The following is a 250,944-nucleotide window of genomic DNA, read 5'->3' as shown; positions in this document are numbered from 1 at the left end:
AAATCAAAGGGAGGTGTGAAGTTCGGCCGGGAAACAGCACATCTCCATCTGCAGACTCGCTTCTCTTCTCAGTTGGGAGGGTCCCAGGGCAGCTCCCCTCCCTCCGCTGCGAGAAGAGGAGGAGGAAGGAGAAGGAGAAGTCGAGCGGAATCCGTTCCAGAGGAGAAAATGCGCAGGGAAGTGGAGAAGGCGCCCCCCCACCCCCCCAGGGATGGGCCAGGAAGGGTGGGAGAACTCCAGCCGAAGACAAGGCTTTGCAGCAAAGTCAGCCAGTGGGGGGGAAACTTGGTTAGGGGGTGAGTGTGGGGCAGGGCTGCCCCCTCTTGGGGGCCAAGATGGACAATGCCAAAGGGGGAAGGAGGGCCCACCCCAAACTTACCTGACGGAGCCTTTTGAGCTAATGAGAAAAGGGGATTTCCTTTTTCAATCCCCCTCCCCGCAGTTAAAATACAAAATCAAGAAAGAAGAAGAAGAAACAAACTGATGTCGTGGTGACGCTAATAACGATTTTTTTAAAAAAAAAAACCACATGTGCCCCGATTACATGATCTTTGGGATGCAACATTCGTAAGTGTGCAAAATGGGCGTAACTAAGGCCCACTTTTCCGGTGCTGTTGTAACTCGGAACGGTCACTAAACGTTCTGTGGCAGGTCTAGGAATACTGGTATGGATTCCTCGGTTTCTTTTGACCACAGATGTCCAGAGGAGAGAGGAGAGGACAGCCGCGGCTTGCATTTGAAGGACATGTGGAGAGCTGGACATCGGATCCATCTTGACAAGATCACTTCCAAACGGAGCAAGAGAAAGAAGAATCCACACTCCAGCCCCCCAAAGCTCTGGCTTCATTCCTGCTACAAAGCCTCCTTCCTCAACCAGATGTTTTCCAGATGTGCTGCATGGCAGCCCCTAACACAAAGGTCTTCAAACTTGGCAGCTTTGAGACATGTGGACTTCAACTCCCAGAATTCTCCAGCCAGCTGGCTGGAGAATTCTGGGAGTTGAAGTCCACAAGTCTCAAAGCTGCCAAGTTTGAAGACCTCTGCCCTAACATTTTCAGCCTGGCTTCCAACTCTGTCATTCCGTTGTTCTTCTTTTGTCTTTTCTGCTTTTAGCTGGGAAGGTCAGGAAGGAAAGCGGCCCCTTCTGTGGAGGACCAAGGCCTGTTTCCCCCTGGGCCATAAACTACCCCAATCCAGAAGACTCCAATCCGGTGACTCTCACCCCAGGTGGCCCAAGAGATGCTCTAATCCGGGGGACGTGGGCAGGGGTGTGCAAAAGGGGGTCAGAAAAGGTCCACACCATAACAGAGTAGGAAGGGACCTTGGAGGTCATCTAGTCCAACCCCCTGCTCAAGCAGGAGACTCTCTACCATTTCAGACAAGAGGCTGCCCAGTCTCTTCTCCAAAGTCTCCAGGGATGGAGCCACCCACAACTTCTGTTCCACTGGTTAATTCTTCTCACTTTAGGAAGTTTCTCCTTAATGAATTGCCTTTTGGTGCTTTGCAAAACAGGTTGACCCCCACTCCTTTGTGGCAGCCCCCAAATATTGGAAGACAGTTATCATGTCCCTCCAACGGGATTTTTAACCCATTCTAGGCTAGACAGAATAACAGAGCAGAATAACAACCACTCGGGTGGTTGTCGGGGTTTTTTCTTTTCCAATATGAAGATATTTGTTGCTGATGGGGGCAGATTGTAACTGAAGATATCGAAAATACTGTTGGAATAAGGATGCGATGTTACCCTAACATGGGTGGAGTTCATCATCCAGTTGAAAGATACTCCAGAAGATGCTATATGGATCATAAGTTTAAAGTTTTTTTTTTTTCTTTTAGGATCTTATTTACATAAGGGAATATTTTTCTAGGGGATTGGGTAGAAGAATAAAGATATTAAGAATAATTATGGTAATTCTGTAGGAAAGTGGGTGGAGAAAGGTTAGGTTATGGATTGTCTATTTTAAAGAAATGTTTAGATGTGAATATTTGTAATGAAGGGGGGAAACGAAATGGCTACTGGAACTGAATAAGTGTTAAATTAGGACTTTTTGAATACTTAGAATAGAAGTATGTTTTGAAATGTTATATTGTCTGAGGGGTAGTAAAAGGGTAGACTACGAGTAGAAATTGTTAAATTGGAAGATATAATAATATTATTATTTTAAATCAGGAGTTATTAGATAATGTTATAATAGAATGTCACTTTGAAATGCTTATTATAGCATAGTATACGGGGGGTATGATAATCTTATTAAAAGGAAAGGGTCAGTATATGGAGATTGAGTATGTGGATAGTAAAGTATGATATAATCTGTTATGAACTTGGGTTTTACTATGAGGAAGTCAAGGGGAGGGGGGGTGGGGGGGAGGAGGGGGGGGAAAAGGGGGAAAAATCTGTATTTGAAAAACTTTTTCAATAGAATAACAGAGCTGGAAGGGACCTTGGAGGTCATCTAGTCCAACCCCCTGCCCAAGCAGGAGACCCTATAACATTTCTAACGAATGACTGCCCAACCTCTTCTTAAAAATCTCCACTGTTGGAGCACTCACAACTTCTGGTGGCAAGCTGTTCCACTGGTTAACTGTCCTCGCTGTCAGGAAATTCGTCCTTAGTTCCAGATTGCTTCTCTCCTTGATCCGTTGCTGCTTCTCCTGCCTTCAGGTGCTTTGGAGAATAGGCTGACCCCCTTAAGAAAATCAAAATCATTTTTTTTACCTGCGTTCTGTGTGAACCTTTGAATTTCCTGACACCCCCCCCCCCGACACCCTGGACGTGGGTCTGCCCCACACATGCTGGCCAATGGGCAGAGTTGGTGCGGTACCGGAGCAAACTTTCCCCTTCGTAGGCCAGAGTTTGGCAGGGCCAGTGCCAGGCATCCGTTCTTTATGCATCCGTGCCCTGATGCCAGCTGACACGGGAGCTGCATTTGGTACCTCACACATAAGTGATCTGAACGGCCTGCTATTTTCGTTGATGCTAATTTGCTCGGTGATTGCCACGGTTCGTGGCTCGGTCAGCCTTGCCTGATACTATATTCCCGTTTGTTCCGCTAAAGGTTTCTCTGTCAGTTTGGCTCAGCCTCGCCGGACTTCATGAACCATGAATGCACGGCGGTTGGGGATTGGGACACGTGAGCCGGCTGCAGCCTGGAACAAACAATCTGCGTGTGCATGGAATCATGCGCCAGCCTCGGAGGAATCTTTGCTAAATCCAGCACTGAGAAGCCCAGAATAACACAGTTGGAAGGGACCTTGGAGGTCTTCTAGTCCAACCCCCTGCTCAAGCAGGAAACTCTATGCCGCTTCAGACAAATGGCTTTCCAATCTCTTCTTAAAAACCTCCAGTGACTGAGCACCCACAACTTCTGGTGGCAAGCTGTTCCATTGGTTAATTGTTCTCACTGTTAGGACGTTTCTCCTTCGTTCCAGGTTGCTTCTCTCTTTGATTACCCTGTTTCCCCCCAAAATAAGAGATCCCCTGATAATAAGCCCAATCGGGCTTTTGAGCGCATGGCAATAAGGCCAAGCGCTTATTTCAGGGTTCAAAAAAATATAAGACAGGGTCTTATTTTCGGGGAAACACGGTAGTTTCCATCCGTTGCTTCTCGTGCTGCCTTCAGGGGCTTTGGAGAATAGCCCTTTCCTCTTTGGGGCAGCCCCTCAAATACTGGAAGACTGCTCTCATGTCTCCCCTGGTCCTCCTTTTCACTAGACCAGACTTACCAAATTCCTACAATCCTTCTTTATATAGCTTTGCTGGCTGGGGAATTTTGGGAGTTGAAGTCCACAAGTCTTAAAGTGGCCAAGGTTGGTCCAAGACACCCTTGCCATCTTTCCTGGGAAAGCAGGGATGCCCCTGCTGGAAGGCAGCGTCTCTGGCTAAGCTGGCCATGTGTCACCCCCCTCCCAGCCCCTGGGGCGAGAGTGAGGACCCCTGCCTGGCAGGGGACTTCTCACTTAATGAGATGACTTCAGGGTCACGAAGAAAGGGCACCAGCTGGGTGAGCCGATACTGGATCTCCGCCTTCAGTGCCCACAAGGCAGGCAGGGTGAAAGGGTGAGGGACCCAGCCTGGGCACCCTCTCTCCTTCCCTGCTCCAGGTCCTTTCCTCTCCAGCAGCCCACTCCCCACCCTAATGCCTGCGGGGATCTGTTTGTGTCCAATTCTAGCCCAGTCCATGGTTGGCTCTTCCTTCCCCCCACTCAGCTCTTTTTCCACCCACCAGATCCTGCCAGGGTGGGGAGCAGGACTGGCACTCCAGACGAGGCTCTCCATCTCCCAAACCCAAACTGGGTCAACTTTTCACTTCCTCGTCTGAGAGTCTCTTTCCTCTGTGAGGCTCGGGAGGGGATTAACGGAAGGCAAATACACAGATTTCACCATTGCAAATAAACAGTTTTCAGACAGGAGTGGGATTCAGCCGGTTCGGACGAGTTTGGGTGGACCAGATGCTAATTTTACTCTGGTTTGCCGAACTGGTAGTTGCAACGACTGGCTGGCCCCTCCCCGCCCCTCCCAGGAGTTTCCACGCGGCCCGTTTTCGATGCCAGGTAAGTGCAGGGCCTGTGCGGAGGCTCTGGGAGGGCGAAAAACAGGCGTCCTGGAAGTCTGGAAACCGACCCGTTTCCGGCCTCCAGAGCCTGAGGGAGGCCATTTTTGCTCTCCTGGAGGCTCAAAGAAAGCCTCCAGAGCCTGGGGAGGGCGAAACACCCCCCTCCCCCCGTGGTGCAGGAGGCCGAGTAGGCCACGCCCACCATGGCCACGCCCACCCAGCAACCAGGCAGAGAGGCGGTTGCTAAAATTTTTCAATCTCCCCCCTGGTTTACGTTTTGGAAAATGCCATTTTACCCAGTTTTGGAATGACAATTGAACCACCGACTAGACCAAAGCTGAGAGGCAGCTGGGTCAAATGGGTATAAAGCAGCAGGCTAGAAAGAAGGAGAGCGTGAGTTCAAGTCCTACCTTAGACACGAAAGCCAGCTGGGTGACTTTGGGTCAGTCGTTCTCTCTCAGCCCAATCTATCTCACAGGGCTGTTGTTGTGGGGGGGAAATAGGATGAAGAAGGTGTGCTGGATATGTTCCCCGCCTTGAGTTATTTGTAAAAAAAATAAAGGTGGGATACAAATGAATAAATTTAATTTAGAACATAAAATAAGGTTGGAAGGGACCCTGGAGGTCTTCTAGTCCAACCCCTTGCCCGTGGCAGGAGATCCTATACAATTTAATTTAATTTAATTTAATTTAATTTAATTTAATTTAATTTAACTTAATTTAATTTTTAATATTTAATCTAATTTAATTTGTTTTTCAATATTTAATCTAATTTAATTTGTTTTTCAATATTTAATTTAATAATTTTTAATCTTGAATCTAATATTTAATTTAATTTTCATTTATTTGCAGGGAGCCATGCAGAAAAGGGCCTGGACTGCTGGACGCTGCCCAACGCCACTTTCCCGAGATGGGCAGCCGTATAAATGTGATTAATTAAGCCATAAAGACATCATCAGATTTGCTTCTTCCAAGCAACCCTGCCCGGGATGGCGCTGCCCCTTCCCCGCCTCCCTCCTGCCAGAAGGCAGGGCCAATGGCCTTCACATCCCACTCTTAACAAGTTGTGCTTGTCACACACTTCCACCCACAGCCCCTTCTGAAAAATCAGAACTCAGCCGGCCAGGCAGGGAGGACACACTCCCCACGTCCTGGCTTCAGCCGGCCTGCCACCGAGGCGGAGACCCCTCCCCGGAGAGCTCAGTGACCCCGATGCCTTCCCCAACTGCAGGCCCTGGAATCACTCCCGGGATGAATAATGCATGGAGCTGGATGCTGCTGCCAGAGCCCACAGCGGGCGAGGGAGGGGCTGCCCCCACCTGTCCTGGGAGGGGGTGAGGAAGCGCCGAATCCACCTGCCCACAGAAGCCATGGGGCTCCACCAGTTTTGCCACCTGGGGGGAGGGGGGAAGATCTGTGATGCCCTCAGATCTGGGGGGTTTGTAGTCCAAAATCCACACGCAGGGTGTAAGGTTGAAGAAAGTCTGCAAAGAGTTCAGCATTGAAAGAGTTTACGGTTGAGTTGTGCCCTGTTCATTTATTCTTCCGAATTCTTCTACTGCCACTGAAATGGAGATGATCAGACGGAGACGCTCCTTGGGAAATGAGCTGCTAGAGAGGGGATCTACCTGTCGCGCAGGTGCCTGGGGCAATGATGTCTCCCCTTCACCAATTATCCCATGATAGACGGATAGCTTCATCCACGGAACCTTGGCAATATTGGAGATCTAAAATGGATTTCTCCTCTACTTTCATGCTTTCTTAAAAGAGAACACAAAAAGGAAGACTAGGGGAGACATGGTAGCAGTCTTCCAGTATTTGAGGGGCTGCCCCAAAGAAGAGGGGGGCCACCTGTTCTCCAAAGATCAAATCTCACCGGCTCAAGGTTGACTCAGCCTTCCATCCTTCCGAGATGGGTAAAATGAGGACCCAGATTGTTGGGGGCAATATGCTATTTAGTATACTGTCTTTGGTGTAAGCCGCCCAGAGACCCCAGAGAGTGGGCGGCATAGAAATATGACTAATAAAATAATAAAATAATAAAGTAGGTCGACAGATGATTAGATTGATAGATGTGTGTGTGTGTGTGTGTGGAGAGAGAGATGGAGAGGATAAATGATAGCAATAGCAACAGCTCTTAAACTTATATACCGCTTCACAGTCCTTTTACAGCCCTCTGTAAGTGGCTTACAGAGTCAGCCTCTGGCCCCCAACAATCTGGGTCCTCCTTTGACCCACCTTGGAAGGATGGAAGGACGAGTCAACCTTGAACTGGTCAGGATTGAACTGCAGACTGTGGGCAGTGAGTTAGCCTGCCAGGCTGCACTCTCACCAATGCAAGCTGCGTCACACTGAAACGTGGCCTTGGCTTCTGTCTCTCTTAGAAAGTCGGGCACGTCTCCTGGCTCCAGATGAGTTTGAACGTCTCCTAGGCGGCTGGGTTGCCGGCTCCAATTAACTAACTGCCTGACCCTTGCAAGAGGGCTCCTGGGGGGGGGGATCCAGGGGGAGGGGGGCAGGAACGCTCCCTCCCCACCCCAGAGGGATCCTATAATTACCTTTTGGGAAAGAAAACAAACGGAGCCTGTCCTTGGAAATGAGCACATTAAACCGAGGGGCCATTTCCAGCAAGGACAGCAGATAGCAAATTAAGACAGAAAGTTCAGTTATTCTAATCTAAGCCATTCGCTTTCGCAGTCAAAACACAGGCAGTCCTCAACTTAAGACAACAACGGAGCTCAACACTTCTGTGGCTAAGCAAGACGTTTGTTCGGCGAGCCCTGCCTCCTTGCTTGCCACAGTCGTTAAACAAATCGTTGCAGGCCGTTACGTTAGGAACTCGCTTCAGGAAACATCCCAAAATTCTGAAATCCGCTTTCGTGCCGGCTGGATGGAGTTTGCCAAGCGGTGCCTCCTCAGAGAGGAAAAAGTGGCATTTGCCCCTCTCATGCCCCAGAGGATGCCCGTCTTTGGAGATGGAGCAGCGAAGCACGTTGTTTCTGTGGCCGCACCAGTTTGCATGGGCCAAGGATCCAGGCTCAGAGCTCGGGCAGCAGTCCAACAGGTAGGGTGCATAAGAGGAGTGGTCAAGCCCATCCCACACCATACAACATGGACCGTTTGTGTGTGTGTGTGTGTGTGTGTGTGTGTGTGTGTGTGTGTGTGAGAGAGAGAGAGAGAGAGAGAGAGAGAGGGAGAGGGGACCCTTACCTGACCTCCCTTGGCTCCTGCAGCCTGTCGTCCTTGGTTGCACAGCCCCTGTGGAGCCACACGGTGGCGCCAGAGTTCTTTAGGGACCCTGCTAGGATACTGATTGTGCAGATGTGCACAAGCTGGATTTCTCCAGTCACATCTGCTTCTTCAGGATGCCCAAGTGTGTGCGTCTGTTCAAGTGCCAACCTTCTCTGTCCCAGTGTTTCTCTATCTTGGAGACTGTAAGATGAGTGGATTTCAATTCCCAGAATTCTGGGAGTTGAAGTCCACCTATCTTAAAGTGCCCAAGGCAGACACCATCCTGAGGGCAGAACCAACTTCTCCCAAAGGTTGGCAGCATCTGGAATAAGCTCTGATCTGGGCCATTGAACTGCCCCCCCCCATGAATTTCCCAATTTCCCACTAAAGCTCTGGGGAGCTACCCAGCCCTGCTCCCCACCATAGCACCACTTCCCTGAGCTTGGAGGAGTCTTCATTGCAGACGGAGGACTGGTCAAGAACTGGAAAGGGGTAGAGAGGAGTCCAGGGTGTAAAGTCTTCGGGACGGAGAAAAGTTGGAAGGCTGGGATAAGACCTGGGCAAGCAGCCCAGCCAGGATCCCAGACGGTCCCACTCAGACCAGACCAGGGAAATGAAAGTCACAGCCATGATATCCATCCAGGAGCTCAGGAACCCTTTTGAGAAGGACCCGAGAGAGCCCAAGTCTTTTTCACAGTGTGGGAAGCCCCTCCCCCCCAACCTCCTAGAAGAATGATATATTTTAAGGAATATTTAAAAAGGCAGAATATTATTTTTCCCTAAAGGAGAAACGGTGAAACATGTGCTTAAAGACAGAAAGCAGCCCCATTTTTTCTTAATAGCCCACTTAAGGAGATAAAGAGCTTATTGCAAGAAGACGCCAACTATCTAGATGGCTCTATTCATGAGCAAAGCAAACACTGCAGGCAGAAATCCATTCAAGGCAGGATATTTCGAAACTCCTTGGCAGAATGGTAGGATTAGAAAGCAGCCCCTCACCCAAGATCCAACAGAGCACGAAAGCCATTAGCCCTCATAGGAATTGCCCAACATCCTTTCAGAACACAAAATGTGAGTCAGCCGTGTGCTGAAGCAGCCAAAAAGGCCAATGCAATGCTAGGTTGCATTAACAGAAGGATAAAATCAAGATCACATGAAGTGTTAGTACCGCTTTATAAGGCCTTGGTAAGGTCACCCTTGGAATATTGCATCCAGTTTTGGTCGCCACGATGTAAAAAAGATGTGGAGACTCTAGAAAAAGTGCAGAGAAGATCAACCAAGAGGATTAGGGGACTGGAGGCTAAAACATACGGAGAACAGTTACAGGAACTGGGCAGGGCTAGTCTAGTGAAGAAAAGGACTAGGGGTGACATAACAGTAGTCTTCTATTATTATTATTATTATTTTTTTAATTTGATTTATATGCCGCCCTTCTCCGGAGACTCAGGGCGGCTTACAGTGCGTTAAGCAATAGCCTTCATCCTTTTGTATATTTATACAAAGTCAGCTTATTGCCCCCACAAACTGGGTCCTCATTTCACCTACCTTAGAAAGGATGGAAGGCTGAGTCAACCTTGAGCCTTGGAGAGATTCGAACCAGCAGTAAATTGCAGGCAGCTGTGTTAATAACAGGGTGCTTTAAACCACTGTAGTACCAAGGCTCTTTGAGGTGCTGCCATGAAGAAGAGGGGGGTCAACCTATTCTCCAAAGCCCCTGAAGTCTGGAAAGGAAACAATGGGTGGAAATTAATCAAGGAGAGAAGCAACCTAGAACTAAGGAGAAATTTCCTCCATAGTTAATCAATGGAAGAGAAGTTGTAGGTGCTCCATCACTGGAGGTTTTTAAGAGGCGATTGGAGAACCAATTGTCTGAAATGGTAGAAGGTTTCCTGCTTGAGCAGGGGGTTGGACTAGAAGACCTCCAAGGTCCCCTCCATCTCTCTTATTCTGTAGCTCCAGCCAACAGCCCACAGCATGGAATGAACACCCTCCGTCCCCAAACGGTGAATCAATTCTGGAGAAGAAGAAAATACAATTTGCCAAGTGGAAAACTCACGACCGTCCTCTGCACGCCGGCCTCCTCTCAGCCAAGCTTTGAAAATGCAGTGAAGATAAAATCCAGTGTCGGAAAGGATTTCCTCGGAAGCCAAAAGCAGAACCTTGCATTACTGTTGTTGTTTTAACTGGATTGAAAACAAAAATAAAATAAAAATAAAATAAACCTCAAAGGAGAAGAGGCTTGCAAGTAGAGATGGACGGGATCCGTGCTCGGAATGAGGAAAGGGAACAAAGCATCGTTTTTTCTCTGGCAGAACTTTAAAAGATTATTCAACCCAAGGGAAGGACGAAAAAGGGGAAAAAATATATCCGGACCTCCTTGGAGTTTAGGAGCAGACTGCATTTGGTGGGGATGGACAATAATGACTGGAAAAAAAATTGGGTTCAATTCACGGTCCGTCGGTCTGGCAGTAGCATTAATCCGGGAAGAGGTAAATGGAACCTCCTAACTCAAATGAAGTCTACCTCTGATTCTCAAACACTTCTGGTGTCTCCCAGTTGCCACCTTGCTGGAAACCTAAGTGGCTGCTGGAAAGGAGTGACAGGACCAGTTTAGACCACCCAATCCTTAATCCAGAACACCAAACCGTTTCAGCTGCATGTCAGAATAAGAAGCCGTTGGCTCTGTCTCCTCCCCCGGAGTGAGATTTTGACTTTGTCATTCCCGGAGTACCATTTTGCTGGAAACTAACCGGCTCAGCTCGAAAACCCTTGAAATCCTTTCCTGGGCCAAGCCCAGCTCAGGTGTGAAATCTCAAGTTTAATCCGGGCACATTGGGGAGAGAAAAGAAGCCACGATTCTCCCTGGCAAGCCAACATTGGTTTGTCCTCTTCTGAAGATGGGTTATTTTTTTTTCTTGGAGGTTAATTTTTTCTTCTTCCTGTGTTTCCCATCTTGTTCTCTTGAAGATCCAATCCCAGATGCCCTCCACCTTCACGCCGGAGAAGAGGCTGCATCTTTAGACCCCCTTCCAAGTCCTCCCGTTGACGGCACAGCCAGCTGAGATCAGACCAGCATACCACTGCCGCGTCAGAGACATCTCCCACGGCCTCCCTGGCAGTCGGCTGTCTGGGGCTGGGCTTTTGAGCTGGAGCTCACTTCCCCCAACACTCTTGGTGGAACCCACCATTGATGGCCAAACCCATTGTGGCCTTGGAGGCTTCTCCCCTCAGCCTGCACTGACCTTCATTTTAGTCCTGAAACGACAACACCACCGCACAGCCACGAAGGAGACAAAGAGTGTGACGACAAAGAAGCCCATAATAATATCCGCTCCGGCCATCCCTTCCTCGGGATCCAGCTACTGAAGGGCTACCTTGTGACCGCTGCAAGGTCTCTCTCTTGCCTCAACCAGACCTGCTTAACCAGGGGGTCTCCCCTCCTTCCCACCCGCTCAGTGGGGGCGGTGCTCGAACAATATTTGGGTCACTCAGCACCCCTTGCCAGCATCTGCAAAGACACCCCGCCTCTCCGGTCGCCTTCTGTCTCCGGACCCCCCTAAGTCCTCTTCCATCGAGGCAAAGCTGGGGATTCCAGGACTTCTGGAACCATCCAAGTTGATCTGGCCAAGAGCCGGTCAGTTTTCCGCAAACCTCTGCAGCGCGTTCACATCGAGTGGGCAGGCGCACACACAGACACGTACACACACACGTACGCACCCTGGTCGCTCTCTAGGAAATCGCACTTTATTCCTAGGGCCTGCAATTGCACCCTCCATTTCCACAAGCAACATAAAATCTTTCAGGCTAGGTTGATTTTTTTATAGCCTTGTATCTACATTATTACTAAAAGAAATTAAAACAGTTTTATCTCTTTAATAGTGCAAGCCGCCCGGAGGTACCATGTGGCAAAATGGACGTTTAATAAATGATACAAATAAATAGTCAACACTATTCATTTAGTGACTGTCCAAGGTTACAACGGGACTGAAAACAGTGACTTATGACCGTTCTTCGTACTTATGACCGTCGCAGCATCCCCAAGGTCACGTGATCCAAATTCAGACGCTTGGCAACGTATTTGTGACGGTCGCACAGGGTCTCGGGATCAAGTGATCCCCTGATTCCGATGAGCAAAGTCAATTAAGGAGCCGGATTCACTTAACAACGGGGTTACTATCTTAACAAATGCAGGGATTCACTTAACAACTGTGGCAAGGAAAAGTCGTAAAACAGGAAAAATTCACTTATCAAATGTCTCACTTAAGAACAGAAAATTTGGGGGCTCAATCCTGGTCGTAGGTTGAGGGCTACCTGCAAAAGAAGCTGAATTGGATCTTTGCAGCTCAAGAGGGCTGCGAGAGACGGGAAGCAGGAAATAACCTTTAAAATTTCCCTCCCGCAGTTTGAGCAAGAGTTCCTATTATTCCCCATTAAAAGGCTGAGTTTCTCTAAGCACCCTCTTTCAGCCTCACCATACAGCCGAAAAGGAAGGAAACCTCCACCCTTGTCAGAGGAGGCAATTCCAGGGAATTCCAGGGCTTATCCTCCTGCAAAAATTCGGGTTTTTAAGGCCATTTATCAAGAATATTCCTGGTCTCGGCTCCAGTGAGCCACGGATAGACAATGAGGTTCCCAGATGAGATCTTTCCAGCTGGAACTAAATTTATTCCACGATGTTCTGGCTCTGAGATGCCCAGAGATTAAAAACGGCAAGGATGATATGAGAGTTGGAGATAAATCCTATGAGCTGAAAACCGAAGAGGCAAAAAAAAAAAAAAAGGGAAATGAGAAAATGCAGAAATAAAACCCAGAAAGGAGGGAGAGGCATAGATGATGGTTGGTGGAAAAGGATGAGAAGAAGGAAGGAGACAGAGAGCAGTTTGTGCAGAGGGACAGCAGGAATCTCAGAGGTCAACTGTTCATCATGTATGGAGAGCAGATCAGAGTAAGAGAGCTGGAAGGGACCTCGGAGGTCTTCTAGTCCAACCCCCTGCTCAAGCAGGAGACCCTATTCCATTCCAGACAAATGGTTGTCCAATCTTTTCTTTAAAAACCTCCATTGATGAAGCACCACAACTTCTGGTGGCAAGGTGTCCCACGGGTTAATTGTTCTCACTGTTAGGAAGTTTCTCCTTAGTTCCAGGTTGCTTCTCTCCTGGATTAGTTTCTAGCAGTTGCTTCTTCTCCTGCCTTCAAGTGCCATGGAGAATAGGTTGACCCTGGGCTCTTTTCAGATTTAACAAGGACTTTCATATATTTTTATGAATTTGGTTTAAAAAGCAGATATAGGGAAGATTTTTGGTAGTGCTGGTTAGGAAAATGCCTCTGCAAGGCACTTTTAACTTGCCTCAGGATTTCTCTCTGTCTTTAGGTGGCATTCTAGTAAAACCCCATCTTCTATTGTTGCCAAAAAAGCCCTTTGTGGACACACACACACTCAAAGTGAAAAGTCTTGAAAGAAAGAAAGAAAGAAAGAAAGAAAGAAAGAAAGAAAGAAAGAAAGAAAGAGAAAGAAAATGAAAAAGAAAGAAAAGAATGAAAGAAAGAAAAAGAAAGAGGAAGGGGAGGAGTGGAGAGGAAAGAAAAGGAAAGGAAAGGAAAAAGAGAAGGGAAGGGAAGGGAAGAAGCCTCATAGGGGCCAGGTCTTCCAATGGAGCAGGAGAACTCTGGAAAAGGCTGGGAAGGAGGGATTTTCTCCCTGGGGAGCAGATCTGGGCCAAGACGTCCTTCCTTGCGACGGTTGGTGGGTCAGTCTCTGAGGACTTTCCTGGACTTTCGGCCCTGGGGGAATCCAAGCCAGGGTGGAAAAGGGCCAGCTGGAGACACTCGAAGTCAGGCGGCTTTGAGCTCCAGGATGGGGCCAGAAGTGCTCCTGGGTGTCTCTTTCTGCCCCCTAAGACTCTAAATGCCCCCTAGGATGGCGAGGACCTTCCCTGGCAGGAGGGCAGAACACACAGACACACCCACCTGCTGACCCTCCGGAGAACGCCCGAGAAGCCAGGCCCAGGACTCACCTGAGCTTCTGCTGCTGCTCATCACCTTCCTCAGAGCTGGACTGGAACTTGTCCCAAATTCTGGCCAAAGACGGATGGGGGGGGGGAATGGAGGGCTCTGGGCCTTCCCCTTCCTGGAGCCCTCCCCCAGCCCCCAGAGCCTAGACTGGCTGGTGCCAAAGCCATCAGGGAGTTAATGAAGTGGAGAATTTGGTGGCGACTAGACGGCTGGAGTCACCCCTGGCGTCTCCCAGAGCCACACTGCCTTTGATCTTTACCCGGCCACAGCTGCTCTGCGCCAGGGATGGGGGGTGCCATCTCTGGAAGCACACACACACACACACACACACACACACACACACATATATATATGCATATTCTCTCTAGCCAGGTTTTACCTATGTAAACTTAGTTGTTCTACAGCCCTAGGTTCTGTGAAATCTCATTCACAAGTTCTTGGGCCCTTTTTCTGCTGACAAACTGCAACTCTGTGTTGCTCTCTGGGAGACTCAGATAGCTATTTCTGCCTCTTAAGGCGTCCTCGGTGAGCCACACCCACTTCCCAATTATCCTCCCTGTAAAGGCATAATGTATCTTTTTTCTTTTTTCATAGGCTTTTATGTGCATATTCTCTCTAGCCAGGTTTTACCTATGTAAACATATATATATATATTTGTTATTCGGGTCTTCTCCCACGTAAAATTGGAAGTGTCTTGGCGACGTTTCGACGAAGTCTCATTCGTCATCTTCAGGCTGGTGTTCTTGGCTTCGTGCTTCCAGGAGCAATGTGAGATCGCAGCTGTCTCTTCCTTTTAACTTCCTTTTAATTTTACGCGGGAGAAGACCCGAATAACCAAAGACCTACATATATATATATATATATATATATATATATATATATATATATATATATATATATATATATATATATATATATATATATATATATATATATATATATATATATATATATATATATATATATATATATATATACATACACACACACACACACACACACACACACACACACACACACACACGAACAAAATGAACTGCTGTAAGTCAAGGATTATATATACAGTATATATATAGGAAAGATACGATATAGATAGATAGATAGACAGATAGAGTAGACAGAGTAGACAGATAGATAATGATAGATGGATAGATAGATACGATATAGACAGATAGATAATGATAGATGGATAGATAGATACAGTAGATATAGATAGATAGATAATGATAGATATAGATAGATAGATAGATAGATAGAGATAGATAGATAGATAGATAGATAGATATAGATAGATAGATAGATAGATAGATAGATAGATAGATAGATAGATAGATAGATAGATAGATAGATATAGATAGATAGAGGGGTCAGAAGTTGATAGAGGTGGCCGTGATGGCTAAATTGACCGTTTTGATCAAAGGGGAAAAAATACTTTTCTTTCTACATGGAAACCACTTCTGGACTTTGTGCTTGAGGTGGGGGAAAAATATGAAACCTCAATTGTGGATTTTACCAATTGGATGGATTTGCTGTTATAGAAAAAATGGCTAGTTTATACTATTTGGTAAAAGTGACAAGTTGAGCCTGGATGTCAATGCTTCATTTTACTGCAACAGAAGGGAAGTCAAGGCTCCCCCCCCTTTCCCCTCCCTTCCTTTCTCTTTCCCCTTTTCCCTCCTCCCCCACTGGGTCCTATCATTTGCTTTCAGATTTTTTTGAATTCTATTCTATCATCTAATGAAAATATTTTTTAAAAAAACGGAAGTCCACTGAATGGGTTGTGTGGAAGGGGGCTATTTCCCTCCAGGTTGAGATGGGGGTGGGTGGGAGATCTAAACACATCCCCCCCTCCAGGATTGGTGCTGCGGGCACAGAAAGTGTCTCCAACCACCTGAACCTGCCAGGTGGGACCCTCTCCCTTTTGGGGGAGGGGGACACCCACACGCTGCCCCCCTCCTTCCTCTCTTCCTCCTCCCCAGCAGCCCCTCCCTCCCTCCGTTGCTGCTGATTCCGGAGATGCCGCTTCACCTGCCGGACACCTGCCTGCCTGCCTTCTCCATCTGAAGCGGCGGCAGGAGGCGGGTCCTGGTGGACACGTGTCCCGGGGGAAGGGGGCGGAGCGGGGCCGGTAACACGTGTCTGCTAGGCAGCTGCGGCTTCCCCCGTCCCCCGCTGGAGGGCTGGCCGGGCAGGGGCGGTCCGAGGCGGCAAGAAGGAAGGAAGGAAGGGCTGGCGGAGCGGCGGAGCTCCATGGCTGCGGTCTACGGCGGTGTGGAAGGGTGAGCTGGCCGGCCCCGCCGGGAGAGGAGCCGGGGGAAGCTTCAAGCAGCCCCTCGGCGCTTGCATCGCCTTCCCCGCCTCACCTGCCGCCTCACCTGGTCCAGGTGAGGCGGGGAAGGCGATGCAAGCGCCGGGGGGCTTCGCCCGCCCCAAATCGGGATGGGGCCGGCGAAGGGGAGGGGGCTTGGCTGGGAGTCGCCCCTCCTGCCCAATTGGGGTGGCCCGCCCCGGACCCCAGGTATTGGGTGGTCCAAGCAGTGTGTGTGTGGGGGGGTCTTCTCTTCTCTGGATCCCCGCTTTGTAGGGGCTCCGAGGACCCTTCAAAAGTTTGGGGGGGGCTTGGAGACATCCCTCCGGGAAAGCCCTTTGGAGTGTTGCAACTTTGCAACAAGACCCCTCCCCCCCTCCAAACTCCCACCCCGGCCCGACCGGCTTACTCAGCGTTGGCTTCGTGCCAGGAAGCAGGTGTGAATGGACAAGGGGAGGGGGGAGATGGGGGTCGGGGCCCGCGAAGGCTACCTGCAACCGGCAGCCTTCCCCAGCATGGCGCCCGCGGGCTTCTGGTTGCAGGAGAGGCCACCCACCGGCTGATTTGCAGGAGGGGATGACGTCATCGGGGCTGGAGGAAAAACCAGTAGGCTCGAAAAAGAAACGCTTGCATTGAAAAAAAAAAGGAATTATTTTATTATTCACAGATGTTGCTCCTAAAAACAGCCCTCCCTGCAATATTCCCGGGGTTGGCCTCACTTGAGCCCCCCCCTTTCTCCCCCCCCCCAGGAAAGAGGGGCATTTCCCAGATTGCAAAACAGCTGATGTTCCATGGGGCTGGGCAGGGCTGCCATGCAAGGAGGAAGGAAGCCATGAAAAGCATGTCAGGACTGAGATCCGGGCTGGGCCAAAGGCTTGACTGGTTTTACAGAGGTTTCACAGATTAACAGAGTTGGAAGGGACCTTGGAGGTCATTTAGTCCACCACCACCCTGCCCAAGCACGAGACCCTACACCAGGGGTCTCCACACTTGGCAACTTGAAGTCCACACGTCTTAAAGTTGCCAAGTTTGGAGACCCCTGCCCTACACCATTTCTGACAGATGGCAGCCCAGTCTCTTCTTGAAAGCCTCCAGGGATGAAGCTCCCACAACTTCAGAAGGCAACTTCTGTTTCATCGGTGGATTGTTCTCACTGTCAGAAAATTTCTCCTTATTTCCAGGTTGAATCTCTCCTTGATCTGTTTCCATCCATTCTTCCTTGTCTGGCCTTCAGGTGCCTTGGAAAATACCTTGACCCCCTTCCTCCTCTCTGGGGCAGCCCCTCAAATACTGGAAGATGCTATCCTGTCTCCCCTGGTCCTTCTCTTCACTAGACTAGACATAACTCAGTTCCTGCAACCATTCATCCTATGTTTCAGCCTCCAGTCCCCTCATCATCCTGGCTGCTCTTCTCTGCACTCTTTCTTGGCCGGCTTCAAAGGGAGAGAACATTGGAAACTTGAGATAACTACTTTGCAGATTGTGGCTTGCGAGCTGGGCAGAGAAGGGCTTAAACCGATGAGCCTGTTTTGTGGGCTTAAAAGAGTGTTTCTCAGCCTTGCAGATGGGTGGACTTCAACTCCCAGAATTCTCCAGGCAGCCGGTCAGTGTTGCTGGACGTGGTCTTGGTGGTTCGATACCCAGAAAAGCAGAGATTATAACCAAGATGAATATTAGACCAACGATCGAACAAGATCCAATCAAGGAAATCAAGACACACAATCCCAGCAATAAATAACAACCCAATCAAGGAACCACTAAGAACGCTCCCACCAACATTGACACGGCAAGCCCCTTGGAAACAGGAGTGGCCAAAATTGTGGAAACCTTTTTGGAAAAGTGGATTTTCTGAAAGTAGCTATTAACACCACTTTTTTTTTTTGGAGCAGTACCATAAAATTATATATCAATGGAGAGATGATTTAATCAAGAATGTAAATGTAAAGAGCCTGAGTGGCGTAGGAGGCTAATGCCTCCTACTAAGGCAGCATTTAACATCCAACTGCCTGCAATTACTGCGAGTTCGAATCTCACCAGGCTCAAGGTCGACTCAGCCTTCCATCCTTTCTAAGGTGGGTAAAATGAGGACCTGGTTTGTGGGGGCAATAAGCTGACTTTGTATAAAATATATAAAAGTATGAAGGCTATTGCTTAACTCATTGTAAGCCGCCCTGAGTCTCCAGAGAAGGGCGGCATATAAAAATATTAAATAAAAAAAAATAAATGCAATAACTTTTATGAAGGATTTGCTATTAGAATAGCAGTTACAGTATGAAGAAGAAAAGTGAAATACTTAGAAAAAATGAGATATATAAAAATTATCACCGTATCAGTTAATGCTTAGTTGGGTAACCTTCAGCATGAATTACAGCCTTACAGCGTCTTCCCATGGAGTGAACCAAGTCTTTTAGTTCTGCAGCTGTTCTCATGTGAAACCAAGATGGAATGATGGCTTCTATTAACTGGGTTTTATTGCTGGGTGGCTTCTGACTAATCAGTTTCTTTAGTCGGCTCCATAGATTTTCCATTGGGTGAAGGTCTGGGCCATTCCAGCAGTGGAATAGGATTCTCTTGAAACTCCAAAAAAAAAAAGTGGTTGTTCTTAGCCATCAAACCTCAAAAATACACTTTTCCCAAAAGGTTTCCAGAATTTTGGCCACTACTGTGCAAGCAGAGAGCAAACCTCGCTCTCTTCTAGCACTGATGACGTTACCTAGTTGGGTCATGAAACGTCTGCAAGGAAAAACCAAGCTCAGAGAGCATCAAACACCCCACATTTCACCCCCTGAGCCTCAAAGATTCTCTTCTGTGTTTTTTTCTATTGTTCCATGGAATTTTTACGTGAGAATGCAGATAGTCCTCCACTTACAACAGTTCATTTAGTGACCATTCAAAGTTACAACAGTAGTGAAAAAGGTGACTTAGGACCGTTTTCCACACTGCAGCTTCCCCAGGTTCATAGGTATCAAAATTCAAACGTTTGACAACTGACTCACATTTATGACGGTTTGCAATGTCCCAGGCTCACGTGATCCCCTTTCTGCAACCATGTGACAAAGTCAAGGGGGAGCCAGATTCACTTAACAACCGGGTTACAAAACTGAACAACTGCAGTGATTCACTTAACAACTGTCTTGCTTAGTGACAGAAATTTTGGGCTCAATTTTGGTAAGTCAAGGACCACCTGTACAATTTCTGCCATTTCTGCCCTCCCACCTTTACCTTCCAAGAAGCTATTGAGGGTCCCTCCCAAGACATCTGCCGTGACCCTTTTCCTGCTGGGGGCTGAGCTGCCTCTTATCTAAGGAGCTGTTGCCCCTCCTCTCAGCTCATAAGGAACTGGAAACCGTTTGTGGACTTTCTGCCTGTTAAAGACAAGAGCAGATGTTAACAGGCAGCCCTGAAGATTAGTTTTACCTTTGGGACAAATGGCTTCCTGTACTTGACTGACCCCTGCCAAGCTGGGAAGCAGCCTCGTCTCCTGTAGCCCCTCAACTTCAAGTGGCATTTTTCTTCCTCGGCAGGGGCGGGACCCACTCCACGGCGGTGCTGCTCTCTGAAGATGGCAAGATCCTGGCCGAGACCGAGGGGCCCTGCACCAACCACTGGGTGAGGATGGGGCCCTTCTCGAGGGGGAGGGCAAAGGGAAAACGTGAGTAGGGGGATCTTGCTTTCGTTCCTATGCATGTAGAAAAAAAAACTCCCAGCTCTATGGCAATCTTCCTTCGGAAGGATGCTCTGGAAAATAATATTTAAATAGTAATAGCAACAGTGCTGAGACTTACAAACTACTTCACAGGGCTTTACGTGGTTTACAGAGTCAGCCTCTTGCCCCCAAACCATCTGGGTCCTCATTTTACCCACTTCGGAAGGAGGGAAGGCTTGAGCTGGTCAGGATCGAACTGCTTGCAGTGGGCAGAGTTCCCCTGCAATACTGCATTCTAACCACTGTGCCACCACGGCTCTTGACAGACAGACTGACGATAGGTGGAGATGGATGGATGGATGATAGATTAGATAGATAGATAGATAGATAGATAGATAGATAGATAGATAGATAGATAGCAGACAGGCAGGCAGGGTCAACCTTGAGCCAGTGAGATTTGAACTCCTGGCAGCCGGCAGCCGGCAGAAGTAGCCTGCAACAGGAACATTGGCCAGTACCAGGAAGACTACAGGCAGTCTTCAATTTACAACAGTTCATTTAGTGACCATTTGAAGTTACAACGGCACTGAAAAAAATGCCCTGCTACAATCATTTTTCACACTTATGACTCTTCCGGCATTCCCATGGTCACTGATTGATATTCGGATGCTTGGCAGCTGGTTCCTATTTATGACCGTCGCAGTGTCCCCCGGGGTCATGTGATCCCCTTTTGCGACCTTCTCCCAAGCCAGATTCCCTTAACAAGCGGGTGACTAACAAGTGCAGTGATTCGCTTAACAAATGTGGCAAGAACGGTCGTAAAATGAGGCAAAACTCACTTAGCAAATTTCTAACTTAGAAACAGACATTCTGGGCTCCATTGTGGTCATATGTCGAGGACTATTTGTAGTGCAGAGGTGTCCAACCCTGGCAACTGTAGGCCCGGTGGACTTTAAGCCCGGTGGAGTGGCTGGGGAATTCTGGGAGTTGAAGTCCACCAGGCTTAAAATTGCCAAGGTTGGACCCTCGTGGTGTAGAATACCTGCAGATATTTAGGGCCATTTTGCCTTGCAGGGTGTGGACCCTGACCACCAGCCACCCCCTACCAGCATGGCAGCTAGGTCCAGCAGGGGGCGGGTCTCCTCCCCACCCCCTGCCCCCAATCCAGAGCTGCAACTGGCAGCTGCTACCTGCAGTTGGCTTTGCTTGGCAGGGCTGAGTTTGATGCCAGCCTGGGCTTGAGGGTGGGGGAGGCCGAAAGGAGACACCCCCTCCCCAATAGAGATGGGGGGGCACCATTGAGGGAAGTTGCTGTGAAGCTTAGTTAAGATACGGGGGGGGTCCAGGGGGCAGAGGGAGGGCCAGGTATATTTAAATGTGTGCAGGAAGGGCTGTAAGTGTGTCTCTTTTCCTCCTCTGGGCGAGAAGCTGGTTGGGTCGGACACCTGCCTGGAGCGGATTGACGCCATGATCCAAGATGCCAAAAGGAAGGCCGGGGGCGACCCACACATTCCCCTTCGATCGCTGGTGAGTCTCCCGCCCCCCCCTCCAGGAAAGCCCCCCCCCAATTGTTCTAATTGTGAGGAAATTTCTCCTTAGTTCCAGGTTGCTTCTCTCCTTGATCAGTTTCCATCCTTTGCTTCTTGTCCTGCCTTCAGGGGCTTTGGAGGATAGGTTGACCCCTCCCCCTTCTCTGTGGCAGCCCCTCCAATATTGGAAGACTGCATTCATGTCCCCCCTAGTCCTTCTCTTCATTAAACTAGAAATGCCCAATTCCTGCCTCCGTTCTTCGTATGTTTTAGCCTTCCTTTGGGCAGTGAGAGAAGTTGGCCACGTTTGCCAGAGAGGACCTCAACCCCAACTGGTGGTCCTTAGGTGAAAGTGAAAGTGAAAGTGAAAGTAAAAGGAGGAATCCCTTCCTGAGCTTCCAGCCCCAGAAACCCAGGGAGTTTATTAGAAAAGGTTCAAGAGACTTCTCTGTCCAGAGGTTCCAGATGTGGGACCACCTAGGTAGTCCATAACATCCAAAGATTCCCAGGACACAGAGAAGGTTAGGGGATCTCCTCCTCCCACCTTCCGCCATGATTTCCCCCTAATGCTGGTACATTTTGGGGCTGTCTCCTTCAGAATCTGTCTCGGGGGTTGGGGGCTTGTCGAGTCGTGGCTGGGGGCTCACAGTGTGGCTATCTATGGCTGCAGGGTCTCTCCCTGAGTGGAGGGGAGCAGAAGGAAGCCATCCAGAAGCTCGTGGAGGACATGAAGCGCCGTTTCCCATGTCTGAGCGAAAATTACTTTATCACGACCGATGCCATTGGAGCCATAGCCACTGCTACCAACACCGGTAAACCTACCTTCCTTCCTTCCTTCCTTCCTTCCTTCCTTCCTTCCTTCCTTCCTTCCTTCCTTCCTTCCTTCCTTCCTTCCTTCCTTCCTCCCTCCCTCCCTCCCTCCCTCCCTCCCTTCCTTCCTTCTCTTGATACTCTCTGAGCTTGTTTATAACCCAATCAGTTCACATCATCAGTGCAAGGAAATATGGGACTTGCCCTCTGATAGTTCCTTGATTCTGATTTTCTGCTTGATTGTTTGTCTGGTGTTAATCCCTGTTTATCCTTGGGTGTTGGCTGCTTCCGGTCTTTTTGTTTCCTTCTTAGCTTTTGCATTGTCTCTTTTTAATGATGTGTAAATGTGGTTTATTTTGATGTGTCTGTTGATGACCGACTTGTCCGAGTGCCAGGCTGCCAGGGATTCTCCAGCATTTTTAGATACAGTTTGGTATTAGGAGGCTCACCAATTCTTGAGGGAAGTTGGGTTTTATTTGATAGTGGAGCACTTGGTTAGTGTTGGTGTTTTTTCAACAGAATTGTGTTTCTGATTTCCCATTGTTGCTTCTGCTGGTGAGGTTACCCACGAAGGATAGTACAGCTAGTCGTCAACTTACGACCACAATTGAGCCCAAAATTTTATGTTGCTAAGTGAGAAATCTGTTAAGTGAATTTTGCCTCATTTGATGACTTTCTTGCCACAGCTGTTGTCAATCACTGCAGTTCTTAAATTAGTAACACAATTACTAAAAAGGGGGCAAAATTACTTGAACCCCCAATACAGATGGTCCTCGACTGATGACAGTTTGTTTAGTGATTGTTTGAAGTTACAACAGCACTGAAAAGAGTTACCTAGAACCATTTTTCACACTTACGACCGTTGCAGCACCCCCAGGGCCTTCGTCCTCGGACTCCCTTCGTGGGCATTTCTTCCCCTCCAGGTGGTGTGGTGCTCATCTCAGGAACTGGCTCCAACTGCAAGCTCATCAATCCGGATGGCTCCCAGATCAGCTGTGGAGGATGGGGCCACATGATGGGCGATGAAGGATCAGGTAAGGAAATAATCCGTGACCCAACAGATAAATTTGCAGTTCTGGCTTCGGAAGATGGCAATGAAGCACATCATTGTTCCTCTGACCTGGTGGAAAAAGCTCTTGGATCCACAGAGGACTTCTTGGGAGATTCAGACCTTAACAGATTAACAGAGTTGGAAGGGACCTTGTAGGCCATCTAGTCCAACCCCCAAGGGGGAGATCCTGCCTAGACATACCCAATGCCTGCAACCGTTCAATGTCCGTTTAGCCTCCAAGCCCCGAATCATCTTTGTTGCTCTTAATCAAGGAGAGAAGCAACCTAGAACTAGGAAGAAATTTCCTGATAGTGAGAACAATCAACCAGTGGAACAATTTGACTCCAGAAGTTGTGGGTGCTCCCACACTGGAGGTTTTCAAGAAGAGATTGGACAACCATTTGTCTGAAAAGGTAGAGGGTTTCCTGCCTGGGCAGGGGGTTGGACTAGAAGACCTCCAAGGTCCCTTCCAACTCTTATTCTATTCTATTTTCCCTACATGCGCCACTGAAGACAATGATCGGTGGCCAGTTCAAGCTAGCTTTCTGTGAGGTTGCCCAGGATCTTGGACACCACGTGGCGAAGGCTAGTTGTGTTATCTGGGCTGATGCATGTTCCACATTTATCCCCTAACGCAGGAGTGGGCAACTCTGCCAACTTCACGGCCTGTGGACTTCAACTCCCAGAATGCCTGAGCCAATTGTAAAGTTAACATAGCTGACCATCCTTGCCCTAAGAGAGTCTAGATCAATTTTACCAAGTTGCCACGTGCTGAAAGGGCGATGGAGCGATGCGCCTGGGCAGAGAACTAGGACCTTTGAGGCTGAAGGGGTGGCTGCCAACCCTCGCCCGTCTTATCTAGGCCTGTAGGACAGCGGCTTCCTTGGGAACCCAAGGACCTGGATTTCCTGTATTGTATGGATGGGGGTCAAAGCAAAATCCAGGCCACAGGCTGACCATCTCTTTTGGTCTCTGTGGCAGCTTACTGGATTGCCCACCTGGCTGTGAAGATTGTGTTTGATGGCTTGGACAACCTGGAGGTCCCACCACATGAGATTGACTACGTCAAGCAGGCCATGTTTGGCTACTTCCAGGTAAGCAGGTGGTCCACCCCCACCCCCACCCCCAAACCACACCTTAAGCATCACCCTCCTCTGATGGGGGACTGGCATCTGTGGGAGGGGGAGGGGAGACCAAAGTTGTAGGTCGGCTGAAGCAGGAAGTCTCCCATTGGGAAGGCTGTAGGTCAGGGTGATGCTATGGTGTGGGGCTCGTGGGAAGGAGTTCCTGCTAAGAAGTGCTGAAGGAATGGTCGGATCTACTTTCCTCTTTCAGGAGAGGCACATTGGGGTGGGGACACATCTGCAGGGTTTCTGAGCTCCAAGGAAAGACTTGAGGAGCTTCTGAGCTTCTCTGGAAGCCGATCTCTTAACGCTAGAGGTGAAACTAGTGAATAAGTCAGTATTATGATCTTTGGTTGCATAGCCAGCCAGGTGTTCGGATGGGATTTTTATTCCCCCGTTGTCCTTCCCAAGGACCTGCGAGAGGCAGATGTTGTTTGATGGGGTTCGAGGTCTCGTCGCAGGATGTCAGCGGTTCCCAAGTCAAGCTGCGCTCTGCAATTGACCGATGGTGAATTTGTCAATGCCGATGGGCGTTCAAGGGATTCAGTTCCAGTTGCTTTGAGATTGCACCCAAGGGGCCAATTATGTTGGGATTAACTTTGCTTTCTTCTGTCACAGTTGTTCTATTTCTATTTTTAGGTCTCTGTATTTTGTTACCTTCTCCAGTTCTTTCTCTTCTATTCTGCTGTCTCCAAGTACTGCCATGTCCACTATCCAGATTTTTGTCTCTCTGATCAACACTTGTTACATCTGGGGGTTATGTGATAGGTGCCTGTTTTTTTTTTTTTTTTATTTGATTTATATGCCGCCCTTCTCCAGAGACTCAGGGCAGCTTACAATGCGTTAAGCAATAGCCTTCATCCTTTTGTATATTTATACAAAGTCAGCTTATTGCCCCCACAAACTGGGTCCTCAATTTACCTACCTTAGAAAGGATGGAAGGCTGAGTCAACCTTAAATCTGGCCAGATTCGAACCTGCAGTAATTGCAGGCAGCTGGTCTTAATAACAGAGTGCTTTAGACCACTGTACTACCAAGGCTCAAAACCAAGGTTTGATTGAATTCTAAAGTCCCAGACCAATTTAGTGCCCTCCTTTTCTAATCAGTATGTCTATTTTATGGTCCCATCAGTTCTTGCTTGCAGACAAATGTTATTCTTGCAGATCTTCCAAAAGCAATTGCAATAGCACTTAGACTTATATACCGCTTTGCAGTGCTTTTCAGCCCTCTCTAAGTGGTTTACAGAGTCAGCACATTGCCCCCCCACCGTTTTGGGTCCTCATTTTACCCACCTCACAAGGATGGAAGGCTGAGTCAACCTTGAGCCTGGAGAGATTCGATCTGCCAAACTGCAGGCAGCTGGCTGTCAGCAGATGTAGCCTGCAGTATTGCACTCTAACCACTGCGCCACTGCGGCTCTTTGTCGTGCGCCATTGTTGCCACTTCTGTCATGCCGTTGCTTCTAGTTAGTCTGCCTGATCTTCTTGCAGCAGCTAACTAGGTAGTCCAGATTATTTTTATTATAACGTGTGTTTGGGATTCAGATTGGCTTTGGGAAAAGGAAAAGGAAAAGGAGAAAGGAAAGGAAGGAAGGAGGGAAGGAAGAAAAGAGAAAGAGCCAGGAAGGAAGAGAGAGATGTTTTCTTCATGTTTTCCAACAGGTTTCCGACCGGATGGGGCTCCTAACTCACCTCTACAGGACCTTTGAGAAGTCCAAGTTTGCAGGGTTCTGCCAGAGAGTGGCTGAAGGTAGGCCTGAAGGTCGAAGGGATGGGTAACTTTAGGGGAAAAAAACCCTGGAGGAGGATCCCTTCTCAGGCTGATCCTTAATCAAGTTCTTGGACTATGCTGAGTCAGCACGGGAAAGTTTTGCCCCTCAGTATTGGGTAGTTGCCGTATTGGGGAATTCTGACGTTGCCAGGTTGAGAGACAACTGATTTTGAGCATCACCAGGTGTGACCAAGCTATAAGTCAGGGGTGGGTTCTAAGTTTTTTTACTACCGGTTCTGTGGGCGTGGCTTATTTTATGGGTGTGGCTTGGAGGTCATGTGACTAGGTGGGCGTGGCTAGCTGGTCAGTCATTTCTGGAAGGTCCTCGTACTTACGACCAGTCCTCGCACTTACGACCCGACTCATTTGTTTGCTTTTAACACTGATCAGCTGTAGGACGGCCCTTTGAAGCCCCGCGGCAAGAGTTTAAACTGTTTTTTCCCCTCTAGTCATCAGCTGGGACTCAGGAGGCAGCAATAGATTGGGGGTGGGGCCAAATAAAAGGTAAGAATAACGTGGGTCGGTGGGGGGGGTTGGAGAACCGGTTCGGTGACGTCATATCGTCACCGCTACCGGCTCGGCCGAACCGGACCGAACCGGGAGGAAGCCACCACTGCTATAAGTGGATGGGGAATTCTGGGAGGTGAAGTCCACTCGAGACACCGATTAGGCCATCAAAAAGGAAAATGAGGCTTCTGTTGTGAAAGTGACGGGACACGCCCAGTGTAGGAGACCCTGTTGTGATGCTGTGCAGCTTCAAGAGAGGCCGGTTGGGCTGGCCTACAGACACTCTGGCACAATCCCCAGCTAGATTATTTTTTACCCAAGTCTCGTCGGTAAGGAAGGACCATCCTGGGGGAGGATCCTGTATTCTGCAGGCTGGTTGGGGAGGCGAAAGAAAAGGGCAAAACCGTTTCCCCGTTTCTTATGCAGGTGCCAAGGCTGGGGACCCCCTGTGCCGCTACGTATTCCACAAGGCTGGAGAAGTCCTGGCACGGCATATCGTGGCCGTCCTGCCCAAAATTGACCAGGTAATGTAGCACGGGGTGGACGGCAAGAAAAGGGGCAGGATTGAGGGCAGTTGCTGCTTCCTTTCCCTAACATCCCTCCAAAGTTAATTTTGGCTTATGAAACAGCCATAGTGATCCTAACCGTAGGACATAATGCGGGGGGAGCAAGGTTCAGGGGTCTCCCAGGGATGAAGGTGGAAGGGGGCTCCTCTTTTATTGATTTGGATCCAAGCTGGCTTCTAGCTGGAAGCGCCTCCTTCTCCAGAGGCTTTGCCCTAAGCCAGAGGTCTTCAAACGTGGCAGCTTTAAGACTTGTGGACTTCAACTCCCAGAATTCTCCAGCCAGCATAGCTGGCTGGAGAATTCTGGAAGTTGAAGTCCACAAGTCTTAAAGCTGCCACGTTTGAAGACCTCTGTCCTAAGCCATCATGTGGTTTGGCATCTTGTATGAATCAATGGTGGCTTGTTTGATAAACCCTGGCGTAGGTAGGAACCACGAAAAAGGAGAGTTGTTGTGTCTCATGCAGCGACCCAACAGGACAAGTAGAGACTCCAACTGATAGTTGGGACTGCAGAATGGACAATCGCAACCAGCCTGCCTCCCGCCAAGGACCTGTACATCGCCTGGGTCAGGAGGAGGGCTGAGAAAATAACGACGGGCCCTTCGCGTCCAAGACATAAACCGTGTCCACTCCTCCACTCAGGACGTCGCTATAGTTGTGTGTCTAGCGGTGTGGCTCTTTCTGCATTTACCCATATAGTAGGGCTGGAGTATTATTAATCCTTATTATCTTCTTTACTTCCCTATTATTGGTATGATTATTATTATAATTCTCTCTGTTGCTGTGCGAGTACATGGTCTGCTTCTACACCAGAGACAATTCCTCGTGTGACTAATCACACTAGGCCCGTGATGGCGAACATATGGTACATGTGCCACAGGTGGCACGCGGAGTCATATCGGTGGGCACGTAAACTCATCTCTGCCAGCTGATTTTCGGGCCTTCTGGGCCCACCGAAGTCAGGAAAAAGGCTGTTTCCAGCCTCCGGAGGGCCTCTGGGGGGTTGGGAAGGCCAGTTTTTTTGCTCTCCCCAGGCTCCAGAGCCTTTCTAGGAACCTGGGGAGGGCGAAAATGGCCTTCCCCACCACCCCCAGAGATCCTCTGAAGGCCAGAAGTCAGCAAACGGGCTGTTTCCGGCCTCGGGGTGGGGGAGGGGAGGCCGTTTTCACCCTCCCCAGGCTCCTAGAAAGGCTCTGGTACCTGGGAAGAGCAAAAAATCAGCCTACCGGGACCACTGCGTGCCAAAGGCGGAGTGCAGGGGGGTCGCGCACGCATGCGTGGGTGGGACAGGGCACATAGAATGGGTGTGGGCACACATGCGCGCGACCGCCCCCCTCCCCCCACTTTTGGCACGCGATGGCAAAAAGGTTAGCCATCACTGCACTAGGCCAATTGTGGGGAGAAAGGTCGTAAAAGGAGGCAAAACGCACATTAACTGTCTCACTCAGCGACAGAAACTTTGGGCCCAACTGTGGCCGTAAGTCGAGGACTACCCGTATCCTGGACAGAGGGGCCATCAAAGGCGACTCACAGATCCTCACAGCTTCTGATTCCCTGCAGATCTTGCTCCAAGGGGATTTGGGATTGCCAGTCGTCTGCGTGGGATCCGTGTGGAAGAGCTGGGAGATGATGAGAGGAGGTGAGGATGCCCATTGCTGCCCACCTCAGCAAAGCTGAATCTGCTTCCGGGTCAGCTGCCCCCAGAGCAGGGGTCTCCAGCCCCTTGGCCAATTTGAAGACTATGGACTTCAACCCCCAGAATTCTGGGAGTCCATTAGTCTTGCTGGCTGGAGTTGAAGCCCACCAGTCTTAACCGTGGCCAAGGTTGGAGACCCCTGGCCCAATGAAAAGGAGGGCCAGTGTCAGCTTAAAAATCTCAGGCTGCCCATGAAGGAGGCAATGCCACGGGGAGGGGTCTTCCCTTTTGCAAGCAGATGGAGCGTGGCCCCTGCTTGAGCTGTCCAAGGCAAGGAGCCCTTCTTGGAAGGGAGTCCGATGGCTCCCTTCTCACATAATAGCAGTCTTCCAATATCTCAGGGGCTGCCCCAAAGAAGAGGGAGCCAACCTCTTCTCCAAAGCCCCTGAAGGCAGGACATGAAACAACGGATGGAAACTCATCAAGGGGAGAAGCAACCTAGAACTAAGGAGAAATTTCCTGAGTCAGAACAATTAACCAGTGGAACATATTGCCACCAGAAGTTGTGGGTGCTCCATCACTGGAGATTTTCAGGAAAAGATTGTCTGGGAATGGTGTCAGGCAGGGGTTCAGACTAGATGACCTCCGAGGTCCCTTCCAACTCTGTTCTACTGTTCTTCCAGGATTCGTTCAGGTCCTCAGCCAGGCGCACAGCCAGCGGCTCAACGGGGCCTTCTCCAAGTTCAGCCTGCTGAAGCTGAAGCAGTCCTCGGCCCTGGGAGGGGCCAGCCTGGGGGCCAAACACATTGGCCAAGTCCTCCCTCTGGACTACAAAGCCAACGTGGACGTCTTCTACACTCATTCCTTTGCCTAGAGACGGGCGCCGAACAATTCCACACCAGCCTTGCTTGGGGGAGGGGGTGGGGGGCTCTCTCTGCTGCTTTGGGAGGGGCTCTGTTTGTATGGGCAGGTCTCTCTCACACACACACAAAGTTGTTTAATAAAAAAGTAGTGTGGCCTCAGGGGCAATACCACACACACACGGCAGATACAGGTAGCCCTTGACTTGACAGCCATCCGTGTAGCAGGGGGTTGGACTAGACGACCTCTAGGATCCCTTCGAATTCTGTTATTCTGTTACAACCATTCATTAAATGACCGGTCAGATTTGCAATGGCATTGAAAAAAGGAACTTATGACCGTTTTCCACTTTTATGACCATTGCAGCATCCCCATGGTCACATGATCAAACTTCAGATGCTCGACAAGACTCATATTTATGACGGTCGCAGTGTCCCCGGGGGGGTGGGGGTGGTCACGTGATCCCCTTTTGCGACCTGACAAGGAAAGTCAATGGGGAAGCCGGATTTGCTTAGCAACCGGGTTACTCACTTAACAACCAAAGCGATTCATTGAATAACTCTGGCAGGGAAGGTCGTAAAATGGGGGCAAAGCTCACTTAACAGCCGCCTGGCTTAGCAAGGGACATTTGGGGCTCCGTTGTGGCCTACCTGTCCCAAAAGTTTGGATTCCTGCTGGCAAGGGAGATGGAGCCCGACCAGCTCTTGCTAACCCTACCGGTCCCCATGGCTTGAGTCAGCCCAGGAAGGCCCTGCTTGTCCTGGACAAGAGAGGACCCACGGAGGGGCTTAGCAGCCCTACAACTGTGGGGCTGCCACCAGCTGGAGCCATGAAGTTCAGGCCTAACCTAAAGCAAAGGCATTTAAGGCCTCCCGCAAAGCTTGACTGGCATTTAGATAAAAAGTTTTGCCTCCGAGGTTCTCCCCAGCTTCCCAGGCTGTCTTGCCAGCTGTCCCTGCATTTCTGCTGCCCCACCGCCCCCCAAACCAGGCTGCCATCCCTGGGGGGCAGCAGAGCGTTTCCTGCACGAGCGGGAAGATCCCAAAAAGACCCCGGCCACCACGCCCAGCTCAAAATCGGTTTATTGAAGAATGCATTCCTGTAAAAATGGGCAGCGCATCGTTGCAAAGGCTTCCTTGGGAGGAAATCGGAGGGAAGTGGGGGGCCTTGCACCATCCTGCCCCTCGCTTCTCATCAAACCAGCCAAGGCAGGAAAATATATAAGCTCCTCTGCCCCACCCAAAGCTTAAAAGCCAGAATCCCCAGCCATTCCTGATCTCCCCCCCCAAAAAACAACCCCAGGGGGAAGGGGGAATCTGGAGCCTTTTTTTTTTTTTTTTGCTCCTGTTTGCAACACCCGTCGCTTCCTATGTCAACTTTGCCTGGGAAGGGGATCCTGATGTTGGCCCAACTCTGCTTGCAAGCAGCCGTGTCCAGGAAGGAAGGAAAAGGAGAAGATGGATGAAAGGAAGAGAGGGATGAGGGAGGGGAGGGGCAGGCTGGGTCCCTTCAGAGCAGCACCAAGCTAAACCCGATGGCACAGGTGTTGCAGGAAAGGAGCCCTGCCAGGATTTTCTGCAGGAGCTGAACTACAAGCCCCATCATGCCAGGGGCCACAGTGGTAGGGAAGGATGAGCTGTTGGGAAGGGAGCAGATGGAGGAAGGCTGGCTTCAGCCAAGTTTTAGGGCAGAGATGGGCACTACAGCCCTGTTACGGCTTGTGGACTTCAACTCCCAGAATTCCTGAGCCTCAGGAATTCTGGGAGTTGAACCATAGGTTATAAAAGGGTCATAGCCCCCCCTGACTTGGGAGGTGGGGGAGAGGAGCCATGTTATTAAGCAAAGGAGGAGGAGGAGGTCTCGCCCGCCATCCTGACAAGGAGGTTATCTCCGACGAAGAGGTCCTTAGCTTGGAGTGGATGGCCATTTAGATTATCAGGGGCAAACGTTTAAGAATTGTGGACTTCGACTCCCAGAATTCCCCAGCCAGCATATGCAGGCTGGGGAATTCTGGGAGTCAAAGTCCACAAGCCTTCAAGTGGCCAAATTTGGAGAGCCCTGGATTATCCCAAAGAGGCGGCCAATTTTTCTGTTGCTAAGCAGAAGGAAAAATCTCTCAGGTGTCTTCACAACCTGGCCGGAGGTGGAATTTAGGGGTCGCCCCAAGCTCTGTGGGTTGAGGGAGCTTTCCTGCTTGTCATAAAGGACCTCTGGACTTCCTTGCCTGGTGGGGCGTCCAGCCTGCAGGGCTTCTCCTTCTGCCAAAGCTACCTCAAGGAGGACACCTTCTTCACTTCCACTGAGCAGCTTTCTGGAGAGGGACCGTTTGGGTGGGAGATCATAGGAGTTAAGCTTTGCTCGAAGAGTATGGAAGGCAGCGGCCCCTTGCTTCCTTCCCCCTCCGGGTCTGGGCCTTGGGGGTTTCCTTTTCACGGGAGAAAGTGGTAGTGGGCATGGGTGGGCTCCACTGGGGATGGCTGCAAAGGATGGGGATTCTAGATGCCCAGCATGGAAAGCAGGAGGGCGTCTCTGGTGGAGAAACCTTCAGTAGCTCCCAGCCATCCTTTTAGGATGCCCAACTTATGCAAAGTTTGAAGACTTGTGGACTTCAACTCCCAGAATTCCCCAGCCAGCAAAAGCTGGCTGGGGAATTCTGGGAGTTGAAGTCCACAGGTCTTCAAATTGCCAAGATTGGACACTCTTGTTTTAGGAATTGCTCTGATCAGAAGAGGGAATTTTAGAAGAGGCATTAAGGATAGGAAATGGCAGCGGGGGCTACACCCAACGTCTTCTCCCAACGCCCAGCACCCCTTAACGTATCAGCTCCTCGAAAAACCCACCACCTCCCTCTTCCCCTCCAAAGGAGAACCCCCAGTGGTCGGCCACCGGACGGAGGGAACATCCATCCGAGCCCACAGACGCCCAGCCTTCCTGTCCCAAAACACACCGCCACAAGGGGCTGGCCCCAGTTCCCATCGAAGCCCCCCACCCGCCCTCCCTGGGCAAAAGCAAAACAGAGGAAGGGGCTGCCCCTAAAGCTGGAGAAGCAGAAACGCCCGGCGGCCGAAGCCTGCGTGCCCGCTGTGCTTGCAAACGTCCACCGAGGAGGGGGGGGCACCTTCGCCTACCCCGCGACCGAGGTCCCAAATCCCGCCTGGGGGAGCCGCTAAAACCAAGGGGAGGGGGCACGGGGACGCGCAGAAAACGCTGCTGGTGGTCAGGCTAGGCTGGAGACTGTTTTAACAGAAAGCAGAGGGGGGCGGGGACCCCCGTCCGGAGGTGCCCTTTGGCGCCTTCCCACGGCGAGCGCGGCTTCTCTCCCCACTTGGTTGCCAAATGTCCCAACGCAGCAAGACGACAAGAGGGATGAAAGTAGCTTAGGAGGCCTCCGGTTGGCCGGCAAAGAGTCTTTTTCCCACCAGTGCTGATGGGCCCCGCTCCCCCCACCCCATTCCCACACCCACCCACGCAGAAAAAAAGTCTTTACGAAGGGGGCCGGAGGACTCAGTACTTCACTCCAGGAACAAACTCCTTGGCGTCCGGATTTAAGGTGCTTTTGCTCTGCAAAGGGGAGAAAAAGAGGGAGGGCAGAGAGGAGAGAGATTAGAGTGACGGAGGACTCCTGCACAGGTGGGCCTCCACACACGGCCATTTGTTGAGCGACCGTTCAATTACGACACGGGGGGGGGGGGAAACTGGTCCTCGCGCTGACAAATTTCTGCCTTGAAAGAACGCGGGTTAAAGATCTTACAGGCAGTCCTCGGATTAAGACAACAATTGAGGCCAGCATTTCCATTGCTAAGCATGGTGGTTGTTAAATGGATCATGCCTGATATTGCAACCTTTTTGGCCTCCGTTTGTTGCCTGGCTGAGACACGGGGTCTGGCAAGCTGGCAGGGGCAAACCTCAGGCATCCGACCTCCAAACCCCTGGTTTAACTGCCGCAAGTCCAGCAACTTTAATTTTCTCAGGACTGGAACCCCCGACTGGCGATCCTCAACCTACGACCACAATTAAGCCCAAATTTGCCGTTGCTAAACGAGGCAGTTGTTAAATGAGTTTTGCCCCCTTCTGCCACAGGGGTTAAGCGGATCCCTGAAGCTGTTAAGTGGATCCCTTTCTTTGCAAGGTGGCTGGGAAAGGTCACTCCGGGGGATCGTAGGACCAGGGGACACCGCAAGGGTCCTGAATCCATGCCAGTTACCAAGCGGCCGAATTCTGACCGTGTGATCGTGGGGAGGCTGTAGTGGCCTCCAGTCCGGCTATCCGCCCCTTTTTTCAATGGGTGTCACTTGGAAGGGTCACTAAAGAAACGGTGGCGAGTCCAGGGCTGTGTTCCTGAACACTATTAATAAAGTCCCAAAGGTGCTTTTTTTCCCCCCTCAAAAGGCCACTGGACGTTCTGGTTTCTCTCTGAAGACGTTTCGCTTCTCATCCAAGCAGCTTCTTCAGCTCTGCCTGGATGGTGGGGAGGGGAAGGATTTATGTAACCCAGGAGAACAAACCCATCAGGACAAGATCCAGCAGCCCATCTGCATTGGAAAGACAAGGGCCCCTCTTCTGAAGACAACCAAGGCCATCTTTGGGACAGAGAGGGCTGCTGGTTTGAAAGAGGAGGTCCAAGAGGCCATCTGTGTCCAAATTGAGCAGCCCTCTCTCAACAGGGGGGGAGGAATACGACATCATCCATCTCCACTCTACAACACAGTTCCTTTCAGCAGTCCCAAGAAGGCTCCTTGTAGGAATCTGCAATCTGCATATGTGCAGGGATTTTCCTATCTTGGATGGCAAACCTCAGATAAGGAAGGTTACTTGCACGTAAGCGCCAGGAAATTACATTTAGAAGATAAGACCCTAATTCTGTAAACAAGAGGAACAGGAGGAGAGGAAGTGGGATGTGTGTTAGATTTTAATTATAGCCAAATATTATAACTGCTTAAGCAAAGCAGTAATGGCTAACCAAAGACTCTAGTTACCTGGAAGATTCTGTAGCCAATGAGATGCTGCCAAGTACACTGTAACTTGAAAGTAACAAACTATATAATGTCACTATGTAAGACAATAAAATCACCACATACATCCTCAACCTTTGTGTGTGTGTGGTCTCTACAGCTCCTCACCCATTTGCACCACTCAGGTGACCCCGAGGACACAGAAAAAACCTCCAGGTGGCCTCAACGACCCTCTAAAACAGTGTTTCTCAACCTTGGTAGCTTGAAGATGGGTGGACTTCAACTCCCAGAATCCCCCAGCCAGCAACGCTGGCTGGGGGATTCTGGGAGTTGAAGTCCACCCATCTTCAAGCTTCCAAGATTGAGAAACACTGCTCTAGAAGGATGCCAATGACCAGCTGCCTGCAAGGAATAGAAATCCTTCCGTTCCCTACCATCCAGTAGATCTGAAGAAGCTTCTTGGATGAGAAGCGAAATGTCTTCAAAGAAAAACTAGAAAGTTCAGTTGCCTCTTGAGACAAAAAAAAACAACCCATGGTTGTCCCATGGTTTGGGACAACCATGACCTGGATGACTGAGTATCTCCACTGACCATTAACACACCTTTACGGCGTGTGGGTCCAATCAGCTCACCCCAATGGGACCAGCCTGCCTCACTCGCTCCAGTAGGAGGGGCTCACCCCACATCCTGTCTGCCAAAGAACTGCAGCTGGTGGGGTCCAAGAAAAGAGCCTTTCCTGCTGTGACCCCCCATCTTCTCCCACCTAAAGTCAGCTTCGTCCCTGAGCTCCTGGGTTTCTGGAAGGAGCCTGAAAACCGAGTTCTGTCAGCTGGCTTGGTGAGGTCAGGGCGACTGAATGGAGCTGAGCATTTACTGTCCGGATGCCCTCCCTGACGCCTATGCTGAGTTCGCAGCAGACATTTTCTCTTGGTGCCCTGAGAGAGAAACATCAGCCGCCGCCTAGGATTGAACTCTCAAACCTCCCAAGTGGGAGGCGAGCGTCTTCACCTCTAGGCCACTGTGCCCCTTAGTAAGTAATAAATACAATAAAAATAATAAAGAGGTTTTTTTCAACGCAGAAGTGCTGATTATAAACCGGCTCCCTCTGGCGCCCCTCCTTACCAAAATGTCCTCCGCGATGTGGCTGTGGGTGTTCTCGCTGACCGAGAGTCCGTTCAGCTGCTGCTGGAGCTGCCCGATGCCTTGAGGCAGGTCGCGGGATGGAATGAACCAGTCCTGGTCTTCTTCGTCCAGCATCTCCTGGAAGCAACGGTCCAGGAAGTCCTGCTCCTGAAGCTCCTCCTCCACCTGGCAGGGAAGCAGAGGCAGAAAAGAGGGTTGCAGCGGGCGAGGCTGTGGCCACACGCAGGCCGGTCTCCTCCTCTGGCCGCTAGGCTAGCCAGCTTCAAGAAACGCATCTCGGGGTCCACCCACCTTATTAAGTCCTCACCCTGACAAGCGGGGTCTCAAACCCTCCATGAACTTCCCTGCAAACAGATCCAATACAGCCAGTCCTTGACTTATGACCACTATGGAGCCCAACAATTTCTGTTGTTAAGCGAGACAGTGGCTAGGTTTTGCCCCCTTTTACCACCTTCCTTGCCACCGCTGTGAAATGAATCCCTGCAGTTAGTACCCCAGTTGTTAAGTGAATCTGTCTGGTGGGAAGGTTGCAAAAGGGAATCACGTAAACCCTGGGATACTGCGACCGTCGTAAATACAGTGCGCTGTGACCCCCTGGGGTTGCAAAGAGTTCGGATACAACTTAGCGACAGAATCACCAAAGAAGAAAAGAAACAAAGGAGGCTAAAACACCTTCACCCACTGCCTTCTTTCTGAATGCCATCACACTTTGGCTTTCCCACCGAACGCTCACAGAAAATAGCCTCCCGGCACCCGTTTTGATTTATTCCAGCAGCACTTGGTGGGATTTTAAAACCCATTTGGCGTTTTCGAGCCCATTACATCTTGCTGATGGTGGCACTGTGGACGAGGAGCCAGAGAGGGGGTGCCCAGAGTCAGGGACGTTGCGGGGGGGGGAAGATTGTTAATGCCACGTCAGTGACTTCACAGAACCTCTCCACCAAAATCTCTGCTTGGGAAGGAGGAAACGCTTGCTAGGCTGCCTGATTGAGAGAAACTACCTTCTTTTCACCCGTTTCAGAGAGAAATTAGTGGAAAGGAGGACCAGGGGCAACAGGATAGCAGCCTTCCAGTATTTGAGGGGCTGCCCCAAAGAAGAGAGAGTGAGTCCACCTCTTCTCCAAAGCTCCTGAAGGCAGGAGAAGCAACAACGGATGGAAGCAACCTAGAACGGAGGAGGGATTTCCTGATGGTGAAGAAGACAATTAACCACTTGAGTGCCTTGCCTTCAGAGGTGGTGGAGGTTTTTAAGAAAAGACTGGGCAGCCATCTGTCTGACATGCTCCAGGGCCTCCTGTCATGGGAATGTGGTTGGACTAGAAGACCTCCAGGGTTCCTTCCAACCCTGCTATCCTGTTACTCCACTCCAGAGCAGGGAGCCAACAGACCCTGGTTAAAAGCAGGAGCAGGAAGAGGAGGACTAGAATAGAGGCCAGAAAGCTGCCCGAGGACCGAAGCTCTGTGAACGGTGGAAAACATCCTCTGCCAGCCGCTCATGGCACCTCCAGCTAAACACCGTCTCTAGGTCTGGTGTCATCAACACACCAAATCCTGAAGCGGGTTTAAGAAGCGCAGCTGCCGTGTTCTGAAGGCACAACACACCCAAACAAAACCTACTTTGGCTCAGGGCGAAGGCTCCGCTCCCACCTTCAATCACACAGTAGCCAAAACCAGCACAACCTGGCTGAGGGCATTGTGTAAACTCAGCCAGCCAGTTCTCCAGAAGTAGGCTGGCCCAGCCCTGCCGGGAAACCCTGGATCCTAAATCTGGGAAATCCCGGCTCCTTCCCAAACTAAGAAGAGCAAGCAGAGGCAACTGGACTTCCTGAGTTTCTTTCCTTGAAAACATTTCGCTTCTTGGCCAAGAAGCTTCTTCAGCTTCATCACCAGTCAGTTAGAAGTGAAAGAGCTTCTTGCATGAGAAGTGAAACACTTTTAAAAAAAGAATTTGTATTCGTTTATAATATAAAATGCCAAAAAAAATAGTAGGAAAAAAGGGGAGGGAAAAGTGTAGAAAAAAAGGGGAAAAAGAAAGAAAGAAAAGGCGTTGACTTCCGACTCTCCTTGGTGCAGTAGAATAAGATTATAACCTCAAACCTCAACTTCTTTACTTTTACATAATAGAATAAACTAGCCATTTCTATAACAACAAACCTATCATCATCTCCTTTTAACGACCCCATGATCCCTTGCGGGGTGGAGCCTGGGCAACTGAATGGATCTAGCAGAGTGTTTTAATGGCCGGATGCCCTCCCTGTCGCTAGTGCAGAGTTTTGTTCAGCAGATACATTCTCGGTGTGCCCAGAGAGAGAAATATCTGCCTCTACCTAGGATCAAACTCACAGCCTCCTGATTGGGAGGCAAGAGCTCCACCTCTAGGCCACCGTACCACTCCTATAACAACAAACCTATCTAACCGGTAAAACCCAAAATCAAAGTTTTACTTTTTTCCCCCCCACCTCAAGCACAAAGTCCAGAAGTGGAAACAAAAGTTAATCGTGTTTTTTTTTTCCCTTTAACCAAAGCAGTCAATTTAGCTCCGTCAACTTTGGCAGCCCTTCGTCCATGCTGGGAACCAAAGCCTGCTTCCACTTCTGTGCATCGTCTTGCTCCCTGCATCACATCAAAGATCCAATCCACCCCCCCCCCAAAGTCTTTTTCCATGAAACCCCAAAGAAAAGTTCCTGGTTTTATCTTTATATTCACGTCAAAAACCTTCTGGATGAGGGTGGGAATCCTACTCCCAGTATTTCTTGGCTGAGAGAAGCAAAACGTCTTCAAGGAAACAAAAAAGGCAGAAAGTCCAGTTGCCTTTTGGAAAAAAAACTCCTTTTGGGACAACCGTGACCCAGATGGCGGAGAATCTCCCTAGACTCGGAGTCGTTAAGCGTTGCAGCAGCCACAGTTCAGCTCGGACCTGGCCCTGAAGGGGGCTGGAAAGCTGCAGGGTTTGCCTTCAGCACAAGTCTGCTGCTTGTGAAGAGGCAACGCACCCCCGGCTGGTTTGACAAACCTTGTGTGGTTTTTATCTTTCCCCAGGCGGAGTTCAAGGCCCTGCTGCTTGCAATGGAAGGTTCATTCCCAAAGCTGCAGTCCCATGCCCTGTTGCAGCAGCCGCTTCCCGGAATTAGCAGGTCAGAGCCTCCCGCAGTTTCCCCGTTCCGGGCGGGCAACTTAGGATCCCACTCTTGAAAACAACTGCGCTAAACCTCTTCTTGCAAGCTGCCCTGGCAGAGGGACAGACGGTTCCTCTCTCGGCGGTTTCGGATTTCGCAAAGCATTCGAATCCTGGCCTTTCCTCAGAGCTTCTACTCTGAGAACTCCGGGGCACTCTCCTGTTTTCAAAATATTGTCACCTACTGGAAGCGCATGAAAAGCGGGTTACTAAATGAATAGATTGAGAGGTTGAGGGACTATGTGGTTAGTGGCCAGATAGGCCCAGTGCATCTCAAAAGGAGCCCTGGTAGCGCAGCAGACTAAAACACTGTTATTAACATCAGCTGCCTGCAATTACCGCAAGTTCGAATCTCGCCAGGCTCAAGGTTGACTCAGCCTTCCATCCTTTCTTAGGTAGGTGAAATGAGGACCCAGTTTGTGGGGGCAATAAACTGACTTTGTATAAAATATACAAAAGTATGAAGGCTATTGCTTAACGCATTGTAAGCCGCCCTGAGTCTCCGGAGAAGGGCGGCATATAAATCAAATCAAAAAAAAAAAAAGAGGGTCAGGCTGGAGGCAGCTGGACAAGAGGCTGCTCTGAGAAATTCCATTACTCACTTTTATTCCCCAGTGATAATTCTTCTCCTCCTCCTCCCTCTCAAATTCAGAGGTCCCCACAATTAGCAGCTTTAAGCCTCGTGGATTTTAACTCTCAGAATTCCCCAGCCAGCTGTGCTGGCTGGGGAATTCTGGGAGTTGAAGTCCATGAGGCTTAAAGCTGCCAAGTTTTTGGACCCTGGCTGAGGAATTCTGGGAGTTGAAGTCCATGAGGCTTAAAGCTGCCAAGTTTTTGGACCCTGGCTGAGGAATTCTGGGAGTTGAAGTCCACGAGTCTTAAAGCTGCCAAGTTTGGTCGGCCGCTGTCAGAAGTCTAAAGTGACCTGTGAATTATCTACGAGGGATTGGCCTGCTTCCAGAAGTTACGAATGCTTGAACGCTGGAAGTCTTTAAGAAAAACTGGACAGCCATTTGTCTGAAATGGGATAGGTTTCCTGCTTGAGCAGGGGGTTGGGCTAGAAGACCTCCGAGGTCCCTTCCAACTCTTGTTATTCTGCCTCTGCTCAGCCTCATAAGGCAGGGAAGTCGAGCATCAGGGGAGGGGAGGAGGAAAGTTTGTCCAAGAAAGTTCCAGCCAAGATCAGATTGCAAGTCTAGGCTTCCTGGCTCGCATTCTCACTGCAGAGGCTCCGAGCTGGAATGTGTTGCTGGACTCTGAGCTCATGGAAGGGCATCCAGATTAGCAGCTCCCTTCTCCCTAACCACGAAGCTGCCCGGAGGGCACCCTACCCACCTGGTGAGAAGTGACAGAGGCCCACAGTTGTGAGACTGCACACCAGGCCACGGAGCAAGAGTCAGGACTCAGTTTACCCTACGGCTTGTGATACGGAATGGCCCCCATCTCCTCCGCTCGTTTCTATTGCAACTGGCTCTGTCCAGACGCTTTTCAAAACCGAGCGGAGGCTGAGATTTTTGGGGTCCCTTGGTGGCATCACCTGCCGGTTGAAGTCCTCCTCGTTCTCCATCCACATGTATTCCGCGAAGGGGTTGCTCTCCTTCTCATCGTGGCCGTTCACGACTTGGTCCTCCTTGGATTTCGCCGGGGGGGCCGCCGGGGGGGTTGTGTTGGCCACATTGGAACCATTCATCCTTAGAGAGTCTGAGGAAGGCAAGAGGAAAGGGGAGGTTAGCTCGGGCGGGACAAAGGAGGCGCCCTCCGAACTCAAGAGAGAATCCGCTGGCTACGCCGCTGGAAAAGCTTCCCATAGGGATAGTCCTTGTCTTACGGCCGGAATCGAGATCAGAATTTCCGTTGCTAAGTAAGATGGTTGTTAAGCGAGTCACACTCAATTTTAGGACCCTTTTTTTTTTTTTGACACAGCTGGTAAGCGAATCCCTTGCCATTGTTAACAACACGGTTGTTAAGTGAATCGGGCTTCCCCCATTGACTTTACGTGTCAGAAGCCGGCTTGATGGTTCCTGAATGGCGATCGCCTGACCCCGGGGACACGGCAAACGTCATAAATAGGAGCCATGGGGATGCTGCGATCGTTGGTAAGTGCTTTGAACTGTCATTCAAGGAATGGTTATAGGTCGAGGACTACCTGTATATCTATATACTATACCTATATACCTGTACAGGTACGCCTTGACTTGCAACAGCTCATTTAGTGACTGTTCAGACTTACAACGGCACTGAAAAAAGGGTCTTATGACCGTGTTTCAGAGTTACTACCGTGGCAGTCCTGTGAGCAAAATTCAGACTTCCTTGGCAACTGACTCGTATTTGTGACGGTCCCGGGGTCACGGGAGCCCCTTTTGCCACCTTCTGAGAAGCAAAGTCACTGGGGAAGCCAACAACCAGGTCACTCACTTAACAACTGCGGCTATAAAGATCGTACAATGGGACAAAATTCACTTAACCACGTCTCACTGAATGACAGAGGTTTGGGGCTCAATTGAGGTTGTAAGTCAAGGACTACCTGTGTATAGCTTTGCCTTCAACCAGATGAGGAGCTTTACCATCAAACCCAGACTGTACAAAATCCCAGTTTAATACGACACCCAAGTGACAGCCCCCCCCCCCAAGGCTCTCTGGAGGAATAATTCCACATCAGGAAGCCAAGAGACTAAAAACGTTTTTTCCTGGAATCTCTAGTGAAGATTTCAACAAAGACGACAAACACACACACAGAATGAGAGAGAGAGAGATTGATTGATTTTGGTGTGTGGGGGGGGGGAAAGCCCAATATTTTCCACTTTAAGACAGGCCTTTAAGGTGGGAAGCGACACTTAAATCCAGGCTGGGCCTTGTGCTGTTTTCCCGCAACAGCTCAACGGAGGGTGGCTTCCCAGAAAGCAGCGTCACTTCGCCGTTTCTTCCCCGGAAGTCTGAGCTTGTGTGGCTTTTGACTTGGAATATAGGAAGGAAGGAAGGAAGGAAGGAAGGAAGGAAGGAAGGAAGGAAGGAAGGAAGGAAGGAGGGAGGGAGGGAGGGAGGGAGGGAGGGAGGGAAAGAAAGAAAGAAAGAAAGAAAGAAAGAAAGAAAGAAAGAAAGAAAGAAAGAAAGAAAGAAAAAGAAAGAAAGAAAGAGGCCCAGAGAAGGTCTATCCGAGTCTGCTCAGAAGGGGGAATAGCTGCATTGGTTTTCATCCCTGGGCCACTTCAACTCCCAGAATTCTGACGTTGTCGACTGAGGGATTTTGGGAGTTGAAGTCCCCCCCCCCCCGGCATCTTAAAGTCACCAAAAAAAAAGAGAGAGGCTCTAGTCCATATTAACTCCAAATTGCTTAGAACCCCCCTTTTTTGTAAAGGCTCTTAGCAAGGTGGTCGAGTTGTTGGCACAGGCCGCACAATGCCCCCTCCCCTTACTTTTCCCTATGCACCACTCCGTGAGAACTCCATGACACTACGGCCGTCATAAATACGAGCCCGTGGCCAAGGGTCTGAATTTTGATCACATGATGGTGGGGATGCTGCAAAGTTCGCAACTGTAAAAAAACCATCCCTTTTTTTCAATGCTGTGTAACTTTGAACGGTCACTAAATGAAATGTTGTTAAGTCGAGGACTACCTGGATTGACTGCCAACGTGGCACTCTTCAAACCAGGGTGGATTTGATTTAAATCGAGTTGATTTAAATCATAATTTAAATCATGATTTAAATCACTAGTAAAAAGGCTTGATTTAAATCCACTCGATTTAAATCATAATCTTTAAAGAGTAACTGTCATCTCTGCTCCTCCTTTGACCCACCGTTGACTCACCGATAGTCCCAGTGTTGCAGAATATACGGCCTCATGTTACAGAACTAAGCTCCATTTCATGCTGAATAAACTAAATTATTTATGCATCTTAAATAGAAAACTATTTTACGATAGATTTTTACCCCAAAAGTTTTTTATTAAAATAAACTCGATAAAAATCAAAAAAATCCGATTTAAATCAAAAAAATCTGATTTTTTTTAAAAAAAATCATTGATTTTTATCCACCCTGCTTCAAACCACTCTCCGTCTTTTGAGATGCCCTCTGGGGCTGACTTGCACACAGAAACTGCTGGTAGGAAATGCCTCTGCCATTAACATGGACCGGTACCGGGTTAGTACAATATAACTCTCTTATTTTACCAAACCTTTTACATTTCTAAAACGTTAATCATTTTCCCTTTTCTAGTTCTTGCATTTCTGACATGAGACGAGACAGGGGAAGGAGAGAGAAGGTGGGGAGAGAGAGAGAGGTGAAGATAGATAGATAGATAGATAGATAGAGATATAGACAGACATATAGATGGTAGATAAATAATAGATAATAGATAGAGGGAAGCCAGACCAGCCCAGATGCCTCTTCCTCCATGGGGCTCCACCCACGGAGGGATTCTGCAGCCTTCTCTGGAGCAGCCCACCGTGGCTTTCCCAGGCTTTTGCCAGGGCTGAGCCGCAAAAGCTGTGAGCTCTCCTGCCATATGGCCCATAAATCAGGCTGGCCTGGGAGAGGGGAGGGGAGGGGAGGGGAGGGCTTGCCGAGCGGGAACTGGCAGGAGAAAGGGAACCACGTCAGCTGCAGAGAGCGAGAGCATGGGCTGCCATGGGATGGCTTGGAGACAGCAAGAGAAAGTCCTCAAGGGAGCTGGAGGGGCTGCAGCCAGGCCGAGGGAGGAGGAGGAGGAAGAGGAGGAGGAGGGGGAGGGGGAGGCCAGCCCCTTCGGAAGCCTTGCAGCAGAGCTGAACAAGAGACCAGCAGAAGAAGAGAACAAGGAGAGTTGGAAGGGACCCTGGAGGTCTTCTAGTCCAGCCCCTTGCCCAAGCAGGAGACCTCATACCTGTGTTTCTCAACCTTGGTAGCTTGAAGATGGGTGGACTTCAACTCCCAGAATCCCCCAGCCAGCAACGCTGGCTGGGGGATTCTGGGAGTTGAAGTCCACCCATCTTCAAGCTACCAAGGTTGAGAAGCACTGCCTTATACCATTGCAGACAAGAGGCTGTCCAGTCTCTTCTTAAAAGCTTCCCCCATCAGGAAATTCCTCTTTATTTCCAGGCCGCTTCTCTCCTTGACCGCTTTCCATCCGTTGTTGTTGTTGCTTCTCCTGCTGCCTTCAGGGGCATTGCAGAACAGGCTGACCCCCCCCCTTCTTGGGGGCAGCCAAAGGCTGTTATCAGAGGTCACAAAAGCCCCATGACGGCAAAGACAGCCTTGGAGGCTTTAAGAAAACCGTTTTTGGAGGGCAAGTGTGGCCCAGCCACAGCCAGCTCTGCTCTCCACCCCAAGGACATCTGGCGAGACCAGGAGGCTGGCAGCTGGCAAGGATCAACCGTGTCTGTGTGTGTGTTTGGAGTGGGGGGGGCATGTTTCCAGACAGCGGCCATCCATGGGCAAGAGGCCGATGGTGGAAAGGAGGACAGCTGCCGAGGAGAGAAAAATCTGGCATGGCTTGCTGGCTCAGAGACGTCCCTCTTTGGAGGAACAAAGAACGTGACCAGAAACGGAGAAAAGTTGACCCCTGGCCCTCCAAAAATGCCTTGGACTCCAGAGCAGACCATTTCCTAAACTCTCTGCTGGGCTGCAAGAAAGTGGAGCCTAACCATTCGCCTTGGCCTGACCCGGTGGCTCTCCCGCAGGGCTCCTTCCCATGGGGTCGGTTGCCTCGATTTCCTAGGTACGACCTCGAAAACGAACAGCCCCACTAAGGCAAGCAAAGCAGGTTCTTATGGTGATGAAAAATGCCGCCAGCTGTGACCAAATTGAGACACCCGTGTCATCTCCCCCCCCCCCGCAAAACATTTAAAAAATAAATGTATGTTTTAGGGTGACCTGGGATTTTGGACTTGTTGCAGAGTCTTCTTTCAACGGAAAGGATCGGATGCCGTGGCCCTTGGCCAATGGACTCGTCCACCTGGGACAGTTTGGAGGTTCGGACACCTGTTTTAGCAGGCAAATGTGAACGAAAGTGGAAGGAAGTGGCCTTGCCTTGAAAGCTCACAAAGGTTGCAAAAGTTGTGCAGAGCAGGATGGCAGCTGCGTCCGACCATCTGGAATAATTTCTTGGTTTTCCCAGCCTCTGCAGGAAAGTTTATTTATTTACAGGGCAGGTACAGAAGGCAGGGGGTGGAGAAAAAACGATTTCCGTTTTATTTCTTGTTTCCCGTTCCATTGGCAAGAGGCAGAGGCCATGTGAAAACTCAGGGGTGGCAGACGGAGGCAGAGCCGGAGAAAGGATCTGTGCACCTGAGTTTTTGGAAGCACCGTTTTTTCAAGGTCATATCATTGCAGACCCCCCTTCCCCCCAAAAGACCCCATCAATGTTATTTTGTCAGAGAGGAGGAGGGGGAGCTGTAGGCCTGTCCTGCAATACCCCTCCCCAAGCTAAGCTGTTCTTTCAAAAAGGTTCTGTACAGGTAGAGCTCTGTTTACAACAGATTATTCAAGGACTGGCTGAAGTCACAGTGGCACTGAGAAAAAGGTTGGTTGCAGTGTCCTGGGGTGAAGCAGAAATAGGGGAGGGGGCCCCTGTTCGGTCTCACACTTGCTGGAGGGGCTGTCCCTTTACTTGCAAGGACTGCTTGAAATTTTTTTTTTTTAGTTCATGGGCGTTCCAATATTTGAGGGGGTCAAGCCAGTGGAACTGCTTGCCTCCAGAGGCCGCGGGGGCTTCATCCCTGGAGGATTTTAGGCTGGACAACCCTTTTGACTGGGGTGGCACAGGGCCTCCTGCGTGGGCCCCAGGGGGCTGGACTAGGAGACCTCCAAGGTCCTTCCTAGCTCTGTTATTCTGTTACTCAGAAGACAGAATACAAGGGAAATGAAAATAATGGAAACTAAGGGCGGGGGGAAGGAAGGGGGAAGAGGGGAAGAGGAGAAGGAAAGCCCTGACCTCCGTCTCTCTTTAGCACAGGGGAAGATGGTAACACTACAGCCTCAACTTTCTACTTCTACACAATATATATCAGGGGTGAAATGCTCCCGGTTCGGACTGGATCGCCCGATCTGTAGCGATGGCGCCGGATGGTTCGGAGAACCAGTAGCAAAAATCCCTGCCCCTCCCCTCCCCATGCCCAGCTCAGCCGCACGATCATCAGAGGCTTTTTTTTTTTAATTTTTAAAAGCATTTTTTCTACAACCTCTTTGGCAGAAGAGGTTGTAGAAAAAATGCTTTTAAAGGTAAAAATAAAAAAGCCTCTGAGGATCCCCAGCTGAGCCGCGCAATCGTCAGAGGCTTTTTTTTTTTTTACTTTTAAAACCCCCCCCCAAAAATTGTGCGCCACAGCTGATCACTCCCCCCCCTCACGCGCTGTTCTACTTACCGCATGCCTCCTTTTGGCGTTCACTGCGCGCACATACCTTGCAATTAGTGTGTGGTGTGCACTGGGCAGGTGCAGCCAGCGAACCGGTAGTAAACCGGTTCAGATTTCACCACTGATATATATGCCATACATGTAATCCTTGACTTACAACAGTTCATTCAGTGACCGTTCACAATTACAACGGCATTTTCACTTATGACCGTTGCAACCTCCCCATGGTCACATGATTTACATAGGGTTGCTTAACAGCTGGCTCATATTTATGACGGTCGCAGGGTCCCTGGGTCACGTGATCCCCTTTTACGGCCTTCTGACAAGACAAGTCGACGTGGAAACCAGATTCATTTACCGGCCGGGATACTAATTTAACAACCGCAGTGGTTCACTTAACAAATGTGGCAAGAAAAGTCGTAAAATCGTTAAGCAAAACTCGCTTCACAATTTTCTCACTTAGCAGCATAACTTTTGGAGTCGATTGTGGTCGTAGGACTTTACTTGCAAGGACTGGCATAGGTCAAGGGCCAAGGCTTCAGGAAATCATCCTTCGACCTCCTCACAGGTGACCCCCATAAAAGCCCCCTCCGGATTCCTGCTCTGCTCTGGGCCTTGGGGAAAATGCCCCCCTTGCTTCCGAGGTGAGCTGGGAGCCTCCCAGGGAGGAAGGAAATTCCCAGGCTGGCCCTTCCCAGCAACAGGAAAGGGGACTGAAGCCGCCCAGCCCCTGAAGCTCCCCAGGTGAAAGAAATTTAAACCTGGCAAGGAAAGATCTGTAGCAGCCTGCAGATAACTGCCTCCAACGCACAGGAGGAAGGCCTTCGAAACAGTCTGACTAGAAAGGCAAGTTAACCAGCGTGTTACTAGTCCTCTGCCTGAGCCAAAGGATGGGGAGGAGACTATCTATGTCCCAAAGGTGCTTTCCAAGAGGCAACTGGACTTTCTTTTGGGGGGGGGTGTCCCACCCCCTTTGGAAAGGTTACGCTTTTCATCCAAGAAGCTTCTTCGGTTCAACCTTAACCCAGAACTGAAGAAGCTCCTTGGATGAGAAGTGAAACCTTTTCAAGGAAAACAACCAAGGAAGTCCATTGTCCTTTTGGAAAAAGCACCTTTGGGACAACCTGGAGGATGGATGGAGATGCTCCACAAGCCCTGGAGTTCTCCATGGCTACTTCAGAAGGGAAGTCTACCCCTCACCCCACTTCACTTATCTCTACACAAGGCTGGTTGTGTACGCTAGTCCTCAACTTTACAATCATCCATTTCATGACCAAAGTTACAACGGCGCTGCAAAGAATTGACCGTTTTCACACTTTCTGACTGTCGCCGTAGCCCCCTGGTCACATGATCCACATTCAGAGGCTCGGCAACTGACCCGTTTATGACCGTGGCAGCACCCTGGGGGTCAGGTGACCACCAGCGGAGTCCACGGGGAAGCCAGAGTCATTCCCTGAACAGCCGTGGCAAGAAAGGTGGCGACATGGGGCAAAGCTCACTTAACAACTGTCTCGCTTAGCCAAGGAAATTTTGGGCTCAGCTGTGGTCATAAGCCGAGTCCTGCCTGCCTGAGCATACAGGTAGTCCTTGAGTTACGACCACAATTGTGCCCAAAATTACTGTTGCTAAGTGAGGTATTTTTTAAGTGACTCTTGCTCCATTTTACGACCTCTTTTGCCACGGCTGGTGTTCACTGCTGTTTTTAAGTTAGACACACTGTTGTTAAGTGAGGCTGGCTTCCCTACGGGCTGTGCTTGTCAGAAGGTCGCAAAAAGAGGAGCGCGTGATTTTGGGACACTGCGACCATTTTCAATGTGAGTCAGTGGCCAATCATCTGAGTTTCGATCCCATGACCACGGGGACACAGCAATGGTCATTAAGTGTGATAAACGGTCCTAAGTCAATTTTTTCAGTGCCGTTGTACCTTCAAACGGTCACTAAGTGAACTGTCGTAAGTGGAGGACTTCCTGTAATCTGGGATAGCTGGGCCAGCTATCCCAGTTCCTGAGATGGGGGTCCCTGTGCTCCGTGCTTCCAGGTTGTTTCCAAACTCCGGGGTCTTCCTCCTCTGCTCTTTAAATCAAGAATGGGGAGGGGAGGCCCGGGGGGGGGGGGGGACGGGGGACGGACGATGACCTGGGATCAGGTTTCCAGCTTTGGCACTTATAAATAGCTCGGCTGGTCACTTCCAAAAGGGACCTCAGGCTGCCTCTTCCAAAGGGCCCTTCTGGGGGCCGCTCCACCCGTTCGGCTGCCTCCCATAACCCGGGCGACAGTGCCAGAATTGTGGGGTGTGAGGAATCCCCACAAGGCCTGCATGGCTTCTCGCACGAGGGAAGGAGGCTTGGCTCACGATGAGAGATGGGAAAACGGGTGTGGCAAGCTCAGAACTAAGATGAACACCAAGAGCTGTGCTGAAATACGACGCCTGACTTGCCTAATTCCGAGCGAAGTCCTAATTTGGGACCTCTTGGTAAGAAGAGCCCGTCCGGTCTACTGGCCAAGGCACCAGGGTAGAAGCTGAGAGTTGGGAAAGGGACCACAGTGGTTGCCCCTTTACCCCTGTGGTAAGAAGCCTGGCTCCGAGTCTACAGACACACAAGGTCCCCAAGCTTGGTGGGTCCCTGAAGCAGAATCCGGCGGTCCAGAAACCACAGAGCTAGTCAGCTCTCCTTTAAGCCACTTTATAAAGCCTTGGGAAGGCCGCCCTTGGAATGCCACATCCACAACACAAAAATAATGTAGAGGCTCTGGAAAGAGAGCAGAAAAAAAGCAACAAATGTGGTTAAAGGGCTGGAGGTTAAAATTTAATCCTAGGAAGAAAGGCTGCAGGGACTGGGCACGTCCAGTCTAGTGAAAAGAAGGGCTGGGAGTGACGTGAGAGCAGTCTTCCGGTATTTGAGGGGCTGCCCCAAAGAAGAGAGGGCTCCACCTATTCTCCAAAGCCCCTGAAGGCAGGAGAAGAAGAAGCAACAGATGGGAACTGATCAAGGAGAGAAGAAACCTGGAACGAAGGAGGAATTTCCTGAGAGTCAGAATAAGTGGAACGACCTGCCACCAGAAGTTGTGGGGGCTCCATCACTGGAGGAGTTTAAGAAGAGACTGGACAACTATTTATCCGGGATGGCATAGAGTCTCCTGCTTGAGCAGGGGGTTGGACTAGAAGACCTCCAAGGTCCCTTCCAACTCTGTTGTTCTGTTACCTGTTAACATTAAACAAGAACCACCTTTAAGCTGTCCTGCTCAGAAGGGGATGTTAAATCCCCCTGGGGACAGAAGTGGGGGGGGGCAAGGGGGGAGAACCTTGGGTAGACAAATCAGACGAGCAGCTTCCATCGAGTGGAGCAGAACCAGGAACAAGCCTTGGGATAGACAGAACTTTGCATTTTTAATTTATTTATTTATTTGCAACTGGGTGCAATGTTAGAGTCCGGGGCTCGAATCTCAGCTTGACTGCACATCTGCAGGGGTCCCTAACACGCGTCGAAACCTAAACCTTGAAAGTTGTCCTCGCCTAAGCCTCCCTTTGCCCCGGCACCTGCAAGCCCTCCAGCCTTGTTTCACTTTCAAAGGCAAGCTGGAGAACATCACCGTAAAAGGTTTAAAGTGCCGCTGCTGTTTGGAAACTCTCTTCCGGCGGGCCCAGCCTTAGCCTCACACGCAACCGACACACAACTTGAAGTGCTCTTCATTTACACAAGGGGTTTTTTTTTTTCCTCCTCTGGGTGGAAAAATCCCGTCTCTTCCAACATCCTTTGCCAAAAAAAAAAAGCAAAAACCAAAAATGCAGGGGTGTCTGATGCAATAAAGCCAGACCAAGCGACAGAGGAGGCGCTTTGAGCCAGACAGACTTCACTTCATGGAACCTCTGTCAGCAGCAAGAGGGAAGGCCTTGGAAGAGTTCCCCAGGCGCCTGACTGGAGGTCTTGAGGGGGTCCCGGGCCCTCTTGCTGAGCCCCCCGTGTTTCTCTGAGGGATCTTTATCGCACCCCAGGCAAGTCACTACAATAGACGACCGGTGGTCTTGTCCCAACATGAAGGGGCCGTCTCCTCTTTGACGTCTCCTAGGAAGGAATCCCGGTGCTTCTTTCTCAGGTCCTTCCCACCTCCTCATTCTGCGTTTCTGGGCCTTGAGGCCAATATTCTATTTACTGAAAGAAGCTACTGGCTGCTCCACTTAACAACTCTGAGCCTCTCTGTACATTTCAGGAAGAGAACCTGGTTAGTCGAGCCTGGCAAGAAGGAGGAGGAGTTGGCATCTGTTTTCAACTACAGGTGGTCCCCGACTTACAACAGTTCTTTTAGTGACTGTTCAAAACTACGACGGTACTGAAAAATATGACTTGCGACCACTTTTCACACTGACGACTTTTGCAGTGTCCCGTTGGTCAAGTGATCAAAATGTAGGCGTGCCTGTACTAAATTTGAGTGGCATAAAATGAATGGCCTTACGCTTTTGAATAAAATGGGCCTGGAGCCGATACGAGCCGGCTCCACCTCGGCATGGACAACAAATTAATATTTTTGCCCTGAGAAAATCTAGCTCTCCATTTGTTTAGGACAAATGAAGATTTTAAAAAGGCACAACTCCCGACACCTCTGGGTGCTTGAACCCGATTAAAAAAAGGGAGAACCATCAAACTGAAAGAGCAACGAGATGGGCCTGCAGGAAAAACGAGCTTTTGTGTCCAGGCCCTTCATCGTCTCAGCTGCTCTTCTCTGCACTGTTTCTAATGTTAATACCGGTATTAATTCCTATTATTACAAACTTAGTAAGTCAATAGGATAACACTGTAATACTAGAATGGTAATATTATAAGCTTCTTAAAACTTACGAACATTGCAGTCCTTTCAGTCAAGGGAAAGAAACAATTGGGGGCCGACTGGCGCTTCCAGCTGTCTGCAGGTAGGCCTTTGGAAGGCCAAGGAGTGGAACGGAAGTGGCTCGTGCGTAACCCACAGGCAAAGCCGATAAGATGCGGCAACGGTTGTAAGATTGTGATGCAACAGCTGAGGAAGAGGTGGCAGGTGGGGGATGGAGGGCAGTCAGCCTCTTGAGACACATGATTGAGGAAACCCCACCTACCTCCAAGGCCCTTGCAAGCCGGTGGGGAAGGCCCGTTTTGCAAAAGAAAAATGGAGGCAGGGCAATTTCTCAATGAGATGGTGGAAGCGTTCCATCAGGAATGGGCTCTTTCACTACTCAAGGGTTTGTTCTTTCTCTGGCTGATCTACGGTTCATTTAGTGAACCTTTAGTCTTTTTTAGCTTTTTAGCTTTTAAATTGTCAATGGGTTTTAATTCGAATTGTTTTACATTTGGGCCAAAGTCATGTAATTCTTCTAATAATTTTAAATTTTGCATTGGTATGTGTTTTAGTTCTGGCTGTGCACCGCCCTGAGTCCATTAAGAGAAGGGCGGGATACAAATTGAATAAAATAAATAAATAATAAATAAATTTGAAGCTGGGGCGTCCAACCGTGGCAACTTCGAGACTTCAACGCCCAGAATTCCCCAGCCAGCAATTACGACCTGTGGACTACAACTCCCAGAATTCTGTGGCAAGAAAGGTCGTAAAACTCACTTAGCAACATAAATTCTGGGGTCTATTGTGGTCATAGGACTACCCGTAATGGGGGTTTCCTGCCCAAAAACAAAGGAGCTATTTTTTCAGGCAAAGCTTGGAGAAATAAGGGCCGGTTGATCCACTGGGCACCATCAAGTCGTTTTCGACTCCCAGCGACCACAGGGCTGTAGATTTGTCAATTATTGCATGTTTTCTATGCATGTGGCTTTCGTGGGAAAAACACAGTGGTGGTTTCCCACGGTCGTCTTCATGTAGTGTTGACATGCTGTCTTTAAGTGAGGATTTGCCTCCAGCCTCTTCCTGTGTTGCTGCTGGTCTCTAGAGGGGCCTGCTGGCTTGAGTTGGGCAGCTGGGATGACTTTCGGCTCTTGGGTGACCCTGCTGGAAATACAGGCAGTCCTCAGCTTACGACCACAATACAGCCCAACATTTCTGTTGGCAAGTGTGACTGTCTGTTAGAGTGGTGCGGTGGCCTAGAGGTGGAGCTCTGGCCTCATAATCAGGGGGCTGTGAATTCGATCCTAGGTAGAGGCAGGTATTTCTCTCTCTGGGCACACTGAGATCTGCTGAACTAAATTCCTCACTGGCGACAGGAAGGGCAGGCGGCCAGTAAACCACTCTGCTAGCTCCATTCAGTTGCCCAGACTCCACCCCGCCAGGGATTATGGCGTCATTAAAAGATGACGATGAAGTGAGACCGTTGTTGAGTTTTGCCTTTTTAGTCCCACAGGCTGTTAAGTGAAATCTGGCTTCCCCACCGACGTCGTAAGATCGCAAAAGGGATGCTTCAGGCGTCATAAATGAGAGTCACCCGGATTTTGATCACGTGATCCTAGGGATGGTGCAACCGTGGCCGTTAAGTCACATTTTTCAACTTCAAATGGTCACTAAACGAATGGCTGTATGTCAAGGACTACCTATATAGTCCTGACTGGACAGAGACACTTATCTTTCCACAACGAGGCAGCGCAAGACTTGGGGTGGGTGAAATCTAGAGTGAATTTAAAAGACAGAGCGATGTTTCTTAACCTGGGCATCTTTAAGACCTTTAAGAATTCTGGGAGCCGAAGTCCACCGGTCCTAAAGCTGCCCAGGTTGAGAAACAGTGAGACAGAGAGGGAGAATTCAAAGGCCCACTACGTGAGGCATGCCTGACATGTGCCAACGGTGAGGCCGTGCCAGGAGTAAGGGAGCCAGCTGCCGCCTCTATCGCCTTCCTCAGCCTTGGAGACCGAAGTCACTGAGTTCAGGCGAGGGGAGAAGCAGCTGTTGACGGTAACCAAACCCAGGCATCCCGCTCCGTGCTCCGCAGGTGGGGAACAGTGCCTTGTGGACATGCAAAGCCACGGAACAAGCTCCGCAGGGATGTGGCACCGTTCGGGGGAGGCTGGCCTGGACTTGCCAGCCGTGGGAGGGTGACTACCGTCAACCGACAGGCAGAGCAGCCCCACCCCCTGACCTGTTTTCCCGTCATCCCGTTTCCCAACACATCCATTGTGCAAATGTGACATGTCCGTCAGTCAATCGGAATAGAGCTGGAAGGGACCTTGGAGGTCTTCTAGTCCAACCCCCTGCTCAAGCAGGAAACCCTCTAGTACTATTCCAAACAAATGGCTGTCCAATCTCTTCATAAAAACCTCCAGTGATGGAGCACCCACAACGTCCGGTGGCAAGCTGTTCCACTGGTTAATTGTTCTAATCGTCAGGAAGTTTCTCCTTAATTCCAGGTTGCTTCTCTCCTTGATTAGTATTAGCTGGAAGGGATCTTGGAGGTCTTCTAGTCCATCCCCCTGCTCAAGCAGAACCTATATCAGTGATGGGGAACCTATGGCACATGTGCTGGAAGTGGCATGCAGAACCATCTCTCCAGGCACCCCAGCCGTCACCCGTTGCTCTTCCGGATTCTGGCGTGCCAGCTGGTCTTTGCACGCACATGTGCATCAGAAACCAAAAGCTCAGCTTCCTGGTGTGCATCTGCATGCCAGAAACTGGAAGCTCAGCTTCTCAGCACGCCAGGGAACTGCTCTTCCGGTTTCCGGTGATCCCCGCCTGCCCCCCCCGCTTCCATTTCAGCACTCAGTGCCGATAACGTTCACCAACCCTGACCTATACTACTTCAGTTAAGTGGCTGTCTAGTTTCTTCTTAAGAACCTTCAGGGATGGAGCGCCCACGATTTCTGAATGCAAGCAGTTCCACTGGTTAACTGTCCTCACTGTTAGGAAGTTTCTCCTTCATTCCAGGTTGTCCTGCCTTCCTGTTGTGCTTTGGAGAATAGTCGGATCCCCTCTCCTTTGGGGCAGCCCCTCAAATGCTGGAACACTGCTATCCAATACTGGATACCAATATGCAATTAGTATTCCTGTATCCAAATTCTGGAATACTAATGGTTCTTTTTTTCCTCCAGACTGGCCAAACCCAATTCCTGCAACGGTTGTTCATATGTTTTAGTCTCCAGGTCCTTAATCAACTTAGTTGCTCTTCTTTGCACCTTTCGCAAAGTCAATAAATGTCCATAATTATGAGTGTTCCTGAGAAGGGCCAGGGCTTTACAAAGAATAATAAAGCCTGTGGCCCATTTGTGTTAGAAGGAGACACTGGCACCCAAAGAAGAGCAGAGCCCAAAACGGGCTTTTGATGCTTTGGCTGCGTTGAATTTGAACTCCCCTCCTCACGTAGCTCTCCATTCCAACCCTGACCCGCTTATGATATAGATCAGAGGTCTTCAAACTTGGCAGCTTTAAGACTTGTGGACTTCAACTCCCAGAATTCTCCAGCCAGCACAGCTATATAGATATTCACACTGTCATTCATAGCACCATCAGTGTGCCTCACACTTCCCACTACCATAAAGCATGCTTTCTATAGGATGCCCCCAGATTTTTCCTGCAAGGTTGGAATATCTAATTTTATAGCTGCCGGACTAAAAAAAGACATTTTTCAAAAGTTTGGGGACAATTAGCTCACACGGCCAAAATTAGGTGGAGGTCGTCCTCAACAGTTCGTTTAGTGACTGTTCAAAGTTACACCGGCACTGAAACATGTGACTTATGACCCTTTTTCAAAGTTATGACCTTTGCAGCATCCCCGTGGTCACGTGATCAAAATTCAGACGCTTGGCAATTGATTCATTTTATGACTGTTGCTGGGTCCTGAGGTCACGTGATCTCCTTTCACGACTTTCTGACACGCTAAATCAACGGGGAAGCCAGATTCACTTAACAACCGGGGTTGCTAAATGGGGCAAAACTCACTTGACAACTGTCTCACTTAACAAGAATCTTGGGCTCAATTGTGGTCATAAGTGTGAGGGGTACCTCTATAGCAGGGGTCTCCAACCTTGGCAACTTTAAAGCTTGGAGGACTTCAACTCTGGGAGTGGAAGTCCGCAAAGCTGGCTGGGGAATTCTGGGAGTTGAAGTCCGCCAGGCTTCAAGTTGCCAAGGTTGGAGACCCGTGCTCTGTAGGAGCCCAGGTAGAAGGAGGTGGAATAAAAGGCATCCCTGCTCACCCTCCAAGCTTTTGAGCCAGGTCGGATTCAGCAGGGTGGTCCGAGAAGGGCGGAAACAGCTGGAACTCCAGCGCTTTGTTAAAAAGAGAAACAACTGGAAGCCAAGTTCAGGAAACTCTGTATTCTCCAGAGAGTGGGAGGAGGAGGAGAAAGTATTTTGTCAGGGCCTTCCTCACTCCCTGATTTGCAAAGCTAGCTCGGAGTGGGCAGCCGCTCTAAGCGCCTCCTTGGAAGCCGTGCCAGTTCCATGCTATCCTTGGGATCTATTTAATTTTCTTTATTCAATATTTATGCTGTCCATCTTCTCTATAAGGCGACTCCGGCAGGCCTAAGGGCTGTCCTTCACATTCGATTCGCAACCAAGCCCCACATTTCTGCCGCTAAGCGAGACAGGAGTTTTGCCTCATTTTACGAGCTGCCTTGCCACAGTCGTTAAGTGAATCACTTCAGTTGTTAAGTCAGTAACACAGCTGGTCTGTGTATCTGGCTTCCCCAGAGAGTTTGCTGGTCAGTAAGTCGCCAAGGGGGATCCCATGAGCCCTTTGGGGCACTGCGACCGTCATAATTGGGAGTCAGTTGCCACGTGTCTGAAGTTTGATCACGTGACCACAGGGGAGGCCGCAACGGTCGTAAATATGAAAAACGATCATGCCCTTTTTTTCAGTGCCACTGTTAACTTCAACCAGTCACTAAATGAACCGTTTTAAGTCAGAGTTAGACTTTGGAGGGAGGCCCTGTGCAGGTAGGCCAAGGGAAAAAATTTAAATTATACAAAACCCAAAATTAAAAAGACAGGCGGGCGGTGGGGGGGGGGTGTCTCCTTACCCTGTTCGACCATCTTGAGACCCCCCCATGCCCGTATTTCTCTCCACAAGGGCCAGTGCGGCCCACGGCCCCCCTGCCTGCTCTCCCTCGGCCCCGCTTGCTCCGTTGCGCAGAAGAGCAGAGCTGGCAGGGAGAGAGAGAGAGAGAGAGAGACGTCTGAAAAGGGCGAGCAACGCTACCCAAAGCTTTGAGCCAAGTTCTGTCCCCACGCGACGCTTCCCGAAACCGGCAAAAATGATTCAGCTTCTTCTACCTACGGCCCAAAGCTGGAAGGTAAAGGTTGTAAGGAAGAGGGGAGGAGGCAACGGGGAGCCCTCTCCTAGGGCTGCTCCGCTCTCCATCCTCCGAAACCCCTTTTGGCTCCATTGCTGCAACTTCTTCCGCCATTCAAGGCTGCTGAAGCTCAAGCTGGAAGCTCCATAAAGTCGGCGTAGGGCCGCCCCTTGAAGTGAGACACGCCAAAGCCAGACTCCGGAGAAGAGGTTCCCAGGCTCTGGAATGGCTCCAGGCTTTCCCAACAGGAAGTCCCCTAAAGGCTTCCTGTTCAGCACGGGAGTCTGCCAGGACAACGGCCTTCCCCCCCCCCCCACCATCCTCTTCTTCCAAGTTGGGCCTGACAGTTGGGCTCCTCTGACGCTTTTATTCCGGGTAGATTAATACACTTTAATTCTCTCCATTTTACTGCACATCTTGGAGGCATTTCTTACATGGTCGCACCCTCCGTGCCTCCCTTTTCAACCTTAAAGTCTATTTATTGGGGTTTTTATTTTAAAGGCTGCCTGGTCACCTGGGCTAGTTTAAATCAAACCCTGGTTGAATGGTTTTACGCACCCCCTCTTCTTTCTAGTATGACCGCAGACTGCCTAAAAACATCAGCTTTAAATAATAATAATAATAATTCCAGCTTGTTTCCTGTAAGCCCCTTCCTTTGATTTCAACGGTGGTTAGTTGGGAGGAAGCTAATCCTCAAGCCAGTCTCGAGGCTGCCTTGTTCCAGGCAAAGGGCTCGTTCAGACACCCAGCCAGGCTGAACGGCTGCTAGTAAAAATAGCCGTGATGAACTCCCACATTCCCTGCTCGTTGGGCAGACAAGGGGAGGCGCAACGCACACGGAAGGCCGGCCAGAGCTTGCTGCGGCTGGTGAGGCTGGCTTAGAGGCTTCTGTGAAATGGTTCCCCCCCCCTCTTAACAGCCTCCTCCTCCCTTACTCACTGCACCTTCCTCTCCTTTCTTCTTAAATGCTGCACGGAGACCCCACCGATTCAGCAAAATCACAAGCCCGGCTTTCAGACACGGATCCAGCACCAGCAAGCTCTGTGGAGGTTCGATACGTAGGCCAATGAAAGCACAATCCCACACACATGGTGGCTGGGTCTCTTGCAAGCCACGATAGGCAGCCGGATTACCCGCTCAGACCAGGATCCGAGACGCGGCCTCCACCGAAACCCAATTCCCAGTAAATCAGCCAAGGGTATTTCTTGGCGGGCGAAAGGGCTCCGCTTTTAACCGTCATATCATATCGTCACAAGTTCTGGGTCAAACTCTGAGGCTTTGCTAGTAAATAGCCAGAGGACGCCATCATGGCTGGCCCAGCTCAGGAATGGAGGGAATCAGCCTGCGGGGGGCTGTTTCAATACGACAGGCAGTCCTCGGCTTACGACCACAACCGAGGACGAAATTTCTGCTGCTAAGTCAGAGATTTGTTAAAAATGAGTCTTCCCCCGTTTTATGACCTTTCTTGCCACAGCTGTGGATCACTGCAGTCGATAAGTTAGTAACCAGGTTGTTAAGTGAATCTGGCTTCCCCCCTTGGATTTGTCAGGAGGTCGCAAAAAGACTCCGGGACACTGTGACCGTCATAAATATGAACCAGCTGCCAAGCATCTGAATTTTGATCCCATGATGGTGAGGTTGCTGCAACAGCCGTGTGAAAAACAGCCACAAGTCACATTTTTCAGTGTGGTTGTAACTTTGGCCGTTTACCTCCCATCGTGGCCTTTCTTCCTACACCCACAAAAAAAGGCTCAGGATCCCTTTTGATTATTGGCCTGGCATTCCTCCTCACCGAGAGAGACGGAGCAGCTTTTGCTGAATTGACAGAAAAGCGAACAAAAGGAACCCAACGGCTCTTGGTGGTTTCCCCTAAAAAACAAAAAAACCTTGAAAATGGGAGCGACCGGGAGGGTCTCCTGCACAAACCTGATAGGAGCAGGAGCGAACGAGATGGAAGGGATCTGGGATCCAACACAATCATTTGCCCAAGATCTCTCACCAGAGGTCAAAGGGAGGCTGAGAAACAATAGCCCAATTGTGCACCGGGAAATGTTAAACTCCGTGCAATGTTTTTCTTCGCCCTTCAAAAGCCAGAAGTCGCTATTTTTTCCACACCTTTCCACCCCCCCCTCCTCCCCTGGATAAGGCCAGGAATGGCTGGCGCTCCCAGGCTGCCTCGCTTTGCAAACCTGTCCGACGCACTCACTTTTCCTCAGGGGCCTCTCCTGTGCAAGCTCAACAAAATACAAGTTTTTCTGGTTTGGCAGGCATTCAGAGGGCCTTAAGCTCCCACCCCTAATTGGAGTCGAGGGCCCCCTCCCAAAGAGGCACCCAAAGGAGCACCAGCCACTCCACCTCCATTCCTCCTCCGGATGGAGCTTTCTCCCCTTGTGGGATCTAGCAGGCGGTTCCCCCGTTTCCTGTGGGATGCACAAGCGAATCACGGGTAACATTGTTGGGTCCCCCAGTGCTCTCTGAGCTTGGTGGTTTTCTTGCAGACGTTTCATTACCCAACTAGGTAACATCACCAGTGCTGGGAGGGAGTGGGATTTGTGAAGTGGAAAAGGTATAATACTGGTTTACACAGTAAGAATGTTGCTTTAATGGTTTTCTTTGGCTGAAGCTGCCTGTCCTTTTGTTTAGTGAAGAACAGCTCTTTCTGCGTGGAAAGTCTGACTAGTCCATTGACAGAATGCAAATGTTTTGTTATTTCCCAGCTGTCTAAAACCATGGATGCTTTTTGAAAGGTGTTTGGTTATATTTACCTACCAGAAGGCACCTCACAGAAACATGCCTAAAGGGGAGGGGGGGGGGCTGTGGGGTCCTTGGTGCTCTCTGAGCTGGTTGTTTTCTTGCAGACATTTCTTGACCTAACTATGTAACACCATCAGTGCTAGAGTGGGGTTTGCTCTCATTCTATGGCATTCTTCCCTCAAAGAACAGCTGAGGATGAGGGAGGTTGCCATTCCCAACCTCCATAATTGAATCCTCATCCTTCGGAAGCCACCAGAACACCTGGCTTGTAGAACCAGTCTTGGCAAAAGAGGCCCAACCTCTTGGCTTCAGGTACAAGCCAGACAGGAACTCCATTCAGGAGCGCCCCACAAAATTTCGCCATTGCCCCGAATGCTACAGAACAGCCCAGCCAGCCTTTTAACCAAGATAGGTCAAAGTCAACTCACGCCAGACCCGCTTCAGGGACTGCTCTACTACATCACAACATTCAGCACAAAAAAATACAAGTCCGTTGTCCATTAACTAAAGTTACCCGAAACCAGAATATACATGTTTGCTATATCCATTTTTTTTAATTCCCCCAAATCCAACCAAAAACAATACAGGCAAAGGTTGGAGACGAGTCTGCTCAATATTTCTTACATTCCCCCTAACAGCCTTCATTGGGTCAAGCAACACAAGAGACAAATCCAATAAATAAATGGAGTTAATTTAGAGTTTAAAAATTAAAAGGTAAATCTACCACTGTCCACAGGAAGGAGATTCGGAGGAGAGGAGAGGCTCTGTTTTCCAGCTTTGCAATGGGGAAAGGAAGGTTGGCAAATACACCACATTTCTCAACCTCAGGGTCTTTTCAATGAGCCGACTCCCAGAATTCCCCAGCCAGCATGGTTTAAAGGTGGGTGGACTCCGATTCCCAGAATCCCACACCCAGCTGGCTAGGGAATTCTACTCCACCTATCCTAAAACGTATTTATTGGCTGGGGAATTCTGGGACTTGTGGCCCATCCTTCTTCAAGCAAGGTGAGTGGGGCATTCTGGGAGATGGAGTGCACCCACCATAAAGGGGATTCTGGGATTTGAAGGCCCCCCATCTTAAAGCAGCCTGGCTGGGAATGGGAGGTTCTAGGAGTTGGGAGTACAGCCCTCTTAAAACAGACTGGGTGGTGGAGTCTGGGAGTTGGAGTCCACCCATCTCAAAGCATCTGGCTAGGGAATTCTAGGGCATGAAGACCCCAATCTTGAACCAGGCCAGGCAGGGGATTCTGGGAGTTTTCTAGGGTTTTAAGCCCCCCATCTTAAAGTACAGTTAGATGGGGGATTCTGGGTGCTGTAGTCCACCCACCTTAAATCAGGCTAGGCTGGGGCTTCTGGGTGCTGTAGTCCACCCACTTTAAAGCAGGCTGGGCTGGGGTTTCTGGGTGCTGTAGTCCACCCACCTTAAAGCAGGCTAGGCTGGGGCTTCTGGGTGCTGTAGTCCACCCACTTTAAAGCAGGCTAGGCTGGGGATTCTGGGTGCTGTAGTCCACCCACCTTAAAGCAGGCTGGGCTGGGGTTTCTGGGAACTGTAGTCCACCCACCTTAAAGCAGGCTGGGCTGGGGCTTCTGGGAACTGTAGTCCACCCACCTTAAAACAGGCTGGGCTGGGGTTTCTGGGAACTGTAGTCCACCCACCTTAAAGCAGGCTGGGCTGGGGCTTCTGGGAACTGTAGTCCACCCACCTTAAAGCAGGCTGGGCTGGGGCTTCTGGGAACTGTAGTCCACCCACCTTAAAACAGGCTGGGCTGGGGCTTCTGGGAACTGTAGTCCACCCACCTTAAAGCAGGCTGGGCTGGGGCTTCTGGGAACTGTAGTCCACCCACCTTAAAGCAGGCTGGGCTGGGGCTTCTGGTCGAGTCCACCCACCTTAAAGGGGCCGAGAGGCGGAGGCCCTCCTGGTGCGAGGCAGCGGGCCCGGGGAGCGCGGTTGGCCTGGCTTTAAGGGGGGGGTCTCCGGGGTCCCTCTGCCCTCCCGCAGCTGCCGGTCCCCATGTCGGGCCCGGCTGCGCTTCCCCGCCGCGTCCGCGTTGCCAGCTACCTACCTACCGTGGGCCCCGCGGGGCCTCCGCCGCTGCGCGATGCCCGCCCGCCCGCTGGGCCGCCTCAGCCCGACTCGCCCGCTCGCGCTCCCTCAGCCCCGGCCACGCCCCTCCCCGCCGCGCCACGCCCCTCCCCGCCCTGCCCATTGGCTCGCGCCTCGCCGCCCCTGACAGCGCGCCGCCCATTGGCCGCTCGTCGACGAGGCCCGCCGTCGGGACGCCCTCACCTCATTGGCCCGCAGACCCGTCCGACGCCTTTCCTCGCTCGAGGGGGGGGCTCCGCGTGCCTGGGCCGCCCGTGACGTAGGTGGGGGCCCCCTCTTTCCGAGCGCTGATTGGCGGAGGCTCTGCCCTCGCCCCTCTCCGTCTTCAAAGCAGCTGCGTCTCCCACGTGGCAGCCCTGCGATGACGAGCCATTGGCCTTCGGCGGACCCCGCCTCTGCTGCCTAGACGGGCGATGATTGGATGAAGCCACAAAGACCTCCGCCAATCCGAGAAGGGACTAAACCAAGACCGCGATGGGGGGGAAAACGCGGTCCCGTCGCAGCTCGGCTCTTTGTCTTGGTCGAAAGGCTTTATCGATGTCCCCCCCCCCGAAAAATAGCTTGGCCTGACCGCAGCGCCGACACGTGGCTTGGGCAGCAGTTTCCCCCTTGCAAGCGTCGCTGCAGCTCCAGCCTTTGCTGTTGGATGGGAGACCACGAGGAAACCCAGCCAGGAAGAATTACAGTGCAAACAAATCCCGGAAAATGGGCTTGGAGAGTGGAAAGGTTTACAATGGAGCAGCCGACAAAATTGATACTTTTTAAAAAATCTATCATTTATAATATATAATATATAATAATATAATAATTAACCCCCCCATCTCATTCTGAAAAGCAACTTACAATTAAAATTGAATACAGGTAGTCCTCGATTTACAATAGTTCATTTAGTGACCATTCAAAGTTGCAACAGCACTGAAAAATGTGACTTAGGACCGTTTTTCACACTTAACGACCGTTGAAGCATCCCCTTGGTCACGTGATTTTTATGTGGAGTCTTGGCCATTGACTCACATTTCTGATGGTTGCTATGTCCCTGGGGGGGGTGTCACGTGATCCCCTTTTACGATGAGCAAAATCAACGGGGAAACCAGATTTGCTTAACAACCATTTGACTAATTTAACATCTGCAGGGATTCACTTAACAAATGAATAGACCTTGGAGGTCTTCTAGTCCAGCCTCCTGCTTGGGGCAAAACTCACTTAACGAATGTCTCACTTATCAACATAAATTTTGGTGGTCGTAAATTGGGGACTATCTGTAGTTTGTAGTTGCAAAAAAAAAAAAAAGCCAGGTGTTAAACTTGCTGCAGCCGAGTCATAAAACGGGCCACCAGGCAGCATTGATTGCCAGTGCTCTCTGCTGACATCTGCTGGTAAAAATCATGCGGGTGTTGTTGTTTTTCCTTAGCGCATGCGTAAAAAAAAATTCGGCAGGGGCGGAGGCATACACGCAATCGGCGCCCAAGAACGCCCGCCATTGGCCGCCGATATCTCCCTAGGTTCCCCGTCTTTTCCAATCAGTTTCCAGGCTCTGCGCATGCGCCTTTGTGGAAAACGGGGGTGGTGGTGAAAACCGCGCGGTGCTGTCTAACGCAGATTCCGTCCCGAAAAAGAAAATAACTTTCGCGCATGCGCGATCGGCTGCCGACCACCCCATGGCGCATGCGTAGAGAGTTAGGCGAACGCCTGTTGTTGTGGGGGGTGGGCAGCCCTCGAGCCCTGGCTCGGGCTCTACGTTTCCCCTCGGTTAGTTTCCGTGTGAATGTAAGGGGGAACCCGGGTCGGTGCAGAAATAGGGACACGCATCTGGTGTCTTTTGGTCGTGTGAATGCAGCAGGGGCGGGGCGGGCGCGAGAGGGAAGGGGGCGGCTGAGAAGCGGAGACTGGCGACCCCTGGTGGCGCCTGGCTGCAAGTGCAGCTTTCGCAGCCTGGCTTGTAGAGAGTCCAGTCTCAGAGGAAGGAGGCTGAAGGGGTTGGGCTAGATGACCCACCAGGTCCCTTTCCAGCCCTACCCTAGGATTCTGCATATGTTACAGGTGGTCCTCGACTTACAACCGTTCGTTTAATGACCAAAGTTACAAAGGCACACTGTAAACAATTATGACCCTTAACGGCCGTTGAATCCCCATGGACAGGCACATCATTAAACCTCGGACGCTTGGCAACTGACTTGTATTTATGACAGTTGCAGTGTCCTGGGGGGGTCATGTGATCCCCTTTTGCGACCTCCCTGACAAGCAAAGTCCAGGGGAAAGCCAGATTCACTTAACAACTGGAGTGATTCACTTAAAAATTGTGGCAGGCAAGGTCCTAGAATGGAGCAAAACTCACTTGACAGCTGTCCTTGAGTTATAGCAGTTTGTTTAGTGACTGTTCAAAGTTACAACAGCACTGAAAAAAAGGGACTTGGGACTGTTTTTCACACTTATGACCGTTGAAGCGTTGATCATGTGATCAAAATTCAGATGCTTGGCAACTGACTCATATTTATGACGGTTGCACTGTCCTGGAGTCATGTGATCCCCTTTTGCGAACTTCCAATAAGCAGAGATAATGGGGGAAGCCCAATTCACTTAATAACCGTATAACTCACTTAACAATGGCAGTTATTCACTTAACTGGCAAGCAAGGTCATAAAATGGATCAAAACACTTAGCTACCGTCTTGCTTAGCACTGGAACAAGTTGTGGCTGCTATGTGGCAGTATCACACATCTTGTGTTGTTGTGTACTGAAAGAACACGAGATCAGCATCTTATGACAGATGGAAGGTTTCACTGTACATAGTCCTCGAGTTATGACCAAAGGTTGGGGCCACAATTTCTGTTCCTGAGGTGCTAACTGAGTCGTGTCTGATTTTATCACATCTTTTCGTTAACAGTTGTTAAGTGAATCATGCAGTCGCTAAGTGAATCGGGTTCCCCCCTTGTCTTCGTGTGTCAGAGGTCGCAAATGGCCAACCAGCTGGCCCTCCAGGATGTTGCAACCATCATAGATACCCCATGGTTGCCAAGGGCCAAAATTTTGGTCATGTGACCATGGGGGGGGGAATTCTGCAATGGTCGTAAGCATGAGGATCAGTCATAAGTCAGTTTTTGCAGTGCTCTTGTAACTTCAAACAACCGCTAAGTGAATGGACGTAAGTCAAGGACTATTTTGTAACTTCGTCTCTCTGTTAGACCCAGAATGCATCCTATAGTTAGTCCTTGACTTAAAACCCCAATTGAGCCCAACATTTATGTTGCTAAGTGAAACATTCATTGAATATTGTCCCATATTAGGACCTTTCTTGCCACTGTTGCTAAGTGAACCACTGCCATTGTTAATTTAGTAACACGGTCCTTAAGTGGCTTCTCCATGGACTTTGCTTGTCAGAAGGTTGACCCCGGGATACTGCCCCTGTCATAAATATGAATCAATTGCCAAACGTCTGAATTTTGATCACGTGACCACGAGGATGCTGCAACGGTCGTAAGTGTGAGAAAGGGTCGTAAGTCTCATTTTTCAGCACTGATGTAACTTTGGTCACTAAATGAACTGTTGTAAATCGAGGACTTATCTGTAGAGATGAGCTGCTCTATGATTGAATAAAGTTTGATTGTATTTGGAATAAAAGAAGTAAAAATAGGACTTTGGGAACCAACCAGGTAACCGAACCACGTCAAAACCACGTTTTCCCCGGAGACCAAATCCTGCAAAGCTCCAAATCCGGAGCTGGCATGAAGCGGAGGTCAAAAAAGTCAAGGCTGACCTGCTTTGGCACCGGTCCCACCTTGGAGACGTCCCCCAAATAGGAAAAAAATCGGTCTTGGCTGCTTGCGGGATTTCTCTGAACTTTCTGCAAGGACAGGCAGTCCCCAACTTACAACAGTTCATTTAGTGGCTGTTCAGAGTTACCACGCCCCTGGAAAAAGTGACTTAGGACCATTTTTCACGCTTACGACTGTTGCGGCATCCTCCAAGTCACAAGATCAAACTACAGACTCACATTTATGACGGCCGCTGTATCCCGGGGTTCACGTGATCCCTTTCAGAGACCTTCTGACGAGCAAAGTCAACGGGGGAAGCCAGATTCACTTAACAGCCGTGCAGGAATTCACTCAACAACAGTGGCAAGAAAGGTCGTCCCATGGTTTCCCTTAGCAACAGAAATTTGGAGCTCAATTCTGGTCATAAGACAAGGACTAGGCTCTGGGTTGGAGCAGCAGAACAAGGGCGCCACCTGGTGGTCTGAATCAGCTCTGAAAGCAGACCTGACCCCGAACCAGGTGTCTTCATCTGGCCTGACCCCATCCCTGCCTCTGAGCTACCAGCTGGACGTGAGCGACTGGCCGCTGGGCCTTGGCACCTTGCCAAGGAGATGCCGGGGGGGGGGCAGCGAGTCCCATGACGGGGGTGGTGACCGAGGTGTCATTTTCCTGTCGCCTCCTCGGCTGTCACTCAAGTCCCCAAGAGAACCACCAGGCCGGGGAGGGAGGGAGGGAGGCTGGAGGAAGCCGTGGGGGTTCAAAACTTTGATCCTGATGGGAGGACGAAGGTCAGGGAGTCCTCCGTCCTTTGGGAACGAGGCCCTTCCCCGACATCCCTGCAGCTTAGCAAGGGGGTCTCGGTCTTACATCTAGCCCCTCGCTTTTGCCATTCTCTACCCCCCCCCATGGACAGGACGGCTTGGAGGGGACTCCCGTGACTGCCCTTCCCCCACCCCACCCCACCCCAGCAGCCAGAGATCATCTGCCTGGATGCCCACCGGCCTTACTATGGGAAGATGCAAGGGGGCAAGGGCTCAGCAGACCCCCCCAAGCCTCTCAAGAGGTAAGTGGCTGTGAGGCTCTGCCCTGCAGGACGGGGCACCTCTCTTTATTTATTTTATTTTATTTATTTTATTTTATTATTTTATTTTTTATTTTTTTAATTTGATTTATATGCCGCCCTTCTCCGGAGACTCAGGGCGGCTTACAATGTGCTCAGCAATAGCCTTCATCCTTTTGTATATTTATACAAAGTCAGCTTATTGCCCCCACAAACTGGGTCCTCAATTTACCTACCTTAGAAAGGATGGAAGGCTGAGTCAACCTTGAGCCTGGCGAGATTCAAACCTGCAGTAATTGCAGGCAGCTGGAGTTAAATTACAATGCATTAGTCTGCTGAGCTATCCAGGCTCAGCAGACTATTTTATTTTACCCTATTTTATTTTCATTTTTAAAAAATTGATGCGCCACCCATCGCGCTGTTACGCAACTGGTTTTCTTGCTCCTTTTCCATTTGGCTAAGCACCTGCTGGCCCTGGGTTCAAGACTCCTCCACTCACGCCCCTCCAGGTGGGTCAGGAGAGGAATGCCCGGGAGGCCCATTGCATGACCTTCCAAGGGCCCAAACAGGCATGGCATGTCCGTAGGGCCACCACAGTGGCTGGGGGTTGGACTAGAAGACCTCCGAGATCCCTTCCAACTCTTGTTATTCTGGTTTATGATGCTGCCAAGGTGCTGGGCTCCCACCCAGCCCCAGGTGTTCTGGATGAAAGTGGGTGTCTGCCTTGCTGTGGGTGGGATCAGGGGTGAAATCCAATTTTTTTCCCTACCGGTTCTGTGGGCGTGGCTTGGTGCGCAGCCGGATTTGCTTAACAGCCACGTGATATTCACTAAATAACTGCAGGGATTTGGTCATAAGGTCCGAGGAGACTCCTTGAAAGGTGAAGGTTTTCCCTGTCCAGTCATGCCCGACTCCAGGGACTCTTGGCCGAGGGAGCCACCGTTGTCCGAAGACGTTTCCGTGGTCACGTGGCTAGCAGGGCTGTACCCTACTCTCGAGTAGACCTCTTCCTGAGTAGCCACTCCTGCCTTTGGGCAGCCCTGCGTGCCCGAGCATTGAGGAGAGGCTCCTCCACTTCACTCTCTCCACTTGAAGGAGCCTCTGGAGGTTCTGAAGGCCCTGGCTGAGTCTCTGCCTCTGCCACCACATCCTCTTCAGCCTCCTCGCTGTCTGACGCGAGCGCCGGCTGCTGGCACAACCCCACACCAGCCTCCTCATCATCGGGATCAGCCACGATCCGCGCAGGCTGCTGGCGGGCCACAACACCTTACTAGGGTTTTTGCTAACACTATTTTCATCTCCTTTTCGACATTGAGCAAGTTTGCAAACGAACTTTGCACAAGCATCCTGCTCCTTCGGCAGGCGGTCCAGGTGCAAAACCCGTTGCCAGAAGTTAAGAGGAGAGCGGAGGAACAGGAGACGGGAAATGATTTTAGCGCAAGAGTGCTGAGACGTGGAAGAGGGAGGGAGGAACATCCTCTGCATTTGGCTCGGCTGTTCCAAGTTTCTTATTACTCGGCGTTTGGCAGCCTGTGTGAGAATTAACCCCATACAGCTAATCCTCAGAAGTCACCCTGCCTCTTTGCTCGGCTTTCTAACAGCGTCCCCCTCTCTCCGGGGGCTGAGAAACAGCCCTTCAGGGGAAGACCCAGCAAGGCCACCGGAGAGAGGCAGGGAACCCAGCCGCTGCAGAACCTGTTTTATTTGCAGTGGGTCCTCGACTTATGACCACAGTTCCAATTCATCATTTCCATTGCTAAGCGAGATGTAAAGTCAGTTTTGAATAAACAAATTTAGTGTAACTTTGAACGTATGCTAATCGGCATAGATTAAAATGAAATTTCATTGCCTGCAGCTCTCAAAGGGTTCCCACCTCCAATATACACTACGTGTGACAGAATATATAAATACAAAATTATGCATATGCCCAGCTATATTCTATGACGCAGAGAAACAACCCTGTATTCATGTGCATTTGTCCCCTTTTTATTTATTTATTGTTTATTTATTTATTTTACAACCTTTCTTGCCAGAGTTGTTAAGTGAATCCCTGCTGTTGTGGAGTTAAGTCACCCGGTTGTTAAGTGAATCCGGCTTCCTCCTTGACTTGGCTGGTCAGGTCGCAAAAGGAGACCCCGTAACCCTGGGAGACAGCGCCCGCCATAAATAGGAACCAGTTGCCAAGCATCTGCATTTCGATCACGTGACCACAGGAATGCTGCAATGGTCGTAAGTGTGAAAAAGGGGCCCAAGTCCCTTTTTTCAGTGCCGCTGTAACTTTGAATGGTCACTAAGTGAACGGTCGTAAGTCAAGGACTACCCATATTTACTTATTTGTTCGTTCAATTCATCTCAGTCATCCTTTCCGAGGACTTGAGTTTTTCTCTTCCAGAACTGAGAAAGTTCTCCCTTCTGCAGGCAACAGCATCTTCTTCCCACGCTGGCTGGGGGATTCTGGGAGTTGAAGCCCCCCCCCTTTAAAGTGGCCAAGGTCAAAAACTGCTGCTCTAGCCTGAACTTACAACCATTTGTTCAGAGACCAGTTCCACCAGCGCTGGGAAAGCTGTCTCATGACCCCTTGCATGTGAATTTTGCGTATAGGTTACTTCTCTTTCATCACATTTTCATCGTACATTAAACACCGACGGCTTTTCACACTTACGACCATTGCAGCCCCCCCCCCCATGGTCACACGATAGAATTTGGGTGGAGGTCTTCTAGTCCAACCCCCTACTCTGGCAGGAAACCCGACACCATTTCCAAAAAGCGGCTCTCCACTCTCCTCTTAAAAAGCACCAGTGAGTTCTGGTGGCAAGTGGTTCCACAGGTTAATTGTCCTCACTGTCAAGAAATTTGTCCTTATTTCCAGGTTGCTTCTCTCCTTTAGTAGTTTCCACCCGTTGCTGCTTCTCCTGTCCTTCTGGTGCTTTGGAGGGTAGGTCGACCCCCTCCTCTCTGTGGCAGCCCCTCAGATATTGGGACCCTGCTCTCATGCCTCCCCTGGTGCTTCTCTCCTCTAGAGCGGCCACGCCCAGTTCCTGCAACCCTTCTTCCCATGTGTTACTCTCCAGGGCAAAGCACCGGAGGGACGGTTGCAATAACGGGGGAGGGATGGAGGGATGGATGGCCAGTGGAGATGAAAGCGGGTTTGCACAATTCCAGCTGCAATCCAGCAGATTAGGCTCCCGTGCATGGACTGGCTTTCTTTGCGATGGCCCCCGGGGGCCCCTCCAGGCCTTTGCCGGGTGCAAACGGGACGCCTGCACGCTCCGCCGCGAATCCACCGCGCGCAATCCAGCCTCTTTGCGCGGCACGAACTGCGCAGGCGCCCGGCGCGTCCCCCCCCCCCACCCCCGCTCGTCTCGCGCCCGAAGTCCCGGGCATGGCGAAAAGGAGCGCATGCGCGGCGTCACTCTCAGCGGGGCTTTTTTTTTTTACCGACTTTCTCCGCACGCGCGGCGCGCCTGCGCAGACGGCCTCAGCAAGGCTGAGGCGGCGGCGGTTCCCTCTGAGGCGGCCGGTGGCGGTGCCGCGACTCGGGCGACGCGAGGCCTCCGTGGGCGGTCGGGGAAAGGGAGCCCGGGAGCAGAGAAGAGGTGGGCCCTGCGGTCGGTCTCCGCCTCCCTACCTCGTCTCCCCCAGGCCATCGAGGGCGGAGGGCGGCGGGGGCAGCAAGGCCTCAAAATGGCGGCTGAGGGGGGGGGGGGAGGAGGCGCCGGAGGCCTCCCTAGCAGGGCCGCCCGGCTCGGTTTTGGTTCCCCCCCCTTAACTCCCCCCCCCGATGCCCGAGGCGGTGCCAGGCGCTGCAGGCCCCGTCAGTCCCCCCCTTTGTTCCTCTGAGTGGCCTGTCCCGTTTTTTAAACCTTATTTATTTTATTAGATTTCTTTTACCACATTCATTTATTTATTTGTTACGTTCATTTATTACGTTTTTTACATTTTATTACATTCATTTATTACATTTATTACATTCATTTATTACATTGCATTTTATTACATTTATTTTTTACATTTATTTGCAGCCCATTTTCCTCTCAAAAAAGAGCCTTGGGTCCTTGGGGGCAAAAGACAGGATTATTTGTTTATTTATTTATTTATTTATTTGAGGGGATGTCCTGGGTTCTGCCATCTCTCCCCCCTCCCCCCCCCGAAAAAAAGCCTGCCCCTTTTCATATTTGGGACCCACCTCCCTCCCCCCAAGACAAAAGGGGGGCAGGGGGTGTTCCCTGACAAGACAAGAGGAGGAGAAGGTCTCTCCCCCCCCCCCCGCACTCCCCCCCATGCTTAGATTCCTCCTCCCATGTAGTTCTTAGGCTGTGCTCATACCAGGGGTTAAGCTGAGTGGGGAATTCTGCTGAGTTGAAGCCCACAGATCTTAAAAGTGCCCCAGGTGGACACCCTTGGTTCATTCGTGTTCTCTCTCATTCTCTCTCTCACACACACACACACACACAGCTGCCTTGTGGCTGATACAGCTTTATTTCCCTCCTTGCATTATAGTTTCTGTCCTGGCCCTCCCCACTTTTTCCACCTTTGATTTGCACCCACATTTTAAAAGAAACACACCAATACAACGCCTTCGAGGCATGCTCCATTATCCAGGATGGTATAAAGACTCCTGCCTTGGGTAAAGGGTTGGACTAGAAAACCTCCAAGGTTCTCTTTCAGCCCTATAATTATTTCTATGAAGGTACATTTTTCTCTTTCTGGCTCAATAACTGCATTAGGATTCTTCCTATCCATACATCAGCCCAGGATTTGTCTTCCTTTCACAATTTGCTCCTGGGCTCTTTTTTTCTGGTTAGGCGGGGTAGGCTGAGAGGAGAATGCAGGTGATTTTGGGAAAATACCAACTGAGCAATGCAAAGCAGTCTGTGGCTGCCAAGAGCTAGGCACCGTTTGTTATGGTTAATAACAGGATAAAAGTTGGAAGGGGCATTGGAGGTCTTCTAGTCCAATGCTCTGTTCAAGCAAGACACCCTATACTATTGCAGACAAATGGTTGTCCAGTCTCTTAATCAATCTCTTCTGCTAAAGGCAGAAGACCAGGGGTATAATTCTACCTGCCACTTCTGCTTGGGGAATTAAAAATAGGGGCGGAAATTCTCTGTGCCGGACCTGATCAGTGGTCTGAGTTTCACAGATAGGTCTTGTTCTGATTCTGTAGCTAACAGCACACCAGTAACTGTGAGCCAGGACATATTTGGAGGTATGGCAATAGGATGCAGCATTCTTGAGAATTCTGTAATTCTCCCACTGCAAAGCTCGGTTAAGGTGTCAGAAGTCTGAAGCAACACAGTCAAAGCCTTTTTTCCTCATTAGGTAGAACTTGCTGAATCCTTTGTTCATGGAGTTTCTGTAGAACCAGCTAAGAACTTATTCCAATTTGTTTAAAGACTTGTGTAAAGAAGACAACTAATATCTTTGGATCTGTATCACCCGCACATTATTGAACATTTTGATTCATAACAAAGTTGCTTGTTGCTTGTTTTCTTCCCCTTTCCTGTTGCTTTTTAGCTGAACTGGTTATGAAATGCATCAAAATTGCAGAATGTTCTTGCACAAGTAATGTTCCTCTACTTTTTGAGAATTTTTATTTTGCAGAGCTGAACTCAAACACTGAACACAAGCACCTGACATTGCTGCCTGTTGCAGAAGGAAAAGATTGGGGGGGAGGGCAGGGGGGAGGCAGGGCAAAGTTGGTTTGGCTTGTAAGAATGTAAATCCTGATAAGGTTTGCAAATAGATCTGAATGAAGCTCTGTGGCTTAAAAAAAACACCACAGCTTGATAGTTAGCCAGAGTTGAATTCTATGAGCAAATGAATTGCATTTAGAGAAGATTACTCTAAATGCTCCGTGTGTTTTGTGGGGTGGTGATGGGATCTGTATTGAAAGGGAAGAAGGGGGGCTGGAGCTCGCAGAAAGCGAAATGGCCTACTGTCAATCTCTTAGAAGGAGTTGGGGTCTTGGCACTAGGTGCGCAATCTTGGGAAAACACACGTTTGATTCAAAGATAGACCAAGACTTTGACGTGAATAGCCCAAGTCCTTTCAAAACTTTGTCCTGCCCCACATCCTTGCTGCATTCTTAAGGCAGCATGGAAGTCTCAAAATAGAGCTGCCAATATACTGTACCTCTGGGGCAAAATACCACTGCCATCTTGCAATAATTGTATTGGTGTCAAACACCGAAGCTGACATTTAAGGCTCTGAATGTTTTGCAGCAGTTAGGTTATTTAAAGCACTGAATGCATCTGTATAAATCTTCCTGTGCTTTTGAGTGTGGAGCATTTAGACCAGAGGTGGGGCTGGAATGAGCCCAGGCCTTTGGAACTGCTCCCCAAGCAGGATTGTTGACTGAGGATGAGGATTTTTTTTTCTTATTAGTCTTTTTTTAATGTTATGATTTTGTGCTCAATGTGATCTTGTTGGGGTTTTTTTCCCCAAGTTGTAGCCCTGTTGCTAACTTTGTTTCACACAACGAATGTTTGTTCGGTTTATAATCTGCTTGACAAATGCAGTAAAACCTCAATGCTCTGGACCTCAGATGAAGTAGAGAAGATTTACTTTGCACTTTGGGCAAAAATCTGTAGTTTCCAAAGCAGTCCGGACAAGCAACTGCCAAAGAGCCACCAGAAAGCAGCCCAACCAAAGAATCTTGTAAGAGCACTCTCACCCACACAGACAAGCAAGTCACCAGAATATAAACTGACAGCAAACAGCACTCCTCACTAACACTGATGCTGTTACCTAGTTAGGGTAATGAAATGTCTGCAAGAAAAGAAGCTCAGAGGCACCAAGGACCCGTCATTTCAACCCTGAGCTACAAATATTCTCCTTTATTGGCAGTCCAGACCATTGACCTAATGTATGCAGGTTGTGGACACTGGTATAGAGGACAGATTAAATCAATTACATGCATTCAGATTTCATGGCCTCGGTCTTCTTGCCTCGTTCTGTTAAATTGAGAGAGTACCCTGTTTGTACCCAGAGCAGGCCGCGATTACATTATATCGTAATTAGTTATATAAATGAAGAGTAAGACTGAACAAAGGTCCCACAGATAGTCTTCTAAAGAGCAGCGATCTGCTTAGCTGTGGCTTTCTGGAGAGAGCAGGAATCATGTTGCCTGCCTCTGTCTTGGCCATTTCAAGTTCACAAGAACCAGGGTTACTCGTGAGTCATGGCCCACCAGCATAACTTTGGCTGAGCTGGTGTCTTCAGTTTAGTTGCTGCCATATGTCTTTCAGCTGGAAGCATAGCAGCGACTGTTCAGGGCTGATCAGAGAGTCCAGAAACCAGCGAATAAAAGGAAGCTGGTCCCCCAGAATGGTGGTGGTGGTTGTTTTTTAGCATTATTTCAAAATGGAGGAAGAAAGCCCCCTCCCCAATGCTGCTGAGCCATCATGGAAAAAGTTGGCCATTGTGGTGGTTGCTGGGGGGGGGGGGCAAAGCATGCCAGAATAGAAGACACATAAATGAAAACATACCCTTTGTTTTCTTTCCTTGCTGTGTCCATTTTCAATATATTGCTGTATTTTTTCATTTTGGTACAAAATGCAGTATGACAAAAGGAAAGTAACTCTCGTGAAATATTTTCTTTTTTACAATGCCCGCCAGGTAATTAATAACATGATTGAACGATAGTTCTGTGCTTAGTGTTGCTTGAATATCACTGCTATCACGCCGGAGGTACAGTTAATGCTACGTGTATTGTTAGTGGATATCTACTGAATTCTGTATGTATAATTTTCCAGTAAATGCAAGGAATTGAAGGTTCAATTATATGCATGCTTTTGTATTACAAATTTTTTTCTAATGACATTGTAAATAAAATGTTCTATATATTCAGAAAGAATATAATAAAATCACCAAAGTTGCAACGTTTGAACCTCTTATTCAGTTGAGTTGAATATGAACATTTTTAGGCTGTACACTTCATATTAGCTGGTTTATTTATTATATGTCTCCCATTTTATTACCCAAAGCGACTCTGGGTGGCTGCAATGTGTGATTGGTTTTGGCTTAGCTAGTCATGTGAATTCAACCCCTGTGCTTTATCCCACAAATTTTGTTTCTGTCATGTGTGAACCCAGCTTTAGACTTTTTAAGTACATCGTGCAGAAGTAAAGCGAACAATCGGAAATTGCTAAAAGCAGCCACTTTGCCGAATGAATAATATATATTTTTAAAGGAAACAAAGTTTCCCAACAATATGCTTAAAAGCAGTAAAACCGCTTTAAGAAGTACATTAAACAAATACATGTAATTAACTTTTGTGTGTTTTAACTTTCAGCTTTATGGTGTTCTTGGAAAATGTTGCACCTCTTGTGAATTCTCTGAACCTTGGCATTGTCAGCCCCTTTCTGTTGGGCCTGCCTCCTTTACAGTTGGCTCAGATTAAGACCCAGTTGGCTCTTCATCAGTTGAACTTGGTTGCTTCCAACTATTCTGTAGCCTCCTCTCCTTTGTTAAATGAGGCGTTCCTGAAACTAGCCATGTTTAACCCTAGAGGAAACATGCCGCCAAGGCCGAGGGGACCTAGCATGCCTGATCCAATCCCGCGTGGGCCTTTTCACAGGCCGGGACCTGGACCAGGTGGTCTTCAGAGGCAGCTCCCGCCTAATTCTGATGGAATGCCCCAAAGGTTCATGGGATCAGACATGAGGGCAGGATTTCCAAGGCCAAACATTCAGGTGCCTCCACACAGAATGGACCCAAGACAAGCGGCAGAGAGAATGAATATGGAGCAGCAGCAACAACAACATCAGCAGCAGCAGCAGAAGATGGAAGGATGTGGTTCTCATTGGGACAATCTGTTTCCCCCTGGAAATAATAGCCAGAGTCAGCCCATCCCAGGAAGGATGACAGACTATTCCCCAACTGTGCAAAGCCGGTATACCAACGAGAGCGCCTCAAGTATCTTGGCGAGCTTTGGATTGTCCAACGAAGACCTGGAAGAACTTAGCCGTTATCCAGACGATCAGCTGACCCCCGAAAATATGCCTTTGATTTTAAGGGACATCCGTATGAGGAAAATGGCTCATCAGATGCCAAGTTTGCCTCATCAGAGCAGCGAAAAGGAGAACTTCCGCAGCGAGGATGGCCGCGGCTCCATGATCAAGAGCAAAGTCATTGATTATGGGCACGAGAGCAAATACAGGTACGATGAAGGACCATTGGAGGTGAAGGTCTACGGTTCGGAGGGGCCTCCTAAGGACACCCTGAAAGGGTTCCAGTCCCAGCAGACCCCGCCAGCCGGCATAACCAGCAAACAGATGAATGCCGTGGAGGAATTAATCCGCCAGATGGGGTTCCAAAGAAGCACACCAAGCACCCAGTCTTTTTTCCCCATGGACTCGCCAAACAAGATGTCTGGATTGTGCGCCCCTTCCACAGGAACTGGGGTAGCTCCGGCAGTCCAGCCCATCATGCCGCCTGTGGGGCCGCCCCTACCTCGGCCTGCCATGCCACCTGTTCGGCAAGCTTTGCCTCCCCCGTCTGTAGCTCGGCCCATGATGTCACCTATGAACCAGGCGCCGCCTCCTCCCCCTCCTCCTTTTGCACCTGAAATGCTTGGGGGTATGAACCGGCGTGAGAGGATTCATGAGGAGTCCAGACCGAGCCCTAGTGCTCCCCCTGAACCGGCTCCTGCCCATAAACCTTTCCGGAAAGAGATTGATGGGCCTATAAAGTCTCCATTTGGGGTCGTGAAGGCCTCTTGGCTTCCGGTTTTTTCCAAGATGGATGCCCAGAAAATGAAGAGGCTGCCTACTCCGTCAATGATGAATGATTATTATGCTGCGTCTCCGAGAATATTTCCACATATGTGTTCCCTATGTAATGTAGAATGTAGACATTTGAAGGTGAGTCAAATCCCCCGCCCCAGTCAGATTACATAATTTATACAGAATATATTATCTCTGTGTTGGAGGTCAGTTTATGGATATTTGTACAATATTATGCATTTTATTATTTTTAAAATGTCCGCAAGTTAGGATAAGTATCTGATTCAAATGTCTTTCAATTACTGTCTGTTCCTAAAGAAGAGCAGCAGCGATAGTTAGACATTTAACTAGCTTTGTCCAAACTGTTAGATTGCATACCCACCCACCCCCCGCCAGTCTTATTCATCACACTGCTTCACCCTTTTAAGCCGTACAAGATTTAAATACAAAATAGTACTTCCCAGGCGAATGCTTCTACTTTAAGAGCGTAAACTTGGAGAGGATAGCAGCTGAAATCCAACATATTTTAGATTATCTGGAGTCTGGAGAATGATGACTTAGAGCTAACTTGTTTTAGGAATTTGAAGTTTTACTCCACCAGGTTAAATCCAGAGCATCTTGGTCACACCTGGAATCTGTTCAGATTTGGCGGGTCTTGATTTGTCTATTCTCTGATTTCAGTAATTTTGCATATGCCTCTGAAATGTTCTGGATCAATCTCGGAGACTTTTTAGTACAGCAGTGAGAAACTCATTGATCACAATTTGTACAGAAATGTTATCTTCCTATGTTTGTTTGCTTACTGTGTCATCTGTTAAGCAAATTATTTTCAATGTACCCAATAATCCCCATATGAAAATCTCTGGTAGGTGCTGTGTAGGGTTCCAGAAATCACACGCCATTGAAAAAGAACAAAATAGCCGGAGGATATATAGATGAAGGCAGCCCAAGGGAAGGTTCAGACACACGGACCTCTGTAGCTTAGGAAAATGGCAGTTGTGGGTTAAGGTTTTTAACATTTAGCCACTGATCTTAACACATAATAAAATATCATTCCAGGAGGCCCTGTCTAGTATCTCCATCCAACATAGCTACATTTCCCTCCCCTTAAAGCACTATTAAGGCTCAATGTTTTTCATTCCTTGATAGTTCAAGGGGTGGATAAAACAGGAACTAAAGAGCATCATTGCAGATATTTTTAGAATGTATTTTTGGCACATGACCATAACAAAACAAAATGTAATATTGTCGTTCTTTAGATAAAGTAGGAGAAATCCAAATAGTTCTAGTTTTTCTTTTAAAATTTGTGTTTTCAGCCTCTTAATAATAGCATTAGCACCTAGACTTATATACCGCTTCACAGTGCTTTACAGTCCTTTCTAAGCGGTTTTCAGAGTCAGCATCTTGTCCCCCCAACAATCTGGATCCTCATTTTACTGACCTCGGAATGATGAAAGGATGAGTCAAATAATTGTTAAAATAGATTTGATAGACATAGTCACTAGTTCTTATTTTGTCTTTAATTTGTACATACATGCAGGCATATAAAGTTGAGTATCTTGGCAGCCTAGGATGGACATTTACATCAGTCAGAGTGCCAGATGCATTCTAAAATGTTAAACATTATCAGATATTCAAATCCTAAACTGTAGGATTGAAGTACAATGTATTTTATAGTGTCGGGCTGGGCTCAGATAATCTGAAGTAAATTGACTGGGTTCAGTGGTTTAATAATGTGCTTACATTTGTCAGTGAAGTTCAGGGTTAATGCTCAGTTCTTCCACAAGCATGGATTTTACAAGACGGACCCCATTGCTAATTCGAAAGTACAAAGCTTTCAAAAATTTTGGGAATAAACCAGGTGCAGCTCCGATGTAGGTTTCCTTGGAGCTCATTGAGTTGGGATAGGTCAGCTTTGTGTGTTAAAGTGGCCTGTTATTCTTGTTGGTCTTAAACACAGCTAATGGAGCCCAAGTTCCTTTCTACATGTTTTGTTTAGTCTCTGTGCCAACCAAAATGGCAATATAAATTTACTGGTTTTATTTTGGCTCTCCCACATTCAGGTATAAGCTGCTGCTTATCTTAAGAGGGTGTATGTCTCATTTATTTAAAAGAGGTAGCCCGTGAAGCATGTTTTTGGGGTGTTTTTTTTTCCCCAAAAAATGATGCTCATAATAAACACCATTTGTGTAGGAGATGCCACTTGAAATAGGATGTCCTGTGTGATCCCAGAAAGGAAATGCCATAGTTCTGGGGAAATCAGAAAGGAGGACTTTGTCTGGAGCTTTTTGACACAAACCTAGTGATTTGGATGAATTGATAATAATTGATTATAGTCATGATGGGACATGGAAACTAATGTTTCCTGGAGCTTCACAGATCAAGGTAGGGTGCTCCTACTAGCCCCAAAGACATCAATTTGTTCGAAATGCCACATTTTCCCCACTTTTCCAATCATCCTGTAGTTCTGTTTGAGCCATGAAGCCCCAGGCGTTGCTGCTCCTATCCAAAGGACCAGAATTCATCCTGAGGAAAGCAGTGCCTGTTCTCCCTCTCTTCCTCCCTCCCTCCCTCCCTCCCTCCCCCTGGCAATTGCAGCGTTTCTATTAATACATTGATTTCTTTTGAGCCTGCATAAAATTGCAGGTTATGTATTTGCCAAACCACCAGGGCTCTTTCCTGTGCTGCATGTGGCTGAGCTGTGATCTGCTTGGCAGGCTGAGATCAGCAGGGAATGGGTTTTCCAACATGGGTATCTTTGCCTTCCCACCTTCACAAAAGAAATGAGAGAATTCCTGAATTTTTAGAGTCACGGGCTTGCTTTGATGATAGTTGGTGGAGGGAGGTGAACAAATCTATCCCTTTTATCTTCTTGGAACGAAGGTGGGGTGTAAAGGTATTAATTGGTAATTAATTATCCCAGTCCATAGTTTAATCCTGACTCCTGGCTGCTTGTTCTCTATAGGATTGGCTTCAGCATCAGAATTCTTCCACACACCTTGAAAGCTGCCGCCAGCTACGCCAACAGTAAGAGTTTTTATTTGATTTCTCTACATTGTGGGTCCCCATCTTTTTCAACACGAACGCTTCAATTAATACTTGAATTAAGTAAACCATAATTTATGTAACGAAACTTTTATATCACTGCTCCTGCTCTATTTTTGAATGAAATCCATCGGAACGTTTGCAGCATGATCCCTCTGAAAGGGTTTGTTCCATTCTTTGTGCAGTTGTGTTATGTGATCAATGGGACATTATGACCCCGAGCAAGGAAGATTCCCCTACAGTCCCTGGGATAATTCATGGTCATAGGAAAATGGGAGAAGTCAGAGTAGGATCCTTTTCAAAGTGTAGCCAACACGTAGATCAGTCAGGGGTTCATGGACAGGCCAGATGCTTATGTCAGTAGAAAACTATTGTGAACTGAAATCAAACCTTGCAAAATGCGGATCTGTGGGTTTTGCCTAAATACTGACCTGTAACTGTAGGATCAGTAGGAAGGAATGAGTTCGAATTCTCAACTTAATATTGAAGAGTTGTATAGTTGCAGCTTTCTGAAGCTCAGCACGCATGCAGTGAGAACATTGTAGGAAACACAGCTAGGCAGACAGTGAAAATGGGGACAGTACTCAAACTGGGTTCAAGGTAATACGTTTTAAGGAAAAGAATATAAAAGCTTACAGGATTCTTGTATTAATAGTTTTATTTTTGAAATAGATATCCTGACTGGAATCCAGAATCCCATTCATCAACAAAAAGGTAGCTTACATGATGTTTTCTTGGGATGTGATGGTGTTTCTTTGTTTGTTTGTTTGGAAAATTTATATTGGCCGTCTACTCACTCACAGGCAACTCAAGGCTATTGCTTAATCCCAAAGACATTTTAGTGAATTAACGGCATATTAATGAAAAGAATAATTTAAAAAATCATAGTGGTTGCATGGCAGTTGTAACCAGAAAAGGTTGCCAAAGTGCACCTCCTTTCCCAGCGGTGCTACCGTGCCCCGGCAAAGGCCTCTCTTTGTGCTTCACGCAGAGCCTCTGCCTGCCAAACAGGACCTCCTTTTGCAAAAGAAAGAGCTGGCTAGGAAGTGGCTTTCCTGAGGGCACAGCTGGGGCCTTCCCCCCCCCCCCCATGCCTACCTTGAAAAACGGAAGTCCTGGTTGGCAGGATTAAGACCAGTTGGCTGGGGTGCGAGAGAAGCCTTGGTGGCACACAGGCGCAAAAGAAGGCAACATGAGACAGGCCCCAGGTGGTACAATAGTGGCATGCAGTACAGCGGGCTGGGTGGTGGGTGAGGCTGGATGATGGGGGCAACTGGGGGCAGTGGGTAGGTGGGTGACTAAAAGATGGTAGTAGATGCAGAGGGGGGGAGGGCAGGGCAGGGTGCTGAACTTTGTTCACATAAACAACATGGGCTCTGCCAACAGCCAGAACTTTGAGCTGTTGATCATAAGGCCCTTGATTAGGGAACTGGAGGCTAAAACATACGAACGGTTGCAGGAATTGGGTTTGCCCAGTCTAGAGAAAAGAAGGACTAGGGTGACACGACAGGAGTCTTCCAGTATTTGAGGGGTTGCCACATAGAAGAGGGGCTCAACCTATTCTCCAAAGCATCTGAAGGCAGGATAAGAAGCAACGGATGGAAACTAATCAAGGAGAGAAGCAACCTGGAATTAAGGAGAAACTTCATGACAGTGAGACAATAAAACAGTGGAACAGCTTGCCACCAGAGGTTGTGGGTACTTCATCACTGGGGGTTTTTAGGAAGAGGTTGGACAGCCGTTTGATTGAGATGGTATAGGGTTTCCTGCCTGAGCAGAGGGTTGGACTAGAAGACCTCCAAGGTCCCTCTGTTTTGTTATTCAGCACTGACATAATTTCAAGTGGTCGTTGAACGAATAGGTGTTAAGTGAGGACTCCCTGTATTAGGGTAGTTTCACGTTAAACCAAAACCATCAGGTGATGTATATCATTCTTTGTCCCTAGACGAGAGAGCGACAGAAATGAAAACAACACACCCAGGCGGCGTTCTGCCAGTATTAGCCCCAGGCGGTCGAGACGCTCCAGTTCTGGGCATGCCAGACGTCGAACTCGGTCCCGATCCAGGAGTCCCAGGCACAGGCCGAGCAGGCAAAGAAGTCGAAGTCCACGGCCACTGCCTAATTTCAGACACAGGTCAAGGTCTCCATGGCGACCTTATAATCCCATTTCGTCATTCCAAAGGTCTTCCAGCAGAGAGAGAGGGTCCAGACGATATATCCGCTCTCCAGGTAAGGTGGTGGTTTATAGAGGCTTGCTGGCCTTCAGCCAGCCAAATGTATCCCATTTTAAATTGGACTAAAGGCAGCACTCATCTTAAGAGAAAGTATTTCTCTTGCATGAGAAATGAGAAAATCTCATTTTCATCGCAAACTTTTAGAGCATTTCATTTTTTAAAAAAACCCACTTTACATACTAAAACAGCGTGTCAACTTTCAAAAGGACTGGCTGAGGCATTCCCCCCCCCCTTTCTTAGTTGCCACATAGATGGGGGGGGGAGGATAGGAGGTTTGGAATGCTGTTCTATGATATAGACATAACACAGGCTGGTAGAGCCAAGGTCATCTCAAGAAGAGATGAAGAGCCGGCCAATTACTCAGTTGGGCAATGTGATCTGTGACACTTGGGGGGAGTGAATCATTTACTCTTTTAATTCTACTGAACCAAGGGAAATATTTAAGAGTGGGGTTCACATTTGAATGTGCCGATATGATATACCCAATAAAGAGAATCTTTGAGAAGAGGTCCAGTCTCAGAGTTCTGACTTGGTTGGGATCATGACTTGGAACCATGACAGTAAATGGAAGTAGACACACAAGAAGTTGAAATCCCTCAAAATTTTCTCAACAATTTGGGCATGGGCCAAGGAGGAAACGGAGTTAGCTTTTGCCTTATGCACCTCTTTGTTGTCTTACTGCAATAAGCTGTATGTGGGGCTCTTGTTGCTCTCTTGGGTTTGGTTGCTTCTTGCAGAGGTTTCATGACCCAACCAAGGAACATCATCAGTAGCTTCACCGTTCATCAGTGGCACTCATGACGTTCCCTGGTTGAGTCATGAAACGTCCACAAGAAAACAACCGAGCTGAGAGAGCGCCAAGGGCCTCTCATTTCAATGTGAGTTACAGATACTCTCATCCATTGGTAAACTACATAGAGCTTCTCTTGAAGATCATCTGGAAGCTACATGGGAGTCCACAAAGGCAGGGGGGTGGGTACTCCCCCCTTACTTCATCAGCTGCACTGGCTCCCAGTAGGCTGCTAGGTTGCTCCTCTGTCCTGGTCCTATTAGATCTCTCAGCAGCTTTTGATACCATCGACCATGGTCTCATGCTGCACCGGTTGAGGGGGTTAGGAATAGGGGGCACTGCGTCCTGCGGTGATTCTCCTCCTTCATCTCTGACCGTTCGCAGTTTGTGTTGGCAGGGGGGTAGAGGTCGAGCTCAAGGCGCCTTGTATGTGGGGTGCCGCAAGGGTCGGTCCTCTCGCCCCTTCTGTTCAACATTTATGTGAAGCCGCTGGGTGAGATCATCTGTGGTTTTGGGGTGAAGTGTCATCTGTACGCTGATGACACTCAGCTGTACATCTCCACCCCAGACCACCCCAACGATGCCCTTGATGTGATGTCTCGCTGCCTGGAGGCCGTGCGGGTCTGGATGGGGAGGAACAGGCTCAGACTCAACCCTTCCAAGACCGAGTGGCTGTGGCTTCCGGCGTCCTGATATAGTCAGCTGGTACCATCGCTGACTATTGGGGATGAATCTCTGCCCCCCCCAAAGAGGGCTCGCAATCTGGGTGTCCTCCTGGACGCACGGCTGTCTTTAGAAGAGCATATGACGGCCCTGGCCAGGGGGGCTTTCTATCAGGTTCGCCTGATTCGCCAGTTGCAGCCCTTTCTGGACCGGAATGCCTTGCGCACGGTCACTCACGCCCTTGTCACCTCCTGGCTGGACTACTGAAATGCTCTCTACATGGGGCTCCCCTTGAAGAGCACTCGAAGGCTCCAACTGGTCCAGAATGCGGCCGCGAGGGTAATTATGGGTGCAACTCGTGCCCACATGACACCCCTCCTGCGCGAGCTGCACTGGCTCCCAGTGGTCTTCTGGGTGCGATTTAAGGTGCTGGTCCCCACCTTTAAAGTGCTCCACGGCATAGGACCCGGGTACCGACCGACTTCTGTCACCAATAGCCTCCCACCGGCCAGTCCGCTCCCACAGAGAGGGTCTCCTCAGGGTGCCATCAGCCAAGTTATGTTGGCTGGCGACACCCAGGGGGAGGGCCTTCTCTGTGGGAGCCCCTGCCCTTGGAATGAACTGCCCCCGGAAATGCGTAAGATCTCCGACCTCCGTGTATTTCGCTGTGCCCTCAAGACCCTGCTGTTCCGCCAGGCCGGGCTATCAATGTAATATTTTAAATTGGGGTATTTTAAATTTTCTGGGGTTTTAAATTGAGCCGAATTTATTTAATAATTTTAAGTTTTTAATTGATGTGTTTTTAAATAGGCTGTACACCGCCCTGAGTCCTTCGGGAGAAGGGCAGTTTAGAAATTTATTTATTTATTTATTCATTCATTCATTCATTCTATTTATTTATTTATTTATTTATTTATTTATTTACTTACTTACTTACTTACTTACTTACTTACTTACTTACTTACTTACTTACTTACTAAGCACACTGCTGGTTATGCGCTGGCTGGGGAATTCTGGGAGTTAAAGTCCACGGGTCTTAAAGTTGCCTTGATTGGACAGCCCTGGGCCACGTTATGTGTGGGACTGTCTGTCTCCTTCTACATCCTCCCTTCCCACACATTTTTTCCCAGATTGGGCATGATTTTTCCAGACCCTTCCCAGTGGCTCCTTCTCGAGAGAGTAGGGATTTGCAGGTCCATCCGTCCCCCCCATTTTTAATATAATTTATCTTCATTCCAAAAACATTTTGTTCCCTCATTGTTTTAAGATCATAGTTTATATTATTTCCCTGTTATTTCATTGCCTGTGTTCCTAAAAAATTTGGGGACCCCTTGTTTTGTCTCAAATGAGGTCTCCCAGCCTTTAAAACAAACAAAACAAGGCCGAAGAATCAGTTGAAAAGCCTCATGCTGTCTTTCTTTTCTTCCCCAGATAAGGCCTTGGAAGCGGTGATGAAATGTTTGGGACCTCGCATTGTTGAACACATTCACAAACAAGCCTTCGGCCAGGGCTTTTCAGGAGGGAGAAGAGCATCGCCTGATTTTGAGGATGGGAAGTCCGGAAATCCTAGAATTTCCCCAAAACCGTCCAAGAGAGAAGGACATTCCCGACACAGCTCCTCCGAAAGTAAAACTAAGGTTCCTGAGGCTCCTAGCAAAGAAGAGACCACAGCTGAGGGGAAATCTAAGAAACCGCCTTTGGCCGCGCCAGTGAGTGAAGCGGATGTTTTGGCCAATAAGGTAGGTTATCTGCATTTGTTTACGTTGTTTAGTCTTCGTGGGACAGTCCCGTCCCATTCGTATTAGTGGCACCTTTTAAGCCACACAGTCCTTTCAGCAGTTCCAAGAGGGCTCCACACCCATTTGCACCACTCAGGTGACCCTGAGGACACAGATAAACCTCCAAGTGGCCTCAACGGCTCTCCCAAAGGATTCCAATGACCAGCTGCCTGCAAGGAGTATAAATCCTTCCCTTCCCCACCATCCAGTCAGAGTTGAAGAAGCTTCTTGGATGAGAAGCGAAACGTCCAGTTGCCTCTTGGAAAAAGCACCTTTGGGATAAATATATCCGTATTGTCTGAGGTTCTTTCAGTGGATTTTTAGAAAATATGCTTTGTACATTTTAACCACGGTTGTCCTGCTATTGGTTCTTTTAAGTTGGCTATAACCGCTTAGTTTTTTTTAAAAAATGTGTTTCATGGTATTTGTATACAAGAGATTAAATGTGAGAAATCATGTAAATTTATTAAAAAAAAATTATTTGCAGTTTTGGAGTAAACCCAGGAGTTTGGGGACTATTCTTCAAATATCTGACTTGCCAGAAGATGTTTTTACGGATCAAGACATTAAGAAAGTAGTCCAGCCTTTTGGAAAAGTTAGTGACATCTTAGTTGACCGTTGTAAACATGAGGTAAGCAGCTTCTTACATGTCTAATATATTTAAATTTGCTGAAATGCACTTTTTTTTCCAAAGATACATCAGGGTGGATATGTTTCAATGGTTATATTACCACAGGAAAATTCAAGATTATTTGTATTTGTTGAATGCATACATAGCAAATGTAGGCTGTTCACTTTCAGGGTAAACAGTTTAATACAAAAATACAAAAAAGAGGTAAGAAATAAGCAAAACAATTGAAGATACAAAAGCAAGGACAGTCCTAGCCCTGATGATGTGACCTAGCTGGATAATGAAATGTCTGCAAGAAAACAGCCAAGCTCAGAGAGCATCAAAGTTAGTTAGTTTAGTTTAGTTAGTTTATTTGATTTGTATACCGCCCTACTCCTGAAGGACTCAAGGCGGTGAACAGCCAAGCAATAAAATACATAAATACACAAAATTTAAAAACCAGATAAAATCAAATTAAATCATTTTGGCCCCATAATTGTTACTTTTTTAGTTGTTCTTGTTACAACTTCAATATCTTAGATACTAGTTTTATATGTTCTTGCATTTTTCTTGATAAATAATTCCCATTTTGACTTTAATGTTTGCATACTGCATTTTAATTATTGCTAGTCATTTCTGTTCCTTGAATAGGAAGCTAGCATGTCATTGAAATAAAACATGAGTAGGATCTTAAATAAGAAACTTTCTGTTTTCTTTAGGCTTATCTTGAAATGAACTACAAGGAAGCAGTAATAGCAGCTGTCAAATTCAATGAAACCTCTCCTGTCCTCATTAATGGCAAGCGGGTGAAGATAAGCGTGGCAGAAAAACCCAAAGCGGCTTCTACTCAGGTAAGCAGAGATCTGTTGTGAAAAGGAAAGTTTTGTGGCTTTGTTCAAAATATTTCTACATTGTCTTGAATTGTGCTTTAATAACAAGGCAATTTGGACAGGCCTCCAGATTTCATAGTCCCTCCTGTTGCTGCAATGCAAAACAGTTGTTTAGCTTTGCCTAAAATTAAATCAAACAATCAATTCTGGGAGTTATGATAATCTTCCTCCCAAACCACAAATGTGCTGTCCTCTTTAAGCAGAGGTTGGGACCCACCTATGTCCCTCTGTGACACAGTTGTGAACTCTACCTGATGCTATAGGTCAGTGATGGCTAACCTTTTTGCCATTGCGTGCCAGGAGGGGGGGGGGAGGTTCGGGTGCATACGTGCCCACACTCATAATTCTATGTACCCTGCCCTTCACATGTGTGTGCAAACACCCCCCCCCCCGCTCCTGGCACGCAATGGCCCAGTAGGCCCATTTTTCTTTCTTACCTGGCTCCAGATCCTCTCTATGCATTTGGGAAGGGTGAAAAGAGCCTTTCCCACTCCCTCAGAGGCCTGAAAGGGCCCATTTCCCAACTCCCGGTGGGACAGGAAGTGATTTTTTTGCTGTCCTCAGCCTCAGAGCTTCTCTAGGAATCTCTGGAGGCTGGGGACAGCAAAAAACATCACTTCCTGTCCTGCCGGGAGTTGGGAAACGTGCTGTTTCAGGCCTCCGGAGGGCCTCCAAGGGAGTGGGAAAGGTCATGTCACCTTTTTTTAATGTTGCTGTAACGCCAAATAGTCACTAAATGAACAGTTGTAAGTCGAAGGCAACCTGCACCAAGAATGAATTTAGTGAAATCTTGCTTGGCTGTTCCCTTGTTCCTCCTTCCCTTTTTAGGGTCTTCCGATTTAAAATCATGCAAAAGCTTACATTTGTAGTTCATTTTCCTGCCATGGAATTGCTGATGCTTTTGCTCTGGCACACTGTTCACATCCTGTCTGTATTTACTGCAAGCTTTATGCATTTCCCACTTGAAGGGGTTGGTTCCTTTGGCTGCAATAGAACTCAAACGGGCCATTCGGTAAGCGAGGACATAAAACTGATAGGTGCAAGGTGTCAAATCCGGTGGCTTTTGTTACTCGGAACAAACCAGAACTGGAAAGCCTGCCCGTTTGTGGTTTCCGATACATGATTGGAAAGGGGATCAATAGGTAATCAGAATGCCAGATCCCTCATCAGGATAAACATCCCACAGCAGTGCTGGGTTACTTAGCTTAGCTTTGTACAGGTAGTCGACTTCAAACCCATTCCTTTTGTGATTGTTTGAAATTACAACGGCACTGAAAAAAGGGACTTACGACCTTTTTTCACACTTATGACCATTGCAGCATCTCTGTGGACAACTTGATTAAAATTCAGAAACACTTGGCAACTGACTCATATTTGTGACGGTTGCAGTGTCCCAGGGTCACGTAATCTCCTTTTGCGACCTTCTGACAAGCAAAGTCAGTGAGGAAGCCAGATTCACTTACAACTGTGTTACTAATTTAACAACTGCAGTGATTCACTTAACAAATGTGGCAAGAGAAGTCATAAAATGGGGCAAAACTCACTCAACTGTCTTCCTTAACAGTAGAAATGTTGGGCTCAGTTGTGTTTGTAAGTCAAGGACTATGCGTATAGAGCAGGGATGAGCAGCTATGGCCTCTTTAACAACCTGTGGACTTCAACTCCCAGAATTCCTGAACCAGCATGAACGTCCACAGGTCATCAAGGGGCCATAATTGCCTAGCCCTGGAATAGAGATACTTTGATTGGCTTAGCTGTCAAAAACCCAAGAGTTGCTTTGTGATTTCCTATGGAATGGATGAATAGGTGAGATACTTTTTTGTGTTCTTTTGGCAGAAATCAAGGGGCACCTTCTCAAAATACTACATTATTAAATTCAAAACAAGCAGCTGCATATATATTTTTTTGCAGAGCCTAAACCGTCACTTCCTTTTATTTTCAGAGCAAAGGAAACGAGAAGAAAGTTGCTCAGAATACCAAGGATTCTGCCCCGAATAATAAGTAAGACCATTAGTTACTCTGGACTCCCAGATGCTCCCGGTCGGCTTTTTGACGTGAGCTTCCAGGAGGGTGGATGGAAATGAATTCAACCGTTATTTTCTTCTTTTTAGGAAAGAGCAAATTATATCTGTGGTGAAAAAAGTTACTTCGCTGTCTTCTGCCTGTGAGTTTTTCATTTTTTAAGCTAGTCTCTCTCTGTGTGTGTGTGCCTGCGAAATTAGAGATGGGCGTCTGATGTTTTTTAAACCCAAACCAAGCAATCTGGTGACGAGGGGCTGCTTGGAAATGGGCTGAAACCAAAGGGGGCTGCATAGAGATGGGTAGGAGCTGTTCTTGGGGAGGCCAATCCTGCAGAGTGGTGACATTCAATTAGTGCTAGAGGATAAGACTGGGCAACATTTGCCACTCTGTATTGTGAGGGTGGAGGTTTATTCTCTGAGCTTGTGGGTTGGTCGCCGAATGTCTCGTTACCAGGCTAGGTAACATCTTCAGCGGAGTTTAGGGAAATGTCAGTGTTGGTATTCTTCTTAATAACCTACACCCTCATCCTACACCCGAGCTACAGATATTCACCACTATTGCAAATATGCAGAAGTGCTTGGTTTTGCTGATGTTTGATTATTTGGTGATCGGTCAGAAGGGATTGTCCTGAAGAAAATCATAGATTCATAGGGCTGAAGGGACCTTGGGGGTCTTCTGGTTCATAAGGCAGGAGACCTTATACCACGGGCGTCAAACTCGCGACTCCTGGGCCGGATGCATCACGCGCTGGCCTCACCCCTGCCCGGTTTAGCGAAGGGGACAAAAGTCCTGATACGTCATGTGACGACGCCATGATGACGCGAGTTTGACACCCCTGCCTTATACCCATCCTGGACAAATGGTTGTCTGGTCTCTTCTTGAAAACCTTGAGCAACGGAGCACCCACAACTCCAGGAGGCAACCGGCTTCATTGATTAATTGTTCTCACTGTCAGGAAATCCCTCCTTAGCTCCAGGTTGCATCTCCCTCTGAGCAGCATATTATATTTTTATGTTGGATATTTTAATCTTATCAGACCATGCATCCATCAATAAATGTTCAATGCAAGCTTTTTCAAACTTTATGTCAACTTTAAAATGCATGGACTTCAGTTAAAGTTTATGTCAACTTTAAAATGCATGGACTTCAGTTAAAGTTTTTTAACTGAATCTTAAAAGTTGCCAAGTATATGAAAAACAGTGCTGATTTAATGTCATTGTCCCAAGAATCTTTGTAACCATAACAACCAGTGCTTTATCTTACCGTAGCTAAAACCGATACCAAGAAACCTGGAAAAGTTGTCAAAAGCGGGGAGACCAAGGTAGCCGCAAAAGCCAAGAAAACTACAGATGGCAAGAAACCCAGCCCTGTAAAAGAGAACGATGCGGCTGACCCGGCATCCTTGGAAGAGGGGAAAAATCCTCCCAAGATGAAAAAAACTGCCGACTCCTCCAAATCCCTTGACCCCAAGGCCAAAGAGCCTCTGAAGACCAAGAAGGCCACAGAACCCAAGGACAAAGAAGGGCTGAAGACCAAGAAGGCCGCAGAACCCAAGGACAAAGAAGGGCTGAAGACCAAGAAGGTCGCAGAACCCAAGGACAAAGAAGGGCTGAAGACCAAGAAGGAATGCAAAGCAAAGGAACCTTTGAAGGCCAAGAAGGCCACGGATGCCAAGGCCAAAGAATCTCTGAAGGCCAAGAAGATCGTAGAAAACAAGAAAGCCGGAGAATCCAAGGCCAAGAAGGCTGCGGAGCCCAAGAAAGTGGGGGAGTCAGATGCCAAAGAACCCCTCAAGGCCAAGAAAGTAGCCGAATCCAAGGAGTCTCCCAAGGAGCAGAATGCTGGGGAGCCCAGCCAAGCCGGAGAATCTCAGGACAAGGAAGCCAGCAAACCAGCAGACGCTCCAGGTATCCTTTCCTCAGAAATGCGTAAGATCACCGACCTCCGTGTGTTTCGCTGTGCCTTCAAGACCCTGCTGTTCCACCAGGCCGGGCTATCAATGTAATGATTTTAAATTGGGTGTTTTAAATTTTTGGGGTTTTAAATCTGAGCCGAAATTATTTAATAATTTTAATTATTTTTAATTGATGGTCTGTCTTTGTGCTTTTAATAGGCTGTACACCGCCCTGAATCCTTCGGGAGAAGGGCGGTATAGAAATAAAATTATTTTTTATTTATTTATTTATTTAACTGGGAGCTTCCTTGGGCTGGTCCTCCTAGAGCTTCAGAGCTGCTCCCTCTGTCCCCCTCAGCAGGGGGTGTTGTCATTCTAGGCCCCTGCAAGGGTGGCCGGGGCTTCAGCAACATTCCCTATGAGACACACAGACGTTCCCACCCACTTTTTTGGGGGGGCGGGGAGCGCATCTTATAGTGCGAAAAATGTGGTAAATTTAAAAAATCTGATTTTTTTAAAAAAATCATTCATATTTATTCACCCTGAGCAAATAAGAATGAGTTCCCGCTTCCCCAAAGGAACCTGGATTCTTGATAGTGCTCTCTCTCTCTTCGACCAGTAAGAATTGTTTAATTTTTAAAAAAACATTTCTTTTTAAAAAATTACAGATAAGTCAGAAGCTGTTGAGAGTCCTGAAGCAGTTGAATCTTCCGGCAAGGTAACCTCCTCTCCTCCTTCTTCAAAGTCCCACCAAAGCTGGGAGACCCGGCATTCCTTCCTTGCAGCCAACCCATTCTCCTCTCCAGACTCGGGGGGGGGGGACGGGGATGGGGGGACACCTTTACAGCTGTTTGCAGCAGTCACCTGACCATGATTGATGACCTTTTTTTTTTTTTGCTGGTTTACTTCTGGTTTCCAGCCTGTAAAACTCTACTGAGCACATGATCATGGTGTTTGTTTAATGATTTCAAAATTGGCTGCGGTCACATAGTGACCCACTCAACGACCACAGTGATTTACAACCATAATTCCAGGCTCAACTCAGGTCGTAAGCTGAGGACTACCTGTGTCTTAAACTAATCTGAGCCTCCCTTTCTCATTTCCAGCTGGCTTGTCGTCCCAGCTCTTCTCACATTGAAGCATCCCCATATTTTATCCCAGTATGGTGGCCATCCGTAGGAGATAACTGGGTCCCAACCTCCCCTTCCCCAAAGAGGAGACACAGGAATGTCTTCCAGGGGGTAGTAAGTAGAAAGAAGCAGAACCCCCACTGGAGAAAACGTTGAATGTCCTAGGAGACCTTGAGCGGGCCTAGCTTGCTGGCACAAAATGCATCATTTATAACTTAACTCTACAATTATGCCATTTAAAGTAATTTTCAAACTATTCGTGTACAGGTAGTCCTCGTCTTAACGATCACAATTGAGCCCAAAATTTCTGTTGCTAAATGAAACATTTGTTAAGTGAGCTTTACCCCATGTTATGATCTTTCTTGCCATAGTTGTTAAATGAATCACTGCAGTGGTTAAGTTAGTAACCCGGTTCTTAAGTGAATCTGGCTTTCCCATTGACTTTCCTTGTCAAAAGTTGATTCTTTGATCCCAGAGGACCCTGCAACTGTCATAAATTTGAACCTGTTCCCAAGCGTCTGGATTTTGATTCTGTGACCATGGGGATGCTGCAGTGGTCATATGTGTGAAAAATAGTCATTAGTCACTTTTTTCAGTTCCATTGTAACTGAATGGTCACTAAACAAACTGTTGTAAGTTCCTCATTGAAAACTTTATAATACTCCGTTTTAAGTTCTTTTTTAAATGTTGCCTCATTCCAGAAGAGAAAGTGTTGCATAGGATTATTTTTCTGAGTTTCTGATTCAGTTTTTGAGGTTGGGTTCCTGGGGCGAGAAAGGCTGGAGTGGGGAGAGGATTTATTCTACCTGCCTCATGCCAGGTTTTCCCTTTTCCAGGAGAGAGAAGCCTCAACAGCCTCCCTGCTGGGCCAAAAGGGCAGGAGAAGGAAGGCTGGCCTTTAAAAAAAAAAAAATTATCAAATTTATTGGTCTCCCATCTCGTGCTTAAGGCAACTCTGAGCAGCTTTGCAGCACCCAGAGAAGATTCCAGGGGACAGACCGGGGGGGGGGGTGTTCCTTGTGGGCCCTGAAGGTGGGAAGGAGCCAGGAGAATTATTTAGCTCTCCCTGATTCTGATTTGCCGTTTCTGTTTTTCCAGGATCCAGAAGAGATGTGTGTCGTGATGATTTCCAGTTTCCCCGAGACCGGGCTCAGTCTGGAGGAGATCCGGAACCTAACCAAGCCCTTTGGGAAAGTTAAAGATATTTTAATTGTGTCTTCACATAAGAAGGTACTGAACAATCTGTAAAAGGTGTTAGAAGAGGAAAAATAATATATTTGTTCATTCATTCGTTCTTTATTAATTAATGATTGAAAATGATTCATTTTTCCTCCCAGGGCCAACATTTGGAACAAGGAAGTCATTTGGTTTCAGGTCACTGATAAAAGTTTTTTTTTTTTTTTAAAGGCATACGTAGAAATAAGTCGCAAATCTGCAGATTCCATGGTGAAATTTTATACCTGCTTCCCAATGTGGGTGGAGAGGAACCAGCTCTGCATTTCTCTGGTCCCTGAGCTGAAGGATCTAAATGAGGTCAGTAAAAATTTTTTTATTAAATTTATTTGCCGGCCGTCTTGCCACAAGGCGACTGTTCTTAAATGGTTGTTGAAGAATAAACTAAACAAAAAGTGGCTAAGGATTCATATCATTAGAATACTGCGTTGGGGAAGGCAGAACTAGAATGTTCTTTGTTATCAAACTCCCTCATTGCTCCTAAATATCTAGTTAGGTTTAGTGAATTGCAACAACTGAAGAGGACAGAATTGTTTGGAGGCTCCTAACTATCCAGTAAGGCTTCTGGGCTTCTTTCAACAGTTGTACTTTGTGGTACTCTTGGGGAGTAGCATATGTCCCAGGAAAATGGGAAAGTGAGTGAGAGGGAAAGGTATGGAAAAAGGTATCTAAGAAAATTTATATGGCCAACCAACTCACTCAGTGACTTCGGGCTGCTTACAGGAAAGCCCAATAGAAGGTCAATGAAAGAAATAGTCCCCCATGCCCCTCTGAGGAAGGCGGGGCTAGATGAATCAAAAGCTGGAATTAAAATTGCCAGGAGAAATATCAACAACCTCAGATATGCAGATGATACCACTCTAATGGCAGAAAGTGAAGAGGAACTAAAGAGCCTCTTGATGCGGGTGAAGAAGGAGAGTGCAAAAGTTGGCTTGAAACTCAACATTAAGAAAGCTAAGATCATGGCATCCGGCCCTCTCAATTCCTGTCAAATAGATGGGGAAGAAATGGAGGTAGTGACAGATTTTATTTTCCTGGGCTCCAAGATCACCGCAGATGGGGACTGCAGCCAAGAAATTAAAAGACGTTTGCTCCTGGGGAGGAAAGCCATGGCAAATCTAGACAGCATACTAAAAAGCAGAGACATCACCCTGCCAACAAAAGTGCGTATAGTCAGGGCTATGGTGTTCCCAGTTGCAATGGATGGCTGTGAAAGTTGGGCCATAAGGAAGGCTGAGTGCCAAAGAATGGAGGCCTTTGAACTCTGGTGCTGGAGAAGACTCCCGCGAGTCCCTTGGACTGCAAGGCGATCCAACCGGTCAGTCCTAGAGGAGATCAACCCCAACTGCTCCTTAGAAGGCCAGATCCTGAAGATGAAACTGAAAAACTTTGGCCACCTAATGAGAAGGAAGGACTCCCTGGAGAAGAGCCTCATGCTGGGAACAATGGAGGGCAAAAGAAGAAGGGGACGGCAGAGAACGAGGTGGCTGGATGGCGTCACTGAAGCAGTCGGTGTGAGCTTAAATGGACTCCAGAGGATGGTAGAGGACAGGAAGGCCTGGAGGAATGCTGTCCATGAGGTCGCAATGGGTCGGACACGACTTTGCAACTAACAACAATGCCCCTCTGATGTCAACATTTAAATGAGCCACTTGTTGGGCTCTGTATCAGCCTGGAGTCCCCAAGCCCTTTGGCAGAACCACATCTTTAGGGTCTTAGGAAAGGGTATCAAAGTAGGAGCCAATTTTACCTCTGCAGGGATGATGTTCTACAGGGAGGGAGCCACCACGGAGAAGGCCCTTCTTCTTGGTCTCAGCAGATGGACCTCCTTAAGAGAGAGGATTCGTAACATCTCTTGCCTCCCCACTCCGGTGGGTAATGTGGATGGATGTCACTGGGAAAAGAGGGTCCTTCAAAGAACCTAGTCCCAGGTCAAGTAGGGCTTTGAAGGTGACAGCCAGCACCCTGAATTGAATCTGGAAGACAAATTAAGGAGATTGCCAGCAGAAGATGGGTGATCAAAGGAGAGTTTGTAAATTGATAAATGCTGTCTTTTAATTACCTAAATTTTCTTGGTCCTTTCTTTTTAGGAAGTTATATTTACTGCGATGATTAAAGATGCAAATCCAAGCGTAAGTAACAAGAATTGTTCCTTAATATGTTGTTGTTATTCAGTCTGGGCCCTTGGGGTAGAGAAAGGGGTTACAAAAATAGCAAAACAGATTATTATTACTCTTTTTTGGACTGTGAACTAGTCCATCTCCTTTGGAGAGTGCATGTGTCTGGAAAGTATTGATTAAAAATGTAATTGTCCAAGAATGCTGCATATTGAGGATATAGGTAGTAGGAAATCTAGCATACCAATTTATGGTGGACAGTGTAATGTAGAGCGTCTTCTGTCTTGGTGCGACTTCAAAAATAATTTTATGATGATAGTCAATAACGTCTTTAATCACGGAAAAAAGAGTTGAGAGAAGCAGCAGCTTCCCATTGAGCCAAGTGCTACAAGGGAGGTGCGAAATAGGGTCAGGCTGTTGATTATATACCGAGGAAGGAGTCTTTGAAAGGATCAGTTGAGTCGCATTAAGGACCCTCTGCCCGTTTCGTGTACTCACCTTTCTCTTCCACCAGGTGAACACAGAGACGCTGTACACCCAGTTTGTGCATCTGGGCAACCTGCCAGATGAGGGCTACTCTGAGCTTGAGATCCTTTGCGTCGGCCTTCGTTTTGGACGAGTGGATCATTACATGGTGATAACTAACAAGAACAAGGTGACCTTTCCTTTCTACAAAGAAGAGCCCAAGAGCTGTAGGAGAAAGGATGGCAGAACCTGGGGGAGGTGGAGCGAAGAGGGGAATCGGCCTAGAATCCCTGGGTAGCCATAAACAGACTTAAGCCCAGTCCCCCCTCCAACTCCATTGATCCGTATCGGACTCCAAGCAGGCGCCAACCACGAGTTGAGAAGATTTCCTGTGTGCGGGGGCCTTTAGCAATAAATAGGCACTGGCCGGCTCTTTTCCGCCTGGCAATAGCAGAGCTCGCCCTTACAGAAGAGCCTGGCTTGATAACGATCACAATTGAGCCCACAATTTCCATTGCTAAGCAAGACAAGTTGTTAAGTGAGTTTTGCCCCATTTTATGACCTTGCCACAGTTGCTAAGTGAATTGCTGCAGTTGTGAAGTTAGTCACATGGTTGTTAAGTGAATCTGGCTTTCCCATGGACTTTGCTTTTCAAAAGGGGATCTCATGACCTCAGGACCCTATAACCCTCATAAATACAAGCATCCACGTTTTGATCACGTGACCAAGAGGAGGCTGCAACTGTCATAAGTGTGAAAAAGGAGTAATAAGCCACTTTTTTTCAGTGCTGTTACGACATCAAACAGTCACTAAATCAGGGCTGTCAAACTCCCGGCCCACGGGCCGGATGCATCCTGCACTGGCCACTAAATTGGCCAATTTAGTGAAAGGGAAAAAAGTTCCAAAACGTCAAGTGATGCCACCGTGACAACGTGAGTTTGACACCCCTGCACTAAATGAATGGTTGTAAGTCGAGGACTAAAGGTATAGTCTATCTTTGCCTTCAAGGAACACTCCTCGTCAGGTTGTGGGGGGTGTATTTAAAAACTTTTTTTAAGAGTTGGAAAAACTGCGCTGGTCTTTAAAGAGCCACATCAGACCCACGCAAAGCCTTCCTTTCAAGGGGCTGATGGGAAGGCAGTTGCCCCCTTCAAGGTTCCCTTGGGAGAAATGCAGCCTTTGCTACAAGTTCAGGTCCTTCCGTGTTGATTTTCTGCCCCTTTGAATTTTGAAGGCCATTTTCCAGCTGAACAGTGCCGAGTCCGCGGCGTCCATGTGTCGCTTCTTAAAAAGGTATCCTTACAGTTTGGGAGAAGTGGAGCTGACTGTCTCGCGCTCGCCCAGAATAGAGCCTACAGCTGTAAGTCATCTTCGTTGATTTAGCCTCTTTGTCTTGAATTAGTTTGCAGCCCTACATATTCAGGATGGCTCTGAATGCAGAGAATGCTTGTAATTTTTAATGTCGTGTTGTTATACAGGTATTAGGGGGTTTGTTTTGTTGCTACATGAAGGATGATTGAGGAATAGCTGGCTGGGCAGGGTGATCTGTCCCCGTCCACACACACACACAAACACAGCCAGCCGAGGGTTAAGGAAGCACTTGGAACACACCCAGGTCTTTATCTCCAACTTGGCAGCGATATACACACCGTCTGCCAAGTGCTTTTATTTCCACAGAAAACAGAAAGATAATATACTCAGCGTACAAGAGTCCAACAGAATTAATATTCCTCAGCAGTTTCGGACGAGGCTTTAGTGACTATCCAAGGTTTATTTTTGTTCGTCACAGGGATCACTGGCCACCATCCTCTATTATATAGTCTCTGGGGTGTGGTCCAGTGACTCAGTTCTAATCCCTAGCACGCCTCCTGAGCTGCTGCAATCGTTTATCACGCCTTCGGAGGCGTGCGTCCAGGAATGATGTCTCTCCTTCACTCTCATCCGAGACACCTGTCTCCCTGCTAATCTCCTCTCCCTTGGCCGGCACCTGAGACAGTGCCAGAGGGGAGGGGCCTGGAGAGGGAGGCCTGGCTGACTCCTCTTCCTCATGCTCAGCGCTTTCTTCCTCCGATGGGATAGGCTCAGAGGGCGGGGCCACAACACAGGGTTGCAAATGAGGGTAGAATGGAATGTAGCTTTCAGAATTTATAACCATGATTTGTTAACCAATGTCCAATGATTTTCCAGCTTTTTCCATTTAGGCAGTCACATCGTTATACTGTTTCTTGCATATCAAAAAGCTGAACTTTTTTTTTAATAGGCTGATGCTGTAAGAAAAGAAGTGAAAAAGGAAGAAGCGGGGCAAGAGAGGTATTTTTTCATTGATATCCAAAGTGTGTGCGTGTATTTGTGTGCGTGTGTGACGGGGGGTGGGGTGGGGTGGTATGGGATGGGAAAGATTTAAATTATGATTGACTAAAACAAACCAAATTCTCATTTTTTCCTTTTTGTGCTAAGCCCTGAATTCTGGCTTTTAAGAACCAATCCATGCCACTTCCCTCATTCCTTTGCCTCATTCTGGACCTGGCATGAAACGACTGCAGTTGAAAGAATAAATGGGGTTTTCAATGCATGCATGTAGTTCTGTTCGTCTCAGTTGTCTTTTGTTCCTGGGACACAGGTGAGCCCTGAGAAGTGACTCCACCACCTGTCGTCATGGGTATCCAATTGACATTTTTGAATGCCGGTGCTTTTTAAATCCTGGTGCCTTGTCATGCCTTCTATTAACGTGATTCGTTTTTCTAAGTTGGTTGACTTGGGACCTGGGATATGTGACTTTATCAAGCCGTTTGAGTGCAGCCCAGGAGGTCACAACCTGGGCTGCAACTGCTAAATTACGTTCAGAGGTTGAAACACTACAAACACAAAGTTCAGATAGTTGTATTGGGACTTAATTTATATATTTATCAGTAGACCAGTAAGGGGACAAAGATATTTTAATGCGCAATAAAGGACATTTTCCTTTCAAGATGTCTTTTGTAACCCCAAACCCATCTCTTCCTAGCTTACTCCAGATACATAAATATAACTTGCCTATCTCTATATATTGTAGATACACATTTAAAATAAATGTACTTCAGGCAACCAGAACCTTTGAAACGATATCTGTGGTGTTTGCTAACTATATGATGATGTAGACTTGGAGCAGGTTTTGTGTATTTTATTTTACTACAACTAATAAAATACTGTTTTTAGAGTACTTACTTCTACACATCCAGCCTCTTGAGTTGTTGATGGTCTCTGCACGTGGCCTATGGAGAGCACTGGCATATGGGCACTGGTCTCCCTGTAAAAGTCTTGGTATTTTCCATCAGAAAATGTTTGAATTTCTGGGTTAAACCAGGGGCAGCTACACTCCAGGGTGACTCTTCATAAACAGCTCCATGTTTTACTGTCTCTTTCTGCCTGTTCTGTCAAAGGGAGGGAACAGTACGGCTGTTACTTTCTAAACTGGTTTTTTAGGCATTTCAATTTAAAATGGAAGAACCTCCATGTTAACATAAAAAGCAAGGGTCTCCAACCTTGGCAACTTGAAGACTTGTGGACTTCAACTCCCAGAATACCCCAGGCAGCCTTGCCAAGTTGCCAAGGTTGGACACCCTGTTGAAAATGGTGCTGCTTATACGGATAGAAATGAAAGTAAGAAAATCTTCGAAGCTATGGAAACAGAAAGAAAGCTTAATTTTTCTTTTGCCTTGTTCTTATCGATAGTATTTTGGGAAACCCTGAAGAAACCTATTTATGGCTTTGCAGTTGATCAGGCATGTTTGATGAAACCTCCAGCATTTGCCAGCAGTTACGATGGGTGACACAAACGTGATGAGCAGGTCTTCTTCTCGATGAGGGGACCTGGCAGCTGTCCTGAATATTTTTTTCTGTCCCATCTCTCTTCCCCCTCCCCTCCCCAAAGAAAGCAGAACAAAATGACCGAACACTAACTGAATTTCGAGCTGGGAACAAGAGCTCCATCACTGGAGACTTTTAAGAAGAGACTGGACAGTCACTTGTCTGAAATGGTATAGGGTCTCCTACTTGAGAGGGGGGTTGGACTAGAAGACCTCAAGGTCCCTTCCAACTCTGTCATTCTGTTAAGTTGGACGCTGCCCTTTGACTTCCAAACTCCTTGGTCCTTTATTGCTCTCTGTGGACTGCCCTTTTCGTTCAGTTCCTCAGTAGCCCGAAGAGAGAGACTACCTTAGTGTCAGAACACGGCTGTGGAATAAGCTCTTTAATACTCCCTGAAATTAAGAGAACTTGTCAAGTTCCTGCAACTTTTTTTTTTATTTTCTGGTTTTTTCGTATTTCTTCAGCATGTTTCCTTTCTTATTTACGAATCCTAGTTTTGTTATGTTTTATTTTATCAAATGATTTCGGATTTGCAAGATATCCAAACCACCCAAGTTTGTTTTTTTCTCCTCTTAAAATATCATTCTTCTCCTCCCAAGCGAATTAAATCCAATTTCTGTATTCCTTGAAAGCTATTGAAATATTCTCGGTAGGTTGCTTATGAATAATAACCCTCTTTGATTAAGGAGATGGAATGGACTTTGAACAACTTCTTCATCCTTCTTCCAGCAGAAAAGAAATTCAGTGCAATTTACTTTATTGGTGAAAAGCAAAATAAGGGAGGGGGATTTTACACTCATCCTTGGAAATCTTTAGTTTAGAAACCTACTTTTGCAGGACGGGCTGCTATTTATTGCTAACTGTTACCTGGCAGTCCCTTTCCACCTATGTTACGTAAGATGCTTGTTTGGGAAGGGGATCTCTCAGGATTGAACAGTATGCCTAGGATATCAACGCCATTGAATGGAGGATCACGGCTCAAAAGTCCCAGATTTGGATTCGGCTTTGGAATCTCGTTCAGAACGGAGTCAGTCTGACTTCTCTTTACTCCCTCCTTCCGTTGTTGTCAGCTGCTTCTTTGCTGGCTGTTGGAAAAGCCAGACCTCATTTGAAAGACCAGAGATTTGCAGCCACCGTTAGTGACCAGATCTTGATCTTTTCAAATTGGCCCTGCTTTGCAGGGCTCTGCCCTCTCTATCATTTTTTGCAGAAGATTGCAAGAACCTTTCCCGTGATGACAAAGGCCTATGAAGTTTGCGATCAATTCATGCTTGATTCTCTTACCGATTCTGAGGACAACTGAGGTTTTTTGTTGTTTTCTTTTTTTGGTGGTTTTTTGCACAACTGTCTGCTATTCTGTCTGGTTTGTGTTTCTTGTGCCAGCCCTACGAATGACAATTCCTGTCCACGATCCAGTTTCGGTGTCCTGTCATCATCTATTGTAGTGATATTGAGATTCCAGCTCGCTTTCCTAAATAATCCACACTGTTTTGGGAATCATAAGATAATGGCAGATGATTGTCCCAAAGGGAGGGAGGGAGGGAGGGGGGAATGGGAGATCGCCTTAGAGATTTCCAGAAGGCATTTATTTGGCTGGAAATGGTTGGGAAACGAATAAACAAAACGGGCTTTCAGCCAGGGCTCTTGAAACTGCTTACTTTTTTTGAAAATGTTCCTCTGTAGTATTATCCCATACATTTGTCTCATAATTCAGATTTCCTTGGGAGCCTGTTAGGCACTTGGGATCCCCTCGAGATTAACCTTTTGCATATGGATATTTCCATTCCCCATGGAAGTGTCCTGACTCATTGGGGCTCCTTAGGGACAGCCTGCTGATCCTGTGGACAAACTATTAACATTTCCGCTCTCAGTTTAAATAACACATTCACAACCCGAGCACAAGTTCTCTGTGTATTTGTATGTGGGTTTTCCCCCCCCCCCCCCTGCCTTAAGTTCTAATCTACTCAGCTCTGGGGTCAACAGGGCATCTGTGCAGTGAGCTTCGAAGAAGCCCTTTAGGGTTGCCTGCCATAATGGTAGGTAACTTAGAAGCGTTTCACCCACGCTTAAACCGAGGTTAGTAGAATAAGTTAGATCTCCCCATCCTAAGCCATTAGTGCTTCAGGAAATCCCAGCCGTTGGCATCAAGAGGTAATTGATAACTGTGGCATTCTCAACATAGCTTGATTTGTTCTGTTTTTTTAAATACATTTAGCCCTGACTTGAAAACAATTCCCGAAGGATCAGGAGTGGTGCCCTCATCTGCTGTTCCTCCCACCGAGGCCACCGAAGACCGCGGTTCTGTTTCGGAGGCTATCCCAGACACAGAGACTGAGCGCTTGGATAGCAAGAAGATGGTAGGGGAAGCAGCTTCCCAGCCCCTGAAGATAAAAGAAGACTCAGAAACCTTAAAAAAAGGCTTTGGGTTTGGAGCTCCAAGCACAGGCCAGGATTTAAAGCCTTCAGACCTGAAACCCAAAGAAGCCGTCATTTTGGCCTCCAGCTTTTCCTTTGTTCTGGAAGAGGAAGAAAAAGAGACTGATCATTCTGATCTGGAATTGCCACGAAAGGCCTCTCCGCCTGGCGGAGAGAAGGCAAAGGAAGAATTAGCTCCCGGGAAAGCCGAAGAATTTCACGGTGCCTCGAACGAAGAAACCACCGGAGCCCTCTCGGCCTCGGCCACGGAAGAAGAGGCAAGGGCAGACTTAGGGCTGGGCTCCACTGAAGCTGCCCTGCAGGCAATGCCGAGGACTGACCCTTTCTCCAGTAACAGGTTGGCCTCCCCAGAAGCAGATCATCCTGAAGCGACCGTCAGCTTAGCAGAGACACTTGCTCCCAGGGTGAAGGTGAAGGTGGAGGAAGAGTTGGAGAGCCCCTCCAGTGCCTCTCAAGCGAGTGCGAAGGTAGCTGAGCCAGCAGTGTCGGAAACGAAGGAAAAGGTAAAGGCTCAGCTGCTGCAGATGGCCAGGGTTGAAGTGATCCTGGAGAAGCTCCCTAAAGACTTTGCCTCAAGAGTTGAAGAAGTCAAACTGGAAGAGACCCCAGAAGAGAATGTCAAAGTACAGAACCCTGAGGAAATTGTGACAAAGACACCGCAAGGGAAAGGACAGGGACAAGCTGAAGCCGAGGAATCCTGCAAAGTGAGCGTGCCGGAGGCAGAGACTGTAGCCGACGCAGAGGCCGCTCCTGTCCCAAAGGCTTTGAACCCACCCAAGACCAGACTTTCGGCTCGAAGGAAAGAGAAAAAGTCGGCCAGCAAGCCGGCCACCAAGAGCCCAGGGGTGGCTGAGAAGATGCCGGCGTCAAAACCAACAAGTCAGCAAAGGCCGGCAAATGGCCGGTCCAACGTCCCAGATAGCGCCAAGTCTAAGCTAAGCATGAGTTCGGTGGTGGTTGCGTTAGGCGGTGGGAAGAGCTCCTCGCAGCAAGACAAGGACCCCCCAGCAGAGATCAAGGGGAGTCCAAAGCAGAGCCGAGAGCAAGACAGTAGATCCTCCAACCTCAAGCGGGATACCGGCGGCAATAAGGTGAGGAGGGGATTAAAGCGCTGGCTGGTCCCTAACCTTGGCGCTTCTTCCAGTCCTTGAACGAGTCCCCGTCCCCTCCCTGTATGCGGCTGCTGCACTCGGTGCCACCAAACCAGTTGGCGCCATGCAGCGTCGGTTGGGAGGTGCGTTCAGAAGCGGTTTAAACCTGGATGCGTTTGGCGGAAGGGAGGAAAGAGCCAGCTCTTCACGATGCAGATTTCCGAACGGACACGCGGTGTTCGTTCCTTCCTTCCATTGGCGGTTCCTGAGATTCTCCCGTTGCGAGCTGCGGCTTCTCGTGCGGCATCCAGGCTGCTTTGTGTAGACTCGATCCTGAAGTCAGATAAGTTACCCGTAAAAACCACTGGTGCGCTGAATACTCGGGTCCTAAGAACGATTGGCACGGTCTCAACTTGTAGCGTGTAAAAAATGCCACCTCTTTAATGATTAATTGCACTTACGAGGCCACTGTCCTCATGGCTCACCATCTTCCCACTTCTCTTCCCCAGGTGTCTGCTGAGAGAACTACCAGAAGCTCTAAAAGCAATCCTAAACCCAAAGAGGTAAGCGAGCCAATTAACACAGTTCCTGTAACCTAGGGGAATGGTATGAGGGAAGGACTTGTCAAACTTGATTTCATTGAGGGCCTCATCAGGGTGATGTTGACCTCGGGGGGGGGGAGGTAGGGGGGCAGCTTGATGTCACTCGTGTTGGGGGTGCCTGTGGTGGCCCAAGCACTCTGCCAGCGAAAACTGGCTCATAAGCTCCGTTTTCGGCTGTGATGACCTCCTGCAGCCCTCTGCCAACGAAAACGGAGCTCAGAGCAGCCACGTGCAGCCCTCCAAGCTCCGTTTTCACTGGCAGAGAGCTGCAGGAGGCTGTCGCAGCCGAAAACGGAGATCGCAGGGGCCATACACGGCCCTCCCAAGCTCCGTTTTCGCTGGCAGAGGCCCCAGGGGCTGGTCTTTGGATGTTTCCAGGGTGGCCCTGCAGGCCAGATTTAAGCACCACAAGAGCTGGAACCGGCCCGCGGGCCTTGAGTTTGATACCCCTGACTTTGGGTGAGGGACCTCCCAACTGGGCAACCTTAAGACTGGTGGGCTTCAACTCCTAGCCAGAATCCCCCAGCCATCTCTTTTAAGGAGTTACTGACTCTGTGCCTAAACTTTCCCCAAAACCGAATCCAAATTGTTACCCAGCCCTAATAATTATCCCTTTAACTTCACTGTTAGCCACTTCTAGGGAAAATATTTTTGCTGAAAAGTGAATTGTTGCAGTTGATGACTTGCCTAAAACTGCCTTGTTCGACTCCGGGGTTGTTTTCAGCAATTAACTTTGTGGGAGGGTGCCTGCAGGTCGATCTTGACTCCTGCCTGGATGAGTTCCTGTAGTTTTCTGGCTCAGGTTTTTCTAAAGTGGTTTGCTATTTCCCCCTTCCTAGGGCTGTGCGAGAGGGACTGGACCAAGGTCACCCAGTTGGTTCCATGCTGAAGGCAGAACTAGGATGTCCCTGTTTTTAGCCATTAAAATGTGGGCACAAATGTGATAGAGAGAGAGGGGGGTGGGGGGAGGTACATACGTAGATTGGATGCATGCATGGATACAGAAATAGACTCCAAAAAGACAAGCCAGCTGCTTAATCTGCTGCTTTGAACCTATAAAAGACCACCTCCATTCCTGATTGCCCTCTAAAGCAAGGGTGGGCAGCTATGTCAACTTTACATCCTGTGGAATTGTGGGAGTTGGAAGTCCACAGGTTGTAAAGTCGTTCTGAAGCATCCTCTGACTCTTGTGTTGCCTGCATGCTTCCTTTTTTCTTTTTCTTCACTTCCGGTATCTGCCGCAATGACGTGTGTCTCTGTCGTTTACAAATCAAATGGTGTAAAACTTTGGGTTTTTTTCCTTCCTTTGTCTTTCTGTAGGAAGAGGAGCTTTTTCCATTTAATTTGGACGAGTTTGTGACCATGGATGAAGTTGTCGATGAAGCTGAGCCCCCGCAGCCTAGGAAGAACCCCGTAAGGGGCAAAAGGAAGGACCCCCCAAAGAAGAACCTTCCCTGCGAACCAAGCTCCAAGAGGAAGAAAGGCAAGGGGTTGGCCGGCCCCGCAGCCGAGAGCGAGGTCTCCTTCGTGACCTTGGATGAAATTGGAGAAGACGAAGGTGGGATGGGCCACGCGGACCTTCTGAGCTTGGAAGCCATGACCGAAGACGTCCAGGGGCTGTTCACGGTCGACGAAGTGAACGAAGAGGAGGAGCTGATCGATGAAGATATTAAAGATCCACAGTCGCTGGTCACTTTGGACGAGATCTCCGAGCAAGAGGACGTCGCTCTCCCGGAGACAGCCAAGGGACCTTTCGCTTCAGGGGAGAGCGAGCCGGATCTTAAAACCGAGCCTTTGGTGACGGTGGATGAGATCGGAGAGGTGGAAGAGCTTCCCTTGAACCAGCTTTCCCATTTCAAGGATGAGGAGATGCTCAAATGCAAGGAAGATGAGAAAGGAGGGGTTGAAGACGCCGGAGATTTTCTCTCTTCCCAGATCCCAGATGATCCCAGCATTTTAGTCACGGTGGACGAGATTCACGAAGACAGTGACGACCAGCCCTTGATGACTATAGACGAAGTGACCGAAGACGACGAAGACTTCCTGGAAGACTTCAACCGCCTGAAAGAAGAGTTTAGCTTTGTTACCGTCGACGAGGTGGGCAGCGAAGAGGAGGAGGAAGACAAACCCGGCACATCCGCCAGCAGACATTTGGAAGGAGCGACCAAAATGGCACCAGAGGAAAGAGCAGAGGAAAGAGCCGAGAACATCCAGTCTTCTGTGGAATCAGAAAACTTTAAAATTCCAGCCGCCCCCCCGCTAGAACGGAGGGAAAGCGTTCGGAGTGAACTTCTGGAGGGTGAAGCATCTGCAGCCCATCTGGGGGGTCCTGAAAACGAGAGCCCCGTGGAAGAGGAGGTAGAGCTAGGTAGGGAAAAGCCTGAGCTAGAGAGTAAAGAAAAGGAGGAAGGAAAAGACGTGGAGCAAACAGACACACTCACTGAACCTGACTCAGGTTGCAAGCAGCTGCAGACAGGTAGGAAGCGGCTCAGCCTCGGTGTGCAGAGGCCCTCCAAGAAGCAGCGGAAGCTCGGTGAGGAGCAGGCCGGGAACCTAAAGGTGCCACTTCTCTCTGCAGAGCCGGTTGAGAACCAGAAGGAGGAGTCTTCCAGCAAGGGAAGCGACTCCCAAGAGGAGCAGCAATCGCTCGGTAAGGGGTGCCTTTACGTAGCAGGTGGGAGAAGGAACCTCCGGGGGCAAAAGAGCCACAGTGGCGCAGTAGTTAGAATGCAGGATTACAGGCAAGAACTCTGCCCACTGCCAGGAGTTCAATCCCAACCGGCTCAAGGTTGACTCAGCCTTCTGTGCTTCTGAGGTCGGTCAAATGAGGACCCAGATTGGGGGGGGGGGGGCATATGCTGACTCTGTAAACCGCTTAGAGAGGGCTATAAAGCACTGTGAAGTGGCATATAAATCTAAGGCCTATGGCTACTGAAAAGAAGCTGCCCTCCCTTTCTTGGGGGTGGGTGGGAGGGAATTGGGCTGTGTGAAAAAGGCTGCCTAGTTGGGGTGGGCCTTCCTGGGGTTGGTTAATGGATCAAATAGAAGATCCCGCCACCCCCCATTGTATACAGGTAGTCCTTTCAGCAGTTTGTTTAGTCACTGTTCATAGTTACAACTGACCTATGATTGTTCTTCACACTTACGACCGTTGCAGCATCCCCCACGGTCATGCGATGAAAATTCAGACGCTTGGCAACTGACTCGTATTTATGACGGCTGCAGTGTCCCGGGGTCATGTGATCCCCTTTTGTGACCTTCTGACAAGCCGAGTCAATGGGGAAGTCAGGACAAGCCCATGTCAGCCAGACAGTGTAGGCTGGTGACCCCCAGGGGGAGGGCCTTCTCTGTGGGGGCACCTACCCTCTGGAATCAGCTCCCCCCCGAGATAAGGAGAATCCAGGACCTCAGTGCCTTCCGTCGTGCCCTTAAAACCCATTTTTTCAAGCAAGCCGGGCTGGCTTAAGATGAAATTTTTAATTGTTTTTAAATGTTTTAAATGTTTTAATTGGTAATGAGTTTTAATTGGGCCAAATTTATATATCTTTTAATTGTTTTTTAATATTTGTCCTGCATGTTTCTTAATTTTGGCTGTACACTGCCCTGAGTCCTCAGGGAGAAGGGCGGTATAGAAATTCAATAATAAATAAATAAAAAATAAATAAATGTTACTAATTTAGCAACTGTACTGATTCACTTAACAATCATGACAAAGGTTGTAAAATGGGGCAAAACTCAGCAAATCTCTCACTTAACAAAAGAAACGTTGGGCTCAATTATAGTTCTAAACCAAGAACTACCTATAATACCTCAGAAGGCTCCGAAGTGCCCCCTTTATTTGCACATGATTGAAAAAAGGAAAATAAAAAAAGTGTCATGTCTCAGACCTCAGCCAGATCCATTTTGGATTAGTTACGGTTCTACAGAAACAAAGGTTTTGGCCATTCCAGGTTTTAGCTGGACAAATGCAGGGAAGTCCTGGAGGCTGTGAGGGGCTGGAGGAGGGACAGCAGCCTTCGGCCAAACCCTGGCAGGAAGAAACGGCTTTGGGTGCACGGAGGATCAAGATCCAGGACTTTGAACTCCTTTGTTCTGGATGGGGTGGCACTGCCCCATACTGACCCGGTCTTTGGCTTGGGGTTTCTCCCGGACTCCTCCTCCTGCACCAAGGCCCCACAGTTCAACCCCAAGCTACAAATATCCTCTTCCAAAGTGGCTTTATATGGTTTTGGATTGGGAGCCGCGCAGAGTTGGTTGAAAAATGGGCGGCTGTATAAGCACTTTAAATAAACACCCAAATCTATTGCGATTTCTGTTGTGACAGGCGAGGTGAGGCCTGAAGAGGATGCTGCGGCTGAAGCAACCGAAATGGAGGTGGAAGGAAGCTCAGCAGCCACTCCTGAGGAGGAGAGGAAGGGAGACGCTGTAGCGGTACCATCCCCAAGCCCAGGGATTTCCACAGAGGGCATGGCAGCTGGAGAACCACAGGCGGCAGCATCCAAACCAGCTGCCCAGAACCCAGAGCTGAGCCCTGATACGCTCTTGGGAAAGGGCAGTGAGGCTGCTCCTTCGCAGCCCTGCGAAAAGCCTTGCAAAGGTAGGAACCAGAGAGAGAGAGGAGCACCTTGGCCTGTGCTTGGCCTCATCTTGGCTCTGCCCTCATGGCTGCAGCTGTTGCTCTCTCCTTCGCATGATCTGGCCAAGCGGGGCAGCATCTGTTGCAACTCACTCTACGTGGGGCCGCCCTTGAAAAGTATCCGGAAGCTCCAGTGGCTTCAAAAGGCAGCAGCCCGCATGGTTTGGTGCAGGCCCAGGGGTGCCTGTGTGTTGCCTCTCCTGCAGGAGCTGCGTTGGCTGCCTGTTTGCCTCCAGGTGCAATTCAAGGTGCTGGTTGTCACTTTCAAAGCCCTTCATGGCCTGGGACCAGGTTATTTGAAAGACCCTCTTTCCCAGGGACATCCACCTGACCCACCAGAGAGGGGAGGCAGGGAACGTTACGGGTCCTGTCTCTTAAGGGCCCAGAAGGTGGCCCTTCTCTCTGGTGGGTCCCTCCCTGTGGAACGTCCTCCACCCAGAGATTAGACTGGCCCCCACTTTTGACTCTCGTGAGGCCCTGAAGACCTGGTTCTGCCAATGGGCTTGGGGAACCCCGAGTGGGAGGGAGCCCATCAAGTGGCTCGTTTGACTGATTGCTCTTATTTGGTATACTAGTGGCTTGCCCTGTCATACTGACGGAGGTGGCCTTGGTGGTTCCTTGGGCTGTTGCCTTTTTTACTGCTAGCTTCTTTATCTGAGCTGGTAGTTCCTTGATTGGGATGGGGTGGGGGTTTATTCTTTCTGTTGTCATTGCATATGGGGCTTTTGGTTTTGTGAAGCCATCCAGGGTCGCTGAGAGTGAGTGGGCGGCCATATAAATTTTCTAAATCAATCAGTCAATCAATCTGAAGCTTGGAGAAGCAAGTGAGTAGGGAGGGGGCAGTGTCAAGCATAGGAAATCTGGAGCCAAGGGGGTGCAAACGAAAACGGGTTTGTTTATTACATGATAACCCTCTACAAGAATCTGGGATGTTAACGGTCAAGGCCAATTGGCGGCAGAAAAGGGTCAGCGGAATTCAAGGTGGGCTGGGCTTGGATCTCTTATGGGCTCAAAGGGACTCCAGACTGATGGCGTGCTTGACCCCTCCCTCGGGCTCAGCCTTGTCATCTCCTATAGGGTGGGTGGGTGGGCAGCCGCTCCTCAGCTACAAGCCACGTATGTAAAGAGAGTGGCACGATGGCAGCACGGAGTCAGTTACCATGTTTGCTAATCTGAACGTCGCTATTGTAGATCGGATGGAATCCAAATGTGAGGAACCGGAAAGTAAGCAGAGAAAAGTAGATTCCTCAGAGAAACCGAAGCCTCCAAGCCAGCTGAAAGGTAGGCCTGCTTTGGGGCAGCAGAGTCTGAAAGAAAACCCTTATGGTCTTTAGGGTTCAGCGGAGGTCACTTGCCGAGAACGGCTGCTTGTTTGTCTTCGCTGTACTTTGAACTCGGTACTGATCTCTGAGCGGTTAAGAGGCTGTAGGCAGTTAGTGTGCTCTGAAACGGCCCCCAAACATTGAGGCCAGGAAGTGGGAATGGACAGAGAATGGGGCTTTGCCTATCCCTGTCCAGCATTTCTTGTTTTAGGAAATAATTGAAGTGATAATTGAAAAGGGGAAAAATTAGGGAGGAGATTAAAAAATGAACATCAAGATGCTTCTTGCTCTCTTTAGATAGCCTTTTGGTGAGATAGGCAGCAAATGAGAGAGAGGGGGGGGATAGATATGATAGAGGATAGATAGATGGATAGTGGATGGATGGATGGATAGAGAAGAGGTAGGTAGGGAGAGAGAGAGAGAGAGTAGAGGGATGGGATGGGAGGGAGAGAGGAGAGATGAAAGGATGAACTGAAATGGTCCTTGTTAATGTATAATTTCTTCATTTTGTGGTCTTCATTCTAGATTTAGATTTCCTTGTCCCCAAAGCCGGCTACTTTTGTCAGATCTGCTCCTGCTTCTGTGTGGACGAAGCCTCTATGAAGAGCCACTGCCAGTCTCAGCTTCACCAGCAGAACATGGAGGTACCGCTTTTCCCTCTGAGCAAGGAGCCCCAAGGGTGAAACTGAGGAGCAGGGTGTAAATCCTGTCTTTTCTGCCGTGGCCTTGGAGAAGAATGCCGCTGGGCCCAGTGGGTCCCATTCCAAGGATCCCTGCACAAAAGATTTTCCCGGGGTCTTTGTGGTAGGGATGAACAAGGAGAAAGCCGCAAGGTTCAAAGGATCCCAGTAACCACAGTTAGTCCTCGACTTACGACCACCATTGAGCCCAAAATGTATGTGGCTAAGTGAGAAATTTGTTGAGTGAATTCTGCCCCATTTTACAACTTTTCGTGCCACGGATGTTAAGTGAATCACTGAAGCGCTTAAGTTAGTAACATGGGATGTTAAGTGATGGCTTCCCCCATTCACTTCGCTTGTCAGAAGGTCCCAAAAGGGCCCGAGATGACCCAGAGACACTGTGACCGTCGTAAATATGAACCAGCTGTCAAGCGTCCACTGTAAAGCACGAGACCATAGGGATGCTGCAAGGAGGCTTGTGACTGATAAATGGTCATAAGGTTACCTTTTTCACTGCTATTGTAACTTCAAACGGTCACTAAGTGAACTGTCGTAAGTCGAGGACTACCTGTATTTCCCATATCCCATGTATTCGATCAGAGGTTTCCTCATTTTCTCACCTGCCACCTTCTCTAACCTGGTGAATGGCAGGTCTTGCTTCTTAAGCCGTTCCCCAAATTTTTACTAATTGGGGAACCAACTCGCTCTATGGACTGGGGAGGGGAGGGGGGCTGCAGAGGGTGGGCAGAGACCCCAAGTTACCCCACACACAGAGGAGAGAATATTTGCAGTTCAGAGTTGAAACGAGGAGTCCTGGGTGCTCTCTGAGCTCGGCTTCAATACCTGAACTAGGTAAGATCAGCGCTAGTGACCCGGTTTGGATCAGGGTTCAAGTATTTTTTGGAGTATAAGACACAGCTTAGTTTTTGGGGAGGAAAATAGGGGTGGGGGGATCTGCCTACCAGGTATTCACCTGCCTAGCATCCTTAGTCTGGTCAGCTTCAGCACATTAGTTGGCTGGTTTTGAGCGCACTTACGCGCTTTTCATCCCCTGCTTGGGGATACAAAACAGCTTCTAAAGCACAGCTGATCTTTGGAGAGAGAAGCAGTGAGAAAAGCAAGCACGGAAGATCGCTTCACTTGCTAGCTCCTCGTTAGGGCTGAAAAACAGCTTAGAAAAAGCTACATTCGGAGTATAAGCCGCACCCAAATTTTCAGCCTCTTTTGGGGGGGTGAGGAAAGTGTGCCTTATACTCTGAAAAATACAGTAAGCATGAATCGATTTGGAACAGAAGGAGGCCTGTCCTCAGCATCTGTGGGGGAGCTCTAAGCTGTCTGCACTTGTTGGGGGGAAAAAGATTCCGATGCCCTAGTGCAGGAGTCAGCATGGCTGGCTGGGGAATTCTGGGAGTTGAAGTCCACAAGTCTTAAAGTGGCCAAGGTTGGAGATCCCTGACTCTGGTAGTTTTGAAAAAGCAGACTCCGTTCTAGGAATCCTTTGGGGGTGGGGGACTGAGGCCACCATTAATGCAGAGCCCTAAACAAAAAGACCCCGGCACCTGCCCCCGGCAATCGGCAGCCACACCAGCGTAGATGAACTCCCAAGGTTAACATCAGACCAACAACCAAGTAAACAGCAGCCCAACCAAAGAATCTCTTTAAGACCACCCCCACCAACACTCATTGGCAAGCCACTAGAATACAAACTGACTGCAAACCACACTCCTCCTAGCGCTGATGATGTTGCCTAGTTTGGGTCATGAAGCATCTGCAAGAAAACTGCCAAGCTCGGAGAGCACCAAGGACCCCACCCTCCTCCTCCTCCTCCTCCTCCTCCTCCTCCTCCTCCTCCTCCTCCTCTCTGCAACCCTACCCCCTTCTGGCACTGATGATTCCCTAATTGGGTCATGAAATGTCTGCAAGCAAACCACCAAGCTCAGAGAGCACCCAAGACCCCTCATGTCAATCCTGAGTGGCAAGTATTCTCCTCTCTTAGATCCCTGAAGTTTTGCGTACAGGCTTGGGTGCCACACTTGAGAAAGTGCAGATAAAGTGATAGAAAGGAAACGAGTTTCTCAAAACGGGGCAACTGATTAGCATTTGGGGAAAAAATAAACACTTCACCCCCTGTTATAATTTGTCATAAAGACTTCAAAAGTTTGTCCGTCTTTTCAGAAATTCATGATCAAGAGCCCAGCAGAGGAGAAAGAAGAAGAAGAAGAAGAAGAAGAAGATACGGAAAAAGAGAGTTTAACGTGATACGAAGACGGGAAGTGCCTCTGCAGAGTTTTATTGAGGGTCCAGTTGCTTCTTTGTGTTCTGTTCCTGTTTTGTTTTGTTTTTTACTTGGTTCCTTTTGAAGATTTTCATGCCCTATTCACTTCGGTTCCTTCGAGAAGTAGGCTATTAAAATTGTGTAGTGACTTTGGTTCCTTCCACAATAACGTTGGAAATGCTTAAATAAATTCTTACCGTAGAGCCAAGAGGTTGGGTTTTTATTTTTGATTCTGAGTGGTAGAAATGGCCACCCGTGTGCCGTTTGCAGAGTAAAGTTGTTTGTGCACCCTGAGTTTCTACCGCAGGCAAATTGATGGGGTTCTCCTGCTCAGCAGCTTTAGGAGCCCATCTTGTCTGGCATTTTGTCATCGTATTTGGCACATCCAGCAACACAGCATCAAACGCTAGATTATCCTAGCCAGCAGAATCCCAGGATAAATTGCTTCCACTTCCCCAGACGTAAATGTATTCTTTATATATTCTTGATTGATTGATTAGCCCTTGGGCCATATCAAAGTGCAGAGTTCCAGAAACAAATTATTACTAAAAGCAATTTAAAATGACAATGGAATAAAATGCAATTTAAAATGACAGTGGAATAAAATACAGTAATTTGAGATATAAATGTCCAAACGGGAGCCAGAAGTTTATCGGACAATTGCAGACATTTAGAACGTAGAATAATAACAGGGTTGGTGAGGACCTTGGAGGTCGTCTAGTCCAACCCCGTCCTCGAGCAGGAGACCCTAGGTGAAGGATTGAAAGTCCTTGCCAAGACCAATGGCCCACAACCCTTTTCTTGACGTCATTGTATCGCCTAACACAGAAGTCAGACCTTCAAGTAGCTGGGGATTTTTTTGTTCCTGCAGTTTGTCTCGTTCTGTCACTTGAAGGACAGGCTTAACTTAAAGGGTTTTTTAAAACTCTTGTCTGGGTGGCTTCAGACAGAGGAAGTTTTGCCTTCCAGCCTGGCGTTCTTCTGGGAGAAAGACGAGGGGGGGGGATTTCTTACAGAGGTTGGGGCACTGGGATGCATAGAATAACAAGAGTTGGAAGGGACCTTGGAGGTCTTCTAGTCCAACCCCTTGCCCAAGCAGGAGACTCTATACCATTTCAGACCAGTGGCTGTCCAGTCTCTTCTTAAAAACCTCCAGAGATGAACCGAAGGTGCTTTTTTCAAGAGGCAACTGGACTTTCTGGGTTTTTTTTCTTTTGAAGGCATTTCGCATCCAAGAAGCTTCTTCAGCTCTGACAGGATAGTGAGGAACAGAAGGATTGATATTCCTTGCAGACAGCTGATCATTTGCATCCTTTTAGAGGGCCGTTGAAGCCCCTGGAGGTCTCTCTGTGTCCCCAGATGCAAATGGTTCCTGTAATGTTTCTTCCTCTGGAAATCCCTTCCAAGGGGGCTCATCCCAAATTGTGTAGCTAAAAGTCTGTAGAGATTCTCAGTCCTCCAGGTCATGGTTGCCCCAAAGGTGCTTTTTCTGATTTTTTCCTTTTGAAGACATTTCCCTTCTCATCCAAGAAGCTTCTTCAGCTCTGACAGGATAGTGGGGTACCGACCTCCCGTGGTGAAGCACCCACAACTTCTAGAAACAAGCAGAACACTTTGGGAAATTTTACTTTGGAAAACATCCTCAACTCCAAAAAGAATTCAGTAGCAACCCTTCAAAGGATCCATTTCCATTGGCATCGATCGGCAGTTATTACCTGGTTAATGCGATGGGCCCATTGTATAAACCGGGAGTCTCCAACCTTGGCAGCTCTGAGAGCTGAAGTCCACCAGTCTTAAAGTTGCCAAGGTTGGAGGCCCTGCAGGCTCTAGAGGACGGATGGCCGGAGGATTGCCAATCGGCTGGACCCTGGTTGGCTTGCTTCAGAGCAGTGGTTTTCAAACTTGGCAACTTTCAAACCGGGGGACCCCAGCTCTTAAATCCCTCAGCCGGTGCTTAAAAGTTGCCAAGTTTGAAAACGCCTGTTTAGAGCAGGGGGTCTCCAAGTTTGCCCACTTTTAAGACTTGCAGGCCTCAACTCCCATGGCTGGCTGAGGAATTCTGGGAGTTGAAAAATGGCTAAATTTGGAGAGTCCTGATTTACAGCATCCCACAACACAATAGTAATAATAATAATAATAATAATAATAATAATAATAATAATAATAATAATAATAATAATAATAATAATAATAATAATAATAATATTTCTATACCGCCCTTCTCCCGAAGGACTCAGGGCGGTGTACAGCCAATTTAAAAACACAACACAACAATGATTAAAAATTAAAATAATTAAATAGATTTGGCCAATTTAAAACCCCAAAAATTTAAAATACCCCAATTTAAAATTATGTTGCTAGCCCGGCTTGGCGGAATGGATGGGGTGCACTTAATTTAATCCCCTGAATTCCCCTGCATTCCGGGTTGTCCTCGAATTAACAACCACAATTCAGCCCAAAATTTATGTTGCTAAGTGAAACATTTGTTCAGTGAGATTTGCCTCATTTTACGACCTTTCCTGCCACAGTTATTAAGCAAATCACTCCAGTTAAATCAAAAACACGGTTAAGTGAATCTGGCTTCCCCATTGACAGTGCTTGTCAGAGGGGATCACGTAACACCGGGACGCTGCGACCGTCATAAACGTGAGTCTGGTCAAGCATCCGAATGTAAATGATGTGACCGCGGGGATGCTGCAAGGGTCATAAGTGTGAGAAACTGCCATAAGTCACTTTTTAAAGTGTGCCATTGTAACTCAAACAGCCCCTAAATAAACTGTTGTAAGTTGAGGACAACCTGTAATTCTCTTCAAGGGGGCTGCCCTGGAAGACAAGGTGGGGACCATCGGGGGCTGGGAAGAGAGTGTATAAAGGTCTACAGGCCCCTTGCTGACCAACACTGGCCGGTTCAGTAGAACCACACCTGTCCCACAGGTGGAGATGTTTAGCTGTTGATGGCTTCCTCCTCGGTTTCTGGAGAGCTTTCCTCTCCCCCCATTCTACCTGGCCTAGCAAGAGAGGAAGCTTTGGAGGCCCACCTCAGAGGAGGTCAGAAGGTCAGCAGCCAGAGACTGGGACCACAGTATGAGGTCAAGGCGGCCACCCAACCGTTGCTCCTTCAGCCGCCGGTGCCCAGCCATCTTCTCCAGGGCATCTTCTCCAAGTGGTCTTCTTTACCGGGTCTAGCGAGGAGAAGAATGGTCCAGCAACCCCCCCACCCCAAAAAACAAACCCTCATCGGAGAGCTGTAACAGATTAACAGAGTTGGAAGGGCCCTTGTAGGTCATCTAGTCCAACCCACAATGCAACTTCTGTTCCGTTGGTTGATTGTTCTCACTGTCAGAAAATTCCCCCTTATTTCCAGGTTGAATCTGCTTGATCAGAGATGGTTTTCTCAGGGGGAAACAGCCTGGTCCCCAGGTTTCATCTGCCCCCATTTTTGCCCCTTTTTAGGACAAGGGGGAAAATGGACCTGCCTCCATAATGCAGCATCCAGCTGGAAAGAGCCCCTCGGGTGGTAGCTGCACCATAGTTTTTATTGAGAGCATTTCAGGGGCTTTATATTGAGTGGTTCGGTTGTGACTTTGCGGTGGGCTGCGGTTTTATTCTTTGATACACCTGTGTGTAAATCAGGGCACAAAACTGACTTCAACCTGGCTGGATCCAGGTAAGCTTTTTGGGGGCCTGAAAATTCCCCAAATGCTTGCTTGCTTTCCCTTCTCTGGCAGTTAAAGATCCAGCCAGAAGAAAGCAAACAGCGAAGGAAGGGGTGCTTTCCCTCTGCACCTGGCTCGTGGGTGGGCTGGACCCGAATGTAGGTAGATTTGTGTGTGTGCAGGTGTGCATGGATGGAAGCGTGGAAATTTGAGAAGGAGAGAAGCAACCTGGAATGAAGGAGGAATTTCCTGACAGGGAGAACAATTGACCAGTGGAACTGCCTGCCTCCAGAGGTTGTGGATGCTCCAACACTGGAGGATTTTTATTTATTTATTTATTTATTTATTATATTTCTATACCGCCTTTCTCCCGTAGGACTCAAGGCGGTGTACAGTCAAGAAAAATATTAAATTCTTAAAAATTTTAAGAAAGGACTGGACAACCACTTGCCTGACATGGTAGAAGGTGTCCTGCTTGTGTAGGGGGTTGGACTAGAAGACCTCCGAGGTCCCCTCCAACTCTGTTATTCTATTTACTGCCTGGTGTTTGGGCTGTGTCCGAATGTCTGTTGTGTGTTTGCGTGTGTGCATGCATGGAAGTGTGAACTCCAGCCGGGATCCTCCTCCGCCCCCATTACTAGCTGAATCCCATTCCAGCTCCTTTGCCCTTAAACTAGCCCGACCCCCCCCAGGGCTCGACCCCCAGAGCAGAGCATCTCTGGGGCCGGGGGTGGCTGGGTGGCACGGCTCTGCTGCTCAGCCGTGCGCTGCCCCTTTAAGAGCTCCCGGACCGTGGCTGAGCCCTGCGCCAAGAGCAGCTCAGCCGGCCCGGGTGCAGAGGGTGACTGGCCTGAGGGCAGAGCAAGTGGACGTCCGGGGCTCCCCCACACCGGCCCAGACCGCTCCCGAGAATGCTCCGCGTCTTCATCCTCCAGGCCCAGCAGGTCCAGACCCCGGACACGGACATCAGTGATGCCTATTGCTCCGTGGTCTTTGCAGGTAAGAGGGAGGGAGGAAGGAGCATGAGTTGGCAGCCCTGGCAGAGGCTGGGACCCCTTTGGGAGGGAGGGAGGGAGAGAGCCTCTTTCTTTCTTTCTTTCTTTCTTTCTTTCTTTCTTTCTTTCTTTCTTTCTTTCTCTCTCTCTCTTTCTCTCCCTCTTTCCCTCTCTCTCTCTCTTTCTTTCTTTCTCTGTATATTTCTATTGCTGCCTGCCTGCCTTTCCTTCTTTCCTTTCCTTTCCTTTCCTTTCCTTCTCTCTTTCCCCCCCCTCTCTCTTTCTTTCTTTCTCTGTATATTTCTATTGCTGCCTGCCTGCTTGTCTATTTCCTTTCCTTTCCTTTCCTTTCCTTTCCTTTCCTTTCCTTTCCTTTCCTTTCCTTTCCTTTCCTTTCCTTTCCTTTCCTTTCCTTTCCCTCTCTCTCTTTCCCTCTTTCTCTTTTTCTCTCTTTCTCTTCTTTCTCTCTATCTCACTATCCAATTATAGCTATCTGTCTCAATCTATCATCTGTCAATCTGTCTGTCTCTCTCTCTCTCTCTCATTTTTAAACTGCTCCTCTCTCTCACAGAGGGACTCTGGATGATACACAATAAAATATTAAAATAAAAAAACAGTACATAAAAGTTAAACTGTTGAGTTGGGGATGATGAAATCGCTGTGAAGAATGAGCTGAAAAGCCAAGCTGGGGGGTTTTGCTCCTTCTACTTCCAGGTTGCAGTGGGTAAGCCAGGCAGCCAGCACACCTGCCCCTCATCTCACCCCACCCCACCGGCTGCCATGGGTCGGGGCCCCCACAGGAGCTGCTCCTCCGCTCGAGAGAGAGGCGGGATTTGGAGAGCCTGCTGGCGTTTCAAGGGTTTGGGGGATGCCTGGCCCAGTGTGGGTTTTGTGAGTTGATCCTGGTTGGAAGAACATGGCGCTATCCCCATCCTTTTGGGCCCCACTGAGTTGAAGGAGGGCCGCAAGCTCCAGCCTGCTTCAGCCAGGGGGGACAGTTTGAATCTCTCGGGGTGGGCTATTCACCCCATAAGTAATCAAGGAGAGAAGCAACCTGGAACTAAGGAGAAATTTCCCGACCGCGAGAACAATTAATCAGTGGAACAGCTTGCCACTAGAAATTGTGGGTGCTCCATCACTGGAGCTTTTCAAGAAGAGATTGGACAGCCACTTGACTGGAATAGTTTATTGCAGTGTTTCTCAACCTTGGTAGCTTGAAGATGGGTGGACTTCAACTCCCAGAGTTCCATAGCCGGCACAGAGAATTCTGGGAGTTGAAGTCCAAACCTCTTAAAGTTCCCAAGACTGAGGATCAGAGGGTGGTGCGAGAAGGAGGCGGTTCGTCTAGATCAGTGTTTCTCAACCTTGGAAGCTTGAAGATGGGTGGACTTCAACTCCCAGAATCCCCCAGCCAGCAGCTACCAAGGTTGAGAAACACTGATCTAGATGACCCCTAGGATTCCTCCCACATCTATGACTCTAAAGCATGGATCACTCCTGGATCCCTGAAGAAACTAGGGAGCCGAGACGATGGTCTGAGAGTCTCTGGAGCTTTTATTTTTATTTTTTTATATTTTAAAACCGACTTGTTGCACAGATGTTCAGACGGAAAAGTTCCTGACAATGAAAACAATTAATCAGTGAAACGAGTTTTCTCCAGAAGTCGTGGGTGCTCCATCCCTGGAGCTTTTTAAAAAGAGACGGGGCAACCACTGGTCTGGAATGGTACAGGGTCTCCTGCTTGAGCAGAGGGCTGGACTAGAAGACCTCCAAGGTCCCTTCCAGCTATGTTTTGCTCTGCTCTGAGTTCAGGAGATGCTCGGAGGCTGTCCCTGCATCACATCCCAGCCAGTTCAGTCGATAAGAATCCTGTCCAGTATCAATCCTGCTATCTGTTGTTATATCCACTGTTATTTTAGGGCATTGTGAGCCTCCCAGGTGGGCAGCAAATAAATTTAATAAACAAAGAAGCAAACAATGAAATAGTCTGGCAGCCTTTCCCTCTTTTCAAGCGACCTTAAAGGGTGGCAGGTGTAAGGAAACAGCCGTGTTGATTCTGTTGATCAGTCCTGACACATAGGAATCTGCCGTGTAGGACGGTGGGAAGCGGAGGGCCCTCTGCACATGCTCGTAGGCACTCTTGCATTGAAAGCGGCAGGTGGACGTTGGCTCGGGGAACTCAGCTGGGCTTCTTCCTTCCTTTCTTTTTTTTCCTATAGGATTCTGAGTGCCGTCTGTCCATTGCAGGAGAAGCCAGAAAAAGTTTATATATATAGTCCAGCAAGTGGGGAGGGGGAGAGTCAGTGACTCAGGGAAGGGATTCATTCATCATGAATCATCATTTCTGTTTGCTGCTCTGCCAGGGAAACTCCAACCTTTAAAGCACAGGTGGTCCTTGACTTATGGCCACAATTCAGCCCAAAATTTATGCTGCTAAGTTATTAAGTGAATTTTGTCCCATTTTACTTTACTTTCTTGCCATGGTTGTTAAGCGAATCACTGCACTTGTTAAGATAGTCCAGGGGTGGGCAATTGTGGCTCTTTTACAACCTGTGGACTTCAACTCCCAGAATTCCTGAGACAGCCGAGCCAAGCTGTCTCAGGAATTCTGGGAGTTGAAGTCCACAGGTTGTGAAAGAGCCACAATTGCCCACCCCTGAGATAGTCACACGATTATTAAGTGAATCTGGCTTCCCCCACTGACTTGGCTTGTCAGAGGGTCCCCAAAGGGGATCAGGTGACTCTGGGGACACCACAACCGTCAGCCCAACATCCTCTGTGGTAGAAGGGAAGGGGGGTTTGAGAGGAGGGGGGAGGAGGATTGTGGGGTCCCTGATGCTCTCTGAGCTTGGCTGTTTTCTTGCAGACGTTTCATGACCCAACTAGGGAACATCATCAGTGCTAGTAAGGAGTGGGGTTTGTTCTCATTTCAGGGTGGACGATGTTGTCCTTTTGAAGGAACTTTCCAAAGCACAAATCCTGCTCTCCTGGAATTGTGAGTCTGGATTGAAGAAGGATCAATTCTGTCCCCAGGTTTCCCCCCCCCCTTTCTTTTAAGGTGCCACCGATGGTCTCCTGAGGATCTTTTGTCCAATTCTGCTGAAGAGAGCGGGAAAAAAAGGAGTTTCTCATTTCATTGCTATGAGTCACGGTGGGCCATGAGGACATTTGGGCTCAGGCCACGGGGGGAATCAGAGCCAGCAGAGGCAAAGGGCTGGTGGAAAATCACCCCAAACGACAAATGTCCGGAGCTCTCACCATGCATGGTGGAAACTTTCTCCTTTTATTGCGCCGTTGAAAGATTAAAGCGGGAATTGTGCATTTCTTTATTGCTGGAGCAAAGCCAGTGGATGCAACCATTGGTGGCAGTGGTGGTGGTGGGAGGCTCCACCCACCCGCCCAGACGTCATCAAAAACACTCTGCATGTGTGCAGAAGTGCCACACACTACCGATAGCGAACCGGTAGCCCCGGGATTTGAACCCACTACTGGATACAACCTAGAACTAAGGAGGAATTTCTGGACAGAACTATTAACCGGTGGAACTACTTGCCTCCAGAAGTTGTGGGGGCTCCATCCCTGGAGGCTTTCAAGAAGAGACTGGGCAGCCATTTGTCTGGAATGGTAGAGGGTCTCCTGCCTGAGCAGGGGGTTGGACTAGAAGACCTCCAAGGCCCCTTCCATCCCTCTTGATCTCTGTTCTGTGTTCTAAACAAGGACGTGGCAGTGGGAGTGTTCTCTCTCTTCATTCTGGATTTCATGGGCTTCCGTCCCCAAATGGTGAGGCCAAGGAAGAGCCTCTTCCTGCCCTGGTGGACCCCCGTGGCCAGAAGGAGCTGTTTTCCCCTCCCAAAGCCTGGTGGGAGATTGCAAGGAAGGAGAAGGCTGATCTCATGGAGGAGAAGATTTGGAGCTCAGGGTTGGAATGAGGGTCCTTGGGGCTCTCGGAGCTTGGTGGCTTTCATTAGCCATCAGTGCACTGATGAGATTACCTAGCTGGGTCATGAAACGTCTCCAAGAAAACTACCAAGCTCAGAGAGCCCCAAGGACCCCACAGTCCTCCTCCTCCCTCTCCCATTACTAACTTAACAATTGCGATTTCACTTAGCCACAAGGGCAATAAAAGTCGTAAAAGGGAGCAAAACTCACTTACACATGTTTCCCTTAGCAATATAAATTCGGGGCTCAATTGTGGTCGTAAGTGGAGGCCTACCTGTTAAAAAAATCCACAAAGCTTTTACCTTTTACGGAGTTCTTCCTTGCTTTCGTCTACGGGTCCTTTTGCTCCTGGTTACGGTTTCTGCCAAACCTCATGACTTCCTATTCAGTTTTTGGGACAGTACCTGCTGTCCCATTTCCTCCATTTCAAACTGACCTGTTATCCAATATTACCTTTCAGGTGTCCCCCTCCCCCCCTCCCTCCCTCCCTCCCTCCCAGGATCCTGTTTCATACTGGGTGATCCACCCCCTCCCTGCCCGGGCTCTATTCATAGCTGCCCCCTTTCTCCCAGGCTGCCCTCTTGGCAGCCCTCCCAGCACCTGTTGCGGGTGATGATGACGGCGCCCTTGGCAAAGGAGCAGGTGGCATTTCTGGCTGGGAGAGGCAGAGAAGGGCCCCCTCCCCTGGGCTCTCTTTTGGTGCCCCAGGGGGGGTCGGGAAGGAGCCCCTGCTTCCTGCTCTCCTTGACTTCCTGGTGGAGAATAACAGAACAGCAGAATGGAAAAATAAAGAAGAACAGGATGGAGAAGAACAGAATGCAGAATAATGAAACAACACAATCCAGAATAACAGAGCTGGAAGGGACCTTGGAGGTCTTCTAGTCCAACCCCCTGCTCAAGCAGGAGACCCTATTCCAGTCTCTTCTTGAAAACCTCCCATGCTGGAGCCTCCACAACCTCTGGAGGCAAGCCGGTCCACTGATTTTAGGTAGTCCTCAACTTACAGCACTTTGCTTAGTGACTGTTCGAAGTTACAACAGCACTGAAAAAAGTGACCTTTTTTCACACTTACGACCGGTGCAGTCACATGATCAAAATTCAGATGCTTGGCAACTGCCTCATATTTATGACGGTTGCAGCATCTGCAGGATCACACGATCCCCTTTTGTGACCACCTGACAAGCAAAATCAACGGGGAAGCCAGATTCACTCAACGACCAGGATTTATTTATTTATTTATTATTTATTTATTTAATTTGTATACCGCCCTTCTCCCAGAGGGGACTCAGGGCGGTGAACAGCCAAAATTAAAAAACATACAAATACAAAAGTTAAGATAATTAAAAAAGAATTAAATCATTAGCTTCCCAATTTAAGACCCCCAAATCCATAAAATTTAAAATCCCAATTAAAAACCATTTAGGCTAGGCCTAGGATGCTAACTTAACAACTGCAGTGATTCACTTAACAAATGTGGCAAGGAAGATCATAAAACGGGGTAAAACTCAACAAATTTCTCACTTAGTAACATAAATGTTGGGCTCAATTGTGGTCGTAATTTGAGGAGTAACAATCTGTAATTGTTCCCATTGTCAGGAAATTCCTCCTTCGTTCTAGGTTGCTTCTCTCCTTGATTCGTTTCCCTCTTTTAAGAGAACAAAGTTTTGCCTTTTTGTTTTCAGGGTCTTGTGTGGCCTCTTTGCTGCTTTCAGGACAGTGATGTAGTAGAAATTTTGTGCACCAACCAGCCAGGATGGAGTTTGACTTCAGGAATAGGATGGCGCCAGAATTTCCAGGTGTTGCTAGAACTTCCCATCTGGCTGGCAGGGTGAAGAGGAAACAGGAAAGGAAAAAAAACTCTGGATGGAGAAAGGAAAAGTTGATGTGATTTTACCAGATGTGGGTCCCAAAGACTCCACGTGCTGCTGAGTTGTCCAGCCATCTCATCATAAAAGGGTCAGAGGAGAACTGGACAGGGTTTGCCTTGTGTGTGAGAAGACATCAGTCATCGATGTGGCTGCTACAGCTTTCCATTGTGCTAATGCTCTGAGTCATTTAACAGAATAACAGAGTTGGAAGGGACCTCGGAGGTCTTCTAGTCCAGCCCCCTCATTCAGCAGGAAACCTATACCATTCCAGACGAAGAGCTCTCCAATCTCTTCTTAAAAACCTCCAGGGATGGAGCATTCACAACCTCTGGCGGCCAGCTGTTCCACTGATTAATTGTTTTCACTGTCAGGAAATTCCTCCTTCATTCCAGGTTGCTTCTCTCCTTGATTACTTTGTTTCTTGTCCTGCCTTCTGATGCTTTGGAGAATAGCTTGACTCCCTCTTCTTTGTGGCAGCCCCTCAAATATTGGAAGACTGCTAGCGTGTCCCCCCTGGTCCTTCTTTTCTCTAGACTGGCCAAACCCAAATCCTGCAACTAGGCTGTTAATAATCTTAGTTGCACTTTTTCGAAAATCTCAACACCTTTTTTGTAATGTGGTGTTCCAAACTGGAAGCAGTATTCCAGATGTGGCCTTATTAAGGATTTATAAAATGGTACTAATATTTTACTTGATTCTGATTCTATGCCTCTGTTTATACAACCGAGGATCGTATTCGCTTTTTGGGCGGTGGCTGCACACAGCTGGCTCATGTTTAAGGGATCGTCCACTAGGACTCCAAGGTTCCTCTCACAGTGACTGTTTTTGATCCAAGTTTCACCTAATCTGTATTTGTACCTTTGGTTTTTCCTGCCTTGGTATTCTTCACATTAAATTTCATGTTGTTGGATATGGCCCATTGTTCAAGTCTGTCAAGATCTTTTTGGATCCCGAGCTTGTCTTCTGAGGCTATTCCTGCCAGTGTAATGTTGTCTGAAAATTTGATGAGTTTTCCTTCTATTCCCTCATCTAAGTCATTAATGAAGATATTGAAGAGTATTAGGCCTAAGATGCAATCATGTGGTACCCTGTTGCTTCCTTCCTTCCATGTGGATGTAGTACCATCAAGGACTACTCATTGAGGACAGTTTGTCAGCCAGTTACAAATCCATCTGCTGGTGATGCTATCTATCCCACATTTTTCTAGCTTACCAAGAAGTAGGTTGTAGTCTCCTTTGTCAAATGCCTTGCAGACAGGGCCGGATTTAGATGAAAAGAGGCCCTAGGCTATTCCACTTATGAGGCTCTTTCACCTATAGTGAAAGTGTAATTTTAATTTTGCTAACAATTTGAATGTAGGCCCCTCTTGATCTTGAGGCCCTAGGCTGAAGCCTAGTTAGCCTATAGGAAAATCCGGCCCTGCTTGCAGAGGTCTAAATATACTATGTTCACAGCATTTCGCTGGTCTACTAATTTAGTCACTTTGTGAAAGAATGAAATAAGATTGGTTTGGCATGATCTGTTTTTAACAAACCTGTAGTGGCTTCACAATTCACAATTCACAAGGCAGAGCAGAAAATGTTGTATTATTAAGCACCAAGTTGAGTTTCAGGCATATTGGGGGGGGAAAGTAACATTTCCAGATCTTTATGATAAGATCCCCTTGATTATGTAAAGATCCATTGTGATAAAATGTATTTTGGGAATTGTTGGGTTGACTGGATTTTGGATATAGAGATTAAAATAGTATTTCTCAACTTTAGTAACTTGAAAATGTGTGGACTTCAACTCCCAGAGTTCCCCAGGCAATTCTGGGAGTTGAAATCCACACATCTTCAAATGGTCAAGATCGACAAACACTGGATTAGAGAGGCAGGATTACATGGAGTTTTGACCTCTAAATTTTTTCCATTTTTCTAATCTGGACATTGTGATGTGGACAGTGAAACTCAAACAAAGGTTTCATTCCTAGTTGCCTTACCTGTTTTGACATGGTGTGATTAAAGTTAGGACTGTCCCCACCTGATATGTGAAAGCTGGTTGGGTGACTTTGGGCCAGTCCCTGTCTCTCTCAGCCCAGCCCACCTCACAAGGTTGTCGTTCTGGGGAAAATAGGAGGAGGAAAGAGTTTTGGGATGTTTGCCACCTTGAGTTGTTTACAACCCCCAGCCTTGGCCTTCTGAAAGGGCTTGAAAACCTGGGGGGAGGGGGTGTCCCATTGTGGAGGTGGTTAGTGGACCAGGAAGAAGATCCCGCCTGTACTCCAACAATGCATTGGTTCTTTTTATCCAATCTAATATTAATTCTAATGTTTTCACTTGTTGATGTCCAAAGTTTTAATGATTTTTTTAAAAAAAATTTGATTTATATGCCGCCCTTCTCCAGAGACTCAGGGCGGCTTACAATGCGTTAAGCAATAGCCTTCATACTTTTATATATTTTTTATACAAAGTCAGTTTATTGCCCCCACAAACTGGGTCCTCAATTTACCTACCTTAGAAAGGATGGAAGGCTGAGTCAACCTTGAACCTGGCAAGATTCGAACTTACTTTAATTGCAGACAGCTGGTCTTAAATTACAGTGCTTTTAGTCTGCAGAGCTATCCAGGCTTTAAACAAGCTATCCTTGTTTTATTCTGTGATTTAGGGTATTATAAGCCCCTTGGTAGAAAGATGGGAGGCATAATCAATCAATAAAACAAAATAAGGCAAAATGCAATTCAATACAACAATAAAATAAAGTAAAATAATAAAATAATAAAAATAAGATGAAATAAAATAATGAAATAAAAAATAAAATAAAATAAAAATAAGATGTTAAAATACAAAAATAAAATAAAATAAAATAAAATAAAATAAAATACATGCCAGGAGCAGGAATGGCTGGAGGGGGGGGGCGGGGGAGGAAAATGGGGCGAGGGGGGCACCTGGCAATCTGAAAACCGGAATTTTTCCGCCGGGACCGCCTGAGCATCCCTGCTTGCCAACCTCCGAGCGCCGCCTGGTGGGATAACGCAGTATTGCCGGGACGCCTCCTGGTCCTGATGCTGCGCGTCGGCCGCGAGGGAGCGGAGCGGGGCGGGGCGGGGCGGGGCGGGGCGGGGGGGGCGGGAGAAGGAGGCGCTCAGGGCGGGGCGGGGCTGGCCGGGGCGCGGACGGTCCGCTCCGCTCCGCTCTCCTCCTCCTCCTCCTCCTCGTCTTGCCAAGAGCCGGGGCAGCGCCGCGACTGCAAGAGCCATGCTCCGCTGCCTGCTCCAGCGGGCCTGCAGCCTGCCCGGCTCAGAGCGGGGCGACAAGCGCAGCGACCCGGTGGCCAGCCTGACTTTCCGAGGTGAGTCGCGACCCCGCAGCACTTGGCGCCCCGGGGGACTCCGTCCTTCTCCGGGACGGGCTGGCTTGCGAAGGGCAGCAACTAGCGGGCATTCTCTCCGGGTTGTATTACGATTCGTTCCCTCTGGACTCCAAAGCCCATCATCTCGACCAGGGGCCCTGCCGGGTGGGTGGGTGGGGGGGAGGAAGGGTGAGAGGAGGGGAGCCCTATGAAACGAAAGTTCGTTTTAATGGGTGCCGATTAGCGTACATTCAAAGTGACAATAAAGTTAGTCGAAGTGGCATCCCAGCAGATGCTTGGAGGGCTCCAGGTTGCAGAAGTGGGTGATGGACCTGTCAATCAGTCAGTCAAGAACTTTGATTTGGCTCCGGGCCTTTGCTGGTCTTGATCTTTTCATCTCTTTTTAGTAGTGACTTGATTTCCTAGGTGGTTCTAACTTTTGACTGGGAGCCGCTCAGAGTCGGTTGGAAGGTGGGCAGCTCTATAAATGTTTTAAATAAAATCAGACACTCATTCATTCAATCAATCAATCACATAGATACCCTGTTTTGCCTGTGCTATGGAGGGACGGGACGGGAGGGTGAGAGCAGCTGATAGTAAGGAGATAGTAAGAAGAAGGCGCTTCTCCCTCTTCAATGGACAGAGTAGGGGGGTTATGCCAAGCCTCCTACCTCCTCTTCCCCCTCCCCCTCCCCCAGCTGCCTTCTCTGCTCCAAAGAGGGCCATTGAATTCTCCCACGAATGCTGCCACCCGAAGGCTGTGCCCCATGGGTCCTGCTAGAGAGCAGCAAGTGTGCATGCAGGCAGCAGGTGCCGTTGTGACTTGTGCTGGTATCTTTTATGGATTTATGGAGCCCTCCGCCTGATGGAGTCCCTGCCCTCCCTCCTCCCTCCTGAGCCTCTCAGGGTCTGGTCAAAAAAGAGAGTAGCCATGATATGGCCATCATAGCAGCCATGATGGGGCCATCGAAGCTCTGAGGGGTTCTTGGTGCTCTTTGAATTGGCTGTTTTCTTGCAGATGTTTCATTACCCAAAGTAGGTAACATAATCAGTGCTAACTCTAGCCCTGATGATGTTCCCTAGTTGGGTAAAAAGAGCCTTGGTGGCGCAGAAGACTAAAGTGCTATTAAGTAGCACCAGCAATTACTGCAAGTTCAAATCTCACCAGGCTCAAGGTTGACTCAGCCTTCCACCCTTTCGAGGTAGGTAAAATGAGGACCTGGATTGTGGGGGCAATAAGTTCACTTTGTATAAGAAAGAACACCGCTTAGGGGGCCCCGAAAGCCCTACTAAGCAGGTATATACAAAAGTATGAAGGCTATTGCTTAACGCATTGTAAGCCGCCCTGAGTCTCTGGAGAAGGGGGGCATATAAATCGAACCAATAAACAATAAATAAATAAATAAATAAATAAATAAATAAATAAATAAATAAATAAATAAATAAATAATGAACCGTCTGCAAGAAAAAAACAAAAACAAGCTCAGAGAGCACCAAGGGCCCCTCATTTCAACCCTGAGCTACAAATACTTTCCTTGATTGGCATCAAAGCTCTGCATGGTTTTTACGGACATTGCCCTGTTGACTTTTTAAACTGTGCCCTGTGGGCGCATCCACAGTCTAGGAAACAGGGTAGTCCAATTAGGTCCAGGGGCTTCAGTTCCCGCAAGGTGGGTTTTGGGGGTTTGTTAAGGGAAACGGATGGAAAGCAGTTCAAGATCTCGGAAGGAAAGCAAAGAATGTCCTAGCAGCTCCTGGAGAGACTGCGATGGAGTGAATTTGGCAGAAGGAACTTTGCTTTGTGGTGCTCACCACCACCAGACCACCCAAAGGCAAGATCTCCGGTGCTTTTCTTTTCTCCTGGGGCTTCGGCTCAGCTCTGGTGGAGACATCTGGTTGTCCTCCTTTTTCTCCTGGGCTCCAGAAGCTGCTGAGACTTGCTCAGAGGAGGTATCCCTGGCGTACGGCCTCCGAGGAGGGATGGCAGAGGTCTTCTCCTTCCAACCTTGGGAAGAAGCTGGCTGGGACAAATGAGCTCCAGAGAACATGGAAAGGAGGCCAGGGTGGTGGTGGTGGCACATTTGGGTCCCACGAAGGATTCCTGGTCTTGCATGAAGAAGACCAGCAGATGTTATGCCAGCTCTGGTTTCATGCAAGCCATGGCAGCAGCTTGGCTCACTTGCTTGAATCACCGGCAACAACCAGGCTAGCCAGCCGCTCTGGTGTTCCCTCCACCTGGGAGACCTCTGACACAACTCTTGAATCAAAGTCAGACAGGCAACAATTCAACAGGTACAGAGAAGCTAAAGCTTCCCTGAGGATCAATGCAAGAAGAATGGAGTTAGATTTTTTTTTTTTTAAAAAAAACGATTTCTTCATACCTACTGTTTTAAAGAGAAATTTGAATTTAAATGTAAACATAAACAGGTTTGGAAGAGAAAGGAAGAAAGTGTCAATAGGCCAAGCCAACTCAATGAAGAAAAGACTGAAGGAGTGAAAGTTTTTGCATCCACAGGCTCCAAATGAAGGAACGCATCTCCTTGGTCACAGAATAGCAGAGTTGAAGGGGACTTTGGAGGTCTTCTAGTCCAACCCCCTGCTCAGGCAGGAAGCCTCTACCATTTCAGGTGTTGGAGTATTCACAACTTCTGGAAACAAAATATCAAAGTGCAGAGAGACCTGAGAGACACCCAGCTGGTCTTGTCTAGCTCTGATTATCCTTGTGTAACGTGTAGTTGTGCCCGCTGCAGGAACGGAAAGACTAAGGAAGAAAAGTTGTTGCCTTTAATTGTGGTACTGAGGAAATTTATGGAGAACAGAGGAGCTCATCAGAAGATCAAATCATTTTGCAATACCGGGAGGAGGTCTGCAGGAGGTCAAAAAAGTCAAGATGGCAGCAATGGCCGTGGGATCAATGCTCTCTGTGGCACCAATAAAGAGAAATAGGGGTTCAGCTGCAATGGTTTTGGTTGCCACCTCTGCAGACACCCCCAAATGACATAAACGGTCATCTAAAACCAGCCTGCTGCCCAGGATGAGTCTTATCTGAAATATTTGGGGCACTTCATGAGAAGACGTAGTTGAAGAAGACCTTGATCCCAAAAAGGGGGTGTTGATACAAGCAGGAATGGAGAAGGTCTCCTTAGGGACGTCCCTGAAGGCCAGTCTGGGAGACATGAGGGTCCTCAGACCAGAGAGAGACCAGGACTTGATGGAACAACCATACCCATCTTCCTGAACCTTCGAAGATGGGGTGTCCTTGACTGATGGTTGCGTCCATTGATGGACCAGGGTGATTTGGAGAGAGGAAGGGAAGGGGAAACAGGCATTCTCTGCAGTGCATCTGATGCTCTTTTGGGGGGGGGTGTCTCCCTGTTCCTTCCCCTTCCTGAACATTGCAAGTTGTCTTCCAGGGAGGGTCTCTGTGTTAGGTTTGCTGGGTCCTTCTTAGGGGTGTTGCAGGAGCCCCTTTGTTTAGAGAAAAGCCAGTGGCCGTTAGGGGAGGGAAAGTCCAACGAAAGGGGAAAAAACGGGCATTTCGTTTTTGTTCGTTCCAGAGCAGGAGCCGATGTTTTTTCAGGAAGTGGAGCTCAAAATCCCAATCTTTCTCGTCTTCCAGGGAGGGTGGCGAGGCGGGCCTCGTCCTTAACACGTTCTCTGATTAATCAGTGCCAATTTCCTCCAATTATGAGCCTTATTTGGTCTTTTAAAAAAACGGCTCCCTTGATAGCAGAGAGAATGTGAACATGGCCAGGCTGGTTTCCGCTGGAAGAATTCAGACTCTGGTTTGCAGCGTGAAGAGGCTCCAGGCTGCAGTTCTAAGATGTGAAATAAAGTGTTTTCTCTCCCTCCCTCCCTCCCTTTCTTTCTCTTTCCCCCTCTCTTCCTCTTACTCTCTCCCTCTCTCTCACTCTCTTCCTTTCTTTCTCTCCTCCCTCTCTTCTTCTTCCTTTTCCTCTCTCTCCCTCTCTCTCCCTCTTTCTCTCTTTCTCTCTCTCTTTCTTTCTCTCTCCCTTTCTTTCTCTCCCCCCTCTTCCTCTTCCTTTTCCTCTCTCTCCTCTTTCTCTCTCTTTCTCTCTTTCTCTTTCTCTCTCTCTCTCCCTTTCTTTCTCAACCCTGCTCCCTCCCTCTCTCATTGTGGCTGGCCTCGCCTAAATCTTCTCCCTTTTAAGTGTAAATTTTAAATTTTTACTGTATTTTAAAATATGGGTATTTTAAATTATGGGTATCAATTCAGCCAAATTTATTGAATTCATTTTATTCGATTTTAAATTTTGTATATGTATGTGTTTTATTTCATGGCTGTTCACCGCCCTGAGTCCTTCGGGAGTAGGGCGGTATAGAAATTCAATAAAATAAATAAATAAATAAATTGTGTGTGTGTGTATGTGTGTGTGTGTGTGTGAGAGAGAGAGAGAGAGAAAAGGAGGATTATATAGGTATACAAACATTTATTTATGTATTTATTTATTTATTAGTTTGATTCATATGCCGCCCTTCTCCTGAGACTCAGGGCGGCTTACAATGCTTTTAAGCAATAGCCTTCATACTTTAATGACCATTCAAACTTACAGCTGCACTGAAAGAAGTGGCCTATGGCCATTTTTCACACTTATGACCATGGTGGTGCTAGGAGCCCTGGTGGCGCAGTGGTGAGAATGAAGTACTTCAGGCTAACTTACTGCTCACTCCAGCAGTTCGATCCTGACCGGCTCAAGGGCGACTCAGCCTCCTATTCTTCTGAGGACCCAGGTGGTTGGGGGCAAGAGGCTGACTCTGTAGGGTGCTGAGAAGGTATTGTGTTGGCTCTACTCCAGCCTTACTCCTAAATGTTAACTAATAGAAGACATTTAGCAAGTCTCCTATTGGCTCTGCCTGAGCCCTGCCCCTTATCTTAGCAATAGCTCTTGTATGCTGTGCCTGACAGCCGGCTCTGGTTTTCTACATTGAAAGCCCCCCCCCCACCCCCAATCTTCACACTCCCTCTTCCTTTACCTTTGCTAAGGAGGCTTTGCACACACACATCTCCTCCCTCCCTCCCTCCCTTTTGAGTTCCCGCCATGCATTGTCACAACAAATGGCTCATCCACTGGATGGGATCCATACTTGGCAAAGAGATCTGCAAGAGATCCCAGGATGGTAAAGTAGATGAAGAGGTCAAAGACACTTTGCAGAAGGACCAACTCCAGATTCTCGGGGGTGACTGGGGTGAACAGCAAATGGGGGGTTTTTAGGCTCCTACCTCGGCAGGCATAGTTTGCAATGAGACAGATCAAGACCAGAAGATGGTTAAATTACAATTTATTAGAATATTCTGATCAAAGGGGTTCTTCTCATTCAAAGAGGGAGCCCAGATCCCTCTTAGCTTGCATTCCGTTTTATAGCTAAGAATCTGGGATCTTACTCTCATTCCCTCTCCCCCCACCCCCCCCACCCCCCACCCCGCATCTAAAACTGCAATCCGCATTTCTGAATTTCAGGTTCCTTTGTGCCTTGCAAAGAATGGCTGTGTAGGTGATTCTCCCTGTAAAAATGCACTTCAGATCTTTAGAGGAAAAGAAAGAATGAGAAAGAAAGAGGAAGTGAGAAAGAGAAAATAGAGAAAGAGAAAAGGAAGAGAAGGAAGGAGAAAAAAGAGAAGGAATGAAGGAGAAAGAAAGAATGAGAAAGAAAAAGAAGGAAGAGTAAGGAAGAAGGAAGAGAAAAGGAGGGAAGGAGGAGAAAGAAAGAAAGAAATGAAGAAAGAAAGAAAAACTGTATATATGTTCATGTGAACCCCCAACTAACTTCAACATAGAAGGAGAGAAGGGAATAGGAAGGAAGGAAGGAAAGAAGAAAGGAAAGAAAGGAAGTATATTTCATGTGAACCCCCAACTAACTTCAACATAGGAGAGAAGGAAGGAAGAGGAGAAAAGGAAAGAAAGAAAGAAAGAAAGAAAGAATATGTGTTCATGTGAACCCCCAACTAACTTCAACATAGTTTACTGAGGTAACCCAAGTCCCTGGTTTTAACAGTGCTCTGGCCTCGTCCCCTTGGCCTGTGTTCACACAAATAACCGGCCCACCCCTTAGACCCTGTTGAGTTTGCAGGCAGTATGTCCGTCCGTCCGTCCGTCTCTTCCACCGCCTGCCTGAGTGTCGTCTTTTTCTCCCGAAGATCCCGAGTGCATTTTCCTCCGGGGGGAATGTTATGCCTGGCAAGGCTGAAACCTGAGATTCAGAAATGCGGATGGCAATTTCAGTGGCATGAGAGCCTGGGGTGGAGGGGGAGGGGTGTAGGGGGAGGGACCAGAGGAATCCTGCAAGAGGAAGCCTGGTGGCCTGTCTGTCTCCCCCTCCTCCCCACCCGGATGAAAATAGAGACCGTCGGCTAAATGGGACCACCTCTATTTTTGCTCCCAACCTCTTTGGCAAGGCTGGGCAGACGCCTCTCCGCATTGCTGGAGACCCAAACCGGGTTCAGAATTGCATTCCGATCTTTGACCAGCCTAAGAGGAAGAAATAGCAGCCCCAACCCTGGGAAATAAGAACAAAGAAGAAACCGCAATACAATTGTCCTAAGTAAAAAGAAAGTATTCAGATTGTTACAAGGGAACAGCGGGGGTTGGACTAGAAGACCTCACAGGTCCCTTCCAACTCTGTTATTCTGCTATTCACACTTTTATTATTTATTCATTCAATTTATTGGCCACCCATTTTTGTACGTTTAGTCTTTATATGCTCCTAGGGAGATGCTGGTGATGATCAATTCAGTTTATATTCCTCCTTTAGAACGGCAGAAAAAACCAACTTGCCTCCCATGGAGGACCTGTATCCTGCATGAGTCAAAAAGGGGCCTGGGAAAATATCTACAGACCCCTTGCATCCTGCATATAAACTCTTTCAACTCCTACCCTCAAAATGATGCTATAGAGCACTGCACACCAGAACAACTAGACACAAGGACAGTTTTTTCCCAAACGCCATCACTCTGCTCAACAAATAATTCCCTCAACACTGTCAAACTATTTACTAAGTCTGCACTACTATTAATCTTCTCATCGTTCCCACCACCCATCTCCTCCCACTTATGACTGCATGACTGTCACTTTGTTGCTGGTATCCCTACGATTTATATTGTTTTATTTAATTTCCTAGTATGATTTTGATTGTTTATTTAGTATCCTATGACTATCACTAAGTGTTGTACCTTATGATTCATGATGAATGTATTTCTTATGTACACTGAGAGGGTATGCACAGAAGACAAATTCCTTCTGTGTCCAATCACACTGGGCCAATAAAAAAATTCTATTCTATTCTATTCTATACGAATCCACCCTGCAAGTCCTTTGAAACACATATTGCTCTGCGTCTCTTCTGGGAAACGGCTGCAGAGTGACCATATATAGCTGCTGTCAGTTCAGTTGCCGGACTGGGAGGAGAGGGGGAGGGGGAGGGGGAGACGAAGGGGGGAGGGAGGGTCCGGCTGCAGCTGCCCCAGACGAACCTTCCGCCAGCCTTTGGCCCTGGAGACCCTCCTATTGTTCTGGGGTCCTGATTTAGGAGTCACTTCCTTTTCCTCTGGGGTGTTTGAGCAGCGCCCGGCATTGGCCGAGGCTCTTGGCCCAACCTCCCAAGGGACTCTGCGTGTTTCGGCCTGGCTTAATTTATGGGCTAACAGAAGGAAATATTCGGCACGCCAGAGCAGCCCAAGATAGAATTTGGAGCAACTGCCAGATAAGCTGAGTTAACCCTCTCCAAGCACCGGTTTCCAATTCAGACAAAGCTCGTTTGACCATCCAGGTTCCACCTGTAACCAAGGGGTTCCAGGTGGCTGGACGATTGCATCCAAGGCCCCTCCCAACTCTCTTCTGAGTAATTGATCCAGTTTTGGTCACCAGGTTACAAAAAAGAGGTTGAGACGTTGGAAAACGTGCAGAGAAGAGCAACTGAGATGATTAAAAGCCTGGAAACAAAAACATATGAAGGACAGTTTCAAAATTTGGGTTTGGCCAGTCGAGAGAAAAGAAGGACTCGGGGGGATACGATAGCAGTCTTCCAGTATCTGAGGGGTTGCCACAAAGAGGAGGGGGTCACCTTATTCTCCAGAGCCCCTGAAGGCAGGAGAAGAAACAACGGATGGAGACTAATCCAGGAGAGAAGCAACCTGGAATAAGGGGGCGTTTGGTTTAGCCTGTCTAGTGGTTAAGGCACCAAGTTAGAAACTGGGAGACAGTGAGAAACTCTGTAATTCAGGGTTGAACTGTGGGGTCCTTGGTTCCCTCTGAGCTTGGTGGTTCTCTTGCAGACCTTTCGTGACCCAGCTAGGTTAGATCATCAGTGCAAGAAGGGAGTGGGGTTTGCAGAAAGGAGGAGGAGAAGGAGGAGGAGGAGGAGGAGGAGGAGGAGGAGGAGGAGGAGGACGACGACGACGACGACTGTGGGATCCTTTATGCTCTCTGAGCTTGGTTGTTTTAATTAATTTAATTTAATTAATTAAATTTATATGTCGCCCCTCTCCGAAGACTCAGGGCACCATATAAATATAATTAATATAATTAACTATATTAATAATATAAGCCCAACTAGGGAACATCATCAGTGCTAGAATGGAGTGGGATTTCCTCTCTATTTGCATACAAGTGGCTTGCCCTGTCAACATGGTTGGGAATGTTGCTTTCTTCTTGGTGTCAACTTTTGTTGATAGGTTGTGCTATGGGGATTTCTACAGATAATCCTTGATTTACGGCCGCAATTAGGATCAGAATTTGTATTGCTAAGCAATAACGGTTGTTAAGTGAGTCATGTTCAGCTAGCTCATGAACCAAATCTTTTGCTCTGACTTCCCTCCACCCCTGACTTCTGCCTGCAAGAATATTTTTTGGAACCAGCTGTTCCTGTGTGTGAGTGTGTGTTTCTATCTTGCTCACTTGCTCTGCTGTCTTTTAGGAGTGAAAAAGAGAACGAAGGTAATCAAGAACAACACCAACCCGGTCTGGAACGAGGTGAGTCTGTCTCCAGCGCCATTCGAACACAGATCGCAAAATGTGCAAGTTTGTCCTCCTTGCTCCAAGCAACCCGTTAAGCAGCAGGTCTATCCCTCTTAGGCAGGGAGAATGAGGTCCACAGGAAAAATTAAATTGTTACTATGCTCAGAGAGCAGAACTATAAAGAAGAAGCAATAATAATAATAATAATAATAATAAATAAATAAATATTATTATTATAATTATTATTATTACTCGGAACAGCTTACATCCTCCGACGATACCTTAACAGTTTCTAGGTCCTTGGTTAGGACTCGAGCTGCTGAGCTATTAACCAGTCTCAAAGGCTGTGAATCTCACCAAAGATTAACCAATAATAATAATAAAAGACAAGATCATATATTACAATTAGTCGTGGACTGTCTACATAATTTTGCAGACAGAATAACACAATTTAGTTACACTTTAGGAAATTACATTGGACGTAAAATTGAAGGTAAAAAGTTTGGGGTTTCCTGAGTATTTTATCAGGAAGTGAGTCCCTGGGTCCTTAGAGAAGTTACAGCATGTAAGTTACAGTCCTCGACTTACGACCACAAATGAGGCCAACATTTCTGTTGCCAAATGAGACCGCTTCGCCCCCATTTTACGTCCTTTCTTGCCACAGTTGTTAAGTGAATCACTGCACAGCACTACGTTGAGTTAGTAACCCGGTTGTTAAGTGAATCTGGTTTCCCCATTAACATTGCTTGGTCAGAAAAGGGGATCATGTGACCCCCGTCCCCCGGGACACTGCGACCGTCATAAATATGAGTCAGGTCACCTGGCATCCAAATTCTGATCAGGTGACTGCAGGGGATGCTGCAACGTAAGTGTGTAAAACAGTCATTGGTCGCTTTTTTTCATAAGTAACTTTGAACGGTCACTAAGCGAACCGTTGTAAATAGAGGACTCCCTGTAGTAGGACCTGAGCTGTAAGTAAAGTGGTTTTTAACCATTTTATAAAATCGAAGTGGTTCCATCCCCTGAAATGCTTTTCGTTAAATATTTCCCCGCTGCAACTTCTGCCCTGCCCTTGGTGCTCCTGGGGAGTTGTGTGTTTGTGATAACTTCATAGGTTTCTAGATGCCCCCCGACCCCCAAACACCCCCCCCTCCCCAGTGTCAGTTTCTGTCCCCGTGGGGAAGCCAGGACTGTGAGCTTCCTCTCTTGATCACCCCTTCCTCTTCGTTCTCCCCCGGGAAAGGGAGCCCCTTCAACCCTTCAACGGAGACAATCGAGAGAGAAGTCTTTAGAACTAAATTAGGGTTTCCTTTGCAGGGCCACACCCTGACAATCGTGTCTGTTTATCACACATCCTCTTAGGAGTAGGAAACTTTTAGGTAATCTGGATGGGAATCTGGGTTGTTGATTAAATTTCCTTGAGGGGGGAGGAGAAGGAAATCGGTGAGCACCAAAAGTTTTGTCCGGAGCTGCATACGGCACTAGGACGGACACCTGTGCTGCTTTCGGTGAACTGAAATGGGAAGCCTTTTGAGGTGACATGATAAGCAGTCTTCCAATATTTGAGGGGCAGCCCCAAAGAAGAGGGGGTGCTCAACCTATTCTCCAAAGCCCCCGAAGGCAGGAAAAGAAACAATGGATGGACACTCCTCAAGGAGAGAAGCCACCTGGAATTGAGGAGAAACTTCCTAAAAGCGAGGACAATGAATCAGTGGAACAGAAGTTGCCTTCAGAAGTTGTAGGGGCTCCATCACTGGAGGTTTTTAAAAAGAGACTGGACAGTCACTTCTCTGAGATGGTATAGGTTCTCCTGCTTGAGTAGGGGCTGGACTAGAAGACCTCCAAGGTCCCTTCCAAGTCTGTTCTTCTGTCCTTGATTGGTTTCCATCCATTGCTTCTTGTCCTGCCTTCGGGTGCCTTGGAGAATAGGTGGACCCCCTCTTCTCTGTGGCAGCCCCCCAATATTGGAATCTTATCTGCTTATCTTGTCACCCTTAGTCCTTCTTTTCCGTGTTGAGTTCCAACCCTATTGAGGATTGACCAGATCTTATGGGATGGATTGAGTCCTTTTGGTTCAGCATATGCTAAATCAATCAATCAATCAATCAATCAATCAATCAATCAATCAATCAATCATCCTACTTCAGATTCAATTTCTGTTCTGAAGTTCCTTCCAACGTTTCTCCCATCTTCTCTTAGGGCTTTGAGTGGGACCTGAAAGGTGTCCCATTGGACCAGAATGCTGAGCTCCACGTGGTGGTCAAGGACCATGAAACCATGGGCAGAAACAGGTGGGGCTCCCAGGAATATGTGTCTCTGTGTGTCTGTTGGAATTCATTGTTGGCATGTATTTTTATGCGACAACTACAGTAGTATTTAGCCAGTGGATGGCAGTGTTTACAAATTTGGATCTGTGATATATAGTATACTCTATGCTCTTTTCTTCTGAGTAGAGTTTCCTGTTTCCTGTTACAGTTAAATACCGGTAGTTGAGCAGTAAAGCACATGGTGGCTGTGCTCTTTGTTTGTTCTGTGTGGTGCTTTATGTAAACGGAATGCCTAATAGTGTCACAAAAAAATCAATATGGCGAACACCGAGGTGTGAACAAAGTCTCACTTGGAGGTTTTCTGTACTTTTCAGAGTTTATTAGCTGGTTCTCCCTTTGACCTAGAGTGTATTGAACTGTTTGCTTCTTACTTTGAAAATACTGTCTCTTGAGCATGTGCAGAGGGCACTCCTCTCACTAGGAGCTACCTGACCTGCTTAGAAGGATGCATTTCAAGATTATCATAGCCACTGCTATGATACTGCCCCACTTTACAACCTTTCTTGCCACAGTTATTAATCAAGTCACTGCAGTTGTTAAGTTAATCACATGGTTGTTAAGTGAATCTGGCTTCCCCCTTGACTTTAGTTTAATGCGACTTTGCTTGTCAGGAGGTCGCAAAAGGGGATCATGTGACCCCGGGGACACAGTGACCGTTATAAATACGAACCAGTTGCCAAACGTCCACATTTTGATCACGTGACTGCAAGGGATGCTGCAACGGTCGTAAGCGTGAAAAATGGTCATAATTCAAATTTTCAGCATTGCTGTAGTCACTAAACAAACTGTTGTAAGCCAAGGACTACCTACAGAGGAGAAGAAACCTGATTCAGCTCAAGAGAAAGCAGAACTGTCTTTCTCCACCTGGGCAGGTTTAAGCTGTGTGGACTTCAACTCCCCCCCCCTTAGAAGTGCAATATGCAAAGGGCTGATTTAGCCAGGGTGCTGGCAGCTCAAGCAGGACCCTCTATGTTCTGCCCCAGCTACGGACCCCAAAGAACGCAGCACACACAAAGTCTGTACAAACCTTAGTTTACTAAATTAAATTAGTCTTTTTCAAACAAAGGCTGTTAATTAACTTTCTTATCCAAAGAATAAATAATCGTAATCTTACTATGGTTGGCAGAAAGCCCAGAAGCAATTTGCAGGAAACTGATAAGATCAGGATGGGAAGGAAAGTGAACGAAGTTGTTCCCTGCAAATTGCCTCAGTCGTCGTCCTTCCTTAAATAGGCTAAGGGAGTGGCCAATTAGCCCCAAGCCTTACTCTCGAGGAGACCTCCTCCTGAGGAGCCACTCCTGCCTTTTGGCAGCTCTGCGCGCCCGTGCACTGAGAAGAGGCTCCTCCCCTTCTTCCTCTTCACCCATGGAAGCTTCTGGAGGTTCTGAAGGCCCTGGCTGAATCCCCGCCTCTGGCACCACATCTTCTCCAGCCTCCTCACTGTCCGACTCGAGCGCCAGCTGCATAGGCTGCTGGCACAGCACCACACCAGCCTCCTCGCTGTCGGAATCAGCTACTAGCTGCAGAGGCCGCTGACGGGTCACAACACTCTACTTCAGTAAGAGAGAAACCCACCCTAGGGACAAAATCATCACGTGAAGTCTTAGTACCGCTGTATAAAGCCACACCTGGAATGCTGCACCCAGTTTTGGTCCCCACATTACAAAAAATGCATTGAGACTTTGGAAAAAGTGCAGAGAAGAACAACTAGGATGATCAAAGGCCTGGAGGCTCAAACATAGGAAGGACGGCTGCAGGATTTGGGTTTGGCTACTCTAGAGGAAAGGTGGATTTGGGGAGACATGAAAGCAGTCTTCTGGTATTTGAGGGGCTGCCAGAAAAAAAGAGAGGGTCAATTTATTCCCCAAAGCACCAGAAGGCAAGAAACAAGGGAGGGAAACTAAACCAGGAGAGAAGCAACCTGGAATTGAGGAGAAACTTCCTAACAGTGGGAACAATTAACCAGTGGAACAACCTGCCACCAGAAGTTGCGGGTGCTTCATCACTGGAAGTTTTGAAGAAGAGACCGGACAGCCACTTGTCTGAAATAGTCTAGGCCTAGAGTCTCCTTCTTGGGCAGGGCATTGGACTAGAAGACCTCTAAGGTCCCTTCCAACTCTATTCTATTCTAACACCCCCTCGCTTCAAATGTGATGCCGGCATCACCTCTGTCAAATTCAAAATCTGGGCGTAGTGAGAATCCTCCGACAGCTGCCAAGACAGGAACTTAAAAATAGCCGGATGGCTCACAGGAGAAGCAAATATTCCCAGCAAGAGAAAGACTTAGCTAAGCTCTGGGGAATTTGGAAGGAGGCTCCTGTCCAAGACCTTTCCTTCCTTCTTTCTTTCTTTCTTTCTTTCTTTCTTTCTTTCTTTCTTTCTTTCTTTCTTTCTTTCTTTCTTTCTTTCTTTCTTTCTTTCTTTCTTTCTTTCTTTCTTTCCTTCCTTCCTTCCTTCCTTCCTTCCTTCCTTCCTTCCTTCCTTCCTTCCTTCCTTCCTTCCTTCCTTTATTTATTTTTCACATTTTTGAACCATTCATCTCCCTCAGAGAGGGACTTGGGGGTGGTGTCCAATCAAATGTTAAAATATATAAAAACAATGTACAAAAATGAAAAATTTGGAAGGAACGCTGCTAACATTGTTTTAAAAGGCAAAAAGAAAGTTGCAAAAACTCACCTGGCTCAAAACACTTGACTTCTCTGGAAATGGGTCATGAATTTGGACCTGAATTTCAGGAGAGTCAGCTGTGGGGGACGACACACAACACCTGGTGTGTCTGTATGTGTGTGTGTGTGTCCCCGTCCAGCTGCAGTTTGGGTCAAATCTCTCCATCTAGGAAAAGTGGGTAAGAATGGGAATGGATCAGTAGTGGGTTTCAATCAATGTAACAACCGGTTTACTTCGCGCTCCTCCTCCTCCTCCTCTTCAGAACCCCCCCTTCCTCCTAGCACTGATGATGTTCCCTAGTTGGGTCATGAAACGTCTGTAAGTATCAATTTTCGCCTGGAGAAAGTACAAACTTCCATTAAGCTAACTCATCAAAAGAAAGAAAAGTTTAACCAGAAAAAAAAATTCTCAATTGTTATGCAATACTCCTGGAAATATTTACCCACATTCACATTAAGGTTAATTGATACTTTAAAACTTTATATGTATTATATTACTCTCTGCAATTCTATCCATATTATTATATTTTTTTCTGTATTTTTTAATAATTTTCAATAAAAAATTAAAAAAAAAAACGTCTGTAAGAAAGGCATCAACCTCAGCCCCCAGGCCCCCCTCATTTCAACCTCGGGCTACATTTTCCCTGCCACTTTGACTTTTCTTGACCGCCTGCAAAAGTTAAACCCGGTGCCAAAAGCCGGACCTTCAGACTGGACCTTCTCCCTGGGACAGGCGAGGCCCTGAGATCTCCCTTCCCAAAGCAAAAGAGGCAGCCCCTGGGTGGATGGGGTGGACCCGTCCCTTCTCCTGCTCCCGGGAACTCAGCCGGGGTGCGCCTCTTTTGGGGTGCTCCTTGGGAGAACCCCCCAGTCCCTCCAGCATGGCCGGGCCAAAGCAACAGGAAGAGCCTTTGGGGGGGTGGGGGGGAAACGGCCGTCTCCGCTGAACAATGCCGGGAAGCGAGAAGGGAAGTGACCCCAGGAGGACCCAAGGATTCCACCAGACTCCTGGCCAGAAGTGACTCCGATCCTGACTTTTGGCCACGGCTGGAACACGAGCTGACAAAGTGTCCCGCGAGACTGTTTTTTCCCCTTCCTTTTCAAAGCCACTCTGAATAATCGTTTGTCAGTCTCCGTCTTGGAAAAATTTCACGTTTCCTGCCCAGGTTGGTTCCTCTTCAGGAGGGCCTATTTTTGGGATCTGGTCGATAAGCTGAGATTTGGGAGAATTTTTTTTCCCCTGTGCTTCCTGGCTTATCCCCATATCAGAGTTTCAGGCTGAAAGCAGAGAGTATTGGTGTAAATATATATACTGCATGTATGTACATATGTATATGTGTGTGGGTATACACATACATATATACAAATACACATACATACACACACACATCTGTCTATCTATCTATCTATCATCTACAGCAGTGTTTCTCAACCTTGGTAGCTTGAAGATGGGTGGACTTCAACTCCCAGAATCCCCCAGCCAGCAGAGCTGGCTGGGGGATTCTGGGAGTTGAAGTCCACCCATCTTCAAGCTTCCAAGGTTGAGAAACACTGATCTACAGTATCTATCTATCTATTATCAGCAGTTGAGACCAAAATTTCTGTTGCTGAGTGAGACATTGCTTAAGCGAGTTGTGCTCCATTTTACGACCTTCCTTGCCCCAGTTGTTAAGTGAATCACTACAGTTGTTAATTTAGCCCCACCGTTCTTAAGTGAACCTGGCTTCCCACATCGACTCGGCTTGTCAGAGGTTCACAAAAGGAGATCATGTGACCTTGGGACACTTCGACCGTCATAAATACAGGCCTGAATTTTGATCACATGAGCATGGGGATGCGTCAATGGTCGTAAGGGTGAAAAACGGTCATAAGTTGCTTTTTTCAGGGCCCTTGTAACTTTGAACGGTCACTAAACGTGTACTGTTGGAAGTCGAGGACTTCCTCTGTAGCCGGCCAACTCACCTGCAGTGACTTTCTTTCTGACAGGTTTCTGGGGGAAGCACACGTGCCCCTCCGGGATGTCTTGTTCTCCCCTAATCTGGCTGCCAGCTTCAATGCCCCTCTGCTGGATGCCAGGAGGCAGAACACGGGGGTAAGTCCACCTTGCGGGTGACGGGGGTGGGGGGGCTCTCCTGGGAAGGAAAAGCCCCCTTTGCTGATGGTGGAGCAGGCTGGGGAATTCTGGGAGTTGAAAGTCCAGCCGTCTTCAAGGTGGAGAAACCTTGGTCTGGAGGAAAGAGGCCGGGGTCAGCAGATCAAAGTGGCTCTGGGTCTCCCAGGAGTTATGGGGGATGCAGTAGGACCACATGAGGAGGTCCATGGCTGGAGAAAGCCTTAATGCAGTGCTTCTCAAACTTGGCAATTTTCTAGATATGATACAGATATGAAAAAAATACGGCTTTTATATAGGACAAACAACTTTTGATAAGACACTGTTGAGCTCTGATGAAAAATTAATTAAGAAGGTATATAACTTTTTGCTAAATTTAAAAACGGAGGATGAGCAAATAAAAAACACAATGGGACAGTGGGAAAAAAAGCTTTGGCTATAAGCATGGCGATTTGAAGGTGGGTGGACTTCAACTCCCAGAATTCTGGCTGGCTGGGGAATTCTGGGAGTTGAAGTCCACCCACCTTCAAGTCTCCAAGCTTGGGGATCATTGTTCTAGAGAGCATCTAGAAGAGCACCGAGCAAGAGTTGGCTTTAATTTATTTTCCTTGCCTGACTCAAAGGTTCCGGAAAGAACCTCTTATAACATCTTACGCTCCGTGAGGGTGACAGTTCCTAGGTTGCCACCTGTTTCATTTTAACGGCGGATGTTGCCTAGTTTCGATGGGGAATGGTGATTGCGTATGGTTTGCTGCAAGGTGGAGATCAGAGACGGGTTAGGTTGTTCGGTTGTTAACTGATTGGAAGGGCTGGGAAGTTGTTGTTACAATGGCTTTTCTGATTTGTGCAGTGCAGTGCGTAAATAATAAAACAAACATCGCCATGCGGGAGTCGTGTTTTGGGAATTCAGGCGGAGGCTCTCTTTAAAGCAGCCGCATCAGCCTGAATGAAGAAGCAGCTGCTTTACAGAGGTCCTGGTTGCCCCAGCCTCTGGACCTAAGCCTCCTTTTGAGGGAGCATCCAGGCCCTTCATCCGATCCTTTCTATTTTGCAGGGGTGCCTGATCCTCCAAGTCTCCTACACGCCACCCCCGGGAGCAGCTCCTTTCATCCCTCCTCCGGCCCCTCCGGAACCAAATCCGACCCTCCCTGAGCTGGACATGGTGACAGGTAAGGAGGTGAACCATCCCAGCCTAACTCTGTCCCAGGGCAAATAGTATGCAGATGGAGAGGGTTGGAATGGACTAGAAGCTGTTCAAGCAGGAGACCCCATCACAGTGATGGCTAACCTTTTTGCCATTGCGTGCCAAAAGCGGGGGGGAGCGGGGGGGGGTCGAGCGTACGTGTGCCAACACCCATAATTCAATGTGCCCCACCCCCCCGTGCATGCACGCACTCCCCCCCCGCACTCCCCCCACTTTTGGCATGTGATGGCACGGTGGGCCCAATAGGCCTGATTTTTGCCCTCCCCAGGCTCCAGAGGCTTTCTAGGAGCCTGGGGAGGGCGAAAATGGCCTTCCCCACCTCCCCGGAGGCCAGAAACTGCCCGTTTCCCGATTTCCGGTGGGCCCAAAAGGCCCAAAAATCAGCTGGCTGGTGTATGCATGCATGCTGGAGCTGAGCTAGGGCAATGCTCGCGTGCCCACAGATATGGCTCCATGTGCCACCTGTGGCACGCATGCCATAGGTTCGCCAACACGGCCCTATAACATTTCTAACAAATGACTGTCCAACCTCTTCTTCAAAACCTCAACTTCTGGTGGCAAGCTGTTCCCCTGGTTAATTGTCCTCACTGTTAGGAATTTTCTCCTTAATTTCAGCTTCCTTTTCTCCTTGTTTGGTTCCCATCCGTTGCTTCTGGCCCTGCCTTCAGGTGCTTTGGAGAAGAGGTTGACCCCCTCTTCTTTGGGGCAGCCCCTCAACCTGCTCTCATGACACCCCTAGTCCTTCTTCTCATTAAACTAGCCCTGCCCAGTTCCTGCAACCGTTCTTCATATGTCTTAGCCTCCAGTCCCCTAATCCTCTTGGTTGCTCTTCTCTGCACTCTTCTCAGAGTCTCCACAGCCTTTTGATATCATGGTGGTCAGCATAAGGCGTCTTTCTTTCCTTTTGATTCTGCTTTGTAATGTGTCCTACCCCGAAGGCCAGTGCAGACCAGGAGCTGAGCAATGAAACTGTGAAAGGATCACCGGTGGCCGTTTCATGGACAAGTTGATGGAGGGAATTTTTGTGTGTTTTGTCACTGCTTTCCTCCAATTAGGCTGGCAATGCCTAATGGTGTCTCTGCCCTTTTGGGGCTCTGAACTGGGCAAACGAACTGAGTAACTGAAGCAAAGTCCCAAGGGAATTCGAGCTAAGGTTCCATCACGGCAGTGATGGATTTGTTTTCGTTAATCAGAATATCAGAACGAGAGAGTAACAGATCAGCAGAATATCAGAACAACCGAACAACAGAATAGCAAAACAGCAGAATAACACAAAATCAGAATAACAGAATAACATAACAGAATAGCATAATAACAGAATTTCAGAATGACAGAACAACAGAATAGCAGAGTAACAGAATGACAGAAGAATAGAATTGAAGGGACCTTGGAGATCTTCTAGTCTTTCCTGCTCAAACAGGAGATCCGATACCTTAAAATCAAATCCTAAATCAGTTTGATCCGAAATATTTCCCCCCCGCACCTGAATTTCCCCTCTGGCCTTTTTAGTCCCTGACGTTTGTCACCATCTTCCTGGCCATGCTTAGAAATTTAATCCCACGATAAATAAGGTCGTCTCCTTTGGTGTGGCTTTGCTTTGAGGGCAGTTTGTCAGCCGCCCTGGGAAGCCTGAGAGTAAACACCGTGAACCTCCTTCTCCACAGACACAGGGGGAGAAGAAGAGAGCGAGGACCAGCTGGGCACCGAAGAGGAAGCCGAGCCTCCCGCGAGACCCTCCGCTCCCGATCAGCCTTCCTTGCCCAAAAGGCCCCCGTCTCACGTTCTTCCCGCAAGCAAGAGAAGGAAAAGCGCTTCCCGGAAGCTGCTCTCCAACAAACCCCAGGATTTCCAGGTGACCAACTTTGGGCAACGTTCGTGAAGGTCTTGGGAGGTTCTGCCATCCATGCAGGTGTTGGTGGTGGCTTCTGCCCTTGATCTAAAGACGGTCTCTGCCCTCTTTCAGAAGGCAAAGGGGCTTCAAGCGGTGGGTCTGGATTAGAGTCTCACTGTTTCTGGAGAACATCTGCCGATACTTCAAGCTCCAGTGATCCAGCACAGCTGGATGCCCTGCAGACATTGCTAGATGCTTTGTGTTGGAGGGTGAAAAGGAGAGGAACCCATCCACATGTCCAACCAGTGTCTTCTTCTGCCAGCTAGGTGAAGGTCTAGGATTCCTTCTCAGTGGTTCTTTCATCCAGACAAACAATCAGGGAGAAAACAATACTCTAATCAAGGAACTACCAAGGAGGACACCACACCCTGATCAACACTGGCAGGGCAACTTTCTGCAAATAAACGGGGAGCAAACCCCACACTCCTTTGTCCTGATGATATTCCCCAGTTGGGTGATGAAATGTCTGCAAGAAAACAACCAGGTTTAGGGAGCACCAGGGACGCTACACTGGGGTTGATCACTAGCAAGGACCTTCTAATTAAGGGTTGGGGTTAAGGTAGTTCCTAATCAAGGAACTACTAAGAACACCCCCACCAATGCAAACAAGGCAAACCACTGGTGTATAAACAGAGAGCAAACCCCACTTCCCTCTAGCCCTGATGATGTTGCCTAGTTGGCTAATGAAATGTCTGCAAGCTCAGAGAACAGTAAAAAACCCACAATCCCCCCCTCTTCCTCCTCCTCCTCTCTTCAAACCCCACTCCTTTCTAGCACTGATGATATTCCCTAGTTGGGTGATGAAATGTCTGCAAGAAAACAACCAGGTTTAGAGAGCACCAGGGACCCCACAATCTTTCTCCTCCCCCTCCTCCCCCTCCCCACCTTCATATCCCCCTCCTTTCTAGCACTGATGATGTTCTCCAGTTCGGTCATGAGATGCCTTCAAGAAAATCACCAAGCTCAGAGAGCACCAAGGACCCCACAGTCCAACCCCGAGCTACAGATATTTCCTACTGCTTGGATCAAATAAGTGTGCTAAACACTGTAGATTTTGGTTAGAGAAAGAGGCAAACCCAAGGGCAGAACGCAAGGATCTCCAAGGCCTCTGGTTCCATTCTTGGTGGCCCTTCTAAGCCTTGGGACCTCCTCCCTTCCCCTTCTGCTTTGAGGTGAGGGCCCCGTTTGTCTGCCCTTGAGACCTTGATGGCCTCTTCTCTTCCTTCTCCTGTCCCTCCCCTTTCTAGATCCGGGTGCGGGTCATTGAAGGGAGGCAGCTCTCTGGGGTCAACCTCAAGTCTGTGGTGAAGGTGACGGCGGTGGGGCAGACCAAGAGAACCCGGATCCGGAAAGGAAACGGCCCCTTTTTTGATGAGGTGAGAAAAGAGTTAGGACTTAGAGTAACTTTATTGTCACTTTGAATGTACACTAATCGGCATACATTAAAATGAAATTACGTTGCGTACAGCTCTCCAAGGGTCTTTGCCTCTAATATAAACATAAACATGACAGGATAAACAAACAAACACAAAATTATGCATGTACCCACATATGTTATATGACACGAAGAAACAACACAGTCTAATTTGGATGCATGCATGTACATGGCGAGAGAAACGAATCCTGTGAGTTTACCAGACGGAGGGCCTAGGGAACAAAGCAGTTGCAAACCCATTCCGAGGTTAATTAGGAATAACAGAATAACAGAGCTGGAAGGGATCTTAGAGGTCTTCTAGTCCAACCCCCTGCAGAGGCAGGAGACCCTAGACCATTTCAGACAAATCATATCACCCCTGGTCCTTCTCTTCATTAAACCAGACATGCCCAGTTCCTGCAACCGTTCTTTATATATTTTAGCCTCCAGTCCTCTAACCGTCTTTGTGGCTCTTCTCTGCACTCTTTCCAGAGTCTCCACATCTTTTTTTACATTGTGGCGACCAAAACTGGATGCAGGATTCCAAGCGTGGCCTTCCCAAGGCCTTATAAAGTGGTATTAACACTTCTTGATTCTCTCCCTCTGTTGATGCAGCCTAGAACTGTGTTGGCTTTATTGGCAGCTGCTGCACACGGCTGGCTCCTATCTAAATGGTTGCCCACTAGGACTCCAAGATTCCCTCTCACAGTTACTGTTTTTGAGCCAGGTTTCACCTAATCTGTACCTGTAGCTTTGGTTCTTTTTCCTTGCCTAAGTGTACAACCTTCGTTTTCTCTCCATGGCATCTCATCTTGTTAGATAGGGCCACGGTTAAGCCACGGAGCATCATGAGGATGCAACCAGTGGGCCTGAATGTGTTGGAAAACTCCATGAAGGAGTTTCACCCTGGTTGTGAGAATTGCTCCAACTCGTCCTGTGACTTTTTAAAACTTGGGTGACTTTGGGGGGGGGGGAGCAGAGGATCCCCTGCCTGTGTGACTCTTCCTTTGGGGTGGGCTTCCTGGCAGGAAAGCATTTGTGGTGCAGCTGAACTTCCCTCCACTCTCTGTCTCCTGCAGACCTTTTTCTTCAACGTCTTTGAATCCGCTGTGGAGCTTTTCGACCAGCCCATATTCCTCACGGTAAGTGGGTTGGGGGTCCTTTCCCTTGGCCTACACGGAGAACGTATCATGGAGCCTAGGATGGTGTCTTCCTCTTAGATGCATGGCTCGCATGTGACCCACACGATGGGAGGCCATGGCAGCTTTCTTTAACCGGGGGAGGCACATTCCCCATTTGTGAGAATTCACTCCCCCACCCCCAGTTTCGTTTCCCATTTTTTAAAAAAAATTTTTGATTTATATGCCGCCCTTCTCCGAAGACTCAGGGCGGCTTACAATGTGCTCAGCAATAGCCTTCATCCTTTTGTATATTTATACAAAGTCAGCTTATTGCCCCCACAAACTGGGTCCTCATTCCACCTACCTTAGAAAGGATGGAAGGCTGAGTCAACCTTGAGCCTGGCGAGATTCGAACCTGCAGTAATTGCAGGCAGCTGGTCTTAATAACCAGCTTAATAACATTTGTTTATTAGTTTTACAATCAAGGCGGTGAATAGAGCCAACACTTCCCTCTTTCTGTTTTCCCCACAACAGCACCCTGTGAGGTGGGTTGGGCTGAGACAGAGGGAAGTCACCCAGCTATCTTTCATGGCAAAGGCAGGACTAGAACTCACCATCTCCTGGTCACTGGCCCAAAGTCACCTAGCTGGCTTTCAGGCCTAAGACAGAACTAGAACTCACTGTCTCCTCATCATAGGCTCAAAGTCACCCAGCCAGTTTTCATGGCAAAGGCGGGATTAAAACTCACCGTCTCCTGGTGATTAGTCCAAAGTCACCCATTTGGCTTTCATAGCAAAGATGGGACTAGAACTCGCCGTCTCCTGTTCATCGGGCCAAAGTCATCCGTTTGGCTTTCATGACTAAGATGGTGCTAGATCTCATCGTTTCCCATTTTCCTTTTGCAAGGAAATCAGCCAGCTCCCTTTGAGTACCTCCAGATCCTCTGACTTCTTTTGCAAACTCACCAACCCTTGTGAGATGCCTCCAATGTTGCCCTGCAGTCTTGGGAAATTTCTGCCCAAGTTGGCTGGAAGTTCACGAGAGCTTGTAGGAGGACACCAAAAGCTTGCCACATGTTGGTGCGGACAAGGAGCATTGCTCTAAGCCAGGGGTCTCCAACCTCGGCAACTTTAAGCTTGGAGGACTTCAACACTCAGAATTCCCCAGCCAGCTTTGTGGACTTCAACTCCCAGAATTCCCCAGCGCTGGCTGGGGAATTCTGGGAGTTGAAGTCCTCCAGGCTTAAAGTTGCCAAGGTTGGAGACCCCTGCTCTAGGCCCAAATGCTAAGCTCACCTCTGGGGAGACCCTCGAGGGGCAGCAGATCAGCTGGCATCTTAGGACACGTTGTTTCAGTGGAAGCTCATTTTTTGTGTCCCCTCCAGGTTGTTGACTCTCGTTCTCTCCGGACGGACTCTGTCATTGGAGAATTCCGGGTAAGTCATTTCCTCCCTAATCAGTTCTTTTGTTTCTCCAAATAATTACGGAGAAAACTTTCTTGGACAGGCCTCCAGGAGTCGTGCACAATTGTCACCCTCTCTCTTTCCTGTGTCTTGTGCCGCACTGTCACAAAGACAAAGCAAGTAATGGCCACCCTCATCTGCAGAAACATGACAGAATATAGAATAATGGAGTTGGAAGGGACCTTGGAGGTCTTCTAGTCTAGTGGTCACCAACTGGTGGTCCGCGAGGGTCTCCTCCTTCAGGGTATTTTTGTGTGGGTCGGAGGGGGGCAGAAATTCTGACTTGGGGTCTGTTTCAGCTTCCTGGTGCTGGGCTTTGGGCGAAGGCTGGAGGGAAACGCCCTAAGGAGCTCGGGTGGGCAGGCGAGGAGTGGCTGGGAGGGGAGGGGCGAGTAGAGGCCATCGAGGTGCCCCTGAATGTGAGTGACATTGAGTGTCAGCACTTCAAGCTGCATTTACTCTAGTGTTGACATAAGAAGGAGAAGCGGAGGCGTCTGGAAAGGGACGTTTGACTTTTCACCTACTTATTTTCCCTGGAGATAATATCCCCTAGGAGATGGGATGGGAGGGGGGAAATTCCTTTGAGCTGGAGCGGTAGATTAGGGGTAGAATGACTTGGAAGATGGCCAATGAGTGCAGGGGAATGGGGAACGGAAAGGGAGGGTTTTGGGTCCAGAAGTCAGTGTTGGCTTCGATGAGTCGGAGGTAGAATGTCGTGCTTAATAAATGGGATTTTTTCTTCAAAGACTTTGTTTGAAATGCAATTTATTTGAGACAACCTCGAAACCTGGGGGGGTCTGGCTATGTGTCCTCGGTGCGGGGGTGAGGGCAGAGGGGTCTTCTGGGGAGCGGTGAGGTCCAGCCTGAGGGTCCTTGTGTTTATGTCTTCCAGGTGGACGTTGGAACAATTTATGCTGAACCCAGTGAGTGGAACTGAGGAAGGCTCATCCTGGGTGGAAATGAATGGGTTGCATTAGCAAGGAACAGACAAATACGGCGGAATGTCCTTATTACAGTTTACGATAAGATAAAATGATACCAATAGAAAGGAAAAAATGGAGAAAAGAAGTGTAGAAAGAAGAATAAAAGAAAGGGACAAAATTCTGGGGTTTTTTTTCCAGAGCAGTGAAATACAAAGAAAGTTCCTTCAGCAAAATGTCAGTTGGGGGCTGCATTGGTTGCTAGTTCAAGGGGGGGTCGTGACCTCCAAACAGTGGTGGGTTTCTAACCCGGACGTCATCACGGGCGCTCTGCGCATGCACAGAAGAGCTGTGCGTGAGGGTAGCAAATGTAAGTGGAACCCACGACTGCCTCCAAACGATTCTTGAGCAGTGTTTCTCAACCTTGGTAGCTTGAAGATGGGTGGACTTCAACTCCCAGAATCCCCCAGCCAGCAGCGCTGGCTGGGGGATTCTGGGAGTTGAAGTCCACCCATCTTCAAGCTTCCAAGGTTGAGAAACACTGATTTAGAGGCAGTCCTCGACTTACGATAGTTTATTTAGTGGCCATTCAAAGTGACAACAGCACTGAAAAAAGAGACTTACGACCTTTTTCACACTTGCGACCATTGCAGCATCCCCCATGGTCGCGGGATCAAAATTCTGGAGCTCGGCAACCAACTCATATTTATGACGGTCGCAGTGTCCCGGGGTCACGTGATTTCCCCTTTTGCGACCTCCTGATGAGCAACGTCCATGGGGAAGCCGGATTCACTTAACAACCGTGGTTCCTAACTTAACAACTTCAGTGTTTCACTTAACAACTGGTGCAAGAAAGGTTGTAAAATGGGGCAAAACTCACTTATCCACTGTCTCACTTAGCAACAGAGGTTTTGGGCTCAGTGGTGGTTGTAAGTGGAGGACTACCTGTATTTATATATATTTTACTTCATTTATTTAGTTAGTTACATTTACAAATAACTCAAGGTGGCGAACATACATACCGCTCCTTCCTCCTCTTCTTTTCCCCGCAACAACAACCCTGCGAGGTCACTAAACAAATAGTTGTAAGTCCAGGAGTCCTTTTAAACTCTTATTATATGGACCAGGGGTCTCCAACCTCGGCCACTTTAAGACTTGTGGACTTCGATTCCCAGAATTCCTCGGCCAGAGGAATTCTGGGAGTTGAAGCCTTAAAGTGGCCAAGGTTGGAGACCCCTGAATATGGACGATGCTAGATTCGCTGACCCAGAGCTCTAGGGGTAGTGTTCATTGCCAAATAAATGCCCCTCGATTCTGGAAAGGAAAAAGGAGCACGAATTGTTAATGTCAACCATTCCTTCATTTTACCAGACCGTTTTATCCGATGAGGTGGGTGAATCGTGGGGTATAAATGTGATTTAGGTCTCCTCCTCCTCTGCCCCCAGGGCACTGCTTCCTCCGGAAATGGCTGCTGCTGTCGGATCCAGAGGATTTCTCGGCCGGCGCCAGAGGCTACCTGAAAGTCAGCTTATATGTCCTCGGCCCTGGGGATGAAGCCCCCGTGAGTATTTCCATGAAAGGGGGTCAGACTTGGAAAAAGGGGATCCCCCCCCAAGCGGCCTCTCCTCCTTGGTGGAGGGGCCTTCAGGTAGGTGGTCTCCTGTCTCCCGGTGAGGTCCGCGGTGCAACAGAGGGGAGGGGGCATTCCGACCGGATGCCCCCTTCTTCATGGGGAAAGTTGGCTGACTTCAAGGAGTTGCCTCTTTGGAAGGCCACAGAAAGGTCCCCTGAGGGCAAGCGAGACACTCCAAATTCAAGGACAATCATAGAGTTCATCTCATACTGATCGCCCCTGGATCTGGCAGGCACAGACATGTTACACTGATAATGTTATCTAGTTCGGTAATGAAATGTCTGCAAGGAAACAACCAAGTTCAGAGAGCGCCAGGGACCCCATGGTCCTCCTCCTCTTCCTCCTCTCCCTTCCTCTTCCTCTTGCTCACCCTCCTACGCTTCCCCTCCTACCACTTCACTTTCACTTCCACTCCACAAATCCCACTCCCTTCTACCACTGATGATGTTACCTAGTTGGGTCATGAAATGTCTGCAAGAAAACAGCCAAGCTCAGAGAGCATCAAGGACCCCACAGTCTCCTCCTCCTCCTCCTCCTCCTCTTCCACCTCCCAAACCCCACTCCCTCCTACCTTTGATGATGTTACCTAGTTGGGTAATGAAACCCGTTGGGGCTGCAAGAAAACAACCCAGATCAGGCTTCTTCAAAGTTCAACCTGACCTACAAAACATTCTCTTCTTTTGAAATGGGTAATATCTGGGTTATATAACCCACCCTGAGAAAACTTGGCATTCATTGAACACATTGTAAAAATGATTAAATTCGTTTTCAACATTTAAGAGCCCTGGTGACACAGTGGTTAGATTGCAGCATTGCAGGCAAACTCTGCCCACTGCGGGCAGTTCGATCCTGACCGGCTCAAAGCCTTCCCTCCTTCCGAGGTGGGTAAAATGAGGACCCAGATTGTTGGGGGGCAAGAGGCTGACTCTTTAAACCGCTTAGACAGGGGCTGGAGAGCATTATGGGGTGTTGCATCAGCCTACAATGCTAATATAATTCTATTTGAAATACATGCAAACGAAAAAGAGAAGAACATGATGCTAAGATGCCAAAGATGGCTTTGCAGTCTTCCCTCCCGTATCACCTGGGCTAGTAAAAAGGTCTCCTTGGGTGGAATTATCAGGGCCGGGAAGGAGGGAACCAAGCGGAGAAGGAATTCCAGGAGGGCCCCAGGTGTGCCTGAGAAGATGGAAAGGCGCCTGCAGAGAGTCGGGGGGGTCCTTTAGGTGCCCCAGTCAGTGCCAAGGCAGGCGGGCGCTTCATTCGTCCTCCCACCCTCTCCACAGATGGAGAGGAAGGAAGCTGCCGAGGAGAAAGAGGACATCGAGGGCAACGTCTTCAAGCCGCCTGGCGTGGGTCTCCGTGGAGCCCACTTCTCCCTCAAGGTCTATCGAGCAGAAGACCTGCCCCAGAGTGAGTGGTGGGCTGGAGGGTGGCGAGGGGAGGAGATGCTTTGTGGACTGGAATAATGGAAGTAAAACTCTGAAGGCCCCTTCCCCTCGGTTGTGGATGATGGGGTATCTTATTCAACATCTCGGAAGGCATCTGGTTCTGGATGGCTGTTGGGTCTGCTTTGTAAGAACAAGGACAAATTGAACAGAATTCGGTCCTTTTTCAAAGCGCGATTCGGACACTTTTCACGAATAAAGGCCAACCTCCATGGTCCCAGGATAATGTTGCAGGATCCAATCTGGGTTGGTCTCCGAGACTGGAGGTTTGGTCTTCCGGGCTTGTCAACCTGGAATTAAGGAGAAACTTCCTAACAGTGAGGACAATTAACCAGTGGAACAGCTTGCCACCAGAAGTTGTGGGCGCTCCATCACTGGAGGCTTTCAAGAAATGTCTAGACAGTCATTTACCTGAACTAGTATGGGTTCTGCTTCTTGAGCAGGGGGCTGGACTAGAAGACCTCCGAGGTCCCTCCCAGCTCCATCCTATTCTATTCTGCTAGAGAGAGAGAGAGAGAGGTTCCCTGAAGATGGGCTCCAGCATGAGTCTTGCATTGATGTGACAAGCTCGGAAGACAAAACCTCCAGTCCCGGTGACTGACCCAGATTGGATCAGATGGTTTTCTTTAACAAGATTTATTGACGCGAGAGGCTTAAGGTACAGGATCTCCCAGGAGGTGAACTAAGTTTCCAGTTAGAGGCAATGTATCTCAAGAGGTCTCCATGAGCCTCTTTCCCGTAGCCCCCTGGTGCCCCTGGAGGTACGTGGTTCTCCTCACTGAGGACGGGCAGCTTTCCATCTGCTTCTTTACCCAACAGATGCTTGAATCTTTATATGGCAGAAAGCTTCTCAGGTGGCTCTGGGGAAAATGGATTGGACAGATTCCTCTGCTCTGTCCAAATTGTTCTGAGCTGTTCTTCTCACTTCTAAGCTATTAGTCGTCCTAGGCCAATGTGGGGCACCTGCAAATGGGATAAAGATTCCTGTAGGGGTCACCTCCTCATTCAAGGGATAATAGAAATGTTGATCAGGGAAGGATCCAGAACTCAACCCCCTGATTCCTCCTTTGATATTCCTGGTTCCTTAAGACGATGATGAAGAATACTCTATTCTATTTTCTGTCCTGTCCTGTCTGGTTCTCCTCTCCTCTCCTCTCCTCTCCTCTCCTCCACTCTATTTTCTATTCTGTCCTGTCCTGTCCTATTTATGACATATATACAAGTGGTTCTCAACTTACAACACTTCATTTAGTGACCGTTCAAAGTTACAATGGCACTGCAAAAAAGGGACTTATGACTGTTTTTTGCACTTAAGACCGTTGCAGGATCCCCAGGGTCACATGATCAAAATTCCGATGCTTGGCAACTGGCATGGATTTACGACGGTTGCAGGGTCCTGGGGTCATGTGATCTCCATTTGCAACCTTCTGAAAAGTAAAGCCATATTCATTTAACAACCATGTTACCAACTTAACAACAGCAGAGATTCACTTAACAAGTATGGCTGGAAAGATTGTAGAATGGGGCAAAACTCACTTAACAAATGTTTTGCTTAGCAACAGAAATTTTAGACTCAATTCTGGTTGTAAATTGAGGATTACCTCTTCCTTCCTCCCACCCTCCCTCTCTCCCTCTACTTCCTTCCTTCCTTCCTTCCCTCCCCCTTCCCTCTCTCCCTCTCTCCCTGTCCTTCCTTCCTTCCTTCCTTCCTTCCTTCCTTCCTTCCTTCCTTCCTTCCTTCCTTCCTTCCTTCCTTCCTTCCTTCCTTCCTTCCTTCCTTCCTTCCTTCCCTCCCTCCCTCCCTCCCTCCCTTCCTTCCTTCCTTCCGATCCCCACCTTCCGGCCCCATTCACCAGCCTCTGCTCCCAGGTCCCTTCTAACCTCATGATTTTATCATTACAGTGGACGATGCGGTGATGGACAGCGTCAAGCAGATCTTTGGCTTTGAAAGCAACAAGAAGAACCTGGTGGATCCCTTTGTGGAAGTTACCTTTGCAGGGAAAACGGTACGTTGTCTACACCCCCCCACCCCTCTCCCCCCAGTGTCATTAACAGCAGCAGCCAAAAAAGCTAAGACGATCCTTGGCAACAGAGGCAGAGAACCAAAATCATGTGAAGTCTTAGTACCACTGTATAAAGCCTTGGGAAGCCCACACCCGGAATATTCTGCATCCAGTTTTGGTCACAAAAAAGAGGTTGAGATTTTGGGAAAAGTGCAAAGAAGAGCAACTAAGAGGATTAAAGGCCTGGAGACTAAAACATACGAAGAACGGTGGCAGGATTTGCGCTTGGCTAGTCTAGAAAAAAAAAGGGAGGGGGGACGATGGCATGATAGCAGTCTTCCAGTATTTGAGGGGCTGCCCCAAAAAAGAAGGGGGTCAAATTATTCTCCAAAGCCCTTGAAGGCAGGAGAAGACTCAACGGACGGAAACTAATCAAGGAGAGAAGCAACCTGGAATTGAAGAGAAATTTCCTCACAGTGAGAACAATTAATCAGTGGAACTCCTTGCCACCAGAAGTTGTGAATGCTCCAACACTGGAGGTTTTTAAGAAGAGGTTGACAACCATTTGTCTGAAGTGGTCTAGGCCAGGTCTCCTGGTTGAGCAGGGGGTTGGACTAGAAGACCTCCAAGGTCCCTTCCAGCTCTATTCTGATTAACCTGGGAAGGATTATGAGGGAAAGTCTTCTTCCTATTTCCTTTCCTAAAATCCTTGGGAGCTTCGTGGCCCTTTGGAAGCTCTGCCTAAAACCGGAGCTGTTTCCCATAAGGGATCTCTCTATGGCGTAGAAAGAGGGAATGAAATTCAAAGATAAATTAATAAGTGCGGGCATAAAGGCAGTCCTCGACTTACAATTGTTCATTTAAATATGATGTTTTTCACACCTGCAACGGTTGCAGCATCCCTCATAGTCACGTGATCAAAATTCAGACGCTTGGCAGCTGACTCATATTTATGACGGCTGTTGTGTCCCAAGGTCACGTGATCCCCTTTTGCGACCTTCTGACACACAAACTCAACAGGGAAGCCAGATTCACTTAACAACAGTGTCACTGACTTAGCAACCACGGAGATTCGCTTAACAACTGTGGCCAAATTGGCCGTAAAACAGGGGCCAAACTCACTTAACAACGGTCTTGCTTAGCTACAGAAACATTGGGTTCAATTGTGGTCATAACTTGAGGGCTGCCTGTTGTCTTGTTTCCCAGTTGAGCCGGATTTCTGCCTAGGGGTGGGTAGTGGGACCCCCAAGAGGAGCGGAGAGGGGGCTCTTACTCATGGGTGTCTTTCCTTCCTCTGAGTAGCTCTGTAGCAAGATTGTGGAGAAGAATGCCAATCCGCAGTGGAACCAGATCATCACGCTGCCTGCCATGGTGAGACCCCAGAGGCCCCCCCCCGTCTTTTCAGCATCCTCTCTTTCCCCGAAGCCTCTCCCTGACCCGGCCCCTTCTGCTCTTCCCTGCAGTTTCCCTCCATGTGTGAAAGGATGAGGATCCGCGTCATGGACTGGTGAGTAAAGAGTGAGGAGCCAGGGATCGGATTCCGCCTGGGTCCCTCACTTATAACTCGATCCCCCCGTTTGCAAGGTTTGGGACAGGAAAAGTGGCCAGGCATCCTTGTTTCTAGCTGGGGGCTGCAGTTCAGTCCTACCCTTTTTGTAAGCCCCCAAAAACCATGGGGATTCTGCGCAGTTTGAGTAAACTCCATTTCCTTCTAGCACTGAGGATGTTACCTACTTGGGTCATGAAATGTCTACAAGAAAACATACAAGCTCAGAGAGCACCAAGGACCCCCACAGTCTTTTTCTTCTTCCCCTTCTCCCTCTTCTCCTTTCTCCTCCTCCTCCTTCTCCTCTTCTTCCTAGTCCTCCTCTTCCTCCTCCTCCTCCTCCTCCTCCTCCTTCTTCTTTTTCTCCTCGTTCTCCTTCTCTTTCTCTTCCCCTCTTCCTCCTCCTCTTCCTCTTCCTTCTCCTCCTCTTCCTCTGCTCTTCTTCCTCCTCCTCCTCTTCCTCTTTCTCTTCTTCTTCCTCCTTCTCCTCCTCTTCCTCCACCTCCTCCTCCATCTTCTACTCATGTTCCTCCCCCTTTTTCTCCTCCTCCTCGGGTTCAGATTTTCCTCGCTACAAGAGTCCCAGAGCTACCAGGGCTGCAGGTTCTCCCATTGTGCTGAGAGCTTTGATCCTAGTGGGAAGGTATCGTGGCTAGCAGGGAACTGGGTCAACATTTTATTTTGCAGGGACCGGGTCACCCATAATGACATCATCGGCACCAGCTACCTCTGCATGTCCAAAATCTCTGCTCCGGGAGGAGAACTGGAAGGTGAGCAGGTTCAGAGCGCCCTGATTCCCCCGGCTGCCTTGGCACTTAGCTGGCAAGGTGGCAGATGGGAGCTTCTGTTGCCCGAGCGAGCCAACCTCAGGTTCCCCGGAGGCCAGAGGGAGTGGCTGATGGGCTCTCTAGTCCAGGGCTGGTGAGCCATCTGTGGAGACCACGGCAGGACCAAGGCAAGGCTCTTCCTGTGCTGTCCACAGCACTGAGTTGCGACCTCTGCGATTTGAGTTTTCCTGGGCCAGGTTCTTCCCAAGCAGTTGGACTGGGAAGAGGGCAGAGAAGAGCCACAAAGATGATTAGGGAACTGGAAGCTAAAACATACAAAGAACAGTTGCAGGAATGGGGTATGTCTAATCTAGTGAAAAGAAGGACTGGGGTGATATGAGAGCAGCCTTCCAATATTTGGGAGGCTGCCACAAGGAAGAGAGGTGCAACCTATTCTCCAAAGCGTCTGAAGGCAAGACAAGAAGCAACAGATGGAAACTAATCAAGGAGAGAAACAACCTAGAAATAAGGAGAAATTTATTCAGAATTAGAACAGTTAATGAGTGAAATGGCTTTCCTTCAGAAGCTGTGGGGGCTCCCTCACTGGAGACTTGTAGAAGAGATTGGACAGCCATTTGTCCAGAATAGTAGAGGGCTGTCCTGCTTGAGCAGGGGGTTGGACTAGAAGACCTCCACGGTCCCTTCCAGCTCTGTCATTTTATTAAAAAGCCACCTCTTCATTTTTACCCATCTCTCAGATGGTCTCAGATGCCCTCTTCTTTAGCAGAAGCTGTGATGTACACCACCCAAAAGGACTTCACTTTTTCACTTTCCCCCCCTCTTTCTTTGTGCTTCAGATGAGTTTCCCGCCACTACGAAACTCCTCAAAGCAACAGACAGTATGTCCTTAGCATGACTCTCTCTCCCCCCACCCCAACTCCTGAGTGTATTTCTGAAACGAATCATATATTTCTGAAAATCATTTTGGAATCCAAATTGCAACCCTTGAATGCACGATGCACGTGACGTCAGTCGGGGAAGGCATGTGACTCCCTTGGGGTGATGATCATCATCAACCTTGCTTTGATCTGTAATCCCAGTTTAAATCCTCACTCGATGTGATTGTGCATGGCTAACTCTGCGAAAGAGGGAGATTTGGGGTTGATCTTTCTGGAGGGGCTGGGTGTCCTTTTCTCCTGCCATCTCTCCTGCACAATGTCAGCTTTGGAAGCCGTATGAGGCTGGAAGCTTCCATGCTGCCACCTTCTCCTGTGTGGGAAAGTGGGGAGGGGGGATTTAGTAGAGGGGTTGCCTGTAGACATAATAGCATTCTTCCTGTTGGTCAAGCTCAGGGCGACCTTGCAACTGGAGAAGGAGTGGTCGGAGTGAGGTCTCGAGATGGGACGGTTGGTGATTGGAGCATGTGATCGACTGAGGACTGAGGGGAAGGTTTTGGGGGTTTTGATTTACTGAGGGAAAACCAGGATCTCTCAGATTCGGGTTTTCCCAGATGTGCCAGTTTACCTATTCTAGTAAATGGAACTTTGAAAAATGCTTGCTTCAGAGTCTTTCCTTGGAGTTGGGGTTTTTCTGGAACGCTGACACACAATGTGTCTCGGCTTTGATGACTTGAAGATGGGTGGACTTCAACTCCCAGAATTCCCCAGTCCAACATTGTAGTTCTCTCTTGCTTCTTCAGCGTTTCTCCACCTTGGCAGGTAGAGAAGATGGGTGGACTTCAACTCCCAGAATTCCCCAGCTAGCTTTGCTGGAAGTTGAAGTCCACCTGCCTTCCACTTGCCAAGGTGGAGAAGCACTTATGGAACAGGATGGACCTTTGTGCAAATATAGCATGAGAAAAATACTCAATCTGGGAAGTTGGCTGCAAATTTATCTGGTTTTGGTGAAGGGATCTCCAAACCATGAGTGTAGTCATTGAGCTTCTCTACTGGTGGCCTTCTGAGGGTGGATACCTTGCTTTGATTGCTAGAAATCCAGAAGGCAGGGATCACGGTATGGATGTGACCTCATAACTGAGTAAAAATGGCCAGCATGTCCCTTCTCACCTGGGTTTAATGTCATGAGTTGAAAAAAAAATACAAGGATTTCTTCTCAATTCAAAAGATTCAGAAACCTCCTGCTTCTGTTTGGGTAGAAGAAGATTTGGGTGGACTCTAAAATAGGTTATTTCAGGTAGACAATGGTCTCCGTAGTTCCACCTTCATGGGTTTCTTTCCACAGTTGATGATGGTCTTGGCTTCCTGCCCACCTTTGGCCCCTGTTACATCAACCTCTACGGCAGTCCGAGGGAGTTCACCGGCTTCCCTGACCCTTATGAAGAGCTCAACAGTGGCAAGGTGAGAGAACTCTTCTTAGTAGCTGGCGTGCAACCCTGGAGAAGCAGTTGGGTTCACTCAGTTGGCCAAGTTGGAAGCGAGAGCTGGCTTGTGTGAAGGGCGGGGGGACCTTCTCATGGGCTCATTCTTATATCCCAAGGGAGAAGGCGTGGCCTATCGTGGCCGACTGCTGGTGGAACTGGAGACCAAGCTGGTGGATCACGTTGAGCAGAAGTTGGGGGACATCCCTGCTGATGACATCCTGAGAGTGGAGGTAAAGCTTTCATGCCGTAGACCTCCTGTGGAGATGCCATGGCCATTAACGTCTTCATCTTCTTTTCAGTGAAAGGGGGGTGTATTCTTAAGTGATCATCTAGGGCTGGGGTCTCCAAACGTGACCACTTTAAGACTTGTGGACTTCAACTCCCAGAATTCCTAGGCTAGCAAAGCTAGTCCACAAGTCTTAAAGTGGTCACGTTTGGAGACCCCTTCTGTAAAAGATGACGAGGCTGAGGCTGGTGGAGTCAAACACATCATCAGTTTAGAGTCTCTACGCCCCCATAGGAGACCTAAGTCCAGGCTGCCTTGAAGCCTGTTGACTCTTCTCTGCTTGAACGTTAGTAGATCAGATTCTTGTGTCCAGGAAGAGGGACATAAACTCGTAGTGCTTTTGATGTCTGTCCTGGTTCCTGACTTCTTGCACCTGCCACTACCCCCCCCCCCACTGGACTTCTGGAAGAGCCCTGACAGGGACCAGCTACACTGGGGGTGGCTGATGGGGCAGAGAGAAGACCCTCCCCCCCAAGCTGCCAATCTTTGGTTTTTAAATTTTAACATTTTTATTCTCATTTTAATGGTGGGGTTTTTTTAAAGCACTTTTAAACTTTGTGTTACAGCTAGTCCTCGACTTATGACCACAATTGAGCCCAAAACTCCCTGTTGCTGAGCGAGACCGTTGTTAAGTGAATTTTGCCTCGTTTTGCAACTTTTCTTGACAACAGTTGTTATGAGAATCACGGCGGTGGTTTAGTTAGTCAGACGGTTGTTAAGTGAATCAGGTTTCCCCATCGACTTTGTTCGTCAGGAGGTCGCAAAAGGGGGAGCCTCACGTGACCCTGGGACACTGCAACCGTCATAAATATGAGTCAGTTGCCAAGTGTCCAAATTTGGATCCCCTGACCCCAGGGATGCTGGAACGGTCGTAAGTGTGAAACACGGCCCTAAGTCTCTTTCTTTCCAGTGCTGTTGTAACTTTGAGTGGTCACTGAGCAAACTGTTGTAAGTTGAAGGCTACCCAGTAGTACAAATCCCAGTAGTGGCTCTTAGTCCAGACTGGAGTATGTAGGGTGGGCTTCTCCAAGAATGACCCCCCTTCTCTTGTCTTTTTCAGAAATACCTCCGTCGGCGGAAATACAACCTTTTTGCCGCCTTCTACTCGGCCACCATGCTGCAGGGCGTGGGTGACGCCATCCAGTTTGAGGTCAGCATCGGCAACTACGGAAACAAATTCGACAACACCTGCCTGCCGCTGGCGTCCACCACGCAGTTCAGCCGGGCGATCTTTGATGGTAAGGAAGGAGGTGGGAGCCACAGGCAGGTGGACCACGGAGAGCAGAACCGGAGATCGAATTCGGGTGGGTCACCAGAGATTTATTCTGGAACGGGAGATCTTTGATCTTGTGACTTCTGGATGGGATGGCGTGCTTATCGTGATCCTTCCTTCTCAGCTGGGCCTTCTTCAAGGAAGAGAAGATCTGAAAATTACAAAACTCTTGATCCATCCTGAGGGTGTTCATGGATTGGTAGGAGGGTGGGCTTGGAAAGTGTCTGGAGCAACATCTAATCTGATATTTCTCCACCTTGGTGACTTGAAGATGGGCGGACTTCAACTCCCAGAGTTCCCCAGCCGGCTTTGAGGTCCACCTATCTTCAAGATGCCAAGGTGGAGAAACATTGGTCTAATGAAAGTGGTCATGCCATGGTGACAGGCTTCACTGACTCAATTCTGTATATATTTGCATTTTTATATATAATATTTTATATATTTTATTATATCTCTATCTTTATCTCTACCTCTAATCTCTACCTCTACCTCTAGCTCTCTAACCATCTATCTATCTATCTATCTATCTATCTATCTATCTATCTATCTATCTATCTATCTATCTATCATCTATCCATCCATCCATTATCCATCCATCCATCATCTATCTGTCTGTCTGTCTATCTATCTATCTATCCATTCATCCATCCATCCATCCATCCATCTATTATCCATCTATCCATCACCTACCTGTCTGTCTGTCTGTCTGTCTATCTATCTATCTATCTATCTATCTATCTATCTATCTATCTATCCATCTATTATCCATCCATCACCTGTCTGTCTGTCTGTCTGTCTGTCTGTCTGTCTGTCTGTCTGTCTGTCTGTCTGTCTGTCTGTCTATCTATCTATCTATCTATCTATCTATCTATCTATCTTATCTATCATTTATCCATTCATCCATCCATCTATTATCCATCCGTCCATCATCTATCTATCTATCATCTATCCATCCATCCATCCATCCATCTATTATCTATCTATCTATCTATCTATCTATCTATCTATCTATCTATCTATCTATCTATCATCTATCTATCATCTATCTATCCTATCTATCTATCTATCTATCTATCTATCTATCTATCTATCTATCTATCTATCTATCTAAATATTATATATATATAAAATGCAAAGCCTTCCATAAGAACTTGCTGCTTCTTGGGTGGTGTCAGGCATGAAGGATGAGGATCACACATACGATCCAGTTAAGTTGATTCATTGCTCAAGCTTGCACCCAAGAATCTAGTCAACTGATGTACAATATGAAATTGGCACCAGAGAAGGGCCCGTGGAATTCAACAGGGCTTGGACTTAGATGGTTTGTGGGAATGTAAGGATTCTAGGCTGATGACTTGCTTAACTCCACCCCCAGCTCCCTCAGCTCTTCTCCTACAGGCGGAGAGCCACTCAGGCGAGGTGGCTGGTATAGAAATGTAATCAATAAATAAATGGAGGCCTCTCTGCCTTTCCCATCTGCAGGCTGTCAGTATTACTACCTTCCCTGGGGCAACGTGAAACCAGTGGTGGTCCTCTCCTCCTACTGGGAGGACAGCAGCCACAGGATGGATGCCCAGAATCTTCTTGCCAGGGCTGCAGACCGGCTGGTGAGTGCTTGGGGCCGAGAAGGCTAGTATTGGAGGCCCCCAGTTAGTGTCCAGAAGAGATTCTGCTTTTCTCTGGGGTCTCGGTCAGTTAGTAGAACGAGCCGATCCTGTCTTGTAAGCGGTGCTCTTAAAAAACCAGGCGGAACATGGATCACACCAGCACGGCCTCCATCTCGCCTTTCTGACCACAGTCGGCAGGAGAGTGCTGAGTTGGCAGCATCTGAAGTCGCACGTGGGCATTAATTGAGTTAAACTCGTGTCGAATGGGACTGGGTCTCGAAAGGAGAATCTTTGTGGCTCAGGATTGAAATGAGGGGTCCCTCGTGCTCTCTGAGCTGGATGGTTTCCTTGCAGACGTTTTGTGACCCAACTAGGGAACATCATCAGTGCTAGAAGGGAGGGGGGTTTTGCAGAGAGGAGGAGGAGGAGATAAGATAACTTTCTGTGGGACTCTGGCACACATTAAAAATGAAATTCTGTTGGGGGGAAGGAGGAGGAGGAGGAGGAGGATTGTGGGGTTCTTGGTGCTCTCTGACCTTGATTGTTGTCTTGTAAACATTTCACGACCCAATTAGGGAACATAATCAGTGCTAACGTCTGCCAGAAAGTGACCAAGCTCAGGAAGCACCAAGGACCCTTCCAAGGGGCTGCCCAGGATGGTCAGAGAGAGGTCTGGGGGCTCCTGATGGCTGCAGCACAAGAGGCTGGGTGGTGCCCTGTGTGCGTATGTGTCCTTCAGCTGCCCCATGGGCCAGCCAGAGGGCTGCCAGGCCACCTCCCTCAGCGGCCTGTGGCATTTCTGCTCTCTGCCCAATGCAGGCTGCCAACTTGGAGCTGGTCCACCTGGCCCACAAAGCCCAGCGTTCTGCCAGCACCTTGGACACCCTGGTGGCTCAGATGCTGGATGAGCTCATGATGGACTGCAGGTAGGTGTGCAGTGGTGTGTGTGTGAGTGTGTGTGTGTGTGGCCAGGCCACGAGCCCCTGGGAGGCTCCATGACAAGCTTGTTTGTTTACCTTGGAGGGGGTCCCGGGGCTGAGGAATGCCGTCCATTGGTGGGCACGGGCTCCTCTGGAGGCCCCGAGTTGAAAAGGTGATGCTGGAGCCAGGTCATAAATTCCCCCTCTGGCCTGAATGGGCTCTTTGTGTGGCTGTGGGCTGAGCTGGCCTGGCACAGCCTTCACTCGAGGAGGGGGTCTCCCATCCACAGGCATGGGGAGGGGGTGGAGAACAGCCCCCCTCCTCCTCTCGAAGCTCCTGGTTTGGACCCCTTCAGGTTCAAAGCCTCTGTGAAGTCATGCTCCAGATGCCTCCTTCTTTCTTTCTTTCTTTCTTTCTTTCTTTCTTTCTTTCTTTCTTTCTTTCTTTCTTTCTTTCTTTCTTTCTTTCTTTCTTTCTTTCTTTTTCTTCCTTCCTTCCTTCCTTCCTTCCTTCCTTCCTTCCTTCCTTCCTTCCTTCCTTCCTTCCTTCCTTCTTCCCTTCCCTTCCCTTCCCTGTCCTTTCCTTTCCTTTCCTTTCCTTTCCTTCCCTGTCCTTTCCTTTCCTTTCCTTTCCTTTCCTTTCCTTTCCTTTCCTTTCCTTTCCTTTCCTTTCCTTTCCTTTCCTTTCCTTTCCTTTCCTTTCCTTTCCTTTCCTTTCAAATTTTCATGCTGCCCGTCTTGCTGACAAGGCTGTTTATGACTATTATGAAAAAAGAGATGCCAAACATTAAAACATTACACAAACCAGAATTAAGTAAATCTTGTAATGTTCCTGGAGTGTCCTCTTTCTAAACAGGGTCACCCAAAGTTTAGAAATGGTGTGTTTTAGAATGTGGAATAACTGAACAACAGAACAACAGAATAACATAATCAATAGCCGAGTCGGAAGGGACCTTGGAGGTCTTCTAGTCCAACCCCCTGCTCTAGACCATGTCAGACAAAGGGCTGTCCAATCTCTTCTTCAAATTGCAGAGACCCCCATCCCAAAAGGCATTTGGCTCCCTGGGCCAAGGGGGCTGGATGGACTGATGGGGCGGGAAAGAAGAGACCTCTACCCCCCACCCCAAAAATATTACCTTCCCCTTTGAAGGGCTGGGAACAGGCAAGGAATCCCTAAGAGATTTGTCCTCTTCAAATTAAGGCAAGTGAGGAAAACCCCCCAGAGAAGATCACCCATTTCAGTCCTACAATGTTTGCAATTTTTCCTCCCTCCCTCCCTTCCCTGCTTTGCTCTGGATTTCCCGGAATGCTGCAGCAGGATTAAAAAAAAAAAGGGGGGGGGAAGTCTTCAGAAGTCCAGGATGATTTTTTAAAAGGGCTCCATAGACACATCCACAAAGTTTTCTTGGCAACTTCCTGGAAGCAGTTTCCCACAGATGGTTTTTAACCAGGCAAATTTAGTCCTGGGTCTGAGACCAGGACTGCCTTAAATATTAATTACGAACTGTCCCTGCTTAGCATCATCCAGTTTAAGACAGGGGGACTTCAACTCCCAGAATTCCCCAGCCAGCTTTGCTAGGGAATTCTGGGAGTTGAAGTCCCCTATCATAAAGTCTCCAAAGTTGACAAGCACTGACCTAGTCAATCAAAATTCACTTGAACTCAGCTTGTCATCTGCTCATCACATCAGTTCACCCTTTTCGTATGCATCAAGGGAACCAGCTGTTTTTTCCCAGGGTAATTTTTCAATTTCCCAGCCGTGACATTTCCTGGTGGTCCCCCATCCGATCCCATCCCTCTGCCCTGTTTGCGCCTCCATGCCCAGACCCCAACCGATCCATGCGTGAAATCACAGCCACATTGTTTTTAAGGAAACACTGTTCCCAAGCAAGGCCATATTCCTGTCCTCCCCGTGATTGAAATCCAAAACAAGAGGCGCGTGTGAAAAAAATGGGCGAGGATGGAAACCTTGTTTCCCCCCAAATAGAGAAACGACAGCGAATTCCAGGAATGAAAGGGAAGGCGGAAGATGGTTGCTCAGCTCGCTCCAACATTAAAACTTCCTCGGGGATTTCTCTAATTGAGTTGGTGGAAAGACAAATAAACAGGACGGGTTTCCACAACAGCCGAAAATAACCCAACAGAAAAAAAATGTTATTTTGTGCTCATGTGGAAGGACAAAATGTTTGTTTTTCTTTCAAAGAGATGATTGTCCAGAGGATTAGAAGCCTCCTCTGTCTGGTCAACCCAAGACCCCAACGCTCCTCCTCCCAGCCCAAGGACTTCTGGGCTCTGTGAATAGTGTAATGTCCCGGTCAATTGCTTACATAATTGTATAACATATAACCACAACAACATTAATAGAAATAGTAATAATAACAACATAATAATAAATAGTTAAATAGAGATGATGATGATGATGTTGTTATCCATTCAGTCGTGTCCGATTCTTGGCGATTCTCTGGGCCAGGTGGTCTCACCACCTCTTCCCATCTTCTTTGAGTTGTTCTAAGCTCTGGCTGGGGTCAGCTTTGAAGGCATCCGGCCACCGTGTCCTTCGGTTTTAAGTAGGGAAAAAGTGATAATTGGGCTATTGGATTAGGATGAGACTAACACGGGCTTCCTTGGCTACCTCCTTCCACAGCCAGCCCCTGGCTGATGTCACTCAGAAGCCCAACAGCACCCACTTGGACCAATATCTCTATCGTTTCCGCACCACCAACCTCGATCAGATGGTCCAGGCGGCCTTGAAGATGAAGCACGAAGACTCTGACCTACAGATGGTTTTGGATCAGGCAGAAGATTGGCTCTCTCGCTTAAGATCCATGGTGGAGGAGGTAGGTAGAGTTCTCGGCATGCAAAGAGGAACGGAGCTCTTCTGTCTCCTCTAAGCCATTGAGCCATTTCTTACGTCTAGCGCAGTGATGGTGAAACTTTTCAGCATCGAGTGTCGAAAAGGGAGCGCGCGCATCTCGGCTACAACCCATAAAAAGAGCTGCCAGGGCGCATGTGCGCACCTGAAAATGAACTTCCGGTTTCAGCCAGCTACTCTTCCGGATTTCTGGCGTGCACGCACATCCGATGATCAGCTGGCTGGCACACATGTTTGTACAGGAAAATGGAAGACCAGCTCTTCTAGTTTCCAGCACTGCCACATGCAAAAAGGCTATCTGATTGTCACGCACGCATGTGTGCCAGAAACCCAGAAGAGGAACAGGTGACACCGTGCGTGCCAGGCGACGTGGTTCCATGTGCCACCTGGTGCACACGTGCCATAGGTTCGCCATCACAGGTCTAGGGAAAGGGGTGTTAACACCATCATCTTCTTTTAACGACCCCATGATCCCTTGCGGTGTGGAGTTTGGGCAACCGAATGGAGCTAGCAGAGTGTTTACTGGCCGGATGCCCTTCCTGTCGCCAATGCGGAGGTGTTTTTCAGCAGATACATTCTCACTGTGCCCAGTAAGAGAAATATCTGCCTCTACCTAGGATCGAACTCACAGCCTCCTGATTGTGAGGCGAGAGCTCCACCACTAGGCCACCGCACCACTCCGAAAGGGGTGCTAACATGATAAGTGTAAAAAAAAAGGGGGGGTTAGACAACACGATCTCTATTTGCTAAAGCATGCAAAGCAGGCGTGTCCAACTTTTTGGCTTGCCTGGGCCTCCTGGAGTAAAGAGGACTTGTCTTGGGCCGCATGTAAAATATAAAATAGTTAATGTATTGCATATGTTACCCACAAGGTGTGAAAAGCTGGCACGGTATAGAATGCCTAGGAAATCTACAGGATGTGTGACGTTTTTAGGGAAACTATGAAATCTCTGTTATTTTAATGCGCAATCATATACAGTACTTTCCCTTGGCATTGCGCATAATACCTAGGCATTATGCAGAATGACAAGAATTATTTAGGCAAAGTGTAAACACAGACTCATGAAAAGGGTCAGGGTTAGCCTAACCCTAACCTTTCACTGAAAAGATGTAGATGAAAACAAAAGAAGAAATGCAAAACAAAGTACAGGACTTCCTTACTTAAAACAAACAAGAGAAAAAAAGATCAATATTGACCTACATGTTGCAACAAGGAAGAAGTCAAAGCTGCCATCGTACAATTGAGCTTTGCTTTTGCTAGCTGACAGTCCTCTTCCCCACTCCCCACTTGGCGGCGGGAGGAACTGGACAGGCAAAGTTTAACCGGGAGATTTTGGCGCGCAAACTTCAGTTCTGGCTTTGCTATATTCTAATCCACTTGGTATACCTTTCACTACAAATGGAGTCGAGGGTTTTCCTTGACTAAAGGACCAAGTCGCGGCAGGTCTGGCATTAGGTTAGAGTAGCATTTTAGCAGGTTTATTTCGTATTTTGCCACACACACACACACACACACACACACACACTGTATGTATGTTTGTATGTTGAGGGTGAAGGTTTGTTCTCTGAGCTTGTGGGTTGGATTCCAAACGTTTTCTTACCAGGCAAGGTAACATCTTCAGTGGAGTTTAGGGGACTCCATTGAAAATGTTACCTAGCCTGGTAACAAAACATTTGGAAACCAACCCACAAGCTCGGAGAACAAACCTTCACCCTCATCCTACACCCGAACTACAGGTATTTGCCACTATTGCACTGTATGGATGTACAGATAGTGCTAAAAGCTCACAATCTCATGGCATCACATTACTAGGAGCCTGAGTGGCGTAGGAGGCTAATGCCTCCTACTAAGGCAGCATTTAACATCCAGCTGCCTGCAATTACTGCGAGTTCAATTCTCACCAGGCTCAAGGTTGACTCAGCCTTCCATCCTTTCTCAGGTAGGTGAAATGAGGACCCAGTTTGTGGGGGCAATAAGCTGACTTTGTATAAAATATACAAAAGTATGAAGGCTACTGCTTAACGCATTGTAAGCCGCCCTGAGTCTCCGGAGAAGGGCGGCATATAAAAATAAATTAAAATAAATAAAATAAAAAATAAAATAGTTGTCCAGGGCCAGATGCAGCCTGTGGGGCCGCATGTTGGGACACGCCTGTTGTAAATTCATCTGTTGAATTCCGTTGATTCATTACAGCCCCCACACAGCTCAAGAGCTTTGTCAACCCTCTCTCTGCCCTCTGAAGTGTCAGCCACCCTCCCAGCTGTGGGTCACCTGCAACTTGAGGAGTGGTCCTTCAACCTCCCCATCCAAGTCATGGATAAGACCAGCACAAGAGCCAGGAGAGCCCCTGTGGCCCTCCGCTCCATCCTCCCTTCCAAACCGTGGTGGAGAACATTTGGTAGCACTCCTCGTGTGTTGCCATGCAGCCAGCTCAGAGTCCAACCAAAAGGGGCATCCTCTAACCCAACTTTTACCATTTTATGAAGGAGACCCTTTTGGCTAATTCTGCGAAGGCCTTTAGTGAGGGCCATCTCTCCTCTCCCCTTCGGTCTCCTCAGCTCACAGGTAGGATTCCTCTGGCGGAAGAGGACCTCTGCCTAAAGTCCGTTAACCCTTCCCTTGCCAGCCCCAGAACAGCCTCCCGGATGTCGTGATCTGGATGTTGCAAGGCGACCGGCGGGTGGCTTACACTCGGCTGCCCGCCCGAGAGGTCCTCTTCTCCCGCAACGGAGCCAGCTGCTGTGGCAAAAACTGTGGAAGGCTCCAGACCATATTCTTAAAAGTACGTTTACTCAGGGCCGGGTGGGATTTGGGCTTTCTAACGGGGGCGGGGAGGATACATGGGATGAAAAGGTCAGAAGTACTTTCAAGTCAAGCAACATCTCTTCTCTGGGGAGCTGCGGTCTGCAAACTGTTCTGGGCAAACGGGGGCAATCTGAAGGCAGAATGAATGGAGTCACGTGGCAGATCTTGCCTTGTTTGATATTCCATGGATTCATTGATTCACTGAATGCAAGACTTTTAGGCCCAATTCAACCATTCAAGGTTGCAATTCCCACGTTCCCCCCACTGCCCTGAAATGACCTCCCTGTGGTCATCCTTTCAGCCTGTCCTACTGACTTAGTTGCTTTGGTCATCTGAAAGAAGAATTAGAATGAGAATCGGAATAGAGCTGGAAGGGAGGTCCTTTGGTCCAGGAGACGCTCTACCTGCCCTCAGGTGCTGTGGAAGATAAGCGAAGGGTTGTCTCTTGAAGCCCCGCCAGGCTGCCAACCTCCAATAGCTCTGAGCCTTCTTCTCCCCCTCCCCCTCTAGTGTCCGCAGGAAGAGGTGGCAGGTCCCAGGATCCCAGCTCAGATCCGGGTCCGGCTGTGGCTGGGGCTGGCTGTGGACGAGAAGGAGTTCAACCAGACGACCGAGGGGAGGCTCTCTGTCTTTGCTGAAACGGTGAGCCAGATCTGATCTTCTCTAATGGGGTTGGGACGAGGAAGTTCTCCACAACTGGATGGCTGGTAGTTTTGGGGGCACCTGCCATGCAAGGGGAGAGGAGTAGGCGCCCCTTTGCATTGGAACTTGAACTGGGCAGAGACCTTTCCATTCAGAAACTCAAAAGGGCTTGGATGTTCTTTCCTGATGCTCTGACCCTACTCCACTTCTTTTCTTCTTGTTTACACCATTCTGCTTCTAGCCCTGGAGAGAGAAACTACTGCTGCTACTACTACTACTTCTTCTTCTTCTTCTTCTTCTTCTTCTTCTTCTTCTTCTTCTTCTTCTTCTTCTTCTTCTTCTTCTTCTTCTTCTTCTTCTTCTTCTTCTTCTTCTTCTTCTTCTTCTCCTCCTCCTCCTCCTCCTCCTCCTCCTCCTCCTCCTCCTCCTCCTCCTCCTCCTCCTCCTCCTCCTCCTCCTCCTCCTCCTCCTCCTCCTCCTCCTCCTCCTCCTCCTCCTCCTCCTCCTAAGTATAAAGTTCTGGCTCTTCCTCTTCTGGTGGCCTCAATCATTGTTAATTAACTATTGTTCATTTGCCCATTGCACTGAATAGAATTCCACCCAGCAAAAATTTCCTTTTAGCTTGCACACTCGAAAAAGTTCATTGCTCTTCCTCTAAGGTCCTGTCAGGGGCAAGGAACCAAGAACAAGATAAGGATTTATTCAGAGTGCTTTCTTTACTGGCGCCTGCCTACGGACAGGGATCTTGCCAGACTAAAGCACAGTCTGCATAACTAGTAGATGTGCTGTGTAAAGGGAGTGGGGGGGACTCCAGGCTGATTTGCCTCTTAGCTCCTGGGGAAAAGCCCCTCCGTCCTGTGACTTTGGAGCAGAGGGGCTTTTGGGAGAGGGGCTTTGCCCATTTGCTCATTCCCGACTTCTCTCTTTCTCATCCTTTTGGGTCTTAGTATGAAAACCAAACGAAGCTGGCGCTGGTAGGGAACTGGGGCACAACGGGTCTCACCTACCCCAAGTACTCGGACATCACCGCCAAGATCAAGCTACCCAAGGACAGCTTCAAGCCTTCCACCGGCTGGGCCTGGGCTGGAGATTGGTTTGTCAGCCCCGAGAAGACGTGAGTGACGGACAGCAGGAGGTTGAAGTCTCCAGGGTCTCTTCCCTTTCCTTGGGGCCTCCTGGGTTAGGTCTTCCTAGCTCAGGAAAGTGGCATTCAGTCCTTTCCCCCCTCCCCCCAGATCACCCCATGGGCTGCCTTGATGCCTGGTCTCAGGCAGGAACCTGCTGGGCATTGGAAACATGGAGACCCAAAGGTGCTTTTCCAAAAGGCAACAGGATTTTCTGGGGGGTTTTTTTCCTTGAAAACATTTCACTTCGCATCCAAGAAGCTGCTTCGGTTCTGACTGACTGGTGGGGAATGGAAGGATTTATATTCTGTCCAGCCATCCAGTCGTTAGCCCTCTGAAGTTGGGTTGTTAGCTCCATGAGAGGAATTGAGGCCACTTGGGGGTTTATCCCTATCCTCAGAGTCCCCTGAATGTTACAGAAGGTGGGAAAGAGGAATCTGGATCAGAATCTGAATTCAGATTCAGATTTTGCTTTTGCTTTTGAGTGAAGAAGATGCAAAATCCATTTGAGAACTTTCAGAAGTCTTAAATTTTGTGTAGCTTTAGAGCCTCATCAATGGTTGCAACTCGACCAGTTACTTAAAGAGTTGCTATTTGCATCATCAAGGTTGTTATATCATCATCATCATCATCATCATCATCATCATCATCATCATCATCATCATTTGGAGAAGACCCATTTTCCAAGAACAAAGATGATGATGAAAGATGGGCCCACTCTGAATTTTCAGAAATATAAGGCACAGAAATACATTTTTTTTTGGGGGGGGGATACCCAATTTGTGCCCGAATTGTCTTCTGCCCTCTCCTGCCAACCCAAGGAAGACTGAGGGACCAAGGCGAGGGGTTAGGAGGGCTCCCGTTTATTAATGGTCTTTTTAGGGTGAGAGAAAAAGGTCAAAAGGAGTCAGGGTCATATGCCCCCTCCCTACCCAATTCAGGCTGCTGCATGACGTGGACGCAGGTCACATGAGCTTTGTGGAGGAAGTCTTTGAGAACCAAGTTCGGCTTCCAGGAGGCCAGTGGATCCATATGGCCGAAGCCTACACAGATGTGGTAAGTGAGGATTTGGTTTAATGGGGTGGGTGAGGGACTTTCCTTTGAATGGATCATGGGAGTTCCTTCTTCTCAGCTTTATTACGACTTAGATAGGAGAATATTTGTAACTCAGGGTTGAAATCAAGGGTCTTTGGTGCTCTCTGAGCTTGGTGGTTTTCTTGGAGACGTTTCATGACCAAGCTAGGGAACATCATCAGTGCTGGAAAGGAGAGGGATTTGTGGAGAGGAGGAGGAGAAGAGGGTGGAGCAGGAGGGGGAGGAGGAGGGGGGAAGAGGAGGAGGAGGACTGTAGGGTCCTTGGTGCTCTCTGAGCTTGGTGCTTTTCTTGCAGACATTTTGTTAGGATATGGTTTGAGCCTAACAAGTTGTCCAGGCAATATATGTGTATTGTAACTTTATTCTGTAAATGTATTATGTGACTTTAAAGGTTTTCTTGTTGAATCATTGTAATGCTGAGTCATGCTGTAATTAGATAATGACTGGTTGTGAGAGTATTTAAGCAAGGTATTGTAATGTATTCAGTTTGATGATGAAGCTGATATGATATGCTACCAGAGTATGATATGCTACCATTGAGAGGAGTTGCTATCTGCTAATCATCGTTTGATGGATCTGCTACCATCGTGGTTTGTGAACCAGAGTGAGTTTGTTATTCTAACCAACTACTGTTTGTGTGGTAAGAAGATTCTGTAACTACTGGACTGATTTAAATGGCAAAGACTTGGAATTTGTTTAAAGACTATGAGACTGTTTTTCTACTATAAAGTAAGCTTTTGATAAACCAGTTTGCACATCTCTAATTCATTGCTCTCAGCAACGTTTCCTTGTGCATTTACTCTGCTGGTTGGTAACACAACACCAATATCCTTAATACATTTCATTACCCAAACTACGTAATATTAGTGCTAGTGGCTAGTCTACTGGCTAGCTAATCTCTAAACTAGCTACTAGCACTGATGATATTACCTAGTTTGGTTAAAAAAAATGTCTGCAAGAAAACCACAAGCTCAGAAAACCCCAAGGAGCCCTCGTTCCTTCTGACTCGCATGAGAGGACCATCAGGTGGTCTTCATTGGATTCTCTTCTCTTTTTTCCAGAATGGGGAGAAGATTTTGCCCAAGGAAGAAATTGAGTGTCCTCTGGGGTGGAAGTGGGAAGATGTGGAGTGGGACACCGATCTCAACCGGGCGGTGGACGAGAAAGGTATTTGCTTTCTTTTGGGATGGATGGAAAAACAGTTGGGTTGAGGCAACGTTCCTGGCCAAGTTTTCCTTGTCTGTCCGGAGTGACCCTCAGGTTGCCCAGCAGGTAGAAAAGATCTTTGACCGTCTCTGGAGACTCTCAGTCATCCGGGTCACGTTTCTCCCAAAAGTGCTTTTCCAAAAGGCAACTGGACTTTCTTGGTGTTTTCTTTGAAGATCTTTCGCTTATCATCCAAGAAGCGTCTTCAACTCTGACTGGATGGTGGGGAATGGAGGATTTATATTCCTTGCAGAGCTGAAGAAGCTTTTTGGATGAGAACATCTAAGAAAACTAAGAAAGTTCAGTTGCCTCTTGAAAAAAGCACCTTCGGGACAACATCTTTGACGGTAAGTTTTTAAAGAAACAATTCTCTTTTTTAAAAAAAGACAGCAGACAAATAGAAAATAGACAATAATGGAAAGAGAACTCAAAAGCTCTGGAGGATTTAGAGCAACCCCCCACTTTTGTCTGGACAAACACATTCTTGCTTCTTGAACAAGGAAATGAGATGATAAGGAATCTCCTGACATTCCTTCGTATTATTTCCTTCTCTCTCTTTGAAGTAGATCTAGCATGATGGGCTGTAGCCGGATTTATTACTAAAACTAGAGGAAGGGATACTTGGAGGCTACTGGGCAATTCCTTGCTGTTTGGGGTTAAAAAACGGTCAGCAAGGACTTTCTTCCTTGACGTGTCCATCAAGGTCCCAAGATCTGGATTTTTTTTTTTTTAATTTGATTTATATGCCGCCCTTCTCCGGAGACTCAGGGCGGCTTACAATGTGCTCAGCAATAGCCTTCATCCTTTTGTATATTTATACAAAGTCAGCTTATTGCCCCCACAAACTGGGTCCTCATTTCATCTGCCTTAGAAAGGATGGAAGGCTGAGTCAACCTTGAGCCTTGGCGAGATTCAAACCTGCAGTAATTGCAGGCAGCTGGTCTTAATAACCAGCTTAATAACAGGGTGCCTTAGACCACTGTACTACCAAGGCTCTTGGCATGTCAGGTTTCAACAGACCTGCTGGACTTCCAGTTTCAGGATTCCAGTTTCAGGATTCCTCAGCCCTGTCCATGGAAAGGAGTAGAAGTTCAACAGATGTTCCCCCTTGGTTAAATACAAAAGGGTTAGACCCGTGTTTCTCAACCTTGGTAGCTTGAAGATGGTTGGACTTCTGGGGGATTCTGGGAGTTGAAGTCCACCCATCTTCAAGCTTCCAAGGTTGAGAAACACTGGGTTAGACCATTCTGTTTAACATCCCAAGCTTTTCTGTCTCTTCTCCCAGGCTGGGAATATGGCATCACCATCCCTCCAGACAACAAACCAAAGTCTTGGGTGCCAGCAGAGAAGATGTATCACACTAACCGGCGTAGACGTTGGGTGAGGCTCCGCAGAAGAGACCTTGCTCAAATGGAAGCGTTGAAAAAGGTAGGCACAAAGGCACATGAAGCAAACATTGACAAGAGCCATGTCTCATCATCTCCATGCAATCTACAGAATAACAGAGAGGGATGGGACCCTGGAGATCTTCTAGTCTAACCCCCTGCTTAAGCAGGAGACCCTCTACCATGCCAGACAAATGGTTGTCCAGTCTCTTCTTAAAAGCCTCCAGTGATGGAGCAGCCACAACTTCTGGAGGCAGGCTGTTCCACGGGTTAATTGTCCTTGCTGTCAGGAAATTTCTCCTTAGTTCTAGGTTGCTTCTCTCCTTGATGTCTCAAGTATTGGAAGAGTGCAATATCTAATGGCAAAAGCCTTTCCACTAATTCATTGTTTTCAATAATTGTGAGATGTGCTAAATCTATGATTGGAGTGTAGACAACATACATGGACTATATGAATGGAGTGAAGTTGTGAACGATGCCTCTCTCTCTCTCTCTCTCTCCTCCCTCCCTCCCTCCCTCCCTCCCTCTCTTCTTCCCTCCCTCTCTTCTTCCCTCCCTCCCTCCCTCCCTCTCACTCATCTTATTTCTTATTTCTAGAATAAGAGCTTGGAAGGAGGTTTTTTTTAAGTTCTGAGTTTTCTAAATATCTTCAGGAGGTATCATTTCTGGCCCATCCCTGTTCAGATTTTTTTCTTCTTCTTCTTGTTTCCTTGACAAAAAAGCTTTGGGGTTGTTTGGTTGGGTTAAGTTCTTCCCCATCTGGGTCACTCACATGACGCAGGAGCCATTGGTCAACTTGTCCTCCAAAGTTGTGTCTCCCTCAGAAAGTTTTGGGTTGTCCTCCTGACCGCTTTGCTTGTTATTGCCCGGCCGTACTGAATTTTGTGTGTGTTCAGCTCTCGTGGTCGGAGTGTCCTCGTAGATAAATACTTGGCTTTATAGCTTACTGATGTTTTTATGCACCAAAGCTGAAAGGTTCCTTCTGTTGGAGATGAGGCCAAAGGATTTACAACTCCAAATTAAAGTAAAAGGATTAAAATTCCATTTTGCTTTTTAAACAGAGGGAAACCATTGGTAGGCTTCTGGCTTTGCAAGGTTCAAAATGTTGAATAAACATTTCGAGGGGAATCAAATTTTCGGTGCGTGTGTGCACAATTATACCACACAACCCTTTTAGAGGTAAAGCCGCATTCCTGCACAATTGTGTAGCTATGGGGATGGGAAAGTCTCCCTGGAGTCAAAGGTAGCATGGACACCCTACAGTGGGTTTGAAAAATGGAATCTGGAGACTTCTGTGTCTTCTCCATTGCAGCCTTCTGCTTGGAGTTGTGTGTCCTCACTGTAAGGATGAAGCACACACTATCTTTTGCTCTTCTTCCATGGTGATCTTTGTGTTCTTTGCATTGTTTCTGAGGTTTGATTGGCGTAGAAAAAGAATCAAAGGAACACAGAACTGTGGGCTCCTTCGTGGTTTCTGAGCTGGGGGGTTTTCTTACAGACATTTTCATTGCCTTCATAGGGAACAGAATCAGTGCTAGAAGGGGAGGAGGAAGAGGAGGAGGAGGAGGACAGCTGTGGGGTCACTGGTGATCTCTGAACTTGATTCTTTCTTGCAGACCTTTCATTACCCAGCTAAGTAACATCATCAGTGCTAGAATAGAGTAGAGTAGAGTAGAGTAGAGTAGAGTAGAGTAGAGTAGAGTAGAGTAGAGTAGAGTAGAATAGAATAGAATAGAATAGAATAGAATAGAATAGAATAGAATAGAATAATACATTCATCAAGAATAGAAGAGAGTGATGTTTGCAGAAAGGAGGAGGAAGAGGAGGAGGACTGTGGGCTCCCTGGTGCTCTCTGAGTTTGGTTGTTTTCTTGCAGATGTCTCATCCCCTGACTAGGTAGCATCATCAGTGCTAGAAGGGAGTGAGATTTGCTCTCTCTTTAGATACAAGTGGCTTGCTCTGCCAGTGTTGATGGGAATTTTCAACACCCAGATAAGCACAGATTAACACCAGCATTAATACCAGCCAACAATCAAGTAATAAACAATACCCCACTCAAGGAACTACCAACTCAGACAAACAATGACACAGTAATTCACAGTCTCATGAAGGAACTTGGTATACCGCAGTGTGCTACCGGCAGTGTTTCTGCTCTCCTCTAGGTGTCACCCTTGCACAACAGATGCCTCAAATAATCTGGAGGAGTTCTTGGCAGTTTGCATCTGCCCTTCTTGAGCTTTGAATGCTAGAAGTGGTAGAGGTGGAGATGCAGTGAGGGTCGCCCTTGTGGAAAGCAGTTTCCTTTTCCAGCAACCCAACAATATAGCAATTCTCAGCTAGCTTCCTCTGGGAGAACCTCCCTCACGATCCTGTGGTGGAACCTCACTCAAGGTCGTGACTTCTGTTTCCTCCCGAAGAGGTTAGAACAAGCTGTCCCTGAAGATGGACAGAGCGGCTTTGCCAGCTCCTTTGATCGGCCACAGTCGGTCATCACATCCAGCTTGGAGGACAATACGGTGGTCCCAGAATCAAGCAAGATGTGACTCATGTTGACTTGAGGCCAGAAGCTCTCCAGATTTGTGTTCCGTGTGGAGGTCCACGGACTGACACTGTTAAAAGCGAAGCCGGATGAAATGAGCAGATTGCACAAAGCCTCTGCTTGGTTTACATTCATTTGTTGTTCCTTGAGGAAGCGGTGAGTTGCGTCCTTCCTGTAAGCTGTTCGGACTGCATTTGTCTGGGGTTGGCTAAAGCCAGAGGCCCGTTGATATGGGCGATTCTGGAGGAGTTGGCTGGAGACCCTGCCGGACTAGTGACCCAAGAGAAGCTTGTCTTGTCGGGGCTCAGGTCAACTTGAGCAGAAAGCTTTCCGTCTAGGTGGGCTGCCTGTATTTCTATACACCAGGCTGTGGGGTCCTTGAGGCTCCCTGAGCTTGGTGAACTGATGAGGTTACCTAGTTGGGTGATGAAACAAGCAAACAATCAACTCAGAGATCACCAAGGACCCCACATACTACTTCTTCTCCTTCTCCTTCTCTTTCTCTTTCTCCTCTCAAACACCATCTCCCCTCCTCGTCTTCGCCATCATCATCTCCCTTCCTTCTCCTTCTCCTTCTCCTTCTCCTTCTCCTCCTCTCAAACACCATCTCCCTTCTCGTCTTCTCCATCACAATCTCCCTTCCTCCTCCTCCTCCTCCTCCTCCTCCTCCTCCTCCTCCTCCTCCTCCTCCTCCTCCTCCTCCTCCTCCTCCTCCTCCTCCTCCTCCTGCCTCCCTTCTCTTGATAAACCCTATTCCCTTCTAGCATTGATGATGTCACATAGTTTGGTAATGAAACAAGGGAACCACCAAGTTCAAAGACCATCAAGGACTCACAGTCATTCTCCTCCTCCTCCTCCTCCTCCTCCTCCTCCTCCTCCTCCTCCTCCTCCTCCTCCTCCTCCTCCTCCTCCTCCTCCTCCTCCTCCTCCTCCTCCCTTCTAACCCTAAAGATGTTACCTAGCTGGGTCATGAAACGTCTGCAAAAATACAACCCAACTCAGAGAGCACCAAGCAGCCCTCATTTCAACCCTGGGCTACAAATATTCTTTTACATCATTATAGACCAGGCTGGCTCTCCAAGGAGACCATCAAGAGGTCCCTGCTAGGCATCCCCAATGCCCACACTTTATTTAAAGGGAAATGGGCTGTTTTCTTTTCTTGAGAATGTCTGCTGTTTATTTCCCTGTGGTTGATGTGGGATTATTCCCATGGGATGGTGCCCTGGGTTGGGAGCTTAGCTGTTGCTGCATGTATCAAAAATGCTAGAATGTGGACAAAGAACTTTCCACATGCCCATAGTGGAAAACAGAGGAAATGTTTCACATGCTTGTCCTAGGATTAAAGAAGTTATCCATGTAGCCGGCCAAAACTCTGGATTTCAACAAATGTTTAAAACATAACGATGAGTCGGTTGCCTTAAAAATAGAGCAGCCTATAAACAGGCAGATGCACATGGAGTTCCTAAGGAATGAGACCGGTGCCAAGATAGCATCAGGGATGAGGGGAATGTCGGGAATGTCAGATTCCATAAAATAATAAAATAAAAATAAAATAATAAATCTAATTTCAAGACTGAAAGCATTTTGCTCACATGCTCTAATTGTGGCTTAAATCTGTGTTGTTTTTCTCCCATGTTCCCTTCCTCCGATCTCCAAGCCAGAGTCCAAGATGCCTTTGGTGGCCCTGGGGTCACGGTTTTCTTCCTTGACCTAAGATGGGTTGGGCTGAGGATGCAGTCAGGAACCTCCTCTTGGGGGGAATGTCTCTGGGGGTCACGGTTGTCCCAAAGGGGCTTTTTCAAAAGGCAACTCTGGACTTTGTTTTTCCCTTGAAAAAGTTTCGCTTCTCATCCAAGAAGCTTCTTCAGTTCAGAGGAGAAGGAAAAACCCCCAGAAAGTCCAGTTGCCTTCTGGAAAAAGCACCTTTGGGATAACCTGCATGACGGACAATCATTTTAAGAGCCGAGGTGGCGCAGTGGTTAGGGTGCAGTACTGCAGCTACTTCAGCTGACTGCTAGTTCAGCGGATCAAATCTCACCGGCTCAAGGTTGACTCAGCCTTCCATCCTTCCGAGGTGGGTAAATTGAGGACCCAGATTGTTAGGGGGCAATACGCTATTTAGTATACTGTCTTTGGTGTAAGCCGCCCAGAGTCCTCAGAGAGTGGGCGGCATAGAAATATGACTAATAAAATATTTATTTATTTATTTATTTATTTATTTATTTATTTATTTATTTATTTATTTATTTATTTATTTATTTTCAATTTATATACCGCCCTTCTCCCTGAGGACTCAGGGCGGTGCACAGCCAGAATTAAAAACATGAAATACAAATATTAAAAACAATTAAAATATATATAAATTTGGCCCAAAAATTTAAAAAAACCACAAACCAATTAAACATTTAAAAAAATTAAAAAATTTCTTCCTAAATAAATAAAAAATAAATAAATCTCCATAAATGAGAGTGAGGGCAATTAACCCGTGGAACTGCCTGCCTCCAGAGGTTGTGGGTGCTCCATCCCTGGAGGTTTTTAAGAAAAAAAATTGGACTAGAGTTTGTCTGGAATGATACTGACCAGAGGTTCTCAACCTGTGATCAGCAGACTCCTGGGGAGATGCCTTGAGGTTGTCCCAGGGCTCCACAAAAGCTTGAAGAAATGTTATGATTTCAATCTTGAGTTAGATCTTGGGGATCCGTGACCACAAAAGGTATCTAAAGGGTGTGTGTGATGAAGAAAAGGTTGAGAACCACAGATCCCGCCTGAGCAAGGGGTTGGACTAGAAGACCTCCAAGGTCCTGTCTATCTTTCTCTGTTCTGTAAAAGTTTGGGAGAGAAGGACCAGGGGAGACGTCATAGCAGGGGTCCAATATTTGAGGGGTTGCCACAGAGAAGAGGGGGTCAAGCTATTCTCCAAAGCCCCAGAAGGCAGGAGAAGAAGCAACGGATGGGAACTAATCAAGGGGAGAAGCAACCTGGAATTAAGGAGAAATTTTCTGACAATGAGAACAATGGGGGCACTTCCCCTCTGGAACCAGCTGCCCCCAGAGATAAGGAGAATCCAAGACCTCGGTGCCTTCCGCCGTGCCCTTAAAACTTTCTTTTTCCAGCAAGCCGGGCTGGCCTAACACTCTTTAAAATGTTTTACTTGTTTTGTTACTGCTTTTAATTATGGGGCCAAATATTTATATATCTTTTTAATTGTATTTTAATGTTTGTAGTTTATGTTTTTACTTTGGCTGTACACCGCCCTGAGTCCTTAGGGAGAAGGGCGGTATATAAATTTGATATAAAATAAAATAAAATGAACCCATGGAACAGCTTGCCACCAGAAGTTGTGGGTCCTCCAACACTGGAGGTTTTTAAGAAGAGGTTGGGCAGCCATTTGTTCTGAAATGGTCGAGGGTCTCCTGCTTAAGTAGGGGGCTGGACTAGAAGACCTCCAAAGTCCCTTCCAGCTCTGTTCTGCTATTAAGCCTTCTCCACTAGCAGATGTCTTGGTTACCTGTCACTGAAAGAAAATCCTCTTCCCTCCAGTATAAACAGGAGGAGTTGGAAGGGGAAGGCTGGGAATACGCCTCGCTCTTCGGCTGGACCTTCCACATGAAATACCGCAAAACGGATTCCTTTCGCCGTCGGCGCTGGAGGCGTCGCATGGAGCCCCTGGAGCACACGGGCCCAGCTGCCGCCTTTGCCTTGGAAGGCGCCTTGGTAGGTCCTGCCTCTTGCTCCTCTCCCGGCCCTCCTTCCTTTCCCCCAAGTACAGCTGGTCCTCAGCTTACGACCACAATGGAGCCCAAGTTTACCGTCGCTAAGCGAGGCAGTTGTTCAGTGAGTTTTGCCACATTTTATGACCTTTCTTGCCACAGTTGTTAAGTGAATCACTGCAGTCATGGAGTTACAAACACGGTTACTGCAACTATTTCTTTGAAATGGTATAGGGCAGTGATGGCTAACCTTTTTGCCGTCGCGTGCCAAAAGCAGGGGGAGTGTGTGTGGGGGGGTCACGTGCGTGCATGCCCACACCCATAATTCAATGCCCCCTACCCCCCAGTGCATGCGCACGCACCCCCTGCTTTTGGCACGTGAAAAGTGGGCCCGATAGGCCCGTTTTCCACCCTCTCCAGGCTCCAGAGGCTTTCTTGGAGTCTGGGGAGGGCGAAAACGGCCTTCCCCACCCCCATGAGGCTCTCCAGAGGCTGGAAACGGCCCGCTTCCTGATTTCTGGTGGGCCCAGAAGGCCTGAAAATCAACTGGTTGGCATGCACGTGCACACTGAAGCTGAGCTAGGGCAACGCTCACGTGCCCACAGATATGGCACCGTGTGCCACTTGTGGCACATGTGCCATAGGTTCACCGTCATGGGTATAGGAGTTCCTGCCTGAGAAGGGGGTTGGACTAGAAGACCTCCAAGGTCCCTTCCATCTCTGTAATTCTATATCCTGGCTATTAAGGGAATCTGGTTTTCCCCCTTTGAAACTGACATTTGACTTGTCAGAAGGTCGCAAAAGGGGATCACCTGACCCGGGAAGGCTGCGACCGTCATAAATATGAAGCAGTTGCCAAACGCCTGAATGTTTTATCCCATGACAAACGGGTGTGTGTGTGTGGCAACCGCTGTAAGTGTGAAAAATGGTCCCAAGTCACTTTTTCCAGCGCTGTTGTATCTTTGAATGGTCGCTAAGGGAATCGTGTGAAATCAAGGACTCTCTGATGGGGGAGCTGTGGAGTTGACCAGCGCATGGAGGAGACGACGGTTCTTCGGACCAGCAGAAATGGGAAACCCTCTTGTTATCCCGGACACCCGAAGCCCTGGCCCTCATCCCCTTCGCCTGACACAAATTGGCACCATTTCTGAGAATACGGAGAAAATTCAGGTTCCTGAAGGGTTTGGCAACCTTGGCAAATTTAAGCCTTGGGGACCCGAGCTCCCCGAATTCCTCGGCCAACCCTCTTACTTTGTAAACCAGAGCTTATGGCTTCGTGTGGGATGTAAATCCTGCCGGCTTTGATGGCTCATGTCAATCAGGGTAACCCAGACCCAGCTCAAGGCTTCAGACCCAGTTGGCCTTGGGTGATGTGACGCTCCATGGCAGGCATCTCCAACTCTTCACACTTGTGGACTTCAATGGATGTCCCACAGAGAAGAGGAGGGGGTCCACCTATTCTCCAAAGCCCCTGAAGGCAGGACAAGACGCGAAGGATGGAAACTAAGTACGGAGAGAAGCAACCAGGAGCTAAGGAGAAATTTCCTGACTTTCAGAAACAATTAACCGGTGGAACAACCTGCCACCAGAAATTGTGGGTGCTTCACGACTGGAGGTTTAGAAGAAGAAATTGAAGAAGTCATTTGTCTGGAATGGAATAGGATCTCCTGCCTGAGCGGGGGGTTGGACTAGAAGACCTCCAAGGCCCCTTCCCTCATTCTGTTACTCTGACGTATTGCCCTCAGCCTGTTTCAGATGGTCTCATTCCAACTACTTGCCAGCCTTGTTTCCTTTCTTATGTGGCTGCATTCAAGCCTATGCTGGGAGGAGGGGGATGAACAGGGCCCCCTCCCCAACCCTCCCCCATTCCCCCATTTATTTTCTTAACTAATATCCTGGTTTTTTTTTTTGAAGACATTGGATTTCATAATCTTCGGGCTCCAGCACAAAGACTTCATTATATCTTTCTCCTGCCTCCGAATTTTCTTTTATGCTACAATTTGTCGTCTGCTCCTCCTCCTCCCCTGCCCAGCAATTTGGACTAGGTTTTAAAACAAAGTTAATATATAACATTGAGTCATGTGGTTTTCTTAAAAAGGAAAGAAAACAAGAAGGAGACCTCTCTATTTTCTTACTCACCTTGAGAGGCTGCCAGGCTTCTTTCTGCGCTTCAGCATCTCGTCTCGTCTCTCTGGGGCTGACTGGCACTTCAACTTCAAGGCCTTTTCAGGACACACACCCCCCACTCTCCCCCTCCCCCAAAATCCCTGGCACTGTCAGAGGATCTGGCTGTGGGCAAGGTCTGGCCCCAATCCTAACCACGAGATGCTCCTGTGAGGTGGTCAGAGGTTTTGCTTTTAATGACTTCTTCAGACCCTGGAAACCAACAAAGGGGAATATCTGCAGCTCAGGATGGAAATGAGGGAGCCGACACTGATGACGTAACCTGGTTACGTCATGAAACGTCTGCAAGAAAACCACCAAGATCAGAGAGCGCCAAGGGCCCCTCAATTCCTCTTTGCAAACCCTTCAAGGACGGAAGGTGTAACCTAGTTTGGTTAGGAAACCAGGCTCAGACAGCACCAGGGACCCCACAGTCCTCCCCCTCCTTCTTCTCCCCCTCCTTTCTGAAAACCCCCCTCCCTTCTTGCACTGATGATGTTACCTAGTTTGGTTAGGAAACAACCAAGCTCCGAGAGCACCAAGAACTCCTCTTCCTGGATGGAAACGAATCAAGGAGAGAAGCAATCTGGAATTAAGGAGAAACTTCCTGACAATTAGGACAATTAACCAGTGGAACAGCCTGCCACCAGAAGTTGTGGGTGCTCCATCACTGGACTCTGAAGTGGTAGAAGGTCCATTTATAAACATTCACCCCCCCCCCAAAAAAAACATTCCTTACTGGCAGGACTGCAGCCCCCATCAATTACCACATAAAGGTAGTCCTGGGTTTACCACCACAGTTCAGTTACTGTTACTCGCTTTACAACGGTGGGAAAAAATGGGGCAAAACTCACTTAACCAATGTTTCGCTTAGCAATAGAAATTTTGGGCCAGGTTGTGATCACCTATTGAAGACTAACTGTACAAATTCCAAAAAAAATATATTGACAACCAAAAAGCAAACAAATAGAGATAAAATATTTAAAAAACAGTGTGCATTGAAAATCTCTCTTTCTGCAGAAAAGTGAGTATGTGTGTGTGTGTGTCTGTGTCTGTGTCTGTGTGTGTGCGTGCGTGGAGGGGGGGGTCAGCATGCCCTCCCCATGGCAAAATGAAACCGACTTCTCCTTTAGGGTGGAGTGACAGACGACAAGAGCGATGATGGGAAATCAGTGTCGACTCTCAACTTCGGAGTGAACCGACCGACCATTTCATGCATCTTTGACTGTAAGTCTCCCCTGGGGGGAGAAAGAGGGAATCCGGGGGTCAGAGGGGCACGGACTCGGAGGCAGGGATGCTGAAAACGTTCCAAGCCACGCTAAGCAGTCTTCCCATACTTGAGGGGCTGTCACAGAGAGGGTGTGTGGGGGGGGTGTTCACACTATTCTCCAAAGCTCCAAAATGCAAGACGAGAAACAACGGATGGAAAGTAATCAAGGAGAGAAGCAACCTGGAATTAAGGAGGAATTTCCTGACAGTCACAACGATTAATCAGGGGAAGAACCTGCCTCCAGAAATTGTGGATGCTCCAACGCTGGGAGTTTTTAAGAACAGATCAGACAGCCATTTGTCTGAAATGGTTTAGGGCAGGAGTGTCAAACTCAAAGACCCGGGGGCCGGATCCTGCATGCAGGCTACTTAGATCTGGCCCGCAGGGCCACCCTGGAAACAGCAAAGGACCGGCCTGCAGTGCTTCTGCCAGTGAAAATGGGCTCCAGAGCTCCGTTTTGGGCTGCCATGGCCTCCTGCAACCCTCACGCGGCTCTCCCGAACTCCGTTTTCACTGGCAGAGGGTTGCAGGAGGCCGTGGCAGCCCAAAACGGAGCTTGGAGGGCCGTTTTTGCTGGCAGAGCCCTCGGTCCACCACAAGCGCCCCCGACACAAGTGACATCGAGCTGGCCATGCCCACCCCAGCCCCCCAAGGTCAAACACAACCCTAATGCGACCCTCAATGAAATAAAGTTTGACACCCCTGGTTTAGGGTTTCCTGCTTGAGCAGGGGGTTGGACTAGAAGACCTCCAAGGTCCCTTCCAGCTGAGTTTTCCTATTCCTATTCCTATTCCTATTCTATTCTATTCTATTCTATTCTATTCTATTCTATTCTATTCTATTCTATTCTATTCTATTCTATTCTATTCTATTCTATTCTATTCTAGTCACATTGTGGGGAAAGTTTTATTTCATTATTTTTGATCTGCCTTAGAATTGGAACATGCAGAGATATTGAAAGAACACTGAAACTATAAAATAGTAATAGCAACAACATACATTGATAAGGGACACATGGGGCTCTCCAAACGTGGCAACTTTAAGACTTGTGGACTTCAAGTCCCAGAATTCCCCAGCCAGCATCCCCCAATATGCATAGCTGGCTGAGGAATTCGGGGACTTGAAGTCCAGAAGTTTAAAAGTTGCCAAATTTGGAGACTCCTGCTCTAGACCCTTCCTTTTGAAGCAAGATGTTCCGTTCAATATTGTAGCTTTTGATGTGTTGTTGTGTTTCTCTCCTTAAAGATGGAAATCGCTACCATCTACGTTGCTACATCTACCAGGCAAGGGACCTGCTGGCCATGGATAAGGACAGTTTTTCAGGTAAGATGTTACCTAGTTGAGCCCTGGTGGCGCAGCAGACTAAAGCACTGTTATTAACATCAGCTACCTGCAATTACTGTAAGTTCGAATCTCGCCAAGGCTCAAGGTTGACTCAGCCTTCCATCCTTTCAAAGGTAGGTAAAATGAGGACCCAGATTGTGGGGGCAATAAGATGACTTTGTATAAAATATATAAAAGGATGAAGGCTATTGCTTAACGCATTGTAAGCCGCCCTGAGTCTCCGGAGAAGGGCGGCATATAAATAAATAAATAAAAAAACATCAGCAAGAAAACCACCAAGCTTAGAGAAGACCAAGGACCCTACAGTCCTCCTCCTCCTCCTCCCTTTTAGCACAGATGATGTTACCTAGTTGGGTCATGAAATGTCTGCAAGAAAACCACCAAGCTCATTTCAACCCTGAGCTACAAATCTTCTCCTTCGTCAGATCTAATTTGGAAAATCTTCCCAAACACTTGAGTGGAACCAGAGACTTTCAAGATGACTTATCTAGTTGAGGTGAAAAGGCCATTATTCCTTTTTCAACAATTTTGACCTAATCCCTCTTTTCCACTGGAACATGCAACTCTGTGGGGGGGCTGGTGCAGGGCATGTATGCCAGCCATTCGCCCCCAACCTTTGCCCTTCCAGAATGGACCCACAGATGTTCCTTCCTCTTGTTCTGAGGTGGCTTTGATGGAGAAAGCTATTCTGTCCACGGTTCCTAAAGAGGGACCAAGCGATCACCACCTACACCAAATCTGCTCTTTTCCACCCAGAAAATCTCTTCTTTCTCCTGCATGTGTGTGTGTGTGTGTGTGTGTGTGTGTTTTTGAGCATGTTTGTTGCCTTGAACTCAAAGTCTCTCTCCAAAAGGATGACCTCATCCTGCCTGATTGGCTGGACCGAGTGGGAGTAACTTTCTTTGCATGGATGGCAGCCAATGACAACAGCCGGCCCAGATGCAGACAAGATGGAATTGTGATTTGCTGTTGGTGGAACAAAGCATAAAGGAGCCCTTTTCAGGGTCATAAAAATGAAACCTGGTATGGATGCAAAGCGGAGACAAAGGCGTCTTTTGAAAGGGTTTCGTAAATTGGGTGGACGGCAGCACCGTCGGTCTCCCTCTGACCCAGGACGGAAGAAAGCACATTCAGACATAGCTAAGATGCCTCTTTCCATCAGAACAGACCACGTGAAGGCTTAGTACTGCTCTACAAAGCCTTAGTAAGGCCACACCTGGAATACTTGCATCCGGTTTTGGTCACCACGTTACAAAAAAGAGGCTGAGACTTTGGAAAAAGGGCAGAGAAGAGAAACTAGGATGATTAAAGTCCTGGAGACTAAAACATACGAAGAATGGTGGCAGGATTTGGGTTTGGCCAGTCTAGAGGAAAGAAGGACTAGGGAGTGACACGATAGCAGCCTTCCAGTATTATGGGGGCTGCCACAAAGAAGAGGGGTCAATTTATTTTCCAAAGCAGGACAAGAAACCATGGATGGAAACTCATCAAGGAGAGGAGCAACCTGGAATTAAGGAGAAACTTCCTGACAGTCAGAACAAATAACCAGTGGAACTGCTTGCCTCTAGAAATTGGGTGTGCTCCATCACTGGAGGTTTTCAAGAAGAGACTGGACAGCCACCTGTCTGGAATGGCAGAGGGTGTCCTGCTTGAGCTGGACTAGAAGACCTCCAAGGTCCCTTCCAGCTCTATTCTGATTGGGACTGATCACATCGGTCTCGGTGGTTCAAAGCCTGCATTAGGAGGGAAGGCCCACAAAGTCAGTTGTGGGGGCTGGGGGTGGGCAGAAGAGCCACATTCAGGGCCCAGCATTAAAGAACGGGCAGCCTTCTGGCTTCTCCCAGCCTCAAGAGCAAGAGGAGGGTTTTAAAAGCCCTTGAGATGAGATCTGGAGGCGACATCTAGAACATAAAATAACAGGCTTGGAAGACACCTTGGAAGGAGATCCTATACTGCTCTGGACTTCCTTTTGGCTTGATGGATGGATACATCTGGTCATAGAAAGAATAACAGAACAACAGAATTGGAAGGGACCTTGGGAGGTCTTCTAGTCCAACCCCTGCTCAAGCAGGAGACCCTCTGCCATTTCAGACAAAGAGTTGTCCAATCTTTTCTTAAAAACCTCCATTGATGGAGCACCCACAACTTCTGGTGGCAATCTGGGGTGGTCCACAGATTAATTGTTCTAGCTATTAGGAAGTTTCTCCTTAATTCCAGGTTGCTTCTCTCCTTGATTAGATTCCATCCATTATTTCTTGTCCTGCTTTGGAAAATAAATTGACCCCTCTTCTTTGTGGCAGTCTCTTAGTTATTGGAAGACTGCTATCATGTCACCTCTAGTCCTTCTTTTCACTAGAGTAGGCATAGCCAATTCCTGCAACCGTTCTTCATATCAGAGATGGGCAGGAAGCCTTCTGGCTTCTCCCAGCCTCAGAAGGAGGTTTTAAAACCGTTTGAGATTAGATCTGGAGGAGAAGCAAGGTCTCCATTGGGCTCCTTGGTTGCCAAGTCCACAAATTCATAATGATTGATTCATTTTTGAAGATGGTATTGACTGAAGAAGCAGGAGTGATTGTATTGCTATCAGCAAGAATGGTAAGATATCCTTTGAAGGTGGCTTCCTCCAAGAGAATGAGAAAACCTGAGATCTACATTCATTTATTCTCAGAGGGTTCCTAAAACTCAGGTGTTGTTTTTAATTTATAGCTGTCTCAAGAATGCCACCTCGTTCTATGTGCACCATCTCTGAATTTCTCCTGTTAAAGTCAAAATGTGGCATCATTCCTTGGTGATGATAATATGACTAGGAATAGCCCAAAGGTGATTTTCCAAAAGACAAATGCATTTTCTTGCTTCTATTCTTTGAAAATGTTTCACTTCTCATCCAAGAAGCTTCTTCAGTGAAGAACTCAAGAAGCTTCTTGAATGAGAAGCGAAATGTTTTCAAGAAAAAAAACGTAAGAAAATCCAGTTGCCTTCTGGGACAATCCTGACCTGGATGGCGGAGAGTCTCCATAGGACGTCACTAGGAATATGGGTGAGTGGAAGTGGGTCATGGCTCACCAAGAAGGCAACAGGGGTGATGATGTAGCTTGGGATTCAAGAGGAGCAGACAAGGCGCAGGATTATGGGGCCGAAGGTGGTGGAGATGGAGGCAAGGAAAGGCATGTAGAAATGTTGCTTCAACAGTGGTTCAAAGCTTCTTTCAAAGCTAGGCAAGTCTTCTGCCAACTTCTTGGACAATGCTTGGAGTCTTATCTTGTCAGAAGGTCACAAAAGATGCTACATGTGAGTCAGCCCTCCAGCATCTGAATTTTGATCATGTGACCACAAGGATGCTGGAACAGTTTTGATTGTGAAGACAATCAAAAGTCTGTTTTTTCAGTGCTGTCGTAACTTTGAATGGTCACTAAATGAACTCTTGTAAGTTGAATGTCTATGGAGCTTCTCAGTCATCCAGGTCATGTTTGTCCCAAAGGTGCTTTTTCAAGAGGCAGCTGGACTTTCTGGGTTTTCTTTGAAGATGTTTCGCTTCTCCTCCAAGAAGCATCTTCAGCTCTGACAGGATGGTGGGAATGGAAGGAACTGAAGAAGCTTCTTGGAGGAGAAGCGAAACGTCTTCAAAGTCCAGCTGCCTCTTGAAAAAAGCACCTTTGGGGCAGTCTTGTAAGTTGAGGACCGTCTGTCCATACTAAAAGCTCAGGGCTCTTTCTCTGATGCAGATATCTCTCAGTCGTGTTCCTGGGCACCACGGAAGATGGACCATCCCATCATCTCCTTCTCTTGTCCTTCACAGATCCTTACGCCATCGTCTCCTTCCTGCACCAGAGCCAAAAGACGGTGGTAGCAAAGAATACGCTAAACCCCACCTGGGACCAAACGTTGATCTTCTACGAGATTGAGATCTTCGGGGCTCCCCAAAGTATTGCTGAATCCCCTCCCAACATTGTGATTGAAATCTACGACCACGACACTTACGTAAGTGTGCAAAGGGCAAGAAGCACCTGGGCGAGCAGGAGACTCTCCGTTCAGTCTTTTTCAGGACAGAGATTGCGGGCGGGCATTAAGAAGACATTAATGATATCACAACCTACAGGTAGTTTCTTGCAGACTTCTCATGACCCAGCTAGGTAATGGCATCAATCATAACAGCCTTCTAATACGTCTTCTAGCATTGATGATGTTACCTACTTGGATCATGAAATGTTTTCAAGAAAACCACAAGCCCATAGAGCACCAAGGACCCCACAATCCTCCTCCTCCTCCTCCCCTCCGCAAACCCCACTCCCTTCTAGCACTGATAATGTTACCTACTTGGACCATGAAATGTTTGCAAGAAAACCACCAAGCTCAGAGAGTAACAAGGACCCCACAGTTCAACCCTAAACTGCAAAATTTTTCTTCTACCATATGACTGCATGGAAATACTAAAATTAGCAGCCACATTTCTTTCTTTCTTTCTTTCTTTCTTTCTTTCTTTCTTTCTTTCTTTCTTTCTTTCTTTCTTTCTTTCTTTCTTTCTTTCTTTCTTTCTCTCTCTCTCTCTCTCTCTCTCTCTCTCTCTCTCTCTCCCTTCCTTCCTTCCTTCCTTCCTTCCTTCCTTTTTCTCTTTCTCTTTCTCCCTCCCTTCCTCCCTTTATTAATGTTTACTGCCACCATTTCATAATTCTAGGCAGGTCTGGGAGGCTTACAATGTAATAAAAACATATAGATGTAAAAACAATTGCAAATATATATAAAAAACCCAGATTAAAATGACAGAGGATTAAGAACAATCTCAAAATCCCCCCTCTCCCTCCCTCCCTCCCTCTGACCAGGGTGCGGATGAATTCCTGGGCCGCAGCGTTTGCAAGCCGACCCTCGACCACACGCCAAGATTGTCCTGGTATCCCATCGTGAAGGGCGGCCGGACGGCGGGGGAGCTGCTGGCCGCCTTTGAGCTGATCCAGAGAGAGAAGGTGAGTTGGGGGCCTGGGGAGGGGGTCTCCTGGGGGAAGCAAGCAGGGGAGCAGGAGACCTGAAGGCTGAAGGGGGGTCAGATGCAGCTCAGCCAAGGAGGGATTCTGCTTCCAAGGAGATGGAAGAGGTGGGAGGATGGGTGAAGCCATGATGCCCTCACACCTATCCTGACACCCTTTCAAGTAGTCCTCAGTTTATGACTGCCCACTTAGCAACCATTCAAAGTTACGATGGACCTCCCTGACGGTACTTACGACCCGGATTAGGCGTTCTGACGACTGTCTTCCCCTGTGGTCACCTGACTGCCCTTTGGACCACAGCAACTGACCCACATTTATGGCCGTTCTCAGCTTCCTGCAGCCACCGGATCGCATTTTACGACGGTTTTTACTGAAAACTGGCATTTGCTTCCGAGGGTTTGGCAAAACTGGCCTAGAGCGAAGCCCTTGGTTTGCTTAACGACTGTGGCACTTGTATAGCGACTGCTGCAAAAAAGTCGTAAGACTGAGTCAGTCACATAGGCGGCCCGATTTATGTCATGACTTAAGACCATGATAGGGAGGCTGCGTTATGGTTGTAACTCAAGGACTAGCTGGAAGCAAATGACATTGCAGGGAGTGGCAGTGCCTCTCTTTAAGCAGCATGTTGCATACGAGCCCTAATTTTTATAATTTATATTATATTATATAATAATAATAATAATATAATTAATTACCTAATTAATATAGTTTCCAATACTCAGATGCTAACAATAGCTATTTTTAATGCATAAAATAGAGCCCGGAGGAGCCCATGTGCTTCTTGGATTGCCACCGGCGTAAAATAATTTTAAAATTCATGCCTGTGAAGGCGAGGGTGCCAAGACCCCCCAAAAGTGATTTCTAAGTCAGGGGGGGTCTCAGAGGGCGAGGACCCTCCTTCTCCTGCGAGATCTCCACTGCTCCTCCACGGGGAGCGTCCGAACGTCTGGCTGCGAATTCTGGCTGCCCGTCTTGAAAGGATGCAAGGCCTGGGAGTGACCACACGGTGGCGCTCCTGGACTTAGGAGGGGTGCTTTGGCCACCCTGCAGCCAGGGCTTGGGAGGGGGCTTCCTTGGGCTTCTGGGCTGAGCCCTGTCACCACATAGCAGAGAGCCCAGGCCTTCCCTGAGCAGAAGGTGGAAGAGAAGGACGGGAGACCTCCTGGAGATGTTCATTCCTGTCGTTTCTGGGCATCAGAAGCAGTTTGCTCTTTCCTGCTCCTCCTCCATTTTCCTCCTCTTCTTCTTTCTCTTCTTCTTCCTTCTCTTCCTCCTTCCTCCTCCTCCTTTTTTCTTCATCTTCCTTGTCCCCAGCACCTCCTCCCTTTTTCTCCTCTTCATCTTCCTCCTCTTCCTCGTCCCCAGTTCCCACTCATTCTTCTTCTTCTTCTTCTTCTTCTTCTTCTTCTTCTTCTTCTTCTTCTTCTTCTTCTTCTTCTTCTTCTTCTTCTTCTTCTTCTTCTTCTTCTTCTTCTTCTTCTTCTTCTTCTTCTTCTTCTTCTTCTTCTTCTTCTTCTTCTTCTTCTCCTTCTTCTTCTTCTCCTTCTTCTTCTTCTTCTTCTTCTTCTTCTTCTTCTTCTTCTTCTTCTTCCCCCTCCTCCTCCTCCTCCTCCTCCTCCCCCCCCCTGGGATTTCCTGGCAATCTCCCAACCCACAGCTTACATTTTGTCAGGATGGTGACTGTCCCACTGAGATTTCGTTGGCATCAAACCCCCTCATCCCCTCCCAGGAGGCCACTGCCTCAGTTTTTTGTCATTCCTCCTTCTGACCTCCTTTGTCAGAAAGGCTGAAGGCCCAGAGGCCGTGGAGGTAGGGGGGTGAGGGACATTCTTAGCCAATGGTCCTGCTTTCCCCTCCTCTGGTCTCTTTTCTCCCCTGCTTTGGGACAGACCTGGGTTGGACTGGAGCCAAACATCTTGGGCTGAGGCCAACCGGTGTGGCCGAGGTCTTGCCAAGAAGCAGCCGAGGGAGATCCTGCCATGTCTCTGTGTTGGGCAGGCCAGGGATGGGCCACGAGGTAGAGGAGTCCTTGCAAGGCCAAAGGGAGGCAGAGTTGCCAGCTGGCCCACTGCCTGGTTGACGTTGGCAAGGGCCAGGAGGGCGTCTGGCTGGGGCTTTTGAAGTTGGAAGGAAATGGCCGGCGGCTGGGCTTAGGATGACATCCCAGGGGCAGGGCAGAACCGGGCCTGAGCCCTGGGGGACAACAACCCTGTGCCTACAACATGCAACCATCTGAAAGCATTGAAGGAGTTTGGGGTTTGCCTTGTGAACTGTGGCAGTTTGCCTCCGGATGCTCCCTGAAAGTGCCTTGTTCTCTCACACAGCACTTTTCTAGTGGAATTGCACAAGGGAGCAAGCAAGATTTGTGATATCAATCAATCAATCAATCAATCAATCAATCAATCAATCAGAATAGAGCTGAAAAGGACCTTGGAGGTCTTCTAGTCCAACCCCCTGCTCAAGCAGGAGACTCTATACCATTTCAGACAAGTGACTGTCTCTTCTTTATAAACTCCAGTCATGGAGGACCCACAACTTCTGGTGGCAAGCTGTTCCACTGGTTAATTGTCCTCACTGTTAGGAAGTTTCTCCTTAATTCCAAATTGCTTCTCTCCTTGATTAGTTTCCATCCGTTGCTTCTTGTCCTGCCTTCAGGGGCTTAGGAGAATAAGTTGACCTCCTCTTCTTCTCTGTGGCAGCCCCTCAAATACTGGAAGACTGCTCTCCTGTCATCCCTAGTCCTTCTTTTCTCTAGACTAGACATACACAGTTCCTGCAACCGTTCTTCTTCCTATGTTTTAGTCTCCAGACCTTTAATCCTCTCAGTTTCTCTTCTCTGCCCTTTTTCCAAAGTCCCAACATCTTTTTTGTAATGTGGTGACCAAAACTGGATGCAGGATTCCATGTTTGTTGAATGCTAAGCCAGTCTTCCTGCATGAGGCAGGATTTGTGCATTTCTGAAGCGTCCAAGACTTTGTCCTGGGCCATCACGCAAGTTGACAAGGTTGAGAAGTGTCAAGTGCTGGCTGGGGAATTCTGGGAGTTGAAGTCCATGCATCTAAAAGCTGAGAAGTGCCAGAGCGTTGAGAAGTGTCAAGCACTGTTTCTCAACTTTTCAACTTTAAGATGTGCAGACTTCCACTCTTACCATTCCAGGGTTTTCTCATTCCTTTCAGAGGGAGGCTGTAACTTGGATATTTGTTGTGTTTTTTTTTTCCAGCCAGCTGTCCATCACATCCCAGGCTTTGAGGTAAGACTGTCTATAGAAGCTACATTTTCTGTTTTGGGTCATCACTGAGCTGGGCAGGATTGTGTAGAATCCAGAGCTTTCCTCAAAATGGTGACATAACAGAACAACAGAGTTGGAAGGGACCTTGGAGGTCTTCTAGTCCACCCCACTGCTCAAGCAGGAGACCCCAATCATCCTGGACAAATGGCTGTCTAGTCTTTTCTTGAAGACCTCCAGGGCTGGAGCACTCACAACTTCTGGTGACAAGCTGTTCCTCTGATTGATTGTCCTCACTGTCAGGAAATTCCTCCTTAGTTCCAGGTTGCTTCTCTCCTTGATTGGTTTCCATCCGTTGTTTCTTGTCCTGCCTTCAGGGGCTTTGGAGAAGAGGTTGACCCCCCTCTTCATTGGGGCAGCCCCTCACACATCAACAAAGCAATACATGTACAAAAAGTTAGACCACCTTCAGATTTCTCCATCTCGTTTCTCAACCTTTATCAACTTTAAGGTATGTGGACTTCAACTCCTGAGAATTGAAATCCACACATCTTAAATTTGATAAGTTGAGAAAAACTAGCGTACAGCTTGCAATCTGATGTCACAACACCCATTTGGCTATTTGTTCCCCATCACCCATGGTTCCCTTCTGGATGCCCATAATGGGAGGGCCAACTGGGTCCTTTTGGAAAGCAATGTCTGAGTCTTGGTGCAGCTGTGGACGATGGGACCCATTTGTTCTTCCTAGTCGGGACTTGTTTTCCCATCGGGAAGAGAAGGAGCTTTTGTTTGAGGGTTTCTGTTAGACTTATTTTATGGCCAATATTTTAGGCCTGTACCTCAGTCTGACTGTAGGCCAGGTCTTTGGGCTGTCTAGCCAAACCACAGCAGAAACAGGTCCTAGCCCACCTTGCCTGAGGTCAACCAAGCTAAACAGAGTTAGACCTGGTTTGTCCTTGAGAAGGAACCACCAGGAAGTCCCAGAGCTACAAGCTAGGCTGGAAAGTTAAAAAAAAAACAACCCACCATGAGATGACAATGGCCATCATTTCTTTATTGTTGTTGAGAAAACTACGTGAAGTCAAAGTCTTAGGAAGAGCCATGCTCAGCTCAAGTGGGTCTTTTGTGACTCTCCCATGGCCCTATAGATTGGTCTGGAGACACGGGGGGCAGTTAAGTCAGTGGCTTCCAATGGTCAACCTCTTCCCACAAGGCTTGTTAGAGGAGATTGGACCCTTGGCTTTCAAAAATAATTCATTGGCACTCTTGAGCCTTGGTGGCCAGGACAGTGTTCCTCAACCTTGGCTGCTTGAAGATGGGTGGACTTCAACTCCCAGAATTCCCCTGGGGAATTCCCATCTTCAAGCGGTCAAGGTGGAGGAACAGTGGCTCCAGGCCAGCCAGAAAACCTGTACAATATTTCCCTCATGGCTTCCTTCTGCGTATTAATTCACCGACTTGATTTCAATGCGGGGGATGTACGTTCTAGAGAGGTGACCTTGCTTTGAAAATGTGGCGTTTCTGTCTGTTTGTTCTCTCCATGGATGCTGCCTTCCCTGCCCTGCCTTCTCCCCCCTCGTGCGATGGATGGGGACACCCTGCAGACGGAACTGGCGTCTGTTCTGGATGAGGTGAGCTCCGTGGGTGAGAAGGGGGTCCCTGGGGTGTTTGTGGCGGAAGAAAGGGACGGGGGAGGCCCAGCTCCACAGAAAGTCTTTCAGAAAATGCAGTTTGCTTCAGGAATGTCTTAAACCCAAAACATAAACAGAGAACAAACCCCTCTCCCTTCTAGCACTGATGATGTTCCCTAGTTGGGTCAGGAAACGTCTGCAAGAAATCAATGGAGCTCAGAGAGCCCCAAGGACCCCACAGTCCTTTCCTCCTCCTTCTCCTCTTCCCTCCCTCCCTCCCTCCTTCTTCAGTTCCGACTGAATGGTTGAGGATGGAAGGATTTACATTCCTTGCAGTCCTCTGGTTGTTAGTCCTCTCTCTGAGAGTCCTTGAGGCCACTTGGAGGTTTATCTGTGTCCTCAGGGTCCCCTGAATCAGGGTGTAAATGGCCGTGGAGCCTTCTTGGAACTGCCAAAGGGCTGTGTTGTGAACAGGAGATGGGGAGGGGGTGTTGTATCCCTCCCCCACGGTTGAGAGAGGGCTGCTCCATTTTAACCTAGATGGCCTCTTTGACCCCTCTTTCAAACCAGCAGTCCTTCTGGCCAGAATGTGGACTTAGTACCTGGCTTCCCCGTTAACTCTGCTTGTCAACAAGGGGATCACTTGATCTGGGATATTGCGATCAGTTGCCAAGCATCTGAATTTTGATCATGTGACTATGGGGATCCTGCAACGGTCGTAAGTGTGAAAACTGGGGATAAGTCACTTTTTTCAGTGCCGTTCTCACTTTGAACGGTCACTAAACAAACCGTTGTAAGTCGAATACTACTTGCAGAAATCTCTCCACCGGCCCCAGAAGATGGGGAAGGGGGAAACTGGCTTCCTTTGGGTTTCCTCCCATCGGAGTGGGCATTGTCCACCCCCTGCTGTGTGTCTGAGCTCACCATTTCTCTCTTTTCTGCTTCCTTTTCTCCTTGTCTGGTGCCACCCGGGACTGCTGCGCTGTAGCTGTGCCCCCCTGTCTTCTATCACGAGGGGCTTCTGCAATGGGTATCTCTTCACTTTGCTTACAACACCCCACCCCCACCCCCTGGTCTTCTCTGCTTGGCAACTTCTTGGGCTGAAGCAGCACGCCAAAAAATCCTGGGGTGCCATTCTTGGAGGGCAAGGATTTTGGGGTCCCAGGAAGAGGTCCTCCCTCAGCCAAGGCATCCCCCTATCATCTCAGCTTGTGGGGTACAAGCAAGGTTATATGGCTACCCCCAAATCTCCTATTGATTGAGTATTGAATGCAGAAAAGTCACCATTGAAACCGTCTGATGGCTCAGGTGTTGTTGTGGCCTGCTGGTTGCCAGCCCCTTCAGCAGCCGAATCGGAGGAGGAGGAGGAGGAGGAGGAGGAGGAGGAGGAGGCGTGGGAGTCAGGGTCAGCATCAAGGCAACCCAAGAGCTCTGAGGGGGAAGAGGGAATGGAGCTGACAGAGAGAGAGAGAGGGAGGAGGAGCCTGGGCCGTCCGTCAGCCCTCAGATGGAGAGTCAACAGCCCCCAGGTCTGGAGGTGGCTGATGAGGAGGAGGAGGAACAGCTGGGTCCAGTGCCTGACGTGCAGATGGGCAGAAGTCAGAGGAGAGGAGAGCAGTGGAAATCTATGGGCTGGTCCTTGGGATGGAAGAGCCACCGCTGCTAGCGAGGCCCCACCCTAGCTCTGGGGATAAAAGGCAGGGGGCCGAGATGAACAGATGGGACAGACAGCTATGTATCTTCCGGCCAGACTGACTTGTTAGTCTGTGTTGAGAGAGAAACATTTTGCCGGGGCTGCTGGCACTCCTCGAGTTTGGGGAGCTGGGTCGAGTTTGGTCTGATCCCTCAGGGCCCCCTGTTTCCATGTCTTCCCCATAACAGTCACAGCTTGTCTGTCAGCCAGTGAACGTTGAGTGCCCCCTCCCCACTGCAGCCAGAGAGCTGGCTCTTTTGGCAACTGCTGCTCATGCCCACTTAGCCTTATCCCTGCCCGCTTCCCCTCCTCTTCCCCTGGGCAATCCCCCCTCTGGGTTGCAGCTCTGGAATCCCCCTGCAGACAGGCAGCCGAGACCCCCTCACCTCATGTCCTCCCAGCAGGCTTTTCAGGCAACCCCCCCACCCCCAAGGGCTGCTTCCACCACCTCTGGCCTCTTCCAGAGAGCCCTGGGCAGCTGCGAGGGCGAGGGCGGTGGGTGCTGCAGCCACATCACAGGGAAGGTCCTGCTTGCTTGCTTCTCGCCCGGCCTCAGGTCCTGCTTCTCCCCAGCTTCCCTCCTTTGTCCCAGACCAAATCTGAGCCTTAATCCCCCGCATGGCTCCTTCCTTCCCTGCTCATACAGGTTAATGATTGTTTTGTCATTCACGCCGATCAACTGAGGTCTGGAATCATCTACGTAACTAACTAGGGGCAGAGCCACAGCAGTCTGTTAAGGAGGGGTTCCCAAGTTTGGCAACTTTAAGAGGCGTGGACTTCAACTCCCAGAATTCCCCAGTCAGCCATATAAATCCAAAGGGAGGGTCTGCCAGGGAGGGTCAAGCAATACTGACTGGCTGGACTAGAAGACCTCCAAGGTCCCTTCCAGCTTCCGTTCCATTCCATTCCATTCTACTCTATTCTATTCAAGATGGCGGCTGTGATTGTGCAATTGAATCTTGTCTATCCCTTTCTTACATGTAGGGCAAACAGCTCTTTTTCCCCTGGCCCCCCAGACATCTCCAATCCCATTGTCTGCACCAGGGGTCTCTATGCTTGGCAACTTTAAGACCAGGGTGGACTTCAATTCCCAGAATTCCTCAGCCAGCCATGCATTTTGGGGGGGATGCTGGCTAGGGAATTCTGGGTGTTGAAGTCCACGCAGGTCTTAAAGTTGCCAAGCTTGGAGACCCCTCTCTCCTGTTCCAAGGTGACTCTCGTGTCTCAAGAGAGGCTCCTGCCCCATCTCCTTCCCTCGAGTCCATCTCCGGATGGTGCTTCATCTCAAGAGCATCCTCTGCCCAGCTCCACCCACTGGGCCCTGCCCTAAAGTTGGGTTAATGAAATAATAAGTGAGTTTTGCAGAACTCATTATCTCCAATACTTGGATTGCGCCTGAAAGGTTTTTTTCATGCAGCCTATTATTGAAGGGTGGCTGGTTCCCTCAGGCCGGTCCTCCTCGCAGGGGCGTTGTGGTAGGAAGGATAGGAGGAGGGAGGAGGATTCTTCGCCTTGTTCATTGCCTTGAAGTATTTATAAAAAACCAAAACAAAGGCAGGATATAAAACAAACAACTGTCAGGAGAAGATATCGCCACTTTATTTATTTATTATTTTATTCTTTAATTAATAACAAATTAATCATTTTAATCGTAACATTTAATAAAATTTGAATTGTGAGCTGCCCAGAGTCATTTGCTGAGATGGGCAGCAAAACGAACGAACGAACGAACGAACGAACGAACGAACGAACGAATGAATGAATGAATTTGATCGGGCCCTCCAACTCACTCTGGCGGACTCCAGGTGGCCGGATCAATAAAACCCCAATACAAAACTCGATTATTGGTGCCAACAATCAGATCAACAACTTGATGGGGTGCGTATCCCCCTGGGGTCCCCAGAACCAGGTCTTTAGGTCTTTTGAAAGTGGGAGCCCATCTCATCTCCCCAGGGATGGTGTTTCACAGGGAGGGAGCCACCACGGAGAAGGCCCCTTTCCTTGGTCCCACCAGACAGAGCTCCCTGCTCTTGTGGCTCAGGTAGATACGATTGGGGAAAGACGGAGGTCCTTCAGGTAATCTGGCCCCAGGCCAGGTAGGGCTTGAAAGGGGAGAACCAGCACTTCGAATTGCACCCGGAAGCAAAATAACTGCTCCCACAAAATAAGTGTGCAACTCTAGACTTGCACAAAACCACCTGGGCCGCCGCATTTGAATCGATAGAAACTTCCGGATACTTTGCAAGGGCCTCCCCCCTTTATAATAAGTTGCGTGTGAAGGGTGCAGGGTGATCGGTCACCTCCTCTTCTTGGATGGGCGATTCCCTGCCCACCGGTGCTTCCTGCAGAGATGGGGGGGAAAGGACTGACCCACTGCCCTCTAAGCATGGCGGACTATAACTCCCAGAGCACCCAGTCGCCATGGCAGGGTGCAGCAGAGAAGGAGAAGGGCCGTGGGGGCCTTCCGGCAACTTCCTTGCAAGGCTCTTGTCTGGCTTTGGGGTGGGGGGGGCCCCTGCAAATTGGATGGAGAGCTTTAGGGGACGGCGCCCCTTTTGGCTGACACCCAATACTTCCCTTAAATCTTCAAAGCGGTGCCAGTGGGGGGTGGGGCTGCATTTGGGGGCTGGGGGGAGGGGCGTGGGGTTCCAATTACGCCCAAGCGGAGTTGGCAATGCCATCATGCACAGCAAGCTGTTTTGTTTAGGCAGCTCCTGGCAAGTGCCAGGGAAAATTAGCCTCCCCCCCCCACCCCCCCGCCCCGAGCAGCATTGGCCGGCTCCCACCCTGCCCGCCTCCCTGTAGCCCTTATTAAATATACATCCACGGGATCTATAAATAAATACGACCCGATCTGATGTTTGAAATGTATATGCCTCCTTAATTTAATGCAATAATTCTTTTTGGCTGGAAAAAGTGACTGCAGCCGAAATTGCTTCCAACTGCCCCTGGTTAAGAGCCGCCTTAGGGGTTTCCTTCCCTTTGGAGGCTAAGCCCCCCCCTTTCCCTCCCCCCCCCAGATCGGGTTTATGGGGAAGCCTGGGGATTTTTGCTCTCCGAGAACCCGTGGGCCGCAACGGGAGGGCCGGCTGGGTGGCGCTGCAGGCAGCTCAGGCGAGTTTGCAAGGGGGGTGGGACGCTTCAAAATTTCAGGAATTTTGGGCACTGGGGGAGTGCAGAGGCTGTCCGGATACTCAGCACCCCAATTTGGCAGCTAAGGACACGATGCCACGGCTGCGGATTTTATACAGCTAATCCTTGACTTATGGCCACCACGGAGCCCCGAATGTCTGTTGTTAAGTGAGTTTTGCCCCATTTTATAACCGTCGTTAAGTGAACCCCTGTAGTTGTTAAATTAGAACCCGGTTGTTAAGTGAATTGGGCTTCCCCATTGTCAGAAGGTCGCAAAAGGGGACCCCATGACCCCGGGACACTCCAACCGTCATAAGTACGTGCCAGTTGCCAAGCCTCCGAATTTTTTATCCCCTGACCCCAGAGAGGCTACGATGGTCGTAAGTGTGAAACATGGCCATTGAGAGATTTGTTAAGTGAATTTTGGCCCATTTGACAACCTTTCTGGCCGCAGGACACTGCGACCGTCATAAATACGAGTCCGTGGCCAAGCATCCGAATTCTGATCATGTGACCCTGGGAATGCTGCAACGGCCATTAAGTGTGAAAAACGGTCATAAGTCACTTTTTTCAGTGCCGTTGCAACTTCAAACGGTCACTAAGCGAGCTGTTGTAAGTGGAGGGCTTACTGCGTTTATTGCCAGGTAATAACCTGGGCAGCCTCCTCTCCTCTCCTTCCTCGCAGGGGAGTTAGGAACGTAGGAAACGGACGGCAGAAAAATCACCTGGCGGCCTTTGATTTTTTTATTTTTCAATCTTGTTGCTTTTGTTTCCTTTTTAATTACGGTAATCAATGTATTATTTTTTTGTCTATTCTTTTTCTTTTTTATTCTTTTTTTTTACATTTTTGTCAGATGATGGACAGGCGTTTATCCCCAACATGTTTGAGTTGAGTTCCTGAGAATGGAGCCATTCCTGGTTCCAACTTCCCAAGGTTGTCCTGGGGGTGGGGGTGGGGGGGGGAGGAGAGGGCGGGAATGGTAGCAAGAGGCCTTTTTTAAACTTTCAATTCAGCCCTTGGGGTTCAACCCCCCCCCCAGGAGATGGATTCATGGAAGCAGATACTTCGCTATTAATGGGGGGGGGGGAAATGTTGTAACACGCAAGGAACAAAGGCTTGGGGGGTGGGGGGGTCATCTGAATGGCAAAACCCTCCCAGCTCTGCTTCAGATCTGGAGACCACCAAGGTCTGACCTCCGGGCCTGATTCTGAAGAACAGCTCTTTCCATTTAACCAACTTGACTCATCTTTCCTTTGGCCTGCGAGTGAAGTCACAGGAAGGAATAACAAAATAACAGAATAAGAGAGCTGGAAGGGACCTTGGAGGTCTTCTAGTCCGACTTCCTGCTGAAGAAGGAGACCGTTCTGGACAAAGGATTGTCCGATCCCTTCCTAAAAACCTCCAGTGCATTCACAATTTCTGGTGGCAAGCTGTTCCACTGGTTAATTGTCCTCACTGTTATAAAGTTTCTCTTTAATTCCAGGTTGTTTCTCTCCTTGCTTAGTTTCCATCCGTTGCTTCTTGTCCTGCCTTCAGGTGCTTTAGAGAAGAGGTTAGCAGAATTATAGAATAACAGAGTTGGAAGGGACCTTGGAGGTCTTCTAGTCCAACCCCTTACTCAGGCAGGAAACCCTCTACTATTCTGGACAAAGGGTTCTCCAATCCCTTCTTAAAAACCTCCAGTGTTGGAGCATTCACAACTTCTGGAGGCAAGAAGTTCCACAGGTTAATTGTCCTCACTGTCAGGAAGTTTCTCCTTAGTTCTAGGTTGGTTGGAAGAACCAGCAGGATGGACTTCTGTTTCTCTTACCGCCTAAAAGAGACGCATTGATCCAATTTATGTCTCTTCCCAGTCTGCAGATTCAGACCTGCCTTACCCTCCACCCCAGAGGGAGCCCAACATCTACATGGTCCCTCAAGGAATTAAGCCAGTTCTCCAGCGTACGGCCATCGAGGTGGGTGCAGAGGTCCTTGAGGCTCTCTCAAAACATTTTGGAAAGAGAACTGCCCATTTTTTAAAATAAAGTTTTATTAATTTTCTATTGTTTACATTTTGTTAGTGCTTTTGTTAGTGCTCTCCACCTCTTTTTTCCAACCACTGATAGAATAAGTTCCATGTTTGATAATATTCCGTGTCTTCTTTCTGTTTACTCTTTAATCAATGTGAGTCTGTCCATTTCTGCACAATCCAGTATCTTCCTAATTATCTTTTCGTCTCGCGGTGTTTCTTCATTTTTCCAATATTGTGCAAATATAATCCTTGCTGCTGTTAAGACATGTAATATTAAATACATACTTTTCTTATCAAATTTTTTCTGGTGCTATACCTAATAGAAAAAGTTCAGGTTTAAAATCTACATATTTTCCTATCAGCTTTTCTATTTTTGCCCATTTTTTTTTTTTGCTTTAACACAGGTCCACCACATATAGTAATCTGTGCCAGTTTTTTGTTTACATTTCCAACATTTGCTAAACAATTTTTAAACATTTTAGCTAACGTAGAATTGCCCATTTTTGTAAAAGCCGTGAGGATGCTGTTCTGCAAATTAAGTATTAATTATGTCTAGTCATTTTGTATCACCACTGGCTCACAAAACACATATAATAAAATGTTTTTCACTAGGATTAAAACAACACCATCCAATGTGATAATCCTATGCAGGTTGTCCTCAAGATACGACTATAATTTGAGCCCGGAATTACGTTCATAAATTGTGGCAGTCTTTAAGAGGTTCACCATGTATCATTCTTCATTTTACTTCCTTTTTTGTAACAGTCGTTAAGTGACAACTTCCTCCTCCTCTCTGGAAAACAGAAATGTCCAGTGCTTCCACCACAACCCACACCCAACACAAACCACAAGACTAGCTGAGTTGTCCACATCAAGATTGCGTTGGTTCCTCCATGGTCCATTTCGGTTCTTAACTAGCCGGTTGGCCTCTCTGTGGCTCTTTGGTGCAGGTGTTGGCCTGGGGCCTTCGAAACCTGAAGAGCTACCAGTTGGCCAGTGTGACTTCTCCCAGCCTTCTGGTGGAGTGTGGTGGGCAGATCGTCCAGTCAACTGTGATCAAGAACCTGAAGAAGAATCCCAACTTTGAGATCTCCGTCCTCTTCATGGAAGTGGTGAGGCAGCTTCATTGTCTCGTATGTTTCTTGTGACAAAAGGAAATTATATTTACCCTTCCACTGTTACCTGAATAAATATTGTCTACTTTTTTTTTTTAACAGTTTATTTATGTATTTTCCTTAAGTACTTTATGAACTGCGTATTGTCTGGGTTAATTTGCTTACATAATGGTATGTAATATAATAATATATTAAGCATAAGACATACCTAATAGTATTTTTCCAGTTTCTAATTTCTACTTCTATTGTCCAACCATTGATAAAATAAGTCCCATGTTTGAAAATATTCCGTATCTTCTTTGTCTTTAATGTCAGCCTATCAATTTCTGCACAATCTCGTATTTTTTTAAATTACATCTTCTTCTATGGGTGGTGCCTCTTTTTTCCAGTGTTGGGCATATTACAATTTTTGCTGCCGTCAAGACACGTAGTATTAAATATATTGAATAAATATTGTCCCTTCTTCTTCACTCTCTGCCCTGGGGGGGCCAACTGGGCTTGTTCTTCTTCCAGCGTCTGCCAAGGGAAGACCTCTACTGTCCTCCCATCATCATCAAAGTCATCGACAACAGGCCCTTTGGCCGCAAACCTGTGGTGGGCCAGTGCACCATCCGATCCCTGCAAGAATTCTTCTGTGACCCCTACAAAGAAGATGCGGTATTTCCTGAAACCCACGCAGGTCAGGAAGGGTGGAAGATCTTTGGGGGATCCTAAAAATGGGTGACTTTCCTGGAACCAATAGATGATATGTGATATTAGCAAAGGAAGCCTTGCTCTTGAGGAGGGTTCTCCAACCTTGGCCACTTTAAGACCCGTGGACTTCAACTCCCAGAATTCCACAGCCAACATGGCTACTTTAAGACTTGTAGATTTTAACTCCAGGAAGTTGACGTCCATAAGTCTTAAAGTAGCCAAGTTGACTGTGGAATTCTGGGAGTTGAAGTCCACAGGTCTCAAAGTGGCCAAGTTTGGAGAACCCTGTTCTTGAGTATCGTCTGAAGGTTTGACCAACCTGTGGTCCACTGAAGTCCCTTCATAACAGTGACTTCTTGAAGGTCTGATTATCCATGATCACCTATCTATGGGGTTGTTGGTTCAGGATCAGTTTTATGGTGTCTGTCCTTCTTCTCCAACACGCCACTCTCCAGATGTTATTGAATACAACATCCAGAACAATGATGGGTTGGAGAAGACTTCGCATGTGGCCTGCTTGATAGTTTAATATACCTTGAACCTTCCCAGACAATGTGTCAAAACCACAGTGTCCAAAGTGTCCCTGTTCCATCTTCTTGGTCTGAAAGACTTCCTTGGAAGACTGCTAAAGCAGCTCTTGAGTGACAGGAATGGTTTGAAAGACAAATCAATGGAAGCAAGATGGAGTTGATGGGAAGTCAACTCCAAAAACTGAAGCCATGTTTCTTCCCTTTCATTTGTTACAGATGACATGAGCCTCACCCCAAAGGATGATGTTCTGATTGACATTGATGACAAAGAACCCCTCATCTCGGTCCAGGTAAGCCGGCTCAGGTGCTAGGAAAACTTCATATGGAAAACAGCATCAAGGAACAACCGTCAAGGCTAACGTGGGTTTGTTTTTGCAATTACCTGTGGGGAGAACTCCTTTCAGGCTGGTTGGGGCTGCATCTTGGTGATGATACAAGTAGGTGCAGAATTGACAGCTGCTGAGGTCAATGAGGGAAAGAGCTTGAGATGCAGGAATTGGGTATGTCTAGTTTAGTGAAGGGGGGACCTGATAGCAGTCTTCCAGTATTTAAGGGGTGCCACAAAGAAGAGGGGGGCCAACCTATTCTCCAAAGTACCTGAAGGCAGGACAAGAAGAAATGGATGGAAACCAATCAAGGAGAGAAGCAACCTGGAACTAAGGAGGAATTTCCTGACAGTGAGGACAATTAACCAGTGGAACAACCTACCACCAGATGTTGTGGGTGCTTCATCAATGGAGGCTTTTAAGAAGAGATTGGACAGCCACTTGTCTGAAATGGTAGAGGGTCTCCTGTTTAAGCAGGGGGCTGGACTAGAAGACCTTCAAGGTCCCTTCCAACTCTGTTCTTCTGTTATGCACGTCTGTGCAGGACAGACTCCACCGAACTTCAGAAAAGTCCAGAGTCCTGGAGGCCAAAATGTAATGAAAAAGTTGAGATGTTTGCAGCCACTACACAGAATGCAGTTCAGTTCTTTCTTCCCTATAAGAATCATAGCTTGGAAGGCCCCATAGAGATCATCCAGCCCAACTCCTATGCACAGCAGCAAAGCACAGGAACATCTTTGATAGACGATCATCCAACCTCTCTTCCAAAACCTTCAGTGAAGGAGAACTTATATTTCAAGTGGCAGTCTGTTCCATCGGCTGAAAGTGCATTCAGCCTGGAGGTTTCTCCTGACATCTACCTAAATCTTACTTCTTTTGAGACGGCGCTAACAGGGAGTCCTCAAGTTATGACCATAATGGAAACTGCCCATCAAGGTCAAAATGGGTCAGTAACATGACCAGCTTGATTTCACAACCTTTTTCGCAGTGGTCATTAAGCAAACCAGTCGGTTGTAAAGCAGCCCGCTCGGTTGTTAAGCAAATTTGATGGTCATTAAGTGGATCCATCCTTTGCAAGGGGCAGTTTTGCTGAAAAGGGAAAGCAAGGGTTGGTTTTCAGCAAAAATGTCATAAAACGAGGACCGAGGGATGCTGCAAATGGCCCAAAATGCGGTTATGTCGCTGAGAGCCTGCCTGCAGGATGGTCATGTGACCACAGGGGGGAGATACTGGATCTTTGAAACCACATCCTGAGTAGCCCCCAGGTAGGCCCATTGCAACTTCGAATGGTCATTAAGTGGTCGGTTGTAAGTCAAGGACCACCGGTAGTTTCCTTGCAGGCTTCCACATCCTGCATTTTGCTTTTTGTTTTCCTGACGTTTTACATTTTTGTGTCAAATTACATCCCGTTTACAGGTGGTCCTCGACTTACAACAGGTCATTTAGTGACCGTTGAAAGTTACAATGGCACTGAAAAAAAGGGACTGATGTCCGGTTTTCCGCACTTACAACCGTTGCAGCATCCCCGTGGTCACGTGTAAATTCCCTTAACAACTGCAGTGATTCAACTGTGGCAATAAAGGTTGTAAAATTGGACAACTGTCCGACTCACTGAACAACTGTCTCGCTTAGCAACGGAATTTTTGGGTTCAGCCGTGGACGTACGTTGAGGGTTACCCGTATTTCTTTCTTTAGTTGTGGGTGCTCCATCGCATTGGACAACCGTTTTGCCCAGAATGGTTTGAGTCTCCTGTCTTGGGCAGGGGGTTGGACTAGAAGACCTCTGAGGTCCCCCTTCCAACCCTAGGATTCTACGTCGTTCTACTGCGTTTAATTCTATTTCGGCTGGGTGCTCCAGCCTTTCTTGCTTGCTCTGACTTTCCCGTTTCCCTCTAAAGTATTAGCCCCCCCCCAAACAACCCCCCTCTCCCCAGTTCTGTGTCATCTGCAAACTTAATCCGTGTCTGCCGGACTCCCTCCCCGCTGACGAAAATATGTAGAAATCAATGCTCCCGTCCACCTGATACTTCCCCTGGAGCCGAAGCGGAGCCCTTCGTGAGCATTCTTGAGGTGGGACCGTTCAGTCAACGTAATAATTGATCATTATGATAATTGGATAATTGAACGAGTTGGAGGCTGTAATTGGATAATCCTGTCTGTTGTTTGCCTTGGCGGCAGGCGGCCCTAAATCTGATCTCGGTCAAAGCCGAGGTTGCACAGGGAGATCCTGAGAGCTTCTGTTACACAGGATGTCCCTGCTTGATCATCCTTCATTTTGCATCCTCGGTTTCCTGTGACCTCCGTTCAGCCTTTCCTTGCCTGCAGGAGTTTCTCAGTTGCAACTCCCTGAATTTTCCAGCCGGCATCGTCAGATTCACGCAGTAGCCGGAGAGACAGGGAGGCTGGAGAAACCTGCTTTACATGGTGGACCGTAAACTGCCAGGGATGAGCCCATGTTTCTCCCCGGCTTCTTTGAGGGCCTCCTGGTGCAGCTCTGGGTTTCTTCCAGGGGCTACCTGGCACCTTTGGCCACCAGGTGTAGCATGGAAGAAGATTTAGAATAGAATAGAGCTCGAAGGGACCTTGGAGGTCTTCTAGTCCAGCCCCCTGCTCAAGCAGGAGAACCTATGCCATTTCAGACAGGTGACTGTTTAGTCCCCTTCTTAAAAATCTCCGGTGATGGAGCACCCACGATTTCTGGTGGCAAGCTGTCCCGCTGGTTAATTGTCCTCACTGTAAGGAAGTTTCTCCTTAGTTCCAGGTTGCTTCTCTCCTTGGTTAGTTTCTATCCGTTGCTTCTTCTTCTCCTGCCTTCTGGTGCTTTGGCCATCCTTGCTAGATAGCAATATTTTAAAAATTCTGGGTGTTTGGCCTCCTGCAGCTGGATATGACCTTCTACCTGTTGAAATGCCAGAGAGGTTTTCTTTTATGCTGTTAGAGAAGAAACGAAGATTGTGTTTGTTTCAGGATGAAAAATTTTGCTTGTGCGATTGTATTTTTGACTTGCGTTTTTCCTAACCCCTCACTAATCCAACATTTTAATTTGTAGCTTGCGGAGGGCATGACCAGCTCGGCTTTAATTAACACGCAAACCGCTCGGCCCCATCTCCATGTATGTATGGCTTCCTATCTCACCCCCAGTTCCTCTGTTTGTTGGCCTGACTTTGGCCTCCCAAGCTCATCTGCAGGAGGAGAAAGGCCACATTTACATTTGCAGCTGTCAAATCTCTCCCAGCTTCGATGGAAAATGGCGGAAAGGCAGAAAGCGCTGGGTGTCCCAGTTCAGGTGTTTCGGGGTCAGAGGAGGGTCCTTTTCCTTAACACCCAGAGCCCCCAGTGGGAGGTTTTGGGGGAAGGCAGAGCCTCTCATCCCAGGAGTTTCCTCCACATCTGCAGGAGCCCCAGTGCATCAGAGAACCGCTGCCTTCCAGAAGGGACAACTGAGACAGGAAGATGCTGACTGACCACCCTTCATTTAGGGACCCTTCCAAGTTACAACGGCACTGAAAAAAAGAGACTTGGGGTCATTTTTCAGACTTATGACCGTTGTGGCATCCCTGGGGTCACACCATCAAAATCTGAACCCTTGGCAACTGACTCATATTTACGACGGTTGCAGTGTCCCCAGGGGTCACGTGATCCCCTTTGGTGACCTTCTGATGACCTTCTCACTTAACGACCGGGTTATTGACTTAACTGCTGCGGTAGTTCACTTAACAACTGTGGCCAGAAAGGTCACAGAATGTGGCAAAATTCACTTTAACAACCATGTTACACTTAGCAACAGAAATTTGGGGGGGTCTATTGTGATTGTAAGTGGAGGATGACCTGTAGGTGCAGGAGGGGAACCTAAGGGAAGCACGGCTGATGATCTGAAGCGTGAAGTCACGAGATTTGCAGAAATCTCCATGCGCATGGAGCTGGAAGGGACCTTGGAGCGGGGGGGTGTTTGCTACCAGTTCACCCCAAATTGGGCAAACTGGTAGCAGTGGGAGGCTCCCCCCACCCGCCAGATGCTTCTGCGCATGCACAGAAGTGTCACGCCCACGTGCCCACAAGCAAACTGGTAGCGATGGGTTTTGAAACCCGCCCCTGCCTTGGAGGTCTTCTCCAAACCCTCTCTCTTTTCAGACAGGTGGCTGCCCAGTCTCTTCTTAAAAGCCTCCAGTGATGGAACGCCCACCACGTCTGGTGGCAAGCTGTTCCACTGGTTGATTGTTCTCCCTGTCAGGAAATTCCTCCTTAGGTTGCTTCTCTCCTTGTTCAGTTTCCATCCATTGTTTCTTGTCCTGCCTTCTGGCGCTTTGGAGAATAGGTCGACTTCCTTCCTTCCTTCCTTCCTTCCTTCCTTCCTTCCTTCCTTCCTTCCTCCCTCCCTCCCTCCCTCCCTCCCTCCCTCCCTCCCTCCCCCCTCCTTCCTTTCTTCCTTCCTTCCTTCTCTTTCTCCTGCCTTATAGAATCGTAGGGCTGAAAGGGACCTCCGAGGTCATTTAGTCCAACCCCCTGGTGAAGCAGAAAGCCCTAGGCCATTTCAGACAAACGGTTGTCCAGTCTCTTAAAAACCTCCAGTGTTGAAGCACCCACAACTTCTGGTGGCAGGTCAGCTGTTCCACTGATTGATTGTCCTCACTATCAGGAAGTTTCTCCTTCATTGCAGGTTGCTTCTCTCCTCGATTAGTTTCCACCCGTTGCTTCTTCTCCTGCCTTCGGGTGCTTTGCAGGATAGGTTGCCCCCCCTTCTCTGTGGCAGCCCCTCAGATATTGGAAGGCTGCTATCTTGCCCCCCCGCCCCCAGTGACATGATAGCTTGAGGTGAGGTGCAGTCTCACCTGCTCTGAGCCTCGGTTGCAGACAGCAGCCACCCTTGCTCAGCTACCTCCTTCCTGCCTTTTATCCCAGGAAACCTGTTTCCGTTTAGCCGAATTAAATAGTCGCCAACTCCCCGCAGCAAAGTGGCCAGCCCTTCATTTGGAGGGCAGGAGGCTCTGCAGTCAGCACTGACCTCGGTCACGGCTTTTGTGAGGGACTTTCGCACAAATGTCGTTAAACACAATCAAGCTCAGGAGCTGCTGACAGGGCAGGAACGGATGCTCAGCTTGCAACCGAGAAGGTTTTTTTTGCAAAGGGGTTTTTGCGGAGCGGAAGCAGAGCTGCCGGCTGCGGGTGGCAGAGGGAGGCCGACAGCTGCCACAGGGGAGGATTTCGGTGAAATGTTTAGGGTCGGGTGCGTGGCTCACAATGGGAGCCTGGGGTTGGTCAGGCGGCCTTGACGAATTGCATTGCAGTTTCTCTCCTGCAGTTGTGGAAGCTCCATCTCTTTTCAAGAAGAGATCGGGCAACCGTTGGTCCCAGATGGCATGAGGTACCTCTTGCCTTGGGCAGCGGGTTGGACTAGAAGATCTCTGAGGTCCCTTCCAGCCAGTGGTGGGTTTCAAAAATTTTTGCTACCGGTTCGGTGGGTGTGGCTAGGTCATGTGACTGATGCCCACTCAGTCACATGACCCCCCCCCCACCTAGCTACGCCCACAGGAAAAGGTAGGAAAATTTTTGGAACTTCCACCTATCTACTCCTGCCCTCCCGTCACCTCCGATTCCCCTCCTTTGGCGGCCCTGACCCTAGCCCCACTTCCTCCCCACCCCCACCTCTTTGTTCAGGCTGCTTACCTTCCACGGTGGCTGGTCCAGAGTCTGGAAGGCAAGCTGACCGGAGTTTTCGGTGGCCCCCAGCCAGCCGCTGCTGCTGGAAAGTGGCTGGCAAAGAAGTGGCAGCTGCCCACAGACCACGAAAAATTACTGGAGGTCGCGGAAAAAACTGCTGCCGTAGCCGCCATGTTCTTCACGCATGCGCACCCCGTTGGACTTGCAAGGCAATGGGATGTGCGTGCGCGAAGAACATGGCGGCGATGAACATGGCAAGTGGGGCGAGCGACCGGGAGCGGGTTCGGGGGCGTAGCCAACCGGCCATCGCTACCAGTTCGGCGACCTTGGCCAAATTTCTGCCAATGGTTTGTGCAAACCGGTGGAAACCAGCTGAATAGCCCCTCTGCTTCCAGCCCTAGGAGTCTCTGTTCTGTGCTGAGGAGAGCATCTGAGGGCCTTGCTCCGTGGAGCTGAGCCTTTGGTGGCCTCACCCACAGGGAGAGTAACCCAGGCCTTGCGCTTGTTGTCTACAGATAGTCCTCGACGTACGACCGCAGTTGAGCTCAGAAGTTCTGTGAGATGTTTGTTAAGTGAGTTTTGTCCCATTTTACGACCTTTTTTGCCACAGCTGTTAAGTGAATCACTGCAGTTGATGAGTTAGTAACCTGGTTGTTAAGTGAATCTGGCTTCCCCATTGACTTTGCTTGTTGGAAGGTCGTAAAAGGGGATCACGTGACCCCAGGACACCACAACCGTCATAAACATGAATTAGTAGCCAGTGTCTGAATTTTGATCACACGACATGGTCCTAAGGGTGAAAAACAGTCGTCAGTCACCTTTTCCAGTGCCATTGTAACTTTGAATGGTCAGTAAAGGAACTGTTGCAAGTCGGGGACTACCTGTGCAGTAACAGAGGGCCAGTGTGACTGAGGGATGAAGGCACAGGAAGAGGACCCAGGGAGTGACTTCCTTCTGTCTTAAGCAGAATTGTAAGGATTGTGGGACAAAAGAGAGGGATATTCTCCCCACGCAAGGTCTTTTGAGTTTCTGGAGAACAGGTGTGATACACAACAGACATTGGTAGGGGAGTACTAAGGGCTGCCTCATAGGTTAAGGAGTCTCTAACTGGGGTGCTGGCAGGTATGGACACCTGTGGGAGCTGTCCCAGGAGTCAAATGGACTTTCTTGGTTTTTTCCTTGAAAAAGTTTCGCTTCTCATCCAAGAGGCTTCTTCAGTTCTATCTCATTAGAGTTAGAACTTCAGTTAGAGCTGGAGAAGCTTCCTGGATGAGAAGCGAAACCTTTTCAAGGAAAACAACCAAGAAAGTCCAGTTTCCTTTAAGAAAAGCACCTTTGGGACAACCAGGAGACTTGGATGGTGGAGAAGCTCCACAGACTGTGTGTGTGGAGGTGCCTTTTGTGCGCGTACGAATGGCCCCCTGGACCCCTGCTAAGAGGAAGGCCAGGTAGTTGGGGGCCAGGTAGTAGGAAGACGCAACCAAGCCACGGAGCGTTTCTTAGCTCTGACGGCTGACGGGAAGACAGAACAGGCTCCAGGGCTCCAGGGGTTGAGAAGCAGCCAGGACAAGCCGTGCTTGCTGTAGCCAGATGTCAAGATTGCCTGTCAGAATGGCAGAATTGGAAGGGGTGACCGAGGAGAAGGTGGAAACGCCAACGGCTGGAGAAACGCAGAGATTCCTCTTGGTTAGCCAACCATGGAAAAGAACTCAGCTTGAAAATCAAAACAATCTCAATGAAAGTAAAATAAGAGGAAGACAAAAGAGGAAAAATATTTGCAGCTCAGGGTTGAACTGTGGGATCCTTGGTGCTCTCTGAACTTGGTAGTTTTCTTGCAGACATTTCATGACCCAAGTAGGTGATGTTATCAGAGTTAGAAGGTTGGAGGGAGAGGAGGAGGAGGAAGGAGGGAAGAGGGAGGAGGGAGGAGGAGGAAGAAGAAGAAGGAGGAGGAGGAGGAGGACTGTGGGGTCCTTGGTGCTCTCTCAGCTTGGTGGTTTTCTTGCAGATGTTTCATGACCCAGCTAGGTAACATCATCAGTGCTAGAAGGGAGTGGGGTTTGCCCTTGTTTATATATCGTGCCTTGCCTGTGTGTGTGGTGGGATATTCCAGAGGTGTTATGGGATGTTCCAGTGGTGAAGGGATCCCCCAGTTAAATTCATAAGTGGGATTTGTTGATAAGACTTCCTATCACTTTATGGATGAGATCAGAGGTGGGTTTCAGCAGGTTCTGACCAGTTCTGGAGAACCGGTAGTGGAAATTTTGAGTAGTTCGGAGAACCGGTAGTAAAAATTCTGACTGGCCCCGCCCCCATCTATTCTCTGCCTCCCGAGTCCCAGCTGATCGGGAGGAAATGGGGATTTTGCAGTATCCTTCCCCTGCCACGCCCACCAAGCCACGCCCACAAAACCAGTAGTAAAAATTTTTGAAACCCACCACTGGATGAGATGTTTGGTTGGGTTTTGGCTTGGTACATTGTGTGAATGCGACTACTAACATTTGCAAACCATGATTTAGAAGTTAGGGGACAGTGTGGTTTCAACCGGTCGGGGCTGGCTTCATAGATCTGGTTTGTTTTGAGACCTGAAGCTCTCTTCAGAAACCCCCCCCAATTCTTCCAAGCCGAACACCTTTCTCAATGAACTGGGGGGGGGAATTGGAAGTGAGGAGGGAGAACCGTTCGAGTGAGAAGACTTTGGAGGAGGCCTTTCCCTGCGTGGAGGATTCCAGGGCTTTTGCGTGGCGGCTCCTGCCAGAACCTTCTGCTGTCTCTAACACAAATAAGCCATTAAGCAACAAGTTAGCGCGAGAAACTTGAGCCAGAAATCAGGCAAGCCGAAATCTGTAAACTATTTGGAGTAATTGGTTATTTGCTGTGCTTGCTAGTCTCCCATCGGAGTGAATATTTTATGGCCTCTCCAGTTACTGTTCCCTGGAAGAGCCACCGGGATCGAGTGTCTCCAGCTGAAGCCTGATAGTTGATACCCAGGGCCGAGAGTGGGATGGCAGCCTCGCATTCCTGTGGTTGCCTCCCATGGATGTAACCGCACCGGGGCTCCCTGTGTGGGGTGGAGCTGCCAAGGCCGGGCTCTGAACCACAGAAGGATCCTCCTGCCAAGCGTTGTCACTAAATGGGATGGATCTGAGATGTTTTACAAGGCCACGTCCTCCGAGATGTTTCTCCAAGAGCAGAAAGGCATCAAGACGGGTTCTTGGCTTGTCCTCCCACTAGTCTGGACTAGAAGACCTCTAAGGTCCCTTCCAACTTCTGTTCTTCCGGTAGAGTCATCCTGACCACCCAACATGGAACGAATCAAGGAGGCTAGGAGGTGTCCTCAGAGTTGGGTTGGGTTCCTGGGGATGGCATGAACTACCTTGATCTGTCCCCAGGAAAATCTCGTACGACTTCCAAGGACATTCCAGTCTTCTCCTTGACCCCATCCTCCACTTGACCCATTGTTTTCTTTTCTCAACCTTAGCAAGCATGACTGAGTTTTTCTAGTCTAACAGTAATTCCTGAATTTCTCCCTGGAGCTGCCCGTGGGAGAGTTACTGTGAAATATTAACCCACTTCCTTTTGAGCCCCAAATCTTTCCCCCTCTTCATAGTGGGAGGGCCCTCAGCTTCCATCCAACCAGGTTTCATGGTTGATTTATGGATTGGGGTGGTCTTGTGTCCCTCCGTGAAGTTGGATTGTGTCATTCTACCACGTATCTCTTGAGGGACACCCCAAGAGACCAAGCCAGCATCTTCAGAAAGCAGCTGGTGGTTGAACCATTATCAGAGATGTCTGTGGGGGTCTTCAGCTTCCATCCAATTGAGCTTCACAGTTCATGGGTGGGGTGGGGTGGGTTAGGGGTGGTGGTCTCTGTGTCCCTCCATCAACTTGGATTGCAGGGTTCTGCCATAAAACTTTTGCAAATGGTCCAACCTGCAGCTGCTTTCTGAAGATGCTGGCTTGGTATCTCCAAGAAGGAAGCCCTTGAGAAATCATGCTAGTGCAGGGAGTGTGGGGGTGAGGATAACTCCACAATTCCCCTCTAAAAAGGAATGTTTAATGAAGAGAAGGACTGGGGTGACATGTTAGCAGTCTTCCAATACTTGAGGGGCTGCCAAAAAGAAGAGGGGGTTGACCTAGCCTCCAAAGCACCTGAAGAAGCAATGGATGGAAGCTAATCTAGGGGAGAAGCAACCTAGAACTTTCCTGACAGTGAGAATGATTAACCAGAGGAACAGAAGTTGCCTCCAGAAGTTGTGGGAGCTTCATCCACTGGAGACTGGAAAACCATTTGTCTGGAATGTTCTAGGGCAGTGTTTCTCAACCTTGGTAGCTTGAAGATGGGTGGACTTCAACTCCCAGAATCCCCCAGCCAGCACAGCTGGCTGGGGGATTCTGGGAGTTGAAGTCCACCCATCTTCAAGCTACCAAGGTTGAGAAACACTGGTATGAGGTCTCCTGCTTGGGCAAGGGGCTGGACTAGAAGACCTCCAAGGTCCCTTCCAGCTCTGGTCTCCTGTTATTCCAGAATGGATGAATGGGATGGAAAGGCTGTTCTTTGCTTTACAGATGTGAATTTCTGGCCTGTCCCTGGAATATAGTCAGAAAAATGGGGAGATACAGCCATTGGACGCCCCTAAAACATGGAGAGAGCTTTGATCTCACGGTTGGGGTGGCCACTTCGACACTGTAATTCACTGCAAGAAGTCCTTGACTTAAGACCATTCATTTAGTGACCATCCGAGGTTACAACGGTGCTGAAAAAAAGTGACTTGGGACCATTTTTCACACTTACGACCGTTGCAGCTTCCTCATGATCACATGATCAGAATTCAGAGGCTCGTATTTACGACCCTTTGGCGACCTTCTGACCACAGGGGAAGCCAGATTCACTTAACGACCGGGTTCCTAACTGAATACTGGGTGGCAAGAAAGGTAGTAACGTGGGCCAAAGCCCATATCACCACGGTCTCGCTTAGCAACAGAAATTACGGGTTCCATTGTGGTCGTAAGTCGAGGCCCACCTGTGCATCGGGTGGTCAGAGAGGAGTTTTCTGGATGAAAAACGGGGGAGACCTGGGGGAAAAAACCAGAAATCCGTGTCATTTTTTCTGGGAAGAAATGGGGGGAGGGGCAAGGGGAGGGGAGGGGAGGGTTGGGTGCCCCCCAGAAGGTGACTGAGAGTAGGACTGTTGCAGGGCTGCCTTGCAGTCAAACTTTATAAACCTTATAAATTCTGGCTTCCTGATGAGCTTAGCACGATGGAATTTTGTGGAATTCTAAAATGAGTTATTTATTTGCGGAGGAATGTTTCGCGAGATACAAATTGCCCCTTTGTGGTTTCAATCAATTTCAGAAGAGTTAGCTATTTAAAAAAAAAAGGGTGGGTGGGTGGGGGGAGGAGGGCTTTGAAAGGAAAGCCTGGCTTTCTGCTGAGAGGGTCTCCAGCTCCTTCTGACTCAGAGGGCTCCGTAATGCTCTCTCAGCTCGGCAAAGTTGCTTCCTTGTAGACGTTTCATGACCCAACTAGATACCATCAGCAGTGCTAGAAGCGGGTGGGGTTTGAAGAGAGGCAGAGGAGGAGGAGGAGGACTGTGGTGCCCAAATTCGTGACATCATCAGTGCTCTTGGGCAAGCCCTGTCAGTGTTAGTAGGACGAGCAATATAAGTTGAGAGCAGACCCCACTGTTCCTACTAGCACTCATGATGTTCCCTAGTTGGGTCATGAAATATCTGGAGGGAATCAACCAAGCTCAGAGAGGACCCAGGACCCCACAGTCCTCCTCCTCCTCCTCTCTCCTACTAGCACTGATGACGTTACTTCCTTTGGGTCACGAAACGTCTGCAAGGAAACAACCAAGCTCAGAGAGCACCAGGCACCCCTCATTTCAACCCTGAGCTACAAAGATTCTCCTTTGTTGGTCTTCTGACTCTCCCTTCAACTCAGCCTGGCCCTTAAACCAGAGATGCACCATTAGATCTGGCCTCTTCAGGATGCCCTGCTGATATTCTGCAAATCCAACCTGATCTATCCCTTCTGACTTTGATAAAACACGGGAACCTCACTGCTCCGGGTGTCCAGGCCATCGTTTCCCAACCTGGATTGCCTCGTCTATGACAGAGGCCGACTTCCATCATCCCTAGCCAGCACAGGCTCTGTTGTGCAGTATTTGACGTTTGGGACATCTGGAAGGCACAGCTTGGAAAAGGCCGTGGTTGAAATGCTCCATGTGCTGTAGAGCAGAAGGTCTTGGATGGTCTCCAGGTAATAAGCGAGGTGTTGGGTCCTTTGTTTCATGCCCAGGAAGAAGAGTTCATTGACTGGTGGAGCAAATTCTATGCGTCCACGGGTGAGCGAGAGAAATGTGGCACCTATTTGGAGAAAGGCTTTGACACCCTCAAGGTAAGACCCTGGATAGCGTCTGTGGGGTGGGGGGGGTGTATGTGAAGGAGAGAGAGAGAGAAGGGAGAAAGAGAAGAAAGGGAGGAGAGGGGGAGAGAGAGTGTGATGAAATCCATTGCTTTGGAGATGAAATTGTCACCTCTTGGTTCTTTGCTAGGAATATTTTGACCTCAGTCTAGGACTGAACTTCATAAGGCACCTGGGCCGCTGATTGGCTCAAGAACCACAACACTGAGTGGCTAGCAGGGTGAAACTTTGGGTGGGTTGCGCTGGCTCTAAACATTAAGATGTCTTGGCCGTCAACATTGGCCTTCCATTTTGGATTCAGCACTTGCAAGAAACCTACCAGCCGCTGGCCACTTTCCATCTTCACTCCTTTTTTCTCAGTTTGGACACTGCTACTTAAGAGTTCACTAGCCCTGCTTAAATTATCTTCCCAGTGCACCTTGGGATAATTTGCAGGCTGCCCTTGTACCTTGTGGGTGTAGCTCCTGGTCATGGAGTTGCTCCACAGCCTTTTGAAGACTGGAACAAAATGTTAGAAGCTGGTCCAGGTTACTGCTCAAGTAGATGTTGGACTTAATGTGCCCGCAATATCCACTCTTATCATATCCTTCCAGGAACCTCTCGGGTACCTCTTGGTGACCTTCAAGATCCATTGTGTATTTTCCTAGAGAGGGCAACTGTGGGAAAGCTGCCAGCTAGGCTGGAAGGAGAAGTCAGGCTTATGCCTCTTGTGACTGTGTAAGGATTCTAAGCTAGCTCCTTGCTTGACTCATCCTTCCAGCTTAGCTGGCAGGTTCCCAACAGCATTCAAGCCGGGAGATCTAGGGGAAGTTAGAAGTTAGGCCAATGCCCCACTCTCGCCTTTGCTCTCAATGGAAAGGGCTTAGCTGAGAGTGGGAAGATGGCAACAGACTGGAGGGGGCTTCCCTCTCCCTGCCCATCCCTTTTAACGCCTGAGGAGAAGAAAGAAGAAACAAAATGCTTTCCATCTCCTTCTCTCCGTAGATCTACGAGACAGAGTTGGAGAACGTCGAAGACTTTGGAGGCCTTTCAGATTTCTGCCACACCTTTAAGCTGTCCCGTGGCAAAGCTCAGGATGACAGCGAAGACCCCACCGTTGTTGGAGAATTCAAGGTTGGCCCATCACTAAAGCTAAAGCTAAAGCTAAACTAAACTAAACTAAACTAAACTACAATACAATACAATACAATACAATACAATACAATACAATACAATACAATACAATACAATACAATACAATACAATACAATTACAACACAACACAATAAAAATTATGCTAGAGATACTGTCTTGAGAGAAGGCTGCCCCTGTTGCAGCCGTACAAGAGGTGATCCCAGCATCCTTCAGGAGTCCCTCTGCAACATCTGGACAGAGGTCCAAGCAGCCTGCGTTGGTGGAAGACTCATGCCTTTCCTCCCCTTGCAGGGCTCGTTCAAGATCTACCCTCTGCCCGACGACCCCACGGTGCCCGTCCCTCCGCGCCAGTTCCACCAGCTTCCAGCCCGAGGCCCCCAGGAGTGTCTCGTGAGGGTTTACATCATCCGGGCCTTTGATCTGCAGCCAAAGGACTCCAATGGAAAAGTGAGCTTGTGGATGGAGAATTGGGGGGGGGGGCTGACCCTTCAGGAAGCAGAGGGACCCCTCCAAGAGAGAAACTCCAGGGCATCTTGGAAAAAGTTCTCAGAAGGTTTCTCCTCAGGTCCCTTGAGGAGTCCTTGGCTTCCTCGCCCTACTTCACAAGAAACCCTCCTGCCCTCGTGCTCCAAGAGATTTTGCTCCTCCTGCACTTCGTGTCTGTGGAGATGCTCCACCATCCAGGTCATGGTTGTCCCAAAGGTGCTTTTTTCTAAAAGGCAAACAGAGTTTCTGGGGTTTTTTCCTTTGAAAACTTTTAGCTTCTCCTCCAAGTAAAGTGCAGAAAAAGTGCAAGGAAGAGCAACTGATTAAAGGCCTGGAGACAAAGACACACGAGGAACGGTGGCAGGAATTGGGCATGGCTACTCTAGAAAAGAAGGACTGGAGGGGGGGGCATGAGAGCAGTCTTCTGGTATTTCAGGGGCTGCCACAAAGAGGAGGGGCTCCACCTATTTTCCAAAGCATCTGAAGGCCGGACAAGGAACAATGGATGGAAACTAATCAAGGAGAAAACCAGTCTAGAATTAAGGAGAAATTTCCTATTGAGAACAATCAACCAGTGGAACAGCCTGCTCCAGAAGTTGTAGGTGCTCCAGATTCACTGGAGGTTTTTAAGAAAAGACTGGACAGCCACTCTGGAATGTATAGGGTTTCCTGTTTGAGCAGGGGGCTGGACTAGAAGACCTCCAAGTTCTTCTCTTCTCTTCTCTTCTCTTCTCTTCTCTTCTCTTCTCTTCTCTTCTCTTCTCTTCTCTTCTCTTCTCTTCTCTTCTCTTCTCTTCTCTTCTCTTCCCTTCCCTTCCCTTCCCTTCCCTTCCCTTCCCTTCCCTTCCCTTCCATTCCCTTCCATTCCATTCCATTCCATTCCATTCCATTCCATTCCCATTCCCTTCTAAAGCTTATTCAATTCTTCAGAACCGAAGCTTGTTCTTGGATGAGAAATTAAATGTTTTGAAGTAAAAAGCCAAGGCTTTCCCGTTGCCTTTTGGAGAAAGGGCCTTTGGGACTTTGGGACTTTAGTTGAGGGGGGGCCATTCCTAGCCCTGAGCTCTGTGTGGCTTCATCTTCACTGGCAAGCCATTTGCTCAACGAATGGGGTGGGTGGTGGGTGGGGGAGCTGGTGATGAGTGTCTGTTTATTCTCAGTAGCAACGTAGGTTCCATCTATGGTCAACATGTGGCTTACATCAGTTTAGTTTTTATTTAACGTAAGGTATATGGAGTTTAGATGTGTCTATGGGGGGGATTCTTGAGGACACGCAGAGCAATGTTCCTTAATTGAGTGGGTCCCAAATGGGTTGGACTACTACTCCCCTATGCCTCCATCAGCCCCAGCCAACAAGAAGTTCAATGCATTTGTGGGCCACCAGGTTGGGAAGGAAAGTTCTGGATGGAGAATTCTGGGAGTTGAAGTCCATAGGTCTTAAGGTGGCCAAGGTTGGACACTCCTATTCCGGAGCTTTCCTCTTAAGTTTCCTCTTTCGTTGCTCAGTCTATTTGCAGGAACCAGTAGAGGCAGCATGGTGTAGTGGTGAAGGACAGGAGAAGACCCAAGGGTGACTTGAGGTTCTCTTCATTCTCCAACCAGCCTGTTTCATAGGGTTGCAGTCTGAACGTTTATGGGAGAAATATCTAAGGACGGTTTGCCTTCGCTGGTCCTTTCCTGCCTCTTCAGTGCCTTGGCCCTCTCTCTCTTTTTCCCTCAGTGTGATCCTTATGTGAAGATTTCTGCGGGGAAGAAGTCCATCAACGATCAGGACAATTACATCCCCTGTACCTTGGACCCGGTCTTTGGAAAGTAAGTCTTCCCATATAAGTCCCTGACAGGGTGGGGGGAGGGGAGTAGCTCTTCCTGAACGGAATGGGACAACTTGCCACAGACAACTCACCATGGGACAAGCCATTGCAGGACAATTCAACAAATGCAGAAGTTAAATCAATTTAACTGAACCATGGCCAATGATAGTAAAATAAGGAAAGTCAATGCAGAAATACAACAGTTACAATAATTTCAACCAAAATGTGGACACCAATAATAAAAGTAACTGAATGAAATGATAAGCACAGTGTTGAATTGTCGGTGGTGAGTTCTCCTGCAGTGAATGGAGGAGGAGGAGGAGGAGATGACTATGGGGTCCTCGGTGCTCTCTGAGCCTGGTTATTTCCTTGCAGACATCTCATAACCCCACGAGGTAACCTCATCAGTGCTAGAAAGGAGTTTCATTTGCTGAACAGCTGCAGCAACTCCATAAAATCCCAGCCCATGTTCCTTTCAGCTGACTGGCGTGTTTCTGCTTTCTGTAGGATGTTTGAGTTGACTTGTACGTTGCCCATGGAGAAGGACTTGAAGATCACCCTGTATGACTATGACCTCTTGTCCAAAGATGAGAAGATTGGGGAGACCATCATTGACCTAGAGAACCGCTTCCTTTCCAGATATGGGGCTCGTTGTGGCCTTCCTCAGACTTACTGCATGTGAGTACTTCTGGACAATCATATAAAACTTGCTCACAGAGTTTGACTCATCTTCCAAGGTGGAGGAGAGGACCATCCTGGTGGTGGCATCTCTGGATTCCTGGACTTCTCAGATGCTGCCACTATGAAACTGACATTGCTTAGTGGTGGGACAGACTTTTGCATGGAGAACATACCAGATTCAGCCCCATCCTATGTAGCTAAACATGATTACACGTCTGTCTAAGGGCTTGAAGTATATATTATGTTAAGTTCCTGAACGGTTGCAAGAACTGGACCTGGCTAGTCTAGGGAAGAGAAGGACCAGGGGAGACAGGAGAGCAGTGTTCCAGTATTTGAGGGGCTGCCACAGAGAGGAGGAAGGGGGTCCAGCTATTTTCCAAGGCACCCGAAGGCCAGACAAGGAATAATGAATGGAAACAGATTCAACCTAGAAATAAGGAGAAATTTCCTGACAAGTGAGAACCATCAACCCATGGAACAGAAGTTATGGGACCTTCATCACTGGAGGCTTCCAAGAAGAGACTGGGCTGCCATCTGTCAGAAATGGTGTAGGGTCTCCTGCTTGGGCGGGGAGAGGGGTGTTGGACTAGATGACCTCCAAGGTCCCTCCCAACTCTGTTAATCTGTATTGTTTGATCTCAGAAAACAACTTTGCAGCTAGGTCTGCCCTAAATCCCATCTGTGACCAGCCAGAATGGCTCTAGAGGAAAATTCAACAAATTGAAGCTTCAAGGCTCTATAGATGGACCTTGACTTACAACAGTTCATTCACAACAGCATTGAAAAAGTGACTTAATGACCGTTTTTCACGCTTACGACTGTTGCAGCATCCCTGAGGTCATGTGATCCAAATTCAGACGCTTTGCAACTGGTTCATCTTTATGACGGTCGCAGTGTCCCTGGGTCACACAGTCCCTTTTGCGACCTTCTGACAAGCAAAGGCCTCCGGGGGGAAGCCAGATTCACTTAATAATCGTGTTGCTAACTTAACCGCTGCTATTTTGGCAAAAAAAAAAAGGTTGTAAAATGGGGCAAAGCTCAATTAACAAGGGTCTCGCTTAGCAACAGACATTTGGGGCTCAATTGTGCTTGGTCGTAAGTGGAGGACTACCTGTCCAGACCTTGCAGAGCGTTGGAGCAAGGATGCTTTGAGGTTCCTCTGCTTGATTGTCCCGTTTCTCCCCTTCCAGTTCTGGGCCCAACCAGTGGAGAGATCAGCTGCGCCCGTCACAACTCCTCCATCACTTTTCCTTGCAACACAACGGCAAACTTCCGGTTTACAAGAGTGACCAGGTCGTCTTTGGAGATCAAACGTATCACCTCTCGGACCTGGGTAAAAACCACGCAGCTCCCGCCTCTCGGCTTCCTTGCAGCTTCAGTTCAAGGCTGTGCGGCCAGTAATCTCAAACTGAATAGGCCTCCCACTCCAGCCCCTGCAAAAGCAGCAACTGACTGGCCAGTGAGGGGTCCTCGGTGCTCTCTGAGCCTGGTGGTTTCCTTGCAGACGTTTCATGACCCAACTAGGGAACATCATCAGTGCCAGAAGCGGGGAGGGTTTGCAGGGAGGAGGAGGAGGATTGTGGAGTCCTTAGTTCTCTCTGAGCTGGGTGGTTTCCTTGCAGATGTTTCATGACCCAAGTAGGGAACATCATCAGTGCTAGTAAGGAATGGGAAGCAAACTCTGTTCCTTACTAGCACTGATGATGTTCCCTAGTTGGGTCATGAAACGTCTGCAAGAAACCCACCAAGCGCACCAAGGACCACACAGTTCAACCCTGCGCCAGAAATATTTTCTTCTGTCGCTAACCTAAGAGAAGAGTGGGCAGCTTGAGCAAATGCAAACAGAACAGCAGCCGGAACTCTGGGGTCCCCGCTGCGTCCTTCCCCCTCCATCCCTCCCTGCATTGCGGACAGGAGCCCCAACAGTTGACCCACAGGTGAAATCTCTGCCTTTTCTCTTCGATTCAGAGGACAGCAAGCCCCCCAACCCCCACCTGGGTCCTCTGGAAGAACGGTTTGCCCTGCATGTCCTGCAAAAGCACGGCCTGATCCCTGAGCACGTGGAGACCAGGCAGCTGTACAGCCCTCTCCAGCCGGACATTGAACAGGTAAAGTTGGCAGGGAGAAGGTGGTGACTCTGAAGGAACATGTGGCTGCCTCTTCTTCTTCTTCTTCTTCTTCTTCTTCTTCTTCTTCTTCTTCTTCTTCTTCTTCTTCTTCTTCTTCTTCTTCTTCTTCTTCTTCTTCTTCTTCTTCTTCTTCTTCTTCTTCTTCTTCTTCTTCTTCTTCTTCTTCTTCTCTTCCTCCTCCTCCTCCTCCTCCCTTCCTCCTCCCTTCCTCCTCCTCCCCTCCCACTCCTCCTTCTTCTTCCATATCCATCATCAGACATTGGCGATGATGTTGGCTTCCACTCAAGATGATCAGGGCAATTCACACATCTTAGGCAATTTACTTCCTGGTGTAAAGGATGCCGCATGTCAGCATGTGGAAGTTGATGGGAGAGATTCCTATTGTGGGAAAAAATTATAAATGCATATAAATGTCTTAGAAATATTATTTAGGAAATCCCGTGTCTCTAACATGACTGATTAGCAGCCCCCCAAATCTTTTCAAATTTACAACAAATAAGGATTAATTAAACACCTATTTCAAATTGTAAACACACACAAAAGCAAGCACACAGACCCAATTGGCACAAGGTAAACATAATTATAATACAGTTCAAACAAAGAGACCCAATTCACACTACTTGATTTAATCAACTTCTCTGGAGTCAGCACGTACACCCATCCACACCCCTTAAGTGTCACCCGAGAAATCCACACGTACACACTAACACACCCAGGACAAACTTCCATATAAAATGACCTCTCTGTGCCCCACTTCCTCACTAGCTGCCCCCCTAGGCAAACCTCTTTGTTTTGGAGAATAAATAAATCTCCTTTCCTCAAAGCTGCCTGGATTTCAATCTGATTTATTGCTGCACAACCTGAGCTCAAGTTGGAACCCCAAATTATTCTGCAGACATTATCAATATCCAGGCTTTATAAGCCCCCCCTCCCCCCCACAAGAGATGGTGCATTCCAAGGCAAGGCTGCCTAGTGATTGCCCTCCAGCTAATTAAAGTTGTGTGTAGATGCAGGTTGGTCGAAGACTCCCTCCTCCCTCGGCCAGGGCCTAACTGAAACTTGGGTATGTGAGTCAGTTGGACCAATGACCAGTCCTTAGTAAACCACCACAATAGACAGGAAGAGGATGGAGAGATTGGTTGTCTTCTACAGGAATTCCACTGCTGTCACCACAGACATCTGGCTACAGAGTCACGGAGTTGCATTCAAACCCAGCTCCTTGGCCAGGGACATTGCAAAGAGACCCTTCTTCTCTAATACATGGCTTCCCCTTTCATTACAGGGCAAAGTTCAGCTTTGGGTGGACCTGTTTCCTAAATCCCTTGGGCCACCGGGACCACCATTCAACGTGACCCCGCGAAGAGCAAAGAGGTAAGGACCTCCCCTCTCAGACTTTTTCATGCACGTAGCTGCCGTACCCCCGTCGGAGCCTGAATTTGCCAGGGAAGACGAGCTGGAACCTGAGCCTACGGAGATTGAGGGGGCGGCTTCGTTGGAAAATGGGGAAGGCCAGGGCCTTTCGGGATTAGGACAGCTTGTAGGCAGGGAGGAACAGGGGCAGGATGAACATGAGAGACAGAGCTCAAGTGAGGAGCAAGGACCACCCCCTCCTGATCCGAGAGCACGGAGAGAGGAGAGAAGGTGTGAACATTGTAGACTGAGCAGGCTAAGGAGAAGAGTGCCCCACCCATTTTCACAAGGCACACCTGGGGAATGAGACTTAAGGAGATACTGTGGGGAGGGACATTTGTCGGGAACAAACACTGAGTTCCTGAAGTGTTGAGTGCCGATGTTCGAACTTTCCAAGAATCCTTGCATTCTTTCTGGCTTTCTGGACTAATTACGTGGATCTTTTTCTTCCTGAAGTCCTTGATTTGCCCTGCTGGATTTATTGCTGTGCAGCCCTGGTGTAAGTGTTCGGCTGGGCTATTTGCAGCCAGAGGCTGCTTGAGGTGTGTGCGTGGGTTTGACATCACTTTGCTCTGGGACTGGCCAGAAACATGGGAGCGTTTGGGGAAATTTGAACTGCCAGCTGTTTGTGTTATCACTGTGCCATGCTCCGGATCATCACAGTAGCTTTCCCCATAGACCAGTGAGTTTCTCAACCTCGGCCACTTGAAGATGAGTGGACTTCAGCTCCCAGAATTCTGGCTGGCTGGGGAATTCTGGGAATTGAAGTCCACCCATCTTCAAGGGGCCAAGGTTGAGAAAGACTGCCGTAGACGATCTGTTGAATATGACCGGTTTCATCTGGCTGAAAATCTTCTTCCTAACTCTAGTAGCCCTCAAGACGGAGAGTGAAAGAAGACACTGAAGTTTCCCTACCATCTCTTGGCCTTTTTAAGAAGGTCGCTTTTGAACATGGAGGCTGGATTTAACCACCATGCATTCCCCACCCCCCTGTAGCAGGTGATCTCCAGGATTGCAACCATGAAGGGAGCCCCAACATGGCCTCCTTGCCATGGGACTCTGCAGTTGCCGAGGGGTTAACATTGTGCATGTCCATGCCCAGTATAGTACAAGAAGAACCTCAACATGGTCATCTAGATGCTTAGGACAAGCAGGCTCTCAATGGGACACCGAAAAAGAAAAGACGTGACTATCTTGAGAAGGAGCATGGCCACTTTTAATTAAAAGAAGTTTAATGGAGTTGACATGATAGCAGCCTTCCAATATCGTGGGAGCTTCGATCTTCATCCCTTCTTCTCTCTTCCTTCTGTTTCTTCCTCCTTTTTCTCTTCTCTTGGTCTCTTTCTTTCATCTTCTTCTCAGTCCTGTCTTCTTCTGAGGCTTTGGGAGAAGCTCCAGGTGACCCCATTGGAAGGAAGCTTCTTAAAATCCTGCTTGCACAATGTAGCCCACTTTGGTGGGGAAGCTTTTCCTTCTGTCCAAGAAGTTGGATGGAAAATATTAATATATATATATATTTAATTTATTTATGTAAATCGGAAGAGATTGCTGCTCAGGGCCTTTTCTTGGATGAGAATAGATGACCTTCAAAGTATCCCTTTTACAGCTTTGCGGCTCTTATCAAATGTTATGGAACCACTTCTTGGGCCTACATTTTTTTAAGCAGAGGCTCCCAGCATGAGTAGTCCTTGCTGCCCTGCTCGGGGCGGGGGGGGTGGGCTGTTCAGATGGAGCAGGAGAGTAATGGAAACCCCGTGAATGAAAAGTTTGGGCAGCCAGACTCCCCTTTCTGGAAAGCAACCGAGGCAGTCCTGGAATTTCTCCTCTCTGGAAAAGGTCTTCCGTTCCCTCCCCAAATTCTGAGGCTGCTGACTTGAACGTCTCACCCTGAATCTGGGTCTTTCTTTGCGCTGTTCTGTTACACATTACTCCTTGGCAACCCCATAAGTGGGGAGGGGGCAGGGGGAGGGAGGGAAGGAGGGCTGTGGTGGCGAAGGGGAGCCAGCACAGCTCTGAAAGGAAGGGATGCCCCAGAACGCAGCACTGAGATGGCTTGTGGATTCATCTCACAATGATTGGCTTCCAGTATTTGAGGGGCTGCCCCAAAGAAGAGGTGGGGGACCACTTAGTCTCCAAAGCCCCAGAAGGCAGGACAAGAAGCAACAGTTGGAAACTAACCAAGGAAAAAAGCAATCTGGAATGAAGGAGAAATTTTCTAATACTGAGGACAATTAACCATTGGAACAGCTTGCCACCAGAAGTTGTTCTGAAGAAGTTCTGAAGTGGCCTTCAGAAGTTGCCTTCAGAAGCTTCATCACTGGAGGTTTTTAAGAAGAGGTTGGACAGCCAACTGCCTAATATGGTGTAATGTTTCCTGCTTGGCCAGAGAGTTGGACTAGAAGACCTCCAAGGTCCCTTCGAACTCTGTTATTCTGCAGTCGGTAGGCCAGCAGATTCCGGAGAGCAGGTCCATCCCTGGAGGGTTGATTCTCTGGGGATGCTACTGAAATGGCTTGTGGAAGGTGAATTCTGTTTCTGGGAGGAGGAATTGGGTAGAGGTGGCATTTACTGCTTGGGATGTTGCAACTATCTGGTGGCTTCCTTCTGGGAGGGAAAAGAGGAGAGAGGGGGATGTCATGGGCTACCTTGATTTTCAGCTACGAAGTAGATCCTAGGAACCTGGGAGGTGATTACTCCATTGCTGGTTGTAGTGAAAGACCCTCGTCATATATTTTTATACTTGTATTGTTTGCTGTTCTTCTCTTTGACAAAAGACTCTTGAACCCCATCTGGGCTCTTTCTCCCAGGTTCTACTTGCGTTGCATTGTCTGGAATGCCCAAGACGTCATCCTGGATGACCTCAGCATCACCGGTCAGAAAATGAGCGACATCTACGTGAAAGGGTAGGAACCCCAAAGCTTTCCTCAATCATCCACCTCACAGTTATCCCAAAGGCCTTTTCCAGAAGGCAACTGGACTTTCTTGGGGTTTTTTTCCTTGGCTTCTCATCCAAGAAGTCCTGAAGTTCTCAACCAAGGACTGAAGAAGCTTCTTGGGTGAGGAGGGAAAAGCCCTTTGGGGACCACTCTTCGACAGGGAGCTCCTGTGGCTGGATGTTGTGGCTGATGGGCCTGGTCTTCTTCTGTGGCTTGCAGGTGGCTGGTTGGTTACGAGGAGAACAAGCAGAAGACAGATGTGCACTACAGGTCACTGGGAGGTGAAGGCAACTTCAACTGGAGGTTCATCTTCCCCTTTGATTATCTCCCTGCTGAGCAGGTCTGCTCCGTGGCGAAGAAGGTGAGCATCTGGGAAGGCTGAGGTGACCCTTGCAGGGGGTCCACGGAGGCTCAAAAGCAGCTGTGTTGAATGCTGATGGGTCTGTGCTAGGAGAGAAGAGGATTGGCCCTCTGCTTATGTACTACTAGTGGGGATAGAAGAGAATATTTGTAGCTCAGGGCTGAACTGCGGAGTCCTTGGTGCGCTCTGAATTTGGTGGTTTCATGACCCAACTAGAGAACATCATCAGTACTAGAAGGGAGTAGGTTTTGCAAAGAGGAGGAGGAGGAGGAGGAGGAGGAGGAGGAGGAGGAGGAGGAGGAGGAGGAGGAGGAGGAGGAGGAGGAGGAGGAGGTGAACTGCTTGGTGCTCTCTGAGCTTGGTGGTTTTCTTGCAGACATTTCTTGACCCAACTAGATAACATCATCAGTACTAGAAGGGGTGGGGGGTTGATCTCTCTACAGAGGGTTTGCACTGGAATACAGAAGTATCCAATCTAGAAATAAGGAAGGATTTCCTGGCAGTGAGAACAATTCATCAGTAGAACAGAAGTTGCCTCCAGAACTTGTGGGTCCTCCATCACTGAAGGTTTTGAAGAAGAAAATGGACAGCCATTTGTCCAGAATGGCATAAGGCCTCCCAGCATGGGCAGGGGGTTGGACTAGAAGACCTCCAAGGTCCCTTCCAACCCTGTTAATCTGAATCAATTTCTTCTTGAAAACCCCCAGCGATTCAGCACCCACAACCTCTGGAGCGGATTCTGTATTCGGTTACTTAATGGTGAACCTCACTGCGGTCCTGCTTGCCATGACTTCTTCTCTATGCTCAAATGCAGGAACATTTCTGGAGCTTGGACAAGACAGAGAATAAAGTCGCCCCCCAGCTGGTCCTTCAAATCTGGGACAACGACAAATTCTCCTTCGATGATTACCTGGGTGCGTGGTAAATCTGAGGAGGCCAATGCTGGATTTCTCCCTTCTGTCTATAGCTACCTTGCTGCTTCACTGCCCTCCGGGTTCTCCTCTCCTGCTTAACGTGGTTGTGTTTTGGGGGTTATTTGGGGGAACTGGCAGGGAGACTGCCAGGAATGAATGTGCAGCTCTGAAATCGTAGAAGAGAAAGAAAACTTGATGTGGTTGCGGGACAGTATTGGAATCCCTCTCTGTGCCACGAATCTCTCCACATCTATAGACGCTGCCTGGGGCACATTTGGGCAAAGGGAAGAGGGGGACAAATGGCGCCTGAGACAGGGCCACGCCTGAGGGTGACCCACGGCCCACAACGAGCTCCCCACAGGTAGTCAGCCACGACTTGGAAGGGCTCCTGAAAGGCCACAAGAAGGCCGTTGAATTCTGGGCATCCATGTGGCTTTCCAGAGAGGTCCAGCCTCCCCCAGATACACCTAGATAGGTAGCCTTCCAGGAAAATTTTGGCTTTCTTTCTTTCTTTCTTTCTTTCTTTCTTTCTTTCTTTCTTTCTTTCTTTCTTTCTTTCTTTCTTTCTTTCTTTCTTTCTTTCTTTCTTTCTTTCTTCCTTTCCTTTCCTTTCCTTTCCTTTCTTCCTTCCTTCCTTCCTTCCTTTCTTTCCTTCCTTCCTTCCTTCCTTCCTCTCTCTCCTTCCTCTTTCTTTTCTTTATTTCTTCCCTCCTTCCTCTCTCCTTCCTCTTTCTTCCTCCCTCCCTGCCTCCCTCCCTCTCATTCCCATTTTCTTTCCTTCCTTCCTTCTTCTCGTTCCCATCTTCTTTCCTTCCTTCCTCTCTCCTCTCTCCTTTCTCTTTCTTTCTTCCTTCCTTCCTCTCTCTCCTTCCTTTCTTTCTCCCTCCCTCCCTTCCTCTCATTCCCATCTTCCTTCCTTCCTTCCTTCCTTCCTTCCTTCCTTCCTTCCTTCCTTCCTTCCCTCCCTCCCTCCCTCCCTCCCTCCCTTCCTTCCCTCTGCAAGAGACCTGGCTATTTGGCTCCCTTTCTCCCCAGTTTCCACTCCTCTTTTCTCCCACCGTTCCAGGCTCCATCCAGTTGGACCTCAACTGTATGCCAAAGCCAAGCAAGACTGCCGACAAATGCCACTTAGACCTCCTGGAGCTCCGGGAGAGGGACGTCTCGCTCTTTGAGCAGAAGACAGTCAAGGGCTGGTGGCCTTGCGTGACCGAGCAGGAAGGCACCAAGAGCCTCGCGGTAAGCCTTCTTCTGACCCCGCTTGTTCTGGGCGTGGAAGTATGGCAGCGGGTTGGACTAGGAGCCCTCCAAGGTCCCTTCCGACCCTCTCCTTCTGCATGTTCTGAAAGTCTTCTGCCTACCCCGAGGACAGTTAATGCAGCTTACGACCAAAATCGATGCCCAAATTTCTGTTGCTAAGTGAGACGTTTTGTTAAGTGAGTTTTGCCTCGTTTTACGACCTTCCTTGCCACAGCTTAGCCCTCTTTCCAGAGTCTCGATGTCTTTTTTATATTATGGCGACCAGAACTGGATGCAGGATTCCAAGTGTGGCCCTTACTAAGGCTTTGCAAAGCGGTGCTACTAGCACTTCACGTGATCTGGATTCTTTGATTCGGGATTCTTCCCCTGGTCCTTGAGTTTCGGCCACAGAAGGGTCGGTGTGCCCAGTGCCCACGGCAACCCAGAGGGCGCCAAGCCTTTTCCAAAGCCTGAATGCTCAGTGAAGCACTGGGAATAGCCTCAACAGTCTGTGGTTTGTTCCCTGCTTACCGGGACGGAGGGAGGCAGGGCTGAAACAGTAAGAAGGGTGGGCATGAGTGTGCGATGGGGGAGCTGCCCTTTTTCCGGGTCTCACGTGCTGCTGGAAGGGGGAAAAACCCATGTAAACACCACAGAAGTCTCAGGCCTGCCCCAATTATGGGTTAGGGATCAGAGGAAAGCGACATCAGAAGCTCGGTTTCGGTTCCAAGAGGCTCCTGGGCCAAGCTTGGCTTGTGGTCTACTGCCAGCAGACGTCAGGTCTAGAACTGGATGACTTGGAATGACTATCCAGAAGGCCAGTGGCAGGCCAGGCTCCCCCAGGGCTGCTCCCCTTTCAGAATTGCAAATTTTCTAGGCAACCTCCTCTCCCCACCTCCCTTCTGGAGGAACTTTGAAGACTCCAGGAAGCAGGTTCAGGGACGATGTCTGTGGGGACACCGGAGGAGATGCTTTGATGGCCACGTACATTATGGTGTCCAAAGGTTCTGTGCAAAGCGATGAGGGAAGCCTTTCTCCTCCTCCTTCACTGCTTCAGGAAGAAAGGGAGCATTGGGATCAGGCCATAAAATTGCATAATTTGCAGCATGTTAATCTATTTAGTTCATAGAACATCAGAGCTGGAAGGTACCTTGGAGGTCTTCTTCCAGTTCAACCCCCTGTTCGAAATGGAAGGAGGCCCTCTACCATTTCAGAAAACTGGTTGCCCAGTCTCTTCTTAAAAGCCTCCAGTGATGAAACACCCACAACTTCTGGAGGCAAGTCCTTCTACTTGTTCTCACAGTCAGGAAGTTCCTCCTTGATTCCAGGTTGCTTCTCTCCTTGATTAGTTTCCAACCGTTGCCTCTTCTCCTGCCTTCAGGGGCTTTAGAGAATAAGGTGACTCCCCTCTTCTTTGGGGCAACAAAGAGGAGGAGGAGGAGGAGGAGGAGGAGGAGGAGGAGGAGGAGGAGGAGGAGGAGGAGGAGGAGGAGGAGGAGGAGGAGGAGGAGGAGGAGGAGAAGTGTGGGATCCTTGGAGCTCTCTGAGCTTGATTGTTTTCTTGCAGACATTTTATAACCCAACTAGGTCACATCATCAGTGCTGGTAGAGAGTGGGGTTTGCTCTGAGTTTATATTCTAGTGGCTTGCCCTGTCAGTGTTGGTGGGAATGGGAGATTCTTTGGTTGGGCTGTTTACTCTTAGTTCCTTGATTGGGGTATTGTTTACTTCTTGACTGTTGGTCTGATGTTCATCTTGGAGTTAATCTAAGATCATCTGGGTGTGGATTGCTGATGGGGAGGTGCCTTTTGATGCCCTTTTTGGATTGCTGGTTGTCTCTTTTGCACAGTATGTAGGTATCATTTATGTCTGTGTGTCCGTTGATGGCCAATTTGTCCGAGTTCTATAAATTCCCTACTGATTTTGGACTTGGCTTGATCTAGGATGGTCACCATTTCCCACTTGAAACAAGGGTGAAGTCTGCCCATATGTTGTGAAATTAAAGACTTTTCTGACTGCTAGTTGGTATCCATGGAAGAGAAGGGACTTTTCCATCGGTCTCTTCCAGTTTCTTTCCTTGGAAATGTCAAGAATTGGATCTTCTGCATGCAAATGAGGTGGCCTCCCATACCTACTGCTCCACAACTGATCAATCCTCCCATCTCCGGGTCTTCAAATGTGGCCTCACCTCACCTCACCTCACCTCTCTCTTTTGCAGGGCAAGTTGGAGATGACACTGGAGATCATCAATGAACAAGAGCATGAAGAACGGCCAGCTGGGCTGGGCCGGGATGAACCCAACATGAACCCCAAGCTAGAAGACCCAAAGTAAGAGCCACCAAGAGAGGTGGGAGGGGTGCTTTGGCTCAATTTCTCTTCTCTTTGGAGACCACTGGAGAGAATGAGAAGAATTTGAAGAGGAAATCTGGAAAGTAACCGAGGGTTCCAACAAACCCATACTTGGAGAAGAGGGGAAAATTGAAAAAGAAAGGAATACATGTCAATAATATCACAGGATCTAAAGAAGGGGTGTCCAACTTGGCCACTTTAAGACTTACTTACTTTATTTGATTTATATACCGCCCTACTCCCAAAGGACTCAGGGCAGTGAACAGCCAAACAGTAAAAATACATAAATACAAAATTTCCGAGAATTCCCCAGCCAGCTGGGAGTTGAAGTCCACCAGTCTTAAACTCACTGGCAAAGGAATTCTGGGAGTTGAAGTCCACCAGTGTTAAAGTCGCCAAGGTTGGAGACCCCCAGTCTAAGGTGTTCTTGACTTACCCCGATTTCCTTTCCAGAGAAATCAGAGACAGGGTGGAAGGAAGGGCTCCCTGCTCACCCACTGAGATGCTCTTTGTTGCAGGCGCCCTGAGACCTCCTTCCTGTGGTTCACCTCGCCCTACAAGACCTTGAAGTACATCTTGTGGAGAAGGTTCAAGTGGATCTTCCTCATCTTCCTCCTCGTCTTCATTCTGTTGCTCTTCCTGGGCATCTTCATCTATGCCTTCCCGGTAAGATCTTGGGCCCTTCGACCTTCATCCCTCCTTCTCTCTTCCTTCCCTTTCTTCCTCCCTTTTCTCTTCTCTCGGTCTCTTTCTTTCATCTTCTTCTCAGTCCTGTCTTCTTCTGAGGCTTTGGGAGAAGCTCCAGGTGACACCATTGGAAGGAAGCTTCTTAAAATCCTGCTAGCACAATGTAGCCACTCTGGTGGGGAAGCTTTTCCTTCTGTCCAAGACGTTGGATGGAATGTATGTATGTATGTATGTATGTATGTATGTATGTATGTATGTATGTATGTATGTTATGGAACCACTTCTTGGTCCTCCATTTTTTTTAAGTAGAGGCACCCAGCCAGGATGGTCCTTGCTGCCCTGCTCAGGGGTGGTGGTGGCTGTTCAGAGCCCCTTGAATGATGATGGGGGGAGGGGGCTCAGCGTTGAGGTTGGGATGGAGCAGGAAAGCAATGGAAACCCTGTGAATGAAAAGTTTGGGCAGCCAGACTCCCCTTTCTGGAAAGCAACCGAGGCAGTCCTGGAATTTCTCCTCTCTGGAAAAGGTCTTCCGTTCCCTCCCCAAATTCTGAGGCTGCTGACTTGAACGTCTCACCCTCAATCTGGGTCTTTCTTTGCGCTGTTCTGTTACGCATGACTCCTTGGCAAGCCCACAAGTGGGGAGGGGGCAGGGGGAGGGAGGGAGGGAGGGAGGGCTGTGGTGGCGAAGGGGAGCCAGCACAGCTCTGAAAGGAAGGGATGCCCCAGAACGCAGCACTGAGACGGCTTGTGGATTCATCTCACAATGATTGGCTTCCAGTATTTGAGGGGCTGCCCCAAAGAAGTGGGGGGACCACTTAGTCTCCAAAGCCCCAGAAGGCAGGACAAGAAGCAACGGATGGAAACTAACCAAGGAGAAAAGCAATCTGGAATGAAGGAGAAATTTTCTAATACTGAGGACAATTAACCATTGGAACAGCTTGCCACCAGAAGTTGTGGGTGCTCCAACACTGGAGGTTTTTAAAGAAGAGATTGGAGAGCCATTTGTCTGAAATGGCAGAGGATCTCCTGCTTGATCAGGGGGTTGGACTAGAAGACCTCTGAGTTCCCTTCCACCTCTGTTGTTCTGTTATTCTGATTGCAGATGGAAAACTGAAACATTAGAGAATAGTTTCTAAGAGTTTAATCAGCCACCATTGGGGCAAGGCAGGGGGTGTTTTAGGGTTCCAGGCTGCCCCGAGTCCTGTAGTCCCCCCATTTCCATCACCTTCCCTAGCGAGACACTCGTTAAGGGAATTTTACTCCCTTCTTGCCACAATCGTTAACTGCAGAATCACTGCAGTTATTGGAGTCAATGGAGAAGCCAGATTCACTTAATGACGGTGTGACTAACTTAAGTCACACCGTCATTAAGTGAATCTGGCTTCTCCATTGACTTTGCTTGTCAGAAGGGGATCCCGTGACCCCGGGACACTGAGACCGTCACAAATAGGAGTCAGTTGCCAAGTATCTGAATTTTGATCACATGACCCCGGGGATGCTGCAATGGTCATAAGGGTGAAAAACGGTCATAACTCACTTTTTTTCAGAGCCATAGTAACTTCAAACAGTCATAAGTGTCAGCTTCCAACTGAAGAACCCAACTCAGCAAGCACTGTTGAGGCGATACGATCCCTTAATGCAAAACTTTATTGAGTACATCATTTCGGCACAGAATGAAAGCAAAACCAACTCTGGCTAATTCCCGCACAATTGAACCTAATTAAAGTATAGAATCCTCCCTCCCTCCTATTAGTGAAGGTCACATCGTCCAATTAAACGTCACCATATTGTTGTGAGCAGACGTCTTGAAAGTCTGGGCAACACCTGCGGCAGGGACCTTGGCTCCCACAGGGTGACGGCCTGATGTTTAGAACTCACATTCCAGTTCCCTCCCCACCATGAGTACACTTTGAAGCTTGACAGAAAGGTTGTAAGTCGAGGACTACCCACCATTGTGTTTGTGAAGGCTCCGGCATCCAGGAGAAATGGGTGGCCGATTGGAGCTGCTGCTACTCACTCTAGATTGGTCTCCCCCTCCCCTCCCCCTCCCCTCCCCCCTCCCTCCCTCGCCTCCCCCGCCCCCGCATCCATTGAGTTGAATCCAAGAATCCTGGGTCAGGCGAGGCCGTGGAGGTCTTCTCCCCCAACCCCTTCCCACGGAATCCTCGGTGCTCTCTGAGCTGGGTTGTTCCCCTTGCAGACGTTTCATGACCCAACTAGACAACAACATCAGTGCTAGAAGGAGTGGGAAAGGGGACACTGCAATATGAGTCAGTTGCTAAGAATCTGAATTTTGTTCACGTGATGCTGTAGTGGCCGTAAGTGTGAAAAACGGTCCTAAGTCACCGTTTTCAGTGCCGCTCTGCCTTTGACCGGTTACTAAATGAACGGTCGTAAGTGGAGGACTACCTGGCGTTTCCAGCCAGATGGAAGAACTACTCACCTCCAGATGAACCCTAAAAATAAGAGCTGCACTCTTCTGGCCGGATTCCCACGAAAGTCCCAATGATGGGAAATTAATTAGAAGGCGGTAAATGCTCCAGCCGAGAAAACTGCCAATGGAGCAGAAGGACCAACCTTCCTTTAGGCTTCCCTCCCCCCCCTCCCCCCCCTCTCCCCCCCCCCCGACTCCAAGAGAACTTTGGACGCCAGCAGAAACGCCAGCAATTTATTCCATTTGGGGCTAACCCCCCCCCCAACCCCCCCCCCTTCCTGCTCCTTGGCTGCTGCTGGCTGCTGATCTCTTTCCAGGGTTCGTTCTTTCTTTCTTTCTTTCTTTCTTTCTTTCTTTCTTTCTTTCTTTCTTTCTTTCTTTCTTTCTTTCTTTCTTTTCTTTCTTTCTTTCTCTTCCTTCCTTTTTCTTTCTTTTTCTTTCTCTCTCTCCCTCCCTTCTTCTTCCTTCCTTCCTTTCTTCCTTCCTTCGCCTCATTCTTTCTTTCTTTCTTCCTTTCTTTCTTTTTCTTTCTTTCTTTCTTTATCTTTCTCTCTCCCTCCCTTCCTCTCCCTCCCTCCCTCCTTTCTTTCTTCCTTCCTTCCTTCCTTTCTTTTTCTCCCTCCCTCCCTCCCTCCCTCCCTCCCTCCCTTCTTTCTTTCTTTCTTTCTTTCTTTCTTTCTTTCTTTCTTTCTTTCTTTCTTTCTTTCTTTCTTTCTTCTTCTTTCTTTCTTTCTTTCTTTCTTTCTTTCTTTCTTTCTTTCTTTCTTTCTTTCTTTCTCTTTTTTTGAGATCAGCCTCTCCTAATTCAATCCAGTGGGTTGGGAAGGGAACCCCCTGCCTGCCTGGAGCATGTGTGTGTGTGTGTGTGTGTGTGTGTGTGTGTGTGTGTGAATCAAAGCCGGTGTTCGGGAGAGCTTTTTCCAGCGCTGTCAACGTGCCCGTAAAGCCGTGGCTCCCTCAGGAGAGAGAGAAGTGAGGCTTTCTTTGGATGTCTGCAACTGGCTCCTGCCGGGGAGGCAGCCTGCGGCAAAGGGGGGTGGGGGGAGGAGAGGATTTGGCTGTTCCTTCTCCACAACCCACCCGACCCCGGCTGGGAACGCAGGGCTGCTTCCAACCGACCCAATAAATCCGCGCTAACAGCAGAATGTGGAGTAAGAGAATAAGAGAGTCGGAGGGGACCCTGGAGGTCTTCTAGTCCAGCCCCCTGCTCAAGCAGGAGACCTTATATAAGTCCAGACAAATGGTGGTCCAGTCTCTTCTTAAAAACTTCCAGGGATGAAGCCCTGACAATTTCTGCAGGGAAGAAGTTCCACTGGTTAACCGTTCTCACTTTCAGGCGCTTTCTCCTCAATTCCAGGTTGCTTCTCTCCTTGCTTAGTCTCCATCCGTAGTTTCTGGTCCTGCCTTCGGGGGCTTTGGAGAAGAGCCCCTCTTCTTTGGCCCCTCTTCTCTGGGGCGGCTCCATAGCTCCCGGAATAACGTTCGGTTGTTGTTGGTGGTGCAAAGGAGAAGATGGGACGGAGACATTTCTGGGTTTTGGGTTCACTCCGGCAACCCGCCTGCAAGGCTCTGAGCCCCTCTGGTGGGCGGAGGTGGCCCCGGAGGACCCCTAGAAGCAGAAGTGACACCTGTCATTGGCCCCCTCATTTCTCTTGAGACAGGAGTCCTGTGGGATTCTCTGGGATGGGATTAATTCCATTGGCCCCAAAGAAAAGCATGTTAGAGCTCTGAACGGTGAGATCCGGCACCTCCCTGCCTGCCCAGGATGGGGAGGGTCTCCCAGAGGTGAGAGGAGGTTGGGTGAGGTAAGCATCAAGACATCCTTGACGGAGGAACGGAGGCTGCCATCCGGAAGGTTGATGGTCTCCTCCTCTGGGGTGAGAGTAGGGGGCTCCTTGGCAGCAATGCTCCTCCCACCTGAAGGGGCTGCTGCAGAGAGTGACGGTAAAGGAGAGGTTGGCCCATAGAGGGCTTCTTTTGGGGTCCTCCAGGGCTTCCCATTCTCTTCCCATTTGTTTAACATCTGTAACTGTGAGGCTCACCAGGGACAAGGGATCAGGGAGATGCAGACAGAATCAAGATCACGGGAAGGGTTAATGCTGCTTTATGATGCCTTGGTAAGGCCGCACCAAGAGAGGGAGTGGATGGATGGATGGAAGGAAAGAAGGAAGGAAGGAAGAAAGGAAGAAAGGAAGGACAGAAGGAAGGGAGGGAGAGAAAAGATGGAAGGGAGAGAGGCAGTGGATGGATGGATGGAAGGAAGGAAGGAAGGAAGGAAGGAAGGAAGGAAGGAAGAAAGGAAGGAAGGAAGGAAGGAAGGAGAGGGCAGGGAGGGAGGGAGAGAAAAGATGGAAGGGAGAGAGGGAGTGGATGGATGGATGGATGGATGGAAGGAAGGAAGGAAGGAAGGAAAGAAGGAGAGGACAGGGAGGGAGGGAGAGAAAAGATGGAAGGGAGAGAGGCAGTGGATGGATGGATGGAGGAAGGAAGGAAGGAAGGAAGGAAGGAAGGAAGGAAGGAGAGGGCAGGAAGGGAGGGAGAGAAAAGATGGAAGGGAGAGAGGGAGGAGATGGGTAGATGGAGGGAGGGAGGGAGGTTTTTAAAAAATGGCAAGGAAGCCATTTTGCATATCCTGGTAAAACATCTTCTTATGCAGCCAGAATAACTGCATTATTCCTGTTGTGTCTTCCAATAATTGAAGGGCTCCAACAAAGACGAGGGGTCGAGCTATTTTTCCCTTAGATGATACTCAGCTGTACAGGATGGACCTCCAGTGATGTCCTTGAGATACCGTCATAGTTCCTGAAGGCTGTGAGGACGTGGGTGAGGAGGACCAAGCTCTAGCTAAGCCCTGCTAATATGCAGTGGCCATGGACATAGAAGCCTTCTGACCCCAGGAATCTTTCCTTCTTGGTTCTTGGTGGGTTCTTGTCCTCCTGTGGTGAGCTGGTTTTAATCTGAGGATCTTTGCATCCACGGCACCTGATCGAGGAGCAGGTGGCAACTGTGGCCAGAACCACGTTTTCACAGTTCCATCCTGTAGGCCAACGACTTTCTCTTTTCATTCATGCCTTGGTAATCTCTCCTTTGAACCACTCCAATGCACCTTCTGTGGAGCTCATCTTGCATAAGAGCAAGCATGAGCTCTTCCAGAATGTGGTGGTGTGAGTAGACATAGGCACTCAAGTTTTCCTCATAGGATACTTTGAGTTCAAGAGCTGCGGTGGTCCCGACATATAGTTTGGGTGCAGTTCAAGGTGCTGGTTGTCCCCTATAAAGCTTTTTACGGCCCAGAAGAGCCACAGATCTCTGCAGAATTCCATTTCTGGTGGAGTTGGCCCTTTCTAGAAGAAGCTTGGTCCCACCACTGTTCTGATTGGCATCTCTTGGCCTTGACTCCCCTGTGGTTCTTCTGTCCCCTCTGCAGAACTACGCTGCCATGAAACTGGTGAAGCCCTTCAGCTGAACCCACCCCGTCTCCTGGAGCCGGGCAAGAGACCAAGGAGACCTACGAAGATTGCAGGAGACCATCCTTCCCATCACACAATTGCATGGAAGGAAGGAGTACCGACGTTGCCTTGTAGAAACCGCTCTATTGAGATGAACCCCAGATCTTAAAACCTGCCCCCTGCCCAATTTGTCCCAAATGCTGCTCCGGTGACCTGGCTGGACAGATGTCCCAAGCTGCATGACTGTGGTCTTCCCATCTTCTGAAGAGGAAGCCCTTCCTGGAGACGCTTGAAGGTGGCTGCTGCGACCCGTCAGGCCCCAGCAACCTGGAAGCCCTCTTGAGGAAGGAGAAGGCCGGCACAGAGAGGACGAGGACCAGGGCATCCAGCAAGGGGCCAAGATGGCGGTCATGACTGCACAGTCCAAGGCCGGCCACTTTGCTACGTTACAGGCTGGTTGTGATGCCTTGGACCCTTGCTTTGGTTGCTAGAGCACAATTCCCTTCCAGAAGTTTGGACTACAACTCCCATCATCCCCCCTCCTGGGAGGAAATGTGGGTGAGGTCGAGCACAGCTGTAAGGGGGAGTGTTGCTCTTTCTAAGGCACCTTCCTTGCCAGGCCCAGCACAGGAGACCCTCCTGGTGGCCATTGCGTAAATGCAGACACACACACACACACACACACACACACACACACACACCAGTGTTGGGTGCCCAGTTCTGTCTGGCAGAGGAATTTGGGACTTCTGTGCAGGTGCAAATTGTGCACAGGTAAAATGGGGGAGGGTCTTTGGTGCCTTCTTTCCTGATCCGCCTTCACTTGAGCGTCCATGGACGTCCCAAGGGGCACCAGCCCTTCAAAGACAGCTGGGCAGTCTCCCACCTTTCATGTCCCCCAGGGGTAGTCCTCGACTTACAACCGTTCGCTTAGTGACCGAAGTTACAATGGCACTGACAAAAAGGGACGTTTTTCACACTTACAACCGTTGCAGCATCCCCACGTTCACGGGATTTACATTCAGATGCTTGGCAAGGACACGGTCGCAGTGTCCCGTGGTCACGTGATTCCCTTTGGCGATCTTCTGACGAGCAAAGTCAACAGGGGAGCCAGACTCACTTAACAACCGTGTTATTCATTTAGCAACCGCAGTGATTCACTTAACAAATGTGGCAAGAAAAGTTGTGGAAGAGTGAAAAGCTCACTTAACCAACGTGTCTCACTTAGCAACATAAGTTTTGGGCCCCGTTGTGGCCGTAAGTGGAGGACTACCTGTACTTCAAAGCAAGGTGCAATCGAGATTTGAGGGTCTCCAGAAATGTCCTTCGGTGTCTAAGAAGAGGGTGAAATTCTTGAGAAGGCCACTTCATCAGCCAGGTTCCTAACTGGGAATCATCCTCCAAAGTTGTAACGAAAACCCCTTCCTGCTCTTTGTACGTTCCCACACGGAAGGGATCTCCTGTGCCGCCATCTTTGCTGCCGAACAGGACAACTCGCCACAGCCAATTCTCCACGGTCCACTCCCCACAGCCAATTCAACGTAACAATTCAATTTAATTATTGAAAACAAATACAAAACCTTTTTAATTTTTGCCATTCCCCGGTCATTCCGTCCCTCCTTTCTCATCCTTTCTTTAAGGATTCTGTTCCACCATCTCTTTGATCTTAGTGTAACTCTTGTCCCGCGGAGAGTTGGCCGCGGCGAGTTTGGCACCTGAGACGCAAACCAGAATCCATCTCTTCAATCCGCTTCTCAACTGTTCCGGATCTGGGTCTCTTAGCCGGGGAGGGAGGGGGTGGCGGGTTTTCCTTCTCACCTGTATCTGCCTTTGAAGCGATATTTGCACTACCATTACTCACGAAATGCTATTAAATCTGGATGCTGGCCATGGGTGGTTTTCCAGAGCCTGAATTGGGAGCGGAGGTGGGGGAGGGGGACTAGGACAAGTTGGGGTGGGGGCAGCTGGATGTGCAGACATGCTCCATGCGCCTGATTCCACTTATGGGAACAGCCAGGCAAGATCTGGGAGGTTGGGTTGGTCTCCTTGGCATGGGGCAAAGCCATGGAACTGGCACCCGTTGGTGGCCTACCAGGCTTTGCATCACCCTCCCTGCAGGCCCAAAAAAGTCACTCCTGCCATGAGAAGAAGCTTCCCCCAAACACATGGAAGCCTGCAGACGTTTTCATGCAAGCACTCGAAAACAATAAAGAAACAGAGTTCCAGAGTGTAGCTCCATTATTCCAGAAAAATGGAGTGCCATTTCCCAGGTGCCCCTGCAAACTTTGCAACACAGCGATGGAAGCATTCTCATCTGCCAAAAATTTCAGCCCCGTCCACTCTCAAAGAACCGGAGCAATAGTCCAATTAAAAAAAAAAAAAAGGCTTTTAAATTTAAAATTAAGGCGACTGAGAAGTGATCTGTTCAGAAGTTTACAGAGCAGAGACAGCAGGTAGGGCTCTTGTTTCCAAAATTAGGTGTTTTAAAATTCCAGGTGGAGTTTCAGAGCCATTTGGTGTTGTGGTTAAGGCCTCGGGCTACAAACCAGGAGCCCGGGAGTTCTAGTTCCAATTTAGGCCCACCTTGCCAGGTGACCTTGGGCCAGACACTCTCTCAGCCCCAGGAGGAAAGCAATGGCAAGCCACTTCTGACCACTGCCCCACCCATAAAAAACAAACAAACAAACAAACCAAAAAAGAAAACCCACAATCTGCAGGGATTTATCCCGGCAATCTGAGAATTAGTTCAGTTGTCCCACCAACTGAGCCCTGGTGGTGCAGCAGACTATAGCACTGTTATTAACATCAGCTGCCTGCAATTACTGCAAGTTCAAATCTCGCCAGGCTCAAGGTTGACTCAGCCTTCCATCCTTTCTAAGGTAGGTAAATTGAGGACCCGGATTGTGGGGGCAATAAGCTGACTTTGTATAAAATATACAAAAGGATGAAGGCTATTGCTTAACGCATTGTAAGCCGCCCTGAGTCTCCGGAGAAGGGCGGCATATAAATAAAAAAAAAAAAAAATAGAAGGAAAAAATAATAATCCAGATATAAAGCATGACAACCTTTTCTGCAAAGAAAGAAGAGGGAGGGGAGAGAGAGGGAGAAAGATAGAAAGAAAGAAAGAAAGAAAGAAAGAGGGAGAGGAAGAGGAAGAGAAAAACGGAGCGAAAGAGAAAGGAAGAGTGAGAGAAAGAAAGTAGAGAGAAAGAGAGTTGTTTCATTTAGCTTTCGAAAACATCTGTACAGCCCTGTCCCAACATCTGTACAGCCCTGTCCCAAGTGGCAGGGTTCACGCAGCAGGTTTATCCCGATTAGCTATCCTGGTTTTCTTGAATCTTGAATTATTTCCATCAGAGCAGGGAATGAAAAAGAGGCTGGCTTCATGGAAGCTGAATATTCTCAGGAGAGATCTTCAAGCCAAGCGTCATCTGCCTAGGCTGCTCCCTTGTCACTCTTTCTGGATAAATAGATTGTGAGATCTAAGCAGCCCCAGCACAGTGGAGGAATAATTTTTATTGCAAGATCGAATCTGGGTTGATTACCGGGACTGCTCCCAATGACTGACCCAGATTCGATCTCGCAACGTTATCCTGGGATGTGAATATTTGCCTTCATTGGTAATAATTGGTCATGTTTTTGGCTACTTTGCAAAAGTCAGCACAGTGCAGAATTAGCCCTTGGTCTGCCTGATTTGAGTTTTGAAAAAGTTACACCTTCTACTGTGTTTTCAAGATTTTGCCACCAAAGAGAAATCACAGCTGGTCCTCGTTTAGTGACTGAAGTGACGGCCGCGCTGAAAAAAAGGACTTGGGACCGTTTTCCACACTTACGACCGTTGCAACATCCCAGTAATCACATGATCAAAATTTGGACACTGGGCAACTGGCATGTACTTATGACGGTTGCGATTGTCCCAGGGGTCGTGTTTTTGCAACCTTCAGACATGCAAAGTCCACGGGGAAGCCAGATTCACTTAACAACCAGGTGACTAGCTTAACAACTGCAGGGGTTCACTTCACAAGGGTGGCAAGAAAGGTTCCGCAAAACTCACTTAACCACCGCCTCACTTAGCAACCAAAATTGTGGTCGTAAATCGAGGATTATCTGCAATGTTGGGCACAGAATGTTTTCAGGTGCTTTTTGCTTCCTTAATCCAGGGGTTTTCCTTGCCGTTATTTATGAATTAAGTGCATATGTCTATAAGTGGCTTTCCACTTATAGCATCCAGAACTTCTGGTTCACTTTGATATGTGATGTCAGCTAGCAGACAGCTTTCATCTGGGCTAGAGACCCACCCAAGAAGTGATGGGAGGAAGCTGTGAAAGTTCAACCAGCTTAGAGGGCTTCCTTGGCAACCAAGGAGCTAAGTCTATAGAGATTCTCCTTCATCCAGGTCATGGTTGTCCAAAAGGTGCTTTTTCAGGAGGCAACTGGACTTTCTTTCTTCCTCCTGAAAAAGCACTTTTGGCACAAGAAGGAACAAGGAGCAGGTCCCAAAGGAGTCCTTTCAAGAGGCAACTGCTCTGAGCTGAAGAAGCTTCTTGGATGAGAAGCGAAACGTCTTCAAAGAAAAACCAGGAAGTCCAGCTGCCTCTTGAAAAAAAGCACCTTTGGGGCAACTGTCACCCGGATGCCTGAGAAGCTTGATAGTACAGGGGTTTAGTGCACCCTGTCATTAACACAGCTGCCTGCAATTTCTGCTGGTTCGAATCTCGCCAAGGCTCAAGGTTGACTCAGCCTTCCATCCTTTCTAAGGTAGGTGAATTGAGGACCCAGTTTGTGGGGGCAATAAGCTGACTTTGTATAAATATACAAAAGTATGAAGGCTATTGCTTAACGCATTGTAAGCCGCCCTGAGTCTCCGGAGAAGGGCGGCATATAAATCAAATTAAAAATAAAAAATAAAAATAAAGCTCCATGGACATTGAAGGACCCAGGAAGCAGGTCTTCTGGTCTTCTGATCTCACGCCTCGTGGCTTGATTGTGTCCCTGCAGACACGTCATATGTACCAGAGCGGGGTGGGTGGGCGGATGGGGGATATCTGCATGCACACACATTGCATTCATTAGACCCAAAAATGCAGGCAATTTGAGAAGGGAGGTTTAGATTTCAGACTTGGGTTCCACCCCTTCTGGGTCTGCAGGACTCGTGTTCAAAGGGATGGTTGCAGAAGTTCTCAAGATCTTTGGTGCACCTGCCAGATTGGGGCCTGGGTTTTCCTTTGAAGAGGAGAGGGCTTGGCTCTATTTTTTTGGGTCTGGCTGCTCTCTTTCCTCCCCGTCTTTGAAATCAGCCTGGCCAGAATTCCCAGGTTCCTCATCTCTGAGTTTTCTCAAATAACGAAGTTTGCAAGTTCAGAAGAAAGAAGAGAGAGAGAGAGAGATGATCGTTTTGGAGTGAAGCAAAGGCGTTTTATCAGGACGGCACAGCCGATTTCTGAACAGAGGAAGGCAAGATTTGAGGTCAAGTCCTAAAAGGACTTTCTCCAAAAGGCAATTGGACTTTCTTGGTTGTTTTCTCTGAAAACATTTCGCTTCTCATCCAAGAAGCTTCTTGAGTTCTAACTTTGGGGTCAAACTCATTGTCAGCGTGACGGGTCTACCCAAGACATTCTCCAGTCCCCCTTGTGCTATTTCTTTTTCCTAACTCGCTGTCTTTCCCCTGATGGTTTAGAAGAAAGAGCTTCCAGGTGTTTCCAGGTGCCACTGAACAAAGTGGACTAATCATCGTGACTCACACAAATGCTGTTTAGGTCAGGAGAGCAAATGAAGACCTCCAAGATCCCTCCCAACTCTCTCATTCTGTGAAGTGGCAGGCTTGATCTAAAGGTTGTAAAACTAAGAAACCAGCAGAATAACAGAATTGGAAGGGACCTTGGAGGTCTTCTAGTCCAACCCCCTGCTCAGGCAGGAAACCCTAGACCATTGCAGACAAATTGGTTGTCTAATCTCTTCTTGAAGGGCACCCACAACTTCTGGAGGCAAAATGTTCCCCTGATTGATTGTTATCACTATCTGGAAATCCCTCCTGAAGGAGAAGGAGGAGGGAGGGGAAACGGGGTTGGACTAGGAGACCTCCAAGGTCCCTTCCAACTCTTAGGAATAACTATTCTTCAGTTATTCCTCAATTTACATACGCAATTGAATTCTTCTCACAATTGAGAATTGAGAAGAATTCTCACAATTGAGAAGAAAAAAGAGGAGGAGGAGGAGAAAAAGATCCAGCAGGGAAGACTGAAATATACGTAGTCCTCGACTTATGACCACATTTGAGTCCAAAATTTTGATGCTCAGTGAGATAGTTGTTAAATGAGTTTTGCCCCATCTTACGACCTTTCTTGCCACGATGGTTAAGTGAACGCCTGCAGCTAAGTTAGTGACACGGTTGTTAAGTGAATCTGGCTTCCCCCTTGACTTTGCTTGTGAGCAGGTCGCAAAAGGGGATCACGTGACCCCGGGACACTGCGACCGTCATAAATAGGAGCCAGTTGCCAAATGAATGAATTCTGATCATGTGACCAGGGGGATGCTGCAATGGTCGTAAGTGTGAACAATGGCCGTGAAGTCCCTTTTTTCAGTGCTGTCGTAACTTCGATCACTAAACAAAAGGTTGTAAGCCGAGGACTATCTATACGAAGGTCGGTGTGCAAAATCTGAATGGGTGCAAGGGTCTTTCTTATCCACCGAGACCTTGGAGAAGGGGCAGGAAGGGGCCAGATGCCCACCAAGCCCTTTGCAAGGCCAACAAGCAGGATTCCCAGCTATTTGCAGAACCTGAGGCTGCCCCCTCCCTCCTTCTCAATCTTGGCATCCCGGCCCTTTCTCCCTCCCTTTCCCCTCCCCCTCCCCAATAACTTTTATTTGTTTTCCATCCGCCCCATCTTTCCAGCTCTCGGTCGCAATTTGGAACCAGCCGGCAACGGTTCTGTTTTCCATCACATCTTTCAACACCCACGGCCGGCTTTTAGCTCAGCAAAGGGGTCTGGGAGGAGTGTGGGGGGGAGGAGGAGAGGGAACCACTGCCTGAGGGGGAGGTGACCCCCTCTGCCTCCTTAGAGCCCGGGGGGCCTGGGGGGAGAAACGCCCTTCCCCCCACCCCACCCCAGAGTGGCTTAACCTGCCCATGGTGCCCACCTGCCTTCCTCTTCAGGTGCCACCGCTGCCCCCCATCAGCCACACCTGGTAGCCTTGAAGGAGCTGCAGGGCAGCCCCAGAGCAAACCCTGCCAGGAAAACGCTGGAGGGGGATCTCTGATCTTTCAGGATTCTGACGCAGACTCCATTTTGGTTCTGAGGGTGGCTGCGCCCCAGGGAGGAGGGAGAGAGGAGAGCGGTGTATGAGGGTCTCTATGCATTATCAGCTGTTCAAATCCCTGATAGGGTTCCATTTCACTCAAATGGCTGTCCTGTCTCTCCTTAAAAGCCTCCAGTGATGGAGCACCCACAATTTCTGGTGGCCAGCTGTTCCACTGGTTAATTGTCCTCACTGTTAGGAAGTTTCTCCTTAATTCCAGGTTGCTTCCGTTGCTTCTTGTCCTTGGAGAATAGCTTGACCCCCTCTTCTTTGAAGCAGCCCCTCAACTCTCAAAGGTAGTACTTTCAGTAATCATGTTCACCTATGTTCACCTATGATCATGTTCACCTATGTCCATCTATGATTGTTAACAACAGCCCCAACACCCAGCTGCCATGTTGTGCTGCCTTGCCTCATTTTGCCCTCCTTTTTGCAAAGCTTTGATGGTCCAGGAGATCTTAAGGAAGGGATGCAAGCCAGGAGGAAAATGAATGCTTAAAAGGAAAATGCAAAAAACCCATCAAATAGAGCAGAATATTAGCAGCTCAGGGTTGAAATGAGGGGCCCTTGATACTCTCTGAGCTTGGTGGTTTTCTTGCAGATGTTGCATGACCAAGCTAGGGAACTTCATCAGTGGTGGACAGGAGTGGAGTTTGGGAGGAGGAGGAGGAGGCAGAGCAAAAAACAATGGATGGAAATTAATCAAGGAGAGAACGAGCTAGGACTAAAGAGAAATTTCCTGACAACAAAACAATTAATCAGTGGAACAGCTTTCCTTCAGATGTTGTGGGTGCTCCATTATTGGAGGTTTTCTAGGAGAAATTGGACAGTCGTTTGTCTGGAAGGGTATATGGTCTCCTGCTTGAGGCTGGACTAGAAGACCTCCAAGGTCCCTTCCGACTGTTATTCTGTTATTCTATCTAGTCATAATTTCACCAGCGTTTAACTTTAAAAAGGAAGAATGACTCTTTTATTCTGCTCCCGCTCTTTCTCCTCCCAAAATGTAGCAACCTTCAGCTTTGCCACACTACAAATTCCATCCCCTCAACAGAGAACGATGGAGCCTGCATTCCAAGAGATCTGAAAGGCCCCGTGATGGAAAAGATGGCAATGAGGACACAGTCGGCATTTTAAAATCTTGGTGATTTTTCCATCCAGGGCAATAAATTCCAGCTCTAGGGGAAGCCACCATCTATCTTCGCCTTTAAAAGAAGCCCTGATTACTTCTGCAGACTGCAGAGCCAGCCTCCGAGGGACCCAGAAGTTCAAAGATCAAATAAATTGTTGGGCAGATTTATCAGGTCCCACGCTGGGCAGCTGTGCCGTAAACAGCTTCTCTCTTCCCTCGGATTTATCAGCATAAGACTTGAGGGCACTCAAGAAAAAGGCCTAAGAGTTGAATTCTGGGCCATTCCCAGAAGTTTTATGAGAAGGCCAAACTCCCGGGGCAAATATCCTCGAATTTTGTTACTGCAACATGGTGGCTGGATAACTTCAGAAATCCTGAAGGCCGTTTAGACTTTAAAAGTGCTGAATTTAGCCGCTTGGAGAAAGGGACAAAATGGGACCAAGGTTAAATGTAAGAAGGCCAAAGTAATGACAATAGGTAAAGCAAGTAGTTTTAGAACAATTAAATATCAGAAGGTTGATTGCTTCTGTTTTTTTAGGATGGGCCATGAACAGTAAAGGGACAAGCAATCAAGAGAATATTGACAGATGAAGTGGAGAGGATGAGATGAGGCTTTGGAGGTACTGAAGGATAGGGAAACAAAGTCATGCAGGCCAATACTACTTTACTACAAGGTTATGGTTGCAGACTCTTGCAAGGCTCTGTGTGCTTCTCTCCCCTCTCTTTATCTTCTGGCGAACCAGGGACGACTTGGTCTTGCAAACGGGCAGAAGACTAGCAGATCGTAGCCATGGACACCAACCAGCAGTCAGAAGACATGATGAAAGCTGCATAATTGCACAACAGACGGACAGACTTCACCTTAGTTTCAGCTGAGAAACTGTGAGCATCCTAGGCCAAGCTAAGTGGAAGTCTGGCCCACAGACAAATCGGCCATCAACAGGCACATAGAGATAAACAACATCTACATACCATTCAAAAGAGGCCACCAAAAAGCCAGAAAGGAAACAAAGAACAGGACACCTCTTCACCAGCAACCAACACCCAGAGGAGCAGAGAATTACATCAAGATTAACACTAGACCCACAATCAAGAAGCAAGCAACACCTCAATCAAGGAACAATTCAGACAAACAATCCCAAAGTAAACAAAAACCTAATCAAGGAACCACCAGGAACACTCCCACCAACAGTGACAGGGCAACCATTAACATATACAATCACAGCAAACCCCCCGCTTCCAACCATCACTGATTATGTTACCAAGTTTGGTAATGAGACGTCTACAAGAACACAATCAAATTCAGAGAGCATCAAGGACCCCATAGTTGTGCTTCTCCTCCTCCACCTCTTCCTCCTACCCACTCCTCCTCTTCCCTCTCCTCCTCTTCCTCCCCTTCTCCACCCCCTCCTCCTCCTCTTCCTCCTCCCCTCTCCTCCTTTTCCTCCTCCTCCTCCTCCTCCTCCTCCTCCTCCTCCTCCTCCTCTTCCTCCACTTTCCCTGTAACATACTTTGGAAATGATGGTTGAGCTTTGGGGACACTTTTGAACTTTAGAATTGGAGTGACTTGAATCGCCAAGATCACAAACAAATGGATCTTTGGACTAATCAATCCGGACTTCTCACAGAAATCAGAAAGGCTCAAACTGTCAATCCATCTCCCTTGAGTACTGTAGTCCATAATGCTGGGGAAGGTTTAACACATTAACAGAGTTGGAAGGGACCTTGGAGGTCTTCTAGTCCAACCCCCTGCTCAAGCAGGAAACCCTACTACACCATTTCTGACAAATGGCAGTCCAGTCTCTTCTTGAAAGCTCCCAGTGAGGAAGCTCCCACAACTTCTGAAGGCAAGGTGTTCTCTCGGTTGATTGTTCTCACTGTCAGAAAATTTCTCCTTATTTCCAGGTTGAATCTCTCATTGATCCATCCATTATTTCCATCCGTTATTCCTTGTCTGGCCTTCAGCTGCTTTGGAAAACAGCTTGACCCCCTTCCTCCTCTCTGTGGCAGCCCCTCAAATATTGCAAGACTGCTCTCATGTCTCCCCTGGTCCTTCTCTTCACTAAATTGGCCAGGCCCAGTTCCTGCAACCGTTCATCGTATGTTTTAGCCTCCAGTCCCCTCATCCTCTTGGTTGCTCTTCTCTGCACTTTTTCTAGAGCTTCAACCTCTTTTTTATAGTGTGGTGACCAAAACTGGATGCAGGACTCTAGGTGTGGCCTTACTAAGGCTTTATAGGGTGGTATTAGTACGTCCCTTGATCTGCATTGGATTGCATTGGCTTTTTTGGCTGCGGTGAAAGGAAAGAGACCAGAAAACAAGTCAGGTGTATTTGATTACAGTAGTGGGAGAGCTGAAGGACCAGGTTGGAGAAGATCACCCTGGAGGTATCCTACCCACGTAGTCATTAAGGGTCAACCCTGATTGATGGTGCATAATCAATCAATCAATCAACTAATCAACTAATCAATCTGTTAATTATCCCACCCTGAGCATTGTCTTTCTTTCATCTCCTACGTTCTCCTTCTAGCCTCTCCTTTTCTCCTACTCCCCCCCACCCACCCATGTAGTCCTCCACTTTCAACCACAGTGGAGCCCAGAAGGTCTGTAAATGAATCCCTGCCATTCATAAAGTTTTTCACACGGTTGTTAAGTGAACCTGGCTTCCCCATGGATGTCGCTTATCAGAAAGTCTCTTCTTTCCCACTCTCCTTCTCTCCCTCAGCCTTGCCCCACAGAAACGGCTGCTATCCTATCCCCTTCTCTCCCTCAGGCTTTCTAGCTCCTTCTCTCCATGAGGCTTGCCCCACAGAAGCCTGGTATCCCATCCTCTCCAGAGTTATTTTCAAGTTGGGAGGGGAAGTAGAACGTCTAACTAATTAGCATCAGAGCATGTTATGATAACATAGGAAATACTAATGCTCTGATGGTCATTTTGAAAAATCCTTTCCTACTGAGCACCTAGAAGCCAAGAGGAACATACGTTGCAAATTTCAAGTTTGTAGGCTTTATGGTTCTGGAGAGTTCATGATTAATGCGTGAGTGGTTTTTGCTTTTATATATATAGATATATTCTTCACAAATAAATAAAATAAAAAGGGGATCACACAGCAACGGTCATAAGTGTGAACCAGTTGCCGAGCGTCTGAATTTCTGATCACATAACTATGAAAAATGGTCCTAAGTCACATTTTTTTTAGTGCAGTTGTAACTTTGAACTGTCACTAAATGTACTGTTGTAAGTCAAGGACTACCTGTAATATGAGTAGCATAAACAGTATAAATGGAAAGGTTGCTCTAAGTGCAGACTCTGAGTATCTCTGCAGTTCAGAGCATTTCCCATCCATCCTTCCTTCCTTCCTCCTCTTCTTCTTCCTCGTTGCATCATGTTATTTGGATTTTATAACTGAGGAATTTGTTGTACGAGGATGATTAATCACTGTTATTTCAGGCTGACCTTCAAATAACAGGGATCAATTTCTTCAAAGTAGACTTCAATGCACCGTCTTCCTCACTGCATTCAATATTCTGCTAGCAGATTGTTCCTGAACTCCCATCTGTCGGATTAATAGAATTTAATGCCAGAAAAGCCGCTGCTTCCTCCAGGAAACAAACAGGTTTTCAGAGGATTCC

General features: G+C 48.4%; 4 protein-coding genes across 25 annotated transcripts; 3 read left to right on the top strand and 1 right to left on the bottom strand.

The window, feature by feature from the left end:
- The first annotated feature begins 15,799 nt into the window (after positions 1-15,799).
- Positions 15,800-29,916, top strand: NAGK (N-acetylglucosamine kinase). Of its 2 annotated transcripts, XM_034426111.3 has the most exons (10): positions 15,800-16,075; positions 19,629-19,713; positions 21,179-21,277; positions 21,950-22,091; positions 23,013-23,123; positions 24,122-24,234; positions 25,926-26,013; positions 26,968-27,065; positions 28,667-28,745; positions 29,426-29,916. In XM_034426111.3, the coding sequence occupies exons 1-10, from the start codon at positions 16,047-16,049 to the stop codon at positions 29,614-29,616; spliced, it is 1,035 nt and encodes a 344-aa protein (XP_034282002.2). In that variant the 5' UTR covers positions 15,800-16,046; the 3' UTR covers positions 29,617-29,916. The 2 variants fall into 2 exon arrangements, with proteins under 2 accessions (XP_034282002.2, XP_060538307.2); XM_060682324.2 differs by lacking the exon at positions 28,667-28,745 and having other exon boundaries at positions 15,906-16,075.
- Positions 29,917-30,667: 751 nt separating this feature from the next.
- PAIP2B (poly(A) binding protein interacting protein 2B) lies at positions 30,668-61,618 on the bottom strand. Of its 6 annotated transcripts, none has more exons than XR_015729044.1 (5): positions 61,439-61,618; positions 40,412-40,575; positions 35,679-35,864; positions 31,636-33,164; positions 30,668-31,566 (listed from the first exon to the last, which is right to left on the bottom strand). XR_015729044.1 is itself a non-coding variant. In XM_034426108.3 (4 exons), the coding sequence occupies exons 2-4, from the start codon at positions 40,562-40,564 to the stop codon at positions 33,108-33,110; spliced, it is 396 nt and encodes a 131-aa protein (XP_034281999.1). In that variant the 5' UTR covers positions 40,565-40,575; positions 61,215-61,326; the 3' UTR covers positions 30,668-33,107. The 6 variants fall into 6 exon arrangements, 1 of the variants encoding a protein (XP_034281999.1); XR_015729043.1 differs by lacking the exon at positions 61,439-61,618 and adding an exon at positions 61,219-61,327; XR_015729041.1 differs by lacking the exon at positions 61,439-61,618 and adding an exon at positions 61,215-61,326.
- Positions 61,619-69,484: 7,866 nt separating this feature from the next.
- Positions 69,485-111,757, top strand: ZNF638 (zinc finger protein 638). 7 transcript variants are annotated; one of them, XM_087874417.1, is made up of 27 exons: positions 69,485-69,663; positions 74,364-75,933; positions 78,761-78,822; positions 79,513-79,554; positions 80,786-81,069; positions 83,959-84,266; positions 84,793-84,936; positions 85,635-85,766; positions 87,748-87,806; positions 87,917-87,969; positions 89,096-89,367; positions 89,452-89,734; positions 90,390-90,439; positions 91,950-92,081; positions 92,259-92,384; positions 94,175-94,216; positions 94,716-94,856; positions 95,901-96,026; positions 96,927-96,976; positions 100,728-102,039; positions 102,549-102,602; positions 103,962-105,117; positions 105,220-105,291; positions 106,966-107,238; positions 108,469-108,558; positions 109,125-109,243; positions 111,455-111,757. In XM_087874417.1, exons 2-27 carry the CDS (start codon positions 74,368-74,370, stop codon positions 111,536-111,538), a joined length of 7,032 nt encoding a protein of 2,343 aa, XP_087730543.1. In that variant the 5' UTR covers positions 69,485-69,663; positions 74,364-74,367; the 3' UTR covers positions 111,539-111,757. The 7 variants fall into 7 exon arrangements, with proteins under 7 accessions (XP_087730543.1, XP_087730541.1, XP_087730540.1 ...); XM_087874415.1 differs by having other exon boundaries at positions 89,096-89,409; XM_087874414.1 differs by having other exon boundaries at positions 103,962-105,291.
- Positions 111,758-115,936: 4,179 nt separating this feature from the next.
- Positions 115,937-240,776, top strand: DYSF (dysferlin). Of its 10 annotated transcripts, none has more exons than XM_087874421.1 (57): positions 115,938-116,209; positions 134,274-134,329; positions 136,514-136,605; positions 141,294-141,399; positions 142,472-142,586; positions 144,286-144,473; positions 145,760-145,888; positions 147,006-147,068; positions 148,432-148,482; positions 149,402-149,432; positions 150,875-150,990; positions 152,349-152,475; positions 154,413-154,516; positions 155,816-155,884; positions 155,977-156,020; positions 156,747-156,829; positions 157,684-157,725; positions 159,068-159,183; positions 159,323-159,436; positions 160,553-160,730; positions 162,248-162,372; positions 163,192-163,298; positions 165,937-166,129; positions 168,792-168,947; positions 169,481-169,612; positions 170,560-170,726; positions 171,678-171,792; positions 172,893-172,998; positions 174,323-174,465; positions 180,502-180,675; positions 183,968-184,061; positions 185,350-185,427; positions 189,245-189,426; positions 190,266-190,406; positions 193,648-193,677; positions 195,258-195,284; positions 196,273-196,314; positions 201,964-202,065; positions 203,072-203,233; positions 203,750-203,915; positions 204,676-204,749; positions 207,835-207,897; positions 216,748-216,846; positions 217,858-217,986; positions 218,299-218,454; positions 220,214-220,305; positions 220,812-220,982; positions 222,176-222,318; positions 222,954-223,093; positions 224,397-224,485; positions 227,332-227,427; positions 227,680-227,821; positions 228,636-228,735; positions 229,802-229,971; positions 232,189-232,298; positions 232,838-232,985; positions 238,868-240,776. In XM_087874421.1, exons 1-57 carry the CDS (start codon positions 116,122-116,124, stop codon positions 238,904-238,906), a joined length of 6,315 nt encoding a protein of 2,104 aa, XP_087730547.1. In that variant the 5' UTR covers positions 115,938-116,121; the 3' UTR covers positions 238,907-240,776. The 10 variants fall into 10 exon arrangements, with proteins under 10 accessions (XP_087730549.1, XP_087730554.1, XP_087730547.1 ...); XM_087874419.1 differs by lacking the exon at positions 115,938-116,209 and adding an exon at positions 125,212-125,342; XM_087874423.1 differs by lacking the exon at positions 157,684-157,725 and having other exon boundaries at positions 115,937-116,209.
- Positions 240,777-250,944: the final 10,168 nt, after the last annotated feature.

The sequence above is a fragment of the Pantherophis guttatus genome, chromosome 8 (genome assembly GCF_059756535.1).
Source record: "Pantherophis guttatus breed Tessera chromosome 8, ASM5975653v1, whole genome shotgun sequence".
NCBI classification, from domain to species: Eukaryota; Metazoa; Chordata; class Lepidosauria; order Squamata; family Colubridae; genus Pantherophis; species Pantherophis guttatus.
The sequence above is the reverse complement of the archived record's forward strand: the minus strand, read 5'-3'. Positions and strand labels throughout refer to the sequence as shown.

Coding starts and splice junctions, on each gene's coding strand:
- PAIP2B (XM_034426108.3), bottom strand. CDS start 40,564: ATGAATGGTTCCAATGTGGCCAACACAACCCCCCCGGCGGCCCCCCCG. Junction 35,865..40,411: donor AGGAGGACTTCAACCGGCAG/GTGATGCCACCA, acceptor CTTCCCTGCCAG/GTGGAGGAGGAGCTTCAGGA. Junction 33,165..35,678: donor ACATCGCGGAGGACATTTTG/GTAAGGAGGGGC, acceptor TCCCCTTTGCAG/AGCAAAAGCACCTTAAATCC.
- ZNF638 (XM_060682321.2), top strand. CDS start 74,368: ATGGTGTTCTTGGAAAATGTTGCACCTCTTGTGAATTCTCTGAACCTT. Junction 75,934..78,760: donor TAGAATGTAGACATTTGAAG/GTGAGTCAAATC, acceptor TGTTCTCTATAG/GATTGGCTTCAGCATCAGAA. Junction 108,559..109,124: donor GCCTCCAAGCCAGCTGAAAG/GTAGGCCTGCTT, acceptor TCTTCATTCTAG/ATTTAGATTTCCTTGTCCCC.
- NAGK (XM_034426111.3), top strand. CDS start 16,047: ATGGCTGCGGTCTACGGCGGTGTGGAAGG. Junction 22,092..23,012: donor AGCCACTGCTACCAACACCG/GTAAACCTACCT, acceptor CTTCCCCTCCAG/GTGGTGTGGTGCTCATCTCA. Junction 26,014..26,967: donor CTGCCAGAGAGTGGCTGAAG/GTAGGCCTGAAG, acceptor TTTCTTATGCAG/GTGCCAAGGCTGGGGACCCC.
- DYSF (XM_087874419.1), top strand. CDS start 125,249: ATGCTCCGCTGCCTGCTCCAGCGGGCCTGCAGCCTGCCCGGCTCAGAG. Junction 171,793..172,892: donor CCGAAGCCTACACAGATGTG/GTAAGTGAGGAT, acceptor TCTTTTTTCCAG/AATGGGGAGAAGATTTTGCC. Junction 203,916..204,675: donor ATTTCCTGAAACCCACGCAG/GTCAGGAAGGGT, acceptor CATTTGTTACAG/ATGACATGAGCCTCACCCCA.